Here is a 236,226-nt window from a genome sequence, read left to right on the forward strand (position 1 = left end):
AAAACTATAATTAAATAGGATCAAAGAGCTAAATAATGTGCTATCTGGCTCTTTCTGTGCTCTTTAAATAAATTTTCTAGGAAAGAATACTTAACAGGACATTCTCTTGTATAAAGGAATATTTTAAATTGCTCTGCTACATCTGTTGATGTAGGTATATATTGTACCTAATGATATTGTTTCACCATCTTACTGTATTATCTAATTTATTTGCATTCAAAATTATACTGTTTTAAAGTAAGGGTATTCTACATTAAATTGGGAGTTTGTCTTTGCACAATTTACCAGTTTCCCTATTTCTTCACAGCTGATGCACATTTCGGTCACTCAGAAAAGAGTGAAATCACAGGTACTTCTCATTTATTCCATAAAAAACCTTAACCTTGTTCACCTGAAGTAATTTTTGGATATTCCATTTTATTTTATGAAGTAGTTATAAAAAAACTCTACTTTTGTTCTGTAAAGTTTGTGAAAGCATTGTTTCCTCCTGGATCCCAGATTAATTTATGCCATAAACTGACTGTAGTTGAACACCTGAAAGTCATAACTAAATAGCTTTAATTTGACCATCACAAGAATCATGGAGTACTAAAGCACAAAAATAGACCCTTTTAATTCATGCCTAACTGTTACTTTGCCTACTCCAATCGACCCGCAGCTGGACCACACCCGCCTTCCATATCTTTCTCATCGATGCAACTATCCAAGCTTCTCTTAAATGTTGAAACTGAATTCACATCCACCACTTCTTCTGACAGCTCCTTCCACACTCTCACCAACATCTAAGTGTAGTTCTTCTTAAATATTTTGCCTTTCCCCTATCAAATCTCTCCACATTCCCCTGTGCTCCAAAGGATAAAGTACTAACCATTCGACCTTTCCCTATAATTTGGCTCTCAAATCCCGGCAAGATGCTTGTAAATTTTCTCTGTACTCTTTCAATGTTATTGATATCTTCTCTGTAGTTTGGTGACAGAACTGTACACAATACTCCAAATTGGGCCTCACCAATGTCTTATACAACTTCATCATAACATCCCAAATCCTGTACTCAATACTTTGATTAATTTATTTTTATTTATTTAGAGATACAGTACAGAATAGGCTCTTCTGGCCCTTCGAACTGTGCCACCAAGGAACCCCTGATTTAACCCTAGTCTGAAGGCCAATATGTTGAAAGTTCTCTTTACGACCTTATCTACCTGTGACATCACTTTCAGGGTATTACTGATCAGTATCTCAGATCCCTTGGTGTCCTGTTGTTCACTGTGTATGACCTACTATGACCTATCCTGGTTTGATCTCCCAAAGTGCAACACCTTATCCTTGAATGCATTAACTTCCATCTGCTATTTTTTAGCCCATGTTTTCAGCTGGCTGAGACCCTGCTGTAAGTTTTGACAGCTTTCCACACATTCACTGTTGACATTAAGCCATTTGCCATAAACCAACTTATCCCAATCTGCACTTGCTAGATCCTTTCTGATGCTATCAAAATTGGCCTTTCACCAATCCAGAATCTCAATTTGAGGAATGTCCCTATCCTTCTCCATAATTATCTTGAAAATAATGGAATTATGATCACTAGATCCAAAGTGTTCCCCTATACATACACTTCTGTCACCTACCCTATCTTGTTCCCTAATAGAAGATCCAATGTTGTACTCTATCTAGTTGGGATCTCTATGTATTGATTAAGGAAACTTTCTTGAACATATTTGACAAACCTTATCCTATTCATAATATGGAAGTCCTAGTCAATATGTGGAAAGTTAAAATCCCCTAATATTACAACCTTATTTTTTCTTGCACTGTCTGCTATCTCTACAAAATTATTCCTCTAAATTCCACCTTTGGATGACTTATAATAAGGTCCCATAAATGTAATCATCCCTTTATTTATTCCTCAGTTCCAACAATATAGCTTCAGTAGATAAGGCCTTAGGTCTCTCCTGTCTAAGCTTTGCTGTGACATTTGCCCCGACTAATAATGTCTTCTGTGATGCCTTTCAGATGCCCTTTCTTTGCTGGAGGACATTTTGCATTTTTGAAAATGGTTAGGATGAGGAAGTGTAGTGGGATAAGGAACTGATGTTGCATTTCCAAAAGCATCATCAGAATGGATAAATGATTTGATAATTGGAATGTGCAATTCCAATATAACACAGGAATAGTACTTTGCTGTCTGCTTCACCATTCAAAAGTTCAAAAACGACTTTCTACCTCAGCACCACTTACCTAGACCAACCCCATATCCCTTGATTATTTTAATGTCTAATATTCTACAGGCAGCAAAACTCCAATAATCTATCACATTCAGGACTTTGGCAGTGTCAAATTAACAGTATTTCTGGAGTCATTAATTATAATTTTCCCTGTGAGCTTTAAGGAAATGTGAAAACCTGGGCTTTGATGAGTTGGAAGGGGAATATGGAAAGCATTACTTAGTGATCCAGATTCCAAACTATTGGAATTTCTAAATAATTGTATTTCAGATTATCACAGCTTGACTGTATGTTTGTATTGATAATAATTTAAAATGTAGAAACACTCTTTTTAATATTGTTGTAGGTTTAGCATCTCTCATCTTTAATTTATCATATGAAGAAATATTTTATGCCAGGGAATGTAATCACTTTTTGACTGGAATCATTCTGGACTCTTACACATTGAAGGATCCTCAACAAACAACGTGGGAAATACTGCACTTAACAAACTTCCTTTGGGTATGGCATATTAGTATCTTTACAGCAATATGAAAAGACCATCACCGTTGGTTGTTTTTTTAAGTTTTTGTACTTTATTTTTAAATTTAAAGCTCATCAGTCCATTATCCAATGGGTTAATTAATTACATTTACTTATTACACTACATTATGCCATTGGGGATGAGGAGAAGGATTTGGTGAAGTAAATGGGGAGGGAGAACTATATCCATTGGGACCATGAGCAGAGGACGCATGGACACATTAAAAAAAATGACTACCACATATGAGAGGTAAGAATTTTTTTTTACACAAAGGCTGTGATAATCTCAACTATCTGTAAAGGTATTAGTTGTAGCTTCATTAGTGAGGGAATTAAGTGTATACACAGAAAGTAAACATTTCCAAACTTATGGGAGAAAAGAATATAAGGTAAGAAATGGACAGCCATTACACAATCATGATAAGCTACATATAGAATCCTGCTTCTAATCATACAAATATATTAAATATAGATGAATGACCTAGAATTAAAAAGACAGAATTTTGTAAATAAATCTGAAAGTAAGGAAAGAAATGAATTGTATTCAAAACTCACTACTAGATAAAAACATAACGAGATCCTATTGTATATGCTTTTTTAAAAATGAATGCACCTAAACTGCAATACAAATACAGAAGTCAGTTAAATGGCACTTCTAATATACAAATTGCGAAAATTTAATCCTTGAGAAGTGAAATTACCTGTTTATAGGAGCCCGCAGTGTGCAAATTGACTGCTTACACCACATTAGGCTTTAGTTTAGGAGACACTGAATTTGTCACAAATTTGATTTAAAAAAAATAAGTGAAATCTATTCTATCCTGCAATAAATCAGAATGTTGAGCTTGAATCTGTTGTCATTTGAAAAAGGATTTTCTATACTTTCTGTCCCAGGTTTCTATATACAGTTTGTATTATACATCTCAAACATGTATTGATTAGCAACTATTTATTCCATCTCAGTAACTTTGTAAGACTTACAAATATTGTTTTGCCAAACTAACAGAAACATGATTCTCATTTAATATGCATCTATATAATGCTTAATTTTTTAAAAAATTAATTTTAAGACAGATCAAATAACACCGGAAACATTTGTGTCAAAACTGCTGAACCTAAAGGCCTTCAAGAACCATAAACAGTCACATGACAAATTGGTTAAATGGCTAAATGTAAGTAATGGGTATCTAACTATTAAAAGAACATTTTAGTTTGGTTTGGAATCCTAATTTCTCCCTTGAGCTATTAGTTTATCATTATCATAAACTAACTGCAGTACAAGTCTTGCATCCCCTTGCAAATGACAGCACAGTAAAGAATCAACATATTTTGAGCTCCTGAACTTGATTGGTGTTTTTGACACATATCATGATAAATATAAGAGTGGATCATATTGTCCAGCCAACTGCCTGAAATAAGGTAGCTTTGTGCAGTACTATGAATGGTAGTAACAGTGGTCATTCCAAGCTGTCCTTTCCTGTTTTGGTGTGCATTTCCATAAGTTTATTTTTATTTACCTTTTCTAATTTTGTCTCTGATTGTTTGCAAGTATACAACAGCATTGCAAGGTTTGTGCTACCGAATTCTCTATACCCTTAAAATACCCTTCAGTACGTATCTTTTCTCAGTAATTCTCAAAATTGTTTGGAACAGACTGTAACTTAAAACAAAGTATTTTTAATAGAACATTGAACATAGAACAGTACAGCACAATACAGGTTCTTCAAGCACACAATGTAATGCTAAACTTTTAACCTACTCCAAGATCAATCTAACCCCTCTTCCATTACTTAATAGAAATAAATGCTTAGTGAATCTAATTTCAAACTGAAATTCATCATTTTTCTAGTTATAGTAAATAAATTTTAGAACTGGAATATTTTCAACATATTTGTCAATATTACCAGAGCTTACCAATCTTAAAGTTTTCTCAGTGATTCTAGTTAATTGCTAAAAGCAGGTTGAGTTTGTGCAGATAACTTTTTGGATTAAAAAAAATGGAAATCTGTGCACAAAGAATTCCTGATGTTAATGCATGATAACACGTAATTATTTGTTGCCAGATTGAAAGTAACGTTAGTTAATAGTTAAGTCTTAGATTAGAAGAGGATCAGAAATTACAGTTTCTAGGCAGATTTTGTGAAATATGAAGGAAATGCAAATAGAAAGAAATTTTGCTAAGGAATTGATGATAAACATTTATAAATTTTAAATAACTGAACTACAAGGAGAGCTGTTTATATTAAGTATTAATTGTCAGAAGATATAATGGTGTGAGTATTTTATGGCCATGCATGCGTTTTAATCATATTTTGTGAAAGGAATGATTATAGTAATGTTTATAAGGATTAATGCAAACTTTTCTTGCTTGTGAAACCAAAATTACATGTTGAAAGGGAATAAAAAATAATTAGTCTTTCAGTTTGTTCTTTAAAATTAAATGAACTTTCTTTGTGTTTTCCAGTTAACTTTACCATTTGCTCGAAAATATAGTCACTGCATGGAACTATTGTTGAAGAAAGGATATTATAAATCAGTCTCATTTCCTGTTTTAGGGAACTAATCTGGGGAAAATGGCAACAGAAATGAATCTATTTTATTACATTTGTTGTACTTGTATGCAGTGATTTTCTGTCACTATTTTAAAACTACTTTAAAAAATAATGTGATTAGTCTTTTTGGTGATAGGTGTTTACTTAGGAAACAGCTTCAGTAGATGGAGATCTTAAGTACCAATGATATTCTAGCCCATCTTGTGGAATGAAAGGAAAGCGTGTAGAAACATTAGTTTCCAGAAGGTTACAAAATATGCTTAGTTTTATTCACCAGCTTAATTTATATCTTGTTCAAGTCAAATGAAACTTAAATCTGATCTCACCAAATTTCTGTTTCTAACTAGTAAAACCTTTTCCTTATAAGAAAATGACCGTTATTCTAAACATGGTTAGAACTGGACAACAGATTAGTAAAACAATATTGAGATTTATTTTTCAGATATTTAACCTATTATACTGTCTATATGAAAGCTTGTTAATAGTTCATTTGTAATTTTTCTTGTTATTTGAAATTCATTCAGCATTTTTTTTGTTTTAATTGCTTTACTATGAACAGTTTTATCTATGTTATAACTTTAAAGGCTGGTTAACATGGTAAATGTATACTAACACAATCCGAGAGCTCACCCTGCCACTGCAAATATACATGTCTTGAAAGCGTGAAGGAATTTTGTCCTTCAATAAAAGTTCCCTTATCCTGTTCCTACATCAGACTTCTAAAACTTCACACTTAAGGGCCAAAAATCTGACATTTCTTCCTGTGGGGTTTTACATTGTTGAAGGAAGAAAAGTTGAGCACCAGGGAAAGGAAGGGAGTTGAAATTGGGCAATTGCTTATTTTTAATGATGTAAATGATCTCACTAGCATATTCCAAGTTATGACCACCATCTGTGAGGGTAGTCCTGTAGCACAGGAAGTTAATGCTCAAACTTGTCAAGTCTGTTTAACCAAGTTTCATTATTGATCCTTCATTTACAAACACACAATAAATTGAACACACCATTAATTTTATGTATACAACTTCAAGATTTTTCAGTTAAACTGCCATATTTAGTACACACAGTTAAAACTTGCTAACAATTTAAGATCTGCCTTCAGTGATTCTGAGTTAGGTATTTACACATCATTCTCATTGTAAAATAGTCTAAAACTAAGATCAAATGCCATTCTATATTACTTGGCTATTTTGTTAATAATCCAAAGTTCTGTATTCTTCTCAATTATTTGATTTGGTTTACTGATCCATTCTCTCTTATTTCATTTATTTTAATTGCCTGGGCATGTCTCAGTAATAAAACATTCTTGTAACTTCCTAGTTTAGTTTTGGAGTATTCTGTAGATAGCTTGATGACATGATGACTACTAAATGGCTGGGATTGTCTTGAACTTTTAACTTATCAAAATCACTGTTGGAATTGAGAGAATCCATGGTCCCATAAATAATTAGATCTTTGAGGTTAATGGCACCACATTGGCTATGAACTGTATGCAACTCCGTATTAGGAAAAGTTATATATATATTATTAAAACTTAAGAAGCCTGAATGAACATCTTATTTTGCAATGTTATTTTTATTTATTTATATTGACCAAACCTGCTTTTGAAAAATATTGTCAAAACGTGCATATAATATTGCTTACTATGTCATGAATAAAAAAATTAAAATCAAAACCACTTCATGGGTATGTTCAATGTTTAATAAACAACTGTAAAAGTATATTCTCATTTTACTGGATAACAACATGTACATTCTTACCAGTAAATTAACTCAATGTTACTTAAGTAAGTAACAATTAATGGCACTTTAGTGATTTCCCTGTTGAGAAGAAAGCTTTTATTTCTCTCCCACTCAAAAACAACATTTGGGCTAAGTGCAATATTTACAGATGCAACAGAAACAATTATGTAACTTCTATTAAAAAAAATCATTTTATTATTAATGTTGGTCAATTGGCTACCTATCTAAATTGTTGCCTGTGTAAAAAGCAACCATTATTCAACAAATAGGGTTTTAGTAACCTACTAAAATCAGTTTATGCAAAACACTTAGAAATCGCTAACAGTACCAAGTAAATTATCTGTATAATGAACTTTTATCGAACAGAACAAAAAAGTTTACACATTGTCTACTTGTATAATTTAGATAATATTACATTGTTCATCAAATTTGCAAACATCCAGAAAAGCAAAACTTAAATTCAGGTGGCTGAGTTGCAGTCATTTCATACAATTTACATTTGTACCTTAGGGGTACCAGATCATGCTCCATTTTTGATTCCAGATGTTGAAGAGATTAGCCTTCCCTTCCTGTAATAGACCTGTATGAAATCTAACAGATAAGCATTTGTTAAAACAATGCATCAGATTTATAAACTGCCAAAACAATATGGGAGAAATCCAGTGCTCATCGTCAACATTTCCAATCAACAGTAAATATCACATTAGAAAAGTAGAACTATACATACATTTGCCAAACATGTTAACCCTTTTTCTTGTACATGTCTCTCTATAAACCCAGTGAAAACACCAATTTATAATCAATTACAGAGTTGTTTGTCAAGTGGGAAATTGCTCACCGGGTACTAGGCTGAGACTGAAAATATAACAAAACCCCTTTTTAGAAAAGTAGTTAGTTCAGTGTTGGATTAATTCCAAGCACTTCATAATTTCAGGTGTAGTTATGACATCCAGCTGTTAACACTGGTATGATAATACAGACCAAAGCAGTATAGACAAAACAATTTCTTAGCAATAAATCGGATTCTGATCCTTCGTCTATTTCTGTTTCTCACTGGAAATATGGCTGAATAGATTAGTAGCTAAAGAATATTTAGCCTCCGTCAGTGACACATTAACTTATCTCACTTGTATGTGTTTAAGTAAATCTACTTCTTGGAACTTAGGCTATGTCCACACTAGACCGGATAAATCCGTAACTGAAGCTTTTCCTCTTCGTTTTGACCCTCTGTCCACACTGAAACAGTGTTTTCCTCCCCCGAAAACTGAGCTTTTCTAAAACGCTCTCCAGAGTGTATAAATCTGAAACCGCCAGTTGGGCGGTGTGTGTACGGGGTAACCGGAGCTTTTTAAAAACGCTGTCATGATGTGCTGGAACAAATGGTGGTGGCAGCACGGCATTTCATTGTTTTCTTGAACGCAACCTCCAAACACCACAACAACAATATCTGACAATAGACGTGTAACAGCCTAATGTAACATTGTATGCAAATACAAGATAACACTGATGCAGACATGTTTTATACATTTAACAAGGTGCTTTATTATGTATTGCTTGTGCAAACATTCAATAGATGCAATTGTCACTACTTCCAAAATGTCATTTTTAAGTAGTAGTTTATGTTTGGCATAGACATGAAAATGTTAAGGCCAAAAAAGGAAAATTGTAAGTTTCACTTTTACTCGGGTAAAAATAAAATCACTTTTGCCCAGTAACTCGTTTTATTGCACATGTTAAATACAGCAAAATAATACAGAAAGACATGGCAAAAGGCAAACAAATGAGGTAACAGCAAATTTCACTTCTGTCCAGTAACAAGCCTTATTGCATTTAGTTGTAGCTGTTGTCCCTTTCATCGGTGAAGAGACTATGGCTGTAGGAAATGTTTCTAGGGTGACCCCCCTGTGGGAGTGGGGAAGATGTTGGTGGGGCCACCCAGGGGTCTGTGTGTCCGTATGTGTAGCTATTGTAGTGGCTGTGAGGCTGGTATTGTAGCGGTGAAAAGTACTGGGGGGGCATTGCAAATCCCTCTGCAACAGAGTTAGTCAGTTTTTCAATATTCGGCGTCAGCTGAGTCATTCTGTCTGTGAACTCCCGGTCGGTTATCTCCATATGCTCCAGTATTTGTTTTTTTAGTTTTAAGTCCTCCTGCGCGAGAACTAACAGCTGTCCATCGTTTGGCAATTTCCTTTTAAGTTTTTCTAGTCTGTAATTGGACAAACGCGCACCAAGTATACCGTTTCTTCTTTGCTTGTTTTCTGTAGATGTGTCCTGCGCATGCCCAGTAGGAGGAGATTCACCTAAATACCTGTTTTAATGTGGATGGAGGTATTTTCAAAAACACCTGATGTGGACGCCTATCGTTTTTACGTCAAACCTGCATTTTCAAAATTATCCAGTCTAGTGTGGACGTAGCCTTAGAGTACCTTTTCTGGTGTGCTAAATATATATCGCATTTAAAGTCAAAGTACATTTATTATCAATGTATGTATACAATTTTGAGATTCATCTCTTTACAGGCAGCCACAAAACAAAGACACCTAATAGAACCCATTAAAATAAGACCGTCAACACTTAATGTGCAGGAAAACAAAATTTAAAAAAACAAAACGTGCAAATATAAAAGCAAGCAACAACCGAAGTTCACGAAAGTGAGTCCACAGCCACAAAGTCAGACATCACAGCAGCTGATTCAGGAGTCTATTAGCTGCAGGTCACAAGGTTCATTTCAGTGCAAGCATGAGTAAATCTCATGGAGTAGCAAGCTGAACCAGCCCGTCCCTCACCTCCAGCCCCAACACCTTAACCTTTTCAATTTGGCCTGGTGCCTAAATCGTGCAAACCTTAGGTCGTTCCACGCTCTCGAAACCAAGCCCTGCCTGCTGCATTGATACGCTGTTGAGCCTGGATCAATTTGGCCCATACCCGACCTTTCCAATTTAGGCCAGTGCTTAAATTGATTAGACCTCAGGTTGTATCTTGCTCTTGGGTCTGGGTCCAGTTGCTTCGATTCAAATATTGGGGATCTCCTTGATCGCAGGCTTGGGCCCCACTGTCTCACCACCACTTGCCTTGCCTCGGTTCAGCTGCGTTGAATCACCTGGAAGTCCACTCCAGCAATGGCCAAACATTAGCTCATTCCCTGCTCTTGGGCCCGGGCTCTGCCACCTCAATTCAGCCTGTATACATCGTGCTGCAACCGTCCATTTAACAGTAATTCAGGTTGGATCTCTTATAAACAAACTCTTGATATTGACAAAAGTACATTGAAGACTACAGCAACACACGGAAAATGCTGCAAGAACTCTAAACCTGAAACATTCACTTTTTATTTCCCTCCATTGGTGCTACTTGATCTGCTGAGTTCCTCCAGAATTTGGTATGTGTCTCTGAATTTCCAGCATCTACAGAATCTCTTGTATATTGAAAACTAAGTTGTTGTGATTTATACCCAGAAATGTTACCTTGGCACCACAGGGAGCCTGGTTTTCTATTATTCAGACACTTTGCATATACCCAAGAAGGCCCTCAACCCTGAAGACAAACAGTATAACTCCAGTGACTTCAGGACTTTGTTGGAACTTTTGAGAGTCAAAGAGCAATACAACTACTAGTCCTAATTTCCTATGTGTGACCAATGTCATTCTAAGACCCATCTCACCATGTACCTATTCAAGTGCTTCTTAAAAGATACTCTCATATCTGCCCTAACCACTTCTGGCAGCTTGTACCATATAATCACCACCCTTTGCATGAAGAAGTTGCCCCTTGGGTCCTTTTTTAATTCTTTCACCTCACCCACAATGTTATGCCCCTAGTTTTGGGGAAAAGACTTGCTGGCTGTCTTATCTGTGCCTATCCTAATTTTAAATACTTCTGTAATTCACCCTTCATTTTTCATTGTTCCAAGAAATAAAGACCAAGTCTGGTTAATCTCTCTAGTGAGTTTAATGGGAGCAGAAAATAGAGAAACAATCCACACCCTAGCTCTGACCACAAATCTACCCAGACTCCTAAACTCCACGGCAAGAGAGAGTTTGGCCAGCATTTACCTGTCTCAATGATGGGGGAGAAAGGAATATAGAGTTCTTCAGAAAGGTCCAGATATTCTGAGGATTGGAAGAGTAATTTTCTGCAGATGCCCTGCAACGATCCCACCAGTATCACCACTGATGTATCACCATTAGGAATCATGCCAGTAGAAAGCACACCCTGTTATATTAAGTATCCTCTGACCTTTCGAAGGTGTTTGAAAAACCTGCGAGACCTGAAGCCGTTCTGTTATTTTTCTTGTATCAGCAAAGTATTCTTTTAAATACACTTCAATACCGTAAAGTCACATATTGCATTTTTAGTTAGCAGGTCAGTTATGGTGAAGTGTGTTCAGGCTGAATCAAGGTGGTAGGGTCTGGGTCAGAGAGCGGGGAATGAGCCAGTGTTTGGCCATTGGCCATTACTGGAATGGACCTGGAGGCAATTCAATGTGGCAGAAGTGAGGTGAGGCAGAGTCGAGGTGGAGCCTGGGTCCAAGAGCGAGCAATGTCCTGAGGTTTGGGTGATTTAGGCTCCAGGCCAGATTTGAAAAGGTCAGGGTTTCAGGGCTAGAGATGAGCATCGGACTGGTGTTCAGCTTGCTGTTCTGCGAGGTTTACTCGTCTCTGGACTGAACTGAGGCTGTGAACTGCAATTAACTCACTTTCGTGAACTACAGTTCTGAATGCTACTTGCTAACTTTTATTGTTTGCATGATTTTCGTATTACACATTTTGCACACTAAGTGTTTGGCAGTCTTCTTTTGTTTCAATAGGTTCGATTTGGTTTCTTTGTTTTGTGCCTGCCTATAAGGAGACAAATCTCAAGATTGCATAAAGTATACATCCTTTGATAATAAACGTACTTTGAACTACTATGAATAACTAACAGTTACACCCAAAAGATCCAATTTATCTTGGCAAGGAAGGGAATGTGTGGGAAGAATTAATCGCATAATTAGATGAGTGTCTAAGAATGAATTGCGATGGATATGCCGAGTCCATTTTCCAGTGGTACGATTTCTCCTGAAGTGATCAATAACACAGCCTTCCATTATAGTGCAAAGAACCCTTTTTACTAATGCAACAAGTTCCAGTTAATTGGCCATAGGTTAGCAGGACCAGCTGCTTAATTGGGACAACTCTAAAGGACAAAAACAAATGAAGAAAATAGCTGAGATTCACTTTGTTTATTTCAAACAATATGCCGAACATTTTCTCACTAGCATCAGTAGTGTGCAAGTCTGCACAATGTTTAATAAGTGTAGCCATGGGAGTAACATGAGCAGTGAACGCAAGAAGAAAGATCAATGTAAATTTAGCAGTAACAGCACAGCTAACCAAGTTCCTGTTTGCAAACCACTATCATTGAACATATATTGAATCTGAGCAAGGATTCTTTGAATCAAATTTTCCCACACAAAAGCACAATTTAAACAATAAAATTAATTGTAATCAAATTTTATCCCATTAATCTTTACTCTTTGATTTACAGGAAACTTTCTATTAGTAAGATTATTTGAGAGCTTATTGGGGTTTTTAATGGCTGAAGAATCTAGAGGTGGCACAGGGCTCTGGAACAATGTCAGCCATTTACAATTGAGATGAGAGGAAACATTTTCCACCATAAAATGTTTAAACAAATATTCTTTATTTTCATTAAGAAATAAGGAATTTAATATTTTTCCATAGGATATGAGTATCATCTACTGCTTGTCCATCCCCAAATCCCTTGAACTGAGGAAGAAATTAAGAATCAACCTCACAGGTGGATCTGGAGACACATATTGGTCAAATTGGGTAATGATAATAGATTTCCTACCCTGAAATACCTGAGTGAATTAGGTTATTTTTGAAACAGCAATCCAATTAGTTTCATAGTCCTTGTGCTGATTTTCTTCCCAACGTAAGTATTTGAATTTAAATTCCCAGCTGCAATGGTGCATTGCAGGCTCCTGCCTCTAGATCAACAATGCAACTATACTATGTACACTCTACAAAGTTGTTGAAAGAATTTTTGCATGGGTACATAAATGAAATAGTTAAAGAATAATGAAAGAAAACAATGCTGGACTTACTTTGACAAAGCAGGATGTGGAGCACAACTCTTAGACCACTGTGGATGGACTAATAGCAATTTGAGTTGATTGCAGCTGAACAGAAGAAAAGTTTAAAGAAAGCAGTTAATGATCCACACTAAAGAGAATATGAATGAACTTTATACTCATTATTGGATTTACAAAGACACCGAATGGCACAGGAAGTATTTATAGAGCAGAATTATACAGTATTACTTGACAAATATCAGGCTTTCTCCATAAACACACAGAATAATTCAAAGTTCAAAGTAACTATACAACCCATTCTCATTTTTCTGTGGACATAATAAATCCAATAACCCTAAAAGAATCCATGAAAGACCATACAAACAGGACAGACAAACAGTGTGGAAAAGACAACTGTGCAAATACAAAAAGAAATAATAATAATAATAGTAACAACAAATAAGCAATAAATATCAAGAACATGAGATGAAGAGTCCTTGAAAATGAGATTTTTCGGCTGTGCAGTGTCAGCGTCAGAGGCCTAAACTTAGCACCAAATAAAAGGAAAGCAGAGTCAAGTAGAGTGTCCATTGTCAGAGTGTGCCAGTGATAGAGTGGGAAAGCTTCGGTAAGAACTGGTGGAGATACAGGTAAGAAGAAACAAGCAGTTTTTTTTTGAAGTACAAAGTGAGAGTTCAGGACGCCTGATAGTTTCCCTGATGACCTCATCTGTGCACCCAACTTCAACTCCTGACTGACCGGGTCAAGGAGTTGGTGATGGAGTTATTTGTACTCAAGATCGTTGGGAAGGCTGAAGACATTATAGATGAGACTTTTGAAGAGGTGGTCACACCTAGAGTATAGGCTTCGGACAGTAGATGGGTGACCACCAGGAGCGATAAGGGGATTAAGAAGTCAGTGCAGGGTTCCTCTGTGGCCATTCTCCTCAGCACTAAGTATACCTCTTCGGATACTGCTGGGTGTGGGGAAGATGGGGAGATGACCCCATCAGGGCACAACAGCAGCAAAGGGTAAAGTCAGGCAGTACAGTAGTGATAGAGGACTCAATAGTTAGGGGGAGAGACAGGAGAATCCATGGCTGCAAAAGAGACACCAGGATGGTGTGTTGCCTCCCAGGTGCGAGGATGTAGGATGTATCAGAGCAGCTGCAGAATATTCATAAGGGGGGAGGGTGGAACAGCCAGAGGTCATGATGCATATTGACACCAATAACATTGGCAGAAATGGTTAAGAGGTCCAAAGAGATGATGAATTTAGTTAAGAAGGAAAAGGAAAAGTATATAAAGCTTCAGAAGTTAGGATCAAATGGAGCTCGTGAGGGTTATAATGAGGCCAGAAAAGAACTAAAGAAGGGAATTAGGAAAGCCAGGAAGGGCCATGAAAAGGCTCTGGCAAGTAGGATGAAGGTGAATCCCAAGGCATACTATAAATACATCAAAAGCAAAAGGATAGCCAGGGAGAGGGTAGGACTATTCCAGGATAAAGAAGGGAACATTTGCTTGGATGTGGAGAATGTCAGTGAGATACTTATGAGTACTTTGCTTCAGTACTTATCAAGGAAAAGGACATGCAGGACCAGGAGATCAATGCTAAGTGTATAAATATGTTAGGGCGCATAGAGGTCAATGAGCAGGAAGTGTTGGGTGTCCTAATGAGTGTTAAGCTGGATACGATATCAGGGCTTAATGGGATTTACCCCAGGTTACTGAAGAAGGCAAGAGACAAGATTGCTCGGTGAGTCTCACGTCAGTTATAGGGGAATTGCTGGAGAAAATTCTTAGGGATAGGTTTCATTTGGAAACTTATGGCCTAATTAAAGGAGAGTCAGCACGCCTTTGTTAGAGGCAGGTCGTGTCTTTACCAACTTGATTGATTTTGTTGACAATATGACGAGAGAGATTGATCAAGGTAGGGCAGTGAATTTGCTGACATGGATTTTAGTAAGACATGTGACGATATTCCTCATGGGAGGCTAATCCAGAAGATGCATGAGGTTTGCAGCAAATTGGCTCTCTGGATTCAGAACTGGCTTGTGCATAGAAGATAGGGTAATGGTTAAAGGAACTTATTCAAGCTGGAGGTCTGTAGTGAGTGGTGTTCTGCAGGGGTCTGGGCAAGGACCTCTGCTGTTTGTGATATATATAAATGACCTGAACAAAAGTGTATATTTGTGGGTTAGTAAGGTTGCAGGTGATATGAAAATTGGAGGAGTTGTGGATAGTGTAGAAGACTAGCAAAGAATACAGCGCGATATACTATAGATCAGTTGCAGATATGGGCAGAGAAATAACAGATGGAGTTTAACCCAGATAAATGTGAGGTGTTGCACCTTGGTAGGGCAAATGCAAGGAGACAGTACACTGTTAAGAATCAGAATCAGGTTTAATATCATTGGCATATGTTGTGAAATTCGTTAACCTTACAGCAGCAGTACAATGAAATATATGATAAATAAATAGGGAACAAAATCTGAATTATATTAAGTATATAATAGTTAAATATCAAATACAGGTGTCCCCCGCTTTTCAAACATTCGCTTTACGAAACCTCACTGTTACGAAATACCGGATTCGGAACTGTATTCTCACTGGCATTGCTTAACCACGTGCCTGTGAGCAGCTGTTTGCAAGATGAGTTCTAAGGTATTGGAAAAGCCTTAAAGAGCTCGTAAGGGTGTTACACTTAGCGTAAAACTAGACATAATTAAGCGTTTCGATCATGGTGAACGAAGTAAGGACTAAGTGAGTTTGGCTTGTGGAAGCTGACGAACATGATGTTGAAGAGGTTTTGGAATCCCATGACCAAGAACTGATAGGTGAAGAGCTGATGCAATTGGAAGAGGAAAGGATAACAATTGAAATTGAATGCAGTAGCAAACGGACCGAAAGTGAAGTTGTCCAGGAACTGAACGTGAAGCAACTGCGTGAGATTTTCGCTGCAATGATAAAGTACGACTTTAATTTTGAAACGGTGCGTAGGTTTAGGGGATATTTGCAGGATGGTTTGAGTGCTTACAAAGAACTGTATGATAGAAAAATGCGTGAGGCTCAGCAGTCAAGCAAGCCTTCCGCATCAGCCACAGCAGACGACGAACCTCAACCTTCGACATCGAGGCAGGCAGTCATATGAGAAGATGAGCTGACTGCTCTAATGGAAACAGACGACGAGATGACACCCCAGTGTCCCACCACCCCGCGATTCGCAGAGAATGCAGCGGTAGCTGGGAGGCACACAGCACATCTTTAAGAAAAAAAGCCAAAATAAACAAGCTAATTAATTGGGTGCCACCTGACACGTAATTGTTGGCCCAGATCAGAGACGACGCAATCCGAAATCGGCACTGATCTGGGCTGACAATTACGTGCCCGGCAGCACCTAATTAATTAGCATGTTTATTTCAGCTTTTTTCTTAAAGATGTGCTGGATGCCTCCCAGCCACCGCTGTACCCCTGCGTGCTTCGCGGTTCGGTATCTGTCGGCGGCCTGGAGGGTGGGAGCCACTGCACCACCCAACCTGCGACAACTCAGTCTAAAACACCATCATCAGTGTGCTCAGTGCTGAACCAATTCCAGTAAGTGATACTACACTGTACATACATTTTTTCTACTTCATATAGGCTGTGTATTTTTACATGTTATTTGATATGATTTGGCAGCTTCATAGCTTAAAGGTAACTGGAGAGCGCTTGCGCCATGTTTTTGCCAACCGCGCTTGCGTGAGATTTTCTGCTGACGGCGCCTGCCTGAGATTTTCGCTACAGAGAACAGTGCAGTAATGATTGTGGAAAAGTATTTCTACTTTATATAGGCTGTGTATTTATCATATCATTCCTGCTTTTACTATATGTTACTGTTATTTTAGGTTTTATGTGTTATTTGGCATGATTTGGTAGTTTATTTTTGGCTCTGCGAATGCTCACAAATTTTTCCCATATAAATAAATAGTAATTGCTTCTTCGTTTTACGACATTTCGGCTTCCGAACCGTTTCATAGGAACGCTCTACCTTCGGATGGCGGGGGAAACCTGTAGTCAAGTTAAAAATAAGTAGTGCCAGCCAGAATGCTCTCCACAGTACATGCGTAGTTTTCAAGTATTTTAGTTGACAAGTCAAATCTCCTCAAAGTCCGAATGAAATATAGCCATTGTCTTGTCTTCTTTATAACTGCATCAATATGTTGCGACCAGGTTAGGTCCTCAGAGACAGTGACACCCAGGAACTTGAAATTGTTCACTCTCTCCACCTCTGATCCTTCTATGTGGATTGGCTGGTGATCCCTTGTCTTACTCTGTCTGAAGTCCACAATCAGTTCTTTGGTCTAAGGCCCTCAACAGTGTTGCTGAGCAGAGTGATGTGGGGGTCCAAGTTCATAGCTCCATGAAAGTGGCTACACAGTTCGATAAGGTGGTTAAGAAGATTTATGGAATGTTTGCTTTTATTAGTCAAGGCACTGAGTTCAAAAGTCAAGAGGTTATGTTGCACCTTTATGAAACTCTGGTTTGGCCACATCTGGAGTATTGCATACAGTTCTAGTTGCCCCGCTACAGGAAGGATACTGAGGCTTTGAAGTGGGTGCAGAAGAGGTTTACCAGGATGCAGCCCGGTTTAGAGGGCATGTGCTATCATGTGCAGCTGGACAAACTTTGGTTGTTTTCTTTGAAGCACAGAGGCTGAGGTGAGATCTGATAGAGGTTTATAAGATGATGAGAGGCATAGATAAAAGTAGACAGGTAGTATCTTTTTCTCAGGTTAGAAATATCTAATGTCAGCAGGCATGCACTGAAGGTGAGAGAAGGTGGGTTCAAAGGGGATGTGGGGGTAAGTTTATTACTCAGAGAGTGGTGGATACCTGGAATGTTCTGCCTGGTATGGTGGTAGAGGCAAACACATTAGAGGCTTTTAAGAGAAGTTTAGATACGCACATGACTGTGAGAAAGATGAACATTGTGTAGGTAGGAGGGATTAGCTTTTGGGAGTTTTGATTTACTTTTTAGTTGGTTTGGCACAACATTGTGAGCCAAAAGGCCTGTTCCTGTGCTGTACTATTTTATGTTTTAAGTTTTTATTTACTCTGCAGTGTGGTACAGGCTAGGAAAGTAACATTACAAGAATGAGAAACTGTATTGATAAGACATGCATAATCTTGGGGAAGAAGACCTCTAATTTATTTAACTTTACTAATGATATCTTGTTAACTCTCTCTGGAAAAACAGCAATGACTTCAACTAAAACCCTAAGCCTTCAATATGCATGAGCTACAAAAGAACACAAGAAAATAAGAGCAGAACCAAGCCATCAGGTACTTCAAGCCTTCTTCACTGTTTAAAATGATCATTCAAAACTCGTTAGATTAGTGATAATTTTTCAAAACTCGTTAGATTCTGGACTAGTTCCTGAGGATTGGAGGGTGGCTAATGTAACCCCACTTTTTAAAAAAGGAGGGAGAGAGAAACCGGGGAATTATAGGCCGGTTAGCCTAACGTCGGTGGTGGGGAAACTGCTGGAGTCAGTTATCAAGGATGTGATAACAGCACATTTGGAAAGCGGTGAAATGATCGGACAAAGTCAGCATGGATTTGTGAAAGGAAAATCATGTCTGACTAATCTCATAGAATTTTTTGAGGATGTAACTAGTAGAGTGGATAGGGGAGAACCAGTGGATGTGGTATATTTGGATTTTCAAAAGGCTTTTGACAAGGTCCCACATAGGAGATTAGTGTGCAAACTTAAAGCACACGGTATTGGGGGTAAGGTATTGGTGTGGGTGGAGAATTGGTTAGCAGACAGGAAGCAAAGAGTGGGAATAAACGGGACCTTTTCAGAATGGCAGGCGGTGACTAGTGGGGTACCGCAAGGCTCAGTGCTAGGACCCCAGTTGTTTACAATATATATTAATGACTTGGATGAGGGAATTAAATGCAGCATCTCCAAGTTTGCGGATGACACGAAGCTGGGTGGCAGTGTTAGCAGTGAGGAGGATGCTAAGAGGATGCAGGGTGACTTGGATAGGTTGGGTGAGTGGGCAAACTCATGGCAGATGCAATTTAATGTGGATAAATGTGAAGTTATCCACTTTGGTGGCAAAAATAGGAAAACAGATTATTATCTGAATGGTGGCCGATTAGGAAAAGGGGAGGTGCAACGAGACCTGGGTGTCATTATACACCAGTCATTGAAAGTGGGCATGCAGGTACAGCAGGCGGTGAAAAAGGCGAACGGTATGCTGGCATTTATAGCGAGAGGATTCGAGTACAGGAGCAGGGAGGTACTACTGCAGTTGTACAAGGCCTTGGTGAGACCACACCTGGAGTATTGTGTGCAGTTTTGGTCCCCTAATCTGAGGAAAGACATCTTTGCCATAGAGGGAGTACAAAGAAGGTTCACCAGATTGATTCCTGGGATGGCAGGTCTTTCATATGAAGAAAGACTGGATGAACTGGGCTTGTACTCGTTGGAATTTAGAAGATTGAGGGGGGATCTGATTGAAACGTATAAGATCCTAAAGGGATTGGACAGGCTAGGTGCAGGAAGATTGTTCCCGATGTTGGGGAGGTCTAGAACGAGGGGTCACAGTTTGAGGATAGAGGGGAAGCCTTTTAGGACCGAGGTTAGGAAAAACTTCTTCACACAGAGAGTGGTGAATCTGTGGAATTCTCTGCCACAGCAAACTGTTGAGGCCAGTTCATTTGCTATGTTTAAAAGGAAGTTAGATATGGCCCTTGTGGCTACAGGGGTCAGGGGGTATGGAGGGAAGGCTGGGTTCTGAGTTGGATGATCAGCCATGATCATAATAAATGGCGGTGCAGGCTCGAAGGGCCGAATGGCCTACTCCTGCACCTATTTTCTATGTTTCTATATTTGATGTACGCTGAATTCAACTGCATGCTTGAAAGAGAAAATAAAACTATAGCTATGAGGATCCCTGCAGCATCTGGTGATCCTGTAATGTCTGTCTCAGAGGTCAATGTTAGATAGTCTTTCAAGAGGGTGAACCCTCGCTCGGCCCCAATGGGGTACCTGGTAGGGCTCTGAAAAACTGTGCCAATCAATTGGCGGTGTGTTCAAAGACATATGTTAGAGATGGAAGATCCCACCTGCTTCAAAAGGGCAACAAACAAAGCAATGCCCAAGAAGAGCAGGGTGAGCTACCTTAACGACCATTGTTCAGTAGCCTAATAGCATTCACATCTACAGTGATTAAGAGCTTTGAGAAGTTGGTTATGGCTAGAATTAACTCCTACATCAGCAAGGACCTGGACCCACTGCAATTTGCCTATTGCCACAACTGGTCTACAGCAGATGCAATCTTATTGGCTCTTCACGCGGCATTAGATTACCTAGACAATATTAATTCTTGTGTTCGGCTGCTGTTTACTGATTACAGCTCAGCATTTAACACAATCATTCCTCCAGGTATGATAGAAAAAACTCCAAAACCTGGGCCTCTATACCTTCCTCTGCAATTGGATCCTCAACGTCCTTACCAGAAGACCGCAGTCTGTGCGGATTGGAAAAAACATCTCCACCTCACTGACAGCCAACAGTGGCAAATCTCAAGGATGTGTGCTTATCCCACTCTCTACACCCATCACTGTGTGGCTAGGCATAGCTCAAATGCCATCTATAAATTTGCCGACAACACAACTATTTGCAGAGGCCATATCAGCAGTGGGAGAAGAGGTTTCTTGCAGGTCAGCGACACTTGTTCAAAAAGAGAGCTTCGTGGGCATTTGGCCATTGCAGAGGCCCTATCAACAGCAGGAGCAGAGTACTGCAAACTAAATAAAAGTACAGGAAGGACAAGCGGAGTGGCCATTGTCAGGAGTAGGCCAATGGGCGAGAGTAGAAGCATCAGGCTTTGGCTCAAAGGAAGCTTCAGCTTAGAAGAGGCGTTGGCTCTGGGTAAGCTTCTGTTAAGGTTTTCTTTCTGTTTTTCTCTTACTGTACCTGGTGTAGTAAATGGCGGTTGTGTGTTCTTCATGCCAGATGTTGGGAGTCCTGGGAGACCCAAAGTCTCCCAGGGAACTACATCTGCGTGAGTGCATCCAGGTGCAGCTCCTTGAAGACCGTGTTTGGGATCTGGAGCAGCAGCTGGATGACCTTCGGCTTGTACAGGAAAGTGAGGAGATAATTAATCAGAGTTACAGGGAAGTAGTCACCCGAAGTTGCAGAAGGCGAGTAGCTGGGTGACTGTCAGGAGGAACGGAAATGTAAATAGGCAGTTAGAGCAGAGCACACCTGTGGCCATTATACCACTTTGGACACTTTTGTGGGGGATGACCTCCCAGGGGAATGCCACGGCGACCGGATTACAGACACTGAGCATGGGTCCATGGTGCAGAAGCGAAAGAGAGAGAAGAAGGGAGCAGTAGTGACAGAGGACTCAATAGTCAGGGAAACAGACAGCAGATTCTGTGGACATGAATGGGACACCCAGATGGTATGTTGCCTCCTAGGTGCCAGGGTCATGAACATCTCAGATCGCATCCACAACATTTTGGAGAGGGAGGAAGAGCAGCCAGATGTCTTGGTACATATTGGTAGCAACGACATAGGAAGGAAAAGCAAAGAGGTACTGCTGGACATTGCTTGTACTGGCTAGTTACTTGATTTTATTTATTGTTTGTTTATTTTATTTGTTGTTTTATAGCATTAAGTACAAGAGTTGCAAACCCATTTTCACTGTATTGGTGCATGACAAATTGTACTATGCAATGACAATAAAGATATTTCATTTCAAAAGAGATTTTCGAGAGCTAGATAGAAAGCTGAGACGCAGCTGGTGCAGTGGGCAGGGCTTCAGGTCCTTGGATCACTGGGATCTCTTCTGGGGGAGGTATGACCTGTTCAAAAGTGACGGGTTGCACCTGAACCCGAGGGGGACCAATATTCTCGCGGGCAGGTTTGTTAGAGCTGTTGGGCTGTTGAAAAGGGTTTAAAACTAATTTGGCAGGGGGTGGAAACTGGACTGATGAGACTCAGGATGTTAAAAAAAGTAAAGATAGCATGCAGTCAGACTGTCAGGAAGGGCAGGCAGGTGATGGGACATAGTTACAGCCAACAGGGTGAGTATCAGTACATTAGGGATGCAAAATCAAAAAGAGTAGCAAATATGGTACTCAAGGTATTGTATCTCAATGCACAGAGTATAAGAAATAAGGTGGAAGATCTTGTTGCATTATTACAGATTGCCAGGTATGGTGTTGTGGCCATCACTGAATCATGGCTGAAGGATGGTTGTAGTTGGGTGCTGAATGTTTACACATTGTATTGGAGGGATAGGAAGGAAGGCGGAGGGGGAGGCATGGCTCTGCTGGTAAAGAATGGCATCAAATCAGTAGAAAGATGTGACATAGGATCAGAAGATGTTTAATCCTTGTGGGTTGAGTTAAGAAACTGCAAGAGTAAAAGGATCCTGATGGCAGTTAGATACAGGCCACCCAACAGTGGCTGGGAGATGGACCACAGGTTACAACAGGAAATAGAATAGGCGTGTCAAAAGGGCAATGTTGTGATAGTCAGGGGAGATTTTAACATGCAGGTCAACTGGGAAAATCAGGTTGGTAATCAATCTCAAGACAGTGAGTCTGTTGAAAGCTTAAGTGATGGCTTTTTAGAGCAGTTTGTCGTTAAGCCTACTAGGAAATCAGCTATACTGACTTGGGCATTATGTAATGAACCGGAGGCGATTAGGGAGCTTAAGGTAAAAGAACTCTTAAGAACCAGTGATCATAATATGATTGAGTTCAACTTGAAATTTGATAGTGAGAAAGTAAAGTCTGACGTAGCAGTATCTCAGTGGAGTAAGGGAAATTACAGTGGTATGAGAGAGGAGTTGGCCAAAGTAAATCGGAAGAAGATAAGCTGACTCTGACAGGGCGCCAGAGGACTGGAAAATTGCAAATGACACTCCACTCTTTAAGAAAGGAGGAAGGCAGGAGAAAGAAAATCATAGACCAGTTAGCCTGACCTCAGTGGTTGGGAAGATGTTAGAGACAACTGTTAAGGACGAGGTGATGGAGTACTAGGTGGCACAGGACAAGATAGGACAAAGTCAGCATGGTTTCCTTAAGGAAAAATCCTGCCTGTCGAACCTGTTGGAATTCTTTGAGGAGATTACAAATAGGATAGATAAAGGGAATGCAGTGGATATTGCATATTTGAACTTTCAGAAGTGCCACACATGAGACTGTTTACCAAGTTAAGAGCCAGTGGTGTTACAGGAAAGTTACTAACATGGTTACAGCATTGGCTGCTTGGAAGACGGCAGTGAGTGGGAATAAAAGGATCCTTGTCTGGTTGGTTGCTAGTGACTAGTAGTGTTCTGCAGGGGTTGGTGTTGGGACCATTTCTTTTTATGCTGTATATAAATGATTTAGATGATGAAATAGATTGCTTTATTGCCAAGTTTGCAGATGATATGAAGATTGGTGGGGGGCAGGTAGTGTTGACGAAACAGGTAGGATGCAGAAGGACTCAGACAGATTAGGAGAATGGGTAAGAAAGTGGCAAATAAATTATAATGTTGGAAAATGCATGGTCATGCAGTTTGGTAGTAGAAATAAATACGCGGACTATTTTCTAAACGTGGAGAAAATCCAAAAATCTGAGATGCAAAGGGACTTGGCAGTCCTTGTGCAGAACACTCTAAAGGTTAACTTGCAGGCTAAATCGGTGGTGAGGAAGGCAAATGCAATGTTAGCATTCATTTCATGAGGTGTAGATACAAGAGCAGGGATGTGATGCTGGGGCTTTATAAGGTACTGGTGAGGCCTCACCTTGAGTATTGTGTACAGTTTTGGGCTCCTCATCTTAGAAGTAATGTGCTGGCATTGGAGAGGATCCAGAGGAGGTTCACAAGGATGATTCCAGGAATGAAAGGGTTATCATACGAGGAATGTTTGATGGTTCTGGGTCTGTACTCACTGGAATTTAGAAGGATGAGTTGGGATCTCATTGAAAACTTTTGAATGTTGCAAGGCCTAGACAGAGTAGATGTAGAAAGGATGTTTCCCCATGGTGGGAGAGTCTAGGAAAAGAGGGCATAAACTCAGGAGAGAGGGGCATCCATTTAAAACAGTGATGCAGAGAAATTTCTTTAGCCAGAGGGTGGTGAATTTGTGGAATTTGTATTTAAGGCAGAGATTGATAGGTTGTTGATTGGAGAACTTATCAAAGGTTATGGGAAGAAGGCTGGGAAATGGGGTTGAGGAGGATACGAAAAAAGGATCAGCCATGACTGAATGGTGGAGCAGACTTGAAGGGCCAGTTGGCCTAATTCTGCTCCTATGTCTTACAGTCTTATGGTCTAACTATTACTGGCAGAATTTCAGATGGTGACGAGAAGGCATACAGGAGGGAGATACATTCAGCTAGTTGAGTGGTGTTGCAGCAACAACCTTGCACTCAAGGTCAGTAAGACCAAAGAGCTGAAAGGGTAAGACGAGGGAACACACACCAGTCCTCCTAGAGAGATCAGAAGTGGAAAGAGTGAGCAATTTCAAGTTCCTGGGTTCAATCATGGCCCAACATATTAATGCAGTTACAAAGGAGGTGAATATTTCATTTGAAGTTTGAGAAGTGGTATGTAACCAAACACACTCGCAAATTTCTACAGATGTACCACAGAGAGCATTCTAACTGGCTGCATCAACATCTGGTATTCACTGCACAAGATCGAAATAAGCTGCAGAAAAAACACTTTTTGGGCTTCCAGCTGGGTATATGTATCAATTATAACCGACGTTTCAATGACAAACTCCACCATCCTCATCAGGGATAATACCCAACATTTCAAGTCAGGTGGTATTTATACCCCAAAATCTGTCCCTCCTGATTGGTTAGACCCCATTCAACCATGTTTCTGCTCTCCTGCCTTGTTTGCAATCAAATTCCAGTTTTAACTTAGGGCGAGGCCTTTGTCTTTAATTCTTTTCCTCCAGTTTTATTTCAACGGCTTCCTTTACCAGGCAGTCCCAAAAGCCACAGTAATTTTGTACCGTCAAAGTCAATCCTATGGCCATTGTGAATGCAACGTTCTGCAACTGCTGATTTCTCCGGGTAATCCAAACAGATACCCCTCCTGCGCTCCTTGAAGCGGGTTTCCACTGTGCATTCCTCCGGCTGATATTCGCTGCTTTGCATTCATAGGGAATCGTGTAAATGCCAGCCTACCTGAGTCCCTGGTCATCTTTGACCCATATAAGCTGTGATTTGAGCTTCTTTATGGGCTTGTGGATGATATTAATCCAGTATTTCTGGTAATCCTTCCAAAAACCATGGAAATATAGGGGAGACAGGTGGTTAGTGATAGGTTCCCCTTCGTTGTTAGGTTTCCTAGCTTTTCTGTCAGCCCTTCACCTTGTAGCCATTCTGTAGGTACGTCATGTGTAATTGTCTTATTTCCTCCAGGAGGCTCTCCAGGTCTGAAATAGCTCTCTCATTGTTAACCAAAGTAGAAAGAAACACTCTACATTGGGAGGCATGATGGTGGCTGTTACTGTTGATGTACAAGTCCATGTGAGTGGGTTTCCAACAGACACTATGTCTGAGGCTACCATTCGGTTCCATTCGTATTAGAATGCCCAGGAATGGGAGGCAACCATTCTTTTCCATCTCCACGGTAAATTAAATATTTGGATGTATACCATTCAGATGGTCGTGGAACTGTTGAAGTGTCCGGAGTCTATGATGCCACACTACAAAGGTGTCATCAATGTATTATTCGTCATATTCACTGGGATAGCACTAAATCCTTTTCTTTTCAAGCTGCAGAAAGATGTAAACTCAGTAAGCTCCATCATGGACACTAGCTTCCCCAGAATCCATTACATCTTCAAGGAACGATGCCTTAAAAAAGCAGCATTCATCATTAAAGGACCCTCCATCACCCAGGACATGCCCCTTCTCATTGCTACCATCAGGAAGGAGGTACAGGAGCCTGAAGGCACATACACAACGATTCAGAAGCAGTGAACCCATGAACACTACCTCACTATTTTTGCACTACTTATTTAATTCAACTTTATATATACAGTATATATACTTCTTACTGCAATTCCTGTAATGCCATAGGATTTTATCTTGTTAAGGGGCCTCATGTATGGCATTTTATTAAATGGCTTCCGAAAATCCAAGTAAATGACCTTCACTACCTCTCCTTTGTCCACCCTGCTTGTTACTTCTTTGAAGAACTCTTAACAGGCAAGATTTTACTTTTTACAGAAACCATGCTGATTTTCATTTATTTTATCATTAGTCTCCAAGTACCCCAAAACCTCATTCTTAGTAATTGACTCCAACACTCTCCCAGCCACTGAGGTTAGTCTAACTGGCCTATAACTTCCTTTCGTTTGCCTACCTCCCTTAAAGAGTGGAGTGACATCTGCAATTTTCCAGTCCTCTGGGACCATGCGAGAATCAAGCGATTCTTGAAAGATGATGACCAATGCAACCATTATCTCTTCAGCAACCTCTCTCAGGACTCTGGGATGTAGTCCATCTGGTCCAGGTGACTTACCCACCTTAAGACCTTTGACAACAAATTTCACCAGTGATATTAAACCTGATTCGGTACCATTATTCTACATTTCTTCCTCAATTTATCAGATGTTTATACACCTCCATTTTAAATACTGCTAATGATCTATATATCAAGTATTAATATCAAATACCAAATATTGAAGTATTTCAATAACTTACTATCATAAACATTGCTTCTATTCTTTAGTGAAAATAAGCTGTTGCCATTTACAACTCTTCCAAATTCATCATTTCTAACTTGTCTCACCACCAATTTTTTGCAGTTATTCAGATAGTCACCCTTTGACAAACCTTCCCTTTTGTTCCATTTCTGCGCTGGAATTAACTTTCTCCATTTCAAGTGATCCCGTAAAGTTAACTTTCATAAAATGAAATCTATCATGTATTTCTGGTATGTATATCCTAATTTCACTAATTACAGACTGTACTTAACAATCAGTAGAAAGCATTTTAAAATATTAAAACAGTAAAAAAAGATTAAGTATACAATCTATACCTACCGTTGAAATATATTGCCGATTTGAGAATCGAGGTTTATCTTCCTTTGTAGAAGGAGTAAAAGAACTCTGCTTAGACTCCAGGAAGGAATAGGAGGCAGATGTATCAGAAGGAGATCCTGTCTCTTCAGACAGATTTTCAGGAAGAAGACTGGAGACACAGCCACTATCAGACCCACTTGAACCACTACCAGATATGCAATGGAAAGATGACTCTGAGCTTTCGGTTGCTTAATTAGAATCAGAAGAAAATTAATTAAAATCAAAATCAAAAAGTTATACAGCAATTGGCAAGATGTTTTTAAACCCCTTCAGAACATGGATGTCATTTGGCAAATTATTTTGACAACTTATTTTACTGTTCCTTTAAGTCAGCTATCTAGTAATTTCATTCTAAAGGTACAATAATACCTTACTGGATCTTTCTGGATCCTTGCATTCATTCATTTAGACATGATCATATTTACTTTCAACATTTATTTTGCCAAGTAGTATTCATACACAGATGTAATAATGCAGACATTTTATATTTCTGCAGAGTATCTATAAATAATTTGCTGAAGTCTTACATTAGTTAATAGTTATCCTGTTGGGGTACATCAATATCAAAAGATTGCAGAATGAATAAACTCAGTTTTCAAACGTAATCAGAATCAGGTTTATTAACACTGACATATATCATAAAATTTGTTGTTTTGCGGTAGTATAGTTCAACTGCAAGACAACAGATTTATTTATTGTGATTTAGTTATTTTTTGGGATACAACACAGAATAGGCCTTTCTTCCACTTCCAGCCCTTTGAGTTATGTTGCGGCAACCTCTGATTTAACCCAAGCCTAATCACAGGACAATTTACAATGACCAATTAACCTACCAACTAGTGCATCTTTGGACTGAGAGAGGAAACCAGAGGACCCAGAAGAAACCATGTGATGGCGGAGGGAAAGAAACTGTTCCTAAAATTTTGAGTATCAGAACGTAGGCTCCTGTAACGTTTAGCTGATGGTAGTAATGAGAGGAGGGAATATCCTGGCTGGGGAGGATCCTTAATAATGGATGCCGCTTTCTTGAGATGTTATCTTTTGGAGATGTCCTTGATGGTCAAAAGACTAGTGCTCATGATAGAGCTGGTTGAGTTTACAACCTTCTGCAGCTTTTTCCAATACTTGGCGCATTGGTGCCTCCATACCAGATAGTGATGCAACCAGTCAGAATGCTCCCAGTCATCTGTATAAATTTGCTAGTCTTTGATGACATATCACCTACTGGGTATAAGATAGAAAAATATCCCACAGAACTTTATAAAGACAAGGAAAAAGAGAAGTACACAATTCAAGTTGAGTACTCCTTATCCGAAATGCTTGGGACCAGAAGTGCTTCGGATTTTTCAGATTTTGGAATATATAATGAGACAGCTTGGGATCACCATAATTTCTGACTCTAAATTTATATGCTACCTTTAAGTAGAATTAGAAAAAGGCTAATCATCCCATCATGTCCACTTGGCTGCCTACCAGAACAACTTTCCTGTTCCAACTACCAGCTACTTGTCATATTATGAGCTTCACAGCCACAAATATCAGCATGAACATTATAGGAACTATTCAACAGCAACAGCCACATTATCTGCATTTTGCACATCTCTCTTTCTAGCAGAAGCTAACACAAAAGAAAACAGCAACAAACCAAAGGACATAGACAGACTTGATGTCCACAGTGTAGTGTAGAAGGTTGTTGTAGTTTACAGTAGGGTACTGATAGGATGCACAGCTGGACTGAGAAGAGACAAGTAAGAGTTCAAGCCAAAAAAGCATGAACTGATAAACTTTGTTAGCTGAACTGGAAGGCAGAGTACAAAGTTAATGGCAAAATTTTTAGCAGTGTGGAGGAAAAGAAGGGTCTTTGGTTCCCATTCATAGATCCCTCAAAGTTGCCGCACAAGTTAATATGGTGCTTAAGAAAGTGTATGGTGTGCTGGCCTTCATCAGTTGAGAAATAAGTTTCAAGAGCCACGAGGTAATGTTGCAACTCTCTAAACTCTGGTTAGACCACATTGGAGTACTGGTTTTGGTTCTGCTTGCCTTATTAAAGAATGAATGTGAAAGCTTTAGAGGGTGCAGAGGAGATTTACCAGGATGCTGCTTGTATTAGAGAGCATGCCTTATGATAATATATTGAGTGAGCTAGGGTTTCTCTCTCTTGGAAGAAGGATGAGGATGAGAAGGAAGAAGGAAAAAGGACAGATAGAGATGTGTCAGATGATGAGGCCCAGATAGAGTGGTAATACAACTCCTTTTCCCCAGGACGAAAAATGGCTAATATGAGACAGCATAATTTTAAGCTCATTGAAGTTAAGTATTAGAGGGGTAAGTAGAGGAATTCATTGTGAACTTCAGAAAGGGGAATTCAAGGGAACACACACCAGTCCTCATCAATGGATCAGCAGAGGAAAGGGTGAGCAGTTTCAAGTTCCTGGGTGTCAACATCTCTGAAGATCTATCCTGGACCCAACATATTGATGCAATAATAAAGAAGGCACAACATTGTTGTGCATGGAACATGCTGCCAGTGATGGTGGTAGGTGCAGGTGCAGATATATTACATCCCAAATCCAGTGGAGGACTTAAAAATAATGGAACAAAGTCTAAATTCTACTTCAACTATTTAAATTGCTACTTTCCCACCAACAAGATATTTTACCTAGCAGCTCCAAAACTCACTGGCTCCCCTCCAGAAATGTATCTCATTCAACACTATTTCAAAGACCCCCTTTTGGCAACTCCTCTCCGCTCTACTGCAACCACAACATATGTTAGTGAACAGCTACAAGGAGGCAGTGCAGCAGCAACTGCCGTAAATTGGGTGTGTTGCAATCAGGACCTACAAAGGTCACAGCTTAATGTCTCTGGGCTCTGGGTTGATTAAAAAGAACATTTACACTTATGCAATCATTTGCAATCAATTTTACAGCTCTTCTTTGGAGAGACAAAACCAGGCACAAACACACAGCATTGGACAATGTCTTAGGAAACTAAAGAAAATGTCATATAGTTTTCATGCATATGGCTGCTGCTTGAACTATAGCTTTACTATTAGTAATAATGAATTCTAAATATTCAAAACAACGGGAATGTCCCTCTGAAGTCAAATAATTTAAAATTAAATTTTAAAAAAAGAAAATACAGTTTGGGAAAATGTAATTATGTGAAATAATAGGTTTGCACTGTGTTAATGATTTAATCTGTAAATTAACCAGAATCCAAAACGACAATCAGACATTGCATGCAATTTGAGAACAACATGAAGGCAGACAATTCATGCACCCAAGTGGCTAATAGTTATGAATAAATTTAAAACTGACAGCAGGAGGGAACGAGGCAATTGTTTTTAATTTATTTTTAAAAATTCCTTAAATCTTAAGTGATTTCTACTTAAATCACACAAATTATACACTTCATGCATGTACTCATTTACAAGAAAATTCATCATGACAAAAGAATCATAAAAGGACAAGGAACACACTTCAAAGATGGGAACAAAGTCTCTTTGAAAAATGTAACATTGAGACTGACGTAGGGAAACTGTTGGCCCATCAGGCCTCAAAAGAGAGAAGGTAATGAACACTTTGAGCCCATGGGCAAATAGAAGGCGCATAATACCACAAATCCATTTTCCCAGCAAATGCCAGGTACCCCACCTCCATTAGAATCTGCAAGTATCAGAGAAGCTATCTTGAAATGTGTAGGACTGGAATATAAACAAGATGTTCTTGACTAAGAGATGCTACTCACGAAAGAGCTCAAGAAGCAAAGACACAGAAGTGAGGGCTTCCAATTTATTAGTGATGAAACACTTACTCATGGAAGGCTGGCTGCTTGTCTCATGCTCCAGTTCATCATCCTCGGGGTAAACGTTGATATCAAATGGTCGTTCACTGGTTATTACATTGCTCACCCCTGACAGCAATGCCTGGTTGGTGTACATATGTAGGTTAAGAGGTCCCAAAAATGAAGATGAGGATGGGCCACCAGCTGAAGGACTGCTTTTACTTGAAGTACTCTGTCGTCTTCTAAATGGATTTGTGTGATCAAATAATGACACTGCAATTGAAGCCCTGGTTCGTGCTCCTGTAAGAAATGTATTTTTCTCAAGAATGTTCTAATGGAATATGGATAATTACCAGTACAATAACACTTGTTCAAATAATATTTTAATGGCTTTCGAAAACAAGGCATCATTTGAAAATTTCAGTGAAGTGCGGGTCCTCCCAGCCTATACGTATGAAGGTACATTTGGGAGACTGGCAGTATGGATTTGCCAGCTGCTGTGGGACTGCAGATCTCTTCTCCCGTGGGAACTCAGCCTGCAGCCACATTGCTAACTTGTAAATTGTCTGAGTAATGAACAGAACATAGAGTCAGTGTGTTATACAGCATAGACAATATGTTCATTGAGTTGACTCATCCATGCTGAATAAAATATCCATCCAAACTAGTCCCTTTGGTCTAAATCCCTCGCAACCTCTCACAGAAACAAAACTCAGCCGTAATCTGGGGAGGACTTGTACACTTTCTTCTGAACAACAAGTAAGCAGATAAATCTATTAGTAATAATTAAGGCGCAAAACAAATGCAGGAGAGAGTTCAGGTTTAACCAAATATACTACCTTGCATTTATTTCTTTGTCTGAATAATTGGAAATTGGTTTCTTATTGTCCTATGTACTGGGAAACATTGAAATGCTTTGTTGTGTATGCCATCTATATAGATCATTCCAAATTACATACACATTGAGATAGTACAAAGAGAAAGGCAATAACAGAATGCAAAATATGGTGTTAAGAGTCACAATTAAGAAATGCAGTGGAGGTAGATTATAAATTAGGTGCAAGGGCCACGATGAGGTAGACTGACAGATCGAGTTCATCTCAATTATAACAAAGGGTAGAAGCTATCTATAAGCCCAGTGTGGTGCATTTTCAAGCATCTTCACCTTCTGCCCAATGCAAGGGTGGGGAAGAGAAATTTTGATTCTGCTGGCTGCTTTCCCCAAAGGAGCAGGAAGTATAGACAGAATCGATGAGAAGGCGGCTGATTTTCATGATAGACTGAGCTGTGCCCACAACTCTTCACTATTTCTAAAGGAACTGCAACACTGAGCCCTGATGCATTCAGATAGGATTTTTTCTAGGATGTATCTATAAAAAATGGTGTGGGTCAATGGGGATATGCCATATTTCCTCAGTCTTCTGAGGAAGTAGAGGCACTGGTGTGCTTTCTTGGCCATATAGTCAATGTGGTTGGACCAGGACAAGCTATTGGCAATACTTACCAATTAACCGAAGCTATCAACTACCTGCTCCTCACCACCAACGGTGTATACTCTGCCATGATCGTGAAGTCAATAACCAACTCCTTTGGATTTTTTTAACACTGGAGGAAAGGTTGTGGTCTTGACATCATGTCACTGGGCTCTCATTGTGCCTTGAGATCTAGCCCACTATGGTGCAGTTAAAGCAGAATGAGGCCATGAAGAAGTGAGTGTATAGGGAGTAAAGTAAGGAGCTGAGGACGCAGCCTCGAGGGACAACAATGTTTTGGATAATTATGGCAGAGGTATTGCTTCCTATCCTTACTGACAGTTGATTATTGGTCAGGAAGTCAAAGAGCCAGTTGTAAGGAAGGTGCTGAATCCTAAGTCTGGGAGTTTAGTCCATTACAAAACATCAGACCAACAAAATATATTTCTCACTGACTATAACATATCATTCAGATTGACATGAATTTAATCAAATATCATTTTCAGGCTGTGATATTTCAAGATCATGTAGTTACATCACTGAAGATATTTCGAGAACCTACCTCTGCCTTTTATAATATAATCAATGGCTCGATCACTGATCGCAGCCTCACTTGGTTTAATGTCCAAGAATGGCTTGTTACCAATTCCCATTGACACCATTTCCTGTATTCGGACCTCTGAAACAGACATTTATTATGTAATATTGAATAGGGAACAAAACACCAAACTAAGATGCAGAAGTTTGAATCTCTTTTAATATTAAACAAATTATTCTAGGAACACATTGTAAACCTGAGACAAGGCATGAATTACCTTTCTCTTGACTGAGATGAATTTCAAAGCCAACATAATATTAAACTTTATAATAATTCAACTTCTCGGAGATTTGCTTCATTTAAAAGTCTCTGTGTTAGAAATCTAGTGTGCCATTTTTTTGCAAATTTTTTTAAAGCATAAGTAACTCTGATATTGGCCTTAGCCTTCATCCAACAGAAGATGGCACTGTATGAGAAAAGCCCAAAAGGAAATGATTGGAATAAGCACACAAAGAATCCAATCGGAAGTTGGGAGAGAGATTTGTTATCTCAGATTTCCTCCAATCTTGTGAGTTGGATGGGATCATGTCAAAGATAAGAAAGAAAGGGAGATTGCATTAGAAGTAACCACCTGGATCTGAACTGCATTCATGATAATTATATCAGTGAGTTATTTACCACTTACTTTCCCATCGCCAATATCGAGAGTTGGCTTTGCTTTGGGGCAAAGTTTCCAAGTCTTCTCTTAATTGCACACCGGTTGCTCCACTGACCAATTGCCTGCAATACCTCCACCAGTATAAGTTTACAATTTCATAAATGGAAAGCCATTCTCTTCCCCTTTCCCTGAAAATCCACTAATCTTCACTTCCCCTCTCTGACTACCTCATACTTCCACTGAAACATACAAAGCACCGTTTGTTTTAGGCAAAAGAGAAATTACAGTGGGTACCTAAGGAAACATTAATCTCCCTATCTTTACATGCACCTTACTCAATACAGTAGTGGGCTGATTTGCAAATGAAGAGTACATAACTATATATCTAATCTGGCATTTCAGGGTCTTTGAATTATTTTCTATGTTTGTCTTTGTTGACCTCTGACTTCTACCTTGATGAGTTCCAACATATCCCGTGTACTTCCCATGCCTACTCTAGCACTCATTAAGAACAGTCAATCCTGCATTTCAAATCCTCTTTCTACTCGGTTCCAAATCCCTTAATTCTCTGAGTATTCAAAAAAATCCTCTGATCTCAGCTGTAAATATACTCAACAACTAAGCTTCTGTAGCTTTCAGGGTGGAGATTTTTGAAGGTTCACAACTCAAAGAGCAAAGAATTTTATCACTTTTGCCCTACTCCTTTTCCTGTGATTGAATTCCCTAGTGATAGATTGTCTGGTTTGAAGAAAAAGCTGTTAATCCATCAATCCTTCTCAAAATCTTTTACTTTTCACTGGAATAACATCTCAATCTAATTCCAGTAAATACTGGGTCACCTTTACTCAATCTGTCTTCATTAGACACTCCGATCATTCTCATGAATCAATGCTGCACAGGCTCTTATAGAAAATATATTTTTCTTAGGTATAGAACCCAATGTGCACATGGGCCCCCTCTATAAACTGAACAATATTCCTTTATTGCAACAAAGGCCAGTGTACCAACTTGGTTTGCAAACTACTTGCTGTATGTGTATATTTGTGCTTCATGTAGTAGTAGTAGTAGTAGTAGTAGTAATAATAATAATAATAATAATACAAATAACCTATTGTCATGGTTCACAGTCCGGTCCATCGACCCTTGCTCCAGGTTTTCCTGTCTACCCTGTTTCTGTTCCTGTTGAGCACTAATTGAGGCAGCTGATTCTCGTTGGGGCTGGCTGCATGAATATCTCCAGAGATCAGGGCATAGCTGCTGGATTGCTCTTGTCCTTACTCCTTGTATCCCTTCCCCTGCCTTCTGGTTCCTCACCTGAAGCCTTGCCTTGCTTTGTCTTGCCCATATCTCTCACCTCACCTGAAGTTCTTGTCTCGCCTTGCATTGCCTGAAGCCTTGCCTTGTCTTGCTGGTAACTCTTGCCTCGTCTCGCCTGAAGTCTTGTCTTGGAGCCAGCCTGTACCTAGCTCCCTTCCTGTCCCTTACCTCCGCTGGGTAAGTCAAGCCAGATTGCCATTACCCTGCAGTGGGTCCTGTCCCTACCTTTCCTTTGCCTCCGTCGGGTAAGCTAGGCCAGATCGCTGTTACCCTGCGGTGGGTCCTGTCCCTTCCAGTCCCTTGCCTCCATCGGGTAAGTCAGGCCAGATTGCCGTTACCCTGCGGTTGATTCTGTCCCTTCCTGTCCCTTGCCTCCGTCGGGTAAGCCAGGCCAGATTGCCATTACCCTGCGGTTGATTCTGTCCCTTCCTGTCCCTTGCCTCCGTCGGGTAAGCCAGGCCAGATTGCCATTACCCTGCGGTGGGTCCTGTCCCTTGCCTCCGTTAGGTAAGCCAAGCCAGATTGCTGTTACCCTGTGGTTGGTTCTGTCCATTCCTGTCCCTTACCTCCGCCGGGTAAGTCAAGCCAGATTGCCGTTACCCTGCAGTGGGTCCTGTCCCTACCTTTCCCTTGCCTCCGTCGGGTAAGCTAGGCCAGATCACTGTTACCCTGCGGTGGGTCCTGTCCCTTCCAGTCCCTTGCCTCCATCGGGTAAGTCAGGCTAGATTGCCATTACCCTGCGGTTGGTTCTGTCCCTTCCTGTCCCTTGCCTCCATCGGGTAAGCCAGGCCAGATTGCCATTACCCTGCGGTGGGTTCTGTCCCTTCCCTCCCTTGCCTCCATCGGGTGGAGATCCGTGCCCTGCCCAGAAGGAGCTTCAAGACCCCAAGTCTCTAGCCAAGCCTCACCCCAAGCTAAGCTTCAAGACCCCAAGCCTCAAGTCTCTGGCCTCCAGCCTCGCCTCAAGTCTCTGGCCTCAAGCCTCGCCTCAAGTCTGAAGACTCCAGCCTCACCCTGCCTGCCAGCCAAGTCACGTCCTTGTCTAGTTCTGGGGTCCGAGCCAGAGGCAAGACCAAGGTTCTGGGTCCTTGTCCAGTCTCTGGCTCGGAGTCCAAGCCCTGGCTCCTAGCTCTCTTGTCCAGTCCTGTTCCGGGTTCCCGGTTTTCGTGTCCATATCCTAGCCCTCACCCTGTATCCTAGTCCTGTCCCTAGTACTTCAGTGTCTGTATCTTCACTTGGGTCCATTCCCAGTCACCTCTTTATGATGCATGTTTATAAAGCACTTTTCATACAGACGATATAGCTCAAAGTGCTTTACAATGGTATAAAGAGCAAACATGAAAATAAAATAAAAAAACAAAAATAAATATGAAAATAAAAGACAAAATATGTGTTAAAAGCAAGGTTAAATAAATTGGCTTTGAGTTGGTGTTTAAGTGTCAACTGAGTCAGCATACTTTATTGTTTTAGGTATTGAATTTCACAGTTTAGGAGTGTAGTTTAAAGAAGCTAACCTGCCAATACGTTTTGAGAGAGATTGCTTAAATTTAAATTTCTTCTACTGGTGGAAGAAGACCTGAGAATTCAAGCAGGATTATAAAAGAAAAATTATTCTGTGATGTACTCCAGACCCAGACCATAAAAAGCTTTAAAAACAAGTAAGAGAATTTTAAAACCAATTGTAAAAGATACAGGAAGCCAATGCAAAGAAGCTAGGATGGGAGTAATATATTCCCTTATCTTGGTTTAAGTTAAAAGTGCAGCAGTGGGATGCTGAATGAGCTGAAGTTTGTCAATAGATTGGTTTGGGAGACCAGTAAAAAATGCTTTCCGGTAATCTGGTCTACTCGATATAAAAGGGTAAATTAGTTTTTTAGCATCGTTACCTGACAGAAACAGATGTACCTTTGCAATATTTCTTAAGTGTAGAGAAGCTGTTCTGGTCACTTTCTTAATAAGACCATAAGATACAGGAGCAGAATTAAGCCATTTGGACCACTGAGTCTGCTCTGCCATTTCATGATGGCTTATCTGTTACCCTCTCAGCCCCAATCTCCTGCCTTCTCCCCATATCTCTTCATGCCCTGACTAATCAAGAATCATTCAACCTCTGCCTTAAATATTCCAAATGACTTGACCTCCACAGCCACCTGTGGCAACATATTTCACAGATTCCTCACTGCCCAAAGAAATTCCTCCTCATCGCCTTTCTAAATGGGCATCCCTCTATTCTGAGTCCTCTGGTCATCCTCTCCACATTCACTCTACGAGGCCTTTCAACATTTGATAGGTTTTGATAAGATAACCCCCACCCCTCCATTCTTCTGAATTTTAGTGACTACAGGCCCACCGCCAACAAACGCTCCTCATAAATGCTCATCAAATGCTCTTTCATTGCCAGAATCATTTTCATGAACCTCCTTTGAACCCTATCCAATGTCAGCATATCCTCTCTTACATAAGGGGCCCAAAACTGCTCACAATACTTCAAATTAGGCCTTAGCAAGTGCCTTATAGAGCCTCAACATCCTTGCTTTTATATTCTAGTCCTCTCAAAATAAATGGTAACATTGCATTTGTCTTCCTTACCACCAATTCAACCTGCAAATTAACCTCTAGGGAATCCTGCACAAGGACTTCCAAGTCTCTTTGCACCTCAGATTTTGGAATTTTCTGTCCATTTAGAAAATCATTTACACTTTTATTTCTTCTATCAAAGTGCATGACCATACACTTCCTGACACTGTATTCCATCTACACTTCTTTGCCCATTCTCCTAATCTCTCTAAGTCATTCTGTAGCCTCTCTGCTTCCTCAACACTACCTGCCCTTCCACCTACCTTCGTATCGTCGATCAATTTCATCATCCAAATCATTGACATGTAGAGTAAAAAGAAACGGTCCCAACAAAAATTCCTGTGGAACACCAATAGTCACCGGCAGCTAACCAGAAAAGGCTCCCTTTATTCTCACTTGCTTCTTGCCTTTTGCCAATCAGCCAAAGCCCTATCCATGCTGGTATCTTTCCTGTAATACCATGGCTTCTACACTTGTTAAGAAGCCACAAGTGTGGCACTTTGTCAAAGGTCTTGTGAAAATCCAAGTATACACCATCCGATTCTCCTTCGTTTATTCCGCTTGTTATTTTTTCAAAGAATCCATGCTGACTTTGGCCTATTTTTTTTTCATGTGCCTACAAGTACCTTGAAACCACATCCTTAACAACATCTTCCCAACCATTGAGGTCAGACTAACTGGTCTATAATTTTCTTTCTTCTGCCTCTCTCCCTTCTTGAAGATTGGAGTGACGTTTGCAATTATCCACCCTCTGGAACCATTCCAGAACCTAGTGACTCTTGGAAGATTATTACTAATGCCTCCACAATGTCTTCAGTCACTTCTTTCAGAACCCTGGGCTGTAGAGCATCGATGCAGGTGACTTATTTACCTTCAGACCTTTCAGTTTCCCAAGCACCATTTCCCTAAAAATGGCAAACTTCACTCACTTCTGTCCTCCAACACTCTTGAAGTTCAGACATATGAGTCCCTTCCACAATTAAGAATAATGGAATTCCACCTACTGTCTTTTATTGGCTTTCCTCCATTATGTCCTGCTTAAGTTTGGAGAAAATAAGTCGGACATTTGATACATCCTTTAAATTTGAGCAAATCTGGCAACCTTTTATTCAATATTTTCATTTGATTTGATTTATTACTCTTTCAATTTTTTTTTTCGAAGTTTTAGATTTGATCAGAAAGTCTTTCTTTTTTTTTGGTCGTATCCTCAGAATGGACTGCCCAGTCCCTGTTTTTTTCTTTGTTTCTGTATAGTGTAGTCAGGTTTTTTCTTCATTTAAAATTCAAAGTTTTTTCTTTCCTCTTCATGAACTGATATGAGGAGAATGACTGTTTTCTTTTTTATTATTATTATATACTAGCTTAACACTATGTATGATTTTGATAATGTCTATTTCAATCTCTGTTTGTATTGTTATTGATATATATATATATTTGAGATAATTCTCCTCTTGTTTGTATTTATGTTCCTTTTAAATGAATAAAAAGATTAATAAAGAAGAATGAGTAATGGAAAATGCTTATTCAGTTCGGCCGCTGTTTTTTTTTGTCCCCCATTACTACTTCTCCTGCAACACTTTCTAGCAGTCTAATATCAACTCTCGTCTCTCTTTTACACTTTATATCTTTGAAGAAACTTTGGTATCCTCTCCCTAGCTGGGGCAGAAGCTAAAATGGCACCAGAGAGCAACTCCTTCAAGTTCATCTGTGAAACAGCTTAAATTCCTCTCTTTAATGTCTCTTTTTATCCTTTTTAAGGTGGCTAGGGTCCTGCAGGAGTCCGTGATCACAAACTGCGTTTCTTCATGGCAGTGCGCTCCTGTTCTTGGATTGGCCATTTCCAAATTTTCCAGAAGTGACCTGAAAGACGTGCGCCTTCAGGGTGAGGCCTTGGATGACTGATCCCTTGCCGATGTCACAAACAGAAGCACTGCAGGAGATCAGAACATTGAGACAGCGGGTACGGTTGTCAGCGGCCTCTACACTTGAGCGATCCCTCTTTCTCGATGGGGGTGCCGGGTGGTGGTAGAGAGTCTGCTGGTTCTGGAGTTGGATGAGCTAGAATAAGTGTCACTGCAGATAGTAACATTGAAACAGCAAGGTGTTGGTCTTCCCTCTCACTGTGGAAGGGGGGCAGGAAGAGGGGAGAGGGAGAATGAGGTAGAGTTAGAAGGAGGGAGAGAGTGGGGAGGAGAGACGGAGAGGGGGAGGGGCAGGGGGAGAGAGAGAACGAAGACACTGTGGGATTACAAAGTGCTGGGTTATGAACCGTAGTTTTTGATGGAGCTAGATCATGGTCTCTTTAGAGGCTTTGCTATTGTGGGAGGGTTGATGCTTCCTGCTGGAACAAGTGGGGTGAGGGGAGCTTTGGGGTTCTAATGCTTTTCCAAAATTCATTCTTTGGGGATTTTCTTCTGTTTTATGGGTATCTGCGAAGAGTAAGAATTTCAGGTTGTATATTGAATACATTCTCTGATATTAAATGGAGCCATTAGTATCCCCTTTGATATCATTGGCTAGCTTACCTTCATACTCCATTCTTTCCTTCCTTATGACTTTTTACTTGTCTTCTGTTGGTATCTAAAAGCTTCCCAATCCTCTAACTTCCCACTATTTTTGCTCCATTATATGCCCTCTCTTTGGCTTTTATTTCTCGTCAACCATGGTTGTGTCATCCTGGCTTGAAAATACTTCTTCTTCCTTGGAGTGTATCCATCCTACACCCTCCAAATTGCTCTCAGAAACTCCAGCCATTGCTGCTCTGTTGTAGTCCCTACTCATGTTTCCTTCCAATCAATTTTGGCTAGTTCTTCTCTCATGCCTCTGTAATTCCCTTTACTCTACTGTAATACTGATACATTTGATTTTAGCTTCTCCTTCTCAAACTGTAAGGTGAATTCTATCATATTATGATCACCGACCCCAAGGGTTACTTTACCCTAAGCTCTGCGATGAAATTCCAGTTCACTGCACAACACCCAATCCAGAACAGCTGAGTCCTAGTGGGCTCTACCACGATATGTTCTAAAAAGCTAACTCATAGACACTCCACAAATTCCCCCTCTTGAGATCCACACCTACCTGATTTTCCCAATCTACCTGCATATTGAAACCCCCAATGACTATTACAACATTGCCCCTTTGACATGCATTTTTCTGTCTCCTGTTGTAACTTGTAGACCACATCTTTGCTACTGTTCAGAGGTCATACATAACTTCTGTCATGGTCTTTTTACCCTTGCAGTTTCTTAGCTCTACCCAGAACAATCTTATGTCACTTCTTTCTAATGACTTGATTTCATTTTTTACTATTGGAACGACCCCACTCCTTCTGCCTACCTACCTGTCCTTTTCAAGCAATGTGTATCCTTGGATGTTAAGCTCCCAGTTATAATTATCTTTTAGTCATGATTCAGTGATGCCCACAATGTTATACATGCCAATCTGTACCTGTGTTACAAATTCATCTATCTTATTCCGTATACGCGTGCATTCAAATACAACACCTTCAGTCCTATATTTATCATCCTTTTTGATTTTGTCCCCCTTTTAAATTGCAACTCCCGCTGACTGCTATTTTGCCTTATCATCATCCTCTCTGTTAGCAGTCTCAATACACACTGCCTGTTTGTAAACCAACTACCCCCATCCTCAGCCCTATCACTCCAGTTCCTATCCCTCTGCCAAATTAGTTTAAACCCACCTGAATAGCTCTAGAATACTGCCCGCAAGGATATTGCTCCCCCTCAGTATCAAGTGTAACCCGTCCATTTTGTACACATTGTAACTTCCCCAGAAGAGATCCCAATGATCCTGAAATCAAAACCCCTGTTCCCTGCACCAGTTCCTCCAGTACACATTCATCTGCCTAATCATCCTACTCCAGTGAGAGTAAGAGTGTGGTACCCTGGAGGTCCTGCTATTCAGCTTTCTACCTAGCTCCCTAAAGTTTCTCTTCAGGGCCTCCTCACCTTTTCTACCTGTGTAATTGGTGCCAATATGCACCAATACTTCTGGCTGCTCACCCACCCCCATAAGAATACTGTGGATCCCATCCAAGACATCGCTGACTGTGGCACCTGGGAGGCAACATTCCATCTGGGTGTCTCTATCGCGTTCACAGAATCTTGTCTCTGTTCCTCTAACTACGGAGTCTCCTATCACTACTGTAGTGCTCTTCACCTCTCTTCTCTTCTGAGCCACAGCACCAGAGACCTAGCCACTGAGGCTCTGTCTGGTAGGTTGTACCACTCAACAGTATCCAAAGTGGTATACTTATTATTGAGGAGAATGGCCACAGGGGTACTCTGTACTGGCTGCCCAACTCCCTTCCTTCTCTTGACAGTCAGCCAGTTACCTGCCTCCTGTAATCTAGGGGTGACCACCTCCCTGTAGCTGCTAGCTATCATTTCCTCAGGCTCCCATACAAACCAAAGTTCATTGAGTTGCTGATGTGGTTACTTGAGAGGCTGGAGGTCTCCCAGAATTTCCATACCTCACACAGAACAAAACACAGTCCCTGGAGCCATTAAATCTACACCGACCGTACCCTAGCAGACATGGAATGAAAAATAAAGAAAAAGAAGAAATTTACTTATGTCATTGATGCCAATAAGTACCAAGACTTCTGGCTGCTCACCCACCCCCCATTAGACAGGCCCCAAGCCTGTTGAGCCAAAGCTACTCCAATGCTGACCCACTCACACAATGGCCGTTCCAACAATGGCTATTATGTGGGATTTAAACTTCATATCTGAATTAAGGATAACACTCAGGCTAGGTACTTCAGTCTTTACAAGGGGAACCAAGTGTCCAAGTTTATCAAGAAGCTTATCCTTTTTGTTTTTTGGAGCAACCAAAAGTATTTCAGTTTTAACTTCGTTTGCAACGACCATCATCACTGGTGCACCACAAGGCTGTGTGCTTAGCCCCCTGTTGAACTTGCTTTATACATATTACTGTGAGACTAAGCACAGCTCCAATGCCATACTTAAGTTTGCTGATGACATCACTATTGTTGGCTATTGGTGGGTGATGAATCAGTATATAGGAGTGAGACTGAAAATCTGGTTGAGTGGTGCCACAACACAACCTCACACTGAATCTCAGCAAGACCAAGTAGCTGATTATTGACTACAAGAAGAGGAAACCAGAGGTCCATGAGCCAATCCTCATCAGGGATCAGAGGAGAGGTGGAGAGGGCCAGCAACTTTAAATTCCTCGGTGTTATCATTCAGAGGATTGGGTCCAGCATGTAAGTGCTATTACATACCACATCCCAGGATATGTTCACATTCTTCACAGAATCAAAGAATGGTTTGAGCACATTGATGCAACAACAAAAAAAAGGCACACCAGTCGCTCTATTTTGTTACAAGTTTGAAGAGATCTGGTACATCACCAGAGACTCTTGTAGATTTCTACCAATGTACAGTGGAGAACATTCTGACTGGTTACATCATGGTACTGCTGCCAAAAAAGACTTCACATCATATAACGAGACCTGGGTGTCATTATACACCAGTCATTGAAAGTGGGCATGCAGGTACAGCAGGCGGTGAAAAAGGCGAATGGTATGCTGGTATTTATAGCGAGAGGATTCGAGTACAGGAGCAGGGAGGTACTACTGCAGTTGTACAAGGCCTTGGTGAGACCACACCTGGAGTATTGTGTGCAGTTTTGGTCCCCTAATCTGAGGAAAGACATTTTTGCCATAGAGGGAGTACAAAGAAGGTTCACCAGATTGATTCCTGGGATAGCAGGACTTTCATATGAAGAAAGACTGGATGAACTGGGCTTGTACTCGTTGGAATTTAGAAGATTGAGGGGGGATCTGATTGAAACGTATAAGATCCTAAAGGGATTGGACAGGCTAGATGCAGGAAGATTGTTCCCGATGTTGGGGAAGTCCAGAACGAGGGGCCACAGTTTGAGGATAGAGGGGAAGCCTTTTAGGACCGAGATTAGGAAAAACTTCTTCACACAGAGAGTGGTGAATCTGTGGAATTCTGTGCCACAGGAAACAGTTGAGGCCAGTTCATTGGCTATATTTAAGAGGGAGTTAGATATGGCCCTTGTGGCTATGGGGGTCAGGGGGTATGGAGGGAAGGCTGGGGCGGGGTTCTGAGTTGGATGATCAGCCATGATCATAATAAATGGCGGTGCAGGCTCGAAGGGCCAAATGGCCTATTCCTGCACCTATTTTCTATGTTTCTATAAGATAGTAATAATAAACTTCATTCTGATTCAGAAGGAGGCCACAACCCATTGATTACCAACCAGCTCCAAGCAAGGATGATTTAGTTAATCCTCTCCATACTGCCCTGAGAAGTCTTTCCTTTTAGATACTTACCTTCCCACCCTCCCCCCACCTTCTTTATAGGGCCTCTGTCCCTTCCCTCTACAGTTCTGACAAAGGGTTCTGGCCTGAAACATTGACTGATCGTTTCTACCAACGCTGCCTGACCTGCTGAGCTCCTCCAGCGTGTTGTGAGAGATACTTATCTGGCTCACTTATGAACACTTCATAGGAACTTGCTCATACTTCTGGCCATGGGACTAGATTCTAAATGCTAATCACTTGATGCACAAAATAGTTTTTCTTCATGTTACTTTTGCAATGTTGCCATTGTATTCCTAGTTCTTTACTGTTCTGACAATGGTAACAGTTTTTCTCTATCTAATCCACTTACATCCTTTATTTTTCTGCCTTTTTATTCTCCATATTCTCCTTACTGCCATTGACATCACACCCTGGTACACTGCTTCAACTGGGGGCGGGGGGCCTAAATCAGGTGAGAGTAGATAGTGGGTTTATACCTTAGTGAGATAGGGATGTGTCTGTCCTAACATGTAGTCACCTCTGGCAGACTGGACAGATGAGATCAATAGTCAGATCCAACAGCGAGGAATGTGGTTCTGCGACGTATGATAAGGCACAGAAAAAGTCATGGTTATCTACTGCAACCAAGGAACACCCCAGTTTGTGACAACTATTTATACCATTGGACCCTGTTTTCCTCGGTCGAGAGTGGAATTGCCTCAATGCAATGATGATTTGCTTTAAAAATTCTCCTGTAAAGATCTCCTGTTATTGTTGGACATGATGGCAACCAACACTGCATCATAATCCACATGGTTAAAATTCATTTGCAGCTGATCAATTGTAAATTACTGAATTTACATAAATACTCTGTAAACCTACTTTCAACCGTAGTCAACTCATTTTCAATCTAGTCTTGTCTAAGAAATTGTTTATTCTTGTTCTGAAGCAACCCATCTTACTTTCTGTACATTATTCTCTTCTATTTTTCTCCTTTTCAGTGATACCTTTCATGCCTGTCTCCTTTCTCAATAAGTTCAAACTTCCTCCCACAACACAAGTGCATTTCCAAACACTCCGGCAATATACGAGGGGTGATTGATAAGTTTGTGGCCTAAGGTAGGAGGAGTAAATTTTAGAAAACCTAGCACATTTAATTTTCCTACATTTACACACTTAGTCCAACAGTCGTGGAGCATATGAATCCTTTCTTTGTAGAAGCTGGCGTCTTGGACCTCCAGTGTTGGTCTACAGCAGGGGTGATTGATAAGTTCTTGGCCTAAGGTAGCAGGAGATGAGTTATTAACTTCAAACTTTCTGCATTTTCACTTAAAGAGTTGACCTGCACATGCATGTAACGAGAGCTGTATAGCTCATCTCCTTTTACCTAAGGCCACAAACTTATCAATCACCCCTGCTGTGGACCATCTGGGGGTCCAAGACGCTCTCGTTACAAGCACGTGCAGTTCAACTCTTTGAGTGATAATGCACTAAGTTTGAAGTTATTAACTCATCTCCTTCTACCTTACGCCACAAACTTATCAATCACCCCTGCTGTGGACCACTTCTACAAAGAAGGGATCCATATGCTCCATGACTGCTGGACTAAGTGTGTACATGTAGGAGGGCAAACAACAGGAATTCTGCAGATGCTGGAAATTCAAGCAACACACATCAAAGTTGCTGGTGAACGCAGCACACCAGGCACCATCTCTAGGAAGAGGTACAGTCGACGTTTCAGGCCGAGACCCTTCGTCAGGACTAACTGAAGGAAGGGGGGGGGAACCCAGAGGATGGGCAAGGGGTGTAGTCAGAGGGACAGAGGGAGAAAAAGGAGAGTGAGAGAAAGAATGTGTGTATAAAAATAAATAACGGATGGGGTACGAAGGGGAGGTGGGGCATTAGCAGAAGTTAGAGAAGTCGACGTTCATGCCATCAGGTTGGAGGCTACCTAGACGGAATATAAGGTGTTGTTTCTCCAACCTGAGTGTGGCTTCATCTTTACAGTAGAGGAGGCCGTGGATAGACATGTCAGAATGGGAATGGGATGTGGAATTAAAATGTGTGGCCACTGGGAGATCCTGCTTTCTCTGGCGGACAGACTTCTCTAACTTCCTTTGCCGACTTCTCTAACTTCCGCTAATGCCCCACCTCCTCCGTGTACCCCATCCGTTATTTATTTTTATACACACATTCTTTCTCTCACTCTCCTTTTTCTCCCTCTGTCCCTCTGACTACACCCCTTGCCCATCCTCTGGGTTCCCCCCCCCCTTGTCTTTCTCCCCGGACCTCCTGTCCCATGATCCTCTCATATCCCCTTTGCCAATCACCTGTCCAGCTCTTGGCTCCATCCCTCCCCCTCCTGTCTTCTCCTATCATTTTGGATCTCCCCCTCCCACTCCCACTTTCAAATCTCTTACTAACTCTTCCTTCAGTTAGTCCTGACGAAGGGTCTCGGCCTGAAACGTTGACTGTACCTCTTCCTAGAGATGCTGCCTGGCCTGCTGCATTCACCAGCAACTTTGATGTGTGTTACATGTAGGAGGGACCTGCTAGGTTTTCTAAAATCAATTCCTTCCACCTTAGGCCACAAACTTATCAATCACCCCTTATATGTGTTACCTCTCTCCTATATTTCCTCTAGGTCATATTTTTTCTGTCCTCTGTCATTCTTTTATGCTCACTGTTACAAGAGATAATATGGAATTTGTCACTTTTGAATCCTACTTTAATGCCTTTTCTTTCAAATCTGCCCCTGGGACCACATCCCAACCAATATGGACCATAACTTTTGGTTCTCACTCCTTTATTCACTTCCTTCACAATTTTCGGTGACACCTCTGTGTTAACCTTAATCCTCACATGAGAAACCAACATACCTTGCCGGAATCACAGTCCAAGAAATGTCAGACAGCTGATTAAAAGATTTTTTAAAAAGCTAAAAAAATGTGAAGGCTCTGGGGAATTAATTCCACATGTTCTCTGCTCCTATTACTATAGATTTGTTTATACTATTCTTTTCTTCATGTCTCTTTTCTGTTGTCTCCAACTAAAGCCTATTCAACGTCTCTAAATTTCTTGCCTGGCTTTACATCCATGGCAACACCTTGTATCTGTAAGTACATAAACTGATGTGTTAGCTGTTACTCAAGCAACAAAAATGAAAAATGCTATGCAGAGTTGCTCCTCTAACTACTTCTTCCATTCAATGAGATCACAACTGATAGTGGCTAAATGTACCCCATATAACTTATTTTCTTCAGCTAATAATAAAATAATCATTTTGGAAAAGCTCTCACTGAAGCATGGAATAACAAATCTTTCCAAATGCATTACCTTTATTTCTGGTAGCTTGTTGCCATAAGATGCTTGTAATATCTTTTGTCCAGGCCTGTTTAACTTCTTGAGAATTTGCCTGAAGAATATAGGTATCACTGGTTTTTCGACGACGAAACCAGATTTCGAATCGTGTTCCACTTTCACCACTACTTTCAGTCAAGCCAATATCTGCCATCTACAAACAAAATATTTACTAACTATTTACTAACTCTATTTATATTTCAAAAGTTAAATGTGGTGTATTGAATGGAACATTTCTCAGAGATAAATTTCACTTTTTGATACACCATCATGCTACAGTTCAAATTCTAATCATTTAATTGGATTTGGCATTATATGCTACCATTATTTATAACCTGCACTCAACTTTTCCAAGAGAAACTCCAAGGAATTCCCAATTCTTATTAAAAATAAGAAGCAACTTTACTGTTAAGTAGCTGTTAACAATCTTCGTTACAGAAGATGTGATAATTAACACAGCAACTAAATTCATAATAATAACCTATTTATAGAGTACTTTTCATATAATATAGTTCAAAGTGCTTTGCAATAGGATAAAGTGCAAACATGAAAATTCTAAAAAATGAAATGATGTTAATTCAAAGCACGGTTAAATAATGGGTTTTGAGCTAGCATTTAAAAGTGTTAACTGAGCCTGTATCCCTCATAGTTCGATGTGTTAAATTCCACAGTTTAGGATTCATCAGAAATAATTTATAAGAGATTATGCAATACTTTCTTACTTTGAAAGAATGCTTGTAGATATAGACATCAAGTCCACTATCAATCCTTTTAGGTTTGCTGAAAAGAATAAGATCTTCCAACAGAAAAACATGCCGCAAGTGCTTTTTGCGGCCAGACCAGATAATGAACTCGTCTTGGCGAACCAACTGTCCCTGCTCCTTCAAGTTCACCTGTTTTGATATAATGTAAAATGATTGCTTTTATTATCATGCCACCCTACATTCATGCCATTCTTAACAATCAGAAAATCATCTAAGCAACTAAAGGAATGTATTTTGTAAACAAATTCTCATCTGCTGTTCTTTATATGCTCAGTTAACTTAGATCAATTTTCTATTGTCAGCCAAGTGTCAGGAGTTTCAATAGATTTGATATAAAATCATTGTGGAAAAAGAAACAAAGTTCTACACAAACTTATGAAAGCATTTATCAATATACCTATGTAAATGCACACAAACAAAAATAAATGTCTGCACACATTGTTCCACTACAGCATAATTTACTTCAATACTTCTACAGATTTACATTTGATTTTAATTTAGTTAGCTTGTTAACTGTGTCGTACAATAAACATTGTTCAGTTTTCGGTACTAAACTGAATTCTACGCAGTACTAATTTTACAGTCATGTGCCATATTCTTCTTCATTCTAGCAGGAACATTCAGAAACTGTTAGCTAATTGATAAATTTAACAGTTATCAGCTAAGCCAGGGCCATCCCTTGACCATCTGCCAAGGAATGTTGTTTTAAATTTGTATCAGTGGAGTTTTTTCTGAAGCCCCTACTTCCAATTATCTTCTCACCCTGGCATATAATAGCAGCCATTATTATTCATGATCAGGTCAGTTTGGAGAACAAATCCATAAAAGTGAATTCACTAAATTTTTACTTACCAAGTGAGCTATTATGCCACCTACCTAGCAACTTCTACACATATCATGCTGTAAACAACAGGAATTCTGCAGATGCTGGAAATTCAAGCAACATACATCAAAGTTGCTGGTGAACGCAGCAGGCCAAGCAGCATCTATAGGAAGAGGCGCAGTCGACGTTTCAGGCCGAGACCCTTCGTCAGGATTAACTGAAGGAAGAGTGAGTAAGGGATTTGAAAGCTGGAGGGGGAGGGGGAGATGCAAAATGATAGGAGAAGACAGAAGGGGGAGGGATAGAGCCGAGAGCTGGACAGGTGATAGGCAAAAGGGGATACGAGAGGATCCTTTTTATGCACACATTCTTTCTCTCACTCTCCTTTTTCTCCCTCTGTCCCTCTGAATATACCTCTTGCCCATCCTCTGGGTCACCCCCCCCCCCGTCTTTCTCCCTAGGCCTCCTGTCCCATGATCCTCTCGTATCCCCTTTTGTCTATCACCTGTCCAGCTCTCGGCTCTATCCCTCCCCCTCCTGTCTTCTCCTATCATTTTGCATCTCCCCCTCCCCCTCCAGCTTTCAAATCCCTTACTCACTCTTCCTTCAGTTAGTCCTGACGAAGGGTCTCGGCCTGAAACGTCGACTGCGCCTCTTCCTATAGATGCTGCTTGGCCTGCTGCGTTCACCAGCAACTTTGATGTATATCATGCTGTCTTTGCTTTTGTGTTAAATCCCTCTAAAAATAGCTCCAACATTTCATTTAATCCCTTAAATGTTCAAAATCTCATTATTTAATAACACTTTTTAGTCTGGATTTTTCTGACTTCTAGCTAAATTAGTTTTTAATCTGAAACTTTACCTCGTGCTTAGTTAAATTTCAACAGGTAAAATTTATTAACAACACTTGCAACGTTCTTTGATGATACACTTACATCACAATCCCTAATAGCATCCATCGCCAACAAATCATTGCCATGCTGAAGCTGAAATTTAATCATTTCTTCTGCTGCCCTGAGATTATTCAGCTCCTGTTCCTGAGCCTCAGTGCATTCCTTGATTAAATCCTTCAGTAAGAGGGCATATTTGCTCATTCGCTGGATGGGCTTCAGTAAGTAGGAAGCCAGATTCATTTTGTCTCCCAGTTGTAGTTGCTTGTACTAAAATAACACAAAAACTGAAGTAAATAACAGTGCTAAGAAAATGCCAAATGAATTAATATTTAAAGGAAGATACAATTAATGCATCAATTGTGTTGAAGGTGCATGGTTTAGTTAGAAGTAAGAGTGACAGCTAGAAGTTCTTGGTTACAAGAGAGTTCGGTCGAGAAAGATAAAAAAGGAGTGCAGTAGCATTGGTTAACAAAATAATTACAGCCGAGTGAAAGAATTTTGAATTAGATCAGCAAATGAAATTATATGGTTTTAACTAAAACAGTACAAAGGAGATAGAAAAGCAAATTAAAGAAAATTTTCATGTGTGGAAAAGCAGTATTTGGGAATATTGTAAGTGTTATCAGATTACAAACATTGGCAATATTTTAGACAGTGAAAAAGATTATCAAACATTAAATGGACTGAAGATTGGCAAATAGTTTTCAATTTAGCTAAGTGGGAGGAGCTGCATTTTCAAGCATGTCAAACCAGGGTAAGACATACAAAATAAATTGTCAGGGCATTGCAGTGTTGTGAAATAGGATCAAGGAGTACATTGTTCATTAAAAATGGCACCACAGGCAGACAGGGTGGTTAAGAAGGATTTTGGCACACTTACCTTCATCATTCAGGACACTGAATATTGGAATTGGGATGTCATGTACATTTATATACATTCAAAAGACACTAGACACTAGAAGGCACTAGAAGACGCCAGACACTAGAATACTACAGCACAGTACAGGCCCTTCGGCCCTCAAACTTGTGCCGACTCATATATTCCCTAAAAAAAAGTACTAAACCCACACTACCCCGTAACACTCTATTTTTCTTTCATCCATGTGCCTATCCAAGAGGCCCTTAAATACCCCTAATGTTTTAGCCTCCACTACCATCTCTGGCAAGTCATTCCAGGCACCCACAACCCTCTGTGTAAAAAAACTTACATTTGGATAAGTACAGGCATAGGAGGATCTCAGAAGGATATGGGCCAAACTTGGGCAAGTGGGTCCAGCTTGGTGGGTATCATGATACATAAGGGCAAATGGGACAGAAGGGCTTATTTCCACATTGTATTACTCTATCACTCTAATCACCTTAATAGTAACTAGGATATACTCAGTTTAAAATGTAGAGAGAAAGAGTGCTTCCAAGGTTATTTTTATTATCCAGTATAAAGTAAGCCTAATAATAAATTTCTGGATGTAGCTTGTGGAGTTGGGCAGATGAAAGATTATAAGTTGAAGAAGGATTCTGTGTTGGTGATCACAATTCAGTTTGATAGAGAATAATGATGGAAAAATAAAAAATAAAAGGGGAATAAACATTCTAAATTAAGTGAATGTTAATTTTACTTGTTTGTTATGTGATAGGATAGGACAGAAAATAGTTACTATAAGGTGTATCATTTCTGGGGGGGGGGGCATGCATAGGGTTGAAAATGCAACTGTTTCTCCAAAGGAAAAGGATTGGAATGTCAAATGTATCAAGGACATAGCGATTCTCCAAAAACATAAATAAGTCCATAGGCTGGGCAAAAACCTGGCAAATGGAGAGACTGGATTTAACAGCAGGTTGGTTATGTTGTAATTGTACAGGGTACTGATGAGGCAGGCCTGGAGTAGTGCATGCAGTGCTAGTCTTACTTGAGGAAATATATACTGACTTTGGAGTTGATGCAGAGGAGGATAATTCCAGAGATGAGGTGTTTATCCTATGAGGAACAATTGAGTAGCTGGAATTCAGAAGAATGAGAGAGGATTTTATAAAAATAAAAAATAAAATTATGTACAGGATAGGTAAGAGGCAGGTAAGTAGAGATGATTATAAGTACGGGACATAGTCTCCAAGATTTGGAGAGTAGATTTAAGAAGGAAAAGGGGAGGAGCTACTTTTTCCAGAGTTAATTTGTGAAGTTCTCTCCCCAAGAAAGCAGTAAAGGCTACCTGTTTAAATATTTTAAGACACAGTTAGATAGGTTTTTACATAGTAAGGGAATTAAGAGTTAGGGGAAAAGGCGGGTAGGTGGAGTTGAATCCACAGCAAGATCAACCATGACATTATGAATGGCAGAGCAAGCTTGAAGGGCCAGATGGCCTACTCTGCCTCTTATTTCTTACATTAATATAGGAAAATATGAGATCATGTACTTTAGTAGCAAGAATCAAAAGACAGATTATCTAAATGGTGAAAGTCTGCAAATAAGTGGACTTCAGAAGGATCTAGATGTTCTAGAGCATCAATCACGAAAAAGTTGATAAAGCAGGTCCAGCAAACATTTATGAAGGCAAAAAATCTTTATTATGAAGGGGTTGGAGCTTAAAAAGGTAGCTACTCAGTTACAATTATGCAGGATGTTAGCGAGGCCACACCTGGAGCACTGAGCACATTTTGTTCCCCTTACCAAAAAAAAGATAAAGTAGGTTGGGAGGCACTCAAAAGGAGTTGTACCAGGCTAATTCAGTTTGTGTGTATACTCTGGAGCTTAGAAGAATGATGGGTGATCTCTCAGAGTGTGGAGAACCTTTGGAATTATCTGTCACAGATGATAATGGAGGCCAGAACATTAGAAATATTTAAGACAGCGATACTTGAAAAATCAAGAAATTGAGGGCTACATGCAATTGGCAAAAGGAGTTGAGGCCAACATAGATCGGCAATGACCATATTGAATGGTAGGCAGATTTGAAGGGCCTAATGGCCCCCTCCTGCTCCTATTTTCACATGTTCATAATAAATAAGGGATAAAAAGGAAAGCTTTTGTCAGTCTCTGGATCCTTAATGCTGCAAAGGGCCAGGCAGAATACAAAAAGTTCCAAGAAGAAAATTAGTGGAATCTTAAGAAAACAGAGGAAATATGAAAAAAATATGATAGATAAAATCACACAACATGTAAAGATGCTTTGTAAGTACTTAAACACCAACAGGAAAGCCCAATAAAAATAGTAGGAACAAAATAAAGTGCAATAGTGATAGAATAGTTCCTGTCCTTTATCTACGACCCAGAGGAATCTCTGCAGAATATGCAAATTTGCCATGCAACTGTGTGGTTTCCCTGGTTGTTCCAGTTTCTTTCTATATGCTAAAGCCACGCTGGTAGGCTAATTGGCTACTGTACAGCACTTCCAGTGTATGTGGAAGGCAGGAAAGTCAGGTGGGGAGGGGTTGATCGGTTCAAAGTACTGAACATACATGCTACCATATACTAACATGAGATTTGTTTTCTTGCAAGCATCTGGAGGAAAAAAATACAACAGAATCTTACCAAAAAACTATACAAAGACTGATAAACAACTAATGTGCAAAAGAAACATACTGTGCAAATAATAGTAATACTGAGAACACAAGTTGTGAACACTCCTTGGAAGTGATTCAGGTTGTAGTCAATGAAATTCAGAAGCCTGATAGTTGTGGGATAGTAACTGTTCCTGAACCAGGTGGCTTGGGGCCCAAGACTTCTGTATCTCCTGCCCAATGATAGTAGTGAAAAAGGGCATGGTGCAGACGGTGGGAGTCTTTGATGACAGATGCTGCTTTCTTATGGCAATGCATCATATTAATATACTCAATGGTGGAGAGAGCTTTGCTTGTGATGCACTGGGTTGTATCCACCATTTTTCATTACTGGATATTGGAGTTTCCATACCAAGCCATGATGTAACTAGTTAGGATACTTTGTACTGTACATCTGCAGAAGTTTGTCAAAGGTTTTGGTGACATGCCAAATCTACATAAACTTTTAAGGAAGTTGAAGAGCTGCTTTGTCTTCTGTGTAAAGTTACTTACATGCTGGTCCCAGGTCACATTCTCTGATACGTTAACATCAAAGAATTTAAAGCTACTGACACTCTCCGCCTCTATTCTCCTAATGAGGACTGCCTCATGGACCTCTGGCTTCTTCCTCTTACAGTCGATAATCAGTTCTTTGTATTTTTCTGATGTTGAATGAAAGACTGTTGTTGAGGTACTACGCAACCAGATTTTCAATTTCCCTCTTACATATTGATTCAGCCAACAAGAATGGCACCATCAACAGACTTAAATATGGTAAAGGAGATGTACTTAGCCACACAATCATAAGTATAAAGTGGCTACGTATACAGCCTGCTGGTGTACTTGTGCTGATGGTGAGTGTGGAGGATATGTTGTTTGCCAATCTGGACCAACTGGGGTCTGCCTGTGAGGAAATCGAAAATCCAATTGCATAAGGAGGTACTGAGGCCCAGGTCTTAGAGCTTAGTGGTGAGTTTTGAGGGGATTTTAATGATGAATGCTGAGTGTAGTCGATGAAGAGCAACTTGAAGCATGAATTTTCATTGTCTAGGTGTTTCAGAATGGAGTGAAGAGCCAATAAAATGGCACCTGTTGTCCTGTTGTGATGGTAGGCAAGGTGGAGTGGATCCAGGTCACTTCTCAGGCAGGAGTTGACCAACCTCACAAAGCCTTGACCAGTCTTACCAGGTATGTGAATAAAAATAGAACACAAGAAAATAATGGGGCAAATGGGAGTACCCTGAGAACTAGCATAGAACCAATGAACATTTCTCTGTATTTTATGATATACTATATAAAATTAAGTGTAATGTTCCTAATGAACCTTACACAATTGCCTTTACAAATCAATATTGTTTTTAAGAAAGAAGAATGTGAAACACTGGCTGTGATGAGCATAGTAAAAGAGAGATCTGTAAAGGATTTAGCATAATTGGAAGTAGATAAATCAGCAGATCCAAATAAAATAATCCCTGACTGTTAAACGAAGAGCAAAAGAAACTTGACAATAATTTTTTTCAGTCCTTTTTGGCTGCATGAGTGGTGCGAAAGTCTAGTGATGTTGCCTAAAAGATGAAAGGGTATAAATGAAATATCTACATGCCTGTTGGTCTGGGGTTGAATATAGTGAATTCTAAGGGCTATCACAAGCTCCATGTAGAAAAGCATAGATTAAACAAGGTGATTCAACAGACTCAAGAGTAAGTAGGGTCAGGAAGGCATTAGTAAGGCTTTTTACAAGATCCTGCTTGGCAGACAGTTTAAAAATGTGCAAGTCCATAGATCAGGGAGAGAATTTGGATCAAAACAGGTGCAGTGGTAGTAGGCTAAGGATATTAACTTATAGGAGTCCCTGTAACTGGAAGGATGTTGCAGTGACATTAAATAGGGATCAGTATTGGTCCTTTACTTCTTTTGTTGTAACAGTAATGTTTATTCTTAAATGTAAAGGGCATTTTAAAAATGCATTTGGCACACTAATTGGCCATGTGATTAACAGCAGAGGTGAAAGCTTTAAACTAAAAGATGATGTGGTCTGATGGATTGCACATGAATATAAAAATGAAATTTAATCCAAAAGTAATGCATCTGAGTATTAATAACACAATAGATGGATGCATACTGAGTGTGGTGAAACAAAGGGGACCTTGGATGTAAGTGCACAGATCCTAAAAAGGCAACAAAGCAGGTCAATAGCACGTATAAAATGACATAGGTCATGCTACACTAGTTGAATCAGAAAATGTAAGTTTGGGACATAATGTTTGAACTCCATATACGCCTAGTTAAACTATATTTTGAGTATGCATACATCTTTGATCACATTACAGGGAGTACATGACTGAACTGGAGAGCATGCAGAAGAGATCAGATCTTTTTTGTGATAGGTCAGGGCTGTTTTCTTTGTAACAGAAAATCAAAATGTATGAAATTATGAATATTCTACATAAAGAAGAAATGCTTTGTTCTCTTAACAGAGGGGTCAAAAACAAGAAGCAATGATTTAAAGTAACTCGTCGAAGAATAAGAAAGGAGTAAAGAAAAAGTTTTCACCAGCACAGCGGAAGGCATCTAGAGTTTACAGCCAAAGTGGATGGTAGAGCCAGAAAACCTCATCATGATGGATTGTAGTGTAGTTGAAGAACAGAAACCTGCCATGCTAGAGACACAGTGCAAGGTGTTGCAAAAAGGCTGGGATGCTCTTCTATGACAGGGCTGTCATGATGAGTCAAACAAAACTTGATACTGTGAACGAAGCAACTAATCAAGTCTCTCAGCAGCATGACATAAATGCCTTATTAAAATACATGACCTTAAAAATTACAATTAGGGCAGTGTTTTTTTTGTGAAACAATGATACTGGATTTTGTTAGGTAACATATGAAAAGCTTACCTTGAAAAAAGTGTTCCCATGGCTAGCTAGCAGAGCATCAGATTTTGGTTTGTTCTTGCTGTACAATGCATACATGCCAAATTGGTCTTGCTGTAAACGTATTAATAAAATACTATATTTAATTTCTATGTGTGCTTCTACCATTTTTCATAATTCCAATGAAATATTGCATAAAAGATAAAATTATAATGCAGCAAACCAATTCTGATGTTATCGTTGTTGCATGTTAAACTAGAGTTAAATCACTGACATGTTTCAAATTAGGAATAAAGGGGAAAAAATATCAGGTTAAAATCTTAATTATGCTGCAAATGTTATTAATCAAATGCCTTCAAGAATTCTTATTTTTCATCCTTAGGTTTTTGTTATTTCTGGTGAGCATTGTTGGTGGAATTGGGCAGCAAAGCAAAGATCTAAATAAATTGAGTTGAAATTTACTTGCTGAAATATTTTAATTGCTTTACCAAAGTCAAGCCACCTCCTATACTTGCTTTCCTAATTCGGTTTATAGTTATGATTCCAAATAATAGTGTAAATCTACCATTTTCCTACATTTTTGCTAATTACAACTTTTGTTAAGTTAGGCACAATCACAACCTCCATCTAATTTGTTGTGACTCTGTGTTGAATGCCTAGCCTTTGCTTTACATTTTCCCTGGGAACCTAGCAGAAATGAGATCAGCAGAAGCACAAGGGCCTTTAATGTTGCTATTCAATGGCTGTTTATAAACCATGGCAATATCCTGCAAATTGCCTTTCAAGCGAGGTTTTCCAGAGATTCAGATTAATATTTGTATTGAAAAGACCTAGATGCTTCTTGAATTTAATAACTAAGCCAACAGAAAGTATTTTGAATGCATATGTATATACAGCATTTGAAAAATAGTTGAAATGGTAATCTATAAATTAAATTAATCAATTTACACTCTGTAGGCAACACGTTACTGTGACTATTATTTATTGTCATCGTTGCTATGCAACAGACATAACATGAAGAGTTTTAAAACCAAGTATTTACTCCTGTCCCTGCTTTTGCATAACTGGAATTCTATAGCTTAATAATCAATGACAGCCAAAGAACTCAGTTGTAAAAGACACAAACAGAAAGGCAAAATTAGTTCCTAAAGATCATTTCTCAAAGGTTTAATCTCCAGTGCTGTTTGCAGTAACAACTGGCTTGATACTCAAAGGTGAAGCTGATAGCTGCAATTCCAAACATTAAGCACATTTAACAATCTGACACTCACATTGAAGACCTTTGATCAGAGCCAAGATATGCTAGAAACAGTACCACACTGAGAGCACTGCTCTGATTCACGTTCCTCAATTAAAACACAATGAGCACAAAATCAAGAATTTACTTGCGCAAGTCTAGATCGGAATGAATTGGGAGAACTAAGCAGGTATCCAGTTAAATGGAGGCCATAGATTTAATTTCTTTAACTTTTATGATTAATGTATGTTTATTTAATTATGTAGGTAAATCCACATCACCAACTAAAATCAGGTCATTTACCTGTCAATTAAATTGAAGATGCATAAAACTGCCAATAGAAAATACCCACTCTCAATACCTGGAAAGATTTAGTCAGTGGATATTTCACAGCTGCATTTGATTTTTTTTTTGCTCTGGTGTTGTCCTAATTACTTTATTGCAACGTGCTCAGAGAAGCATCAAGTGTATTGGATCAAAAGGCAACATAACCAATTAAAAATTTTCAATATTTGTTATCAAGACATGTTGCAATTTAGGATTTAGAAAAAAAACTAAGCTGCAATCTAGCCTGAATATACAAGTTCAATTTACCTCAAAACCTACAGCAAAACCTTCAACAACTTAATTTCTGACACGAAGAGGAGATAATGTGGAGATGTGTGAATTTCATGCATTGGTAGGAAAAAATGAAGAATGGCAAGATATCCTAGAATCCTGATGCAATTATTGCAAGAAGTTAAAAATCAGAGTAGAACTATTTGTAAATAGATCATGAGTAAAATTAAGGGTATAAATATTTGCTGGGAACTGAAACAAATAAATATCCATTGCACAAAAATTCCACTGCATGAAAAGTGTAATAGCATGGAATTTCCCTGATGCTAGCACTTGACCAAACTGTTAAACCTGATATCCAACTGAATGGAAACCCCACCAACAGCGTAGCCAATGAAGCTAGAAGTCATCTGATCATAAATATCATAAAATCACAGGCAACACCTATGGAAAGGGGATCCATTAATGGTTCAAATCAAACCCCTTTATCAATACAAACAAGAGAAAATCTGCAGATGCTGGAAATCAAAGCAATACACATAAAATGCTGGAGGAACTCAGCAAGCCAGGCAGCATCTATGTAAAGGAGTAAACAGTCAACATTTCAGGCCGAGACCCTTCATCAGGACTGGAAAGAAAGATGAGGAGTCAGAGTAAGAAAGTGGGGGGAGGGTAAGGAAAACCTCAAGCTGATAGGTGAAACCAGGAAGTGGGGTAGTGGTGAAGTAAGGAGCTCGGAAGTTGATTGATGAAAGAGATACAGGCTGGAGAAGGGGGAATCTGATAAGAGAGGACAGAAAGCCATGAAAGAAAGAAAAGGGGGATGAGCACCAGAGGGAGTGATAGGTAAGGAGAGAAGGTGAGAGAGGGAAATTAGAATGGGGAATGGTGAAGGCACGGGGGGGGGTGGTGGGCATTACTGGAAGTTCGAGAAATTGAAGTTCATGCCATCAGGTTGGAGGCTACCCAAACGGAATATGTGTTGCTCCTTTGACCTGTGTGTGGCCTCATCGCGGCAGTAGAGGCAGCCATGGACTGACATGCCAGAATAGGAATAGGAAGTGGAATTAAAATGGGTGGCTACTGGGAGATACCACTTTTTCTGGCGGACAGAATGCAAGTGCTTGGTGAAGTGGTCTCCCAATCTGTGTAACACACATCAAAGTTTGCGCTCCCAATCTGTGCCCCTCATATACAGGAGGCCACACTGGGTGCACTGGATACAGTAAATGACTCCAACAGACACACAGATGAAGTGTTGCCTCACCCTTTGGGGCCCTGAATTGTAGTGAGAGAGGTAGTGTAGGGGCTGGTGTAGCACTTGTTCCGCTTGCAAGGATAAGTGCCAGGGGGGAGATCAGTGAGGATGGACAAATGTACAAATGTGTTGCATTGGGAGCAGAAAGTGGGGGGCATAGGGAAAGATGTGCTTGGTGGTGGGATCCCACTAGAGATGGTAGAAGTTATGGAGAATTATGTGTTGGTTGCAGAGGATGGAACCCTATCACTGGTGGGGTGGCAGGAGGATGGGGTGAGGGTAGACGTGCACGAAATGGAAGAGATGTGGTTGAGGGCAGTAATGATGGTGGAGGACGGGAAGCCCCTTTCTTTGAAGAAGGAGGGGACATCTCTTTAGGTCTAGAATGAAAAGCCTCATCCTGAGAGCAGATGTGGTGGAGACAGAGGAATTGAGAGAAGGGGGTGGCATTTTTAGAAGTAACAGTGAGGGAAGAGGTATAGTTCAGGTAGCTGTGAGAATCAGTGGGTTTATAATAGACATCATTAGATAAGCTGTCTCCAGAGAAAGAGGCAGAGCATTCGAGAAAAGGGAGGGAGGTGGTGGGATAAGCCTTTATCAATACATCCATTTTCTCGTCCTAATGAAGAATCTTCAATCTGAAGCGTTATTTCTGTTTCTGCTTCTACAAATGTTTCCAGATTGTCTGAATGTTTCCAATGTTTTCTGTTTTAATTTCCCCTTTTCAACATCTACGTTATTTTGGCTCTTGCTGAATATTTTTCATGTCATCCATACTGAAAAAAGTATTTAACGAATAAATATACATCGCATGATTATATGACCCGGCCACATGCCATTGATGCCAGATCCATCTACGTCACCTGCAACGCGGAGCCTTACACCGAGGAGATCAGGGAGGACGTAGGCAAGAAGGTGAGGAGGCAGAGTTGGGGGGCAGTGTGGGGTAAGGAGATACCCATTGCTGAGGTTGCTAAACAAGATACAAGCCCATGGGATTAAAAGCTTGGACAGAAATTTGGATGACTGGAAGAAGGCAAAGAATGGGAATAAAGGGAGTCATTTCTGGTTAGTTACCAGTGACTAATGGTGTTCCACAGGGATCGTTGTTGGGTCCACCACTCTTCATGTTATATGTTAATGATATGGATGACAAAATGTTTTATTATTATTAGTTTTTTTTTATTGCAACACCAACAAATTACATTCAATACAACCAGTTGCCAGTACATTTTGACTGTTTAACCCAGCTACCCCCCAACATTCATCACCATCCCCCCTCCACCCCTCTCTCCCCTCCACCAATCAACTGAATAGTAGTACATACACAGACAAAGCATTCCTATTTTAACAAAAGATCTTTTAAGTTAGATATCAAATTTGTCCACGTTATGATTGTGTTTGGTCATGCATCATTTACTCTTGCTGATGAAAGTTCCAGGTAAGAAATGTCCAAAAAGCTCCAAAGCCAGTGAGTATTTGAAATGTCATGGGGAGGTTTCCAACACTGGACTACAATCTTCTTAGCTGCAGTCAGGCCTGCCAGCCAGATTTTGCGTGTTTTTTCCGTAAGGGAAAGGTGGGAGTCATCATTTAGATGTACAGCGGGGTCCATTAGTAATTGTATCCCTGTTAGTTCTGTAAGAGTACTGATAACCTTCCCCCACGAATCAAAAACCTCTGGACATTCCCATACAACATGTATAAAAGAGCCAATGGCTCCATGGGGGCAAAATGAGCAATAAGGGTCAGGAATCAGTCCCATTTGATGTCTAATTCTCGGTGTTAAATATACTCTATGACAAAATTTCAAGTGTATATACCGATGATTTGGGTTTTTCGAAGCACCGGCAGCATTATCCCAAACCGCATCCCAGTCAAGTCTTGTCCCAATTCTGATATCTCCCTATCCCAAGCTTTCATTCCCGATGTGGGCATATAATTCTGGGAGTTTAATTTATCATAGATATATGACACTATCTGTCCTGGAGCACTCTGTATCCAACTTAAAATGGGATGGTCCTTTAAATCTGACCCCCAGGGAACGCCGTAGGCTTTAGAAGCTGATCTTACTCGAAAATAGAAGAAAAGAGAATGTTTATCAATATTATATCGAGATATCAGTACTTGAAAGCTAAAGATAGTACTTGCCCCATTAATATCTTGACGTGTAGTAATACCTTTATCCTCCCAAGTTCTGTTATAGTGAATGGTTTCCCCCCAGACAGAAAACGATTATTGTTCCATAATGGAGATGATTTACACCATACGCTTTTAAATTTTAGGAATTTTTTTGCTGCTCTAAACACTTGTAGTATATGGGTTAAAATTGGACTGTAATACAAATCATATTTTTTGGTAGACATACCTATAACGAGAAAGTCTTTCAACCTTATTGGTGCTATTAGCTTTTGTTCTATATTTTTCCAGGACGAAACTTTATCCTCCTCCATCCAATAGCTAAGACTTTTTAATACAAATGCCCAGTGATACAATTTAAAATTTGGACATGCCAATCACCCATTCGACTTTTTGAATTGTACAGCTGACCATTTTATATTGGGTCTTTTACCATTCCAAACATAGCATTGTAGTAAGGAGTCCAGTTTTTGCCAAAATCCTGCTGGAGGTGAAAGTGGGATCATTGGGCTGATAAAATTAATGCAGGGTAAGATGTTCATTTTAATGACCGATATACAGGCCGGGACTGATGCTGGCAGGTGTCTCCATCTATTAATATCTTCCTCTATTTTTTTCAGAATTAAAGAGTAATTTGTTTTAGCCACAGATGATAGGGAAGTATTAACTTTAATACCCAAGTAGAGGACTTCATTTGTAACTTTAATCTGGGGAGGAAGAAACACCTTACTTTTATCCATATTAATCAGCATCAATGCTGATTTTAACAAATTAACTTTGTATCCTGAAAGAAATCCAAATTGCTCCAGTGTTTTTAAAACATAGGGGAGAGTTTGTTGAACATTCACCATACAAACTAGCATGTTGTCCGCATAAAGTGATATTGAATGCGATGTTGTACCTATTGTAATAGGGGAGATCTGAGGACAGTTTCTAATTAAATGCGCAAACGGTTCAATAGATATACTAAAAATTAAAGGAGACAAAGGGTCCTCTTGTCGTGTGCTCTATCCTATGTCAAATAACTCTGAGAAACCTCCTCCCACACATACCCAGGCTGAAGGATTAGCATACAGTGTTTGAATCATATTGATAAATTTGTCGCCGAACTTAAATTCTTTTAGAACTTTCCAAAGATATGGCCATTCAAGGCGATCGAACGCTTTTTTAGCATCTAGAAATAGCAGGCCACAGGCAGGTGGGATTTTATATGTTGCACTCAGTACGTGTAAGAGCCGGCGAATATTATCAGATGCGAGACGCCCCTTGATAAAGCCCGTTTGATCTGGGCTAATTATTTTCCCAACTACTGTCTCAAGTCTACTGGCTAAGACTTTGGAAAATATCTTGAGGTCGGCATTTATCAAGGAGATTGGACAGTAATTGGCACACTCCAAGGGGTCCTTACCGGGCTTAGGTATAACTGTGATCAGGGCTGTGTTTAGATCTCTATGGAAAGCGCCATTTCCAAAAGCATTATTTAATGTTTCTAACCATACTGGTCCAAGAATATCCCAAAGTGCTAGGTAAAGTTTCACAGGTATGCCATCTATGCCTGGCGTACAGCCCTTATTTGTAGCTTTAACCGCTTTGAGTAGCTCATCCAGTGTAATAGGAGAGTCTAGAGTTTTGGTGTCCTCTAACGACAACGTAGGGAGATCTAATCCACTGAAAAAATCCGTGAAGTCATTCTCAGAAGGAATTGAGCCACTTGTATACAATTCTTTAAAGTAATTCTTGAATGTCTCATTTATTTCCTCTGTTGAAGATACTACTCCACGTTTAGCACATCTAATTGCTGGTATAGATCTTTTAGTTTCCTGTTGTTTGAGTATTAGAGCTAAAAGATGGCTCGGTCTGCTGCCTTTTGCGTATTATTATGTTTGGTTATATGGATCATATATTCTGCCCTGCTTCTTAATAAATCATTTAATTCTGCTTGTTTTGTTTTGAGCTCGTTTTCTTTTGTTATGGTGTATATCCTTTTGAGATCATTTTCCAAAACCTTACATTCTTCTTCTAGGGTGGAAATCTTTTGAAGCCGGCTTTTATGTAGGTAAGAACTGAACCATATAGCGTTTTTTCGTAAGAAACCCTTGATGGAGGCCCAAATCACTGTCACATCTGAGACACTATTTTTATTTACATTTATAAATTCTGTCAGTTTTGTTCTCAGCTGTGATAGAAATTCGTCACTTTTTAGAAGGGTGGAGTTAAACCTCCACCTAGTAGCCTTATTTTTAATTTTGCCATAATTAGAAGTAGATATGACTGGGTTGTGATCAGATAGATGTCTGGGCAAAAATTCTATTGAGTGTACTAAAGGCAGCAGACTGGAGGATATAAGAATGTAATCTATCTGAAAGAAAGTTTTATGTCTTGTGGAGAAGAAGGTATAGTCTTTAGCAGATGGATTATGCACCTTCCACACATCCGTTAAATTTAAATCCGCTAGTAAAAGGTTAAGTGCTTTGGAAGCAGATTCTTGAGAGCTTGATATAGTTGAGGAAGATTTATCGAGGTTAATGTTTACCAAAGCATTCATGTTCGAACCAACATATAGTTGGTACTCAGTTAACTTCAGTAATTGTGAGGTAATTGAGGGAAAAAATTCAACCTCGAATATAGTTGGGGCATATAGGCTAATGAATGCAATTTTTTTACCCTGAATGGATGTGCAGCAAAAAGCTAGACGTCTTTTATTGTCGGCACCCGTCCTTTCAATTGATACATTAATATTACGTCTCATTACTATCATAACTCCTTTCATACGAGTACCATTAGCTGATGCCCCAACGGGTTTATAAAAACGGTTTTGAACCCTGGAAATGTCATTAGGTTTAAGATGTGTTTCCTGTAACAGCGCAATATCTTTTTTCTTTCTGCGTAAGAAATCTAAAACCTTTGAACGCTTTTAGGGAGAGTTTAATCCTCTAACATTAAGTGATACAATAGTAAGATTTTCTAATTTATCTGTGTGCTCATCTTCCCCTGGATCTGTTGTTATAAGTTGGTGGTGGAGCCCTGAGTTACCCCCTTCCCATCACCCCTCCCATTCACCCCTTTACTTTGTAACATCTGTGAGTGTCACTTAGCAATGTCAGACATTGAACACTGACATCAACCGTTCCCCTTCCAGCATCAACAAATTAGAAAGGCAAAGCAGTTCTCATAGACAATCATATCAAAGAGACAAGAAAAAAGAAACCCGGGCAAACCCGTTAACCTATATAAGTAAAACAGTTTCCGTCTCACATACATTATAACACATGATCAAGATCCGAACAGCTAACTTGCAAAAAACTGTCGCTTCAATAGACTGTCGTTTAGCGATGACACTAATGACATCTTATCTGGTGCTCAGAAATGTAAACGAGTCTACTAGAGACGTAACATTCTAAAGTTAGTCAGAACAAACTACTGTTTTTCAGCTTCATTCTTGATGAAGTATACATTTGGGTATATTGAATATTACCTTAAAACTCTGACCTGCAATAGTCAGAAACAAATTGGCCCCTTAATTAACTAAATACAAAAGGTGCAACAAATGACCTTCCAATAAAAGAATAACCAGAAAACTTCACACCTAGAATGTTAACTTGCCCGTGCCTGATAGATTGCGCATACAGGCTAGTCTGAGCTCTTAATACAGTTCCATCTCCTCCCGAGGGGCGTGTGGGCTTTGCCCAGGGTCTTCTTCCATATCTCCCAGCACCGATGATTTCAGAACTTCTTTCGCTTCCTCTGACGAGTTAAACGACATCTTCATGCCCTTGATATTCACTTTCAAAATCACTGGGTATATGAGGAACAAGTTGATCCCCTTCTGTCGAAGTTTAGCGCGGATCTCCTTGTATCCCTGCCGTTCCTGCATCGTGCCGGGGCTGTAGTCAGCAAAGAACTGCAGCTGGGTGCCATCAGGGAGAGTAGGTTTGGCTTTCCTCGCACCCTCCAGGATAGCCTGCCGGTCGGAGTACCATAGAAGCTTAAAAATCATGGTCCGCGGTCTTGAAGTGTTGTTGGAAAAGATCCTATGTGCTCTATCGATCTCCAAACGAGTGCTGTGGGAATTCTTGGGAGCTGGAATCCAATCAGGCAGCATCTTCTGGAGGTAACCTCTTGGATCATCGCTCTCAGCGCCTGTCGGTAAGTTGACCAGCCGCACGTTGTTTCTCCTGGATCTGCCCTCCAAGTCGTTTAACTTCTTCCATATCTTAGACACCTCCACGAGACAGGAGTTAGTAACTTTCTCATTCTTGCGTAAGCAAACCTGAATGTTGTCTATTTTATTGAAGACCATGTTAAATTTTTTAGCATGAATGTCCGCTTGCTCCTTTAACGACCGGAGAACGTTGCCATTCTCTGCCATATGCTTCTGTATGGGGTCGAGAGCCTTTTCTAGCAACTCCCTTAGCATGTGGGCTACCGTTTCTTGCAGTGATTCCATCTCCGTTGCCATTGTTTGTTTAATTAGCATAGCTATTTCTTTGGATGAATTGCTAGCTTGTTGTTGTCTGCTGATTTTGTTTCCTGGTTGAATTTGTATCTTTTTTTGAAGCCATGTCTTTAGTTAGATCTTTCTCCAACTCAACCTTGTATTAAGACCGTCTATGAGCCCTGAAGAACTTGAAAAAGGAGGGTTATATGTGAGCGCTCAGTGCCGTGCTGCCATCTTGCCTCGTGCCTCACCGGAAGTCTGGATGACAAAATTGATGGTCTTGTGGCCAAGTTTGCAGATGATACAAAGATAAGTAGAGAGACAGGTTTTGTCGGGGGAAGAGTCTATAGAGGACTTAAGACAGATAGGAGAATGGACATAGTGGTAGATGGAATATAATGTAGAAAAGTGTACGGTCATGAACTTTGGTAGAAGGAAGAAAGGCAGTGCCTGTTTTCTAAGCAAGGAGTGAATTCAGAAATCAGAGATGTAAGGGGACTTGTACATCCTTGTATAGGATTCTCTAAAGGTTAACTTCAAGTTGAGTCGATAGTAAGGAAGGTAAATACAATGGTAGCATTTATTTCAGGAGGAATGGAATATAACAGCAAATATGTAATGTTGAGACTTTATAAGGCATTGGTCAGAACATTTTTGGAGAATTGTGAGCAGTTTTGGGCCCTGTATCTAAAAGAGGACATGCTAGCATTGGAGACGGTCCAGAGGAGGTTTCAGAAAATGATTCCAGGAATGAAAGGATAATTTATCAGCAGCTTTTGATGGCTCTGATGTACTCATTGGAGTTTAAAAGAATGAGGGAAGAATGAAACTACAGAATATTGAAAGGCCTAGATAGAGTGGACATGGAGTGATTTTTCAATAATGGTAGAGTCCAAAGGGTACAACCTCAGAATAGAACATCGTCCCTTTAGAATAGAGATGAGGATGAACTTTTAACAGGAGGATGGTTTATTTGTGAAATTCATTGCCGCAGATAGCTGTGGAGGCCAAATCATTGGGTATATACAAAGCAGAGGTTGATAGGTTATTTATTAGAATGGGTATCAAATAAAAGGACCCATTACAGTTAGACCAGTCTAATTGGGCACATGACTGTTGGGGCTCATCTCTTCCAAAAGCTGGGTATAACTGTGACTCATGGCACCAGACCCACAGTCTGCATGAAAGCACTCTCCACAGTGTTAACTTCCTCGAAGTCCATCTCGAACAAACTGGCTCTCTCTCAGAAGTACTGCCCCTTTCTTCCTTGGAGCCAGTCATTTGTGCAAAGCACTTCTTGCAATGGGCACTTTACTTCCAACAACATTCTGTAGTATCTTCCCTTCTGTCCCACTCCGCAGTTCCCACAAAAAAAAAGACTACAGTCGGCCCTCCTTATCCGCGAGGGATTGGTTCCGGGACCACTTGCGGATACCAAAAAACACAAATGCTCAAGTCCCTTATTCAACCTTTCTCAATGCAGTGGACCTTAGCACCCAGCGGAACCCCGAACCTTATTTAATCTGTCTCAGTGCGGTAGGCATTAGGACCCGGCAGTGGAGTTCTGAATCAGCAGTGTTTCTGTTCACGAAAATAATCATGATCACAATTTAAAATAAAGTGGAAATAATAAAGCGATCAGAAAGAGGTGAAATGCCATCGGTCACTGGAAAAGCATTAGGCTACAGTCGGTCAATGATTGGAACAATTTTAAAGGTTAAAATGAGAAAGGCCCTGCATGATTAAAGCAACAATTATTACGCAGAAACGCAGTGGTTTAATTATTGGGTTTTGGGTTCTTGATCCTTGCATCAACCCGGCAGGGATGGATAGCGTGCTCGGGAGCGATCTGTCACTGGATCGAACTCAGGAACTTCTGTTCCCGAGCCCAGTGCTGAAACATATGTTTCTTAAGTACTTTATATGCATAGAAAGGTAAAATATATACTACATACTAAGACAAACGTTTGACTAACTGACACTAAATAATACCGGATGTACCTGTTCCGACTTACTTAGTGACAGAACTTCCGTTTTTTTTTTCGATCCCGATCCACAATAACCTACACACATCCTTATGTATACTTTAATCCATTTCTAGATTACTTATAATACCTAATATAATGTAAATGCTATGTAAAATAGTTGTAATACTGCATTGTTTAGGGAATAATGACAAGAAAAAAAAGTCTGTACATGTTTGAACAACAAGTGCTGGAAGAGCACTTCCGGGTTTTCTCGATTTGCAGTTGGTTGAATTCACGCATGCGGAACATGGATAAGGTGGGCCGACTATACCATCTATCACAAATCTCCCTCTGCCCCACACTCTCTATTACCTTCTCCAGATCCCACCATCCTGACTGGCTGACACAGCATTTCTAAGTTGAACAACATAGTTTCTTATCTTTAGCTGAAACTAAAACATTCTACCAGCAGAACTCACTACTGTTGTAGAAAACTGCTATGAAATACCTATAGCATAGCAGTAGAAATCTTAACTAGGGCATTACATTTATTTTACAGAAGCAAAATACTGACAAAATTTTTGAAAGACTTCATATTTTTGACTCAGGCTGCATTCCAAATAGTTTAAATTAATTAACAGACATATTAAGAAATTCATTTTAATAGTGTTCCAAATATTTACTAGAAGTTTTCTATCCAGAGCTGTTCTCATCTCAGAAACATGATAATTACTTTTTGTTTTCTTCCCCCCCCCCCCCCACACACACATCGGGCTGCTGGGTTGTGATTTGTTGTCAGTTTCCTTCTCACTTGAACTCAATTACAATCTTGAGACTGACTTTTGCAGTGATTGAACTATTCTTCAGAGGACAAGAACCAATGAATCTAACTGTTCTCATACAAACTTTATGTTCTCCAACATTCAACACTGAAAATGTTGTTCTTTCATGTTGCTATCCCCGATCTTACTTAGACATCATCTTTACAATCACTAATTCCAGAACAATGAACACTCTACAATGCCAGTGTAAACCAGTCAGATCTTACTGAACATCATATTTTTGTAACTTTGTATATTTGTAAATCAGTTTTCCTGTGATTATCAGTAAACTAAATATTTGCTTACATGTCTGAGGAAGCAATGGCTGGCACGTAATGGATGGTTAATACAACTTTCCAATTCTTTCAAGAAATACTGGCTGTGGAAATTGTAAAGCTTCTGTAAGTTTCCAAAGACGACACTGCGTTTCCCCCGCAGATCCTGAGGAAGGTCCAAACGCTCCATCTCTGGGTAGTAGTTATCAATGATGTACTTGAGAGATTTAACATACTCACGTTCTGTGACAACCATCTCATCAATGATGTGCCTCAGTTTACTGTAATGAAAATAACACATTTTACTGTGAAGAAATGTTTCAGAAAGAAGCGCTAATATTTTAACTTCTAGAAATTTGTAGAACCCAAAAACTTAGCAATTCAAATCATACATTTACATAACCAAAGATTCAGTCTTTTGTTGGGGATAGTGAGAAGATGAGACTTTAACTTTTATTATGCTTTTAATAAGGTGATCATCTAATTTCAATTCAAGCAACTCTTTGATGTGGTTACCATTACACATATGGAGCTTTGCTGAAATATAAATTCTGGAAAACAGATGTTAAATTTTTAAAGAAATTAATTTGCAATGTGCTCTGCTAAATCCAAATTTATTAAATTAAAAATAAAGTGGTGTGAAGAACACTTCCCAATTAATTTATTTTAGTTGACCTGAATAGATTAAATCATTGTTTAGTTTGAATTCTTGTTACAAGAGTTGGATTTGAACCCAGGTCACCTGTACTGTAAAGCATTGTGCTAACCACTACAATACGCTGCCATGTATTTAAGAACACTAACATCAGTAATGGACAATGTTCCTTTGTTATATTAAGGATTCTTGTCACGTTCAAGCACTCTACAACTCATATTCTCAATGTTATTTATTACTTATTTATTTTGTTTTCTAAGTATTTGCACATTTTGTCTTCTTTTGCACATTAGTTGTTTGCCCATCTTTGTGTATAGTTTTTCATTGATTTCACGTATTAGTTAGTACTTACTGTGAATGCTCGCAAGAAAATTAATTTTAGAGCAGTATTTGGTGACATATATGTACTTTTATAATAAATTTACTTAAAACTTTAACTGATGCTGCTAGTTATTAAATCTAATTGTCACTTGTTACCTCAGAGAAACTAGCTTTATTGTACTCAAGAAATTCAACAACTTTCTTTATGAGCAACTGTTCCTAACAATCAGCATGAAAATTAATTAAAATTGAAGCAATTATGCATACCTAAAACCTCTCTAATCTGTGAATTGATATCACATACCTGCTGCCTGAAGATATCTTTTTAGATTTGCTCCTTGTTTCTGCATCCTAACTAATGTTGTACTAGTACATTATTGCCCTTCCACTTTTCTTGTTTCCCCACACTTTCTAAGGCTTTTATAAACTAGAATATTTAAATTCAAATCTTAACATAGCCTTTAATAAAGGCCCAGATATGGTACCTAGCGTAAACAGTTTTGCATTTTAAAATTATGTCTTCCTTTGAAGGTCCCTTTACTCGAAAGGATATAGGACTTGGAGTTCTTTTCCTCACAGCTGCACAAGCTGGTGGAGAGTTGTTTAAATTATAATGGAGAATCATAAACTTAATGATGGAAAATCCCAGTCCCTGCATGGTTGATATTGAGATGGTTCAGAAATAAAGAACCACAAAAGGAGGCAGCAAGTAGACAAACCTAAAAGATAAATGGAAGAATTTATTAAAGTTTATAGTTTATTTGCTAATGTGGTGGCAGAAACAAGTCCAGTAGGAGCATTGAAGAGGTTAACACATAAATTGAGATGGAAAAATGAAGGATTACAGCAACAGAATAACTGGATTTTCCACAAAAGAAACAGCATCGCACTGTGCCATACTCTTATGATTCTATCAATACGGGGAATGGCCTGGGTTCTAAGTATTTCTGGCAGCTTGGTGCCCCCAAATTTATATTCACTGTATATGAACTTACATTGAAGAAAAACAAGTACAAAACCTCACTCCCTATAATCGATCTAAATAATTCTTTAAGATTTGGTGAAGGAATTATAAACCACGAGCTGGCAAACATGATAGATCTTTGATAAAATAAAAATGCTCCCACTGTTTTTCTTCCCACAGTGGTGGCCTGATCTGCCGAGTATTTCCATTATTTGTATTTTAATAATACATCTGTTGTTCTTGGTATGCTGATTCACAGTAGCTAATAATGGACACTTCAAAAATGGGCAACTAAATGTTTATTTCGTCTAATGATAAATAACATCAACTTAATTTGCTTGGTATTCCTAGCACTTTGTTTTCAGTTCAGTTACCAAAGGTGACTTTGGAAACTTACTTTACTTTTATGGTGTTTATATTACAGTCTTTAAAATTGTTAAAGACTTTCCATTGACAAAGTGAAAATAAGCACTGATGTTCTTTTCCCAAAGGTGAAAGCTATTACATTATCTTGTTTTATTAAAATCAATTATACCAGAGCAGCTAAAACCATTCAAAGTCAGTTCTGAAAGACATTCTATCTGAGACACTTTGCACACATGCTGATGACCCTGTTGAGTGTTTCCTGCATTTTGTGAGTTTTGAAATTTTGAAATAAAATTTCCGACACATACACTTCTTGGCCCTTAAAAAAAACCTTCAAAGCCAAGTTCTTTTACATACAATGTTTCATGCTCGCTCTCCCTCTCTTTTTTCCTGTCTTCATCCATCATACTCCTGCCGGTCTCTCACCATCACCCCTCTCCTAATCAATCCTGTGGACAATTACTATAAATTTAAATAAAAGGAACAGAAAAACTAAGATGACAATTTGATCAATGATTGCACTTTAATCGGTGATACTGCAGAATATAGAAGCAAAATATTCAAGTTCACCCTATGGTTTATGTTCAATCAGGTCATTACTGAATAAATCTATAGTCTCCAAAGAAATGGGATGTAATACATATCTGGCAGCATTCTTACTTCAAATCTTAACCTATTCAAGGCTGCTTGAAATTACATATGGCTACCCATCAAAATACTGGTTATAAACTGGCAGGCAACTTTTGAATAAGTGATTGACACCCTCTATTCAGATTCAGAACTAAGGAATTTCTTGTTCAAAATATCAGAGAGCTTGTCATATGAAAAGAGTCAAGATGTTCAAAGCGGAGACACAAGAGAGACTGCAGATGTGGAAATTCCTTCCAGTTTTTTTGTGTGTTCAAGACTTGCAAAACACTAAGTAATCTTACAAAGATTTTTTTTGGCAGGGAGCTTTCCTTTAAAATTTCTCTATTTCTCACACACACACAATTGAGAGTCATAATCTTTGAGAAAATTGATTCTAAAAAGAGGGTATAATCAATAAGGATAGTATTTGAGAATGTTGCTGTACAACTCTGAAAACACTCAGTGGCCACTTTATTAGGCTCGTTAATACAAATATCTAATCAGCAATCATGTGGCAACAACTCAATGCATAAAAGCATGCAGACATGGTCAAGAAGTTCAATTACGATCCAAGTGATTTTGACTGCGGAATGATTGTTGATGCTAGATGGGGTGGTTTGAGTATTTCAAAAACTGATCTCCTGAGATTTTCATGTACAACAGTCTCTAGAGCAGGGGTTCCCAACCTGGGATCTACAGACCTCTTGGTTAATGGTAGGAGTCCATAGCACAAAAAAGGTTGGGAAACCCTCTGCTCTAGACGTTACACAAAATGGTGCAAAAATAAAAGAAAAACATCTAATGAGCGGCAGTTCTGTGGGTCCTGTTAATGGGAGAGGTCAGAGGAGAGTGGCCAGACTGGTTCAAGCTGACAGGAAGGCAACAGTAACTTAAATAACCATGCGTTACAAGAGTGGTGTGCAGAAGAGCATTTCTGAACACACCACACGTCAAAACTTGAAGTGGATGGACCACAGCATCAGAAAACCACACTGGCTTCCACACCTGTAGCTAATAAAGTGGCCACTGATTGTATTTAGCTGTTACTGGGAAATGATAGCTAATATTCAGAACAAATAGAAGCTTTCCATCAACATTTCCACCATAATGTTTAGGCTTCATTTAAAGGAAATTATGTTGTGCTGTGTTTGCTCATAAGTACAATCTCAGGTGAATGATACATAATTCACATTACTTCTGGATGAATTCAATACCCACCTAACCTCAGCCTTGGCCTCTGGTAAAGGAATATAACTTCTGTAACTTTCTGCTTGATTTTCAGTCCAAATGAACAATGGTTGCTGCCTAGAGATACAAGGTCTATCAGAAAGTTCAGTGCTGCTCACTTCAAGCCCTTTAATGAACACACCTGTGTTTCCATGCTTTGTAGGATCAGTAGAAGTTCTTTGACGCAAACTGTAACTGAATGTATCATCAGGTGAACAATCAAAACTCTGTGCATTATGTAGTAACTTTTTCTGATGTTGATTCTGGTACTCTGGCACTGAAAAACATTTCATTTTTTTATGAGAAAAGTTGACACTATTTTCACATTTGGCTTCTTTATCAAACGTACCCTGCATTTGTTTGCAAGCTTCTGGTGTTGACATGTGAACAGAGGCACACACTCTTCCTTCTCCCATTTGATTAAAGCCCTGGCAACAAGCAGTTGAATACTTGCTGGAAGTAGTTTCAGGAAAAAAAACTTCGTCATTATTTACAGTCCCGTAACAAATGTCTGATGATTGTGGTGAGAATTTGTCTTTCTTCCACCCATTACAATTCGTTGATCTGTTGCTTGGAGAATAAATACTACTGTTTGAACCTGCAATAGCTCGGTCACATTGTAAATTTAGCTTCATACTATTGGAATGCCTCCTGGGTCCTACACTTAAATTCTCAGTTGTCATACTTTCAAATTTAGAAAGTTTATGATCCGATGACATCGACATTCTTGTCCGCAATGCAGCTTCTAGTTTCTTTTCAAAGATGAGCTTTGTCTCTTGGCATTTGGACCAAGCAAACTTCCACTGTTTCATCCCCTTCTCACTTTTTAATTCACATGCCAATTCTTTCATTTCTTGAAATTTAGTATCTGGAATTTCAGGATGTTGACAATGATGATTTTCCAGATATTTTACAATAGGTCCACAACATTCTGGGGAATAGCAATCATCCATACTAATACATGCAAGGTGCCGCATACCTTCCAGAGCCCACGCGTAAGCCTGAAACAAAGAAAAATGATCTTAACTAAACCAGCAGTAAAAGGCAACACTTCTCAAGACTGAGTTCAGGTCCACACAAAATATTGATAATATAAAGAGCTTTGACATGAGATATGCTCGTGAATTTTACAAAGATTAACACAAAATACAATTAACAGTTTAACAGGTGGCAGTTAGAAAATGCACAAGATTGAAAAAGCTGCAGAGGATTGTAGTCTCTACCAGCTCCAACATGTTCATGAGCCTCTCCACCATTCAGGACAGCTTCAAAAAAAGTGCAAAAGAAAGTGATATCTATCACTAAGGACCCTTATTTTCCAGACATGCCTTCTTCTCTTTATTACCAACAGGGAAGAGGTATTTGAGCCTGAAGATGCACACATTTTAGAAAAAGCTTCTTTCCCTCTCAAAGGATCATGAACTTTACCTCATTGCTTTGCTCTCTATTTGTGCTAATATTTATTTTAAAAATATTTATTACTGTAACTTGTAGGAAGAGCCTGTTTGGATATAGTCATCTAAACAATGCTGCATATTTCAACAAGTGTAATTTCTATTATGTTTAATGTGCATCACTGGCTAATGAGTGTAATTTTCCTAATGCATTTCATTTGGAAACGCTTACTAAGTACCATGGAGAAGAATTAAATTTCCATGAATCTAATTTACTCAGTGTAGCTTATTAATTAAAAAACAAACCGCCCACAATTTCATTAGTTTTACCCATGTGATAAATATGGAGGCCCACTGTAGAACATCTTTCAAGAGGGTAAACCTTTGCAACGCCTTGATGGTGTACCTAATAGGGCATTAAAAACCTGTACCGACCAACTGGCGTGTATTCAAGGACATCTTCAATTTCTCACTGCCGCAGTCAGAAGTTCACACCTGCTTCAAAAAGTGACAATCACACCAATGTTCAAGAAGAGCAGGGTGAGCTGCCTCAACGAGTATTTCCCAGTTGCACTCACATCTACTGTGATGAAGTGCTTTGAGAGGCTGGTCATGGTCAGAATCAACTCCTGCTATGATCCACTGCAATTTGTCTTATTACCACAATGAGTCTACAGTGGATGCATTCTCATCAGTTCTTCATTCATCCTTGAATCATCTGGATAATAGCAATACCTACTTTAGACCGCTGTTTATTGATTACAGCTTAACGTTCAACACATACCCTGAGTTCTAATCAACAAGGTCCAAAACCTCCCTCTGCAACTGGCACCTTGACTTCCTCACCGGGAGACCACAATCAATGAGATTGGAAATAACATCTCCACCTTGCTGACAATCAAAACTGGTGCACCTTTAGGATGTGTGCTTAGCCCACTTCTCTACTCTCTACACACATGACTATGTGACTAGGCACAGCTTAAACAGCAACTATAATTTTGCAGATGACACAACTATTGTTGGCAGAATTTGGGTTGGTGAAGAGAAGGTGTACAGGAGTGATAGGGGACTCCATAGTCAGCATCTGCAGAATTCCTCGTGTTTAAGTGACTTATTCCCTTTCTTTAATTCCATTCTAGCCCGATCACCAATCTCAACAAACTGGTTCTTTACTGTTATTAAGCAACACATACAAAATGCTGGAGGAACTCGGCAGGCCTGCCAGCTTCTATGGAAAAGAATAAGCAGTCGATGTTTTGGGCCAAGACCCTTCACCAGGCCAAAATGTCGACTTCTTACTCTTTTCCATAGGTACTGCCTGGCCTGCTGAGTTCCTTCAGCATTTTATTGTGTTGCTTGGATTTCCAGCATCTGTAGATTTTCTCATGTCTTTATACTTTCTTACAGGCTATTTCTTACACTTGTAACATGCTAAATACATTCAGACTCATCAAAAATGATCATTATTTATCTATGGGGTATTAATAGACTAATGTTTAAGCCAGGATTTGGCTATACTCACATCTAGGTTTTGAAGTACGCAGATGAAACTCAATGAAAATTTCATTTTGTTCTTTGTTAATCAAAATAATAGTGGAAAAGCAGTTTATTAGAGATAACTTCACATAACATAAACAGGTTCACACTATGCCAATAATAAGTATTCAGAAATTGTGAACCATGAGATAAACAACATTGTGTAACTTGCAAAACAATTATATTTGAGGAAGTGAATGCAAAAAGTCCAAGTGTTTGAGAAGTAATAATACTTTAAACTATGTAAGTCACTCATCTCATGCAGGTGCATTCACTGTTCCTAAATTAGTTTCAAAATAATTCTTTCATTTTTAAATGATCCACTTCTGAGATATTCAACATTGTGAGGGCCCCAATGATGTGCATTCATCCACAAGACAATACAATACAGTCTGAATCTAGTGTTTGAGGTTGTCTGTACAAGAATCACTGAAACATAATTTCTACTATTTTCAGTAACATTGCAACAATCAACCATATGCCTTTAATTTCAACTAAAAAATCCAACCTTATCTGCTACATATAGCAATCAATGAGTAAAATAAAATCAAATACTGTACAAACATCTCCAGCCTCCACAGATCCACAAACTGGATTAAATCCTGGATTCCACGAGACTCCTTCTGCTGTGTATGCTATCATTCTTAACTCAGACACAGAAGATGGCACCCAGCAAATGTGCTAATTTAGTTCTCTCTGAGCTTTGCTGTATTCATAGGCAAATGTCTGGTTAAATACCAGATGGCATACCCTCAGTAAGCAACGGAATAAGGATAGGGAAGAGGGTGGAAGAGCTTTTTAACTCTACACTACAAAATTGCATGAACTAAAAGTGCAGCACTGGAAGTTTAACTGGCTGCAGCTCAGCAATAACAATTTTTCAACACAACATAAATATTAACAAAAATCTAAATAATATTCAGTTTAAATCAGGAAAGATTGATATTCTGATTCATCATAATTAAAATTATGTTGCACATAGGCAATGTTGTTGCAAAGAGACACTTAGAATACTTAGGAGATGATAAGTTTTGCTTAGATGTGAAAAGACAAGCAGTAACAAAGATGGTTATTTGGACTTCTTTTCGTACTTTGCAAAGTTGGAGAGCAATTTATAAATGCATATAAATCCCTGTAATTGTCAGAATTGCAATATTTCTTAACACCTATCTTTTGGTAAAAGTCCCTTCCTGAATTCTGCTTTTGTTAACCATAAGCTATGAAAGAATATGTAAAAACATGATCTTTTTGTTGCTGATTCTGAAAAAATGGCATCCACAGACATCACTGATTCACTTATTTCAGTCATGTGAGCCATCTGCTATTTCCAGATCTTAATTCATGAAATTGCAATTGTTGATTTATCAATGTGGCTAGAGGTCGAAATTAGTTGTCAATTATTTATTCAGGGTGGCACAGATTTAACACCGGTGGGATGATATAGAATGACCTTTGATCTATGTTTGTAGAATTCAAATCCACAACCCTGGTGCACACGTTCTTTAACATACAGTTTGTTGGGCTGCCCTTCTTTTCATATTATATCCAGACACACTAAGTCATCTGAGGTAAACAATCATTGTGCCTAAACATATCATAAAGTCATAGAGATATGAAACACGGAAACAGGCCCTTTGGCCCACTGTCCATGCTAACCATCCAGCATTGATTTTTACACTAATCAATACAAAAGGGACAACTTATAGCAGCCAATTAACCTACCAACCAACATTTCTTCAGGATGTGATTTCTCTGGGGCTGAAGCAGCTACAGGAACCCGCAAAGTCATTGGGAAAACATGGAAACTCCTAGCTCCTAGGACCCCGCATATAACACTAGAAGTCAGACTCAAACTCAGATCTCAAGCACAGTGAGGAAGTGGCTCTACTAGCACTGAGTCTGAATTTAGTCTTTTAAACTAATTCATGTTAAAAGAAACCTCAATAATTTTTTTGTGTGCAGTTTGAGTTACTGATACATGTTCCTCTGCAGCAAGTTGTTTCTCTCTACATTAAGTATCAATGATTTGGTATGAACTTTAAACACTTACACCATTCAAAAACTTAACACCATTTCATGACTGCTGGCTAATGACATGTAAACTGTAATAGATTCTCCACAGACTCGAGCCAAGCGCAGACTGGAGTCAGGCAAGTGATGTTTAATTGCTCATTCCTTGCTGCAAATCTCACCTCTAATAAAGCTTCCCACTGGAGTAAAGTTAATCTATAGGATGAATGAATGTGATTTAGCCTTTGTTCCATTGAACGATCACTTCAAACTCAGTCACTGAATTACCAAACTCCAAGGGTCTCGGCCTGAAACGTCGACTGCGCCTCTTCCTATAGATGCTGCTTGGCCTGCTGCGTTCACCAGCAACTTTGATGTATGTTGTTTGTTGATCAATTATGTTAACTGTTCACTTAAGTACAATGAGAGGATGGGCCTTAAACTAAACATCTGTAAGGCAAAGATCCTCCAGCAATCTGAACCCACGGAACAATACCATCCATTCACAATCAAAACCCATGCAAAGAACCTGGGAAAAAAGATAACATTCTACATTTTGGAAGCTACCACTCAGTTCTGGCGGATATCAATGACAAATCTCACCACAGAATACAGAAGTTTATTATCACTAGCTTTTATGATGTGAACTTTGTGTTTTGCGGCACAGTACACACAGACATAAAATTATAAATTACAAAATAAATAAATAGTGCAAAGAAAAACAAGTGCACCACCTCCAGTGCACTAGGCACACTTCAGGAAACACCAGAGAAATACCATCAATGTTGTCTCTAAAATATTCTCTCTATTAACAGATTAGATAATCAAATATTAGTCTCCTCTCCCAGATTAACATCTGCAATGTCAAGGCTCTGAACATAATCAATCAGCTTCAAAGTTGATGCCAGATTCTAAAAAACACATTCTATTCAGAGTACCTTCAGTAGGACAAAGCACACACTTAAAAGCCACTCTCAAAGTCTCCTTGAAAACGTTTAACATCCTCATAGACATAGAAATTTAAAATCTCTAACCATAGTATGTCATCAAAAACCTTGGCAAACATCTACAGATGTGTGGTGGAAAGTTTGCTTACTAGCTGCATTATGACCTGGTATGGGAACTTCAATGCCTTTGAGCAGAAAGTCCAACAAAAGGTAGTAGATTCAGCCCAGCACATCCAGGGTAAAACTCTTCCAACCATTGAGCATATCTACATGAAATGTTGCCATAGAAAAGCAGCATCCATCATTAAAAATCCTCACCCCCCCCCCCCCCCAGGCTATGGTCTTTTCTCACTGCTGCTATCAGGAAGAAGGTAAGGTGCCTCAGGACTCACACCACCAGGTTAATAACAGTTACTACTCCTCAAACATCAGACTCTTAAACAAAAGGAGATAACTACACTCATTTAAGGACTCTTTTATCTTGTTATTTCATGCTTGTTATTCAATGTTATTTATTTATTATCTTCATTTGCACAGTTTGTTTACAGTTCCTGATGTTTGCTGTTTATAGTTGCTGCCCTATAGATTTGCTAAGTATGCCCACAGGAAAAGAATCTCAGGGATGTATGTGGCAACACGTAAATGAGAATAAATTTTACTTTGAACTTTGACATTTAAAAACTCTCATTATGTCTTGATAGCTTGCACAGGGCTGAGAACCTGTTCCCCCAGTTATGCTTCCTGTCAAAGAATATCAGTACACTAGTACAGGACCTACGCGCTATGTTGGGTGAGGCCAAGATAATTGGATTCAGGGCCGATATTAGTTTGAATTCCAATAGACGTGAGGAGGAGTGTAGGTGACAAGTCCAGGCAGTGAGCTGAATCATGGATAGTTAAAATAAAGCAATTTTTTGTATCCTCATTATAATATACTGTCCAACTCAGGAGGAGTTAAATATCCCACACTCAAACAATTAAATAGAAGTCCATTTAAATTATTCTGATACAATGCAAAATACCTTGCTTTATACAATTATCTTAGAGGGAAATCATAAAATAATAAACTAAGTATATACTGAACTACAGACTGAAGTTACCAAGATTTGAGTTTTTTCATTATACACTGAATACACCATCAGTAAACTTAGCTGCAATTTATATGGAACTGTCTGTACGTATCTCTATAGCTCTTAGGAGTCTTAAGGTTCCTGAGATCTGTACAGGTAAATGCATACAACATAGAGCTATAGAGACACACATACAAATGCAGAAATGTAGCATTGCCAAAATTTCAAAAATTTCAGCTAATTTCAAGAAATTTCTATTGCTGGATTTCATATAAAATCCAACAGAAAAGTGCAAACTCCACACAATTTCTCAGCAATTAAGCTGGAAGATACTGTATGTCTTTTGATTTTAACTGACGAGGAAGTTTACATGATCAATTAACACTATGCAATGTTTTACTGACGGTTTGCAGCCAGTTTCATGAGTATAGACACTGGTTTAAGTAAACACAATATAACTGCTGATTTAGTGGGTAAGGATCTGACAAAAAAACAGTGGCTCACCAGTTCCTGGAGAGACAATATATGCATCCAGAAACTAACCAATATCTGAACAAAATTGAAAGCCAATCTTTATCTTGCACAATTAGAAAAGTAATATTTCAATTATCTGCATTGAAAATTTGCAGGATTGAAGTTTCAAACTTTTGAAATAATGGGGCATGCAATACTAAAACACATCATGTCCATTTGTTGGTAAATACTGCATTAAAATTCTTCATGTATTTCAGTAAAGCAACTATAACCATATAACAATTACAACACAGAAACAGGCCATCTCGGCCCTTCTAGTCCGTGCCGAACTCTTACTCTCACCTAGTCCCACTGACCTGCACTCAGCCCATAACCCTCCATTCCTTTCCTGTCCATATAGCTATCCAATTTAACTTTAAATGACAACATTGAACCGGCCTCAACCACTTCTGCTGGAAGCTTGGTCCACACAGCTACCACTCTCTGAGTAAAGAAGTTCCCCCTCATGTTACCCCTAAACTTTTGCTCTTTAACTCTCAACTCATGTCCTCTTGTTTGAATCTCCCCCACTCTCAATGGAAAAAGCCTATCCACGTCAACTCTATCAATCCCCTTCATAATTTTAAATACGTCTATCAAGTCCCCCCTCAGCCTTCTACGCTCCAAAGAATAAAGACCCAACTTGTTCAACCTTTCTCTGTAACTTAGGAGATGAAACCCAGGTAACATTGTAGTGAATCTTCTCTGTACTCTCTCAATTTTGTTGACATCTTTCTTATAATTCGATGACCAGAACTGTACACAATACTCCAAATTTGGCCTCACCAATGCCTTGTACAATTTCAACATTACTTCCCAATTCCTATACTCAATGCTCTGATTTATGAAGGCCAGTATACCAAAAGCTTTCTTCACCACCCCATCCACATGAGATTCCACCTTCAAGGAACTATGCACCATTATTCCTAGATCCCTCTGTTCTACTGCATTCTTCAATTTACTTCATTCTACCATTTACCATGTATGTCTTATTTTGATTAGTCCTACCAAAATGTAGCACTTCACATTTATCAGCATTAAAATCCATCTGCCATCTTTCAGCCCACTCTTCTAACTGGCCTAAATCTCTCTGCAAGCTTTGAAAACCTACTTCATTATCCACAACTCCACCTATGTCAGATTGAAATAACTTGCAAAAAAAAACCACCACAGAATGACACAACAGATTGGTTTTCCAGTTTAAGATGGCACTGGTGAAGCTCAGCAACTGCTTGCTGGTGGCAAATAAAACAACTAAACACTTCAGTAATTACATTTTTTCTGCTAAACGATGAATGCAAATTATAGACTGTAATTTCCCTATCAAAGTTGAGCTTTAAAACAGTCTATACAACCTGGCATTTTTGCAGCGGGAACCGAAGTCTTGAAGGTGCAGGATGGCTGCACTGTGGTGTGTACAGGCTGAATCAAGGCGGTGAGGTCCGGGCCAGAGATGGGAATGAGCTAATGTTTGGCCATTCCTGGAGTGAACTTGGAAGCCATTCAATTTGGCAGAATCGAGGCGAGGTGAGAGCAGAGGTGATGCAGAGTTGAGGTAGCGGGGCCTGAGAGTGAGGAAAGACCCAAGGTTTGATCAATTTAACCACCAAACTGAATTGGAAGATTTAGGTATGGGCTGTATTGAGGTGGTGGGGCACTGGCCCAAGAGCATATCAAAGTGTGGTGTTCGTTGACTGCAGGCTACAGAGCCAGTCCAACCCGATCAAAATCGCACAAAATAGCAAAAGGTGTAACCAGAAACCAGAAACACATAAGACATGAACTGCAGAGTCCTCTAAAAACAAGTTTAATCTACAAAACTTGACAATCAAACTTAGCCCAAGACCCAAGACTCCTGCACCTTCCTCTGGCAGCAATTAACAAGAGGGAAAGGGAGGGAAACCAAACAAACACAGGCAGATGGCAATGAACACCTGCTCGCCTTCAGCTCTCGTCTTCAATGATTTTAATCTTGCTTGGCGTTTTAATTGGCAAATTGGTCGAGAATTGGAGCAGAGCACGGGTTCACACTCTGCATTAGGCATACTCCATTCTCAACCATACCAAACGTCTTAGTAAAAGTATATTTAAAAGATGACAAGTAGTTCATGAACTGTTTGCAGGACCTTGGAGTTAGCTGCATAGGTTTCTGGTTCCATCTTTATGTGCAATATAATTTTTTATATTGATTTAAATCATGTAAGAGTGTTTGCTTATTTGAATCAGGTTTAAACCCTGGCCCTGGATTGCACTGTTGGAGTTTTGCACTATGGAAAGTGCTGTCTCATAAATGCAATATTAAACTGATGCCTTTGTTACTAGGCTGAACTATTCAAAGCAATGACGATTTCATCCAGCGATTCAATTGGCAATTTACTTATGCTTCCATCTGCTAATTGTCTGCTATATTAGTCTGCCTAATAGTCATTACATTTCAAAAATAATAAAGATTCTTTCTTAAGGAAACATATTCAATATTTTCTATCTTTCATTGGGAAAACAATCCTGATCTATAGCACAAAAATGCATATTAATATACAATGTATGGAATAACAGGGCACCAAGCGTTCAAATCTCACTCCAAGGAGACAGCAAACAACTGCAAAACATTTCTCCAGTGTGAGAAATCACAGGGGTCAGAAAGGCGATTCTTGTGCTTTTCCTCATGGCAGATACAAAGTAATTTGGACAACCAATTGAGACTGAGTTGCCTAGTTGCTCTTTCCACAAAGCTTGACAGTACACAAACAATTGCAAGGCAACATTTTAGTGTTAATTGATTATTACCTCAGTTTATTATTTGAGATGATTATAGAGTGGTCTAATAAAATGCTCCTGATACTTCAAAACAATATGTACTTTTTCATTTTAGAACTTATTTCAGTTTTATTTCTGAACAGTTTGACAGTCATCATGACACAAGAGGGCACTGCACATTAAATCCTTGTACCCAATCCAACCTACTCCCCCACTACTATACCTAGAACAGTGCAGGTTTGTTTCTCTCAAATATCTAATCAGTTTCCTTTTAAAACAAATGGTCATTCACACTTTCACTCTCCCCAGAAGCAGCATGTTCAAAATCCTTATCACTTGCTTGGTATAAACATTCTTTTTCATGTTGCGCATGTACTTTTCAAATGATTAAATCTTATGCCCTGGTCTTTGTATATTCCAATAACAATAATATGAATGACTTTTCTTTGTCTTCTGATGCAACTTCCTAGGCTCTTTTTCTAGAATTACTTCAATAGAATGATTTATTCTTCGTAATTCCTGCCTGGGACAATGTACTAGCATTGATTGGTATCACTGCTTATGTTTTTTTTGCTATTGAAAAACATTTGTTACAACTTGTAAAGATGCTGAATGAAAATTATAGAAGTATGATTAAGTTTTGTTGGAGGTTTGACAACAGAACAACATTACTGATTACACAGAATATGACAATGATTATCATTGATTATCTGAGCAGCAAGAACTATTTATTTTATACTAGTTTTGTTCGGGGTACAGGTAAGAATAAAAATGTTGTATTTCAATTATTACAACATAATCCAACCTGTAAGTTATTGTGCAGTAAATAATATATTCAAATATTTGAAGATGAATCTAAACCAAACTGAGCACAATAATGTAATATTGCTTAAAGCAAGAGGCAGTGCAATAACTATATTATAACAATTTTTCAGTCCCTATCATAAACTTCAGAAGGGCATTCTTGGTGAGTGAGGGTCCTGTGGCCTTCTTGATGCCTTCATACATGCGTCATGCATCCCCTGTGTCTGCAGTGGACTGCACAAGTTCTGCTAGTAGTTGTTGGTGCAGAAGCCAGCAGTTTTCTAGGCCTTGCTTCTTGTGGCCTTAAGAGCATCTTAAGTGCTAGTGTTGAGATCATTCTTGTAGGCAAGAAAGGCTCACCTCTTCCTAGAGATACTGCCTGGCATGCTGCGTTCACCAGCAACTTTGATGTGTGTTGCTCACCTTTTTAACATTGTTCTATTTCCTCCCAGCTTTCCTCATACCAATCTGTTTGTGCACATTCTCTCTTACCAAATGCAGTGAAGGCTGAGTTGTAGATGGCATAATGGAGGCTGCCACACCATCTTCAAAGTAGTCAATGAACTTCTGCATTCACTCAGCACTGAATACTTGGCAAGTGCTGATGCATAGTCGACCCTTCCTCTTAGAATGGTGCAGTTTCTTTGGGGCAATCCTCACTTTGTTGCTACAAGGAAGTGGTCAATGTCACAATCTGCACTGTGATAGCTGCTGCTGATAAGGATACTTCTGAGATCTGCACACCTGGTAATAACAAGGTCTGCTTGAGGCCAGTAGCAAGATTGTGGTTATCTCCATGAAATCTTGTGACGCTCCTTGCACTAGAAATGTGTGTTGATCATGCATAGTTCATGGTAACAGCACAGTTCTAGCAGCTTCTGTCCATTTTTATAAATTTTTCCCTCTCCATGTGGGTCCAAACAGCTGGGCCAGGCCCCACTGTCAAACTTCTATTCTAGAATTGAAATCTCCCAACAGGTACAACCCTTCAGTGCTAGACATCTTGGACAATGCTTCATCCACTTTACTCAAAACAGGCAGAGAGTGAAGATTCTGTCTGTCCCCCCCAATGCGGGCTCAGCAGCTGCAGTGAGTATATTCCACACTGCAAAGCCATCACCATATAGTCCTGGCTCAGCCTGAGACTACCCTTGCTAGAAGGCGGGGTAGACTGACTCTCTGATATAGAGCCGCTGTCTGCCAGATGAGTCTTCTGAATGCAGGCAATGTCAATATTCAATCCGCAGAGTCTTCTATGATGACAGTCTTGTGTGCTTCATCGACCCGTTGGATGTCATTCATGAGCCCATGACACATAGTCTGACTCCAACTTGCAATACAAAGAGCTGGAATCTTCTTGGCTCCCCATAGGTTTACCTGCTGCAAAATTACAAGCCCACTTGTTGATATTAGCCTCGAAGCTCCACACACCCAATGAAGCAGGCAGGGCATGGAAGGAGAGCACCTTACTGTCTGGGGATTGCCCAGCTTGAGGCTGGTGGTTGCTGTCCAATGAGATTCAATCATCTCTCCCACTGTCAGAAGTGACCCCTGGTGCTCATTCCTACGTCAGTTGGTGTGAGCTTAGAACTTGTAACTGCCACTTCCCGTGTTGTATCAAAGTCTTGTGATATCACTGGTGTGACCTCTCCAGGGTACTACAAGCATGGGCAGGTAATTATAGAGACCTTGACTGCACAGGTAAAAGATTCCCCTCTTGGCCTGTTGATCTAATCCAAAGGAAAGGTAGGACTGGTACAATTTGATACCAGCATGGCTGCAAGAGTTGCCAGGAAGAGGCACAGTACACCTTAGGAGCTGTCAGGGTTTACTCTTTTAGGCTTCATCTACCCCAAGACTGACTTACAAGACAGTGGGCCATTTTCCCATGGCTGGGGTATCGTTGATAGATGCTCAAGGTGTGTCCATGGACCCAAGGAGGGGTTTGGGGTTTGATGTTCCAACTGCTATTTTCTGTGTGAGCAGTCTTATAGCTTTTGTGTGAGGGAAGGGGTGTGGGGTTTGGAGTGTGCAATCTTTGCATGGCAGCAGGCGGCGTAGCAAGGCAGCAGCAGCCTTTTGGATCTGGTGTTACTTTAATTTAATTTTAAAGCATATTTTTTGACTAGGGCACACGGATAACAGAGCGACTATCTACCATCGCCAGTTACTGCTACAATACAGAGATCACCCAAAAACAAACCTTCATGAAGATCTGCTGGTTAAATTACGCAACCTCGGTTTGCTGAGGGGATCGGGCCTACAGTCCTCAGAGCTGCCTGATGCCGGTGGCCGGAGGCGGGACGTCTTAAGCGGTGTGCGAGAAAGTGGAAGCAAGGCAAGCGGGCAGGAGTCCTTGTCAGGAAAAAAGCAAACCCTAGCCAGCCGGCTCTCCCGTCCATTCTGCTCTCCAATGTCCGCTCCCTGGACAACAAATTGGACTACATCCGACTCCAACGAAATACTCGGCTGGATACAGAGTCTGCTGTGCATATGTTTTCACGGATATGTGGCTCACCGACGGAATCCTGGACGCCACCATTCAGCTGGACAGGCTCACCTTGTTTCGAGCAGAGTCTTACTCTTTCCGGTAAGACTCGCGGTGGTGGCTTGTATGTTTACATCCAATACAGAATGGTGCAAGAAACTTGGTGCAGGTTTCCAGATACTGCTCATCGCTAGTGGAGCTTGTGACTGTTAGATGCAGACCATTTTATTTACCACGGGAATTCACCATCGTCTTTATGGTCAGTGTCTACATTCCCCCCAGCACTAATGCTAAGGAGGCGCTCTGTGAACTGTATGGGGCTATTACTGTTTATTGTCGCCGGAGATTTTAACCACACGAACCTTAAGTCAGTGCTTCCCAGATTCCATCAGAACGTGGACTTGGCAATGAGAGGGGAGAACACATTGGGCCTTGTTTATACAAACCCCAGTGAGGCTGCAACCGATGGCGACACTACCAACTTAGAGGAGTACATGGTATCAGTGACTAGCTACAACAGCAAGTGCATTGATGACATCGCTGTGGCCAAGACCATCACTATATGCGCTAACCAGAAGCCATGGATGACCGCGGAAGTGTGTGCACTGCTGAGAACCCGTGACTCCGCCTTCAGAGCAGGCAACAAAGCAGCCCTAACAACAGTGGGAGCCAAACTGTCCCAGGCCATCAGAGAGGCAAAGCGTGCACACGCCCAGCGAATCCGCAGCCACTTCCAGGACAGCGTTGACACACCGTGCATGTGGAATGGCATTCAGGACATCACCAACTACAAGACACCACCACCTGCCTGTGCTAGTGATGCCTCCCTGCCAGATGTGTTGAACAACTTCTACGCTCGTTTTGAGGTGGAAAATGATGTGGTGGCAAGGAATGTCACCCCTCCTCCAAATGACCAGGTGCTGTGTCTTACCGTGGCCGATGCGAGGAGAACCCTGTGCAGGGTCAACCCACGTAAGGCTGCTGAACCAGACGATATTCCTGGCAGAGTGCTGTGCAGACCAGCTAGCAGAGATTCTCACTGACATCTTCAACACCTCCGTCATTCCTACTTGCTTCAAGGCCGCCACCATCGTCCCCATGCCGAAGAAGTCTTCAGTGTCGTGCCTCAACGTCTACCATCCCGTTGCACTCACATCCATCATCATGAAGTGTTTCAAGAGGCTGGTCATGAGACACTTCAAGACCCTGCTGCCCCCTCACTGGAGCCCCTGTAGTTAGCGTACTGTCCCAACCGTTCAACAAATGATGCCATTGCCATCACCCCCCACCTGGTCCTAACCCACCTGGACAAAAAAGACACGTACGTTCAAATGCTGTTCATAGACTTCAGTTCAGCATTCAACACAATCATTCCTCAGAAACTGACTGGAAAACTGAGCCTACTGGGCCTGAACACCTCCCTCTGCAACTGGATCCTAGACTTCCTGACTGGGAGACCTCAGTCAGTCCGGATTGGAAGCAGTATCTCCAACACCATCACACTGAGCACAGGGGCCCCCAGGGCTATGTGCTCAGTCCACTGCTGTTCACTCTGCTGACCCACGACTGTGCTGCAACACACAGCTCGAACCACATCATCAAGTTCGCCGATGACACGACCATGGTGGGTTTCATCAGCAAGAACGATGAGTCAGCATACAGAGAGGAGGTGCAGCGGCTAACGGACTGGTGCAGAGCCAACAACCTGTCTCTGAATGTGAACAAAATAAAAGAGATAGTTGTTGACTTCAGGAGGACACGGAGTGACCACTCTCCGCTGAACATTGACGACTCCTCCGTAGAGATCGTTAAGAGCACCAAATTTCTTGGTGTTCACCTGGCAGAGAATCTCACCTGGTCCCTCAACACCAGCTCCATAGCAAAGAAAGCCTAACAGTGTTGCTACTTCCTGCGAAGGCTGATAAAAGTTCATCTCCCACCCCCCCATCCTCACCACATTCTACAGAGGCTGTACTGAGAGCATCCTGAACAGCTGCATCACTGCCTGGTTCAGAAATTGCACCATCTCAGATCGCAAGACCCTGCAGTGGATAGTGAGGTCAGCTGAGAAGATCATCGGGGTCTCTCTTCCCGCCATTACAGACATTTACACTGCACGCTGCATCCGTAAAGCAAACAGCATTATGAAGGACCCCAGGCATCCCTCACACAAACTCTTCTCCCTCCTGCCATCTGACAAAAGGCACTGAAGCATTCAGGCGCTCACAACCAGATTATGTAACAGTTTCTTCCCCCAAGCCATCAGACTCCTCAATACCCAGAGCCTGGACTGACACCAACCTACTGCCCTCTACTGTGCCTACAGTCTTGTTTATTATTTATTGTAATGCCTGCACTGTTTTGTGCACTTTATGCAGTCCTGGGTAGGTCTGTAGTCTAGTGTGGTTTTGTGTTGTTTTACGTAGTTTAGTGTAGTTTTTGTATTGTTTCATGTAGCACCATGGTCCTGAAAAACGTTGTCTCGTTTTTACTGTGTACTGTACCAGCAGTTATAGTCGAAATGACAATAAAAAGTGATTTGACTTGTTTCTTTTTCCTCTTCGTGTGGGGAAGGGTTTAGTGTTTTTTCTCTTTTCTGTATTTCACAGCTATCTGGAGAAGATGAATATCAGAGTTGTACATGCATATTTTAATAACAAAAAGAACCTTTGAAACTTTGAACCCTGACAATTCCGAGGGTTTGGAATCAGAGTTTCACTTCTCCTGAATGAATCGCTTGCCAAAGCTAACGAGCTCTGGCTGTCCGTATTTAGAGTCAGAATTATCCTTCTCTTCAACTGGCTGCGACCAAGGCTAATGAGCTCAGTCTGCCTCACAGACTCCAGTGCTCTAGGCCGAAGCAACGTAGCTGCCACAGGGCTCCATCCCTAAAAAAGGATGAGAGCCCAGCAGATGGCAGTGACAAGCCCAACAGCCCATGGAGCAGCAGTGTTCCAGAGTCTCTAACGTCATAGCATCCAGTTATGAAAAAGAACACTTGAAACCGCTGCTGGGAACAGACAAAATTGGAGAGAGATGAAGGCAACACCTGAAAAGGGGCTGGGAAATACCGAACACCAGCCCACCCATCTGAAGTTAAGATTGGAGAAGCCACATCTAAGCAAGGCAAGCAGTTTCAATGTTGGACTGAGCACGACATAGAGTTGTACTCAGCCCAGAATATGGTCGCAAGTGCTGCACTCAAGGGTATCCCAGATCTACCAGCCACAGAGAAGCAAGATGCATTGCCAACACTGGAAGAATCAGCAAAGCCAGTGATTATCTCGCTTGTGGGAAGGCATCTGCAAATGAGAGTCCCTATATAAGTTCTAAAGAGTGTCAAACCAGCATTGCTACACCATCTGCACAAGCTCCCCTGTCTCTGCTGGGAGAAAGGCTACATACAAGACATACAAAATGCCAAGATTGACACCTTGTACAAGCACAAGGGTGATTGTAGTGACCGTAACAACTATTGTGGTATCTCCCTCTTCAGCATCGTGGGAAAGGCCTTTGCCCGAGTAGTTTTTGTATGGCGGCAGCACCTTGCCCAACATGCCTACCCACAGTCACTGTGCTATTATAGAGTAGGCAGATCTACTATGGATATGATCTCCTTATTATGCCAGCTGCAGCAGAAATACTGACAGCAACAAAGCATCACATTCATTGGCTTGACAAAGGTGTTCAAGCTCATCAGCAGAAGTGGGCTTTTCAGGTTGCTGCAAAGGATAGGCTGCCCTCCAAGACTGCTGGGCATGAATACTTCTTATAATGAAGACATGCACAGCATTGTCTGCTTTAAATGTGCAACCTCAGAAGCCTTCCCAGTGAGAAGCGGAGTAAAGCAAGACTATGTTTTGGCACTGACATTCTTTGGTATCTTCTTCTCCATGCCGCTTCAGCATGGTTTTGGTGAACGTGCTGAGGGTGTCTACCTACATTACAAAGCTGATAGCAAACTCTTCAACATTGCTCATTTTCACTCCACGACCAAGATCCGAGAAGTCTTCTTTCGCAAACTGTTGTTCGCTGATGACGTAGCACTGACTTCCCACACAAAAGCCTGTTACATGTGTGCAAGAAGCTTGGGCTGGTTATTGACTTAAAGAAGACAAATGTCATGGCTCAAAACACTGACTCCCTCCCATCTATCACCATCAATGATCATGCTCAGAAAGTGGTTGACTCCTTAACCTATCTTGGGTCAACCATCACAAACACTCTGCCCCTTGATGCTAAGCTGAGCAACAGAATAGACAAGGCTGAAGCTAGACTGAACAAGAGAGTGTGGAGCAACAGCCATCTGACTGCAAATACCAAACTGCGTGCATACCAGGGCTGTGTTTTTGGCACTTTTCTCTTTAGCAGCAAAGACTGGACAATCTATGCTAGTCAAGAGAAGAAACTGAAAACTTTCACCTATGCTGCTTCAGACGTATCCTACGCATACCTTGGCAGGACAGAGCCACTAATACAATGTGCAGGCATCCCATCATGTTCACTGCCCTTAGCCAGAGGCAGTTCAGATGATTAGGACATGTGAGGCAAACAGGCTGCAGTCCAATCCCAAAAGACCTGCTTTATAAGCAGCTGGTAGAGGGTGCACACCCAGCTGGTCTCACACAACTTCGCTTCAAAGATGTCTGCAAAAAGGATATGAAGCTGGCCAGCATCAATGTGAACAATTGGGAAGATATAGCAGATGACTGGATCGCCTGGAATCTCGCAGTTCAAGAAGGTGTGCAAAAAGCAGGAGGTACCCGTATCAACAAGCTGGCTGTCAAGAGGGCTCAACGGAAGAAGGGTGCTGCTCAAACCATATGCTCGTCTTCCTTCACCTGCAGTCAGTGAAGAAGAGACTGCTACTCCAGAGTGGGACTCCTCGGCTACTCTAGAAAGTGCACCACGAGCTGACTGTTCTCCTGTGCTACCCACCATCTTTTGAGCCAGAAAGATGCCAACTGAACTATCATAAACTATTTTCATTCAAGGACTTGCAAATTTATAGATCAAGAAATACATCTCAAATAATTTTTGATGACTATTTTTAACTTGTCTATTCATCTTCTTTGCATTTTGTTGACTTGAAGATTTGAAAAAGGTTATTCTTAGATGCCTTAACTATAAAAATAAAACCTAATGTTAAACATATTGTTTACATATGTTAAACATATCTCTAATAGAATGAAGAACTGAAAAGTATTTCAAAAGTAACCAGTAGCATGATCAGATTGCGTTTGCTGGTAACGCAATAAACGTGGACGTAACTGCCAGAACATTAAGTTGATGTTATAACTCTCTCTATTGTAATGAAACTTACTAATTTCATCAGTGATTCACGGTGCACTACAGTGTTAAGTGTCCACAAAGGATCACTGTACTCAACAGCAGTGCCACTCCAATGGCAATATCTATTGTGGAAAGAAGAACTATTGAAAACAAATGAATCAAATTAATACGTAAAATGGCATAAAGATTTTGATATGTAGCGCTCAATACCTACTAGATTATCAGCATAATACATGCAAGCTGCTGGAGGAGCACAGCAGGTCAAGCAGTATCTATGGAAATCAATGAACAGTTGATGTTTCAGGCCGAGACCTTCTTCTGCCGAGCTCCCCCAGCATTTTGTGTTTGCGACCTCCCCAGCATTTTCTGCCTGCCAAGCTCCTCCAGCAATTTGTTCATGGCTTCTTCAGCACTTTGTGTGTGCCGAGCTCCCCCAGCAATTTGTGCCTGCCGAGCTCCTCCAGCATTTTGTTCGTGGCTTCTTCAGCATTTTGTATGTGCCGAGCTCCTCCAGCAATTTGTGCCTGCCGAGCTCCCCCCAGCACTTCTTGCTTGTTGAGCTCCCCCAGCACTTTGTACTTGCTCAGCTCCTCCAACATTTTGTGCCTGCCGAGCTCCTCCAGCAATTTGTGTGTGTTGCTCTGGATTCCCATAATCTTCAGAATTTTTTGTGTTTAAGCTTATCAGGGTATTTCTTTTAAATTTCAAAAATCAAATTTTTGTTGTACATATAGATTGTGGCACTTGCCTATTGTGACCTTGGCAGAAGAGATGAATAACTTCTGAAAAGTGCTTTCTAAAGTTACGTCAAAGGCCTTTCCATAAAGGTTGAACAGAAAATAGATGAAAAAAAACATTCCTACCATATCATATGCTTGATGCAATATCAAGCAGCACATTAATTTCATGGTCAATGAAAATGAATATATTTATTAATCTAATTTCTGTAGTAGGTTACATAATACCTTCAATTTAAGATCATAAGCACTGGTAGGAATGAAATACATTAATTTTAACTGTTTCCATCCCCCGATACCCCGAGTACCTTCCCTATCTATCTAATATGGTACTGAAGCTCCTGTGTGTAATAGATACTGAAAACAAAAGACTATCCCATTACTATTCACAATCAAAAATTTTATAAAGTTGTTAGGTGTAATTGAATAAAATGTGAATAGGTGTTCACCCACATGAAGTCCTGATTAAGCACTTCACGACTTTAGTAGCTTACTTAATAATTTTCTTAAGCCCAATTGATCACATAAAAATTTTGCTTTCAATAATCACAAAAAGTAGCAACCTTTTACCCACAAACAAGAGAAAATCTACAGATGCTGGAAATCCAAGCAACACACGTAAAATTCAGGAGGAACTCAGCATGCCAGGCAGCACCTATGGAAAAGTGTAAACAGTCAACCTTTCAGGCCAAGACCCTTCATCAGGCCTCCCTGATGAAGGATCTATGCCTGAAATATCGACTGTTTACTCCTTTCCATAGATGCTGCCTGGCCTGCTGAGTTCCTCCAGCATTTTATGTGTTACTCTTTTACCCACCTTGTCAAAAAATTCATATAGCGATAAAGTCTTGTCAATCTTCAGTTTGCTTTCATCCAGGTTCTTTACAAATTCCCCAAAATGCTTTCTGTATGCTTGCAGCTTTACTTCACAAGCCTGCAATTTTGATGACTTAAAGTCCTGCCATGGTTCCAGCTTCTTCAAGAGGTCCTTGCCTTTCATACAATACTTCTGCAATGAAAGGAGGGCAATTGTCAAAAATGAAGCACAAACCAATGATTAACAAAGCACTATGTCTCTGAGAATCATGAACTTTAATGAAAAGTTTGGGGGGAAAAAAGCTCGATGGTTTTCCCAAACTATATCATGTTTAAATTTAGAAAAAATCAGAAGTGTCACTTTTGATCCTTCGGTTAAGTTTGAAGAGACTTGGAGGCAATTTATTCAACACTTTCATATGATATAACTTGACCTTTTCCAAATCCTTTTTATTAATCTTAAATATATGGACAGAAGAGCAGAGTTAATGACATTAATGATTGTATCCGATGTAATATAACAGCCCAGCTTTCTTTAGTTTAGTTTTAGTTTTATTTAATTTTGGGTTTTTTCCCCTTGACATTTTTTTATTTTTCTTTTTATCATGTTTAATTACATTAAGAGTTTGGGAGGCTTAGTATACTTGTGTTATCTGTAGTTTATATTCACATATGCTAATTACCAATAATGTAATCCCAATCTCTTTGTACTAGTATTGTTGTTATGTTTATGAATTTGAAAATTAATAAAAAGATTGAAAAAAAGCTCTAACAAATACAGGTGTCCCCCACTTTTCGAACGCTCGCTTTATGAAACCTCACTGTTACAAAAGACCTATATTAGTACCCTGTTTTCGCTAACAGAAGGTGGTTTCACTGTTACGAAAAAAGCAGCGCACGATAAAAGGCAGTGCACGCCCCGAGCAGCCGCTCTCCCCCAGATTCGGAATGGTATTTTCACCAGCATTGCTTAAACACGTGCCTGTGAGCAGCCGTTTGCAAGATGAGTTCTATGGTATTGGAAAAGCCTGAAAGAGCTCGTAAGGGTGTTACACTTAGCGTAAAACTAGACATAATTAAGCGTTTTGATCGAGGTGAACAAAGTAAGGACTAAGTGAGTTTGGCTTGTGGAAGCTGACGAAGATGACGTTGAAGAGGTTTTGGCATCCCATGACCAAGAACTGATAGATGAAGAGCTGATGCAATTGGAAGAGGAAAAGATAACAATCGAAACCGAATGAGTAATGATAAAGTACCACTTTAGTTTTGAAAGGGTATGTAGGTTTTGGGGGATATTTGCAGGATGGTTTGAGTGCTTACAAAGAACTGTATGATAGAAAAATGCGCGAGGCTCAGCAGTCAAGCAAGCCTTCCACATCAGCCACAACAGACGACGAACCTTGACCTTCGACATCGAGGCGGGCAGTCACAGGAGAAGATGAGCTGCCTGCCCTAGTGGAAACTGACGTCGATGAGATGACACCCCAGTGTCCCACCACCCCAACCCCCAGGCCGCGGACAGATACCGATTCACGGAGAATGCAGTGGTAGCTTGGAGACACACAGCACATCTTTAAGAGAAAAGCCCAAATAACTAAGCTAATTAATTAGGTACCGCCCGGCACGTAAATGTCGGCCCAGATCAGAGACGATGCAATCAGCAATCGCCTCTGATCTGGGCCGACAATTATGTGCCAGGCAGCACCTAGTTAATTAGCTTGTTTATTTCGGCTTTTCTCTTAAAGATGTGCTGTGTGCGTCCCGGGTACCGCTGAACCCCTGCATTCTTTGCGGATCAGTATCGGTCGGCGGCCTGGGGGTTGGGGGCCACTGCACTACCCAAACTCCGACTACTCAACCTAACACACCACCATCAGTGTGCTCTGCGCTGTCCCAATTCCGGTAAGAGATACTACACTGTACATACATTATTTCTACTTTATATAGGCTGTGTATTTTTACGTGTTATTTGGTATGATTTGGCAGCTTCATAGCTTAAAGGTTCCTGGAGAGCGCTTGCGTGAGATTTTCTGCTGATGGCGCTTGCGCCGTGTTTCTGCCAAGAGCGCTTGCGTGAGATTTTCGATACGGAGAACAGTTCAGGCAATGATTGTGGAAAAGTATTTCTACTTTATATAGACTGTGTATTTATCATATCATTCCTGCTTTTACTATATGTTACTGTTATTTTAGGTTTTATGTGTTATTTGGCATGATTTGGTAGGCTATTTTTGGGTCTGCGAATCCTCACAAAATTTTCCCATATAAATAAATGGTAATTGCTTCTTCGCTTTACGACATTCTGGCTTACGAACCGTTTCATAAGAATGCTCTACCTTCGGATGGCGGGGGAAAACCTGTATATAAATATATCTTATTTTAGTTAACACAACACATATGTACAATAGCAATATTTAAATATATTGGCCAAATACTTTACACTACAAATTAAACGTGGTGTTATGTATGAAAGATACATTTTGACTCACTAAAACTTTGAAGCTTAAATTTTCCTACAAATTGCTATTGAAGTGAGTCAAACAAATGACAGAGGTTAAATGCTTTAATTATGAGAAAGGAACAATGAACTTTATTGGAATGCTAATCTTTCAGGATACTGAAATTAAATAAATATGGAATGCTTTGCAATTTAATATTCCACTGATATTTCCATTGACTCAAAACTTGGTAGAATAAAAAAATATAAGAGTAAAATATCATATAGTCAAAAACAGAAATAAAGCTAATCTCTTATTTATCCAGGAAGGGTTGCAAGATGTACAAGTTTTCTGACTCAAATATATCAATCCTCCATATTTTCCAATATTGTTGCAAGATTTAATTCTTGAGAATATTTCAACATTACTATTTTACACCCAAAATGAATTGGTGGTGAACCAATTTGGAGACTATCTTCTTGTACAGGGCCTCTGCTCAAGCTCCTTCCATCCCATTCACACTACGTAGACAAAATCTCTTTAGGCTTCTGCATCCTGAAGCTGTGTGCCAAGATGCAGTGAGATTTTAATGGTTGCTATTTATCAGGTGTTGTAGTGCTGAGATGCCAGTACAGTATATTCTGACAAACTCTGGCAAATAGCAAAACTAGGGATTACACACTGCCTTCTCTCAAGGAATTAAGCGTTTTTACATGTCTCACATCATTATGCTTGAAACAATCGTTGTAAAAATGTTTATCTTCCCTATTCTGCAGTCTGACAATTTTCATGCAAATAAACAGGTGCTCCATCCCACAACTTATCCAAACTGTCCTAAAACCACAGTGTCATGCCTGTGTAACCAGAAAAGTGAAAGCCTCTCAACTTGCTCTCGGCTTTCCATCAATTTTAAGGAATCTTATCTTTTCATATTATCTTTAATTTGTTCAGACAGCTCTTTTGAAAATCAAGTTGAATTGATTTAGACCAATTAATGATGTGCCATTTCCCATGCCAACAGACTCAAGTTCTTAACACTGATCAGCAAAAGTAAACATGCATTTCCTTGGTGAATGCATAAACGTATCAAGCAAGGCAACTCAAAACCAGATTTTTAGATTTGTGTCATTTTCTCAGTGAACAAATAAACCATGTCATTTGAACTGGCAATTATCTACAAATATAACATTTACAGACTTTTAATAGCGTAAAATATAAATTTGCCACAAAACTACAGATCAAGTCAAATTTATTGTCATATATATATATATACACACATAGTTAATGTATAATAGCCATAAAATGCACTTTGAAACAAGACAAAGTTTCTCCTAAAAATGCTTCACAATGCTGAATGTAAAATAAACTCTCATTCTAAATTAATATTTTACTTCTATTTTGTTTATTATTTATATTTTAAGTTGGGTAGATGTTCTACTATTTTATGCCAGTAATATGTGTTACATTTGTAGATGACTGGAAAGTACTTTGTATTTGAGTGTTCTCTTAATACATACAACATATCAAATCAAGGAGACTAAAGGCAGTAAATTTCTCTTTAAAGCTGCTGGTTAATTAAAGCAATATAAAAATGTTAAACGATTAACTAAGTTTACTGACATGCATTAATGTTTTTAATTTGAAAATTAATAGAATAGGATGAAGGTACAGTAGCTAGTCGCTGGATCTGCGAGGCTCAATTCTGTCCTCCAGTGTTATCATTGTAGAACTTTCAAGTTTTTACTGTGATGATTTAGGTTTCATCCTACATTCCAAAGACATGCCGTAGAATAACTAACTACTGTGAATTTCCTTCTAGAGTCAATGAAAGTAGTTAGAATCAAGGGTTTCAAGTGAATAGGTCATTAAGAAAGTAAGTGGGTGTACGGGACTGTTGGCAATGCTTTAAGCCAGCATCAACTTGAGATGCTTCCTTCCATGTCAAATGAGAATATCAGAATAATCTTACTCAACACTTAAGTGGAAAAGTAAATAAATTTAATCAATACTCCCTTTATTCTGAGAAAAGTCAAATAAGAGATGATGATGCAATAACTAAATTAGCTAGCCAAAATAATTTATATGTACCTGAGCAATATTGTAAAAGTTCTTGAACTCATTCTGAGTGCTTTGCAATAAATCCAGTGAATCCTCCAATTGATCACTCCTCTCCAGTTGCTTCTCTCCAATCTGCTCAATCCAGCTACTCACCTGAAAAAACAAGGATTAAAGGAGACCTACAGAAGCTTCGACATGTGTAAATGAAGACAACAGCATTCAGTCCTGGAATTTTTCAATAGATGAAAGTACAAGAAGAAACAAAAGATATTAAATCAAATTTATTACCTTTATCATACTTTATTTAAAAAGAGTTCAGTTGCAGCAATACCTAAATAATGTTGGATGCTGTTAACTTGCTTTGTAAGTAAAGGATAGTAATCCCAAACTAATCAATGTTACACATTCTGAAAAGCTGATTGCTTTCAAACCTGATCATTTAAACATTATCTTGAAAGGAGGATCTAACATACGTTGTCAGTCCAATACAAGGCAGTAAAAAAAAAATTAGTAAAGGCTATTTCAGAAAGAATGAGCAAGAAGGAAATCAGGATACACACGTTCAAAATCATGTTAGACAAGTTTAGAAATAAATTCAGGAAGTCTTCACTCGTAAAGGAACCAGTCACAGTAGTGAACTGACAAATGTTCAGATTCAAAAATCAATGAAATAATTGAAACAAGGTGACTTTAGGATCTTGGGGGCTTTCTTATCCATAAAAAAAAATAAGAATTATTTAAAAATAGAAATAACTTTCTTCCATTCATAAGCTTCCAGTTCTATTTCTTAAAACCTGACACTAACTTACACTGAAATTTGCTCTTCAGCTTGCTAAAATAATAGTTGCAGGTATAATAGTGAATAGAAATCTAAAAGCCAGGCAGCTGAGATCCGAAGCAGTAGGACACAGAAAGATATACTAAAGTTAGATTTCAATTCTATAAAACTGTATTCCAAAACTCTCCTGAACAGCATCGGTTTTTAGGACAGTACATCAAGAAGAATACTTTTACCCTTACAGCAGTGTAGATTCACTGGAATCAAAATGAAGTTTATTGAGTTAATTATAAGGGCAGCTTGCATGAATGAAGCTTACTTGTTCACTACATTTGAATGATGCCCAGATGATCTGTTTCTTATATTAAAAGTGTTATTCAGTTAAAATGAAGAGATCATTTTCTTCTGGCATGTAAATCAAAAAAGGCTGAATCAATCTACAAGTTAGAGCTACGCAATTCAGAAGCCCCCAAAACCAGGATGCACATTTTTCATCAAGCATAATATAAATATGTAACAATTTCCATCTAGAGTAGGGGTTCCCAACCTGGGGCCCGTGGACCCCTTGCTTAATGGTATTGGTCCATGGTATAAATAAAAAGATTGGGAACTCCTGACCTAAAGGCTGCGATTCTGGTAGAATTGGAACACTATAGCAAAGCTAGATTTTTAACAGACAATGATATGAATCAAAAATAGATAAATGGAGCTATTGTCCATATCAATTTTCAGCTGAGATCCAGGCGCTGAATGTGCTATTTCACATCATAATATTGGTATTTCATTGTACAAAACATTTTGTGTATTGAAATCTTTGCCTAATTACTTCCACTTGAATATAACAATATTCCAGTACAAATCTATGGTAAATTCATTTGAATTACTGTTCATAAATTTGATTACTGAATCCCTTCTGTACGGTATGGGAATCTGACCACAAGACCATACAAAGTATTGTAGCAGCTGCTAGGAGGATCACCGGGGTCTCTCTTCCACACATCCAAGATATTTATCAGGAGCGTGTACACACAGGGCCCTCAGCATTGCCTATGATCCCTCCCAACCAACCAACAATCTCTCTGACCCCCTTCCATAAACTGTTAGGATGAAAAACAGCTCCTTCCCCCAGGCCATGAGATTACTGAACTCCCTGTCACCACGCAAGTTTTAGCATGTAGCAAGTGGCAGCAATGTTATACTGTTTACTTTTTAAACTGTGTCGTAAATGCACCATAAATTTATTTGTGCAACACACATCAAAGTTGCTGGTGAACGCAGCAGGCCAGGCAGCATCTCTACGAAGAGGTACAGTTGTGTGTGTGTTATATGTTACTGAGTTGTGTACAGTGGTTCAGAGCAACATTGTTTCCTTTGGTGGTATACATCTATATGGCGGGATGACAATAAACTTGAACTTGGACTCTTACCTCCTTCAACTCTCCTTCATGTTTTTTAAACTCCATCAGAAATTCTAATTCCTGAATGCGCTTATTAGATAACATAACCAGCTGATGGATTCCCTCTTCCACTTTGTTATACAATTCTGTTACGGTTTCAACTGTATCTCTGTAAGAAAATAATAATGTCCAGAATTAAGTAACAGATGTCCTGCAAAACCTGCTTCACTTCTCTTCTTTCTTTTCCTCCAACGTAATATTTCATTGCTTTAATGAGCAATACACTTTTTGTTCATTCTTGAACTTCACTATTTCCCACTAATTTAGCTTTTTTTTGTTTCCAATCCATACTGTTGTGGAGTCTCAAACAATACTGGACTGCTTCCATATATTTTGCTTCATTGTTTTATTCGATCCCAATGTATTAGCTTCATTAAATTTCAGCACAGGTAGCTTCAGCATAATGGACAACAGAATCTGTTGAGGAAGGCATCCAAAATGTATGTAAAATATGCTCAAGAAAGTTACTGAATCTTAAACTGAAATGTGGAACAGACTCTATGAGTTCACATTTTTGCATATCTGAAATAAACCTTGAGAAGAAAGATTTTCATAAACCAGTTTAACAAAATTTTGTTTATATGTATAAAAGACAGAAGAATCAGAAATATAATCAAATCTATGAGCGCAGTGCATCAAGTAATGATCATAACCAAATTGGCATACACCTAGAATAACACTGCCAATTCCATTCACAGTAATGCTCAAGCAGAAAGCTATCCTCGTTGCTTTGCTGATGCTAATCAAAAGCCTAAATGAGATTATTGCTTCACTAATCAGGAAAGTTAGCCCAAGTTTCATTCATATTGTGCCACCAGCAATCACTTAACAGAGCTGCCAAAAGGAGAAGTCCCTTCACAGCTTTATTTTTGAGGAGCTGATGGGAAGGAAAATAGGCTTGTTATCAGTAATCCTGAGCAGATACCGGAGTTCAGTGTGAAATTTAGTGCCAAATTGCTAAACTGGATTTAAAACACGACAACCAAGAGAAGGGTCAGAAATGTTAAAAACAGGAGGTCCACAAGTATTGAAAATAAACCAGATAAAGTGGGTCAAAATGCTAATACACAAAGTACTCATTTTAAATCTAGAACTAGTACAGTACAAATAAAAGCATTAAACAAAATAATTTGACAACTTGAGACAATGGCACCTTGTGTCAGAGTTCAATTTTTTTGGTTCCTCCATGGGAAATAAAGGCCTGAAGTATGATATCCAAAGTATTTATTATAAGCTGCTTTCCTCTGGGGAAGTAATAAAAAATACAGGGTCACTTATAATGAATTGATGAAACATATCATCAGGAGGATGCCTTCAGTGATCAAAGCTATGAGCAGATGCTGCGCCATCCCTTTAATCAGAGCTGCATACAAGTCATATGACAGCAAGGAAGAAGAAAATAAAAATCAAAATACAAGCTCTGGACAATGAAACAACCTCGATTGTTACTGTGCTCTGACTCAACTCAATCCATTGCACCAAAGTAAAACTACTTTTGCAGCCAAAGGATTATTCGTTGATTTAATTCCCCAAATGCTTCAATCACTGAAGTTTTGTTAAAATCAAATATTCAAATTACAAAAGATGCATATATACAAATAATTTCATATCTTCTTAAGGGGGAATAAATCACATGTGAGCAAGGCACTAAAAGAGGGCAACAAAGTTCACCCACCACCACCCATCCACCCCAAGTGTTGCTATTGTGTACTTGGAAGAAATAAGGAACTTAGAAGCAATCCTCATTGTCATTAGTAGTTTGTTAATACAGCATAATCTGCTGAAGCATATTATTCAGTCGTAGATCAATTCACTCATGGTCAAAAAATAGGAATAAAAAACTAGAGCATTTAAAAAACTTGTGAAAGGCAAGAATAAATAGCTCAATATACAGATTCAGCCATTCAGAATTTTTATTTGAATCTGCTAATTTCCAACTAGATTGCATTGTTAACTACTTACATTTTAGAAAATCAATCTACACAGCATACAGATTTTTTCCTCTCTCCACTGTGAACATACATCTACTGATGCTTCTGGACACATCTTCAGTGATGTTCCTGGAATCATCGGGTGTTTCGGGTCTTTTAACATCATACAACCTCCTCCAGGTGACCCAGCCGGGGCTGATCAGATCCCAGCTTGTGTCCAGATGGCTAGCTACTTATGACTCCATGGCTCCCCTCTTTTGAGCTACAGCCATCTTGAGGCCCTCTCTGCCGCATTGGTGGTACTGCGGATGGCTCTCCTCTTCCTCTCTCCCTCGATGTCCAAAATGCTGAAGGCTCTAACTAAAGAATGGGCTACCAACCTCCACTGGGAGACACCTCACTCTCCATCCAGCCTGCTGACAGTCGCTGACCAGTCCTGCGTACTTGGAGAGCTTCCTTTCAAAGGCCTCCTCCAAGCTATCTTCCCATGGGACTGTCAGCTCCAGCAGCATCACTTGCTTAGTAGACTCAGACACTAGGACAATGTCTGGTCTCAGGGTGGTGGCTGCGATATGGTTGGGGAACTTCAGCTGCCCTTCGAGGTCCACCAACAGCTGCCAGTTCCTCGCAGAGGTCAGAAAGCCTGCAGATGTTCTTTTGGCAGGTATTGGCTGCTCCCCAGCTCTGACAAAGGCAATGGTCTGCTTGGAGGGTCGGGACCGCTTCGCCCACTCAACTCCTGCTCTGACGGCTTCAGCGATGGTCTTCAGGACCTGATCATGCCTCCACCTATACCGTCCCTCACCAAGTGCCCTTGCACAGCCGCTGAGGACGTGCTCCAGGGTTCCTCGCTTGGAGCACAGTGGGCACGCAGATGACTCTGCCTTGCCCCATGTGTGCAGGTTTGATGGGCTTGGAAGCACATCGTACACTGCCTGGATGAGGAATTGGATGCGGTGTGGTTCGGCTTTCCAAAGATCAGCCCAGGTCACTTTTCTCTCAACTGCATTCTTCCATCTTGTCCAAGCTCCCTGCTGCTTCATTCCCACTGCCTTGTAGGTTCTCATCTCCTCCACTACTGCTCTCACCTCCTCCTGAATTAGACGACGCCTTTCCTTCTCTCTGGTGTCCATTTGGGGAGTTGGAAAGTATCCTAGCCGAGCTCGGCCTCATGTGACCACTCCCACCAGCCTCCTGAACAGCTTCCTCTGCCCTCCACTTCCTGGTAGTACTTACTTGGATCCCTGCTCTAGCCACCTTCGGGTCACTTGAGTCCCTATACCGTAGCACTTCTCTGGCTCTTGTTACCTTGAATTCTTCCTCCAAGTATTTGCAGGGTAGTTGCAGTTTGTTGTGGTGTCCATAGGGTGCGATGCTGCTCAGGCTCTTTGGCAGCCCCAGCCATCTCCTGAGGTGGTTGCAAACCCTCCTCTCAAAGGATTCGACTGTTGAGATCGGAACTGCATAGACGAGAAGGGGCCACAGGATTCTGGGAAGAATGTCATGCTGATACAGCCAGGCTTTAAACTTCCCAGGTAGGCTAGACTTGTCCACAAATTTCAGCCAGCTATCCAACTCGGTGTAGGTTGCCTGAATGGATGTTGTGTCCCTTAAAGAGCTGTCAAAAACTTTGCCTAAGCTCTTGACTGGCTTTTCTGTGATGGTTAGGATGGCTGTGCCTGCGATGCTGAACCGGAACTTGTTCTCCACCTTCCCTTTCCTCAGCACCATCGATCTTTATCTGGCGGGTTTGAAACGCATCCGGGCCCACTCCACCAGCTTTTCGAGACCTTGCAGAATCCTCCGGCAGCCTGGGACTGATTCTGTGGTGACTGTGAGGTCATCCATGAATGCCCTGATAGGTGGTTGCCGTTGAGCGGAATTCATTCTGGGCCCTCTGCACTGTGGTTCAGCAAACTTAGTGAGCATGTTCATGGCTAGGGAGAACAGTGTCACTGAGATCGTGCACCCTGTGATGATGCCGATCTCCACCTAGTGCCAGGTTGATGTAATTGCTCCTGAAGAGACCCTCATCCCGAAGTTGCTGTAATAATCAGCGATAAGGTCTCTAATTCTATTGGGGACGTGATATTTGGTCAGTGTGAGCTGCACCAGCTTGTGCGGAATGGAGCCATATGCATTTGCCAGGTCGAGCCACAATACTGACAGGTTACCCTTGTTCTGTCTGGCCTCCCTGATGAGCTGTGTCACCACACCGATGTACTCCAGACAGCCCGGCATCCCTGAAATGCCACCCTTCTGGACTGATGTATCAATATAGGTGTTCTTTGCTAGGTAGGTGCACAGCCGGTTAGAAACTGCACTGAAGAAGATCTTCGCCTCGACACACAGCAGGGAGATGATGCGAAACTGATCTATCTGGGTGGCATTTTCCTCCTTCAGGATCCACACACCTTCAGCCACTCTCCACTGTTCTGGGATTTTCCTCCTTCTCCAGAAGGTTCTCAGGATCTTCCACAGACGCAGCAGGAGTTTGGGGCAATTCTTGTACACTTTGTATGAGGTGTAGCTTGGTCCTGGAGCCGAACTTGCCCTTGCTTTGCGGACAACCTCTCTGACTTCCTTTAGCTGCGGCTCTGACATGTTGAACTGCACATCCGGTTCAGGTGGGTCTATTAGGATGTCGCACTCCCCCAACTCCTGCTCTCTTTCAGGATCATTATATATCTTCTTCAGATGTTGGTCTATGTCTTCCTGTGAACAGGTCAGTTTCCCACTGCGCTTCTCCCCCAGCAACTCCTTGGTGAACTTGAAGGGGTTGGCGATAAAGGCAGCATGTTTTCGGGCCCTTTCACGACACCGCCTCCGATGCCACTCTGCCCGGCGGAGGACCCTGATCTTCTTTCGTAGTATGCACATCAGCTGGGCCAAGCCAAAGTGCTCCTCTTCTCCTGCCTCCTTGTATTGGGACTTCAGCGCTTTCATCTCCTGCCTGATGTAGTGGATCCTCAATGCTCTTTGGTTCTTCGAGTAAGATGTTTTGGAGCCTTTCTTTTCCTCTTCTCCGAACCGTTCAGCTGAGATACTGACAATAATTGTTGTCATGGCTTGCAGCTTCCTATCAACCCCTCCCTTCGCCGTTGCCTCCAGAATTTGGTTAACATCTTCATCAAACTGCTTCCACAGTGAAGTCATGTAGGCTGCAGACCATTTGATCCGCCTCCTGTTAGACTTCATGTTAGAGGGATTAGTTTGCAACACTTGGAGGTTCTGGGCACTATGGGGTGACTCCGGGCCTGGTCCTTCCTTTGTTTCACCAGGTTGGACACCTGCGCGTTGTGCTGCTCCTACTCCCGCCAAACACTTCATCCTCACTTGGTGGATCTTCAAGCCACGATCGTTCTTGCAGATTTTGCCACATGCACACTGCTTCCTCATCGTCGTTTGTCACAGATACTACAAACCTGTTTTTTAAAAAATTCTTATTCAACAATTTATTAACTATTCTTCAGGCATAAGAGTGCTGAAGACATAAAGATGGAAAACTGTGTGTGAAAAAAAGCAGCAAGAGTGATGGCTTGCCCTGGGCCCCAGCTGGGTGGGTGACCACTTGCCTAGGGCAGGAGTATTTAACACAGCTACTGCAGTATTGCACCACTATTTTTGTAGGTGCACCAGATTGACAAACCAAATTACTTCTAGAGATCACCCATAAGAAATATCATAATTTTTCCAAAAATACATAAAGCTGGGGGACATATTTAACAAAGCTAGCTTTTCACATCTTCCTCTCAGAGGTAAAACATTTTCTACTTCCCAGCAAGAGGAAATTGGATACATTTCCCATTCGCCCACCTATAATAATCATTTTACTTTATGTAGAAATAGTCATCTCAAACAAGAGGAAACCATGGGACGAATGATAATTCAAAGATGCTTGCAGCCCATCTGTGTTCATTTACTATTAAATTTTGATCTGTCTAAAGTTGTAGTTAATGCCAAAAGGCTACCTGTGCCAAATTCAGAACTCCATACAGTTCTGTCACATGGCATCAAATGCCACATTCATTTATAGAGTTGGGGAAAGTCCTGGTGATTCTTGGTATGTATCCCCAGAATCCAACTAGAAGTGGATCACATGTGAATAAATGCTCACGGACCAAAAGAAACCACATTGCTGGCTGCTTATTTGCAGTACAATCCTAATAGCAGACTGTAAAATTAGATAGCTATTTGCAAAGATAGAACTTGACTGTTAAGACTGAAATTTCTCATTTTCACATGGCTCATTCAGTCATGAACTATAATCTCCAGTCTCTGCATGGAATGTTTTACTCAGGTTCAAAGGCTTTCACTCAGAATAGTTCTCACTGATAAATGAAATAAAACTTGGTAATAAGAAATAATTATATGCTTTTGTTATTACTATTGTTTTGGATATCATTTTAGGGTGCCACGGTAGCACAATGGCTAGTGTGATGCTATTACAGCTCAGGGCATGGAAGTTTGGAGTTCAATTCTGACATCTGCAAGAAGTCTGTACATCCTACTCCCCATGGAATGTGTGGGTTTTCTCTGGGTGCATTAGTTTACTCCCACAGTCCAAAAACATACTACAAACTTAATAGGTTATTTGATTATTGCAAATTGACCGATGATTAAGCTAATAGGGGTTGCAGGGCAGTAAAGGATCAGATGCTTATACAACATGTTGCAAAAGACTCCTCTGTATGAAATTCACCATATACAGTGGATTCTTATTAAGTGGGACACATCAGAACAAGTACTTTTTGGCTGTCTGCCCCATTCGCCTAAGTTTTAAGAAAATAGTTAAAAAGACAAACTACTCTTTAACTGAGTTACAAAATATGCATTTATGTGAAATACAGAACAAATCAGAACACGATCAATACTACAATAGTACAGATTTCCCCCGCCATCCGAAGGTAGAGCATTCCTATGAAATGGTTCGTAAGCCGGAATGTCGTAAAGCGAAGAAGCAATTACCATTTATTTATATGGGAAAATTTTGTGAGCATTCACAGACCCAAAAATAACCTACCAAATCATGCCAAATAACACATAAAACCTAAAATAACAGTAACATATAGCAAAAGTAGGAATGATATGATAAATACACAGTCTATATAAAGTAGAAATACTTTTCCACAATCATTGCCTGAACTGTTCTCCGTACTGAAAATCTCACACAAGCGCTCTCCAGTAACCTTTAAGCTATGAAGCTGCCAAATCATACCAAATAACATGTAAAAATACACAGCCTATATAAAGTAGAATTAACGTATGTACAGGTTAGTATCACTTACCGGAATCGGGACAGCGCAGAGCACACTGATGATGGTGTGTTAGGCTGGGTTGTCGGAGTTTGGGTGGTGCAGTGGCCCCCACCCTCTGAGCAGCGACCCGATACCGATCCGCGAAGCATGCAGGGGTACAGTGGTAGCCGGGAGGCACCCAGCACATGTTCAAGAAAAAAGCCGAAATAAACAAGCTAATTAATTAGGTGCCACCCGACATGTAATTGTCGGCCCAGATCAGAGGCAATTGCCGATTGCCTCCCGGCCACCGTTGCACTCTCCGCGAATCCGTATCTGTCCGCGGCCTGGGGGTTGGGGTGGTGGGACACTGGGGTGTCATCTCATCGTCAATCAGGGCAGGCAGGTCATCTTCTCCTATCTCTGCCTGCCACGATGTCGAAGGTTGAGGTTCATCGTCTGCTGTGGCTGATGTGGAAGGCTCGCTTGACTGCTGAGCCTCGCGCATTTTTCTATCATACAGTTCTTTGTAAGCACGCAAACCATCCTGCAAATATGCCCTAAACCTACGTACCCTTTCAAAATTAAAGTTGTACTTTATCATTACTCACTCGGTTTCGATTGTTATCCTTTCCTCTTCCAGCTGCATCAGCTCTTCATCTATCAGTTCTTGGTCATGGGATGTCAAAACCTCTTCAACATCATCTTCGTAAACTTTCACAAGCCAAACTCACGTTGTCCTTACTTCGTTCACCACGATCAAAACGCTTAATTATGTCTAGTTTTACGCTAAGTGTAACACCCTTACGAACTCGTTTAAGTTTTTCCGATACCATAGAACTCATCTTGCTAAGGGCTGCTCACAGGCACATGTTTAAGCAATGCTGGCTGGAATACCATTCCGAATCCGGGGAGAACGACTGCTCAGGGCGCGCACTGATTTTTTTCGCACACTGTTTTTTATCGCGCGCTGTCTTTCTTCGTAACAGTGAAAACACCTTCTGTTAGCAAAACCAGGGAACTAATGTAGGTCTTTCGTAACAGTGAGGTTTCGTAAAGCGAACGTTCGAAAAGCGGGGGACACCTGTACTATAAAACTGTGTATTAGTTCCTAATTGTTATTAGGAGAGGAATTTATCCAGTGCACCTGTACATTGCCGTGTTCTCTTCAAAGAGTAAGTGAAGAAAATCAGCACAAGCACCTAGTGTAGATAATGGACTGCCTTCATTCAATGCTATCAGTGACTGCATCCTCCAAATCTTCATTTCCATTCTAACGTTCAAGATGATTGTCAATACCTTCAAATTCTTTGTAGTTCCTAACTTAAAGCAGCAAAATTGTTTCATTTTCACTCCCAGCCATTTCTGGCATTTCCAAGCCTGAATATTTGAAAGTGTGGTAAGCAAAACAGTTTAAAATTGTTTTACTGCTTATTTCTCACTCTATCCGTGACAAAATCACTGCTTTTTGAACATAAACATACACAACTGGCGCTACTTAAAAACTGTTCACAATAAGCAGTGTAGCGTCTGACACTAGTTAGAAACTGTTCAGCAACAGTCTCCTGCCCCATTTAAGAGGCAAAGTGTCCCAAATAAACTAAGGCTATTTTCTTGGTTAGTTTCTGTTTCTCAAGAGTTGTCCCAAATAAGCAGCTACCTCAATTAACTGGAATCCACTGCAATGGCAATACTTGACCATTAGAAATAAATTTATGTTCCTATTTTAAAAATTAAAGACCACATTATAGTCTAGACATTTCTTTCCTTGACTTTCCTGCATTTCTCTCTGATACAGCATGAGATGATATTTTTCTGAAAAGTTTAACAAGTATAGGAAAACCAATACAAAGGAAAATTTTCCATTATAAAGCTCTCAATACAGAATTACTTTGGTTGAAAGCATACATGAAAATGTAATATTCCAACCATGGAATGTTCCTGAGTAACAGACACAAAATGCTAGAGAACTCAGCAGGTCTTAAAGCATCTATGGAGATGTTTCGAGTCGAGACCCTTTGTCAGGACTGGAAAGAAAGGAGGAAGAGGCTAGAATAAGAAGATGGAGGGGATGGGAAGGAATACAAGCTAGCAGGTTATAGGTGAAGGTAGATGAGGGGGAAGGTAGGAGGGTGGGGGAGGGGAGATAAAGTAAGAAGCTGGAAGGTGATAGGTGGGAAAGGTAAAGGGCTGTAGAAGGGAGAATCTGAGAAGACAGGAGAGTGGACCAGTGGAGAAAGGGAAGGATAGGGGTACCAGAGAGAGGTGATAGGCAGGAGATCAGAGATGGGTTAAGAGGGGATAAATTACTGAAAGTAAGAGATATCCATGCCAATGCCAGGCTGGAGGCTAACCAGACGGAATACAAGGTGTCACTCCTCCAAACTGAGAGTGGCCTTATTGTTTCAGTAGAGGCAGCCGTAGACCGACACTTCAGAACAGGAATGGGAAACAGTGCTAAAATGGATGGTCATGGGAAAATTATGCCTATTTTGGATGGACCAAAGGTCTCCTGATCTACATCAGATCTCATGATATAGAGGAAGTTGCACCAGCAGCACCAAAAACAATATGTGAACCTAACAAAATTGCAGTGTTGCCTTACCTGAAAAGATTGGTTGGGGTCCTGAAGGGTGGTGGGGGAAGAGATGAGTGGGCAGGAGTACTACCTGTGCCGCTTGCTGAGATAAGCGACAGGAGGAAGATCAATAGGGAGGGATGAATGGACAAGGGAGTCACAAAGAGAGCAATCCCTGCAGAAAGCAGAGTGGAGGTTAAGATGTGTTTAGTAGCGGGATCCCGTGGAAGATGACAAAAGTTGCAGGGAATGAAATGCTGGATATGGATGAATTTAAGGGCAGGGTTGGTCGAAGGCAAAGTTGATGAAATTGATGAACTCAGCATGGGTGCAGGAAGCAGCACCAATGCAGTCATTAATAGAAACACAGAACACAAAAACGTAGAAAACCTACAGCACAATACAGGCCCTTCGGCCCATGAATCTGTGCCAAATGTGTCCTTACCTTAGAACTACCTAAGCTTAACCATAGCCCTCGATTGTTTGGGCTCCATGTTTCCATCCCGGAGTCTCTTAAAAGAACCTATCGTTTCCGCCTCCACCACCGCTGCCGGCAGCCCATTTCATGCACTCACCACTCTCTGCGTAAAAAACTTACCTTTGACATCTCCTCTGTACCTACTTCCAAGCACCTTAAAACTATGCCCTCTTGTGCTAGCCATTTCAGCCCTGGGAAAAAAGCCTCTGACTATCCACATGCTCAATGCCTCTCATTATCTTGTACTCCCCTATCAGGTCACCTCTCATCCTCCATTGCTCCAAGGAGAAAAGGCCGAGTTCATTCAACTAATTCTCATAAGGCATGCCCTCCAATCCAGGCAACATCCTTGTAAATCTCCTCTGCACCCTTTCTATGGTCTCCTCGTCCTCCCTGCAGTGAGGCGACCAGAATTGAGCACTGCACTCCAAGTGGGATCTGACTAGGGTCCTATATAGCTGCAACATTACATCTCAGCTCTTAAACTCAATCCCATGACTGATAAAGGCCAATGCACCATATGCTTTCTTAACCACAGAGTCAATTTGCCTAGCAGCTTTGAGTGTCTGATGGAATCAGACCCCAAGATTCCTCTGATCCTCCACACTGCCAAGAGTCTTGCCATTTATGCTATATTCTGCCATCATATTTGACCTACGAAAATACAGGTTCCCCCCCCCAACCAAAGGTAGAGCGTTCCTATGAAATGGTTCATAAGCCGGAATGTCATAAAGTGAAGCAGCAACTACCATTTTTTTATATGGGAAAAATCTGTGAGCGTTCGCAGACCCAAAAAAATAACCTACCAAATCATGCCAAATAACACATAAAACCTAAAATAACAGTAACATTTAGTAAAAGCAGGAATGATATGATAAATACACAGCCTATATAAAGTAGAATCTTTTTTCTGCAATCATTGCACTATCCACCGTAGCGAAAATCTCACGCAAGCGCTCTCGGCAGAAACACTCTCTCCAGTAACCTTTAAGCTATGAAGCTGCCAAATGATACCAAATAACACATAAATATACACAGCCTATATAAAGTAGAAATAATGTATGTAAAGTGTAGTATCGCTTACCGAAATCGGGAAGACAATGAGCACGCTGATAATGGTGTGTTAGGCTGAGTCGCCGGAGGTTGGGGTGCTGGGACACTGGGGTGTCATCTCATCATCGTCTGTTTCCATCAGGGCAGGCAGGTAATCTTCTTCTATGTCTGCCTGCCTCGATGTCGAAGGTCGAGGTTCGTCGTCTGCTGTAGCTGATGTGGAAGGCTTGAAAAACGACAGTATGCTTGACTGCTTAGCCTCGTGCATATCATACAGTTCTTTGTAAGCACTTAAACCAACCTGCAAATATGCCCTAAACCTATGTACTCTTCCAAAAGCAAAGTTGTACTTTTCTGCAATCATTGTTGTCAATTGCAGCAAAAATCTCACACAGTTGCTTCACGTTCAGTTCCTGGACGACTTCACTTTCAGTCCGTTCGCTACTGCATTCGGTTTCGATTCTTATCCTTCCCTCTTCCAATTGCATCAGTTCTTGGTCATGGGATGCCAAAACCTCTTCAACATCATCTTCGTCAGCTTCCACAAGCCAAACTCACTTTGTCCTTACTTCGTTCACTACGATCGAAGTGCTTAATTATCTAGTTTTACGCTAAGTGTAACAGCCTTACGAGCTCTTTTAGGCTTTTCCGATACCTCAGAACTCATCTTAGAACGGATGCTCAAAATAAATCGACATAAAGCACAGATGCTCACAGGTACGTGTTTAAGCCATGCCGGCTAGAATGCAGTTCTGGGGGAGGAGCCTGGCTGCTCGGGGCGCGCGCTGCCTTTTTTCTTAACAGCGAGAACACCTTCTGTTAGTGAAAACAGGTAACTAATGTAGGTCTTTCGTAACCACGAGGTGTCGTAAAGCGAGCGTTCGAAAAATGGGGGACACCTGTAAACCCCACCTCAAACTGATCTGGGTTGAACTCCATCTGCCACTTCTCAGCCCAGTTTTGCATCCTATCAGTGTCCCGTTGTAACCTCAATTAGCCCTCCGCACTATCCACAACACGCCCAACCTTTGTGTCATCAACAAAATTAATAACCCATCCCTCCACTTCCTCATCCAGGTCATTTATAAAAATCACAAAAAGTAGGGGTCCCAGAACAGAGCCCTGAGGTACATCACTGGTCACCGGCCTCCATACAGAATATGACCCGGCTTACAACCGCTCTTTGCCGTCTGTAGGCAAGCCAGTTCTGGATCCACAAAGCAATGTCCCCTTGGATCCCATGCCTCCTTATTTTCTCAATAAGCCTTGCATGGGATACCTTATCAAATGCCTTGTTAAAATCCATATGCACTACATCGACGGTTCTACCCTCGTCAATGTGTTTAGTCACATCCTCAAAAAATATAATCAGGCTCGTAAGACACGACCTGCCTTTGACAAAGCCATACTGACTATTCCTAATCATATTATGCCTCTCCAAATGTTCATAATTCCTGCCTCTCAGGATCTTCTCCATCAACTTACCAACCACTGAAGTAAGTCTCACTGGTCTATAATTTCCTAGGCTATCCCTACTCCCTTTCTTGAATAAGGGAATAACATCCACAACCCTCCAATCCTCCGGAACCTCTCCCATCCTCATTGATGATGCAAAGATCATCGCCAGAGGCTCAGCAATCTCCTCCCTCGCTTCCCACGGTAGACTGGGGTACATCCCATCTGGTCACGGTGACTAATCCAACTTGATGCTTTCCAAAAGCTCCAGCACATCCTCCTCCTTAATATCTACATACTCAAGCTTTTCTGCTGCAAGTCATCCCTACAATCGCCAAGATCCTTTTCTGTAGTGAATACTGAAGCAAAGCATTTACTCGGCCATCTCCTCCAGTTCCACACACACTTTTCCACTATCACTCTTGATTTGTCCTATTCTCTCACGTCTTATCTTCTTGCTCTTCACATACTTGTAGAATGCCTTGGGGTGTTCCTTAATCTTGCCACCAAGGCCTTCTCATGGCCCCTTCTGGCTCTCCTAACTCCATTCTTAAGCTCCTTCCTGCTAGCCTTATAATCTTCTAAGATCACTATCATTACCTAGTTTTTTGAAACTTTCGTAAGCTCTTCTTTTCTTCTTGACAAGATTTACAACAGCCTTTGTACACCACAGTTTGTACACCCTACCATCCTTTCTGTCTCATTGGAATGTACCTACGCAGAACGCTCCACAAATATCCCCTGAACATTCGCCACATTTCTTCCCTTAGTTTCCCTGAGAACATCTGTTTCCAATTTATGCTTCCAAGTTCCTGCCTGGTAGCCTCATATTTCCCCTTACTCCAATTAAACACTTTCCTAACTTGTCTGTTCCTATCACTCTCCAGCACTCTGGTAAAGGAATAGAATTGTGATCACTATCTCCAAAATGCTCTCCCACTGAGACACCTGACTTCTGACCAGGTTCATTTCCCAATACCAGATCAAATATATCCCCTCCTCTTGTAGGCTTATCTACATACTGTGTCAAAAAACCTTCCTGAACACACCTAACAAACTCCACCCCATCTAAACCCCTCACTCTAGGGAGATGCCAATCAATATTTGGGAAATTAAAATCTCCCACCACAACAACCCTGTTATTATTACTCCTTTCCAGAATTTGTCTCCCTCTCCGCCCTTCGATGTCCCTGTTACTATTGGGTGGTCTATAAAAAACACTCAGTCGAGTTATTGACCCCTTCCTATTCCTAACTTCCACTTACAGAGACTCTGTAGACAACCCCTCCATGACTTCCTCCTTTTCTGCACCTATGACACTATCTCTGATCAACAGTGCCACACCCCCACCTCTTTTGCCTCCCTCCCTGTCTTTTCTGAAACAGCTAATGCCTGGCACTTGAAGTAGCCATTCCTGCCCAGCACCATCTAAGTCTCTGTAATGGCCACAACGTCACAGCTCCAAGTGCTGATCCACACTCTAAACTCATCCGCTTTATTCATAATAGTGATAGGGGATTCAATAGTTAGGGGGACAGATAAGAGGTTCTGTGGAAGAGATCGAGAATCCTGGATGGTCTGTTGCCTCCCTGGTGCCAGGGTCTGCGATATCTTAGCTTCATACTTCATCTTTTCTCCTTTCATGGCTTTTTAGTTGCCTTCTGTTGTTTTTTTTTAAACTTCTAAATTCTCTGATTTCCCACTATGTTTTGCTATATTATATGCCCACTAATAGTCCAGGAATAGAAGGAGATAGACCTAGTGCTGGCAAGTGGAATTAGAATAGATAGGCAAAAAAGTAAGCATGTATTTGGTGAGTTGAAGGACCTGTTTCTGTCCCATACAACTCTGAGATCTTGATGCAGCAAAGACCAGAAAACAGCCCGGCTGTAGTAACAAAAACCAAGGCTGGAGGTCCAGCTGTACCTCCATCCAAACTGGTCCCTTGCAGTTAGTTACACTGGCTCTACGTGTTATATTTACAAAACAAAAGGCATATCAAATTAGATTACTCCCTGCTCTCAATATTTAGAAGGTGTCACAGATAGTGTATAAAGCCAAATTTACTCAACAATAACCTGCCGAGTGTAGGTTCTATCAGGGCCACACAGCTCTAGAGCTCTTCATAATCTTAGGGTTAACATGGACCAAAGAACTGAATTTTACAAACAAGATTGATCTCCGTGATATTAAGATAACATCTGAATAATCAGTGCATCAAGGAAAACTACCTAAATGAATTGAGGAGTTATCAAGGGGAAATGGTTTAAGTCACATCTTTAAAAGATAGATATTTAGGCCAGGATTTTGTCAGGATGGAATCCAACCTCAAGCATCTCCAGCTGTTTCATAAATGACTTTTCTTTCATAAGGTCAGAAATGGAGATACTTGTTGATAATCAAACCCATTCACAACTTCTCAGTCCATACTAATCCAATGAACCAGACCACAGCCGCATTCAGTAGGAATTAAGGCAATGTTCGTGTATGGGCTGAAACGTGGCCAGTAAGTTCCACACTACAAAAACATCAGGCTATGAAAATGTCTTTAGTCAACTCAAAAGAACCAACAAGAGCTTGATTTATTGCTGCATCTGAGTGACGGTTTTGCACTCCCTCGTCACTGCGTCTTGCTGAAAGTTGTGGGACTCAAACCCACAATCTTTTCGATCAGAGATAAGAATGCAAATCATTAAGCCACATTTGGTTTTCGCAGGCGAATGCAAGAGCTGTGCAGAGGTTGACGTAGTTGTTGAACTTGCTCCCCACCCATCGCCCACTACAAATATTCCAAAATCAGAGTGTGGTTCAATCTGCTCAAAGAGCAAATTAAGTTCTACAGTCAAACCAGCCACTCAATCCAAGGATTTAACATTTATTCAAGATAAAGATGTGTGTAGTTGTGAAACTGGGAGGAGTGTAAACCACTTATACTAAGGGTTAGCTGATTTAACTAACTTTTATACATATATCTTTGCTGCCTACCTTTTTGCCTGGATCTATCCTTATCTTCTTCAAATATACTTTCTGAAATAGCAAAGTGGTTAAAGACTCCACTGAACAACTGCCAGATGATAAAGGTGATGTATTGAGCATCACACTGTACTGGGCAGGTTCAAGAGCAACATTCGAATAAAATGCAAGTAAACTATTCACAGCAGTTCAACTGTTAAGGCACTGCACAGTACTTGCTAGTCATTATGGCGGGGGGTATGGTGTAATATTTAAATAAGTTTGAATCAGCGAGAGAGCTTATTAGTTATAAAAAAAACCTGTCACAGCTTCACCACTTGTAACAATGGCCTTATCAATGTCACTGGTTAATCAGAAGGAAAATTAGTGAGGTTAATTTATCATTTTGAACATGTGAGGCATAGTGTACATAATTCAACAAACCCAACAATTCACAACACCAGTGACAAAGGGTGTAGCTCTCTTCCCAACTTCGTTTCCAATTGTCCCACAATACATACAGCAATAGAGATTAACAAGCAGTGCTACTAAAATGGATCAAGTATTGGAGAAGCTTCCTGTTACTTTATTAAACCACATATCTGTGCTGTATTTTAATCAAAATCACATGAATCAATCCAGTTCCCACAGGCCACTTCAGCAAGAGACTTAATGCATAGGAACCTTTATCTTCTGTTACAATCCTAGCCATTGTCCCCAGTGATACTGAAGACGAAGCTATTGCCACAGGATCCATTCCACAGCCACCACCTCCATTCCTCGCCTGCTGAAAACAGCAGTGAACCAGAGCGCTCATATGCTCAATGTCTCTCCTCCTCAATAAGCTTCTGACTACATTTCCACACCATCACTTAAACTGCTGTGTTTTATTACATCAGTCAACTCCACCTACCCTTGGGTCAGCTCATTCTGAAAACCTCAGCCATGCCTGCAATTGCTAGCCTCAACCCACTCTGGGCCAGACTCCTTCAATCTGTTCTCCAAAATTTTTGAAATTACCTCACACAACCTGTGCTCGATGTACTGCAGAGAAAATTTGCAAGAATGATGCCAGAACCTAAAGACCCGAGTTAAACGGAAAGGTTGAATAGGTTAGAACTTTATTCCCTGGAGAACGTGTGAATGATAGTATACAAAATTATGAGGGGTAAAGATATAATATGATGATGATGCTATTAGGGATCATTTTGGAGTTATGACAATATGGATAGCAGAATTACGGATGAACTAAATTGAGAACCAGCCGTCAGGGAAGTAAAACTTGTACACAATTTAACTTCTAACTGATATTTGTGGGGCTAGTGAAACCAATCGTGTATGTGGGCATTCTGACTACATCCCATTGAAACTATATAGTGAAACACAACAGATGAATAATCCTGCTTTTAGCACATCGTTAAGGTGTATCCCTGCCACTTAATGCCCAGTTCAGGACAGGTCCATTTTGACAGTCAACCTTCTGATTATTTATATTATATTCATGGTGCCATCCTTCAACACTGTAAAAAAGGGGATGTATTTTGGATCACTCCCTCCATGATTCCCTTGTCTATTCATCCCTCCCCTCTAATCTTGCTCCTGGCACTTAACCTTGCAAGCGGAAGAAGTGCTACATCTTCTCCCTTACATCCACTTGGGGCCCTAAAAAGTCCTTCCAGATGAGGCAACACTTCAACCATGAGTCTATTGGGGTCATCTATTCTATCTGGTGCTCTCTGTGCGGACGGCCTCCTCAACATCAGTGAGACCTGACATAAGTTGGGGGACTGCTTTGTCCACACCTTTGAACCTTCTGCAACAAGCAGGATTTACCGGTGGCTAAGCATTTTGATTCCAATCTCCATTTTCATTCCAATGTGTTGGTTCATGGCCTCCTCGACTGTCAATATAAGGCCACTTTTCAGGTTGAAGGAACAACACCTCATATTCCATCTGATGGCATGAACATCGATTTCAGAAATCAGAATCAGAATCAGGTTTATTATCACCAGCATTTGATGTGAAATTTGTTAACTTAGCAGCAGCAGTTCAATGCAATACATAATCTGGCAAAAAAAAATAAACCAGTAAATCAATTACGTATGTTGAATAGATTATGAAAAAAAATGTGCAAAATAGAAAAACTGTATATCAAAAAAAAAGTGAAGTAATGTCCAAAGATTCGATGTCCATTTAGGAATCAGATGGCAGAGGGGAGGGGAAGAAGCTGTTCCTGAATCGCTGAGTGTGTGCCTTTAGGCTTCTGTACCTCCTACCTGATGGTAACAGTGAGAAAGGGGCATGCCCTGGGTGCTGGAGGTCCTTAATAATGGACGCTGCTTTTCTGAGACACCGTTCCCTAGAGACATCCTGGGTACTTTGTAGGCTAGTACCCAAGATGGAGCTGACTAGATTTACAACCTTCTGCAGCTTCTTTCGGTCCTGTGCAGTAGCACCTCACCCGCACCCTCCTATACAAGACAGTGATGCAGCCTGTCAGAATGCTCTCTCCATGGTACAACTATAGAAGTTTTTGAGTGTATTTGTTGACATGCCTAATCTCTTCAAACTCCTAATAAAGTATAGCTGCTGTCTTGCTTTCTTTATAACTACATCGATATGTTGGGACCAGGTTAGATCCTCAGAGATCTTGACACCCAGGAACTTGAAGCTGCTCACTCTCTCCACTTCTGATCCCTCTATAAGGATTGGTATGTATTCCTTCATCTTACTGTTCCTGATGTCCACAATCAGCTCTTTCGTCTTACTGACGTTGAGTGCCAGGTTGCTGCTGCAGTACCACTCCATTAGCTGGCATATCTCGCTCCTGTACGCCCTCTCGTCACCACCTGAGATTCTACTGACAATGGTTGTATCATCAGCAAATTTATAGATGGTATTGAGCTATGCCTAGCCACACAGTCATATGTATATAGAGAGTAGAGCAGTGGGCTAAGCACACACCCGAGGTGGACCAGTGTTGATCATCAGCGAGGAGGATATGTTATCACCAATCTGCACAGACTGTGGTCTTCTGGTTAGGAAGTCGAGGATCCAATTGCAGAGGGAGGTACAGAGGCTCAGGTTCTGCAACTTCTTAATCAGGATTGTGGGAATGATGGCATTAAATGCTGATGAACAGTATCCTGACGTAGGTGCTAGTGTTGTCCAGGTGGTCTAAAGCTGTGTGGAGAGCCATTGAGATTGCGTCTGCTGTTGACCTATTGTGGTGATAGGAAAATTGCAATGGGTCCAGGTCCTTGCTGAGGCAGGAGATCAGTCTAGTCATGACCAACCTCTCAAAGCATTTCATACTGTCCATGTGAGTGATACTGGACGATAGTCATTAAGGCAGCCCACATTCTTCTTAGGCACTGGTATAATTGTTGCCTTTTTGAAGCAAGTGGGAACTTCCGCCCGTAACAGTGAGAGCTTGAAAATGTCCTTGAGTACTCCCACTAGTTGGTTGGCTTAGGTTTTCAGAGCCTTACCAGGTACTCCATCGGGTCCTTCTGTCTTGCAAGGGTTCACTCTCTTTAAAGACAGCCTAACGTCGGCCTCTGAGACAGAGATCACAGGTTCATCAGGTGCAGCAGGGATCTTCACAGCTGTAGTTGTGGTCTCCCTTTCAAAGCGTGCATAGAAGTCATTGAGTTCTTCTTCTTTTTTGTTTAATGGCGGTTGGCAACCAGTTTTCAGTGCATTACCGCCACCTGCTAGACTTGTGGTGTTCCAACCAAATATGTCTTGGAGTTCTCTACTTCAGACAATCTAGTTCAGCCTGCAGTTCTCTATTAGCTTCACTCTGTAGTTGCAATTCCTCGTGAATGCTTAATGCGCTCATTAGATAATGCCGCAAACTGCTATTCTTCCCTAATTATGTCACGTTTTTGTGTAGTTGCATTACCTCAATTACATTGATTTCATCTACATCACTTGTAAGACTAAAATCATCTTGTTAAAGAATAGTAATTATCACATGTTATACTTTTAAACTTCTTGCTTTTCCAAGTCTATGTGCTTTTTCAGGTTTTCCTTTTCTTGGATCGTAGCCTACAGTTGTTTACTGAGACCTCGGAGTTCTTCTTCATTTGCTTCCATGTTTTCATTTTATAATCTGAATGTAGATAATTCACTTTGCAACAAATTATTTTTCCTTTTGTATCCTTGTAATAATTTCCTCCATTTTCCAATCTCTTTCCAACTCAACGTTGTTCTTGTTGGGTACTTCTATTTATTGTTGTAGTTCTGCACATTTACCCTGGGCTTCAACCATAAAATCTGAGGATTTTCCTTAAGTTCTGAAACATTTCTTAAATTCCTGACCATTTGCAATAAATATACTGCCATTAAGATTCCATCTCCCCTGCCTGTGAACTGTTGGATCCTCCATTCAGCGTTTCTCTGACTTCTTCCCACCTAATTCCTTTAATACCAAGATACTTTTCTGCAGACTTGACGATAATTTTAATTTTCTCAGATCTTTTGCTTGTTTGCGCTGAACAATTAATTGCATCCACCATAAAAAGCACAAACTCCTTTCTACTCATTAATAGTGTATCCTTATTTTTCATATTACAGCTCTCACAATTCACCATTTATTATTCCCTGTATTTGTTTGCTTGACAGCCTTTTTTCCATCAACTTCTTTCACTGTCTATGCATAACTGATTCCTTGAGTTACTTTTACATATTGTATCTCAGCTGCCTTCTTGCTATAAATGCACCCTCGATAAGCTTCGCTGTGTTCCTCGCCACAATTGCAGCATTTCAGCCTAGCTCCCGCTTCATATTTCACATATTCACGTATTCCAGCGCATCTCTCACATCTTTGTTTTCCTCTGCAGACCGCCGCAATGCGTCCAAATTTTTGACATTTATAACATCTTAAAGGCGGTGGTATATATATTCTAACCGCATAACACATATACCCTAAGTAAATGTTAGTCGGCAATATCTCTTCATCAAATTTAATCATTACCGATAAACTACTACACTTTTCCCCATTTCTTGTAACTTTCAAACGTTTGGCCTCAATAATTTTTGCTCCTTTTATGTTCTGTTTAATCTCATCCATAGTAACTTTTGTTGATATCCCTGAAATAACTCCTCTAGTCCACTTTCCATTGTTGGGTATTGAGCATTGTACTTCTTTGCAGTCTATTTTACATACTCTTATCACTTTACCTTGCTGAGAACTATCCTGACAAATCACTAATAGCGATCCATTTCGTAAAATCTTTGCTCCTTTAATCTCGCCTATAATCTTGTTGAGCATCTTCGTCAAACGAATCGGGTTCCAATCACCAAATGACGCCCCGTCTTCTCTTAGTTTTATAATTGCTTTAATTTCATCTTCTTTCCATTGTTTTGCTGTCCTGCTTTGATCATCCGCTGATTTCTCAGAGTTTGATATCCCGTACCTCTGCTTTCTTTTCTTCCTCTTTCCATTCCTCGTTCCCGCCGACCTCCATCTCCAGTTCACTTCCACTCTTGCCAAAAACTTACTTCAACAGCTTGGCTCTTTCCTTGATGTTCCCTCTCTCTGCCATTTTCCAGTCACAACTCAACTCAACCACAGTTCACCACTCACCAGCACCAGTTCCCCTCTCAGCCACTGTCCCCAGAGAACTTGCTCACTCATGTACCTGAACAGATTGGTACACTGGAAAATTTGGAGGAATTGTATTTAAATGATAATCTATTTTTTTTAAAAAAAAGGTTTCAGTCGAAGCAAGCAGTTGAGAAGAAGGGTGTGAGAAATCGGGTAGAAAAAGTCTTTTTTTAAACACTGCTCGGGGAGAAGGGTCTGCACTGCATTGAGTTCATCTGGTAGTGAAGTTTCACTGCCATTCATGCTATTAGATTTCGTTTTGTAGGAAGTAATATCTTGCAGACCCTGCCAGAGTTGCCGTGCATCTGACGCTGCTCCAACCTCATTCGAAATTGTCTCTTCGCCTTTGAAATAGCCCTCTGCAAATCATAACTGGCTTTCTGGTACAGTCCTGGGTTGCCAGACTTAAATGCCACAGATCTAGCCTTCAGCAGACAACCTGCCTCCTGATTCATCCACAGCTTTTGGTTTGGGAATGTACAGTAAGTCTTTGCGGGCACACACTCATCCACACAGATTTTAATGAAGTTGGTAACAACTGCAGCATACTCATCCTGGTTCGAAGATGAATCCCGGAATACAGTCCAGTCCACCGATTCAAAGCAGTCCTGCAGGCGCTCCTGTGCTTCCCTTGTCCATACCTTCTTGGTCCTCACTACTGGTGCTGCAGTCTTCAGTCTCTGCTTATACTCAGGGAGTAGAAGTACAGCTAGGTGATCAGATTTTCCGAAGTGAGGGTGTAGAATAGCACGGTAGACATTCTTGCTGGTGTTGTAGCAATGGTCCAGTGTGTTGTTTCCTCTGGTATTGCAAGTGATCTGTTGATGGTAGTTGCTTAGTGATTTTTTCAGACTGGCCTAGTAACCTTTAACCGCTGATAATTTCCCCCCTTCTCCTCTCTTCTTCCAGTGCCCACTCAGCCCCCTACTTACCTCTTGTCTTCTCTGCCCTGCCTATCACCAACAGCACCCTCCCCCATGCCCTTCCTCCTTCCCTTTCTCTCACAGTCTATTCTCCTCTCCTTTCAGACTCCTCCTTCTTCAGTTCTTTACCTTTTCCACCTTCCAGCTTCTCACTTCATCACCCCTCCCTCAACCACTATCCTATTTCCCCCCCACTTCACCAGGCTTCACCTATCACCTTTGAGCTCGTACTACTTTCCCCAACCTTCTTATTCTAGCTTCTTTTCCCTGAAGAAAGGTCTCTGCCTGAAATCTTGACTATTCATTCCTTTACATAGATGCTGCCAGACTTGCTGCATTCCTCCAGTATTATACTAACTCTGGATTTCTAGCATCTGTAGAATCTCGTGTTTATATTTTAGATGCCTGCAGTTTCTACTCTGGGTGCTTTGGAACAGACATCAGTATTGAATATTCAAAGGGGTTCTGCTCATTGGGATGTGCTGCCATTGTAAATATATCATTTTGAAAATTACCCATCTATATTCAAAATATTAAAATTAAGTAGGTAAATATAACAACTGAAACTGTAGTTAATTGTTTATTAAAATACAGAACATTGTCTCAGAGAGTGAGAGTTGGATTCTCTCGGACATGCCCTCATTCTCTCTCCTGAAAGTTCACTATGTGAATCAAGACTTTTATATTTCCCAGTTAGCTTCCATGTGCCTCATTTTAGTCAGTCACATCACATGCATCTCTGCTGACTTCAAGCAGGAGCATAAGTCTTTATTCCTCATTTATTTTGGCTTAAGAAGGCCTGTATTTTTTTTCCTTCATGGTATCTGCAGAAGTAGTAAATGGACTGTGGATACCAAAATTCATGCTCTTTGCTTTGCAAGAAAAATATTTAAAGTTACCTGAACATTCCTGCTCCAGGGATACATGACTCCTCTTTTCTTAGTCTGGCAAGGATTACTCCTCCTTCAAGCTGCAATTTTACTAAACTCCTATCTTCCAGTACGTTGTTCATAAGTTGCTTATATTGCTGCAAAAGTACTCTAGCCTCCTGTAAACAAAGTTAAATTGTATGCATAGGTTACAAAATAAATCATTTGCCTAACACTCAACAATGTTAACATAATCAAATCAACAATCATTTTTGGTAAAACACATGTCTTTTGAAGAGTTAGTCGCCAATATTATTATTAGGCTTACAGTAAAAGGTTTTCAATTTTCAAAGCAGTAAAACTAATATATTATTTTGAGGAACAAGGAATCTTCATGTTTTAACTATATTTGTACAAAAGTAATAATGTATTTTGAGAGTTTGGTCCTGGGATGAAACTGTGAAATCCTCTTGGAAAAGGATTCCCATGTCACTTAGTTTTTACACTAAAATATAACATACTTAAAATGTACACAGAGAGTCCCACCCATTCTCCAAAAATGGTTGAAATTGAACAGCTAGTGGAAAGGTATGGGCTTTAGACCCTAGATTGGGATTCACATCAAAAGAACATAACCACTATATTGTAAGTGTGAAACAATTCTGTGGCTAAATATATATATATAAATTCAATCATTACAGTTACTGTATTATATAATAATGTGGCAAAATATATTAATGTCATGAGAGTACCAGGAAATGACCGGCACCAAGAACAGAAAGCGTAACATCTTTCCCTGACGTTAACGTCGCTCTATCACCCACCACCCAACATACTACCGGTTACCATTGACCAGAAACACAAATGGATAAGTCATAAATACAAGAATAAGATACAGGCAATGTATAGAGTTTCAGATTCATTTATTTATCACACGTACATCAAACATACGGTGAAATATACTGTTTGCATTAACAGTCAACACAACTTAAAAATGTGCTGGGAGCACATATTCCAGCACCAACAACAATTAATTCTTGACATCCCAAAACTCTTCACTAGCTACATAGCACAAGTGAGGAACACAATGGAATACAAATAGTTGTCTACTGATAGTTGTGTGCTGTTCTAACAACACTCAACACTCATAGCCACCACCATAAATATTCATCCCTCTGCCACATGGATTATTGTCCCATGCCTGGGATACACCAACAGTACCTTTCAAACTTGTGACTCCTACCACTAGAAAATACAAGCTCCTGAATGCCTGAGAATATCACCCTTTCAAGTTCCCTTCCAAGCACAAAGCATACTGACTTGAAAATGTAAGACTATTTCATCACTGTTGTTTGATCTAAGTTCTGACACTTCCTAGTGAACAGCACTGTGGGCATATATTCCTGAGAAAAACTGCAGCAGTCCAGGGAAATAGCTTATCATCACCTTCTCAAAGCTAATGACAGTTGGACAATAAATACTGTCCTTGTCTGTAATCTCTAGATGCCAAAAATGAATGTATAAAAACATTTAGGCTTAATGCACATGAATATTTTAATCAAATAAATGATTATTTACAGTTTATTTGATTAAAGTTTATAAAATTAAAGCATTTAACTGCTGAATAGTGAAAACTACACTGACTTTATTAATATTCCATTAATATTATTATGTCATTATCCATTGGAGGTCAAACACCTATCTACAAAACTCTGGTTACAGTTCACAGGTTACTATAGGTGAAAATTATTAAAATGTTTTAGAACATAAAAATCTAACAATTACCTCAGTAGTTTCTGGCAGTTTACTTGATCTCAGGTTCACTATGTTACTTTGGATGAGACTATGTGCATCTTTACATCCCTGCATAAGCTGTTCCAGTTTCTGTAGGGACACAAAATTAATGAAAAGAATTTAAAATATACAACCTTAGTGCATTCTAAATATCTTCCAAGTGAAATAGAGAAAATTTTTTTAAAATTGTCAGTTTTATCAAGTTTAAGTTTAATTGCCATTCAACAATATGCATATATACAGCTAAACAAAATAGCATTCCTCCAGGCCCAAGATGCAAAACACAGTCACACACAGTACATATAGAAACATCACATAAAGTCACAAAATACTATTAGCACAGGTACATGAATGGTATGGCCTGAGGAATTACAGTTCCTGGGATGTAGTCCTGGAGTCACATTTCTGCAAGAACAAGCATGTAGCAGTTCCTCATCCCCTGCAACCACACATAAAAGCAGCCCAGTTTGTCTTCCATGGATTGTGTTAAGATTGAATTATACACAATCTAGTCCTAGATAAAGTATTACTTTTGATAAATGTAACAATATTCATTCTATTAATATTAGCTTTTCAGTGTTAATGAGTGAAACAACTGTTTGTAAACTATAAAATATACTGCATTGTGTAAGCAAATTGTTTGCTCATTCATTTGAAGGAAGAGACTGATAAATAAAAAAGGAAGGTAGTTTTGGAAGGAAGGTACAGTACGTGTTTTACTTGGGTATTTGACAATGTCTCTTGGAAGACATAAGTAGGGCATTTCCAGAATTATACCCATATTTGTTTTCAGCTTTTCCACAAGAAAATCACTACTGTAGAACATATATGCACCCTAACTGTACGTATACTGTCAGAAAGCATGGGATGGGAATATGATGTAAATGTGATTTGTTGCACAATAGCTCCATGTTCAGATACTGATTTCACCAGTGCAAGATGCTGATTAAAGCTAGACCTCCACCTCTTAAAGAGCTTTGCAAGGTTTAGTCAATAGGTTGTGTGTGTGTGTGTGTGTGTGTGTGTGTGTGTGTGTGTGTGTGTGTGTGTATATATATATATATATATATATATATATATATATATATATATATATAGTGTGTATGTCTGTGGTATTCAGATAGCTATTTCACCTGCATACAGGAGGGTAATGTACCCACATAATGAAGTACTGTAATGGGTGCATTAAAGAGCTGAAATTTTAATTTTGTGTCAAGCCAGGAGCACATTCTCCAGCATATAATTTGTAGCTTGATAAATATCATTATTTGACAGCTCAATCAGCATAGACCTTCCGTCCAATTTCTCAGCTTCTTTTGCAGAACAAAGTACCCAACATCTGAATGTGACAGTGGAAGCTTATACTTTTGCAATGCCAGCTTAAGTAAATATGCAAAATCAGCTTTCTTTTTATTATGACCCACAAAAACTCTTAAGTCATCAAGAAACTTTTACAGCTCAGCACATTTTGGGATGCAAGGGTGGGCTTACATGGGGAGGACTTTTATCCCTCACCAAATATCAGTCTTTTTGTGAATGAGTAATACATATTTCAAATTAGATTACTGGTTCCAAATTCAAGGTTGTTTAATATAATTTCTAATACACAAGTGTAAAGAACGAAATAATTGTTACTACAGATCGAATACAGCACAAAAAAAACAGCAAGATAAAGAACACAATAATAAAAAACATAATACACATAAATACATGATAGCTTCTACACATAGGTTGATTTAATGCCATAAAGTGATACCAGGCTGTACATAAGGTGACCCTGACAGGAGAAATATTTATAGAGGGGGTTGTGGAGGGGTTGGTTAGTGGGTGGAGATGTTGATCAGCCTTGCTCCTTGGGGAAGTAATTGCTTTTAAATCTGGTGGTCCTGGTATGTCTTCTCCCTGATGGGAGTGGGACAAACAGTCCACGAGTAGGGTGGGTGGGATCCTTTATGATATTATTGGCCCCTTATATATATGTCCTTGATGGGAGGTAGGCTGTTGCCAGTGATGCATTGGGCAGTTCTGACTACCCATTATAGTACCTTCCTGTCCGCTGCAATGCAGTTTCCATATCAAGCAGTGATGCAGCACGTTAGGGTGCTCTCTACTGTGCATCTGTAGAAGGACGTGAGCCCATTCAGAAAGTAAAAGCATTGGTGAGCTTCCTTTATTGTGTAGGATGTGTTCTGGAATCATGAGAGGTTGTGAGAGACATCCACTTCCAGGAGTTTGAAACTGCTCACAGTTTCCACTGCTATGCTGATGACGTAAAAGAAGGATGTGAGTTGTGCATGTTCTCTTGAAGTTGATAACCAACTCCTGCGTCTTGTTGACATTGAGGAAAAGTGACTTGCCTGGCTTCAGGCCTCGAGCTCTTTGGCCTCCTCTACGTTGGCTGCCTCATCATTATTGGTGATGAACCTCACTACTGTCGAGTCATCAGCTAACTAAGGGCCATGCAGTCATGTAACACCAATGTGTATAGCAATGGGCTCAGCATGAAGGCCAGGGTTCACTTGTGTTGAGGATGATGAAGATCTGCAATCCAATCTGGCTATACTATGATCAATTTAGTATCATGTATGCATTGACATTCACTCTGCCCTCTTAGTGTACTTAAAGCATGTGCATACAAAGCATGTGGTACCATTCTAACCAATATCCTGGTCAGTGCAAATCAGACTAAATATGTGGGCTTCCAACTTCATGGAACTCTGAAAGCTTCATTCTAGTAAGGTAAATGTACAGTTTATCATTATGCATTGTACCTATAAAGCTTTTCAATTATTTTCCTAGTTTGCATTGAGTTAGAAGTTTACAATGCAAGGCTAATGAAGTTGTACAAATATTTTAATATCATTCAGGCTTATAAGATAATCACATTTTCCACCAGTAATTCCTGCTGGGGAACTGATCCTACAATATTTACATAGAAACATAGAAAACCTACAGCACAATACAGGCCCTTTGGCCCACAAAGCTGTGCTGAACATGTCCTTGCCTTAGAACTACCTAGGGTTACCCATAGCCCTCTATTTTACTAAGCTCCATGTAGCCATCCAGGGTCTCTTAAAAGACCCCATCATTTCCGCCTCCACCGCCGCTGCCAGCAGCCTATTCCACGCACTCATCACTCTCTGTGTAAAAAACTTACCCCTGACAACCTCTGTATCTACTTTCCAAGCACCTTAAAACTATGCCCTCTCGTGCCAGCCATTTCAGCCCCGGGAAAAAGCCTCTGACTATCCACATGACCAATGCTTCTCATTATCTTGTACACCCCTATCAGGTCACCTCTCATCCTCCGTCACTCCAAGGAGAAAAGGCTGAGTTCACTCAACCTATTCTCATAAGGCATGCTCCCCAATCCAGGCAACATCCTTGTAAATCTCCTCTGCACCCCTTCTATGGCTTCCACATCCTTCCTGTAGTGAGGCAACCAGAACTGAGCACAGTACTCCAAGTGCGGTCTGACCAGGGTCCTATATAGCTGCAACATTACCTCTTGGCTCCGAAACTCAATCGCACAATTGATGAAGGTCAATGCACCATATGCCTTCTTAACCACAGAGTCAACCTGTGTAGCAGCTTTGAGTGTCTTATGGACTCGGACCCCAAAATCCCTCTGATCCTCTACACTGCCAAGAGTCTTGCCATTAATGGTATATTCTGCCATCATATTTGGCCTACCAAAATGAACCACTTCACACTTATCTGAGTTGAATTCCATCTGCCACTTCTCAGCCCAGTTTTGCATCCTATCAATCTCCCGCTGTAACCTCTGACAGCCCTCCACACTATCCACAACACTCCCAACCTTTGTGTCATCAGTCTCTTTGAAGTAAGTATGTAAGGCATCAACAACAAATCTCAATGTTTATAGAACATAGAAATGCTACAACACAATATAGGCCTTTCGGCCCACAATGCTGTGCCGAACATGGACTTACTTTAGAAAATACCTCGGGTTATCCATAGTCCTCTATTTTTCTAAGCTCCATGTACCTATCCAAGAGTGTCTTAAAAGATCAAAAAAGGATCCTGGTAATATTTGTTATAGTTAAACCATATAGTTATAGAAACTGGGAGGTTTCTACAACAGGATAATGATCCTAAACACACCTCAAAATCCACAATGGACTACCTCAAGAGGCGCAAGCTGAAAGCTTTGCCATGGCCCTCACAGTCCCCCGACCTAATCATCATCGAAAATCTGTGGATAGACCTCAAAAGAGCAGTGCATGAATCTCACAGAACTAGAAGCCTTTTGCAAGGAAGAATGGGCAAAAATCTCCCAAACAAGAATTGAAAGACTCTTAGCTGGATACAGAAAGTGATTACAAGCTGTGATACTTGCCAAAGGGGGTGTTACTAAGTACTGACCATGCAGGGTGCCCAAACTTTTGCTTTGGGCCCTTTTCCTTTTTTGTTATTTTGAAACTGTAAAAGACGGAAATAAAAAAGTAATCTTGCTTAAAATATTAAAGGAATGTGTCATCTTTAACCTTATGCGTTTTGGAAATCAGATCATCTTTTACTCACTTAGCTATTCACAGTAACAGAAACTTTGACCAGGGGTGCCCAAACTTCTGCATGCCACTGCATGTCCTTTTGTTTGTCCAGAAAAGGTATTTCAGCATTTGCACCAATAGTATTTTTTTTTTGTTAATGCACAGTTGCTGAATGTGCAGGAATTAAATCCAACCCCTCAGATACTGTACAATGGCCAGTCAAACTTCTTTTATCACACTATCTTCATAATTTGATAGGACTTATCATGCAAGGTATTTTTCTATCTTCAATTGCCTGCATTTGCAGAATCTGAGTACAGTATTGAATCTAAATTACTGAGTACAGTTTTGATTTCCACTTGTCTTACTTCATGGTGAAGCTATGTCTGCTGTCAACAATGAACAGACACCACTAATCATAAGGTGTGTCAAATGGTTCATGTATTTTTTTCCCTTAAGTCTCGGCTGTTTAATTACATTGTAAACTCATCTTAATTTGGTGGTTCCATTCAGCATCTAATTTGCATCAAATAATGTACTCAACTGGTACTCACCATACGAAAGCAAACCCAGCTACTGTGACAGTAGGGGAAAGTTCCATCAAGTTCTGGTGGCAACTGATTGCTTTCTATGTGTTTATGTAGTGACTTCAATGAAGTCAGAGTTTCAAACTGCACAGAAAAAAAGATTTTATTTAACAGGAATTTGTTTAAAAGCTTATTTCAGTAACATAAATAAAAGTAGTGAAACAATTCCTTTCATCTGATTGAAAGAAATTGTCATAAAGATCATAGGACAATGTGATAGTCTGGAGCATAAGAATACCAACATGCTTCAAAGGTGCGATTTATGCTGTGAATTCTCATGTTGTAAATTACTAGTCGAGTGAGGTAGTGGGCTGAGGCCAGATACTTTACCCACAAGTGAGGAAAGCGTGGGAATAGATGGGTCAGTAAAAGTCACAGGCAACAATAGCAACCTGCTGGAGAGTGGTTTTTCCTCAATGGTTTCAGGTGACAGGATATTGGCCAATAAATCCACACCAGTGAATAGAGATTAACCATTTTAAGGTACCTATTTACTTTGGCAAGAACATTGCTATGTAGTTATCATTACTTCTATGCATTATTTTTGATCTTTTTGTGCAAAGAAAATCATTATAGAATGATTTATAATTAGAATTTGCAGAATAATTTCAGCATAATGTGGAATATAGAGTTTAGCATATTCCAGATATGATAAACTATGCAATTAATACTGCTTTATTTAATGGAAAACTTAATGTGACCATTTTAGTGCTCTGTATATCTATAAACGGTTGTCAGTGAGATGCTGCATGAGGACTAAACCTAAGTGGATAGGTTTCATGATGATGAGGTTGATTTAAAAAGGATATTTATACTCCTGTGTAACAAGTGTTTGAAGGCTAGCTGCTGATGTGCATTTTTGTATTGAAGGTACCTGGTTTACAGGATTTTCAAGATATTCATCAGTTAGGATATGAACAAATAATAGTTAAAAAGACAGTATCAACTCATATTTGGCGGGTTTGTTGTAAAATCAGCAGCAACATTGCGCTCCCCAACAAGGCCATATAAAAACTAAGACAACATCCAGAACTGAAGGAAGCTATAGAAATAGCTATAAGTATAAAATGAAAATTAAAGAGTTAGGGGAAAGGTGAAGCTAACATGGATCAACAATGTCAGAGGCAGCAGATCTATTTAACTAGGTTAATTTAACAAGATTAATGATTTTACATTTTTCCACAGATTATTTATACATATTATTTGTTATCTTTCCCCAAATACATATGCCTGAGTACAGGGCTACGGTAGGAAACTTTGTCACATGGTGTGAGCAGAATTATCTGCAGCTCAATGTGAAAAAGACTAAGGAGCTGGTGGTAGACTTGAGGAGAGCTAAGGTACTGGTGACGCCTGTTTCCATCCAGGGGGTCAGTGTGGACATGGTGGAGGATTACAAATACCTGGGGATACGAATTAACAATAAACTGGACTGGTCAAAGAACACTGAGGCTGTCTACAAGAAGGGTCAGAGCCGTCTCTACTTCCTGAGGAGACTGAGGTCCTTTAACATCTGCCGGACGATGCTGAAGATGTTCTACAAGTCTGTGGTGGCCAGTGCCATCATGTTTGCTGTTGTGTGCTGGGGCAGCAGGCTGAGGGTAGCAGACACCAACAGAATCAACAAACTCATTCGTAAGGTCAGTGATGTTGTGGGGATGGAACTGGACTCTCTCACGGTGGTGTCTGAAAAGAGGATGCTGTCTAAATTGCATGCCATTTTGGTCAATGTCTCCCATCCACTACATAATGTCCTGGGTGGGCACAGGAGTACATTCAGCCAGAGACTCATTCCACCGAGATGCAACACAGAGTATCATAGGAAGTTATTCCTGCCTGTGGCCATCAAACTTTACAACTCCTCCCTTGGAGGGTCAGACACCCTGAGCCGATAGGCTGGTCCTGGACTTATTTCATAATTTACTGGCATAATTTACATATTACTATTTAACTATTTATGGTTCTATTACTATTTATTATTTATGGTGCAACTGTAACGAAAACCAATTTCCCCCGGGATCAATAAAGTATGACTACGACTATGACTTTCATCAATTAAAACTGGAATTCAAACTACTGATGAGTTAAACAGAGGGTAATACATGTTTTATTTGAGAATCACAGAACAACAGAAAATTTAGGAGACAGGATAGTAATTAGCCAGTTTATAAAGGTAAATCTCATCCAAACCTCCTGCATTAGTTCTGTTGGATGGCAGGTTGGGATGCCTCAAGTATACATCAAATAATGTTTAAATATGTTGAGGGTTGTTGTCTCTATCACTCCTAAAGGCAAAGAGCTCCTGACCCCTATACAAAACAAAAATAATTTTTTCCCTCTAATTCTTTGACCAGCTACTTTAAATCTATGTTGCCCTAGTTTTGGACTTCTTTATGAGGTGAAATAAGCAATCACACTTTATTCTATCTAGGCTTATAATAATTTTATAGAATTCAAATTAGTTTCCCATGTTCCAAAGGAAGCTGGGAATGTATACAGCTTTAGAGTCACATCCCTGTGCCTATGTTCTCTAACTTTCATAATAAAGAAAAGCATTCTGGATTACATTCTTTTTAAAAACTGTTTCATTGATATGTCCTGCCATTTTTAAGGATTTGCAAAACTACTTTCCAAGAATTCTTTGGTCTCCATATCTCAATTTCATGATGCAACTGTATGGTTGGCATATCATTATGGGCCTATTTTACTTTCGATGGGGACATAAATCAAGTCTCAATAATATTTATTAATGAACATTTTTGATATTATATATACCTGCATGGAAGTTGGTTTCTCAAAGCGGAATACATGGTCTCGTTCAACCAGCAGCAAAACAATATGGACGCAGTTGGGAATTGTGCCCTGTAAAGAAGTATGAAATATATTCAATGTACTGTAGCGGATGTGCATTCTACAATTTGTTTCAACAGTTTTTTCAAAAGTTTTTTGTAAAGGATAATATACATTTCAGCACATAAATTCAGGCTGATGCTCCTGTGGAATACAGTAAGTAGCATGGTTTTAAAGGTGTCATTAACTCAAATACAATGTTATATAGAAATCATGTTTACATTATCAGGTGAGCATAAAGTTCCCAAGAAACTATTTCAAAGAAAAGCAAGCCAGTCATTCACAGTGTTACATGTAATTATCCTTTAGTCAACCTTTCTAAAATTATTATTTCTGGGAAAATGTTGTGCACAGATTGGCTGCCATGTGTCCTACAAAAATGAACCTCATTGGCCAAACAGTACTTTAAAGTATCCTCAGATGACACCAATACGACTAAGCTGAATACAAATCCTTCTTTAAGACAATTGCTATCAAACACTTTGGTTTATAAGAGTCAATGACAGAAAAAGAATTACTTAAATAACTTTCATTTTGTTTCACTAACACTGTGAAGCCCTTAACAACATAAACTTGTACACAAAGCCATTATAAAGCATTTTATTATATATAAAATGAATTATATATAGTTACATATAATTATATATAGTTCAGCATTAAAACGAAGGGTGTCACCTCTGTCAAATACTGAAGGAGAAGTTCAGTGTTAATATTTTCTGGATGAGATGCAATTATGTTCACTTTAAAAGAAGTCCTTGATATCATGCAATTGTCCACTATTTAGAAAATTAATTTCAAGTGTGAAGCAATAATTTTGAGAAATATAAATCTAAGCTCATAGAAAAGATTCAAAGGGAACCCAAATACTGAGTGCAGGTGTTCACGATAGCTTATACTGACACTTATAGTGAGGAGAAGTAAAATAATCTCAATTCCCAATGAAATATCTCTGCAAAAAAATGCTCCAAATATTTTCTGCCCTCTTTACATTATTGAAGAAGCAGGGAAATTTCTATCATCCCCATGAAACTTTTTTTTTTGATGTCAAAAAGTGTAAATGTTGAGAAGTTTCTAAAACACAGCACAGCTATGTGTTTGCCACCTAATAAATTAGATAAATAATCAATTTCTTGAAAGTTGACAGAATTAATATAACTATATGATATGGCCCTAACAAGAAAGTTCTCAGCAGCAGCTATGTATGGTCACTTAACATCTTATCTTACAAGTCCAGTGATTCATTGACATAGTACAAAACATGAATGACACTTTGGAACTTCATTGCTTATGTAATTCATTAATACTTTACAAAGTGCAGTTACACCAATTTATTGCGGAGCTAAAATATTTTTTTTGCAAAATATTGATAGCACTGCATTCTAAATAATTAGCAGACTACACTAGTTAACTTCATATTTGAAAAGATCTATCACACTTACACACTAAAACATAAAAAGTCTCACAAAAGAACAAGACAAAAGAAATTCAGGATTCTGTAATTTCGCTTTACTTAAAACTACTCATTCTAATCCTTCTAACAAACTCCCTCCTTTTTCAAGCACTTATCTGTTTAAAAGGACTTAATATTACATGCTCCAATTACCTTAATGGACATTCTAACATTTTTGTTGTATAATTTTGTTTTTACTGCATATCCCTATTAGAACTCATCACTATTAGAGTAACAAATAGTTACCTCCAAAACAGGTTATAATATTGAAAACATGTTAGCTTACTTCTTTGAATATATTTCATCAAAAATGTTTTCTGGAGTTTTGTGCTCATTCATAATTGTATTACTTCATTTTGTATTTTGTTTTACAAAAGTTCAATGCACCCTCTGAATAAAATGTTCTTCAATATCATTCCTATATCCAGAATGTTGCAGAGACTAAAAGGTTAAGTGATAAGAACAGATTAGATTTGTGTTTCCTTGAGTATATGAAATGAAATGCTTCTGCAAGGCTTGGTCTTGCAAAAGGTTCGCCTAACCTGAGATCGCAGTTCCCTCTAAGCTAGGCAAGTGTGCGGCCATGCAGTAACGGAATGTTAAAATTGCTGCATAGCTGGAATTTCCTTTTATATAGGGTAATGCAAATATAATTTTGAAATTATTCTTACTCAATGCCAGCAAGACCAAGGAGCTGATTATTAACTTCAGGAGAAAGAAACCAGAGGTCCATGAGCCAGACTTCATTGGAGGATCAAAGCGGGAGAGGGTCAGCAACTTTAAATTCCTCTGTGTTGTTATTTCAGAGGAATCGTGCTGGGTCCAGCACACAAGTGCAATTACAAAGAAGCACAGCAGCACCACTATTCCACGGGAGTTTGCAAATATTCAGCATGACATCTAAAACTTTGACAAACTTCTACAGATGCGTAGTGGAGAGTAAATTAACTGGCTACATCACTGCTGTGTATGGAAACACCAATGACCTGAACAGAAAATTCTACAAAAATTAGTGGATATGGCCCAGTCCATCATGGGTAAAGCACTCCCCACCATCAAGCACATCTACATGAAGTGTTGTCACAGAAAAGTAACATTCATCATCACGGACCCCCACTAGCCCAGACATACTCTCATCTCACTTCTGCCATCAAGAAGGTGGTACATGAGCTTCAGGACTCACACCACCAGGTTCAGGACCAGTTATTATCCCAAAACCATCAGGCTTTTGAACCATAGAGGATAACTTCACTCGCCCTATCATTGAAATGTTCCCACAACCTATGGACTTGCACAGTTTGTTGTCCTTTGCACACTGATTGAACGCCCAAGTTGGTGCAGTCTTTCATTGATTCTATTATGGTCTCGTCTGGGCCTGAAACATTGACTGCTTATTCATTTCCATGGATGCTGCCCGACCTGCTGCGTTCCTCCAGCATTTTGCACGTGTTGTTTTGGATTTCTAGCATCTGCAGACTTTCTTGTGTTTATGGTTATTATTCTAATACGATTTTATTGAGTATGCCTGTAAGAAAATGAATCTCAGCCTTGTATATGGTGACATATATGTACTTTGAACTTCAAAATCTATCATGAACTACCCTGTAAATATGTGTTAATTAATATAATCCATATTTTATCTAAATAATAAGTGGACCACAAACTTTACTTTGAAACATTTTAGAGCTTCAATGTATTTATTGTTGGATTTGGAGTAGGCGAGAGGAGGGGAGCTGGAAGCCAGGAGCAGATGGGCAGTGATTTGGCCACCACTGACAACCCACCAACTGGAGAGTATCGTGGTTAAGGGTCGAAACATTCTGTGAAGGTTGGGAACCACCTGATGACATTGGCTCCTCGCTGAAGGCTATGGTTACCTTATAAAGTAACTGGAGAATGCACCCTAACAGGTGTATGTAACAAGCAAATATTGTCAATGTTTCAAGTTACAACACTTACAAATTGTAACAATAAACAGAAGTCAGTAGCTTATTGTTAATAAACCACTGGCCCAATGAACAGTGACACCATCTAGTCAAAACATTTTACTTTTGCCATTGTGCCTGTCAGTTATTTTTGTCCGCCTGACATCATTTACCTGTGTTGTGAACTGTGATTTATGTTTGTTTGATGTGTATATTACAAAAACAAACATTTAAAGTGTCGCACAGTTTTCTGGGATTGTAAAAATTTCCTGCTCAGAGCAATGTTCGCATAGCTATATACTGTATATATTTTAAAAAAATTATAGTTAATGTTGTCCTGGGACTTCAACGTTAATGAACCATGGGCACTCAGCTATTTCAATCTTTTGGCCACAGCCAGCATCAATCAAGTCTACCACAGACGATTCAAAACAGTTGTGAAGAATTCACCCTGAATTTTATAAACCTATTTTGCAAAGGGCAAAAGCTCTTACAAGTTGTATAGATTCAAAATTTCTCCTAATTGCATATCAATACCTAAGACAAAGGTGCAAGCTTTTAATTTCCTTGTAAGGGGAATACAAATGCAAAGTACTTTCTTTTGATCCACTTGTGCCTACAAGGCACAGCCTTTATCACTGGGCTATACAAAATATTGGTATTCTGTACATGTTTAACGTTAGATTAAAGTGGCTAAAACTGGATATTTTTAGAAAGAGCTTTGGTTAATTGCTTGACTTATTTCTATTGTACAATCCGTAACCTAAAACTAATTTAAATACTACAAGAAAACCAGAACAAAGATTTAGAAACTGGGCACTTTTCAAGATTTAACAAATTACAAATTTAAAATTCATCACCTGCAAGATATTGAAAGCTTTAGATAATGCTGACACAGGGGAGCAACGCCGTGCATCCACTAAAATGGTCAGTCCTGCACTCTGGGTTTCTTGTCTGAAACATGAAGCAAAAATAGTAAATGATATAAAAGCTTTACCCATATTAACAGATTACTTTGTTGACAACATTAACAAACATCTATAGGGAGACAGATTCTAGAATGTGCAATAATAAGGTTGTTGTGATGGAAGATTTTAACAATCCTAATATTGACTGACATCTTCTTAGAGCAAGGGGTTTAGATGAGGTGGAGTTTGTTAGGTGTGTTCAGGGAAGTTCCCTGACACAATATGTAGATAAGCCAACTAGAGAAGAGGGTGTACTTGATCTGGTATTGGGAAACGAACCTGGTCAGGTGTCAGATGTCTCAGTGGGAGAGCATTTTTGGAGGTAGTGATCAAAACTCTGACTCTTTTACCAGAGAGCTGGAGAGCGATAGCAGCAGACAATTTGGGAAAACATTTAATTGAGGTAGGGGGAAATACAATGCTATTAGGCAGGAACTTGGGAACATAAATTGAAGCAGATGTTCTCAGGAAAACGAGTGGCAAATGTTCAGGGAACATTTGCATGGCATTCTGCTTAAGAATGAAACTAGGAGAGCTAGAAGGGGCCATGAGAAGCAGGATTAAGGAAAACCCCAAAACATTCTACAAGTATGTGAAGAGCAAAAGGATGAGTGTGTGAGAATAGGGCCAATCAGGTGCGATAGTGGAAATGTGCGTATGGAGTCAGAGGAGGTAGCGGAGGTACCTAATGAATACTTTGCTTCAGTATTCTCCAGGGAAAAGGACCTTGGCAATTGTGGAGATGACTTATAGTGGACTGAAACACTTGAGCATATAGACGTTAAGAAAGTGGATGTGCTGGAGCTGTTGAAAAGCATTAAGTTAGATAAGTCGCTGGAACCGGATGAGATATAGCCCAGTCTACTGTGGGAAGCAAGGGAGGAGATTGCTGAGCCTCTGGCGATGATCTTTGCATCATCAATAGGGACGGGAGAAGTAGCAGAGGATTGGAGGGTTGAAAATGTTGTTCCTTTGTTCAAAAAAAGGGAGTAGAGATAACCCAGGAAATTATAGACCAGTAAATCATACTTTAGTGGTGGGAAAGTTGTTGGAGAAAATCCTGAGAGGCAGGATTTATGAGCATTTGGAGAGACATAATCTGATTAGCGATAGTCAGCATGGCTTTGTAAGGGCAACGCGTGCCTTACGAGCCTGATTTAATATTTGAGCATGTAACTAAACACATTGATGAAGGTAGAGTAGTGGATGTAGTGTATATAGATTTTATTAAGGCATTTGATAAGGTTCCCCATGCAAGGCTCCTTCAAAAAGTAAGGAGGCATGGGATCCAAGGAGACCTTGTTTTGTGGATCCAGAACTGGCTTGCCCACAGAAGGCAAAGGATGGTTGTAGATGGTTCATATTCTGCATGGAGGTCAGTGACCAGTGGTGTTCCGTAGGGATTTGTTCTGGGAAGCCTCCTCTTTTTGATTTTTATAAATGACCTGGATGAAGAAGTAGAAGGGTGGGTTAGTACGTCTGCTGATGACACAAAGGTTGGGGGTGTTGTGGATAGTCTGAAGAGTTGTCAGAGGTTACAGCGGGACATCGATAGGATGCAGAACTGGGCTGAGAAGTGACAGATGGAGTTCAACCCAGATAAGTGTGAAGTGGTTCATTTTGGTAGGTCAAATTTGAAGACAGAATATATTATTAATGGTAAGACTCTTGGCAGTGTGGAGGATCAGAGAGATCTTGAGGTCCATGTCCATAGGACACTCAAAGCTGCTGCGCAGATTGACAGTGTTGTTAAGAAAGCATATGGTGTGCAGATATTCATCAACCATGGGATTGAGTTCAAGCACCATGAGGTAATGTTACAGCTATATAAAACCTTGGTCAGACCCCATTTGGAGTACCGTGTTGAGTTCTGGTCACCTCACTACAAGAAGCATGTGGATACTATAGAAAGAGTGCAGAGGATATTTACAAGGATGTTGCCTGGATTGGAGAGCGTGCCTTATGAGAATAGGTTGAGTAACCTTGGCATTTTCTCCTTAGGGCAATGGAGGATGAGAGGTGATGTGATAGAAGTGTATAAGATGATGAGAGGCACTGATCGTGTGGATAGCCAGAGGCTTTTTTCCAGGGATAAAGTGGCTAACACAAAGGAGCATAGTTTTCAATGCTTATAAGTAGGTATAGAGGGGATGTCATGGGTAAGCTATTCACACAGAGAGTGATGGGTACATGTAATGCACTGTCAGCAAAGGTGGTGGAGGCGGATACAATAGGGTCTTTGAAGAGACTCTTAGATAAGTACAAGAGCTTAGAAAAATAGAGGCCTCTACAGTAGGTAATTCTAGGCAGTTTCATAGTCAGCACAACATTGTGGGCTGAAAGGTATGTAATGTGCTGTATATTTCTATGTTCTATATAATGACCTTGGGAAGCTTTTCACAATTTCACACCATCATTTTGAGAGAGACCAAATAATGTGCACCAGTATAACATGAAATAAAAATAGATATACAATTAATTTCTCAGAGAGTCTTGAATAGAAAATCTTAATCTGTTAGTTTACTTGTTTACAAAGAATAAACCTTTATTGGAGTGTAATAAACACTGCATTTTATTTGCTAAAATGTAATTTCAATAGGTCAAATCAAAGTAGAACTTTCAGGACACTGTAATATGAAAATCCCATATTTATGTCATGATTAAGTACTTAACTTTTTCTCACAGTATTTATTCATAGTTCAACTAACCCCAATAACAATAATAGCAAATGCAAATTGGTTTACTATTGTCAAATAAATGGAGGTACAGTGAAAAACCTGTCTTGTACCCCATCCATACAGATCAATTCATTATAACACTGCATTGACGTACTATAAGGTAAAACGACAATGAAGTGCAGAATAGTGTCACAATATAGAGAAAGTTCAGTACAGGTAAACAGCCAAACTGAGGTAGATTTTAATGCCAAGAGTCTATCATATTATTCTAAAGAATGGTTCAATAGTTTTGTAATAGCAGGATAGAAGCTGTCTTTTAGCTTGATGAAAGACTAGGCTTTTGTACCTTTGCACTGATGGCAATGAGGTGAGTGAGGTATTTGATTATACTGGCTGCTTTACTGAGGCAGTGAGATGTGGCCAAAGTACATGGAAGGGAGTCTGATTTCTGTGATGTGCAGAGTTGTTTCTACAACTCTCTGCAGCTTCTTGCAGTCATAGGCAGAGAGGCTTTCTATGGTCTTCTTTTTCTTAAGCCGATCATCCCTACCAGAGGATCGGCCGCCTGCAGCAGCTTGCCAGAGTCCTCTGTTCTGAGCCGAAAGGAGGTCAATGCAGCTTCAACTTTCGCCACACAACTTTATACATCTTCTAGGTGAAGACTCTTCCTCTCCCAGGAATGAGGTCTTTGAAGCTTCTGTAGGAATTTCTGTAACACTGTTTTTTACATGATAGGGTTACTAGCAACATGCCTAACCCTCCTCCTTTTGCAGCCTGGCTTGGGTGGAATTGCTTTCTATGATGAATTTGTCAAAACTGATGGATATCCAAAATATCTCTGTTTGATGGAATCAAAGATCAACTATACTGTACTGTTCATATGGTTAAAATTGTGCCAATTGCAGAGACATTGATGAAATTCTCAGGTGGTTATTCATTTATATCTTTGTATCTCCACCATATTTCTGGTGTATCTACAAATGAGAGTCCTTCTCTCCAATTTTCCCCCTTTTTTCTGGGATTGTACAATTCTATAAAACTCTAACATGGTCCCAACATATCGATACAGCTGCAAAGGCAGCAAGACAATGGCTATATTTCATTAGCAGGAGTATGAGGATGTTTAGTTTGTCACCTAAAACACTTAAAAACTTCCACAGATGTACCGCGGAGAGCAATCTGACAGGCAACATCACTGTATGGTATGGGGGGGCGCGTGGGGCTATTGCACAGGATCGAAAGTAGCTACAAAAAGTTGTAAAATTGGTTAGCTTCATCATGGGCACTAGCCTCCATAGTATTCAAGACATTTTCAAAGAGCAATGCCTCAGAAAGGCAGCATCCGTTATTAAGGAACCCCATCACCCAAGACATGCCCTCTTCTCATTGTTACTGTCGGGAAGGAGATACAGATGCCTGGAGGCACACACTTAGTGAGTCAGGAACAGCTTCTTCCCCTCTCCCATCTGACTTCTAAATGGACATTGAACCCATGAGCACTACTGTTATTATTTGCTTTTGCACTACTATTTTTAATTTAATTATTTAAAAAAAGTGTGTGTGTGTGTGTGTACATACACACACACACACACACACAAACATTCAATTCAATTACCGCAGTGCAATACCAAGAAAACTGTTTGAATACCTGGGAAGACTATAAAAGTAGACAAGGAGACGCACAAGTTCAGCTACGTTGCAATGTGGATTCAGCCAAACGGTATTCCTCGTTGTTACTATTACCACTGCACGACCAGATCTATCTCTGGCCCCTGAAACAAAATAAAGCATTATGCGAATACTTGGAATATCTTAAAAAATACAAAGGATCTGACAATCATCTCAATTTACTTTGTTCCAAAAAATCAATCTGTACATCTATCTTTGAAGAAAATGTATACTTCAAATAATGGTTATAAGTGACCTGGTCTGTTATTTCCGTAGATCATAACATTTTGAGCTCTTTTACACATTCTTTAACTCTAAGAAAACCTGAAGGATAAATTAAAGAACATCTAATTGCATGGGAAAGCAAGCAACATCCATGGGAAAGGAATATGAAGAATCATCATCATCATCATCAGGTGCCGCGCCCAGCTTGAGCTTTGACTGCCATGGCCCACACACTTCTGTTTCAGGTCAAGTGGATCAACTCATTGGTATTCATTTCCAGTCCTCTGGCTGCTGTCTCCATCATCATTGGACTTTGCCTTCCTCTTGCTTTCTTCCCTTCAATCTTTCCCATAATTACCGTGCATTCTAACTCCTCTTTCCTAATCACATGTCCAATGAAGTTACATTGCCTTTTCATGATCTCATACATTATTTCTCTTTTTGTGCTTGCTCTGTTCATGACATCCTCCTTAGATATTCGTTTCGTCCATGATATTCTTTGCATCCTCCTCAAAAACCACACCTCTGCTGGTTCAATTCGTTTCCTCATGTTACTAGGCATCGTCCAACATTCTGAGCCATATAACATAACTGGATAAATGTAACATTTCAGTACTCTGAGGTGGGTTGTCATGCCTAGTTTAGTGTTGGTCAGTATACTCTTCATTCTCGTAAAGGTGCCTTTTGCCATCCCTATTCTTCTTTTGATGTTCATGTCGCACCTGCCATCTGATGTCACCCAGCTTCCTAAGTAGCAAAAGATCTGTACTTGTTTTATGTCTTCCCTGTTTATTCTCAGCCTGCAGACAGGATTCTCCTTCTTTTTTGGATATCACCATACATTGTCTTTTCGCAATTGATAGACAAACCCATTTTTGCACTTTCTTCAACAATTATATCAATTAAGTTTTGTAGTTCTTGCTCTGTACTTGCAATTAACAGTGTCATCTACATACAGTATATGAAATTATTGATGTTTTCACCACCAACTTTGATTCCCAAGATGTCTCTTATTTTTTGTAATATTGTTTCACTGTACATGTTAAATAAATTAGGGGAGAAAACACGCCCTTGTCTAACGCCTCTCTTGATTTTCGTATACTGACTCACTTCTCCATTTATTCTTACAGCAGCAGTTTGTTCCCAGTACAGATTTCTGATTAGGCAGAGGTCTTTTGAATCTAGACCTACAGTTTTCTGTAATATTTCAAATAACTTATTGTGCTTCACTTTATCAAATACTTTTGTATAGTTGATAAAACAAACAAATCTTTTTGCACTTGAATAACTCATTCTGATAGTATCCTTACATCAATATTGCGTTTCTTGTACCTTTGTCTTTCACAAAACCACATTGTTCTTTACCTATTTCAGCTTGTATCTTACTTTTAGCTCTTGTCATCAAAATTCTTAGAAGTATCTTGGTGATATGACTCATTAAACTATGGTCCTATTTAATTCACATTCTATTGCTCCAGGTTTCTTAGGAAGAGTGATAAATACTGATACTTTCATCTCTTCTGGTATTATTCCAGTCTCATAAATGTCATTGATTAAATCAGTAAGTTTTTCAATTCCATAATCTTCAGGGGCGATTATTTGTTCTATTACTAATTCATCAGGACCTGCTGCCTTTCCTTTCTTCACCTTATTTATTGCATTACGAACTACAGATTTTAAAATACTTGGACCTTCAATGTTTTCCTTAATTTCTGTTTTTTTTTGCCTCAATCTGTTCAAACAATACCTGAATATACTCAGTCTATCTGTTCATAATCTCATCTTTTTCCCATGATAATGGTACCGTCCTTTACTTTCAAACATCCACCTAAAGAACAGAGGAGCTTTTTGCCAATGATATTCTTGATTTGTTGATGTAACCTTTTTGGATCAGTAATAGGGATTCCTTCTATTTGCTCACATTCCTGGTTTAACCATTCTTCTTTGGCTTTTTGACATAAGCTTCTAACTTTTTTTATCTGCCAAACTTATATAGACTTATATTCTATAGGATTTGCTTCCTTCTGTCTCCTTTCTTCCATTAGATTTTTGATTTCATCTGCCATCCATTTATTCTTTGTGCTTTTTTCTTTTTTAGGAATCACTGACTTTGCTGATTCTACCAAGGCATCCTTTAGAAAGTTAAATTTCATTTCTACATGATTGCTATCATCTTCAACAGATTCTATTTCTAGACTTTGAAATCTATTCCTTACTTCAATTGTAAATTTTTGTCTTAAGTTTTCTTCTTTAATTAATTGCAAGTAGTCAAGGGATTGTTCAGGTTTTTGCTTCTTTAGTTTTTTAAGTTTCACTTTTACATGACAAAGTACTGGGTTATGGTCACTATTACAGCCTGCACCTGGATATGTTTTGCATTGAGTCACTGAGTTTCTAAATCTTTGGTTTATAGTAATAAAATCAATTTGATTTTTAATGTTATCACCTGGACTTTTCCAGGTCCACAAGCGTCTTGGATGGTTTTTAAAGTAGGTATTCATAATGACCTGATTATTCATCTTGCACCATTCTACCCATTTCTCACCTCTTTTATTTCTTTCCCCTAGTCCAAATTTTCCTGTGGTATTTCCATCAGCACCTTGTCTTACTTTAGCATTTAGATCTCCCATGACAATAACAATATCTCGAGATTTGCATCCATTCTTTGCTTGCTCAAGCTCTTCATAGAATTTATCTATATCCTCATTTGTTCCATCTGTTGTTGGTGCATATACCTATATAATTGCTAAATCAAATGGTTGTCCTCTGAATCTAACAAGGCACACTCTTTCTGATATTGCCCAATGTCCTAAAACACTTTTTGCCATGTTTTCATCCATAAGAATTCCTACTCCATTAGTATGGGATGTTCCACAAGAATAAATTAGTGTTTTATTTCTATTCTGACATGTTCCAGCACCTATCCAACAAACTTCGCTAATTCCCATGATGTTAATCTTCAGTATTTCCATTTCATTTATCACATTGTCCAATCTTCCTGCTTGATATAGGGTTTTTCCAATTGGCAATAATTTTTTTTTGTGTTACTTGAATTTTATGAGCAGTAACTTGATGACGGTCGGGGATCCCCTGCTGACCAGAATCAACCCTACCGAGCAAAGCAACTTCAGAATTGTCTTGAAGATCCTCTTGGCGCTGTTGTTGTGTATGCATTTTGTGAGTTTGACCATGGTTTTCTTAGCAAATAGATTCTAGGAAACCTAGTATCTAGCAACGGTGGTTTGCTATTGCTTACCACTGGGCAAACTAAAGAAATCACCATTTCAACATGAAGAATAAGGGAGCAAAAGAGAGTGTAACAAGGGCAATAGGCAGTCAGTGCACAAGGCTACATTGCCTCTGCTAAGATAAATTTCAAAAGTTAATCTATATAACAAAGTCATAAGTGTTCCAGTGGTAAAACCCATAATAAAAATAGTTACAGTATTATCAAGTTGCAACTTCACACAAAACTTGGAACAAATCAGCATGTGTCATTACAATGAAATCACCTAGAGCTTTTACCCCTCCTTGGTTCACAATCATCTACTGATGAGAGGGGAAGTAGTCTTACTACTTCCCCTCTCATCTTCATACTGACTACCTTCCCTCTTCATATATGCTACCACAAAGTTTTAACTTGAAATATCAATTCAATTCATTTCCCTTTCTCCAAAGATGTTGCTCAACTTGCTGAGTTCATGCAGCAAATTGATTTTTTTTGTTCTATGTCACCATAATACTCAAATGCAAAATATACCACTGTATCCAGCTGCAGCTTTGGGTAAAAGTCTGTGCAGTTAATTCTATGATTGCTGGTGCTGTATGCATTGAAAGATATTATTAAGTACCTACCACTCAAATATGCTACCCCAGATTTCAGAACATCAAAGTTGATTTCATGGCACAGTGTTGGCAGATAAGGTTTTAAGAGTAAGGGAGGTGAGATCGCTGGTTGTTCAACTGTCAGCAGTTCTTGCCTGTTTACAATACGCTCTGTAATTAGTGAGATTTTTGGTGGTTCATCTGTTAGGTTGAGATTTTCATCTTCTGTACTTCCTTTTACTGTATCCAGTGTCTCATTTGATATTGAACCAATTCCTAGAGAACAAAATCAGTTACAGACTGGACAATTCCCACATTAAGAAATGCATCTCAATCAGAAATACATAAAATATATACATATATATTGCAGCAGGAATCTACTTGAAAAAGCAGAAGTGGCAGTTCCATCATAAACATAACAGAATGTCACCTGATATTGTGACATTCAACTAAGTAGAACTATGCAAGTTTTTGCTCTTTGGTGTAGTACACCAATATCATAGATAACAATTCCCACATTCACAGTCCTACATATATTTATATTGGCATATCAAAAAAAGAAACTGATTCTTTGTTTTTCTACTGTATGGTACCTAATAATTGCCTAAAGTCAACAATGAACCAATTTAAAGTTGCCATCCTCCAGCTACTTAATAGTTGCTTAAAGATGTTTTTATTATGTAGAGACACCAGAGAAACTGGAAATCTTGCCTTCCTCACTTCAACTGTAGAGAATATTTGCTGAATATAGTAAATTCGGACTATCTACTACCTATGTGGAAATCCTGATAGTCCAGCATATGGCTCTGCTTCCCTCGTTCACTTTTAACTTATCAGGGACACGTTTTCCGATGCTCCCTTTAAACTCACTGGGTTTTGTTTCCTTGTGCTTTTAAACTCACCTGCTTCACTGTAAAGTTTATTATAGCACTGTGTAACATCATTTAACCATTGGAAGTGTACTGGTATTTTGAGTAACTACCAACAGTCTAGAAAACTGGTTCAGCATCACCAAAGTCCCTCAAGCCCCTAATAAGTTTTTTGAAAGCAAATTAGAAAACATTTTGATTGGCATAAAGTTTGGTAACTATACATTAAAGATAATTGTTACCTGAATGATAAGTGAACTGGGGAGAAATAGTACTGATCACTGATTAAATAAATAGGTAATCTACACATCAGGTAAAGTAAGACAGCAAGACTTGTTGTTTGGACCCTCAAGGCAAACAGTCCAATCTCCCCCACCCTTAAATAAAAGTAGGATAGATAAAGGGGATGCAGCGGATGTTGTATATTTGGACTTTCAGAAGGCCTTTGACAAGGTAGCACACATGAGGCTGCTTACTAAGTTAAGCGCCCATGGTATTACAGGAAAGTTACTAACATGATTAGAGCATTGGTTGATTGGTAGGAGGCTGCAAGAGGGAATAAAAGGATTCTTTTCTGGTTGGCGGCTAGTCACTAGTGGTGTTCCACAGGGGTTGGTGTTGGGGCCACTTCTTTTTATGCTGTATATAAATGATTTAGATGATGGAACAGATTACTTTGGAGCCAAGTTTGCAGATGGTATGAAGACTGGTAGAGGGGCAAGTAGTGTTGAGGAAACATAGGAGAATGGCCAAGGAAGTGGCAAATAAAATACAATTTTAGAAAATGCATGGTCATGCACTTTGGTGGTAGAAATAAATGTGCGGACTATTTTCTAAACGGGGAGAAAATCCAGGAATCCCAGATACAGACCGTCTCTATTCACAACAGACAGGTAGAATCACCTGGACATCACAAATACCTATGTCAGGGTGCTGTTTATTGACTACAGCTCAGCATTTAATATAACATTCCTACAGTTCGGATTGAAAAGCTCCAAATTCTGGACCTCTTGTACCTCCCTCTGCAACTAGATCCTCAACTTCCTAACCAGAATACCACAATCTGTGTGGCTCTGAAACAACATCTCCACTTTGCTGACTATCAACACTGGTGCACCTCAGGGATATGTGCTTAGCCCACTGCTCTACTCTCTATACATCCATGACTGTGTGGCTAGGCACAGCTCAAATGCCATTTATAAATTTGCTGAAGATACAACCATTGTTGGCAGAATACCAGGTGGTGATGAGAGGGTGTATAGGAGTGAGATATATCAGCTGGTTGAGTGGTGATGCAGCACAATTTTGCATTCAACTTCAGTAAGACCAAAGAACTGATTGTGGACTTCAAAAAGGGTAAGACGAAGGAACACACGCCAGTCTTCATCGAGGGATCAGAAGTGAAAAGAGTGAGCAATTTCAAATTCCTGGCTATCAACACCTCTGAGGATCTAACTTGAACCCACATAGTGACACAGCTACAAAGACAGCACAACAACGGATCACATGAAGAGTTTGAAAAGATTTGGTATACCACCAAAGACACTCGCAAATTTCTACAGCTGTACCATGAAAAACATTTTAACTGGCTGCATCAGCGTCTGGTATGGGTGGGGGGGAGCGCTGCTGCACAGGATCAAAGTACGAGGGGTGATTGATACGTTCATGGCCTAAGGTAGGAGTTGATTTTAGAAAACCTAGCAGATTTACTCTTCACCATAGTCCCCTCCTACATTTACACACTTAGTCCAGCGGTCGTGGAGCATACGCCCTTCTTTGTAGAAGTCGGTGTCTTGGACCTCCAGAAAGTGGTCCACAGCAGGAGTGATTGATAGGTTCGTGGCCTAAGGTAGAAGGAGATGAGTTATACAGCTCTTGTTACACGCACGTGCAGTTCAACTCTTTGAGTGAAAATGCAGAAAGTCTGAAGTTAAAAACTCATCTCCTTCTACCTTAGGCCACAAACCTATCAATCACCCCATGCTGTGGACCACTTTCTGGAGGTCCAAGACGCCAACTTCTACAAAGAAGGGATCCGTATGCTCCACGACCGCTGGACTAAGTGTGTAAATGTAAGAGGGGATTATGTTGAAAAATAAATGTGCTAGTTTTTCTTTTTTTTTTGGTGTGTGTGAGTCTGTGCGTGTGCATCTGTACGTGTGCGTCTGTACGTGTGCATCTGCGTACGTGTGCGTCTGTACGTGTGCGTCTGCGTACGTGTGCGTCTGCATACGTGTGCATCTGTACGCGTGCGTCTGCATACGTGTGCGTCTGTAAGTGTGCGTCTGTAAGTGTGCGTCTGTACATGTGCATCTGTACGTGTGCATCTGTACGTGTGCATCTGCGTACGTGTGCGTCTACGTGTGCATTTGCATACGTGTGCGTCTGTAAGTGTGCGTCTGTACGTGTGCATCTGCGTACGTGTGCGTCTGTACGTGTGCATCTGCGTACGTGTGCATCTGTAAGTGTGCGTCTGTACGTGTGCATCTGCGTACGTGTGCGTCTGTACGTGTGCGTCTGTACGTGTACATCTGTACGTATGCGTCTGTATGTGTGCATCTGCGTACGTGTGCGTCTGCGTATGTGTGCGTCTGTACGTGTGCATCTGCGTACGTGTGCGTCTGTGCGTGTGCATCTGTATACGTGTGCGAGTCTGTGCGTGTGCGTCTGTACGTGTGCATCTGTAAGTGTGCGTCTGTACGTGTGCGTCTGTACGTGTGCATCTGCGTACGTGTGCGTCTGTACGTGTGCGTCTGTACGTGTACATCTGTACGTATGCGTCTGTATGTGTGCATCTGCGTACGTGTGCGTCTGCGTATGTGTGCGTCTGTACGTGTGCATCTGTATACGTGTGCGAGTCTGTGCGTGTGCGTCTGTATGTGTGCATCTGCGTACGTGTGCGTCTGTGCGTGTGCATCTGCATACGTGTGCATCTGTACGCGTGCGTCTGCATACGTGTGCGTCTGTAAGTGTGCGTCTGTAAGTGTGCGTCTGTAAGTGTGCGTCTGTAAGTGTGCGTCTGTACGTGTGCATCTGCGTACGTGTGCGTCTACGTGTGCATTTGCATACGTGTGCGTCTGTAAGTGTGCGTCTGTACGTGTGCATCTGCGTACGTGTGCGTCTGTACGTGTGCATCTGCGTACGTGTGCATCTGTAAGTGTGCGTCTGTACGTGTGCATCTGCGTACGTGTGCGTCTGTACGTGTGCGTCTGTACGTGTACATCTGTACGTATGCGTCTGTATGTGTGCATCTGCGTACGTGTGCGTCTGAGTATGTGTGCGTCTGTACGTGTGCACCTGCGTACGTGTGCGTCTGTGCGTGTGCATCTGTATACGTGTGCGAGTCTGTGCGTGTGCGTCTGTACGTGTGCATCTGTAAGTGTGCGTCTGTACGTGTGCGTCTGTACGTGTGCATCTGCGTACGTGTGCGTCTGTACGTGTGCGTCTGTACGTGTACATCTGTACGTATGCGTCTGTATGTGTGCATCTGCGTACGTGTGCGTCTGCGTATGTGCGTCTGTACGTGTGCATCTGTATACGTGTGCGAGTCTGTGCGTGTGCGTCTGTATGTGTGCATCTGCGTACGTGTGCGTCTGTGCGTGTGCATCTGCATACGTGTGCGAGTCTGTGCGTGTGCATCTGCGTACGTGTGCGTGATGATGTCTTTTTCATGGCTTTTTACAAGGTGCGGAGCAAGGGAGAGACTGTGTGGCACGCCACTCACACAGACATTTTCGCAGTACTTTCCCTTTGTTTTACGAGGTCGAGTTGCGGATGGAAAGCATACTTGGGGGTGGACCCGACTAGTTTCGAACCCGGGAACCTCTGCGCCCGGGTCCGGTGCCGATGTTGTTGTGCCACCAGCCAGCCCGTGCTAGATTTTCTAAAACTGACTTCTTTTACCTTGGGCCACGAACTTATCAATCACCCCTTGTAAGCTGCAGAGAGTTATAAACTTAGTCAGTTCCACCATGAGCACTAGCTTCCCTAGTATCCAGTATGTCTTCAAGAAGTCATGTCTCATCCATCAATAAGCATCCCTCTCATCCAGGTCATTCCTTATTCTCCTTGCTACAATCAGGAAGGAGGTACAGAAGAATGAAGGCACACACTCAATGATTCAGGAATAGTTTCCTCCCATCTGTCAACCGATTTCTGAATGGACATTGAACCCATGAATCCTCCTCACTACTTTTTTATTTCTATTTTTGTACTACTTATTTAACAATTTATTATATACATACTGTAATTCACAGTTTTTCTCTATTATTATGTATTGTATTGCATTGTACTGTTGCTGAAACGTTAACAAATTTCATGACATATGCCAATGATATTAAAACTAATTCTGATTCTGAATTCTCAGCAAGGGGTAGAGGAGCAGAAAGCACTGCTTATTTTACTCAGTCTGGCCATCATACTGACCACCTTATGCAAATTATGAATGTCAATGTCCAATTATAAGCCCAAAGGGCTGATCATTATTGCTTCTAATCTGGCAATACAAAACACCTAAGTTTCTGACCAAAGGCCTTAGCCTCAAAACTTCAACTGTTTATTCATTGCTATTGATAGTGCCTGACCTGCTGAGTTTCTCCTGCATTTTATGTGTGTTGCTTTGTATTTCCAGCATCTGCAGTCTTTCTCATCTTTATGAATTGCTACAATTGTTAATCTGTTGACCCAATATCAACAGAACCCCTTTGAATCTGCAGGCTAGTTCTGATAACTCTTTATAGCCTGGCTGAAAAATTAACGTGGGGCTGTGCAAGGAAGCCAATGAAGTCAATCTAAACCAGATTGTGATACTTTATCTTAAGTGCCCCAAGGTGATGTTTTTTTTAAATACCTTTGTGGCACTAGGGAAATAAAAGAATAGCATGCCTGGCTACACAAAGACAATTTCTACAGTTTCTCCTCAGAAATCCTCCTTCATACTTATTCAATTTCTAGGAAGTGATGCATGGGTCACCTCAAACTGTCAGGCAGACAGGTCCAGGGTAGAGATTTAATGGCATGTAAATGAGGAACAGAAATTACAATATTCTACTTCTTTTAAAACTTTCCAGCTGATTCAAGTTTCTAACTCATCACCCATTTAACCAAAACTACAACTTGGGAACTCAGCATTATGACCAGCTTTTGTTTCTGAGCTTTATCTACTCATTTTATAATCATCACCTGTCCTGGGAAAAACAATGGAAGTTAACCTTTATGATATAATATTAAATATCCTACCTTCCAACTTATTCCCAATTAGACAGTCTCCTTGCTCCTTAAGATCCTCTGAAGAGCCCTGTGATGATTGAGCACACAGCTTTATCGAATCTTGTCTATTTTTATCAGCAAATGGTATTTTTTCATTTCTCTCTTCATTTGCAGAAGTCAATTCCTGCTCTTCTATATCCATTATAGTTGAGTGAATAATGCTAGACTCAGTGGTTTCCACATTTGACCAATACTCTTCAACAGTAGAATAGTGCTTACTTTGACCTTCCTTTACAGCATCGAATCCCAAGATATTCTGCACAGTGGTCTCATTTTCCAAGGTCTGTACTGACAGGTATCTATTCTCTTGTGCTTGTTGTTCTTCTTCAAGTAACATTACATTACGGGTGTCAATCAGGTTCAAATCTTCACTGTCACTGAGTTTTTGTTTGCAGAATTCGCTCTGTAAGTTATTTATATTTCCATGTTCCACATGTTCAGACCCCTGATGCAGTGCATCAACTTGAAATTGCTGATTAGTTAGTAATTTTATAACAGAACATTCGTGCAATTGTGCATTTTCCTCTGTCAGAAACACATGATCTCGTTCTAAGTGTGTCATACATTTGGACCCATGTGTTTCTGTACACTCAGTGTGCTCTGACAAACGTGGCTGCAAATTGTCACCAAATATAGAGCTTGTTCCTTGATTTAATAATGTATTGTTTCTGCTATTATCCAGTTGCAAAATTATAGATTCAACATCTTTAATCAAGTGATCAACTTTCATCACATTATGGTTATGGCTGAGTTTTGAAGAAGAATCTATATTTTCAACAAGTGCAAAGTCTTCACATAAAATAGTCCCTTCAAAGTTTAAGAACTGGGATGAAGAGATTCTGCAGCCATCTAAATGCACATCAGCGCATGCATGAACAAAATTTGGTTGATTTGTATTTTTGATAAAGGGTACTTTTTGGATAACATTCTGCCCATTAAACTGTATATGCTCAGAATACGCCGATTGTTGGGCCATTGCAATTTTCTGTTCTGAGTTTTTAGCTGACGACTGCTTGTACTCTGATGGTGAATTCACAACAATATTTACAAGTTCACCAGTGTTAGCTACATTACAGTCAGTCAACTGATTTAAGTGAAAATCCTGTTTTCCAATTTCTGTGTACTTACAGTGAGCATTTTCTATTGTATCTGCTTCAGACAACTCTTGCATTTCTTTATGTGATTTCATATCAATTATATTTTTATTACATGGTGTAGATAATGGATTACCAGATGAACCATGAAATTGTCCGTCTTGTGAATCTTGAGCAGAAGTCTGTGTCTGGTTACAGACCACTGATTCTAAAGGCTGGCTGTTTACAATTTCCTCTATGCTATCTGTGGTCTGACTAAATAAAATATGCATATTTTCACAGCAAAAATTAAAATCCTGTTGCATTTTGCTTTTGTGAAGATCAGTTTCCATTGATGAAGACAGCTCTAATTTTGCAAGTTCTTTATTTATACTGTTAATAGTATCTGTAAGTGATTGCTGATTGAATGCCTCTGTGTCACCAGCAAGAAATTTAAATGGATTATGTATTCTTTCTAAATTGGGCCAAGCTACAGTTGAAGATGTTTCCATATAATTTAAATAAATTGATTTCTTGTTGCAAGTGTTGATATTCAAAGGTTCAAAAGGAATCACTTCTGATGTTTCATTAGTTCTCAATGCATGTTGCAAGTCTGAACTTGAACTGCTCGCTTGTGATGACAAATCACTATCACTTACTGAAATTTGATTAATTTCTACATATTCTGTTTCAAGCTCTCTTAAACTGGCTGCTGTTGAATTAAGTAAAGAATCTGCAATATTACTTACAGGATGATGTAAACCCCTTGTAAGATTAATTTGCTGGACCTTCAGTTGGTTTTCTTTTGTAAATATGTTTGGTTTTGTTTCAGATGGGTTTTCTACTTGTCCACTGTAATTGCTGATCTGTATATTGTTTGAATTGCTGCCAACAACTTCTTGATCCACAGTCCAGTTTACTGATGACGTGCTTCCTATCATTTTTGGTTTGTCAATAAATTCAGGAGTTACCACCTTTTCCCAAGGTACTCGAAAAATAGTGTTGTCAGTAGATAACAGGCAATTTTGTAAAGTTGTTCCTATCCGTCTCTTGTTAATATTGTCCAACCATTCCATAGTGAAGATACAAGTATAAGAGACCTCTGGAATTAATATTTCCTCCACATTGTAACCATTGGCTGCAAGGCATTTTAATATAATACGTGGTGTCTTTTCCAAATGTGGAACAACTTGAAGGTAGAAATCACCAGGTTTTAAAGTTTGCCAGTCAAGTGCAGAGAGCTGTATTACAATTTTTTCAGAGATGCATAAAGGCCAGCCTTCATAACGGAATAGTAATCCACAATATTGAAACTGTTAAACATAGAAGGTTCTTGTTTAAAAGCTGCTTTTAGAGCTAAAACAACTAATGCACATTCAGCAGTTCATTATCAGAAGTACATTAATGGAAAATAACAGCAGTAAGCTAAATTGACATCATCCTGAACAGTGTTAAATTTTTATAAGGTATGCATACAAATCTGCTAATCTTCAACAGGCTCACATTTCTGAAATTTAGAATAAACACAATTTTAAATGACAATACAAAACACATATTTGAATAAAGCAACACACATAAAAGTTGCTGGTGAACGCAGCAGGCCAGGCAGCATCTCTAGGAAGAGGTGCAGTCGACGTTTCAGGCCGAGACTCTTCGTCAGGACTAATTGAAGGAAGAGTGAATAAGGGATTTGAAAGTTGGAGGGGTAGGGGGAGATCCAAAATGATAGGAGAAGACAGGAGGGGGAGGGATGGAGCCAAGAGCTGGACAGGTGATAGGCAAAAGGGATACGAGAGGATCATGGGACAGGAGGTCCGGGAAGAAAGACGAGGGGGGGGACCCAGAGGATGGGCAAGGGGGGTATATTCAGAGGGACAATCCCCCTTGCCCATCCTCTGGGTGCCCCCCGCCCCTCGTCTTTCTTCCCGGACCTCCTGTCCCATGATCCTCTCGTATCCCTTTTGCCTATCACCTGTCCAGCTCTTGGCTCCATCCCTCCCCCTCCTGTCTTCTCCTATCATTTTGGATCTCCCCCTCCCCCTCCCCCTCCAACTTTCAAATCCCTTACTCACTCTTCCTTCAGTTAGTCCTGACGAAGGGTCTCGGCCTGAAACGTCGACTGCACCTCTTCCTAGAGATGCTGCCTGGCCTGCTGCGTTCACCAGCAACTTTTGTGTGTGTTGCTTGAATTTCCAGCATCTGCAGAATTCCTGTTGTTCACATATTTGAATATTATTACAAAATAAGGAATTCTTTAAATTCAAAGTACAAACTGAAATTAAATGGAATGCAGGCCATTCTTGGATAACACATTGAATTCTGCTTTTACACATATCCTGTTAGTTTTGTCAAAATACACAAAAATGATACAAATATTTTATTTTTATTTTATTTAGAGGAGCAGGAACTTCTGGTCCAACAAGCCACGACGCCCAGCAACCCACCTATTTAATACTAGAATATTCACAAGACATTTTACAACGATCAATTAACATACTAACCAATATGCCTTTGGATTGTGAGAGGAAACCAGGGCACCAGGAGAAAATAGATGCAGTCAAGGGGAGAAAATACAGATTGCTTTCAGACAGCACTGGAACTGAACACCAATGCCCTGAGCTGTACTAGCATCATGCTAACTGCTATGGTGAACAAACCTCCAAAGCGTTAAATGAAATGGTTCAAAAGCACACAAGGCTGATAAAGAACAATTACAAAAAATGAAGAGGGAGAAGAAAATGTCTTGTTATTTATAGCAATGCTTGTATACCAGACTTCTGAATTTATTGATATTATGGGAATTTGTTTGTAAGTAGACTGTGTCTCTAAGTTGGGTGTTCAGGACCCAAGTACAATCTGTACAGTTTTTTAAAGCAACATTTATGCAGAATCTACCATTTCTCCGTATTTCAAACATGCAGAATTATAAAATCATAGAAACTATCATTTACAAATAATTCTACACCATGTCTATTGTTCAGCTCAACTAAATGTTTGCATCCAGATTTACCATGTTTGTACACATGGAATATGGTGCAGTAAACAGCAAACATAAGCCACTCCCTTAGAGTGGCTCATCCATTTTTGGGCCCTATTTAAAACATGTGGCAGCAGTTAGTCTGGGAGCACCCAAACAAAAGGACAGCTTTTTTTAAAGCAGTCAGCAAACAAAACACGGCACAGGATGTCATTATGAGTACAAACGAACAGTTCTTGCGACGAGAAAATCCTCCTGTTACATTGATACTGCAGTACTACATTGAGGCTGGATCAGTCAGTAAAGGTTCTATCAATGATCTGTGACATATCAACAACCATTGCTTTTCCTTTCCATGGAGACAGGATCCTTGGAGTTGTTTCTGTAATCATAAAGTCCATCTAGAATCAGTTTTCTGGTCTCGCCACTTTCCTGAATGATCAGTTCTTAATTGATTCCTCCTGAACCCCTCACACCACGTCACGACCATAAATGCTTATGAACCCTTAAGCACCAGAAAAGAAATAAATAGTTCCTCAGATATTGGTCTCCATCTCAATTCTAAAGTTGACAAAGGCAACAATTATTGGAAAGGTATAGTGAGACATGAAATGGTAAGCTGACCAGCAATGGATTTCCTTTTTTAGATAAATGTAGAGATCATAGTCAGTTCTTTATTAATGATATTTAGACAAAAAGGACAACTACAAAGCAATATTGATGCATTTGCAGTTCAAATTATGTAATTTTATCAACCACATCACCAGCTGTCCATTGTGACAATTACTAGAGCCAAACATGAAGCAGAATCTGAATGGATTATAACAGCAGCATTCTAACCACACAGCAGAAACGCACTGATCTCAGTCCCTTATTATTGCACATTATTACAAATTATTGCATATTGGTAAACTATTATTTTATTATTCTGTACTTTATTATTAATTAAGTCTGCACATTGCTAAATGTGCTTTAAGTGTTGTTGTAACGAAAGAATTTCCCACTCGGGATTAATAAAATATTTATTATTATTATTCTTAGAGAGCCAACAAGCAAAAAGGCTATCTTGGATCTGTTGATGTGTAATGAGACAGGCTTAATAAATTATGTCACAATAAAAATCCCCTAGGAAGCAGTGATCACAGTATGATAAAATTTGGCTTGAGGATAAGAAACTGAGAAAGAGGGAAAAATAAAGGAATGAAGTGAGTGTTAGTCACATTTGGCTGGGGAAATAAATTAGCAAGTCAGGCAATAGGCAAGCATCTAAGGATATTTATGAAACCCAGCAAAAATATATCCCAGTAAGGAGAAAGATGCCAAGGTGATGAACTAACCAAAGCTAATCAAGGAAGTCAAGGAGTGTTTTAGGAGAAAAATCATAAAGACATCAAAAATAAAGGACAATTAAAAATCACAAAGGAAACTCTGACAGCCTCTGCTATCCAACCATTTGAAAATTCTGATGAATCAACATCTTGGCTCTTCTCCCTTGTACTATTCACACTCATCTGGTCAAGACAGTGCTGTGATGAAATATTTGTCAAGATTTTGGCTCAGATTTACTTTTTTTTTAGGTCTGTAGGAATGGTTTGGGGGCAGTGCAAGGAGTTAGGGACAGGAATGAGGGAGAGTTAGAGGTCAGGGATAGTAAATGAAGAGCCCGGGGCAGGAACCAGTGTTTGAAGTCCAAGTTGGTGCACTCTGCGGTCAAAGGTCAGCAATCCCAGAAGTCAGGTTGGTAGGCAGTGAGGAAACCCAACGAATCCCGGTCAGAGATCTATATGGGTAGGAGTCATCAGGGTTGGTAACCTCTCAAGTCAGAGGTCCATGCATGTCAATAATTCAAGGCCCGAAGGTCAAACTTGTGATCAGTGAGTCCTAGGATTGAGACCTGAAAGTTAAAGTCCTGTGATCAGCAAGATCTGGGTTCAATACCCAGTGGTTGACTGAGTCTGAAGAGCAAAGTTGAAGATCAGTCCGCAGGCTGGCGAGTCCAGAGTTAGAACCCCGAAGGTCAAAGACCAAAGCTGGCAATTCCAAAGGTAGAGATCTGAAGGTTGTAACCCTTGGTTCGGCTTTTCTGGAGACCAGTGGCCTGATGTTTATGAGCCTGGACTAGAAATTGGAGGATGGAGGCTTAAGTCTGAGTGTTTGGGGTCAAGAACCAAGGCCCAGAAGCAGCCTGTCCTGTCTATGTATGTGAGTGGGTAGGAGGGTTGGACAATGGGAAAGGATATGTTTTGCTGCTGTTATTTTGTTTTGTTATTGATGTTGCTTGTGTTACTCTGTTGAACATTATGAGCATGTTATGTTGGAACCGAAATGTGTGCCCCAGCGTATCCTAAAGTGTGTTGGTTGTTAATGCAAATGACGCATTTGTGTTTCAATGTACATGGGATAAATAAACCTGAATCTGAATCTGAATTTCTGGCCCTCACTAGGTCCTGTTTCCATCATTCCCTTTACCCTTACTGAAGCCCCTTTTCTCACACTCCCTTTAAATTCAGGAGGAAACATCTTTACATTATCCATCCGCTCAAATCTCCTGATTCTTTAATAAGATCCTACTGTACACAATCTCCAACAAGTAAGGCTCATTATACTCAAATCGCTCCTTTTAAGATTTACATTCTCATCAAGGCAAGCATAGCACTCCTTAAACTAGGAGATAAAAACTTTATGCTGATGGTCTTATCAAAGTATTATTCAATTATAACAACACACTTTTATTTACCCCTTTTGAAATACAGGGAAGGTTTTAATTGTCCTTTCTAATTGCTTGATGTAACCTTTTTTTATTCATTCACAGGAAATAGGTATCAATTACCCTAACTGCATCCTTATAGGCCTCCTAGATGACCAACTGCAATTCTTTTGGTGAGGGTATAACCGCTGTATATTAGTGAAAGGAATTCCATATTTCAAACACGATGGTGAAGAAGGAATGGTAATATATTTCCCTATCAGATAGGCATCTGACCTGGAAGGGAAGCTATAGGTAATGTGCCTGTTTGCTTTATGCTCTGTTCTTCCTGGTGATACAGGTTACATATTTCAATTTTGTGTAACATTAAGCTATTTGAGTAACTGCTCTTGCATCCTGTTCCTGTAAATTTGGGATCAAGGGGGACCATATAAATGTTAATGTTTTGATCTATTTATTTTATTTAGCGATATAGTGCGGAGTAGGCCCTTTCGACCCATCAAGTTATGCCACCCCAGCCAAGTTGCTAGCTCAACACTCAACCCAGCACAGATGGAAAAGGTGCAAACAGCCGGTCGGATTCAAACCCAGGACCGGTGAGGATGCCACTACACCACCGGCTGGCTTTGATGAAGGTATGGTTGGTGAATTTTTTAATGGCGTAAAGATAAATGGGAAAGTAATTTCTGGGCAGGATACAATGAGACTGCGGAGAAATTCATAGGACAGAGACCTAGGAAAAGGATACAATTTGAAAAATGAGATTGCCATTTTAGTAGAAAAAAAATCAGAATTTTAAATAAATAGTTTAGAAGCTCTGAGATCTAGAAGTATATGGATGTTCTAGTCAGAAATGACTAGTAGACAGGCATAGCAATTAGGAAAACTAACAGAATGTTCTTATTTATTGTGAGCAAAATTAAATACAAATCCAGAGTGTCCAAAAAATTCTTTGACTTCACAAGACTTGTTTTATTTTCTGTTTACTAATGCTGTCTGATCTGCTGAGTGTTTCAAACATTCTGCTTTTTTTTCCCAACCTATGCATTTTTTTGATTTAGCAAAAGTTGGGAGGTGATACTTCAAGATGCAGGGGGCCCCGGTGCAGCCAAATCCAAGGACGGGGGAGTGGTAGGGTGGGTAAGGGGTACAGTTTAGTTCTTCTTATTTATGGAAGGCTATTATTTGACTAGATGTAAGAGCATAATACATAATGAAGCAGTTAGTTGAAGACTGATAGGACAAATATATGGATGTCTAATGAGGAAAGGATAGACCTACTAGGTGTGTAGCTACTGGAGATTAAAAGAGACTGAGGGAGGGACAGAAGTAACTGACAGAAACATAATGATACACTGAGGTTTTAAAACATTGATGTGAAATGATGTTTCTGCTTGTGAGAGATCCTAGAACGAGAAGTCACTGTTTAAAAGTGAACATCAATCACTTAAGACAGGCATTCTTTTTTCCCCTCACATCTTCTTATGAAATATGAGGTTATTTGGCCCAACAAGACTATTCCAGCTCTCAGACTATTCCAGCTGATTCCATTTCATTACATCCTAATCTCGCCATCAACTTGGCTCCAATTCTTGTGCTATCCACCTACATGAGGGGCAATTTAAAGAAGCTAATTAATCTACCAGCATAATCTCTGGTAGATGGGTAGGATGAGTGCCCGAGGTTCTACACAGAGTGTTCAGGGAGCTGAATTGAATTTTTTTCTTACATCCTTCACATCCATGAGGAGTAAAAATCTTTATGTTACGTCTCCGTCTAAATGTGCAATCATAGTAATTTATAATAAATAGAACAGTCAATGCAACATAGATGTGACTATCAGCTACTTGAACAGAAAAGGCTAAGAAAATTTTAGAAATTAGTAGTATACTGTAGATTCGGAATGGAGCTCGCAACACAACCGCCATACACGGCGGCATCTTGTTTGCTAAGTTAAAAAATGGGACATCTAGGGTTGTGATTTTAGGATTGCTAGCCATGCAATGTACTAGTGAGGCAAAAACTATACTTCTACTATACTTTATTGTCGCCAAACAATTGATACTAGAATGTACAATCATCACAGTGATATTTGATTCTGCGCTTCCCGCTCCCTGGATTACAAATCGATAGTAAATATTAAAATTTTAAATTAGAAATCATAAATAGAAAATAGAAAAATGGAAAGTAAGGTAGTGCAAAAAAACCAAGAGGCAGGTCCAGATATTTGGGGGTACGGCCCAGATCCAGGTCAGGATCTGTTCAGCAGTCTTATCACAGTCGGAAAGAAGCTGTTCCCAAATCTGGCCGTACGAGTCTTCAAGCTCCTGAGCCTTCTCCCGGAGGGAAGAGGGACGAAAAGTATGTTGACTGGGTGGGTCGTGTCCTTAATTATCCTGGCAGCATTGCTCCGACAACGTGCAGTGTAAAGTGAGTCCAAGGACAGAAGATTGGTTTGTGTGATGTGCTGCGCCATGTTCACGATCTTCTGCAGTTTCTTCCAGTCTTGGACAAGACAACTTCCTTACCAGGTTGTGATACACCCTAGAACAGTGCATCTATAAAAATTAGTGAGGATTTTAGGGGACAGTTCAAATTTCTTCAGTTTTCTCAGGAAGTAAAGGCGCTGGTGGGCCTTCTTGGCAGCGAACTCTGCTTGGTTGGACTAAGTCAGGTCATTTGTGATATTGACCCCGAGGAACTTAAAGCTTTTGACCTGTTCCACTTGCGCACCAGCGATGTAAATTGGGTTGTGCGGTCCGCTACTCCTTCTGAAGTCAACAACCAATTCCTTCGTCTTGCTGACGTTGAGGGATAGGTTATTGTCTTCGCACCATGCCACCAGGTTCTTAATTTCCACTCTGTACTTAAACTCATTACCCGAGATACGGCCTACAATCGTTGTGCCATCAGCAAACGTATATATTGAGTTCAATGGAAACTTGGCTACCAATCATGGGTGTACAGTGAGTACAGCAGGGGGCTGAGTACACAGCCTTGTGGGGCACCGGTGCTCAGAGTGATTGTAGAGCAGAGCTTGTCCCCTATTTTTACAGCCTGGGTCCTGTCTGTGAGGAAGTTGAAGATCCAGCTGCAGATCTGAGTGCTAATGCCCAGGTTCCAGAGCTTAGGAATCAGTTTATTTGGAATGATGGCATTAAAGGCAGAGCTGTAGTCAATGAAAAGGAGCCTTACGTATGCGATTATACAGTTTAATACAGGGAAAGTGGGACCTATACAATAAGAATGGTTTGCGCTTAAACTGGAGGGGAACTAATATCCTAGTAGGAAGGTGTGTTAATGCTGCGTGGTGGGATTTAAATTAGAATTGCGGAGGGATAGAAACCAGAGTGCCAGAACAGTTAGTGGAGAGCTTGTGGAGGTAGATGCTGGTAAGACCTCAGACAACGTTAGGAATCAAAAGGTTGAGCATGGTCTGACTAGCGTCCTGAACTGTGTGTATTTCAATGCAAGAAGTATCGTAGGAAAGGTGGATGATAGTGCTGAAGATGAGGTAGCTGGTTTACAGAGGCAGTGTGTAATAAGAAGAGGCTGTTCATAAGACAAAATTGCAGTCAACAGGATGAGTTGCAATGTAGAAGGTGGACAAAATCAAAAAGGGTGAATACAGGACTGAAGGTGTCATAGTTAAATGCATGCAGTATATGAATAAAGTAGATGAAAGTAGCACTGTTTCAGATTGACATGTATGATGTTATAGGCATCACTGAACCATGGCCAACCCATCACAATTGGTGTTGAGTCACAAATGTGGCTACGGAGTTAAAGTTTGTTTGTTTTTTTTTGATTAATTGACAAACATAGGCCTTTCCAGCCCTTCAAGTCATGCTACCCAGCAACCCCCCCGCAATTTAACCCTAGCCTAATAATAGGACAATTTACAATGACCTATTAACCTACCAACCAGAAGAAACCAGAGCACCTGGAGGTAATGCACAGGAAGAACTTACAAACTCTTTACTGGCAGCAATAGGAATTCAACCTGGATCACCTCTGCTGTAAAATGTTGTGCTAACTACCAGCTTCCTCCAGGATGCTAGTACACCTAGGAATTAGTACACCTGCTCTTCCGGCTAATTCTCAATCTCTTGGAGGCATCTTTGATAGTATGTTTCCAGGGATTTTATGTGCCTGCTGTATGTTGTCCATGACTTTGATAAGGTCCCACATAAGAGGTTAGTGGGCAAAATAAGAGCACATGGTATTGGGGGTAGGGTACTGACATGGATAGAAAATTGGTTGGCAGGCAGGAAACAAAGAGTAGGGGATTAACGGGTCCTTTTCAGAATGGCAGGCAGTGACTAGTGGAGTACCGCAAGGCTCGGTCGGTGCTGGGACCACAGCGATTTACAATATAGATTAATGATTTAGATGAAGGGATTAAAAGTAACAATAGCAAATTTACAGATGACACAAAGCTGGGTGACAGTGTGAAATGTGAGGAGGATGTTATGAGAATACAGGGTGACTTGGACAGGTTGGGTGAATGGGCAGATGCAGTTTAATGTGGATAAATGTGAGGTTATCCACTTTGGTGGTAAGAACAGGAAGGCAGATTACCATCTGAATGGTGTCGAGTTAGGAAAAGGGGAAGTACGACGAGATCTGGGTGTCCTTGTTCATCAGTCACTGAAAGTAAGCATATAGGTACAGCAGGCAGTGAAGAAAGCTAATGGCATGCTGGCCATCATAACAGGGGGAGTTGAGTATAGGAGCAGAGAGGTTCTTCTGCAGTTGTACAAGGCCCTGGTGAGACCCCACCTGGAGAACTGTGTGCAGTTTTGGTCTCCAAGTTTGAGGAAGGACACTCTTGCTATAGAGGGAGTGGAGCATAGGTTCACTGAGTTAATTCCAGGGATGGCAGGAATGTCATATGTTGAAAGATTGGAGCGACTGGGCTGGTATACACTGGAATTTAGAAGGATAAGAGGGGATCTGATTGAAACATATAAGATTATTAAGGGATTGGACACGCTAGAGGCAGGAAACATGTTCCCAATGTTGGGGGAGTCCAGAACCAGAAGCCACAGTTTAAGAATAAGGGGTAGACCATTTAGAATGGAGTTGAAGAAAAACTTTTTCACACAGAGGGTTGTGGATCTGTGGAATGCTCTGCCTCAGAAGGCAGTGGAGGCCAATTGTCTGGATTCTTTCAAGAAAGAGTTAGAGAGGGCTCAAGATAGCAGAATCAAGGGATATAGGGAGAAGGCTGGAACAGGGTACTGATTGTGGATGATCAGCTATCATCACAGTGAATGGTGGTGCTGGCTTGAAGGGCTGAATGGCCTACTCCTGCACCAATTGTCTATTGACTCCACTCCATATAGCAAGGAGGGGAGGACTATAGTTTTATAGACCAGAAGCTTAGTGTTGGTCTTGATATCTCAATCTTCAAAAACCCCCCTTTCTCAGCCTGGCAAAACTTCCACTTGCACAGCTTATTCTGCAATTCATTTCAAGATCAATGTTGGCTCTTGAAGAAAGAAGGCTGCCAAGATATGGGAAATGATCAGAGTTCTCCAGAGGTATGTTGTCAACTTGGATGGTTAGAGGTTCAGGAGCTTGATCTGGAGTAGGTTGGTGCAGGACTTGGATTTTCTTGATGTTTAGATCAAGCTAACAAATAGATATTGAATCAAGGTAACAAGTGTAAGGCCCAACTTGTTGGTTTAGCACAGGTAGAAAATCGGCCCTTGAGTAGGGATAAGTAGTAATTAAGGGTTTAAGAGGCAATGCTACACTGCAGACAGGCCTATGAGATAAATGGATTGAAAACAAAACCTAAAGAGATTTCCCAGGAATTTAAGGAGGTTTGATTTATCATCAAACACTTAATGAACTTCTACAAATGCACTATTGAAAGTACCCTGAAATCATGGTGTGGTATGGCAATTTGAATGCTTGTAATATAAGAAGCTGCAGAGTAGTGGACTCTGTCCAATATATCACAGGTATGCTCCTCCCCACCACTGATAGTATCCAAGGAAATTCAAGAAGGCAACATCTATCAACAAAGAACTCCAGCATCTAGGCCATGCCATCTTTTCTCAGCTCCATCAGCAGGAGGTACAGAAGCTCAAAGTCCCACACCACCAGGTTCAAGAACAGCTACATCCCTTTAACGATCTGATTCTTGAATCGACCGGCAAAACCCTCACCACTACAGTTGAGGAACGTTATGTACACTTTGAACACTTTACACTGAAATGGTCTTGATTCTGGTTCTAATTATGTTTTCTTGTAAAATCGTGTATAATTTATATTTTTCTGTGAATGCTACTTAGATCATACAATGTACATATGATGCTCCTAAAAGTAAATCCTTCATTGTATCTGTGTATACGTGTACTTGTGCATTTGACAATAAACTTGACTTTGAGCTTGAAAAGTTAAAATTTTCATTTCATCTTTAAGTGAGTGCAAAGCAGAAGGAGGAACAGACAACTTAAAGCACCAATTCTAAAACTTGAAGCATCATTCAAGTTTACAAAACAGGAGGTAATTATTTTGCCAGATATGTAATTGAATCCATCCAAATCAATCCTCTTTATCTTGCTCTTCCAAAAGCACAGTATTTTCATTTGCATTGATTACTTCTTCCCTTAAGGAATGTAGTATCTTTTGTCATGCCTACTGAAAAACACCTAGTTGAACAATGTCTATTCTGCTGTGGAGGGGGAGGGGGCAGACCACATTCAGAAGAACCACCAAAATAGCAAGTTTAATAATTTAGCTTACAAAAATATACATGAATGACAAAGACTAATATGAAACAAAAGCACATTAGAAAATCCATGAATTCCTAAGATTTTTCTATACCTTCAACCAACCTACTTTACAGATAGTTAAGGCAAATAATTGAAAAGTTTATATTTCCTTCTTTGTTCCTGTGCTGTGCTTTGCTCTTCACTGCCAAGTAGTGCAAGATGCTGCTGGACTTTATAGTCGGAAGACTGAGATTGCTCCTCTCCTTTGCCATTCTTCTCCACTTCCCTTGTGCATCTAACCAAGTTCACAATCATATCGCTGAACTGGATTCTTTCATTGGTCTTTCACTAGATTGCTCTCCACCCAAGAGGGCACATGAATCTTCAATGTAACTTCTAAATCTTCTAACAGGGCACTGCTTTCTCAGTACTGAGCTGTGTGACAGCCTGGTTTTTGTGTTCAAGTCTTTGTGTGAGCCTTGAATCCACAATTTTCAGAAACTGGTGCAAGTTCTCAACTATGGTAAAATGAACATTATATCTAGACATTTTCAAATATTATTTAATAAAATTTAGTTTATAACATCCACATTTATCAATAAAAAACAAATCAAAACAAGAAAAATCATTCCCACTTTAATGTAGATTTGACCTTTAAAACAAAACTGTACTTTCTGTATTTCATTATTTTTACCAGTTATTACTCAAGATGCTCCAGTCACACTACTTATGATAATGATTTATTTAAAGAGCAATGTCACAAAAGTATGCATTTGGCATGCAAAACCGTTGACTAAAACAAGCACTTATCCTAAACTGATATCTCTTAAATTGTAGAAAATTTGTCAGTTATATTAACAGGATTTGTGTTTACTAAACCCAAGTCATTCTTACATTTATCAAGCATTCAGTAACATACAAAGATCCTTTATACATGCTTCTAAAATATCAAACAAAATACAAACACATCTGTATTTTCATTTCATCAATTCTTAAGGAATTCACAAATCAGATTTAATGTGCTTTCCAACCATATGCTTGGTGGTTCAATAAATACTCATTATCAAATTTTTGCACAGAATGAAAATATTCCTGTATTAGTCCTTTCTACATGGCTCTAAGATCAAAAAAGTAATAGCTTCTTGGATGAATAGATTTGATGTTATAAATTGTCTTTAGAGATAAAGTTTAAAGGGACAATTCATAGTTCTCATATTTTTTGACCAAGTCATTTCTGGTTCTTCTAAATACATGGCCAAGTTTAAATAAACTTACTGCAGATGAACTGTACCTTTTCCTGCAGTTTGCTTTGAGCTAGCATCTTTAACAACCGTATTTTACATTTTAAATAACGACATTTATCATAACCATCACATTATTTTACATTACTTCACTCTTTCATTTTATATTAAGTCATAACATATTAAATCATATTATAAATTACCTCCATTCACTGCTTTTAAACATTTACTTACACAAGCGTCTTGCTGGATGCACTGCAGAATGTGTTTAGCAGGGACGAGGAAATCAATAAGGTAGCACAATCCATCACCACAATATGTTTTCTCCACTACATCAAAAACCTGACAGAGAACAGTGGATGCTGTGGCCTCAAAGGGAGGATAAAGTGTTGACAGAGTATTCTGAATACACGTATCCAAGGACTCAGAATCCTGCCAAAATAAGAGCATAATTATTCAGGGACAATGAAAATAAATAGTATTCTCCCTTGAAACTTCAACAAAATGGGATTCACATCAACCCTTAAGTATTCTTACAAGTTAACTAATTTCTATGAAGAAAATAATGACTAATCCTATCTCTTTGACTCAAGAATACAGATGTGATCAATGGCCATTTTATTGTATCCTATGAACAAAACACGTTGAACAAACTATACAAACAAAATGTGCACAAGGTATCATTCATAAATAGATTTTGCATTTTAATTTGTTGCTATCTAAATATAATCTTTTGTAAAGGTTTAACTATGATCTTCTTATATTGTTATTTCTTACATCATGCATTCACATTACAACATTTACAATGACAGAGACTGCTCTACCACAAATAAATCATTGGTATTTTTTTTAATAGAAAGTTAAAGATTTCTGCTTTTATCTGACTATATTGAGAAATAATATTTGTTCCATCATATGCCCATGGCAAAAAGAGTTGCTGTAAATTGTGAAGCAATGAATAAAACGAATTCTATTTTTGCTATGCAGCTCAATAAACAGATGGAACTCCGGAAATGCTGCACATTGCACCAATAAATACGTAAAATATCTACCAGAATTCCTATCTGAGACATTGTATTCTATCCATTGTATAGAATGGATGACAACACCCTCAATGTTTGCAGACTGGCAGGTAGAATTGCTCAAATGCTTGCATCAAATCTAGTAAGGAAACAATGAGGTAGCTTAAAAAGCTTCTGTTCATTAACTAAACTTCAAGGAAGAGGTATTAATATGATGGTAATTGTTTTGAATGAAGCATAATCCTCTTATTTCACCTCAAGTACATCATGCTTTATCAGCAGAAGGAGCAGCATAATTCAGAGCTAAAATTATTCACGTATAGAAGTCAGTCAGGTTTTTTTTCCTCTTTATTTATTCATGGCATGTGGACATCGCAATCCATGCTTGCATTTATGTCCATCTCATTCTCTCCCTGAATTAAACAAATAGTTAAAAGTAAACTCATCAACAGGTCTAGAGCAGTGATTCCCAACAAGGGCAGTTATTTGTGCCAAGGGGGCATTCAAGATTCTTGGGGGGGGGGGAGCAGATGTATGCCTAACTTGAGGCATGAGACTTGACCAACAATTAGTAGAACAGGCATTTTCTAAAACAAAAGGATGAGGCACTGGAACACAGGAAGAACCATAGCTCTGCAGGCAGTGAGCACTTGTCTTCACAACACATCTGAAACTCAGCAATTTCATCCAACTGTATCAACCAAAAAGACATTAATAGGGATGCATAAATTAGCAACCAGTGTGCCCAACAATTCCCTTTAACTTGCAACACAGAACAAGTTCATGCAATTTAACAGCTGGTAAGTCAAGTACACCCTCTCAACTTCCTCTACAGATCAACGGAAAACAGGTCATGCAACAATATAGCGCTGGTTGGAATCACTGGAACTGCCAACCCTGATGATTCCTCTTGAGGTGTTCAAAGTGACCCCGTGGCTTCATATCTGCAGTCAAGAACCATCTTTGGGGATTATGAGACTTCCTTGACTGGTCAATTGCACTAACTGGGGTGGTATCAAGGTAGCTTGCCAAACACTAGCTCTATCCCGACTAACATTCAGAATCCAATCTGGACCCTTTTTAAATTAATTTTCGCTATTGTGATCGTTTTTATCTTCGCCTTGCCGCACCTCTGCATGCTGCTACCATCGTTCCATCTGTGTCAAGTTGCTGCTGTCATCAACATCCAATAGTCATTCCCAGTTTGTGTTAATTTTTCATTTTAATTTAGCCCCATTAATGATGGATAAATACGGTGCAATCTTTGAGGGCGAGGCCTTGAATTCTAATCCTGCTAAGAAACAGAAACTACAGGAAATGCTTCAATACTATGTTTATGTACCTGGAGTATGGTTTTATTCCATCCCGTTAGATCAGTAATGTCCCATGAGTCTTATTTGTAATACTATATTTTCTAATGAAACCATCAAGATTGCAGGAACACTTCCGTAAAAGATAACCTGAAAAGGCTACTTATGGTATTACTCAGTTCCAGAAGACGAAAGCAGCATTTGAAAAATGTTGTACACTCGAATCATTTGGCAAGAAAGTTAAAAATGACCTCGATAGTGGTCTCGTTGCTTCTTATAACATTTCCAAAATGATAGAAAAGTGTGGAAAATCTCATACCATTGGTGAAAGATTAATAATGCCTGCTGTATCAGAAGTGCTCACCACTATTCTCAAAATGGATACCAGTATTTTAAAATCAATTCCTCTGAGTAATAACTCTCGAGTTCATCATATTGACAAAATGAACAAAGACATTGAGTATCAACTATTCACACAGCTACAAAAAACAGAATTTGGGATACAACTGGATGAGTCCACTGTATGAGACAACAAGACATTGCTGATGGCATAAGTACTGTTTATTAGAAATGGAAAAATTTATGAAGAGATTCTTTTGTAAAAAGGTAAAAACAAATAACAATGGAAAATCAATCAATGAACTCAAAATGTATATTGAGGATAAAAGTATCCCAATTAGGAACATGATTTCTTGTGCAACAGATGGAGCACTATATATGATAGGTCACCATGCTGGTTTAGTGGCAATTATGAAAGAAGAAATTCCAAGTTTGTTTGTAATCCATTGTGTAATTCATCATCAACATCTCACAGCTAAGTACTTCAGCCAGTGACTTTTTTCAAGCATGACTCTTATGATATCTGCTATCAACAAAATTAAAGATCATCTATTAAATAGCAGAATATTTCATCAGTTATGCCAAGATAATGATGAAGAGTTTGAACACTTGCTTCTTCACACTGAAGTGCACTGGCTAACAAAAGGCTGCCACTTAAAGCTTTTCTTTGATCTTTTTGTCACAGTGGTTAAATTTTTGCTCGAAGTCGACAACAGCTTGGGAAACAAGATTGAACTATGTGGAGATGCAGCATACCTTGCCAATCTGTATGACAAAATGAACATTCTAAATATGAAATTGCTGGGTGACAATTTCAATTTAATCTAGGCAAAACATGCAGTGTCCACTTGTTTCAAAAAATTGAAAATACAAGACAACATTGGGAGATGAATGTTCTCAGTTCCCTGTATGGAAAGTATGGCACTCTCTTTCATAGATGGTGATTTGCAAGAATACTACTTACACCTGCAGTCACTGAAGAAGGATTTTCAAAATCAATTCAAGGATTTGAATGATCTGGAAATTCCAGACTGGGTAATTAACCCATTTCTTTGCTAAGTGGAAGAATGTGAAGAAGCAAAAATGCTTTTCAAAAATGTCGGCTTTTGTGATACGTGGCTACACTGTCATCTGAAGTTTCCTGATCTTTGGAAAAGAGCCAAATTGCTCTTCAATGCATTTCCACCCTCCTACCTTGTCGAAACAGGCTTCAGTGCAGTGAACCACATACACACAAAAAACACTTGGACATTGTTACGTGTGGGGGCTTAAGGCTTTTGCTGTCACAACTTGAACCAGATATTTCAACTCTTGCTAAAAACCATCAAGCTCAAGGATCACATTGATATTGAAGCTGCTGTACAGCATACAGGGACTGTGTAAGCTAGGTTTAAAGACAAATAAAAGTTTAAAGCAGAATCATTTTTCTCATGTTAGCATATGGTAGACATGTTTTTACACTATGGGGCGCTGGAAAGTATATTGTGCCTAAGAGAGGTGTTGGCAAGTATGAAAGTGCTTTGATGGGGAGGGGGGGAGAGAGGGGTGTTGGGCAATGGGCAACATGTAAGTTGGGGAACACTGGTCTAGAGTCACAAGAGCCTAGACTGCACAATGACCAAAGGTTTACATCGCTAAATATATTTGTGCACTATTTGGAAATCCACTGTTGTGAAACACTTCTGTTTTTGACAACTGCCACTTGTGTCTTGCTCGCAATCCAATGAAGGCTGTACTGATCACATGTTGCATGAGCAAATTAAATTGCCTCTCACTTGTAGTAATAATAATTAAAATGACTTTTACTGTACTGGATACGCCAAAGTAGTTGAAGAGTTACAAGCAGGGCTTGAAATAAATTCTTCTCTTATATTTGCTTTTACATTGAAATTATTATCTTGTCATTCTATAATAGTAATACTATGCAGAACTATTTTCTCCAAGGATGATTTAATGTATTTTGTATTAGGGGCTGAAAGCAGAGATTGTCATGTAAAATATTTGTTTTAATTGTGAAGTCACTGGTGTATCCTGGCAACTTACCATACAATAATTGCTAATGCAGTCCATAGATCACATTCACACCTCAGATTCTGGAGCAATGGAGAGATGTTTATCAGACTCTCTATAAGCTGTAAGCTGTACAGACATAAGTAAACTAGACAGTCACTATGCTTGACTATTTAATCATTACAAAATCTGTGCTTAATGCCAGCAACAGAACATCATGACTGAATTCATTTGCTTCTGATATGATGTCCCTAATCTCAACAGAACTTGGATTTGTGTCCTTTATAGTTATGTAAACTAAAAGCACAAAGTTGACCGTCCTTTGTTGAATTCTTCTTTCTGGAGTATAAATGAACTTAATTTGTTCCACTGTCTTTGATTTGACCTGATTGTCTTACACTTGGTATGCATGAAGAATTTACTCCTTTCAACTGAATTGTTTAAGCATGGGAGAGGCTTTGCAGAAATAAGAGTTGCTTTCTTCTGCTCAATCCAGGTTACTCGGAAAACTGAATCAAAGAAAAGTTTGTAAAAGTGGCTGTGGGGAGCAACAAAATATCAGCTATTGATTTTTACTGAAAGAAAACATTTTTGCCTACCCTTGCAATATTTCTGAAAAAGCCATTAAATTGTCCCTTCAGTGAGGAACTTGAGTGATACTGATGTTGGTTGACAACACACTTCTTTCAATATAACTCAGTTACCAGCCAACAGTCAGTACATAAATTTCCTTCATTGTGTATTGCCTAGACTACTCTCACTGTAATTCTGAAAAATATTTATAACGCAGAAATTACATATATAACGTAGAAATTACATATATAACATAATCCTTCCACTTGCCTCAAATTGCAAGTGTGGTACGTGCTTCAGTGTTTAACCATGTATGACCTTTATTAAAATTATAATTTTATCACAAACCCTTTTTTATTGGTAAAGCTCAAGTTTTTTTTTTCATTTTCTTGAGGATTCTTCCTTTTGTGTTGTGAAAAGCAATCTAAAACCCATATTTTGTTGATTTGTACTGGCAAAGTTTCTGTGCAAAGCTTAATTAAACTGATATAGCATGATATCTTGTTAAAATACTGTGGATTCCGGTTAATTGGGACACATCGGGACCAGTACATTTTGGCCCAATTAAGTGGGTGCCCCAATTAGCCAAAGTTTCATGGAAATAGTTAAAAAGGTATAAGAGAAAATACAAACCACTGTTTAACTGAGTAACAAATTATGTATTTAAACAACAGGAATTCTGCAGATGCTGGAAATTCAAGCAACACACAAAGTTGCTAGTGAACGCAGCAGGCCAAGCAGCATCTCTAGGAAGAGGTACAGTCGACGTTTCAGGCTGAGACCCTTCGTTAGGACTAACTTATGTATTTAAGTGAAATACAAAACAAATTAGAACACTATTAATATTACTAGTGGTTGTCCACTGACCATGGTAGGAAATCTGTGCAAGAGAGTTTTTAAATGGAAAAGCCATTGCACTGAGGAGTTCTACTCTCTCAACCTCAGAAGTCCAGGTCCAGTGGTACGAGTAGGTGTCACAACTGGAGCCTTCCCTGGTTGCAGTGGTTGACTATGACCTCGGTGGCTCACCATGCTCTTTACTTTCCAGGTAGCATTGCAGCACTGCCTTCCTGAAGTTTGGATCTCACTGTAGATCTCGTCTGCCCAGACCACCAGAGCTGACTTCGCATGCTAGCACAGGCATGTCCTACGGGGTATGAGACCCGTTGGCAACCCTCACCTGGTTTAGCCCACCTGTCAGCTCTTTAAGAAGGGAGGGAAACAGAAAAAAAGGAAATGATAGGCCAATTGGCCTGACCTCAGTAGTTGGGAAGATGTTGGAGTAGATTGTTAAAGATTGGGTTTCAGGGTACTTGGAAACAAAATAGACCAAAGTCAGCATGGTTTCCTTCAGGAAAATCTTACCTGAAAATTCTGTTGCAATTCTTTGAGGAAGTGAAAAGCAGGATAGACAAAGGAGAATGGTAGATGTTGTGTATTTGGAATTTCAGAAGGCCTTTGACATGAGGCTGTTTAAGAGCTGATAGTATTACAAGAAAGATACTAGCACGGATAGAGCACTGGCAGATTGGCAGGAGGCAAAGAGTGAGAATGAAGGGAGCTTTTCTGATTGGCTGCTAGTGACTGGTGGTGTTCTACAGGGGTCAATGTTGGGACTGCTTTTTAGACTATATGTCAATGATCTGGATGACAGAATCGGTGGCTTTGTGGCCAAGTTTGCAGACCATACAAAACTAGGTGGAGGGGGCAAATAGTGTTGAGGAAGCAGGGAGGCTGCAAAAGGACTTAAGACTGATTAGGGGAATGGGCAAAGAAGTGGCAGATAGAATACACTGTCAGGAAGTGTATGGTCATGCACTTTGTTAGAAAGAATAAAAGCACAGACTATTTTCAAAACATAGAGAAAATTCATAAATCAGAGGCGGAAAGGGACTTGGGAGTCCTTGAGTAGGGCTCCCTAAAGGTTAACTTGCAGGTTGAGTTGGTGGTGAGGAAGGCATATGCAAAATTGGCATTCATTTTGAGAGGACTAGAATATAAAAGCAAGGATATAAAGCTTTATAAGGCATTGGTGAGGCTTCACTTGGAGTATTGTGAGAAGTTCTGGACCCCTTGATCTAAGAAAGGATGTGCTAATATTGGAGAGGGTTCAAAAGAAGTTCACGAAAATGATTCTGGGAATGAAAGACTTATCATATCAGGAGCTCTATCAGGATAGAGGGATATCCATTTAGAACAAGGAAATTCTTTAGTGAGAGAGTGGTGAATCTGTGAAATTCACTGCCACAGGGTGCTGTGGAGGTCAGGTCACTGCGAATATTTAAGGTGGAGGTTGATAGGTTCTTGATTAGTCAGGGATTGAAAAGCTGTGGGGAGAAGGCAGGCGAATGCGTTGAGAGGAAAATAGATTAACTAAAATCAAATGACAGAGCAGACTTGATGGACTAAACAGCCTAATTCTGCTCCTATGTCTTAGGGTCTTATCCTTTCTTAGATATGGGGCCTAAAAGTTCTGGTCAAGATGGCACCTACATACATCACTCTCACAATCGACATATTTGGGATAGACCACAAAACTTAATTAGGAAGGGGAAAAAAGATTATGAGAGAAAACTGGCAGAGAACATAAAAACGGACTGTAAAAGCTTTTATAGATATGTAAAAAGGAAAAGACTGATAAAGACAAATGTAGGTCCCCTGCAGACAGAAACAGGTGAATTGATTATGGGGAGCAAGGACATGGCAGACCAATTGAATAATTACTTTGGTTCTGTCTTCACTAAGGAGGACATAAATAATCTTCCAGAAATAGTAAGGGACAGAGGGTCCAGTGAGATGGAGGAACTGAGTGAAATACATGTTAGTAGGGAAGTGGTGTTAGGTAAATTGAAGGGATTGAAGGCAGATAAATCCCCAGGGCCAGATGGTCTGCATCCCAGAGTGCTTAAGGAAGTAGCCCAAGAAATAGTGGATGCATTAGTGATAATTTTTCAAAACTCGTTAGATTCTGGACTAGTTCCTGAGGATTGGAGGGTGGCTAATGTAACTCCACTTTTTAAAAAAGGAGGGAGAGAGAAACCGGGGAATTATAGGCCGGTTAGCCTAACGTCGGTGGTGGGGAAACTGCTGGAGTCAGTTATCAAGGATGTGATAACAGCACATTTGGAAAGCGGTGAAATCATCGGACAAAGTCAGCATGGATTTGTGAAAGGAAAATCATGTCTGACGAATCTCATAGAATTTTTTGAGGATGTAACTAGTAGAGTGGATAGGGGAGAACCAGTGGATGTGGTATATTTGGATTTTCAAAAGGCTTTTGACAAGGTCCCACACAGGAGATTAGTGTGCAAACTTAAAGCACACGGTATTGGGGGTAAGGTATTGGTGTGGGTGGAGAATTGGTTAGCAGACAGGAAGCAAAGAGTGGGAATAAACGGGACCTTTTCAGAATGGCAGGCGGTGACTAGTGGGGTACCGCAAGGCTCAGTGCTGGGACCCCAGTTGTTTACAATATATATTAATGACTTGGATGAGGGAATTAAATGCAGCATCTCCAAGTTTGCGGATGACACGAAGCTGGGTGGCAGTGTTAGCAGTGAGGAGGATGCTAAGAGGATGCAGGGTGACTTGGATAGGTTGGGTGAGTGGGCAAACTCATGGCAGATGCAATTTAATGTGGATAAATTTGAAGTTATCCACTTTGGTGGCAAAAATAGGAAAACAGATTATTATCTGAATGGTGGCCGATTAGGAAAAGGGGAGGTGCAACGAGACTTGGGTGTCATTATACACCAGTCATTGAAAGTGGGCATGCAGGTACAGCAGGTGGTGAAAAAGGCGAACGGTATGCTGGCATTTATAGCGAGAGGATTCGAGTACAGGAGCAGGGAGGTACTACTGCAGTTGTACAAGGCCTTGGTGAGACCACACCTGGAGTATTGTGTGCAGTTTTGGTCCCCTAATCTGAGGAAAGACATCTTTGCCATAGAGGGAGTACAAAGAAGGTTCACCAGATTGATTCCTGGGATGGCAGGTCTTTCACATGAAGAAAGACTGGATGAACTGGGCTTGTACTCGTTGGAATTTAGAAGATTGAGGGGGGATCTGATTGAAACATATAAGATCCTAAAGGGATTGGACAGGCTAGATGCGGGAAGATTGTTCCCGATGTTGGGGAGGTCCAGAACGAGGGGTCACAGTTTGAGGATAGAGGGGAAGCCTTTTAGGACCGAGATTAGGAAAAACTTCTTCACACAGAGAGTGGTGAATCTGTGGAATTCTCTGCCACAGCAAACTGTTGAGGCCAGTTCATTGGCTATGTTTAAGAGGGAGTTAGATATGGCCCTTGTGGCTACAGGGGTCAGGGGGTATGGAGGGAAGGCTGGGTTCTGAGTTGGATGATCAGCCATGATCATAATAAATGGCGGGGCAGGCTCAAAGGGCCGAATGGCCTACTCCTGCACCTATTTTCTATGTTTCTATGTAAAACTATTTATTTCCCTTCTTTTACATCTATTTTTCATCTTGAATATGTTTCTGGAACTGTTCAAGCCTGTGATTTGCAGTTTGGAGATCGTTTGGGTGATCCAGTGCTTTGCTGTCTCAGAGAGGATTCCAGGAGGCAATGAGTTCAAGCCTCGCGGCAAGGAGACTGCAGGGGGTGCAAGCAAATGTTCATCCATTTTGCCGATTAAAGCTTCCATTTTTCACCGATTAAAACGACAAGGAGGATTGAAACATCAAGGTGAATCTGGAAGGTGTGTACTGGTTGGCTGCCTTCTGATCACCCTACTACCAGAGAGGGGAACCTGTGTGGCCTGCCACTATGCCCAGAGGAATTACTGAGATTTTCTGTTTTTTGGGCATAGATAGAAATATGAATATGGGTTTGGACTATGGACTTTTTTCAGTCTTACAGTTTTTTTTATATTCTGTGTTTTTTTTCTTCTATTCTTTCTTGTTTTTTTGTGCAGGTGAAGGGGATTTGGAGTCGATATTTTTGTTACATAGTTTCTTTGTTCGGGTAGAGGGGGATTAGGTAGTCAATGTTCTTTTCACGTTTCGTACGTGGGAGGGGGGTTTGAAGTGCGATGTTTGTGTTGCCATTTTTTTCTTGGTTTCAAGGCTATCAGGAGAAAAAGAACCTCAAAATTGTATAGTTTCATATTAGATGAACCTTTGAATCCCATAAAACTTGCCACGATATTCCAAATATGGTCTGGCCGATACCTTATAAAGCCTCAGTATTTTAGCCTTGCTTTTAGATTCCAGTCCTCTAGAAATGAATGTTAATAATTTATTTGCCTTTCTTACTATCAATTCAACTTGCAAGTTAGTAACTTGAATGAGGAAGTGGAATGTGGGTTAGAAGTTTGTATGCCACACAATAGTCGGTGGTGGTGTGGATAGTATAGAAGGATGTCATTGGTTACATCAGAACATTGATAGGATGCAGAGCTGAACTGAGAAGTGGCAGGTGAGTCCGTAAAAGTGTGAAGTGATTCACTTTGGAAGGTCAAACCTGAAGGCAGAATACAGGGTTAATGGCAGGATTTTTAACAGTATGGAGGAACAGAGATCTTGAGGTTCACATCTATAGATTCCTCAAAGTTGCAGTGAAATTGATAGGATGATTAAAAAGGCATATGGTGTGTTGGTCTTTATTAGTCAAAGGACTGAGTTTAGGAGCCACAAGATAATGATGCAGCTCTATGAAACTCTGGTTAGACCACACTTGGTATACTGTGTTCATTTCTGGTTGCCTCACGATAGGAAGGATGTGGCAGCTTTACAGAAGGTGCAGAGGAGATTTAGTAGGGTGCTGCCTGGATCAGAGAGCATGTCTTATGAGGACAGGATGCGTGAGCCAGAGCCTTTCCCTTCGGACAAGAGGATAAGAGATGACTTGATAGAGGTGTACAAAATGATAAGAGGCATAGATAGACTGGCCAGGGCTGAAATAGATAATACAAGGGGGCATAACTTTGTGATTGGGGGAACATATAGAGGAATTTCAGAGGTAGGTAGTATGTGGAATGTACTACTAGGGGTGGTGGCAGAGACAGATACATTACCGACATTTAAGAGGCTCTTAGGCACTTGGATGAAAGAAAAATGGAAGGATGTGTGGGAGGGACCGGATGAAGGGCCTATATTAAGCTGTACTGTTCTGTGTTCAATGTATCAATACCCTGACATAGCAATTGGTTTTAATGGTACTTGTGTCATTAATAAATCTGCAAAATATAGTCTTCTTCTATTCATGTAATTGTACACTCACAGATACACTACATGCTTTCATGTAAAGTCCAGCTACTTGAGTAGAATGGGCCAAGTGAAATGTACTGTGAACTATTGCCAATATTGGACACATTTGTAATAAAGCAACTACAAGTAATAAAATAAAAATTTAAGGACCCTGAATCTTGAACATAGTAGAATCAAGGAAAAGGTGGGAAAGGTATGAAGAGTCACATGCTATTTTCTTAAAATAATTTCTAACAGTGTTATCTTGATGGATAACCGGTAACTGAAAGAATAATTTGTTTTAGCAACTAAAATATAGAAAATCAATACCACAGATACATTTGTTTGTATCATGCAAGGTGCATTGTTATACTACATTCGACCTGTAAAACCAGAATAAACTTTGCTTCATTATCTCACATTTTAGCAACAATTATGGCAGTGCAGGGTGAATTTCTGCTACCTGGAGGGATCACCTGTAAGAATAAAGGGGGCAGTACATCTAGTATCAGCTAGGGTACCAAATCCAGACAAACAAAATTCTTTCTATACAGCTGTTGGTAAGATAAATTCTGTCTCACCAGCAGTACAAATCTGTCAAAGGTGGCATGTACAGGTGGGAAGGTGTACCCGGGTGTCCAAATATTGGTTCCAGATCCCATAAGTCTTTGCATTAAGTCAAACAAAGACAAGGAAAGATTCTCCAGATTACCAAATACTTTCTCAACTGAGAAATCAGTAATCCTGTAAAATAAATCAGTATTCATAACAAAATATTACTAGAGAAATTAATGACCAGAAAACTGACAAAACTCAAGGACATGATTATGGACATTATAGACTTTTGCAAAAGGCAATTGTAGTGACACGGAATGCTCTGATCAAAATTCTATCAAATCATGAATGGTTCCTTCAGGTTAAAAAACACAAACGGTCCAACTACTTAAAGAAGAATAAAGCCTGTCATCAGCAGAGAAAATGGTGGAATCTGTTATAAAGGATGTGATATGAAGAACTTAGGAAATAATAGAATTGAACAGAGTCAATGTGAAAGGAAAATCATGTTTGACTCATCAAGGCAGAAATTGATAGATTCTTAATTGGAAACTGGGTTAAGGATTACGGGGAAAGGGGAAAATAATGAGGTTGAAAAAAACAGCCATGATTGAACAGTAGAACAGACTCAATGGGTAAAAAGACCTAACTCTGCTCCTATACTTTATCTTATCTGATGAAACTGTAATCTGTAGAATAGGTAAGGGAGAATCAGTGGATAGAATGTATTTTGATTTACAGAAGGCTTTTTATTTTGTCTCCATAAGGTTAATAAGCAAACATAAGGAAATGGGAAAAATATACTCAAGTGAGAACTGGTCAACAAGAAGAGCAGTAATAGATTGGCTTGATCAGTTTGGAGGGCAGTAAGAATTTATTTCAATGATTTGGCTGAGGGAACCAAATGCAAGATGCCCAAGTTGCTGAATACATCAAAATACATGAGTTTACGAGTAGTGAAGAGAATGCAAAAAGATGAGACATAGACAAGCTAAGATTATAGGCCAGGACATGGCTGGTGGAATATAGTGTGTAAAAATGTGAAGTCATCCACTTCAGAGAAACAAAAAGAAATTCTGGGCAATTTCTCAAATGGTCAAGATTAGGAGATGTTCATAGGCAAAAGGACTTCGACATCCTTGCACATAAGTCACTGAAAGCTAAACAGCAGATGCAGACACAATTAATAAAATTGATCCCTTAACCTTTATCCAGGGTTTGAGCACTGCAATAAGGATGTTTTTCTCTAATTACATAGGGTTTTGGTGAGAATACACCTGAAGTATTGTGTGCAACTTTGATTTCTTTTCTTTGGTGTACATTTTTGCTAAATGATCACAAAAAAAATCATTAGCGTGGCATCTGGAATGGCATACCTCTTTTTATAGGTAAATATTAAGTAAACTAGGCTCCTTTACTCTAGAGCTTATAAGAATAAGACCAAATACAAACCATATATAATTCTTAGAGGGATCAACACATCCCTGTAGATGTCTCCTCCCTTCCTTTCCAATCAAGATGAAGGGTCTCGGTCCAAATCATTAAGTTTATCCCCTCCATAGATGTTGCCTGATTTGTTGAGTTCCTCCAGCATTTTGATGTGTTGCTCAAGATTCCCACCATCTACAGAATCTCTTGCATTTGTAAGCAAATTTGATCTCACTCTCATCAATCAGGAACAGATTTAAGTGTTTACAATGTCACAGGCTGGAATGAACAAATACAGACCTTTTAGAGAAAAGCCCCACCTTCACATTGAATACACCATCTATATAAAATAGAGTATGTTCAGAATGAATCTAGCAGATCAAAATTTTACAACCATGGAGTCATTACGGACCATTGGAAACAGAACTGTATTCCACAATTTGTAATTTTTTGCCCTGACACATCCTTCATTCAGGCCATGGGGTCAAGTCTGCTTTTGATGCAGTAGAGTGTGCCGGGGCAGCATTAAGAATACCAGAAACAAGGTTCTAAAATGTCAAATGCAACTCTAAATAACAAAAACAACATGTAATCCAATAATCAGATCCAAGGCCTGCAGTCTAGCATATCCATTCAGTAATGGCAATGTACTAATGAACAAATGATGGCAAGCGACAGTTTTAACATTATCCCTATCTTCTAAGATGAAAGGGCTCAGCCCATGAATTACAAAGAAAAGTCAGAATGATTTACAACCATGTACCCACAAAATTCAGTGTTTATCTAGCCCAAATAATTACCATTCTATCAGGTTATTCTCAATCCTAGACAAAATGATAAATAGTGAAATTAATAATGTGGTAACAGTGAATAATCTGATCACCAATGCCCTGTTTGAGATTGACAAGAACCACTCAGTTCCAGATCACACAGCAGCCTTAGTCCAAACATACACCAAAGGACTAAAGTTCAGATATAAGGCAAGAATAAGATGCAAGATCTCATTGCTTTTTTTAAAAATTTATTTCACTTAAAAGTACTTTCAGATTTAATGCTTCATTCAATAAAACAAACCTCTGGCAATGCAGCAATCTCTCAATCCCACCTAAATGTTTTAGTCAACTCTCTGGAATGTGATGAACCCACAACCTTCTGACTGAGAAATGAGGACTTCACCCACAAAGCCAACATCCAGCATAACAGAATGCATGATTGAGGGGATCTTTCAAAGAGTTATTTTCTTAATTGCAGCATAAAAATTTGCTGGTATAAAATTCTTAACCAACATGAAGGAACTGCTGCATAATGTAAAACAAGATACTGAGCTATAACAGCATAAAACATTCTTTCTCCCACTCACTATCACATACAGATGGCTATGTATTTTCTCTCATTTAGGTATTTATTTACAGACAAATAAAACTTCCCGAAAGTATTTAGTTATAGGTAGCTTGAAAGCATACCCCTAAATATTTAAGTATAGAAAGCTTAAAACCGTTGATCAGTTTCCATTTCTTTTTTTCCAAAACAACTGAATTCTGACTGAAACAGTAAGTTTTTTTTAAAAAATGGCAGCTGGTCAATAAAATCAAATAGTTTCTCTAAACACTGTGCTCTATTAGTACTCTGCTCTTCACCACACCAAATAAAGCTCTCAGTGCATCCTCTGTCAACCTGACAACAGCATGGCTCATAAAGACATATGAATTTACTTGGATTTTTTGACAGGTTTAACCCCTCTTCACTCAGTCAGAACAATTCCAAACAGATTTGTTTAATGGAAAAATAAATGGCAGTATAAGCCACTTATTTGACTGTAATAAGTAAAAGCATAAAAATGCCATGGCATAGGATAAAATCTTTTAATTATTTAATCAATATTAAGCCCAATTCCGAAGCTAAATCTCCACATTAAACTTAAATTTTAAAAGCAATAAATGGTTTTAACAACCTATGTTAGCACAAAGAAAAATCAAAGTATCACAAATTTATCAAAAATGCCATTGGTACTTTTACTCTGTTACAGCTCTTAACTGGAAAATATCTATCCAAGTAATAAAAGCCATAAAGAAATAACAAAAACTTGCATTTTCAGACTTCACACAAAGAACTACAGAAACAAGATACAATTCCTGAAGCTCCTTGTATCTGCCAGTTCCAATTACTCAGGTGTTAGTTGAGCTTGTGAAGCTACAATTCAATAATCTATGTTAGTATGTTTGCAAGGTTTAATTTACCCAACATATAACTAAGACATTTATCACAAGAATTAGACACTATTTAAAATGCAGTAACTACAGAAAAATGAATTTAATGGCATGGATTGAAGTTTGCAGCAACTTTTTTGACACAGTACATACGTAACAATTGTTCTTTTTGTCACTAACAACAGTAGACAATTCTACTGATTAAAAATTGTGTCAAGATTGATTAAAACTAAGTGAACACTCTCACACATAGTATACATCTGAATACCTCCACATGAAATGAAAATACAGAGGATATAAAATAAATTAGTACCATTTTCTTCAAGACATTTCATATTTTCCTTTGGTGTTTTCCAATTTGACATTTCTTTTCTTCGGCCTTGGCTCTGTGATAGTTCCTAAAGAATTCTGATAACTGTAAAAGTTGATGAATAAATTGCAACACACCAGCACTCTAAGCATGCAGCTGTGATCCAGCCTTTTACACACCCCCTCTCAAGGTTGCCAGCAATTCTAACTCATGACACATATGGTCCGTTGGGGACCAAGTAAGGAGATTCTGACTACCAACAGTCATTGCAAAAATAATTTTCAATATTAAAGCATAAAAAGCAAATTAATTGGTAAATTTTATTTAAGATACCTGAATAAATAAATACATGAAATTAGCTGGTCTTAAACCTCTGGAAAACATACGGTACTTTTAAATAGCATGGACATTTTACTTAATGAAAGTATAAATACATAAGCAGCATAGTAATAGTAATGAATGCAAGTAACTCAGCATTTCATTATTTATGCATTAAAACAAATTAAATAGAATTCACATGTGACGATTATTTTTCCACCAACCTGAGTTAATACACTTCAAAAGCTGCAATTTCTATAATACTGAAAGCAATCCCTTCAAATAGCCCTATTTCCCCAATTATGCATACAGATGAGTTGATTTCCTATGGCCACTACCATAACACAAAAAAAACTTTTTCCCAAAGGCAAGGCACATCAAATGTTTCTGAGTTTACATGTAGAGAGTTATGAAACAGAGGTCAACTTCATACGACTTTCCAAATGCTTTTTTCGAACAAGCTTAAGTCATAAAAGATGTATTTCTCCTGTGGGTGTATTTTTTTTTAAATTCACAACAAAGCAACATTTGTTTAGCTATTTTCAATAGTGATGACTAACTTTAGTGTTCATTGGTTTTAAACCTTGAAAATGGACACAAGGGCAAGTATTCCCAAGCAATTTTTAAATGCTACTTTGTTCGACATCCATTACTTGTTCAATTGTGATGGAAAAGACAAGCTTTAGCTATGAGAAGAGGTTCTAAACACAAAATATTTTTTAAAAAATCACCTAATTTGTGCCATAAATTAATAAATCTTATGGATTGAAACTACTTCAGGAGAATAACATTTTCCTCTCATTCAGTTATATAAAGATCAAGAAAATACTACTTCAAACCATTATACAAAGCTCTCATTATAAAAGAAGCTTTTACACAATCTGATTAATTTTACAATATATTAATTTTCTATCCATTATGATCATAATACAGCATGGTGACAGATCCTAAAACAAACATAAACATCAGACAAATGTAGCAGAATCCTATAATCAAACATGAACATCAAATTATAAATGATGAGCCACACTTGGCAGGAGTGGAATTTATTTCTCTGGAAGTTGCAATTAACACATCAGTTTTAGTAACCCAGCAGTGACAAGTATTTCCTTCCGTCAATGATTACCAGAATAAACTGAAATAGAACCATGAATGCTTTTCAGCCCATCAACCAAACATTGTTACAGTCAATCCCTATCCTGAAGGAAAAAAAATCTGTAATTTGATTAGGATCAATTATTCAACCATACTTTTGCTCATATCATTGCAATACCAGACAAATGATACTAATAGTTATTTGTTGCACTTGTTTTTATATGCCTGTTTAATCTTGCAAAATACTTTGAGCTGATCTAAATTAAAGTGTTAACTGAAAGCATCAGAGATGAATCAGAATAAAGTTTAATGTATTGTTGTTCTGCAGCCGCAGTACATTGCGATACATAACAATAACTATTAAGTTACTAAACACACACACACGTGATGGACATGTACAATTTTTATACACATACACTATACTTTGCCTCTAAAGCACAAAAATTCTGTAAAGCAAAGGTACTTCCAAAAATAATGAAGTATTTTTATTAAGAATACTACAAAAAGCAGTAAACAGTAAAAAAACCTAAATCAATATTTGATATGACCACCCTTTGCCTGCATCAAGTCTCTGAAAAACTCTATCACGCTTTTTTTAATAAGAAAATCAGCTGGTAGGTTGCTCCAAGTATCTTGGAGAACATGCCACAGTTCTTCTGCTTCTGGCTCTCCTGTACACTGGGTGTTAATGCCTGAGTGTGTGTGTGTTAATGCCTGAGTGTGTGTGTGTGTGTGTGTGTCTATATATATAGAGTTTGAGGAGACACTATATGTCACCAAACACACTTGCAAATTTCTACAGATGTACCATGGAGAGCATTCTAACTGGGTGCATCACAGTCTGGAATGGAGGGGGGATGGGGGGAGAGAAATATATATAAATAAAAAATATAGGTATAGCATGGGTACAGGCACAACCAGTCCTATGACACCACACAAGATTATTTGATTCCAAACAACTGGTTAAATTGATAATTACAGAATGTCTTTCTAGTGCTTCCTGCTCACTCCCCTCTTCATTCCTCTTTTCCAACCATTATTCCGCTCTCCCTGCCCCTTTCCCACTCTCAGTCCACAACAGAGACCCATATCAGAATTAGGTTTATCATCACTCACATCATGAAATATACACACACACCTATATATCCAAGACTTTTCCACAGTACTGTATATATATAAAATTAAATAGGTAGTGCAAAAAAAGAGAAAACATACTGAGTTAGTTTTCATGGGTTCATTGTCCATTTGGAAATCTGACGGTGGAGGGAAAGAAGCTGTTCATGAAACCGTGTGTGGCTCCAGGTTCCTGTACCTGATGGGAGTCGTTAATGATGGATGCCACCTTTTTGAGGCATCACCTCAAAAAGTGTCCTGGATGCTGAGGAGGCTAGTGCCCATGATGGGGCTGGCTGAGTTTACAACTTACTGCAACTTTTTCTAATCTTGTGCAGTGGCTCCTCCATCCCAGACTGTGATGCACCCAGTTAGAATGCTCTCCATGGTACATCTGTAGAAATTTGCAAGTGTGTTTGGTGACATATAGTGTCTCCTCAAACTCCTAATTAAATACAGCCACTGTTGCGCCTTCTTTGTAATTGCATCAATATGTTGGGCCCAGGATAGAACCTCAAAGATGTTGACACCCAGAAACTTGAAACTGTTTATTCTTTCCAGTTCTGATCACTCAAGGCTCCAAAAACAACTGAGCAATTTGGCTTTCTACTCCCTCCATGGTTGCAGCCTTCAATCAGTTAAGCATATCATTTGCTTTCATGAGTTAATTCCTCTGAAGGGATCAATTGTCTTCTCTGCTTAAAAAGTCTGTTTAAATTACATAATGAAGTGCATACAAATTCTTACATAAATATCCATGCAGAGCAGAAGCAACATTAAATCAAAATGCATACAGAAGGGAATAGAGAAAGCCAGAAGGGTAACTGTTTGAAGCAGACAGGACATTTAATTCTTACTCCTTCTCTTAGCAGAAAAACTAATGCCAGCTGAACCAAATATAAATATGATCATGACTGTTAAAAATTCAAAAACTGAAATCCAAGTTATAAACTTATCCTATCCAACATGGTTGAAATGACACAAAGAGATTAGCATAATCTTTTTTTCCCCAAGATAGCAATGAGTTGCAACCTCTGTTGAGATCACAGCTCAGATTTAGTTTTTTTTAATATATAAAGTATGTGGTTCATAGGCATGGTTTTGGGGACAGAGGGGGCAGTTAGGGGTCAGGTTAGGGTTTTGGGACAGGGATGTAGACAGGCTAGAACCTCAGCCTCTGCTCCACATTCGAAGGACAGCGTCAAGAGAGTAGTCAGATGTCAGGCCTGCAGACCAGCAAGGTTAATCAGGATCCTGTCATTAGCAAGACCAGAATTTGAGGTTTAGTTTTCAAGTCCCATCACCTGTGAGTCCAGCATTCAAGGCCTGGAGTTTGGGTCCTAGTTCATCACCATCTGCAAGTACTGGGTTGATACTGATGATCAAAGGCTGAAGCCTGACTGGAAGACTAGACTGAACCCTAAGGTCAATTGAAAGTCCAGAAGTTGAGGCAGAATGGTTGCAGTCTGGGTCTGCGAATCTGTGAATCCACTGGGGAAATCAGGTTCAGTGTCGGTGAATCCACGAGTCCACTAGAGGCCAAAGAAAACAACCTGTCCTGGGGTTAGAGGACTGTGTATGTGCATGGGTGAGTTGGTGTACTTCTGGAGGGTGGGGGAGGAATGGGGCTCCCCCCCCCCACTGTTGTTGCTTTGTTGTTTGGTACTTTGTTTTATTATTTTCTGTGTTGTTCTGCTAAGGATTGTAGAATGCTATGCTAGCACCGGAATGTGTGATGGCACTTGTGGGCTTGCCCCCAGCAAATCCTTGGGTGTGTTGATTGTTAATGCAAATTACATATTTCACAGTATGTTTCAATGCACATGTGATAAATAATCTAAATCTGAAATCTACATTTTAGCCAGAAATGGTATGGGCACGGGACGGCCAATAAGAGCCTATTTAAAATATTGCTGCTGTGGTATAATTTTGTCATCAAGGCATGACTCAACTTTAACACATGGAAGCAGAGTAACCCATCACCAACATAGCGGAAAGAAACAAAGTAGGCAACATGTTGTTGAGAGTTCTTAAATTAGTGTTGCACAAGGAGTAATCATTCCTTCAATTTCCTGATACTATTCCACCTGTTTTGAGGAAGCCGAATTTACCCCTTCCCATAAACTTAAATGTCACAAATAATCCACAAGTTAAAAATAGCACTTAGAAATCTCCTGTCCTCCATATCATATAGAAAACCAGGCAGAAAATAATGGCATCTCATACAAAAGGCAATAGGATAAAAATAATGATTTTGATTGTTATGACAGGTAGCTTCATGGTCACCAACACTATGCTAGATTTTTAATTTCAGATTCATCTAAATAGCCAAACTGAAATGACTTACAGTAGATCATATTAAGGTCATAGTAAAAATCAAGTATCCAAATCACCAAATATTAATGCTGTAAAATAATGGCGATACCACTATAATTACCATTCATCTTATAAGGGAACTATTAACGGTTATATAACACACTGTAAGGTTTTACTGCTAATGTAATGGCCTCTGTAATGTTTCACTGCTAATGTAATAGTTTCTCTGTAGCAGCAGTGTTTGGGTTATGACTAGAGATAACGGGGACTTTAGAATGTATGACATCCAATGAGAAGCATGTTGTTCTTTCTTGTGGATCTGAGAGAAGGGATTTTGCAGTCTTTTGTCGGCGAGAGATGAAGAGAAAAGGCGTAAGTGGAGAGAGCTGGTAGACTGCTGGACGGAGTTGACTTGAAGCGAGGGTTTGCGGGTCAGCGATGCTCGGAAGAGGTCGATGGGGAAACGAATGGACAGAACCATGAGCTCCAACGTGCACATTAGACTGTTTCATTAAAATGGGCAATTTTTCTTTTTATTTTCTTTACTAAACCTATAGTCAGATTAAGATTTATAAAGTTCAATCGTTTAATTGCATACGGTGTACTGTCTGATATTTTGCAGTACAGATTTGTAACTGGGCAACATATCACGCAGCGTCCACACAAATGAGATTTCTCAGTTTGGCTGAGCCAGAGGCCGTCTTCCCTGGACAAACACATGCTGGTCGAACCTGAGGGTTACAATTGTGGGGGTATCGTTCCGGGATTGATTTTGTTAGATCCTGTGTGATTGCCCTGGGCATTGAACCAGTGGGTTGTGTGTTTAAGTCTGTGCTGGTATGGATGCTGCCAGGGTGGAGCAGTGGTGTGCTTCCGTGGGGTTACCGGTGACTAATGTGTGCGTGTTCAGTGGGGTGGATATTCGTACCCCAGATGAATTAATTCAATTTTTGAGCACTGTTAAAGCTGTTGGCAAAGTTGCAGTTGTAGGGCAGAAATTTGATAAAATGGTGGGCTCAGACCTTGTTTTAGTTCAGACTAGCGCTGACGTAACAGTAGTGGAACTGCCCGCTTCTATCTGTACCCCACGTGATGCTGAGCCATGACCTGTCCATACTGTCAGGGAGGAAGGGAGTATAGTGGAATGGGCCAAGTCACAAGTCCAGCTTCCCATAGCTGGGGGTGGAGATTTCAAAGACAAGGTTCTATTGTTTCTGAGGAGTGAGAGAGGATTGGTTGGATTTGAAATGTCTAATTAGTCCCTACCCCCCTGCGGCGAAGAGTGAGTGTTCTGAGTTGGCATCAGTCTTTACCTCTCTGGTGAATAAGTGGCCCAGTGCAGAGGCAGAGGGTCCCCACTGGAAGATAAGAATATACTCTGGAATAACGCCCACCCCGAAGGGGGAAGAGGAGTATGAGACTTGGGCGGAGAAGACCTCTCCGTTGTTAGACGAGTGGCTGTGCTCTGATGAGGTAAAGTGACAGAGATTGGTTGAGAGTTTGAGTGGGTAGGCTGCTGACGCTGTGAGACCCATCGGGTTGTGGTATCCCATAGCTACAGATGTCGATTACATGAAAGCATTGGACAATGCCTTTGGTACGACAGGGAATCCAATGGAGCTCATGACGATTTCAGAACATGCATCAGGAAAAGGAGGAGTAGGTTTCTGCCTACATCTTTTGGCTAGACAGGCAGCTAAATTGCTTGCAGCACAGAGGGGCCATTCAGGTGGCTGCAGTGGAGCAGCTAAGAATGGAGCAGATAGCAAGAGGCGCCCAGTCCCAGGACCTGATCACTTGGGGTCTCGGACTGTCTCGTAAGATGCATTCCCCTCCCTTGTTTGTTGAACTGATCAGAGAAGTAGGAGAGAAGGAGAATGTGCCAGAGGCCTCAGTCAGCAGGGTACAGTCCTCAGTAGTAGTCCCCTGCGGTGAAGTGACCATGGATAGCCTGCCCCGGGAAGCAGTAGTGGATATTGTGGCAGAGTTGAGAACTGAGATGTCTTGGCTGTTATCAGTGGGTGTGAACCCCTCCCCCCCATATGATGGAGCTGACGGGGGCAGGTCAAATCCCCTAAGGGGACAAACAATGCGGAGGGCTGTTAGCAGCCGGTGTCACGTGCGAAGAGTGAACCCTCAAGTACCTAAGCAGAGAGAGTCGTTACAGAAACTTAGAGGAGAGACAGTGAGGGAACGGCTTGGTGCCTCTGGGGGAAGACGTTCCCAGCAATATACCAGGGAACCCCCGAAAGCAAAAGACCCTATTCCTGAAGGCTTAGAGGAAGCATGCTCCAGTGTGTCACTACAGATAGAGGGTATTTATGCTAAAGCCACACTTGACACAGAGTCGCAGGTCACGTTGTTGTAATGTTCCGTTTTACAACCAGTATCTGAAGCATTTACCACTGACACTATTAAGGGCACTGGAGATCTAGGGTCTCAGTGCTGGTGATTATTCCTATGACGGTTATTTGTCAGTGAAGCTGGAGATCTCGGAGGCCGATGTGAGAGTGTCTGAGGTCCTTGATACATCAGTGCTGGTTTGTCCAGACCCTGTTGAGAGGGGCAGTGTTTCAATTCTGGTGGGAACCAACATCTCTCTTGTGAGAAGGCTCATGGGAGCCCGCAAGGAAAAGGCTGGCGAGAGTTTTCTGGGAACATTGTCCGTGCACCCGGTGTTTTGAGCTGCTTTTGATGAAGTGTGTGGCTGCACTGGGTCAGATGCTGAATTTAGATGAGGGACTGTATGGTTCACCCAGTCAAAGCCAATACTGGTACGGCCCAGGGAAGTAGCGAGAATAATGGGGACCCCCAAATTTCCCCAGAGTGCCTGAGGGCAAAGCCCTCTTAGTGGACACTCCGGAAGACCACGAGGGAAGTCGGGATTTCCTGCTGGGGTACTGGTGAGGCCCGAACTGCAGAAGCCCTCAGTTGTACAGGCAAGCAGGATAGCAGTGATTGTCAGGAACACTACAAAGAGGCAGGTCACCTTCAAGTGGGGGATGCCCCTGGCGCATCTGTTCCCAGTGATGGTAATGTCTAGTGTCCCTGTGAAGCAGGCTGGGGAGAAAATATTGGAAAAAGGGGGAAGTTGACCACTGAATCATTCAACTTTAGGGACTCCCTGGTTCCTGCAGGTTGGAAGAGGGGATTGATAGAGAAGATGTTGAAGCTGGAAGGTGTCTTTTCCACTGACGATTTTGATGTGGGTTGTTCCAAGAGCACTCATCACACTATCTATTTGGGTGACTGAGGACACACCGCTAACAGAGAAGTCACGGAGACTGACTCCTGCAGAGGTGGAAGACGTTTGGCAACATTTGTATAAGTTGAAGGAAGCTGGGATCATCACCGAGTCCCCAAGCCCCTATGCGTCCCCAATAGTAGTGGCCCTAAAGAAGAATGGGAAGGTACAGATGTATGGACTATAGGACTCCGAACAGGCGCAATGTTCTTGACCAGTATACGGTCCCGAGGACTGAAGACATGCTGGCCTGTCTGAGTGGTGCGAAGTGGTTCAGTGTGCTGGATTTGAGGAGTGGATATTACCAGATCCCCATGAATGAGGCTGACAAAGTGTAGACAGCATTTATATGTCCCCTGGGATTTTTCCAGTTCAAAAGGATGCCCAAGGGCATATTGAGAGCCCCAGCAACCTTCCAGCGGGTCAAGGAGAATATGGTGGAGGATATGAATTTGCTTGAGGAATTGGTGTATTTGGATGACCTCAGTGTTTGGCTCAACATGGGAAGAACATGCAGCAAGGCTATTGAAGGTGCTGGGCCACCTGAAAGCTGAAGGGTTAAAACTTTCCCTGAACAAGTGCCAGTTCTGCAAGACATCTGTCAGCTATACTGGGCACATAGTCTCACAGCATAGAGTAGTTATGGATCAGTCTAAGATAGAGGCAGTGAACACTTGGCCAAGACCCCAGACTGTGAGCACTCTGCACTCATTCCTCAGGTTCCGTGGTTACAACCAGAGGTTTGTGAAGGGCTATGCAAAAGTGAGTCACCCGTTGAATCAGCTTCTGTGCGGTTACCCTCCCTTAGGGAAGAAAGGGAGGGAGAAAAAAAAGATAGGAGGGTGGAGTATCTTAGTCCGTTGGAGCCCTTTGGACTGAGGTGGGATGCAAAATGTCAAGAGGTCTTTCAGTTGCTGGAGCTGCTGACCCAGGAGCCGGTGCTGGCTTTTGCAGACCCCCGATTGTCATATGTACTGCATATGGATGCCAGCCAACAGGGCGTCCTGTATCAGGATCAGGGCACTGGGTTGAGACCCGTTGTGTTTATCAGCCGTAGTCTGTCACCCTCAGAGAAAAACTATCCCACACACAAGTTGGAATTTTTGGCTTTGAATTGGGCGGTGGTAGATAAGCTGAGTGACTACCTCTATGGGGCCAAGTTTGAGGTAAGGATGGACAACAAACCCCTAACTTATATCCTGACCTCGGTGAAACTGGATGCCATAGGCCATTGGGGGTTGATAGCATTGTCTGCCTATGATTTCAGCCTGAAGTACCAGCTGGGAAGAACATTGATGCTGAAGCTGTGTCCCGATGGGCACGAGGGACTAAACAGGGACGAGGAATGTGAGAGCGTTCCTGGCCCGGGGGTGAAGGTCATGTGCCAGTTTGTCGTCACTATGAAGGCAGAGGGAAAGGTGGGGCAGGATTAACCAGTGGATCAATTGGGAACTTCTGATGGTGTCATTCCACAAGTTTACTGTAACCTGACTGCTCTGAAGTCAATCAGCTGTCGGAATTGAGTTTTGGGGAAGTGGCAGCTGCTCAGCAAGATGATCTGGGCATCGGTGCCATTTGGTCAATGGTTGAAAAGAGAGATGTGGCTCAGGCAGAGAAGACAAAACATTACTGAGAGAATGGCCTCGGTGGGAGTTGCAGAACCAGATCCTTTACTGGATCATGTCACCCTTGGACCGACCTCGGCGTCGCTAGCTGGTTCTGCCGGAGAAGTAGTATCGGAGGATTGCGTTGAAGTCACTTCATGATGACTCTGGACATTTGGGGGTTAGGAAGACCTTTGGGTTGCTCAGAGACCAGTTTTACTGGTCCCGAATGAAATTGGAAGTCGAAGAATACCACAAGTCATGCATTCCATGCATATGGCAGAAGATGTTGACTACACAGGCAGCTCCCTTGTCCCACTTGCAGAGTGTAGGGCCCCTGGACCTGGTGTGTATGGATTTCCTGTCCATAGAACCCGATGTCAGCAACACAGCAAATATCTTAGTCATCACAGACCACTACACCAGATATAGAAACATAGAAAATAGGTGCAGGAGTAGGCCATTCGGCCCTTCGAGCCTGCACCGCCATTTATTATGATCATGGCTGATCATCCAACTCAGAACCCCGCCCCAGCCTTCCCTCCATACCTCCTGACCCCCATAGCCACAAGGGCCATATCTAACTCCCTCTTAAATATAGCTAATGAATTGGCCTCAACTGTTTCCTGTGGCAGAGAATTCCACAGATTCACCACTCTCTGTGTGAAGAAGTTTTTCCTAATCTCGATCCTAAAAGGCTTCCCCTCTATCCTCAAACTGTGGCCCCTCATTCTGGACTTCCCCAACATCGGGAACAACCTTCCTGCATCTAGCCTGTCCAATCCCTTTAGGATCTTATACGTTTCAATCAGATCCCCCCTCAATCTTCTAAATTCCAATGAGAACAAGCCCAGTTCATCCAGTCTTTCTTCATATGAAAGTCCTGCCATTCCAGGAATCAATCTGGTGAACCTTCTTTGTACTCCCTCTATGGCAAGGATGTCTTTCCTCAGATTAGGGGACCAAAACTGCACACAATACTCCAGGTGTGGTCTCACCAAGGCCTTGTACAACTGCAGTAGTACCTCCCTGCTCCTGTACTCGAATCCTCTCGCTATAAATGCCAGCATACCATTCGCCTTTTTCACCGCCTGCTGTACCTGCATGCCCATTTTCAATGACTGGTGTATAATGACACCCAGGTTTCGTTGCACCTCCCCTTTTCCTAATCGGCCACCATTCAGATAATAATCTGTTTTCCTATTTTTGCCACGAAAGTGGATAACTTCACATTTATCCACATTAAATTGCATCTGCCATGAATTTGCCCACTCACCCAACCTATCAAAGTCACCCTGCATCCTCTTAGCATCCTCCTCACAGCTAACACTGCCACCCAGCTTCGTGTCATCCGCAAACTTGGAGATGCTGCATTTAATTCCCTCATCCAAGTCATTAATATATATTGTAAACAACTGGGGTCCCAGCACTGAGGCTTGCGGTACCCCACTCATCACCGCCTGCCATTCTGAAAAGGTCCCGTTTATTCCCACTCTTTGCTTCCTGTCTGCTAACCAATTCTCCACCCACACCAATACCTTACCCCCAATACCGTGTGCCTTAAGTTTGCACACTAATCTCCTGTGTGGGACCTTGTCAAAAGCCTTTTGAAAATCCAAATATACCACATGCACTGGGTCTCCCCTATCCACTCTACTAGTTACATTCTCAAAAAATTCTATGAGATTCGTCAGACATGATTTTCCTTTCACAAATCCATGCTGACTTTATCCGATCATTTCACCGCTTTCCAAATGTGCTGTTATCACATCCTTGATAACTGACTCCAGCAGTTTCCCCACCACCGACGTTAGGCTAACCGGTCTATAATTCCCCGGTTTCTCTCTCCCTCCTTTTTTAAAAAGTGGAGTTACATTAGCCACCCTCCCATCCTCAGGAACTAGTCCAGAATCTAACGAGTTTTGAAAAATTATCACTAATGCATCCACTATTTCTTGGGCTACTTCCTTAAGCACAATAGGATGCAGACCATCTGGCCCTGGGGATTTATCTGCCTTCAATTTACCTAACACCACTTCCCTACTAACATGTATTTCGCTCAGTTCCTCCATCTCACTGGACCCTCTGTCCCCTACTATTTCTGGAAGATTATTTATGTCCTCCTTAGTGAAGACAGAACCAAAGTAATTATTCAATTGGTCTGCCATGTCCTTGCTCCCCATAATCAATTCACCTGTTTCTGTCTGCAGGGAACCTACATTTGTCTTTACCAGTCTTTTCCTTTTCACATATCTATAAAAGCTTTTACAGTCTGTTTTTATGTTCCCTGCCAGTTTTCTCTCATAATCTTTTTTCCCGTTCCTAATTAAGCCCTTTGTCCTCCTCTGCTGAACTCTGAATTTCTCCCAGTCCTCAGGTGAGCCACTTTCTCTGGCTAATTTGTATGCACAGGGTTTTCCTATCAAGAACCCGAAGACACCCACAGTGGCCAAAGTGTTATGGGAGAAGTATTTCATTTATTATGGCCTTCCCAGGTGGATACATAGTGATCAAGGGCAGGATTTCGAGAGCAGACTCATCCATGAGTTACTGGGCATGCTTGGAGTTGAGAAGTCAAGGACCACGCCCTATCATCCGCAGCGTGTTCCCCAGTCCAAGAAGTTTAATCAGACCTTGCTAGACATGCTTGGGACACTGGAGATCAGCAAGAAGAGCAGATGGAGTCAACATATTGGACATTTGGTTCACAGTTACAACTGTATCTGAAATTAAGCTGCTGGGTACTTGTCATACTATCTGATGTTTGGCTGGGAGGCAAGGTTTTCCATTGACCTTCATTTTGGGACTGACGAGGGTGGCTTACCACCGAAGATTTATCTGAAGTATGTGCCTGATATGAGAAGAGAGCTGAAAGGGGCTCATGAATTAGCTGGAGTCACGGTTGCCAAGCGGAATCAAGGAAATAAGAGGAGGTAGATCAAAGGGTGAGGTTCTCCCAACTCCTGCTGGGAGACTGAGTCCTCATAAGGAATTGGGGCTACCTGGAAAGCATAAGCTAGCTGACCGCTGGGCGGCTATGCTCTATATGGTGGAGAATATGATGCCAAACCTACCAGTTTTTCGGGTGAAACCAGAGGATGAGAATGGGCCTGTCAAGATTCTCCATCAGAACCACCTGCTGCCCCTGGGACAAGTGCAGGCAAACCCAGAGCCTGATCTGGAGCCTACACCTAGTAAGAGGACTCTGTGGAAATGTGGGGTGACTGTAGGGTCAACAGCAGGAGAGGTTAAGCCAGTCTCCACCCTTGAGAGGGATATTGATTCAGAGGATGAGGACCTGGATGTGTGGTAAATGCTGCCTTTGCTAACTCCCCATTGATTGACGAAGAGGCTTCTAGCCCTTCTTCCGCTGAGCCAGGTGAAGTGGAAGGGGGGGTGCTATCTGTGAACAGCCTGGGTTGCAGCAGGACCCTGCAAGGGATGAAGCAGGGCTTGGCCACGGGACAGAGGGGTCAAAGTTGCAGGTGGCACACGAATGATAGACCAGGGTAGGCCTCAATTGGTAGACCAGAAGTACCCCCAGTAGTATCTGAACCTGAAGAGTTAGGTGATGAGGAACGGAGGTCTCGGAATTAAGAGCCCACCAAATAGGCTGGCCTACATAGCACTGGGGGAACAGAGTGTGACTCTTATCGTTTTGGGGAGCTATGTCACTGCCTTTTTACACCTGGGTTGGACTTTGTGTTTTGCAGGAAGGGTTGGCAAATTATGTCAACGTCATGAGGACCTAACTAAATTTGGTGGGGGAAGAGTGTAACACGCTGTAAGGTTTCACTGCAAATGTAATGGCCTCTCTGTAATGTTTCACTGTTAATGTAATGGTTTCTCTGTAGCAGCAATGTTTGGGTTATGACTAGAGATAACGGAGACTTTGGAACATGTGCCATCCAATGAGAGGCATGTTGTTCTTTCTTGTGGGTTTGAGAGAAGGGATTTCGCGGTCTTTTATTGGCAAGAGATGAAGAGAGAAGACGCGAGTGGACAGAGTTGGTAGACCGCCGGAGTGGACTTGGAGCGAGGGTCAACAACACTCCGAGGTCGATGGGGAACGAATGGACAGAACCATGAGCTCCAACGTGCACACTAAGCTGCTTCATTAAAATGGGGCTTTTTTCTTTTTATTTTCTTTATTAACCATATAGTCAGATTAAGATTTATAAAGTTCAATCATTTAATTGCATACGATGTACTGTCTGATATTTTGCGGTATGGATTTGTAACCAGGTAACATATCATGCAGCATCCACACAAACAAGATTTCTCAGTTTGTCTGAGCCAGAGGCCGTCTTCCCCTAGACAAACGCATGCTGGCTGAACCTGGGGGTTACAGTGGATTATACATCACAGTCAAATTTAACAAGGTTTGCAACTGTAAGAACAGTATTACTATTTTGCTCTAATATTTATTTCTTTAAATCCAAAACCTATTTTGCCGTAGCAGGAAGATTAAGGGTTGATAGGAAATGTCTTATCCAAGCCAAGTACTTTTCCAATTTCATGTGCTATTTATAAAGAAAACACAACTTGTGTCATTTATGAAAATAACAAAAAAATGACATGCTTTACTCAAATTAATATGTCCTATTCATTACCTGTGTTATTGTCAATACCTTCAAATTCTTTGTAGTTCCTAACTTACTGAACTAGTGAAAAGTATAAATCAGTATAATTTATTCTTTTCATTCAAAAAAATGGACAATTTATAAGCTCTTTTAAGTACATTATAGAATTTGTTAATTGCAATAAATTGCATTCTAGTTAATTGGGCTATTGGTTAATCAGGGCAGTGCTTATTTGGGACAACACCTGTAGAACAAAAAATAATTAAAAGAACAGCCAGGATTCCCTTGCTATTTATTTGGACATTATGCCACTTAATTGGGACAGGTGACTATTGCCAAACAGTTTCTAACTAGCGCCTGTCAAGTGCACTTATGTGGCTTAGAGTAATCAAGTTTTTTTTAAAATAGCAACACACATCAAAGTTGCTGGTGAATGCAGCAGGCCAGGCAGCATCTCTAGGAAGAGGTGCAGTCGACGTTTCAGGCCGAGACCCTTCGTCAGGACTAACTGAAGGAAGAGCGAGTAAGGGATTTGAAAGTTGGAGGGGGAGGGGGAGATCCAAAATGATAGGAGAAGACAGGAGGGGGAGGGATGGAGCCAAGAGCTGGACAGGTGATAGGCAAAAGGGATACGAGAGGATCATGGGACAGGAGGTCCGGGAAGAAAGACAAGGCGGGGGGGACCCAGGGGATGGGCAAGGGGTATATTCAGAGGGACAGAGGGAGAAAAAGGAGAGAGAGAGAAAGAATGTGTGTATAAAAATAAGTAACAGATAGGGTACGAGAGGGAGGTGGGGCATTAGCGGAAGTTAGAGAAGTTGATGTTCATGCCATCAGGTTGGAGGCTACCCAGACAGAATATAAGGTGTTGTTCCTCCAACCTGAGTGTGGCTTCATCTTTACAGTAGAGGAGGCCGTGGATAGACATGTCAGAATGGGAATGGGATGTGGAATTAAAATGTGTGGCCACTGGGAGATCCTGCTTTCTCTGGCAGACAGAGCGCAGGTGTTCAGCAAAGCGGTCTCCCAGTCTGCGTCGGGTCTCGCCTATATATAAAAGGCCACATCGGGAGCACCGGAAGCAGTATATCACCCCAGCCGACTCACAGGTGAAGTGTTGCCTCACCTGGAAGGACTGTTTGGGGCCCTGAATGGTGGTAAGGGAGGAAGTGTAAGGGCATGTATAGCACTTGTTCCGCTTACACGGATAAGTGCCAGGAGGGAGATCAGTGGGGAGGGATGGGGGGGGGGAAAATGAATGGACAAGGGAGTCGTGTAGGGAGCAATCCCTGCGGAATGCGGGGGGGGGGGGAGGGAAAGATGTGCTTAGTGGTGGGATCCCGTTGGAGGTGGCGGAAGTTACGGAGAATAATATGTTGGACCCGGAGGCTGGTGGGGTGGTAAGGTGAGAACCAGGGAACCCTATTCCTAGTGGGGTGGCGGGAGGATGGAGTGAAAGCAGATGTACGTGAAATGGGGGAGATGCGTTTAAGAGCAGAGTTGATAGTGGAGGAAGGGAAGCCCCTTTCTTTAAAAAAGGAAGACATCTCCCTCGTCCTAGAATGAAAAGCCTCATCCTGAGAGCAGATGCGGCGGAGACGGAGGAATTGCGAGAAGGGGATGGCGTTTTTGCAAGAGACAGGGTGAGAAGAGGAATAGTCCAGATAGCTGTGAGAGTCAGTAGGCTTATAGTAGACATCAGTGGATAAGCTGTCTCCAGAGACAGAAAGATCTAGAAAGGGGAGGGAGGTGTCGGAAATGGACCAGGTAAACTGGAGGGCAGGGTGAAAGTTGGAGGCGAAGTTAATAAAGTCAACGAGCTCTGCATGCGTGCAGGAAGCAGCGCCAATGCAGTCGTCGATGTAGCGAAGGAAAAGTGGAGGACAGATACCAGAATAGGCACGGAACATAGATTGTTCCACAAAGCCAACAAAAAGGCAGGCATAGCTAGGACCCATACGGATGCCCATAGCTACACCTTTAGTTTGGAGGAAGTGGGAGGATTTTTAAAATAGCATTAGTTGTGTGTGTTTGTGTTCAAATAGCCAATGAAAAAGATGATCTAAAGGATGCAATTGTCAAACTTATTGTTTGAAGTCAGTCCATTAACTGCACGAGGTGTTTGTGCTGATTTTGTTCATTTACAGTCAGTGAAAAGAACACGGCAGCATACACTGGATAAATTCTTCCATTGATAACTATTAGGAACTGATACATAGTTTTATTGTACCATAATAGTGTCTAACTATTGATAGTGTTCTAATTTATTCTGTCTTTCACTTAAATACGTAATTTGTTATTCGGTTAAACAGTAGTCTGTTTTTTTTTTTAAACCTTCTCAATTATTTCCATGAAACTTCAGCTAATTGGGTCAGCTGCTTAATTGGACCAAAATGTACTGGTCCCGATGTGTCCCAATTGACCAGGTTACAATAATATGCTCATAAATTCTACACAATATACTGCAAGTTTTAAAGTAACCTAATCAATGCACTATTATCCTGTATATAAAGTGCACATCTCCAATTTCCAACAACTACTGGAAAGAGGAGGTGCTGGATCTAAAAACATTAGGGTAGCTAAATCCCTAGGACCAATTGGGAAATACTCCAGATGACTATGGGAAGTGAGGGAAAAGGCTACTGCACCTCTGGCAGTGATCATTGCATCCTCACTGGACACAGGAGTGGTACCAGATAATTGGAGGGTGGCAAATGTTGTTCCATTGTTCAAGAAAGGGCATAGGGATAAACTTGGGAATTAGACTTGTGAATTTAACTTCAGATGTGAGTAAATTATTGGAAAGATTTTGAGAGACAGGATTTATGGCAAAGCATAGTCTGATCAGGGAAAGTCAGCATTATAAAATCCTCATTAGTCCATACTTGGAATAATGTGTTCAGTTCTTGTCATCACATTATAGGAAGGTTGCAGAGAGACTTCCAGGACACTGCCTGGATTTGGTACCTTAGGTACCAAAAAGCTTTTCTCTTTGGAATGAAGGAAGATGAGAGGCGACTTGATAGAAGCGTACAAGATGATAAGAGGCATGGACTGAGTAGAAAGTCAGACTTCTTCCCAGGGCAAAAATGTGTAATACCAGGCGACATAAGGAAGAAAGTCATTGGAAGAAAGTATAGGAGGGATATCAGAAATAATATTTTCTACACCGAGAGTGGTAGGGACGTTTAAGAAACTCTTAGATAAGCATATAGATGAAAAATAAATTGAGAGCTCTGTGGGAGGGAAGGGTTAGATTTATCTTCAGTAGATTAAAAGGTCGCCACAACAACATGGGCTTGTACTGTGCTGTAGTTCTCTATGTTCTACCACATAACTTTGCTTCACTGGTACTGAAAACATTAACAGAATTCAGAGTCATTGCTGACTGAAGAATTGTTCTTGCTCTGACTGACAAACAACACAATGGTAATTGCATATATATTCCAATGTAGTTGACACCTTCACAATTTCAACTCACAATATTGTTATGCACAAACATATCTATGAATGATTGCTAATAAAGCAGATCTGCTCCACTGTTTCTACATAACAGAGGAATATGATCCACTTTTAATCCCACTTTGTCTTCATTCAATTCAGGTTGAACGATGCAGTAGGAAAACAAAGACAATCAAATTCAATAATAATTCTTGGAAGATTGGGTTGTTATTTTCGGTGATTTGTCTTTACAATTTTATCTGGCTAGTTTTATAACTAAAAATACAGAAAAAATAATTATATACAAAAAATTTTTTGCTTCATTGCAGGTAGAAGGAGCAAGTCACAGAGATATGCAAGCCACATTAGCAATTACAATGGAATTCTAATGTAGGGCTTGGCTTATAGAACAGCTTAGTTCAGCTAGTTAGTTGGCAATCATTCCAATCCTCTCAACAATAGAGAATTAGAGGATTAAACAAGTAGAACATCAGACTGACTTTTTCAGCATTCAGAATAGTTAGGACACATACCGCATTCCATCTGTAAAATTTTCATTAGGTTAACTGAGCAAATTTATTTTTGTTTGATTCAGCTTTTTTCACAACTAAGGAAACGTTAACTCTTGATTGTTTTTCCACAGATACTGCCTGACTGGTGAGCATTTCCAGCATGTTCCATTTCACATTTCTAAATTCTGCAGTATTTTGTATTTTCATGATCTTTTTGATTACAGCTTCAGGCCCAGTTTAATTACTCCCAGCAGATAAGAAAGAGTTACAAAACTTCCTTTTATGAAAGCCAACATTTTCACACTAAAGAACTAATTTCTAAATAATTTCTATACTCCATTCTTCAAAAATTGAAAACTACCTATTTTCAAAATACAGAATACATTTCCTCTATTTCCTCAACACAATATTATTCTAAAGAAATGATGCAGTCTTATGCATAGCACACTTGATATTGTACAAAGAGAAAGCATTTTCCCTTTAATAGGAAAATGCTAGTAACATTGCAGAAACACCACTATTGAAGGCACTTTCAAGTCACAATCACAAAATGCTGGAGGAACCCAAAGGATCAGGCAGCATCTATGGAAATGAATAAACAGTCAACGTTTCAAGCCGAGACAAAGCCTGGCCTGCTGAGTTCCTCCAGCATTTTGTCTGTGTTGCTCTGGATTTCCAGATTCTGCAGAAACTCCTGTTTATTGTCACAATTAGTCATATTTTGCAAATGTAATGTTATTACTTTAAGGTAACTTGGTCACAGAATTATATACTGCAGATATATCATCAGCACAGGAACTGGGAATGGTTCAAATGGAAGGCCTGCATCCATCTTTTCAGAGCAACAACGAGCAGAGAGTTATCATAATTGTAAGACAAGACAAAGGATCAGAAGTCGGCCATTCGGCCCATCGAGTCTGCTCCACCATTTTATCATGAGTTGATCCATTCTCCCATTTAGACCCACTCCCCTGCCTTCTCACCTTAACCTTTGATGCCCTGGCTACTCAGATACCTATCAATCTCTGCCTTAAATACACCCAATGACTTGGCCTCCACTGCTGCAAATGGCAACAAATTCCATAGATTCACCACCCTGACTAAAAAAAATTTCTTCGCATTTCTGTTCTGAATGGGCGCCCTTCAATCCTTAAGTCATGCCTTCTCGTACTAGACTTCTCCATCACGGGAAACAACTTTGCCACATCCATTCTGGCCATGCCTTTCAACATTCGAAATGTTTCTATGAGGTCTCCCCTCATTCTTCTAAACTCCAAGGAATACAGTCCAAGAGCAGACAAACGTTCCTCATATGTTAACCCTCTCATTCCCAGAATCATTCTAGTGAATCTTCTCTGTACCCTCTCCAACAGCAACACATCCTTTCTTAAATAAGGAGACCAAAACTACCCACAGTACTCCAAGTGAGGCCTCACCAGCACCTTATAGAGCCTCAACATCACATCTCTGCTCCTATACTCTATTCCTCTAGAAATGAATGCCAACATTGTATTCGCCTTCTTCACTACCGACTCAACCTGGAGGTTAACCTTAAGGGTATCCTGTACAAGGACTCTCAAGTCCCATTGCATCTCAGAACTTTGAATTCCTTCCCCATTTAAATAATAGTCTGCCCGTTTATTTCTTCTGCCAAAGTGCATAACCATACACTTTCCAACATTGTATTTCATATGCTGTCCAAGTTGCATGCCATCTTGGACAATGTCTCCCATCCACTACATAATGTACTGGTCGGGCACAGGAGTACATTCAGCCAGAGACTCATTCCACCGAGATGCAACACAGAGTGTCATAGGAAGTCATTCCTGCCTGTGGCCATCAAACTTTACAACTCCTCCCTTGGAGGGTCAGACACCCTGAGCCAATAGGCTGGTCCTGGACTTATTTCCTGGCATAATTTACATATTACTATTTATGTTTTAATTACTATTTATTATTTATGGTGCAACTGTAACGAAAACCAATTTCCCCCAGGATCAATAAAGTATGACTATGACCATGACTATTTGCCACTTCTTTACCCATTCTTCCAATCGATCCAAGTCTCTCTGCAGACTCTCCGTTTCCTCAGCACTACCGGCCCCTCCACCTATCTTCGTATTGTCAGCAAACTGAACCACAAAGCCATCTATTCCATAATCCAAATCGTTGATGTACAATGTGAAAAGAATCAGCCCCAACACAGACCCCTGTGGAACACCACTGGTAACCAGCAGCCAACCAGAATAGAATCCCTTTATTCCCACTCTGTTTCCTGCCAATCAGCCAACACTCTATCCACGTATGTAACTTTCCCATAATTCCATGAGCTCTCATCTTGTTAAGTAGCCTCATGTGTGCCACCTTGTCAAAGGCCTTCTGAAAATCCAAATATACAACATCCACTGCATCTCCCTTGTCTAGCCTACTGGTAATTTCCTCAAAAAATTGTAATAGGTTTGTCAGGCAGGATTTTCCTTTAAGGAATCCATGCTGAGTTCTGCCTATCTTGTCATATGCCTCCAGGTACTCTGTAACCTCATCCTTGACAATCGACTCCAATAACTTCCCAACCACCGCTGTCAAGCTAACAGCTCTATAATTTCCTTTTTGCTTCCTTGCCCCCTTCTTAAATAGCGGAGTGACATTTGTAATCTTCCAGTCCTCCGGAACCATGCCAGAATCTATCAACTTTTGAAAGATCATCGTTAATGCCTCCGCAATCTCCACAGCTACTTCCTTCAGAACACGCAGGTGCATTCCATCTGGTCTGGGAGATTTATCTACCTTTAGACTATTCAGCTTCCTGAGTACCTTCTCTGTCATAATTGTGACTGTGCACACTTCTCTTCCCTGCCACCCTTGAGTGTCCAGTATACTGCTGATGTCTTCCTCAGTGAAGATTGATGCAAAATACTCAATCAGTTCCTCCACCATCTCCTTATCTTCCATTACAATTTTTCCAGCATCATTTTCTATCAGTCCTATATCTACTCTCACCTGTCTTTTACTCTTTATATACTTGAAAAAGCTTTTAATATCCTCTTTGATAATTATTTGCTAGCTTCCTTTCATAGTTAATCTTTTCCCTCCTAATGACCTTCTTAGTTTCCTTTTGTAAGGTTTTAAAAACTTGCCAATTCTCTGTCTTCCCACTAATTTTTGCTTCCTTGTATGCCCTCTCCTTTGCTTTAACTTTGGCTTTGACTTCTCTTGTCAACCACGGTTGCATCCTTTTCCATTCAAAAAATTTCTTTTTCTTTTATGCCAGCATTATCCACATCTCAAATACAACTAAAACAAAATAAACATTTTGACAATAACAGTAATGTTCCATAGATACATGATTATAAATGAGCTTAGAGTTTAACAAGTGTTTTTCTTCCTATCTTACAATTAGATGTAACGACACTGGACACTGCATAAAACACAAAGATGAAATTCCTTTTTTTTTCGATCCTGGGAATCATATCCTATATGAAATGGACAACACATACAAAATGCTGGAGAAACTCAACAAGTCAGGCAGCATCTATGGAGGTGAATGAAGAGTTGATATTTTAGAAAGGAAATAGGCAGCCAGTGCAGAGTACCTCTGTGGCTGTCCCCTCAATAATAAATATACCATTTTGGATGCTGGTTGAGGGAGACAAACTACCAGAAAGGAGCCGCAACAACTTGGTCTCTGGAACTGAGCATACGCTGTGGTTCAGAAGGGACGGGAGAGCAGTAGTGATAGGAGATTCCATAGCAGACAGGAGATTCTGTGGATGTGGAAGAGACACACAGGTAGTATATTGCTTCCCAGGTGCCAGTGGCAGGGATACTGAAATCAAATCCATGGTATTCTAAAGGGAGAGTAGGAACAGCTAGAAGTCTGGATACATATTGGCACCAATTGACATACTGTAGGTAGGAAAAGGGAGAGGTCTTCAAGGCAGAATTTAGGGAATTAGGTAGAAAGCTGAAAAGTGGGACCTCAAGGGTAGTAATCTTTGGATTGTTGCCTATGCCATGTGCCAGTAAGGTTAAGAATAGGATGATTTGCAGATGAATGCGTGGCTGAAGAACTGGTGCAGGAGGAAGGGTTTCAGATTTCTGGATCATTGGGATCTCTTCTGGATAACGCATGACTGGTACAAAAGGAACGAGTTATACCTGAACTCAAGGGGGACCGATATTCTTGTGGACAAGTTTGCTGGAGCTGTTGGGGTGGGCTTAAATTGATCTGGCAGGGGTATGGGAGTCATAAGGCTGAGGGTGGGGCACTGTAAGCACATACAGTGTGTAGTGAGACTGTCAAGAAGGATAGGGCAAAATTGCAGTCAGTGGAATGAGTTGCAGTTTTAATTCAGGGACAAGATCAAAACGGGTGACAAATACAGGACTGAAAGTGTTACATTTCCATTCATGCAGTATACCAAATAGGTAGATGATTTTGTAGCACAGTTATTGATTTTGTTGGAGCTGGCCACGGTTGACTGGAAGAGGATACTAGCAGGGATGACAGTAGAACAGTAATGGCTGGAATTTCTGGAAACAATTCAGAAGGCAAAGAAGAAGCAGTATTCTAAAGGCATGATGACATAATAGTGGCTGACAAGGAAAGTCAGAGACAACATAAAAGCAAAAGAGAGAGCATATAATAGAGGCAAAAATTAGTGAGAAGTTAGGGGATTGGGAAGTTTTTAAAAAGACAACAGAAGGCAACTGAAAAACCCATGAGGGAAAAGACGAAATAGCAAGCTAGCCAATAATATCAAAGAGGATACCAACATTTTTTTCAGATATATAAAGATTAAAAGAGAGATGAGAGTAGATATCAAGACTGCTGGAAAAGGACACTAAACAGATAGTAATGGAGGACAAGGAAATAGCTGATGAATGAAAAAGTACATTGCATCAGTCTTCACTTTGATAGACACTAGCAGTATGCTAGAATCTAGTTCAAGAGTGTCAAGGGGCAGAAGTGAGTGCAGTTGCTATTACTAAAGTGAAGGTGTTTGGGAAGCTGAAAGATCTGAAGGTAGATAAGTCACCTGGACCAGATGGACTACATCCAGCGCTCTGAAAGAGTTGGCTGAAGAGATTCTCTTTCAAGAATCAATAGATTCTGCCATGGTTCCAGAGGACTGGAAAATTGCAAATGTCACTCCAGTCTTATAGAAAATTATAGGTCAGTTAGCCTGACCTCAGTAGTTGGGAAGATGTTGGAGTCAATTGTTAAGGATAAGGTCTCAAGGTACTTGGAGGCACAAGACAAAATAGTCCAAAGTCAGCATGGTTTCCTTAAGGGAAAGTCTGTTGGAATTCTTTGAGGAAATAACACAAATGATAAATAAGGAACCGAAATAAATAAATCGGTGGATGTTCTATACTTGGATTTTCAGAATGCCTTTGACAAGGTACCAGACATGGAGCTGCATAACAAAGTAAGAACCAATGGTATTGCAAGAAAGATACTAACATGGAGAGAGGATTGGCTGACTGGCAGGAGGTAAAGAGTGTGAATAAAGTGAGCCTCTTCTGCTTAAGAACTGGTAACTAATGGTGTCTGCAGGGGTTGGTGCTGGGACCACTTTTTATGTTATATGTCAATTATTTGGATGACAGAATTAATGGCTTTGTGGCCAAGTTTACAGACAATACGAAGATAGGTGGAGGGACAGGTAGTGTTGAGGAAGCAGGAAGGCTACAGAAAGGCTTAGACCGATTAAGAGACTGGACAAAGTAGTGACAGTTGGAACATTGGCAGGAAGCGTATGATCATGCACTTTAGTATATGGAATAAAAGCATAGGCCATTTTCTAAATGGGGAGAAAATTCTAAATTCCAAGGTGCAAACGGACTTGGGGATCCTCATGGTGGATTCCCTAAAAGTTCATTCGCAGGTTAAATCAGTGACGACGTGGGCATCAATGAAGGTAAATGCAATGTTAGCATTCATTTCAAGAGATTTAGAATATAAAAGCAAGGATTTAATGCTGAGGCTTTATAAGGCACTGATGAGGCCTTACTTGGGAATATTGTGATCAGTTTTGGGCCCCTTATCTAAGAAAGGATGTTCTGACATTGGAGGGGGTGGTTCAAAGAATGATGCTGGGAATGAAAAGGTTATTGTATTTGACAGCTGTGGGCCAATACATGCTGGAATTTTGAAGAATGAGGGGTGTATCTCGTTGAGCCCTATCGAATGTTAAAAGGCCTATATAGAGTGGACGAGTAGAGGATATTTCCTGTAGTGGGAGAATCCAGGACCAGGGAGCACAACCTCAGAATAGAGGGACATTCATTTAGATTAGAAATGAGATTTTTTTTTGCCAGAGGATGCTGAATCTGTGGAATTCACTGCCACATGTAGCTGTGGAGCCAGGTTATTGGGTGTATTTAAAGTGGAAGTTGATAGGTTTTTGATTGGTGAAGGTATAAAAGGTTACAGGGAGAAGGCAGGAGGATAGGGTTGAGAGGGAAGATGGATCAGGCATGTTGAAATGGCAGAGCAGACTCTATGGGCTGAATGGCCTAATATTGCTCCTACTTCTTATAGTGTTACGATGAGGGATCTTGGCCCAAAACATTGACTGTTCCTTCCACTCCATAGGTGCTTCCTGACTTGTTGAATTCCTCCACAACTTTGTGTGCTATTCATGAGTTTCAGCAACTGCAGAATCTTTTGCATGTACATACAATGGGCTGCCCAAACTCTGCACTGTGCTCCTTGGGCCAATAACTATTTTAAATACAATGGGGGTGGGGTGGGGGAATGTATGTGTTACTTATAACAACATTTTTTGTTTTACATCTTCAGAGACTTACATTTTGTATTTGACTTTTCCCTTCACCTTGTACATCTTTCCATTGAATATCTACTTTAAAATTATTTATCCTGCAACTTAACACTTTCTCATGATCAAAAATCACACTAATAACTTTTTTCTATAGAAGCAATTTTGCTGAAATCAAATTGATGAAACACTTGTCACTGACACACCTGTGTCTTCTCCATTTCCCACACATCTGCCTTCATCCCATCCACTCACCAATAAAAAAAGGGATAGAGCTTCTCTTATCCTTACCCATCACCTCACCAGCCTCCATATCCAGCACATCATTCTCTGCAACTTCCATAATCTCCAATAAGATCCTACCTCTAGGCACATCTTCACCTCCTCCCCCAACCCCACTTTCCATAGGGACCACACTTTTAGGGACTCCCTTGTCCATTCGTCCCTCCTTACCGATCTCCCTCCTGGCACTTATCCCTACAAATATGACAAGTGCTACAACTGCCCCTACACCTCTTCCCTCACTACCATTCAGGGCCCCAAAATGTCCTTCCAGGTGAGATGAATTTCACCTGTTAGTCTGTTGGGATTATCTATTCTTTCCAGTGTTCCCAGTAAAGCCTCCTCCACATCAGTAAGACCTAAAGCAAATTGGAATCCACTTTGTCGATCACCTTCACTCTGTCCTCAGCAAAAGCCAGGATTTCCCAGTGACCACCCATTTCAATCTGACTTCCCTTTTCCTGGCCCTGTCTGTCAATGGTCACCTCTACCGCCACAATGAGGTCAAACTCATGCTGGAGGGGCAACACCTCATATCCTGACTGGGTAGCATTCAACCTGATAGTGTGAACTTTGATTTCTCTAACTTCCTGCCAGATAATACTCCTCTGGCACCGTTTATGATGTTGAAGACACAAGCTACTTGTCACAGATGAAGAAATTGGCTTAAAAGAATTTGGATTAACAGAAGACTACAGAGTCAAGTGCATTGAACACTGCCAATTGTACAAAAGACTACCAGACACAATCCTTTGGCAGGATATACATTAAATATTTATTATTCACTTTTGATTTTGCCCAGGGCAAAACAAAACAGGAATGTATAAACATGTGAAAGTCTTCAGGTGCTGGAAATCCAAAGCAGCACACAAAATACTGGAGGAACTCAGCAGGCCAGGCAGCATCTATGGAAATGAATAAACAGTTGACATGTCAGGCCGAGACCCTTCTTCAGGACCGAAAAGGAAGGGGGAAAAAGCCAGAATAAAAAGTTTAGGGGTGGGAAGGAGGTTAGCTGGAAGTTGATAGTGAAGCCAGGTGGGTGGGAAAAGTCAAGGGCTGGAGAAGAAGGAATCTGATGAGAGAATAGTGGACCATAGGAGAAAGAGAAGGAGGAGGGGGATGTAATAGGCAGGTGAGAAGAGGTAAAAGCTCAGAGTAGGGCATAAGGGGAGGGGGAAGATGTTGGAAGCTACCCAGACGGAATATAAGGTGTTACTCCTCCACCCCAAGGGTGGCCTCATCTTGGCACAAGAAGTGTCCATGGACCAACACATCAGAATGGGAATAGGAATTAAACTGTTTGGCTACCAGGAAATCTTGCTTGTGGCAGATGGTGCAGAGGTGCTCGACAAAGCAGTCCCTCAGTTTACAAAAGGTCTCACCTCAGGTGGACCGTACACAATAGACAACCCCAGCAGATTCGCAGGTGAAATGTTGCCTCACCTGGAAGGATTGCCTGGAGCCCTGAATGGAGGTGAGGGAGGAGGTGTATGGGCAGGCGTAATTTTCAGGCTGCTTGCAGGGATAAATGACAGGAGGGAGAGGTAAAAATATCTTTAGTGGTAGGATCCCTTTGGAGATGGAGGAAGTTACGGAGGATAATATGTTGGATGCGGAGGCTCACAAACATGAGAAAATCTGCAGATGCTGGAAATCCGAAGCAACACACACACACAAAATGCTGGAGGAATCCAATAAGCCAAGCAGCATCTATGGAACACAGTGAAAGTCAATGTTTTGGGTCGAGACCCTTCATTTGTCCTGATGAAGGGTCTCAGCCACAAATATCAACTGTTTCTTCTTTTCCATTGGATATAGAGGCTGATGGTGTGGTAAGTAAGGCCAAGAGGAACTCTGTCACTATTAAGGAGGCAAGAAGATGGGGTGAGCATAGATGTTTGGGAAATGGAGGAGATATGGGTGAGGCCAGCATCAATAATGGAGGGAGGGAAACCCCATTCTTCATAGGAGGTAAACATTTTTGATATTCTGGAATTGAAAGCTGGGAACAGATGCGGCAAAAGCAAAGAAACTGAGAAAAGGGAGCATTTCTACAGGAGATAGGGTGGGAAAAGGTATAGTTGAGATAACCATGGGAATCAGTAGGTTACTGAGCCAATAGAAATTTATATTTTTCTTTAAATCTGTGTTCAACTATTCTTACAGCACCATATTTATTGAATATTATTGTTAGGGCAACATATCTCCTCATAGGTTATCAGAAATGAGAAAGGTGGTGACCAAGTTGGGTAATTCTGCAGAAAACAGTGGGAACTTCTGAAGTGACAGTTTCCCACTACCATTTGCAGAATTAACCACCAGAATACTAAAATTAAGGACCAGTAAGCATAGAGAGTGAGAAAAATAAACCAGAAAATGAGTAAATACAATCTTATGAACTGGTCCTCCTGCTTCTTCTGATCCTTGTCCTTCTAAGGGTATTAAAACTTTTCTGCCACTTCTTCTTGACTAGTGTCTATTTACCAAGATCTCTCCAATCTTTTCAGGAATAGCTTGTGCGGCCTCTCTGGCATAGGTGACAGAAACAGGCCTGGCTTACTTCTCCTGACTGGAACGGTGCTTGTGCCCATCCCCTGGTTTATAAGATCTTCAATGAAAAGCGCAGCCATGCCATGTAGAATCTCAATCTGTAGAATCTCAGAAGTGATTAGTTCTTTTGTTCTGCTGTATAGATAAGTTGCAAAGGCTTGATTATGCCTTCAAGTATCTTCATTCATTTAAAGGGACTGATGTTTCTAACTAGTCTTGGGATTACTGCAGAACAACGCAAGCCTAAAGGACCAATGTCTATCATTCTCTCTTTCCCTACTCCGCATCCAAATCCTTGAAAGACCTTCAAGATGTGCAGACAATATAATTAACTTTATAGCAAGTACATATCCTTTACAATTTAAAATATAAGAAAAATTTATTCCCCAAACAGTAGATTAAAAGATTATACAAAGACATGATTTAGTGTAATATCAACTGTTATGCTTTGCTTATAGTGGTCACACTTGATCTGAAAATAATTAGCGGACTACTGTATGTAAATAGGACAGAAACTGAAAACTTCTACATTTGTCTTTTCATGATTTCTGCCCTCAGATTTCCATGAGGTCTATTGAACTGCAAGGTTACCAATTTCAACATAAAAACTATTTGCTGAAGACATTTCAGAATGTTTAATATCAAAACAGCATTTGTAATCAATTTAAATTCATATTTAAAGATTTAAAGAACTCAAATGGTTTTATTAAACTTTCATCAATTAATAGTTTGTAACCATGGAGAATATTTCTATGTGAACCGTCAAATGAAACCAACTTTGATACTTATTATTTAATAATCTATAATTGTATATCATCTTACCTCAATGCCAAATTATTCTGCATCACATCAGCCCTGTCATAAATTCAAATACTACACCTGCTAGCAAACATCAAAGAGTTGGTACCTTTCAACATGGTAGGGGATTAGTTAATCTATCCAAAGGAAGGAATGTTTCAGTAATGCCTCAACCCATCTACCACTCTGAAACTCTGATATTGTTTGGAACCTTCAGATTCTCAATAGCCTTCCATCTTCCAACATTCATAAGTCTGAAATAAGACTGCAAAGCCTCCAGAAATTTACAATTATGGACTAGAAACATGCTATAAGCACACAAGGACAAAATGTGGCATAACAAAAAATAATGTTTATTTTCAATTTTCTTTAGATGCTTTAGTATAAATTTTAAACCTATTGCGAATAGTGAGTAAAGACTATTTGACTGAAAGCATCATCTGTCCAGATACCATAGAATCTATTCAATTTTTATTTGGAATGAGAAGGTGGAACCTTATGGGAATGGGCAGACTCCATATAGCATTAAAACATCTGAGCAGAGGTTTCAATATACCTTGATAAACATACTTTTCTCATTTCTGGCATTGCAGTGGTGAATATTTTGGAACTACCTTCAATGCTTCAATACCCTTGTTAAAATACAGAGAACAAAATAACACATTATCCCACTATGGTTCAATCAAGATCCTAAATATGTTTGTGATTTTTCTACTTATTAATTTCATAGGGAAGGAGTGAAAGCTGTGAGTCCTAAAGTGATAAGAAAATATATACCTGTTGGAATGAAAAAATTAACAAAGTATAATATTTTGTACTTCTTAAAAGTGACTTCAGCAACTTGCTGTCATCTTTTTCACTCGGACCTCTGCCATCCGTTCACTTGAGTAAAACAAGGTGCAAGAGTATGCTATAGGGAGATACTGAGCTGAGAATGTCAGGGTTTTACCACTTGGAAAAAAAACATATCAAAAGTCAAACATGCATGGAGTTCCCCAATACATATTTTCCAAATGAATACTGTGCTCTTAAAAATATGCAGAACCACATATTTTGATCCTGCCATAAATTTTCCACCATTTCAAACAACATTTATGTATGAAACATCAAACTTGTAATTGTTATGATTTTGAAATAATATAAATTCTATTTTCAGTATATGGTGTAAATTAATATATTAACACATTCATTCTGTAACATCTTAATAAATGAGTTATGCAGTAAATGAGCTCAGAACGTCAAAACAAAGGTTTTAATTTTTAACTACCAGAAAAGATCTAGTGTTTTCTTGCTGTATATGACAAATAAACCACTTCTCAGGCTGGGTACAGGTATTGATTATAACCAATGTTTTGATGACAAACTCTGCCACCTTCTTCAGGGATGATGTCTAGACACATCTAGTCCAGTGGTATTTATACTCCCATAGTCTGTCCCTCCTGATTGGTTGAGGATGAACCAGTCAGGTTTCCACTCCCATCTTGTTTACATGTGGCATTTAAGTGGTTAGGACATTGGACTAGCAATCTGAAGGTCGTGGGTTCAAGCCTCGGCTGCGGCAGTGTGCGTGTCCTTGAGCAAGGCACTTAACCACACAATGCTCCAGTCTACCCAATGAATGGGTACTGGCAAAAATGCTGGGGATTAACCTCGCGATAGACTGGTGTCCTATCTGGGGGGGGGGGGGGGGAGGCTCATACTCCCAGTTGCTTCACGCCACGGAAACTGGCATAAGCACCGGCCTGCTGGGCCACAAGGCTCGTGACACACTTCTAAAAAAAAAATCTTGTTTACAATCAAATTCTAGTTCTTACTCAGAGTGAGACCTTTGCCTTCATTAAAATTCTTTTTATTTCATTGGCTTCCTTTACCAGGCGGTACCAAAAGCCCATTGGTGCGGCACAGTAGTTTTGTGCCATTGAAGTCAATCCTATGATCATTGCGAATGCAATATTCTGCTACTACTGATTTCTCTGGGTAACCATGGATGGCTTCCAGACCGTTCCGGCTGACCGGAAGTGCACTGCAAGTGGTAAGCGTAAAGGAGTTGGGTGCTTACTGTTCTGGCTAACAACAGATGGTGCAATCCGGGTCATATTACGATCGAGGAACGTGTTTGTAGACCGGATATTGAACTTTTTAAACTGTTGGACTTCGGCCACATTCCACCGAGATACAACACTGGGTGGCACGGGAGGTCGTTCCTGCCTATGGCCATTGAACTTGCAGCTCCTCCCGTGGAGGGTCAGACACCCTGAGCCAATTGACTGGTCCTGGACTTATTTTCCATCTGGCATAGTTCACTTTTTGTTGTTTGATTGTTTGTGGTTTTTGTATTGCTATATTTACACTCTATTCTTGGTTGGTGCGGCTGTAACGAAACCCAATTTCCCTCAGGATCAATAAAGTATATCTATCCATCTAACCCAAACGGATACACCTCCTGTGCTCCTTGATGAGAGTTTCCACCATGCGTCACATTTGGTCGACATACACTGTTCTACATTCACAGAGAATCTTGTAATTGCCAGGCGACCAGAGCCCAGGGTCATCTATAACCTGCATGATCTATGATTTGAGCTTCATTATAGGTTTTTGGATGGTATTAATCCAGTATTTCTGCAGGATCCTGGCAATCCTTCCCGAAACCATGGAAATATAGGGAAGACAGGTGGTAGCGATGGGTTCCTCCTCATTGTTAGGTTCCCTATTTTATTCATTGGCCCTTTTAAGGGCCCGATTGATTTCCTTCACCTTGCAGCCATTCTGTGAGAACGTGAGTGTAATCATTTTATTTCCTCAGGGGGACTCTCCAGCTCCAAAATAGTTTTTGCACAGTTAATCAAGCAGAAAGAACTGGAATTCAAATGTAAACAAGGTGGGAGAGCAGAAACCCGATTGAATGAGAACTAACCGATCAGAAGGGACGGACTATGGGGGTATGAATACTACCAGACTAGACACGCCAGGCATCATCCCTGATGAAAATGGCAGAGTTGTCATCAAAACGTCAGTTATAATCGAAACCTGTACCTGGATGGAAGCCAGAGAAGGGTTTATTCGTTTAATGACCAAGTTAAATTTTTAGCAGATGAAACATTGTATACGTTCAACTTGTCCATCTTCTGAAAAGAAAAATTTAGAGATATAGCACATTAATAGGTCCAACCAGCCAAACAAGTCAGCACCACTCAATTACACCCATGTACCAAATTAACCTAACCCATATATCTTTGGAACGTGGGAGTACCCACAAAGCACCAAGAGGAAACCCAAGGAGAACATACAAATTCCTTACAGACAAGTGAATTGAATCAGGTCCCTGGCACTGTAGTAACATGATGCTAACCACTACATCACCATGCCCCCCCCCAAGAATTCAGAATCATAAATTTATGAATATACCAGATATCTCAAAAAGCTGGGAATCACTACTAGGCCAGTGTACTATATGCAATTAGGATATTATTATTTTTTTTAACTGGGCTTTTACAAAACAGCATGAAACTTAGACAAGCCGACAAAAATGAATCCAGCAGCTTCTCTGAGTGTGGCCTCTGCTACAGTAAGCCACAGTATAATAGAACTACTGTTAGCACATACCTTGTTTGGATTAGCTACAGACACCCTTTCAATTTTGTCAACAGCAAAGAACTATTTAACTATTAAACAGAATTAAATGTTTAACTGCGTCACTTTTCCATCGCTTTTATTTTAATATGGGTAGAAGACGTGGGCTAATTCACTCTTTACGTGAAGTTTCCTATGAAGGCAGGAATTAAATACATCAGAATCCTTAAGTCATCTAGTGTGGCTTACTGAGGTGGGGGCCAATCCCTCCATTTTCCTCCACTTCTGGAAAATGGAAATTTGCACAACAGCCAATTTTTTCCAAGGAAACTAAATACTGTACCTTCTATTGAAAGTGCAGTCAAATTTAGACACTGAGTCAGAAGTTGGAACGAAACAATTTGAATTTAGTCCTGAAGAAGGGTCTCAGCCCAAAACATCGACTGTTTCTTCATTTCCATAGTTGCTGCCTGACCTACTGAGATCCTCCAGCATTTTGTGTCTGTTGCTTTGGATTTCCAGCATCTGCAGAATTTCTCACGATTATAACTTTGAATCTATACAGCATTACTAATGTCAAAAAATTGTACTGAAGTGCTTAAAGTAACTGTATCATTTGAAACTTAACCAGATTAGAAAGCCGAATATAGATCTAGAGATGGGTTTAAATGAAGTCTTACAAAAGAGCTGAAGTAATGTGGATTTAGAATCTAAATGGTTGCAGTGAAGGAGTTTTCAGAGGTTTTAGGATTGGATGCTTGCAGAGATGAGAGTGCATTGCAATTGTATCTGATGTTTGGCCAAGAATATTCTGATAAGTAAATGAAATAGAAAGGAAATGGAACTGGTGTTCAGAGAAAGGAAATCAAAGTACTACTACTTTTATCACACTGCTGAAATATAATATACTTGTAACTATAAATATTAACCACCAAAAGGTCCACAACCTTGTTGTTGGGTTTGGAGGTTTGTGTGATGTTCCAGCCACATTGGCTGGAGTCAAGGCTTTATTCTTTGGTAGGGTCATCCGTGCCAAACAGGTCAAAGGGTAGATGCCAGACTAAGAGTGGCCCACCAGTGCTTCAGGTTTGGGGGTTCATCTCAGCGCTAACAACCTTGACTGGTATAACAAAATTGTTACAGAAACAGCATGTGACGGTATTCCTGAGCCTCCAGCCCGGACTTGCGTGACTGGCAGCAGTGAAAGCAGAGAGGAAGCTACTGACATGATGAAGGAAGCCCTAAACACCATCGGAGATGGAGGACCTTCATCGCTGCCCTAAACGCCAGTGGCGTAATGGGAAGTATAGATACTAAACTTTGTAAAAGGGAATTGGTATTTCATTGCATGAAAGCAAAGCCTGAATTCATTTAGTATCATCAGTGCTTATAAATTTAAATATAAACAAAATCTAGAAGAATTAAAACATTTTCAGTATTTCTCATTCTGCCCTGTAGGGCATCTTCAAGAAATCAGCACAACTTACTAAAATTTGAAGATTTCCTTTGTTCACTGAAACCACTTGCTTATCGGGAAAATGCATGCACGGTCAAGAAAGCTCATCAACAACTACTTTCTGAGGAGGCTGAACAGAGCTGGACTTTGTACATCCATCATTAGTAGACAGCATCCTAACAATCTGCATAACTGCTTGGGACAGAAAGTACACTGCAATGGACAGGAAGGCTCTGCAATGGGTAGTCAAAACTGCTCAATGCATCACTGGCACCAGCACAGGTGCCAGCAAGGATGAAAAATAGGTAGTAACATCATGAAGGAAAGCACCTACACTCCATCCACTAGAAAAAGCAGGATCTCCCAATGGCCAACAATTTAATTCCACTTCCCATTCCAATACTGTATGTCTATCCATGGCCACCCGCCTCCTCCCTCATGATGAGGCCACACTTGGGTTGGAGGAACAACACCTTATATTCCTTTTGGATAGCCTCCAACCCGATGCCATGAACATTGATTTCTCAAACTTCCAGTAATTCCCCTCCCCAATCCCCATCCCCTTATCTCCGTACCCACCTATTGCCTCTTTCTGGTGCTCCTCCCCCCTTTTTTTTTCCCTGGCCTTCAGTCTCTTTCACCAATCAACTTCCCAGCTCTACTTCATCCTTCCCCCTCCAGGTTTCATCCATCACCTTGTGTATCTCTCTTCCCCCTTCCCCACCTTTTAAATCTACTAGCTTTTATCTCCCATCCTGCTGAAGGGTTTCGGCCCAAACCCTTCCTAGATGCTGCCTGGCCTGCTGAGTTCCTCCAGCATTTATGTGTGTTGCTTGGATTTCCAGCATCTGTAGATTTTATCTTGTTTGTGAAACTTAAGCCATATATGCCCATTGTAAAGCATGCACAAGAGTGCGGCTGACAATGGTGGTAATTGGTTGATGACCTGCATTGGCTGTGGTAGGCAAATGGCCAGCAATGGTAGTGATGGCTAAAGAAAAAAACAGATCAAAAATAAAATTGGAAACATTTGCTTATCTGCAATCAAATCACAAAGGAAACGATCTATACTAATTCAGTGCAGTAGCTCCGTTCTCTGGTTCTAAGTTTTTGGTAGGTTTATGAAAATAATGGACTGCAATGTTTTTATTTTATCATTAATATAAATACTTACAATACACTTATATATAACGTTAGAAACTAGTAGGAGTGAAATCAGTTCGGACTTTACTTTCCAAAATCTCAGTACTATGTAATATGCCAAAGGAAGAACCAGTGTGGAATTATCTCCTGCAATGGATATTAATACAAGTTTGTAGAAAGTTTTACAAACATACAAGATTGATTTCATCATGACCTTGAAATAGCCTGTTCAAGAAATGATTTTATAGCAGAGAAACAAAGTATTTAGTTAAAATGCACATAATTTTTTTTGAGATTATCTGTTGCTATTTTAAGTCAGTTTTAACATTGCCATAAGCCATTCTCATTGTTTAGTAAGCTTTCACCATTAAAACTACACAGCAAAAGAATTCAACCGCCACTATTCCCCTTGAGACTATCACTAAACTTTATTTCACTTTTATACCATTATTACTCAAATCACAGGCACAGATATTACTTAAGTAAGGCAACCGTTTAATTCTATTTTGAGCAAGTTCATTATAAACTAATTGAATTCATTCTCTACTTGCTGCTATTCTGCATTCAAAAGCAAAAAAATTGTACCTTAAATACTTTGGAAATGCTGCACACACTCTGCATAAAATGCATAAACTTACTTGCCATTGTGTAACCCGTGTATACTCCTCTTGGGTCTGAAAATAATCTTTTCCCTCGCCCCACCTCTCCAGCTAAAAAAGGCTGATTATCAAACTGCTGAAGTTGAAAATGCTTTTCAATGCAATGCTAAGAAACTTAATTACCAGAAGTCCAACAAATAAATTTCCAGATGTACTTCAGCAATGTGTAAAGTCATAACCATGGCATATAATAAAGATTCAATAAATGACTAGAAACACCGATAAACTATAACCATTTTGTGTACTCCTCAGCAATGAAAAAGTAAAACACAGACATTCTAGTTTACAATATATTTGAACCAATTCACAATAACAACAACTGCAACTAGCTCTTGTGCCAACTTGGCACCTCTAAAAAAAACCTATTTCATACCCAAGTTATGAGGGCAGTAATATCACATTCCCAAACTCTACAGTAAATTTACCATAAGAAATTATTCACATGTAAACACATTCAGAATAATAAACTTTGAACAATACATGCATAATTAAGAGTATAGGTAAGTTAGAGGGTGAAAGTTAGTTTGCATGCTATAAAGAATATCCTCAACTATGCAATCCAAAAATTCAAACATTTCTTATTTAATAAAATGATGCATCCTTTAATGCAATTACAGTAGTTTAAAATAACACTTCTTAAAACAAAGTTCCTTTTTGTTGAGCAGTACACTGTTGTGCAGAAAGAAAACAAGAATAGAACAGCAAAGTATACTATCAGCTGTTGTTGGAAATTTATAATCCCAAAAATAACAGAACCAAAGTAGCTCAGTTAATAGCAGCAAAGCTTAGCAGCAAAATAGTACAAGTATAACAGGTACAGCCATACTTACAAAAAACAAAGTTCAAATTCCACTCCACTGATTTGTCTTCCTATCCAAGCAACAACATATATTTAGTTGAAGCTGAGGTATAGCAAAAGTACTGCTACAGCTCGTAATTGCACTTTGTTCCTGGCTTTGGGACCATAACAAAAAAAAACTCAAGGAAGGATAATTACAATCAGAGCTCTGAGATCGAATTTACTCTTGTCAGTCTTGGGCTCTTTTAATGCTGAGTTATACATGCCTGTCAATAGACTTGAGAAGTTAAAATAGACATTTGGCTAAAATCCTTTAACTACTTAAAAAGTTATTCTGTTAAGGTACTTCAGAATTCAAGCTAATGTAGTTAAGTTCAGTGCACAATTGCTAAAGTCAGGATCTGAATTTTCCCAGAGTAATGACTACTCTCATCTACTCAGGAGCAATAAAAAAACTCCAAGTTTATTGATAGTGGCTTAAGCTTCCTTCACAGGAAGCACTGTATGCATCCTTCCAAAAGGTATCCAAACAAAAGACTTTATGTGCCAGAAATCTGAAACAAAAAAAAGTGCTGGAAACACTCAGCAAGTCAAATTGCATCTGTGAGAGGAAAATAGTTAACATTTCAATTCAATATCCTTCAAAAGAACCTGGACTTGATGCATTTCACTATGTCTAGCATTTAAAGGTGGCACTGCGTCGTCTTTATGAATGGTCAAGTCCTTGCAAAGAAAATGCTTCCACATTGCTTGTAAACTTAGAATTCCAGCACCAAACAATAATATTATGGCAAATAACTTGGAGAAGAACATACAGAGGTGTTAGTGATCGCAGGTTTTGGAGAAGCTGTTGAAGAAGTCTTTACATAGCTGATCCAGTTAGGTTTCTGTTCAATATAACTTTGGAACATTTACATCAGGGAATGTGACAACCATAATGCTACTGAATACCAAGGGAGGTGATTAAACTTTCTCTTGTTGGAATAGGTCACTGTTCAACAATTAAGTGTCACAAAAGCTATAGTCACTTATCGGCCATGCCTAGCAGCCTGGAAGAATAAGCCATTGTATTATCTTGTGAATTAATAATAACATCGAACACTGAGCACTCAATGATGAACTGGATGACACCTGATGAAACAATTGAAAGGTCAACTATCTGAGTAATTCCTACAACTGTTTTAGGGCCAAGATCACTGGCCTCCAAAAGACACAATCATCTTCCTTTGTGCTTTGTAAATCCCCAGCTAACAGTGAGTTTTACTTTCATTCATATTGATGTCACCTTTACAAGAGCACTTTCCTAGCACCTCCTGTTAAAGTTTGCCTTGAAATTAGTCAATCCCATCTCACTTTCGGCGATTATCTCCTTTAGTACATCTGGACAAATGGCAGAAACCAAACTATGAGTGAGTGATTAGTTTTTTTAGCAAGTAGGTGTCTTTGTGGAATATATGGATCAACTTTTGTTTCTGGATTTGTCTTTCTCAGGAGATAAGCGAGCCACAAACATCCATGCTGAGTAAAGAGTAAATGTTAGTTAATAATAAGGCTAGGGCTGAAAAGGTGTAAGTAAGGAGACAAGAATTAGAAGTAGCCATAGTGCATTTCAACCTTTATTTGCTCCTCAATTCATCAAGATCTTTCTTGATCTTTTCCCTCACTATCACTTTCCTGCACTACTCCTTATTCCATTTCTACTTAAAATGAACCCAATAGCTAACACTCCACAGCCTTCTGAGATAGAGAACTGGAATGAAGAAATTTCTCTTCTAAGTCCCTGATGGTCCTTATTCTGAAACAGTGAACTGTAGTTCTGTTTCGGTCAGCCAGAGGAAATATTCTCTCTACGTCTATCCCTTCAAGGCCTGTAAGAATTTTGTAAGAATCTCTACACAACTTCAATAGGGCCCCTTCACTACTCTGCCCAAAGATTTTCACAATAAACATACTATTTGCGCTCCTAACTGCTAGCTGTACATAGATACAAATTTCAGTGACTTGAGTAAAGTGTACCCAGGCCCCTCCAAATATCAACATGTCACAATTCAATGATATTTCTGCTTGATCCTTATTTTACAATATTTTTCTTTTGTGACCTCATTTCTTCCACATTATAGTCTATCTCCCATGTTCCTACCCATTCACTTAGCCTTCTATATACTTTTGAAGCCTTACATGTGTAAATCGTGGCTCTCAATGCACCTTTTGCATCACTGAATGCAATCATTTCCAAGTTTTCCAAAGACATTATCAAATACACCAAAACATAAAAATAGAAGTCTATATGAAAATTGGCAGATTACCCGATTATTCTTGAAATATAATAATCAGATTCACATGATACACTTCTCCGATTGCTCATTGTACAACTTGCTGCAGTGCTAAAGGAAAAGGAAAAATAAGCGGACCCAAACCTGAGAGAAATAATTTAGGGAGTAAGAAAGGGAAGGAAGGAGGAAGTAATAAGGAGAAATGGTACCAATGATGAGGAAAAAGTTTACTGAAATAAGTGAAGGGAAGGGAAACACAGACAAACAGGAGCACTGAGAAAGGTGAGACAGAAAACAGAACTTAACATGGACAAAATGCATTTAAAGAAATAAAGAAACAGACACAAAGAAGAAATTTTAAAAAAACATGAGTGCAGGAGAATAAGAGGAAGAAAAGCAGCAGGGATGATGCAAGATGAATCTCAAATCTGAAGTAGAGAAGTATTAAAGCTGTAGTATGGTCATTTTTGGTGGGGTAGGGAGATTATAGTTGATATTTTGAAAAGCTCAATAATGGCTCCAAGAAGCACATACACAACTCTAATGAATGAATTAACAATCTTCTTTATTTCATGTAGACTAGAAGAGGAAATGGCAATAAGATTGGGGGTGGCAAAAGCAAAGATACAAAAACAATTTTTAGAAAATGCACATAAAGAACAGGAAACAAATACCTAGAAACAGGGCTAAGTTATTCAGGACTGAGATGAGAAATTACACAGGTGGTAAAATGACTGGAGGCTCAGTTATTGAATTTATTCAAAACAATGATTGATAGATTTCTAGATCTTGAGAATCAAGGGATATGGCGATAGTTCACCAAAATAGCACTGAGGTTGAAAGATCTACCAACATCTTTATGAATAGTGGAGCTAGCTCAAAATGCCACCTAGTCTATTCCTGCTCCCATTTCTTAAGTTCTTGCAGGTTAAAAGCAGTTCAATGACTCGTGTATAAATCTAAAATCCTAGAAACTTAAGGTTCCCTCCACTGTTTCCTGAATAGGATGCAGACAGTCGATGAGAGAGAATACCAACGACGAACTTTTATTACACAATCTAACACACACTTTTTTGGCAAACAAGTAATTTGGTAGGTTTTAACCTCTAGGGAAAAAAATACAGAAATAGTTATAAAGATTAATGGCAGAGAACACAAACTACAAGAGAGAAAATGTTAAAAGATCATGCAAGGAAAACCAGGTTTCAAGCCAATTTTCAACCAGCCAGGACTTTGTTTCCCATATAATCATACAGAATGTATTAGAGAATTGCTAGCGAAGAAAGTTGCAAAAATTGTCTTGATTTAAGGTCTGTAGTACAGAAATAAGTTTTAATAGCTGCAGAGGATCCTTCTTGGGTACCTGAAGCTTCCACCATCTCAGAAGGCATTCTTCAACCAACAGAATTACTGTGCATGTCATTATTAATAAATAGCTAATGAACTTGCCATTCTGCCATTAATGGATATCATATGCTCCCTGCTAAGGACTTTGACAGACACAGTACACTGCCAGAGTAAATTCAAAGTATAACAATATTTCAATCTACAAGGAGCTAATCAATGAATCAGATCATCTTAGGCATATGGAAGTTGAAAATCGATTTGCTCAGAGACTTATGTGCATGGTTGAAAGCAGATTAGGTTCATGTTTCTTTTTTTGGATGAACCACCAGATGTATTTCTGGGTCTGGCAGAAGCTAGATTACAAAAATTGATCAATATTGCTGTATTATGCAAGAATCAGGAAAGTAAGAGGCAGGCTTCTTGGATTTTCATCTAACAATTCCTTTATTCCCAACGTCATTTTTTTTTCTTGACTCTTTACCTGCGATGTGTCAAGGCACTTAGCTAATAAACAAAAATATTCTTGATTTGAACAATGACCAATACAAGGAATAAAATCCCACATAGAACATAATGACAGAATATTGGAATAATTTCAGCAATAATTGGATTTTGTAATGGAGGGACTGTGTTTGCTATTAGATAGATGAATTAATTTTGGTTGGATGACCTGATCAACTATTATCTTGTAATCTTATACACAAGATGAGCTATGTATGACATTGGATACAGGATAAGATCTGAACTGTAAACCATTGTATTGCACAGGATGTTCAGATGATGTAATAAAACAGTCAGCTAAAGTATTTATTCCTTTCAAACCTTTGTAATACATTCAATACATCTTGGCTGTAGTGAGTTATTCTCAGAAATATCAGGTTAGCAACATAAAATGATTCAGTACCTCATCACATTCCTCTTCCTACTTTGCCCCTTTTCAGAATTACAAAGGAAACAACCTTCTATGTTTTATTATAATATAAATCTTTCTGCAAATATATTGACTGGTTGGGTACATCCCACCAAACAAAAGAGGATGGATGGGGAGGTGCTTTGTAGAGGTAAAACCCAGCTCACTTTGGGCGGGCACTATATCCAACAATTTCCATTGTTCAAGAATCTAGAAACCCTGCATTTTGTGAAACATTCCTACTATGACTCAAGGCACGACAGAAGGGGAAAATACTGACAAAATATTATAAAATTGCAAGATAGCCATATGTAAATTACTTCAAAGATCACCTGGTTTTGCCTTAAAGGTCGATTCATTGGGTATGCAATAATGCTTTATCTCCCTCAATTTCTTTTCAATTCTTTTGTTACATACAAGTGAAGCAATATAGATTATGTTCATTCAATATGTTATTTGGTTATTGATTTCAGTTCAGCAAAGATGAAAATTATCACTTAGCTGTATTGGAACAGTGAAAGCAAACTTCTCACAACATACTAGCACAGTGATTAAGTGAAAACAGACTTTTTAAATCCCTTCAAAATCCCTTTAAATCGTGGAAAGACAGCTTGTTGCAGCCATGCAACATCACTTGAAAAACAGCATCAATATACTTATAGTTTAAACTTAAATGCATTCCATATAGAATACACCAGAATTTGGATCAACTAATATTCTGCATGAGTTGGGATTATTAATTAAATGTCAGCAATATCCAACGACCAAAATCTGAATCCCACTGCTGGACCTATATACCCCACTTTTGCTGTAACTGGGGACAAATGTTTCATTTTACAAACTCACTAATTTTACATCTGAACAACATTGCCCATATCTATACATGCAGAATTCTACAATTATATGATACAGTATATCATTTCTAAAAGTTAAAAGTTAACAGGCATAGGGAACCTTGGTGTTCAAGGGATATTGGCAATCTGGTTAAGAAAAAGAGAGGTGTATAGCAGGTATAGGCAACAAGGAACAAATGAGGTACTTAAAGAGTATAGAAAATGTAAGAAAATACTAAAGGAGGAAATTAGGAAGGCAAAAAGACATGAGGTTGCTTTGGCAGATAATGTGAAGGTAAACCCAAAGGGTTTCTACAAGTATACTAAAAGTAAAAGGACAGTAAGGGACAAAATTGGTCCCCTAGAAGATCAAAGTGGTCATCTATGTGTGGAGCCTCATGAGATGAGGGAGATTTTTAAAAAGGCTCCAAAAGTAAACCAGGTAATTACAGGCCAATGAGCCTGACATCAGTAGCACATAAATTATTGGAAGGTGTTCTGAGAGATCAGATATACAAGTATTTGGACAGCCAAGGGCTGATTAAGGATAGTCAGCATGGCTCTCTGCGTGGTAGATTGTGTTTAACGAATCTTGGAGAGTTTTTCGAGGAGGTTACCAAGAAAATAGACAAAGGAAGGGCTGTGGATGGTGTAAGGCCTTTGACAAGGTCCCACATGGGAGGTTAGTTCAGAAGGTTCAGACACTAGGTATCAATGGAGAGGTTGTAAACTGGATTCGAAATTGGCTGTGTGGGAGAAGGCAAAGAGTGGTAATGGATGATTGCTTATCAGACTGGAGGCCTGTGACTAGTGGTGTGCCTTGAGGATCTGTGCTGGGACCATTGTTGTTTGTTGTCTATATCAATGATCTAGATAATAATGTGGTAAATTGGATCAGCAAGTTTGCTGAATAGACTAAGATTGGAGGCAATGTGGACAGCAAGTAAGGCTTTCAAAGCTTGCAGAGGGATCTGGACCAACTGGAGGGATGGGCCAGAAAGTGGTAGATGGAATTTAATGCAAACAAGTGTGAGATGTTGCATTTTGGAAGGACAAATCAAGGTAGGACATACACAGCAAATGGTAGGGCACTGAGGAGTGCGGAGGAACAAAGATCTGGGAGTTCAGATACATAATTCCCTGAAAGTGGTGTCACAGGTAGACAGAGTTGTAAAGAAGGCTTTTGGCATCTTGGCATTCATAAATCAAAGTACTGAGTATAGGAGTTGGGATGTTATGGGGAGGTTGTACAAGACATTGGTGAGGCCAAATTTGGAGTATTGTGTACAGTTCTGGTCACCTAACTATAGGAAGGATATCAGTAAGACTGAAAAAGTGCAGAGAAGATTTACTAGGATGTTGCCAGGTCTTCAGGAGTTGAGTTACATGGAAAGATTGAACAGGTTAGGACTTTATTCCTTGGAGCATAGAAGAATGAGGGGAGATTTGATAGAGGTTTACAAAATCATGAGGGGTATAGAGAGAGTAAATGTGAATAGGCTCTTTCCACTTAGATTAGGAGAGATAAATGCGAGAGGACATGGCTTTAGGGTCAAAGGGGAAAGGTTTAGGGGGAACATTAGGGGGAACTTCTTCATTCAGTGAGTGGTGGGAGTGTGGAACCAGCTGCCACCTGATGTGGTAAATGCGGGCTCACTCTTAAGTTTTAAGAATAAATTGGACAGGTACATGGATGGGAGAGGTCTGGAGGGTTATGGACTGGGTGCAGGTCAATGGGACTAGCGGAATAATGTTTCAGCACAGACTAGAAGGGCTGAATGGCCTGTTTTCTGTGTTGTAGTGTTCTATGATTCTAATAACATACTGTTTCCTCCTCTAACCTGGTCTGAGATCAGCAAATATCTAAATACATTATCTGCATATTATACTTTCTACTTTTATCGCAGTCTCCTAAATGTATAATCCCTGCTTAGTAGATGTCAAAATACAACTATCTGCCATCTCCCACCTATCCTACACTAATTTTAACTTTTCATTTTGCATATCCCTTTACTTATAAGAAAGTTAATTAGTAATGTCCCCAGACCTTCTCAAATACGTTTGGTAAAACCACCACGAAAAGTTTCAAGATGTTGTTTGGATATGACAGGAATCTTGGAAGAAGTAACATCGGTTTAAGAAAAATTGTGATGCTCAGAAACATCTCCCCTCCTTGCTTTTATCAAATACAAAATGCGTTCTCATCAGAACACAGCAATGATTTCAACTCAAGAACCTATTATTTATCTTCTGAGATAAAATTGAACTTAAAACTGAAGTGCATTGTACAAACGCCAACGATGGAAGGGTATTGATCTAAGTCCCAGGGAGTCAGCAGCGGGGTCGAATCGTGCATGTTTTCGGTTGGACCGGCCTCAAACGGGCAATGGTGGGATTTGAAGGACATTAATCCAAAATGAAAGACGGACGAGCGACAAAAAGTGTGTTAGTATAGGCACGCCACGTCCAATATTAAAGGTGTTGAAGGTAAGAAGTGAAAGTAAGATTTCATTTTGATTAAAACTGCACCGAGATGCATTAACGGAGGCTTATCCCGCAGCCCGTCTTTCATCAGCTGCCAAGTCATTACTGAAAACCACCGAGGCGAGGCATTTTCCAACGAGCGCCAGACCGCGTGGCTCCAACACATATAGACATCGGGCCAGACGACACCTTCCCGGCCAAACCCAAGTGCTACTTTAACCGGTTTTATTCGGAAGAAAGCACACCTACCTAGGGTGGATCCGCCATTCCCGGACGACAACACCAACCGCCTCAGGACAGACAGACTCCCTTCCCCGCGTCACGTGGCAAACAAGCGGGAAAGGTGAGCGAGCTCTTACCTCAGGTGCTCAGGCTCAGGGCTTGCTTGTTGGACAGAGTGTACCTCATCCTTGGGTTCTTTTACTATAGACTTACTTAAGTAACAGCATACTTAAAATACTTTATATCTGATAGTTACAGACATCCCACCCTGCAAAAACTCATTTCAGGGAGGTAGCACCATCAATTTATGGAGAGGTGGGATGTCTGCAATAGAGTAGCTCCTTAGCACCCAGCCAGCTAGTTTAAATAGCGTTAGCTATGCTAATGAACGAATGACACCTGTTAAACTCACCTCAACATGTCTTTTATAGTCTTAACCCACCATGGGCAATAGAAAAGTCATTGTTGCAAACAGTGCAGCAAACATTGTCATTATTTTTGACCCCTATTAGGCAGGGGTGCACTTTAGTGTAGTCTGGGGTGCAGTACATCTTATATTTTCTTTTTTTTTGGAACACTCTGCCATGGTGCGCGCTCTCTCGCTCTCTTTCTTTCTCTTTCTCTCTCTCCCCCCTCCCTCTCTCCCTCCCTCGAAAAAAAATCGATTTCTGGGCACGGGCATCAGGGAGCCACTATCAATATGCGGGAGACTCCAGGAACTTCCGCAAGAGGTGGGCTATCTGTAGTTAATTTTCAAACATCTTCTCCACATGGCAAGCTATTGGACCAATTGACAGGGAATGTTAATTTTATTTTTGGTGTATTAATCCAAGTAAGGCCATGGTATCTAATCAGATAACCCCTCAAAATTAGGAAAACTGCAAAAAAAAATTTGGCAGGCTGTATTTTCTCCTGAAGTACATGCAAAAACTTCACCTGTGTTTTCTTCACTGCCAGATTTATAGCATGACTATGTTTATTTCATAGCAGCAAAACAAGGAAAAAGTAATTTTAATGACTTACATGGTACACAGGCATAAAAGTATGCAGTGAGATTGAGAAAAGGGGTAGGATGGGGAGACACTGTGCATTTCTGTGTGACTGGACACAGACATTTCTGTGTGAACCCCCTTCATTCCATGGCCAAGCCTGAGCAAACTTCACAATATTTGTGAGATGTAAGCTCAAAAATGTGATCACAACATCACACACTAGGGTACAATCTGAGGAACATTGTAATCATTTTCTGTGATGCCAATGGACAAAATACAACACAGGCGGATGAATCTGGCAGAAGCAGTAGTCTGATATTTATCCCTTTTACTTTTCATTACTTCGCTGATTTATATTCTGCCTGTTGCTTATTTTATTGTGAGTAAGAAAAAAATGGGTCATGGCTCACATGCTAAAGGTGCATTTTCTGTCTCGAATTGGGCACTGGACATGGGAGATGTTAGCAGCTACACCACTAGCACCAGACAATGTCAGCTGTGTTAGTGTGGATCACATCTGGAAGTGTCCTGCCTAATTTCATGATGCCTGGGAATTCAAGAGGAACAGCTTACTTGTATGCCAACCATAAGACATAGGAGCAGAATTAGGCCATTCGGCAATCAAGTTTGCTCCGCTGTTTGATCATAGCTGATTTATTTTCCCTCTCAAAGCCATCTTCCTGACTTCTCCCTGTAGCCTTTGATGCCCTGACTAATCAAGAACCTATAAACATCTGCTTTAAATATCCCCAAATAACTTGGCTTCCACAGCCATCTGTGGCAATGAATTCCATAAGATCACCACCTTCTGGATAAAGAAATTCCTTCTTATCTCTGTTCTAAAGGGATGTCCTTTTATTTTGCAGCTGTGCCTTCTGGTCCCCAACAGTTTCCACAATAGAAAACATTCTCTCCATGCCCACACTATTTAGGCCTTTCGATATTCGGTAAGTTTCAATGAGGTTTCCCCCCTCGTTCTTCTAAACTCCAGTGAGTACAGGCCCAGAGCCATCAAAAGCTCCTCAAACATGGATCCTTTAATTGCCAGAATCATCAGGCCAGGCAGCATCTATGGAGAAGACTAAACAGTCAATGTTTCAGGCCAAGACCCTTCATCAGGACTGGAACAAAGCGATGAGAAGGCAGACTAAGAAGTTGGAGGGAGGAGAGGGTGAAGTACAAAGTGGTAGGTGATAGGTGAAACCAGGTGAGGGGAGGAGTGAAATAAAGAGCTGGGAAATTGATAGGTGAAAGAAATAAAAGGCTGGAGAAGGGGGAATCTAATAGGAGAGGGCAGAAGTGCATACTAGAAAGGGAAGGAGGAGAAGCACCAGAGAAAGTTGGTAGGTAGGTAAGGAGATAAGATGAGAGAGCTAAATGGGAATGGGGAATGATGAAGGGAGGGGGTGCAGTTATCAGAAGTTCAAGAAATCGATATTCATGCCATCAGGTTGGAGGCTACCCAGGTGAAATATAAGGTGTTGCTCCTCCAACCTGATTGTGGTCTCATTGCAGCAGCAGAGGAGGCTATTGACTGACGTGTCAGAATGGGAATGGGATGTGGAATTGTTATGGGTGGCTACCAGGAGATCCCACTTTTTCTGTTGGACGCCGCATAGGTGCTTGGCAAAGCAATACCTCCCTTCCCTTTCTCGATCTCTTTGTCTCTATCTCTGGAGACAGTTTATCTACTTATATCTTTTATATACACACTGATTTTCACAGCTACCTGGACAATATCTGTTCCCACCCTGTTACTTGTAAAAATGCCATTCCCCTTTCTCTCGATTCCTCCATCTCTGCCGTATCTGCTCTCAGGGTGAGGTTTTTCATTCTAGAACAAGTGAGGTGTCCTCCTTCTTCAAGAAGCTTTCCTTCCTCCACCATCAGGATCAATAAAGTACGACTATCAATGCTGCCTTCACCTGCACCTCTTCCATTTCACGCAAGTCTGCCGTCACCCCATCCACCTGCTACCCTACCAGGGATAGGGTTCCTCTTGTCATCACCTACCACCCCTCCAGCCTCCGAATCCAGTGCATAATTTTCCATAACTTCCGCCATCTCCAATGGGATCCCACCAGCAACCTTTCCCTCCCCCCTACTTTCCACTTTCCGCTGGGATTGCCCCCTTTGGGACTCCCCTGTCTATTCATCCCTCCCTGCTGATCTCCTTCCTGGTACTTATCCTTGCAAACTGAAGAAGTTCCACACCTGTCCCTTTATTTCCTCCCTCACTACCTTTCAGAGCCCTAAACAGGTGAGGCGACACTTCACCTGCAAAACTGTTAATATCATCTACTGTATCCAGTGCTCCTGGTGTGGCCTCCTGTGTATCAGTGAGATCAGTAGATTATGAGACCACTTTGTCGTGCACCTACGCTCCATCTGCCAGAAAAAGTGGGATCTCCCGGTGGCCGCCCATTTCAATTCGACTTCCTGTTCCCATTCTGACATCTCAGTCCACTCCCTCCTCTACTGCTACAATGAGGCTACACTCTGGTTGGAGGAGCAACACCTTGTATTCCATCTGGGTGGCCTCCAACCTGATGGCATGAACATCAATATCTCAATCTTCCCATAACTGCCCCTCACCCTTTAAATATTCCCCATTTCCATTTCCCTCTCTCACTTTATCTCTTTACCTGCCTATTACCTTCTTCTGGTGCTCTTTCCCGTTCTCTTTCTTCCATGGCCTTTTGTCATCTCTGATCAGATTCCCCATTCTCCAGCCCTTTATCTCTTTCACCTATCAGCTTCCCATCTCTTTACTTCACTGCTCCCTCTCTCCCAGTGTTACCTAGTACCTTGTACTTCTTCCTCCCCTACCCCCCCTCCACTGACTTCTCATCTCCTTTATTCCAGTACTGAAGAAGGAACTCAGCCCGAAACATTGACTGTTTTCTCTTTTCCATGTATGCTGCCTGGGCTGCTGTTCCTCCAGCAATTTGTACGTATTTGATTTCCACATCTGCAGATTTTCTCCTGTTTGTGATTGCCGTAATCATTCTTGTGAACCTCCTCCAGACTCTTTCCAATGCCAGCATATCTTTTCTTAATTATGGGGCTCAAAACTGCTCAAAATACTCCGAATATGGTTTGCTGGGCTTAGTAGCTAAGCCACACATGAACACCAGGAGCTGGACTTCGTTGTCAAAGGCTGTTTGAGACTCAGGCTATTGGGAGCATTTAATGGGTAGTGGGATCTTATCCCCACTTTCTTCCACCCTATGACAACCTTAATCATAGGGCCAGTCCAAACAAAAATATTCTTACACAAATGTAGCTGCAAAGATCAGTATGCAATTATGTAATTGCATCTAAGAAACATTATTGCATTCCAAAATACTGTTATTCAATTACATGATAAAGGCTGTCTAGTCCATTTGCCCCATATGGTACCTGTTCTGTGTCAGGAAGTATCAAGGGAGCAGGAATCAAGAGGAGAATTAATCTTTTGGTTGCGAGTTCAAGGATGATAGGTAAAACTTGGAAGATAAACCACATTGTCATCTTCATCAGGAGATAAAGAACCATGGAGGTTCTCTACTTAAAAATTATTTTCATATAAATTGTTAATGTGTAGATTTGTTAATTTCTGTTTGAAAGTAAAACCACTTAATAGGTGATAATTACAATTTATTTAATGTGACAAATCATATTTCATTGTTAGATTAATACATTTGTATGTTCATAGGATTTGACAATGACGACGTGAGAAATCAATTGAGAAGTTTATTGAAAATCCAAAGTTACATAAAACACTTTATAGATATGACATCTGTTGTTAATAAGATAAAAATATAAAGTGTTTAAAATACGTATCAGGTCAGAGTAAATATTTCAGATCAATGACCTTTCATTTGATGCAGCCTGACCAGGTGAGTTTTTATTTTAGATTTCCAGCAATGCAGTTTTATTTATCAAAACTTAGCATGCCCATTTTCAAAAGTTATTAGAATGCTGTTTGATATAGTAATGGGGAATTCCTTTTACCATTTAATATATTCCAAATGTGCAAGGAGTGGCACAGTAGTGTAGTGGTAAGCACAAAGCTTCACCATACAGGCGACCCAAGTTCAAATCCAACTCAGCCTGTAAGGAGTTTGCACCTCCTCCCCGAGACCGTGTGAGTTTCCTCCAGGCGCTCCAGGAAAACTGTAAGAACTAAGTTAGAGTTTCAGAAAGTGGAATCAGCTCTATAAGGGAATTCACATTTGCTGGGGGGGCAGGGGGGGGCGTGGGTGAGTAGGGGATTGGGGGATTGTGACCAGGTGAATGGATTGTAACAGTCTGGAGGCATGTGGCAAACCTCCTCCTTAAAATCCACCTACCCAAAGCCATTTCCCAGTGCTTAACCCCTTGGGCTGAGCACTCCCCTTTTAATTATGCCTTGTCAGGCCTTTCATGTTGCTAAGTCCCTCATGAGCATATATATACGTCAATTAAAATTGTGGATGTGGCTTTCAACTATGCACCCAATTGGTGATCAAAGTTATAACAAGGATTCGTAAGCAAAACTGCAACTGAAATATTGCGTTACACAATAGAACTTTGAAACAATTGTAAAATTAATTGTTTACCAAATAATCTGCTTTTCATTCCCATTTTACTGGTGGATCATTTCTCAAATTATATACATGGTTCAAAAAATTGAGTTGGCTTATATTTTTCATTTATTTCATACAATTTACAAAGAGGTCATTAATCCCATTTTGAGGCTATTTTGGTTTTCAAAGCATCCCCAATAGTCCTATTTCCCTACTTAGTTCTCTGTAACGTATTCTCTTTCACATGCCTGTTAATCCCTTCCTGATTCTCCTGCTGACTTCTTACGCTCCAGTAATTTACAGTAATTAACTTACCAGCATTTCATCAGGAAATGGAAGAAATGAGAGCACATAGACCACCTACCCTGACAGTGAAAAGATCTAAAACAAAGTGTATGGAAATGAAAGGGCTTTCATTCTTGTCTCTGTATCCTGAAAATCTGTTCAAAAGCACCTTATAACCAATGTAGTGCTCTTTTTGATATATTCATTGTTATAAAGTGAAGCATATTATAGAATTTTATTATAAATTTATTCTTCATCTCCTCGGCGCACTGACAGAATTACTTTAGAGAATGAGAATGGACAATTAATAATAGGAATCCTGTTAGTGTGCTTTCTCGATCTTTAAAGGAATTGCTGCAGAGATGGATGTGTTGAGTGTAATCTACCAATATTCCCTAGATTCTGGAGATGTTTTACTGCAGGTTATTGGAAAACCACAGTACCTGCAAAAGAATATGGATAGGAAGCAGATCATAGATGGAATATAGGAAAATTAAATTTGAATACAAGGGTTAAGAAGAGCAAATTTCTGTTTCGAGTAAAATTGCAAAATGTTATAGTTTCACTCCCTTTAAACAGAACTACAGATTCTGGAGGTCCCACGTAATGAAGGAACTGGAAGTAATTAAGAAGGATAGTGAAATGTTGGCCTTTATTGCAAGAGGTCAGTAAAATAAAAGTAGGGAAATCTTGATGCGATTTTACAGAATGCTAGTATGTTAGTGAAATAGCACCTGGAGTACCGTGCACACTTTTAGTCTTCATCTGGTACGGAGAGGCCACTGCACAGGACTGGAAAAAGCTGCAGGGGTTTGCAACCTCAGTTCTGTCATGGCACGAGCCTCCCCAGCATCGAGGACATCTTCCAAAGATGATAGCTCAAAAAACCGGCAATCTGATTCTTCATACTGATGGAATGATATATTTTCATATGAGGCAGTTTGGAGAAGGTTCACTGAATGATGTATGAAGATATTGAAGACTTCATATCTTTATTCACTGGGCTTCATAAGAGTTTAGAAAAACAGGTGAGCTTATTGAAGACAGAAAATTCTCAGAGGTATTGATGCTGGGTGGATGCTTCCATTATTGGGGTATCCAGAAGTTGGGGCATAGTTTCAAGATAAGTAAACTCCCAGGTAAGATGGAGATGAAAGTGAATTTCTTGGGAGGTTGTTAATGTTTGTAACACTCACCCACTGAGAGGTGTGAGAAATCCTTGAATGTCAATAATGAGAGACCAACAGATGGTTTAAATGTAGGGGATTAAGGGTTTTTGGGAGAGAGTGCGAAGTGATGTTGAAGGCAAAACTGAATAACCCATGATCTCAATGATGGTTCAAGTCGTCAAACAGCTGACTCCTATTCCTTATATTCTTGTTTTGTTCTTTATTAAAAAGCTGCAGTTGTAATTTGTGATTGAATTAATTGCCCAAAGTTAACAATTTTCTCAAGAATGGAATAAACATCCTTAAATAATATCAAAGAAAAGCAATAAAACGATAAATGAAGTTCTGCTTTATTTATATAATGACATTAAGAACAGCCCTCCAGATAGACTGTTGACTGCTGACACTTAAATTTTATATTAAGTGTTGTGATATAATCTTTTCTAATGTTGTATAATATAAACATACAGCGTACAACATCAAATCTCCAGAAAAGATGTCCTCACTACTACATATGAGACACTTTAATCTAGTTTATTAGTGCCTTTTTATAATATTAACAGCATAATGAAATTACTCATTAATAGCATAAACAAGCAACACCTAGTTGTTGATAAACTGTTCAGTAATTCCCATTTCAAGTACTGTCCGAAGTGAGATCTCATTACAGCCTAGATCCATGATCTAAATACCCGAGAAATGAAGGAAACTGCCTTCAAGGTAGATCAATGTTCAGCCAAGAACCTTTTAACTGTTTTGTAATGTGTTCTTGGGAATATTTATGGAGAATCTTTAAATTTTAACATGAGTAAAGCTTTGACTTTTTTCTCAAAGTAATTTCCCTCCCCTTTGAGTGATCCAGATTCCCTCCTCCTAGACACAATTTTTGCTTTTGCCTAATTCTGTAATTTGGTCTCCTTCCAACCATAACTCAATTTCGCATTCACAAAAGCTTTAATCAAATTTATTGACAACTTTAGTAAAGCATATACAAATTATGTACTAGTTTGTCTGTGCAAACTATACAATATTTTACACTTTATCCTGGACTTACCCAAGCCGCCTCCTATCTGAGTGTTAAATAATTATCCTAGTGCTGTTTGTATGGCTTTGATCTGCTACGTCAGCTGTGAGTCCTGTTTTCAAACCACACAAGGTCTCTATGTTAACTAATGGCAATAGGGTCTCTGTGATAACACAGCCTGCAGCTACTCTAAACTCCAAACTTTGGCACCAGTCTGGAGAACTTAAAGCCTCCAAAAAGTACGAATAGTTACATGGAGGATATTATTTATTTTGATCACATATAAACACTAGATAACTAAATCTTAATTCAATGATAATGATATCACTATTGAGTCAAGATTATAAGTCCAATTCCTACTGTACACATTATTTAAACTGTCAGTTTAGTGTATAAAATGGGCAATGAATTGTTAGTGTATCATCTTTCAGCTGTAATGTTAAACCAAGGTTATGTTTGCCTTCCCATGGGGATGTGGCTTTGGCCATTGAAGAACAGTATTCAGAGATTTGTGGAATACCTGTCGGCATAATCCCGGTAGTGGTGACATACCAGCTATACGAGGCACCCCAGAGTACTGGAGGAGTGTCACTTTTATGGGCGCAAAATTCTGTAAACCCACTAGAAGGATAAGTGAACCAGGCTTCGAAAACAGGCACTCTACTCTGAATTCTGCTCAAGACAAGAGCTTGTAAGATGGGGAAAATGATTCAAGAATGTTCTTCAAGTCACCCTGAGAAAACATGGCAACAACTGAGAGGACTTGCCCTCTCTCATACCATCAACCCATCTTGTGGAACAGCTCCTGCTCCGTTAGTATTTTCCACCATGGCCTTATCTGCCAACATGGAACTAGTGTAGTACCAAATCATCCTCAAACCCAAGGGGCTGGTTAAAAAGAAGTGGGAGAATTCTCCAGTGAATTGTATAGATTTTACCCCAATAAACCAGAGAAACATATTACATTGCATTTGCAGGGAACTCCCCGCACACAAATTAGCTATCAACATAGCATCTCTAAGCAATTCATCAGCTGTGAGAATATCCCTAGAACATGAAAACCACTACAAAAATTAGGGCACTTTTTTTTCTCATCACAAAAGAAAGGTCATTTGAGAATCACTATAAGTTTCTAAGTACAGAGATCAAATACTGGTAAGATGTCATTTGATTCAACTTTTATTTTGGCTGGTGGCCCACTCTGCTCTACAGCACAAAGCATACTCAGTGCTTTATAAAGATAAAGGGTGTTCCTTGAAGCCATTGAATAAGTCAAAGATTAATAAAACTTTCAAAGCTAATAGCGATGCAAATGTTTTATCACATAGCCAGTGACAAGCATAGCCTATCTGCTTATTTAATGTTAAGGTTCTAAAAGGGTTCTA

The 236,226-nt window shown here is 40.1% G+C and overlaps 1 protein-coding gene across 1 annotated transcript; it reads right to left on the minus strand.

The window, feature by feature from the left end:
• Nucleotides 1-6,991: 6,991 nt before the first annotated feature.
• Nucleotides 6,992-182,621, minus strand: plekhg4 (pleckstrin homology domain containing, family G (with RhoGef domain) member 4). The gene is made up of 24 exons (XM_063067558.1): nt 182,485-182,621; nt 166,755-166,952; nt 151,765-154,180; nt 145,688-145,933; nt 141,588-141,711; nt 137,154-137,247; nt 132,844-132,930; nt 130,036-130,152; nt 124,959-125,057; nt 123,224-123,352; nt 100,054-100,212; nt 97,879-98,001; nt 93,354-93,545; nt 72,980-73,989; nt 68,857-69,106; nt 56,157-56,246; nt 49,772-49,996; nt 47,972-48,142; nt 47,226-47,403; nt 33,040-33,156; nt 31,036-31,305; nt 27,181-27,407; nt 13,151-13,225; nt 6,992-7,632 (listed from the first exon to the last, which is right to left on the minus strand). Exons 1-23 carry the CDS (start codon nt 182,485-182,487, stop codon nt 13,181-13,183), a joined length of 6,570 nt encoding a protein of 2,189 aa, XP_062923628.1. The 5' UTR covers nt 182,488-182,621; the 3' UTR covers nt 6,992-7,632; nt 13,151-13,180.
• Nucleotides 182,622-236,226: the final 53,605 nt, after the last annotated feature.

This window comes from Mobula hypostoma, chromosome 14 (assembly GCF_963921235.1).
Source record: "Mobula hypostoma chromosome 14, sMobHyp1.1, whole genome shotgun sequence".
NCBI lineage: Eukaryota > Metazoa > Chordata > Chondrichthyes > Myliobatiformes > Myliobatidae > Mobula > Mobula hypostoma.

Coding starts and splice junctions, on each gene's coding strand:
- plekhg4 (XM_063067558.1), bottom strand. Junction 130,153..132,843: donor AGAAACCAACTTCCATGCAG/GTATATATAATA, acceptor TTTTCTGTGCAG/TTTGAAACTCTGACTTCATT. Junction 49,997..56,156: donor ATGGGAACACTTTTTTCAAG/GTAAGCTTTTCA, acceptor GTGTTATTTTAG/TACAAGCAACTACAACTGGG.